Source organism: Pomacea canaliculata, linkage group LG1 (assembly GCF_003073045.1).
Source record: "Pomacea canaliculata isolate SZHN2017 linkage group LG1, ASM307304v1, whole genome shotgun sequence".
NCBI classification, from domain to species: Eukaryota; Metazoa; Mollusca; class Gastropoda; order Architaenioglossa; family Ampullariidae; genus Pomacea; species Pomacea canaliculata.
In genome coordinates this window covers 6,012,790-6,252,525 of record NC_037590.1, presented here as the reverse complement: position 1 = coordinate 6,252,525, position 239,736 = coordinate 6,012,790, and the positions used below count along the sequence as shown (strand labels likewise).

The following is a 239,736-nucleotide window of genomic DNA, read 5'->3' as shown; positions in this document are numbered from 1 at the left end:
TTGGCAGATACTGTACAGGAAGTCTTCCCTCCTCTGGCGTATGCACTTAATACCCTTTCGTGAAACCTTGTTACAGCAAAACTTCGCAAGAAAACAAGGAATGTACAGATAATCAACAGCCGTTGCACACATTTATCTAAAGATCAACACAACAAATGATCAGATATACATTGACATAAGGGCTAGTCTGTGAAGCAGAGGTAATGATGTAATGTACGCATATATGTAATGACAATATCGCCGAAGAAAACAGGAAAAACCCATCCCTCTTCATAACTACAGAAGAACTTAAAATCTGGCAGACCTGATCCCTGGAATGCAAAAAACAAACAAACAAAAAATAAAACCCAGACTTGATACCCTTCACTTCTTTTGATTTCCTTGTAGTTATACATATATCTCTCATTTTGTTGCCCACTTAACACAAATTATAGGTTTTTCAGACTTCAGACACATACTTAGTGGTGCTAATTTGATAACCTATTCGACTCCCCGCTTCCAATCATATAAAGGAGAAGTGGTTACAAGTGTGCAAAACTATTATGCTAGATAAAGAATGAAGGACAAGTTAAGTAACAATCACAAGAAGTCCGTGGTAACGAGAAAGCAGAACTACAGTTGTTAATTACTTCCGTTTTAGGTAGGAGCAAGTTAGCCGGACAATTATACACTAAGGAAATATAGACCATGCACGTCCCAGTTTCGAGTCAGCTACTTTTGACATGCACACATATTTACCCGGCACAAATCATGAAGGAGTGTTTCTTTCCAAAGTCTGTTGTTTACAGACAATAGGAAAACGCGCAGTATCGCCGAAACTGGGGGAATGGTCTAAAGGTTAAGAGATAATGTATAATGTGACATTCTAAGGTCATGTATATAAGGTCCTATGCATTCAAACAATAGTGATCAATCAGAAACTGTCGGGAAACTAAGATGTGTAACATGAGCGAACTATACTCTGTATCATGATCTTGCTCAGGGATTGTATTTTTGAAAGCCAGGGTAAGACGTTGCCCTGGGGCTACATGGGGAACAAAAGGACAAGCGTCTATATAATTGTATCCGAAGTTGTAAAGGGGTGTCCAGATTCAGCATATGTTGTATCCCGCCTGGAGCCGTGTTTTAAAGACCGAGATAGCAAAGATGACCAGGGATTAAAAAAAAAAAAAACACCAAAAAAAAAAAAAAAAAAAAAAAAAAAAACCCGACTTACTCTCGCTTCATAACTACGGCCCCAGGAGTGACAGGGATTTTATAATTGCTTACTTAATTAATTTTGCTCAGTAATAACTAATTAAATTATAATGTCACCCGAAGATCAGGAGAGTGGGAGAACTATCAACAGAAAAAGTAAAGTCGCATCAAAGTATTAATTCTCATTCAACGGACGATTTGAATGTTTAAAAAAAACAAAAAACAAACAAAACCACTCACAAACAAAGCAAACATTCAACTGTAACTCATAACAAAGTTTCGTTTGTCTAATGGATGTCCCAGAAGAAATTACCGACGGGTTCGCTATTTTATAAGCGCACAAAGTTCCTAAGATATACATGTTTACTTACGTACGTATGACCTCACGCGCACACAACCCACGTCTAAATTTAGACCGCGGCCTTTACCTACGACGAGTTAAAGATTGTTCAAGTAGGAGAATAATAAAATGCCGTCAGCTCAAGGCTATCGGATGGGATAGCTATATATATAACAACAACAACAACAACAACATAAATTTGTGGTGCTTCTAATCTAAACACTCGCCGTGGGATGAGGAGGAAAATCCAGGCAACGCGAGTCAGCGTTCGTCACTCGGCTGTTTCCGTGGGCGCCCGATGGCCGCTCGGCTACTTCCGCTAAGAAAGCACTCGAGCAGATCAAGGCACAGGTGCTTAGAAATGAAAGAGTGGAGTCAACCTTGCAGGTCAGACAGTCTTGGACTCTGTCTGTGAAAACACCCCTGTCATAAGCAGGTATTTTCCTGAAATATTCATTATTTATATATTACTTATGACATCATGGGTAATTTCCGTAACAAAGGGGAAGAAGAAAGAAATCTTGCGTGTTTTCGATCGAGCAGGGATTTTAGTAACCAGACTGCAGACGTAAACAAAAGGCAGAAGCATGTTAATGTTCCGCAAGTTAATGTCGCTGATATAGTTGTTTGTGACCACCAAGTTTATATCGATGAAACTGAGGATATGTTTATTGGTTTCGTAGACCTTTTTCACTGCTTCGATTGTCTTCTTAGTAGGTTCTATTTTTTTTTATCCTTCCTTCCTTCATAGACCTTTTTTTTTTTGTGTTGTCAAAATGGAAACGCTTCGTTCTTTGGCACGTTGCTTGTTTGCATAAATACGTAGTGTACTTTGAAATGCAGACACTTGAAAAGTTGTAAGACCTGGTGACTTTTGATATGTAGCTTTTAAACTGTGCGTACCTGACAGTGCGAGCATTTTTTTTTTCGGGTGGTGGTGGGGGGTGGGGTGGGGTTGGGTGCGAGGTATGCTGTATGTGTATGCGCGCGTGCGTGCGTGTGTGAATGATACATTTACATTAAACTTGGAGGTTTGGGCTAGTCTTCACCCATTTTCACACACTGATTTTATCATAAATTCAGTTCTGTAAAGAACGGATTCCACTGTATTGTCAAATTTTATATATCCTTTTGTTACTTCTCATTTTAAAATATTACTATAAATAGTCTGATTAGTAAAGCACTTATTAGCCTGCATTGTTCCAGTAGTGCGCATTTTGACTATTCAGAAATAATTATTTAGTTATTTGAGTTTCCCTTTCATCTTGCTTTAAAATATGAGTAGATGTAAAGTTATCAGAGACTTGTTTTATAGAGTACTGCTTACTTTAAATCAAAATCAAATCAAATCAAAATCAAATCAAAACAGACTTTATTGTCTGCCCAGGAGGACAGAAATTTGTCTTTGCTCACATACCCATACAGACATTTAACACACAGTTAGGAGTAAAAGTGAGGAGTAAAATAGTGTTGATTGCACCAGTCCATCAAGGCAGTGTATGTTTATCCTAACAACAAACCTTGGGTGACCAAGGGCCTAAAAGCACTGCTTAACAAAAAGAAACATTTGTTCATCACGGGCAGAAGCCCACGACAGAAGATTAGTACATAGAGAGGACCATGATGCTATCCGTTGGGTGGGCAGAGGCTCTACGAGCATACTAGTTAGTCCGCTTTCAGTAGTTTGCCGGTGGACCAACGAGTGTCGACGAGATTGAAACAGAGGTCGAGTTAGCTCTCGCCATAAACCCGATGTGTCAGAATGCGGCTCGTGGTTACATCTTGAGCTCGCTGGAGGGACCTGCCAGACGTCGAGTGTTGATGCTTCCGCATGACGCAAGAGATACGCCGAGAAAGATCTTGGGTGTCCTAGTGGAGGCGTACGGCGAACGGAAAGAATCAGTGCCACAGGAAAGAATCAGTGCCACATGTCAGCATTGGTCTTCAGAATTTCTTAATTATTGTTAGTGCTTTTGTTGCTTGCTTCTGATGTATAAAGGATTTTATAGTATTTCTGTGTAAGTAGTGATGGTGTCTGTTAAATGAATTTGTTTCTTAAATCTTGATTATTGTGTACTTCTTATCTAATGATCAGTTTTAGTTCTTAAAAGGGAATTTTAAAAAGGCGCATTAGCTACATTAGATTATGAATTTATTTGTACTATTTTAACATCATATCAGCCTTGACAATCATTTGTTGCTTTTTTGTTATGAACCTAATGTAACCAAATTTAGGAAGTACGAACTTGCTTTTTACATCAATAATTTTTACGTGAGAAGAGAACTACTACATTATTTATAAAGTTTGGGATGGGGGGTATTTTAAACAGATTTTGTAATATCTCCAGATAAGACTAGGCAAGACCATAAATGGCCAATTGCCTATGTCATGTTAGACAAACAGCTTAATATACCTTGGCTAGAATCCAGGTAAAGGGCTTGATGCAAAGTATATCATATGACAAAGTAAAACACGGTGTCCAGATTTCAGTCTTGTAGCACATCATTTGTGTTTGAGTCCAGGTAATATATTTATCTGTTGCTTGGCTAATTTTGGGTCATTTTATATTAAAAGGGTAATATGTCATCATATAATTCAGCAGTGCAGTCTGCAGTAGTACACATCCACATTTATGTACACACAATCTTTGTTATCTCTAGATATCCTATAGATGAATAGCGACAGAGAGATGAATTAGTGTCATAGGTTTTAAAATGTGAAACAGGGTGATAGGGGATTTGAATGACATCAGCCAAAATGATAAAGCTACGTCTTGACAGTAGACATCATCCCACCCCCTGCAACAAATATGTTCAAAGACAATGCTGATTGCACATGTCTGCAGCATTGTCTTTGAATATTTTTTGCATGGGTGTCTGCTGTCAAAATCTAGCTTTATCGTTTTGGCTGATGTCATTCTGTTGCATAAAGCAGCATTGCTGACTTAAGCTCAATTTGACTTAAAGTAGAGTACTGAGTTATGTCACTGACAGCAGCCAAGAAAGACGCCATCAGACATCAGAGACCTTTATGAGAAACAGTTGTTAAGCCTTGCTTGAAAGTGAAATAATGACCCAGATGGTGGAGACAAGAATTATTATATTATTTCTTGGCATTGTTGCAGCAGGCTTATTTCTAACATTGCAGGCACTGAATCAAACACCAGTTGCTGTGTATGAGACATCTAAAAGAATCCACAAAACCCAATATAATTTTTTTTTTAGTGATTATTTTCATGTGCAAAGAAAAGAAAATGATGGGTACATAATTCATATTCCTGTAGTGTACATATTGTATGTATATGTGTGTTTTGGAGGTGATGGGTGTGAAAGATTAATGTGTGCCCATACCAGAGAGAAGAAGATACCAATGCATACATATATATGCACAAGGACACTAAGGGATTGGATCATGAGATGATAGTGTTAATTAGTCCTTTCGTCACCTACATAGTTAATTTTTTAATAAATAAAAAAAAGATGCTTCATCTGTAGTTTTTAAAACATTAAATAATGAGCTGTTCTTGCTTATAAATGCAGTTGACTTTATGTGGAGTTTGCATGATTCTATAAACAAATACAGCATCTGATTACTTTTATATAATTGTTTACAGCGTCCATTTGCATTTTTTAAAAACCTATTGCAATAAAATTAGTTGCAGTTGTGGGAAGCTGAATGGATATGTAGATAGATTTTTATATTGTCTGCTGTTTCATTCAGAACATACTATGCAGGGTAGCATTTTCCAGCTGGAATTACAGTTTTATTGTACTAAACAATGTAAGCTTGTTTTTTAGTATTTTGTTTTTAATTTAAAATGTTGATGTACAAGTATTTCCTTGTCTTTTTATTGTTGTGTGAAAATTGAAGACATCTACAGCTTTAAAAAAGATTGGCCTCTCACCCTTGCATTGTGTTTTTTTAGGGGAGGGGAAAGATTTACCCTTTGCCAGAATAAGTGTGACTGACCCAGATGCTGGCCATTTCAGAGAGAGACTGACATGTTTTCTAGATGCTTAGTTGTCATTTGATTAATAGCATTGTAGATGCAGATAATAGAAACATGTTGGTTGTTCCATTTGTGCAAGGTTGTGCATGTGGTTAGAGGACCTCGGACAGCTTGCCAAGGATGGGTAGTGCATCATCAAAGTTCCGGAAACATCTGCAGAATGGTGATGAGGTACAGGCACTTCAGTTGTACACCACCCACAGTGATCTGCAGAAGGGCCTGGATCCCAACTGTTCTTACGGAGACTCCCATCAGCATGAAACGCCCCTTCATTATGCTTCACGTCATGGGATGAAAACTTTGTTAAGGTGATCTTGAGCACTTTCATTGTTCTAGCTTTCAGTGAAGCAGAAACATGTTTAATGTATCTGTAGCATATGAAATTGTCTTGCTTTATTTAATATTAGACTGTAAGCAGATTCCAAAGGCACACACACACACATATAATATTTCAAATTCCCAGCAAAAATACCCAGTTTGTATAAATAGCACTCTTTCTTCTTAACCCTAAAACTAGCCCAATCCCCATCCCAAGTCCTAAATCCAAATATAAAACTGAACACCTTTCTTGATCTCCCAATAAACAGTATAGATGCACATGTATTATGTCATGGATATGAATAGACATGGCACCTAAGTAGATGTGGCAGCTGATAAGGCCTACCTCTCATGCTTGTCTTGGGCAATACTAAGGAGGTACTGCACAGAACCACTAGTGCACTCCTTCACATTTTTAAGCCAGTTCTTCCTCTGGCCACCTCGGTGTTGACTGCCCTCCAAGGTATTTTGAAAGACTGTCTTCAACAGAGTATCTTACTGGGTCATGTGACCAGACCAGTTGACACTGCTGACAAGACCTTTGATGTTAAAATTTTTCATGTCTGGTATTAACTGGAGTGAAACCAGTGGCCTTTTTCCTCAGACGTTGACCTACACACACTGCTACCCTATTCTCTATTTTGTGTTACTTTTTAAAATTGTACCTCTTGACCCCTATAACTACTCATGTTTACTGCTTATGAAAGATTCTCAGACTGGAAGGTTGATAGGCAGATAAGTAATGTTCAACTTCAGCTTCTTCTCATCTCTGTGCAACCTGGTTAGCTCACACACCAGTTTGACAGATGACGCAATATTGATCACACTGACATGTACATGGTGTAGACAGGCCTTTGTCCAACCCTGTTCTCCCCACTAGCTTTTCTCCTATTAGCACCCCTATTTGCAATATTTTGTGTGTGTGTGTGCATACAAAGGGTGAGCACATGCTTGAGGATATTTTTTCCATACACTCTTATTTTAAAATAGCTGCATTTCTACATTCACATGTCATTAAAAATTATGAGAAAAATGCACAGACTGAATATCTGCTTTGTAGGAAACTTAAATAATACTTTTATAGTTAGTGCACAGATATTTGTCAAAGATACTTAAAGACACTTGTAAACAATTGTTGCATATGTCCCTAGAACAGAAGGTAGTATAGTTGTCAAAACACTAGAAAACAAAGTACTAATTTTGACATTTTTACCCCCAAAATTTCTTTTTGAAAACTGTATGGTGCACTTCCTATTTATATGGACTGTTTACATAAATGTTCTTTCTGTTATGCATAACAATCTGGTAAAAGCTATGTTACACAGTCATATTTTTTAAAGCCTATTTTAGTCCCTTAGTTCGTTTTTGTATGTATTCTATATATTTCTGATTGCTGAGTTATTCTTTGTTTTCTGTTTGCTAGACTATTCCTTTATGATAAAGGAGGCAATCCAAACAAATCCAATGCCAAGAAAGAGACAGCTTTGCATTGCGTGTGCATGGAGAAAAACTCCCAGTTTTATAATGTACAGCGGAGACGAGCCGAGTGCTTGAACATGGTACTAAGTTGGAGAGGGGCAACTCTGCAAGAGGGACAGGTGGAAAAAGTAGATCTAGGTGCTCAGGATGAGGTAAGTTGCTGCATGAGCACAAATGTTTATTGGGAAAGGGGAAAGGTCTTGTGAGGTGATGTATAAAGTGGACAGACTTTTTTGCATAATAGAGAAGCTTAAAATACTTGTTTGTATTTTTAAACAAGCATTTTCAATAATCTGTGATCTTTGATTATAAACAGCCTGCTAATACTGGTGTCTAGTGTTATGTGTTTCTCTTTTTTTCCCTTTCTCCATGTTATCATTAGGTTATCATCCATTTTTAATGGTGCTAGCCATTGTAAGTGCAATAGAGAACTTGTAGCCGTTGTAAGTGCAATTAAAGAATTTAAGCCTTATAGCTTGGTTTTCGTTCATTTTCAGTAGTACTAGTTATTGTTAGTGCCATAAAGGGCTGAAAAATATTTCAAGGCTTGAGAGCTAAAAGAAAAGTAACTGGGCATAAAGGAGGATTACTATCACCAGCTGGAAACTCCTGACTTTTGAATTGTTTCTGTCATGCTCTTGCAGAAAAAAAATACAGCTCTCCATTATGCAGCTGCTTCAGGGCTGAAGGAATGTGTTGAGGTAATTAATACTACTCGTAGTGTCATTTGAAACGTGACTGACAGCTCACTCCATTTTAGTACGAACTGTTATCCCACATTGTGTGTTTGTAAAAAGGAGTATAATATAAATAAATCACAGTAAACAGTGTTGAGAGAAGAACAGTGGAAAGGGAGATGAAAGGAAAGGGGTGGACATGGACATTTAAAATAATAATTTTGTGAGGAAATGCAGAAAAACGTTTTCCTATAACAAAGTTAATCTGCTGACAATGTGCCTTAAAGCTTTTGCACACACTAGTTATTAATAGTCAATATACTTGAAACCTTTGCAGAAAGTTATAAGTCACAAATAATATGTGCAATACCATTGCAGACACTGAATTGTAATGATTAAAAAAGTACTACTTTATGAAATAGCAAAAAACAATTTCAGCAAGTTTTGAACTTTTGATTATAATTTGAATATTTTTTATTTTTATGATTAAAAAAACGGGAAAGTTTTTTTTCTTTTATTTATCAGGTTAATATTCTGAATGATTTAACATCAGTTTTTTTTATTCTTGTTGCAATTTACTACCGTTTTCTTCTGAACCATGATAACTGGTAAACAGTGAGCTGGTAAAAAGTACTAGAAGTACTTGTGAGCATTTATCCTATATGGTTCTGAGCTCACAAGTATGTTAGAAAAAAGGAAAAGAATTGGGTCACACTTATCCACTGAGACTAAACATACACCATTGTTACCTTAAAGTTTTTTGTATGTGATTATCATTTGTATTACCCAGAAATTTATTTAACTACATGTGTAGAATATTTTATGGGCTATCACAGATAGTTGTGGGTTATTTATTTATTTATTTTTACCCCCTTTAGATTCTGGTTCATCATGGTGCTCCATTATCAATAGAGAATGAAGACAACTGGACTCCATGTGAGTCTGCGGAGAAAAGTGGCTTTGACAAGATAGCGCGGTACTTGGAATCAAAGATCGTCTTCTCAGTAAGAAGCACTGAATGTGCCATGTGCTTAAGTCGAATATAGATTCAACCCTTATTTTCAGTCTTTTTCCCATTTTCACCTTAATAATAGTCTTGTTGGAATGCTGAAGCATAATGCTACGATTTATATGCACTCAGTCTACACATATTGTAGCACACCTAATCAAGGTAGAGAAAAACATGAAGATAAAAATTAAGGAATTAAGAAGTGAACTTGCCATAAATAAAAAGCAGAAAAAATTAGAGAAAAGTCAAATAGTATAACAATAACAGTACACAACAAATAATCAATTATCAAAGTTACAATATGAAATTATGTTAAGGAAGGGAGTTTCATCATTTCATGTACAACATATGAAGGCACAATTTCTTCAGACAAATAACAAGGTGTCAATTTTGCAGACGGATGTTGATGCAGAAATCATCCCACCTATAGAAGAATATTGTGGTCTGAGGGCTCAAGATTTGCAAGAAGCCAAAGATCAGCTTTTGGTTGAGACTGCAGACATGCTAAGTGTTCCTCTATTTACAGCAGAGGCTCTTCTGCGGAATCATGGTATTCCCATACCCCTAACCCCAACTTTCCTTATGTATAGTCCTGTGTTGTGCAGTTTCATTTACTTTATCTTTTCCTTATCAGAGAAGAAGAGTCTTATTTTCATTAATTTGTCTGTAAGAATGATGTGGCTTGACCAAACTTAATGTGAGTTTCATAGAAAACTGTGGAAGACAAGGGGGTGACGGTGGGGGCATTGTCTGAGGGAGATTTAGAGAGATGGAATTTGTGTTATCTTGATAAGTGTTATCAGTAATCAATTCATGATCATTATGATGCAACATATTTTTATACACACCAAAAGAACAGTACTAATAGCACTTAACAATAAATGTAAATTTGATAACATTGGAGAATTCGAAGAAAGAGTGCTTTCAGCTAAAATTGTCAATACTTAAGTCCAGTTTTAACATACCATATTGGCATGAAAACTTCATAAGAGTTTGTAGTGGCATTTAGCCGCTATCAAGTCTGCATGTAAAATTACAAGCCATTTAGCTTAGCTTTGAGTGTGTGCTTGTCTTCCGTTACAGAGTGGTCACGGGAGACCTTACTGGAAGCCTGGATGGATAACCCTGTAGTATGTTGTGAGAAGTGTGGGGTAACTCCCCCTTCAACGCTTTTCAGCGATAAGCCACAAGTACAGGAAAGTCTGGCTAGCCCCTTGCCCAGCCCATCACATGCGTCTGTGCACAGTGGTGATGTTGAGTGTAATATATGCACCACTGTGTTCCAGGCTGCTGATGAGCCTGTCCACATGACCTGCGCACACCAGTTTTGCAGGGACTGCTGGGAAAAGTGAGTCATAGTTATTATTGTTCTGTGTGTTGCTGTTTTCAAGTAATGTTTTCCCTTTTATTATTATTTTTTTTGTAAAGTGTATTCTTAAACAAGTAACTCAGCTATGAGATTTCTCAAAATTCTAAAGCAGCTTCCTTTGCCTGGTGATTGCTTTGAACTTTTGCAGTTACAAAATTCAGAATAAATTCAGAGCTGCTTGGTCTGTTCAGGTATTTGACCATGAAAATCCAGGAAGGGGATGCACATCATATCACATGCCCTGCATTTAACTGCCCTATGTTAGTTCCAGTGGAGATTATTGAGAATATTGTGTCACGTGATATGGCACTACGCTACCTCCAGTTTGATATCAAGGTAGGTTTTCATGTTGATATACTGAAATTAAACTTGAAGTTAGGCCGTAATTTGTTTTCATCCATGGTCACGATGAGGCAGATAGTATTTTCTGTAGCTATTAACAATTGTCGAAAGTCAATATTGGGAGATATCTTTGGATATGTTTTTACATAGGCATTTGTAGACAGCAACCCAGACATGAAATGGTGTCCATACCCTGGGTGTGGACGTGCAGTCAAGCTGCCTGAGCTTAGTGGACTGGCATCAAGTACCCCTCGTACAAGGAACACTTTACCCAGTGATACTTCTAGAAGCGTGGACTGTGGGGCTGCGCATTATTTTTGCTGGTCAGTAAAGATGTTGAAATTTTCTTTCATTCTGTTTTTCAGTTTCTTCTTTATTTTCTACTTAATAATAAGTTATGCTTGCTAGTTTGTGGTCAGGACTGACCGTGAAAGTTATTTATTTGATCTTGTTCATACCCAGGTAAAATGATAAGAATAATCATTCATCATTAGCATTTATAAGATGGTCTAATCCTCCTTTGTATGTGTCTGAATAAAAGCTAACACTGAGAGGAAGTAATTGTAAAATCAAACTACTTTTTTCTCCTTTAGTGAACCGCAGAAAGAAGACCTTGTGGTTGCACATTCCTCAGAGGGAAGTCTCAGGGTAGCTACTGTATTGTGTTTCATGGGTTTCATTTTGCACCATGCTGTATTTGCTGAATAAACTGGCATTCACATTTTAATTTCCCTTACTTTCCAAAGCATTTTATAAAATATGTCTGATGACTGCATTGTTGCCTATTTTCCACCTAGGGAATGCCAAGGAGAGGCTCATGAACCTTGTAGCTGCGAGAACTGGGTCAAGTGGCAGCAGAAAATTGCAGATATTAAGCCAGAAAAATGTGAGGCTCTCTGTTACTTTTATTATTATTTTCAAGAAGTTGGGGGAAAAAAAAACATAAGGTCATTTAAAGTGGACAAACCTTTTGGCCATTTAGCATGAGTAAAAACAGGAAAGGGAAAGGGTCTTACAACTGAAATCTGTCTACCAGATGAGGATAGTGACAGGAAAAACTTTCATAAATTTGATGGGGGGGGGGGGCTGTTGCTTGGGTGTCCCCTTTTGTAACCCCCTCCAAACAGTAGTAGGTACAGTACAGTTAGAGATCATTAATTGTAGGTTTCTCTTTGCATAATAATTTTAGCTGAACTGAATGCGTTTTTACTTAGTTTGTGCATGCTTATGAGCCTTTTAATGTTTCTAAAAGAAAATAATATAAAGTTTTATTGACAATAATTGATTTTACTATATTGTAAAGGAGTTTGTGTGTGTGGTGTTTGTGTTGTGTGTGCGCAGTGAGTGGGACAGAAGAGGAGACAGAGATGGCAGCAAACTGTCTCTGGCTTGTGACCAACTCCAAGCCTTGTCCTAATTGCAAGTCCCCCATACAAAAGAATGAGGGCTGTAATCATATGAAGTGCTCTAAGGTACAAACAGTTTTCTTAATTACTCAGTTTACTCACTTCTTTAACTTGCACTATGCTCCCTCTCCCGCTCCTTCAACCCTTTCTGCCACAGTCCACAAGCACCAAATGTTACAGACTTTGTCCTGTGTAATTCTTTTTTACTAATCATAATTTGCAGTGCAAACATGACTTTTGCTGGGTGTGCCTTGAACAGTGGAAAAGGCACAATTCATCGACTGGTGGTTACTTTAAGTGTAACCGCTATGAAGTTGTAAAGAAAGTGGAGGAACAAGCCCAGCAAGTATTAACAGACGTAAGTGTAAACTCAGATTCTTGGATGGATTGTGCAAGTGTTTATTTCTCATTATCCAATCAAGAAGGGCCCATACCCCTACAAAGTTGGACAGGCTGTTGTGTAAATTTTTAATTTACCTTTTGTCTACCTTTGTAAATTATGATGCCTCCAGGATTGGAGTTCATTAAGTCATATCTTTCCATTTTGTACATTTAAAAAAAATTCGATTTAAAAAAGGGAAAGAGATACTACTTCATGCACTCCAACCCTGAAGGTCTTATAAACTTACCAAGATAAAAAAAAAAATTTTAATTTACAAAATGGAAGGAGATAATTTCTTTTACACTGCTATAAGTTGGTTGATCACGCTGATAAACAGATTGCATATTTGCTTGCTTTAATTTCAGGCAGAAGAGAGAAATGCAAGAATGCAAGAGCTAAACAGATTTGTACATTACTACACTCGTTTCAAGAATCATGAAAACAGTTATAAGGCAAGTGCAGAGCAATGAGAATTGCAGACGTGTATATACCTTTTCATAGATTTGTGCATGCCTATGTATATGACAGTCTATATTCCTAAAAAATGTCTCAATACATATTTTTTTAATGCACACTTGCTTGTTAGTCTTAACATAGGCTTGCACAGATCTGAAAGGATGAAATGCTTTATCAAGAAAAAGTGTTTCATCCTTCATGAGAATTCTTGTACAACTAAAAAATATGCAAAATCACATCCAAGTTTTGTGTTTATCCATCCACCTGCTCATTCCTTCCATTGATCAAAGATTCAGAGCATACAATCACCATATATGTGTGCATCCAGGGTCATGTGCATAGTGGACAAATACATGCCTACACTTTTTCTCTGAAACTATCACCTGCTTAACACATTGAGTCTGGGCCTTGACTATTAATTCTGATCCTCAGGTAAACTTGAATGGGAAGTATATTTGAAAAATCATAAAAAAAGACACACAAAACATGACAGGATGAGAAATTAAAGTTATAGTCAAAGTTCAAAGTTAAGAAAAAGTACCTCACTCCAATCGGAAACTAAGGTAAATTTAAAGAAAATTAACTCATATTTCCAAAATGATATTTTATATAAGCTTACGTGCAATTGATGATCTCAGTGATGTTTAGGCAGTGGATTTTAATGGTTACAGTCTTTGTAGAAATGAATAAACATAGCTTATGATGATGGAAAAACAACTTCATTGTCAGAAATAGGCTAAAAAATAATGAAGAATCAATAGCTATCTTTGTGTCACCATGGTTTTGAAAACAAATGTACTTCCAAAGAAATTCAAATCTTCAAATTATCATCTTCCTGTTCCTATGTTAAGGGATCTAACTCTTTTCAAATGGGATTCTCATAGCTAATTGACTGAATTTCATCCCTTTTTGTTTATATATATAGTTTGGAGTTTAAATTATTGAATAGGATGGACATGGGTGGGCAGCATGGACTTAATAGTTGCTGAAGGGGCCAGATATATTTGGACAGATGTCTGGCCTGGACTCAAAGAGTTAATGGTTTCTCCCTTTCTCCCACTCTTTCGCTCTCTCTCTCTTGTGACTGACATGGTATACATAATGATCTGCAGCTGGAGGAACCATTACTGCAGACAGCTAAGGACAAAATGATGAAACTGGCGGAAGCCGTCACCGATATAGGTTGGATATTCACTTAATAATCATTGGTGTATGATAAAAGTAGATAGAGCTTTAGCATAGATAATAAGGATACATAAAGCTTATGACATCTTTTAATTTTGTTAAACAGGATAAGCTTCAGAGAAAGATTATGTGCAAATCATATCCTGAAAATGGATCATTTCTTTTGCCTATATCTTTTTAGTTACTACTATTTACATATTCCATAGATTAATATATATAGAGAGAGTTATATGAACAATTTATAATGCTTTAGAAAAAATGAGCATGAACATCTAAAAGCCTAATGACAGGAATGTGCACGTATGCTCATGAATAATATATGGGCACATAATATGAAAACACGTCTTTTATAATGCTCTTTGCTGCTATCATCATTAGAAGTAAGAACAATTTATCCTACAGTGTTTTATTATGAAGCACTACAGTTCCACAAATCTACTTTTTTTTTAGTACTTTCTATGACATAACAGATGAAGACCCAAGCACTTAAAAATAATTTGTAAGATGTAAAAATTAAAACAATTGTCAGATGTGATGACACTGAAAATCTAGAAGGATTTAAAGTCCTTATGTTTGCCTAGGAGAAATGAAAGAAAAAAATGATTTTTACAATTGAAAAAAATATTCTGGTATACTACTGTTTATAAACACTGAAACTAAGATTTCATCTTGGAGAGGTTAGGCTCAATGATTTTATGTCTTGGAGCTAAAGTCTGATGCTTGATATTGGGGAAGATGAAGAAATTTGTGTGCGAACTTGTAGTTTTAAATTGTAACAGTGGAATTATTTTGCCCACAGCCACAGCCAATGCAGAGACCCAGTTTGTGGAGGATGCAGTTCGGCAGCTACTGAAGGCAAGGAGAGTTCTCAAGTGCTCCTACATTTATGGTTACTACCTTGATGGGCCTGGCTACAAAAAAATTGTTTTTGAATTTATGCAGGTAGTGTGTTTTGTTACTTTGATATGTTCGACATTTTAGTAACAAGAACTACAAAATATATACAACTTTCAAAACATTTGCTGAAATGAACGGTGCAATTGTGTGGTGCAATGCTTATCTTTTTGTAACTTGGTATGGCAGAATAGCAACATTTAATAAATAAATCTCTCTCTATTATTAGACTTTGTTTGTCACATGATAGACAGAACTGGAGGAGTGCACTGAGATCCTATCACAAATGGTCAACCGCTTGTATTTGCGCACACCTAGAGCTCGCATCATCGAACAAGCCCGCAATGTACAAAGGCGGCGTCTAGAATTTACAGGTGCAATCGCTAAAGGCTTGGTGCCTCCTGAAACACCCCCATCGATGAAGAAAGGCAAGCGTCGACGGAAGTATAGCATGGAGACAGAGGATGTGAGTAAATGGTTTATGTGCAGAAAAGAAAACCTCTGTTTGAATGAATAAGAAATAAATTTTAAACTGAGTTGATGGGTTTGCAATCTTTGCTGCAGGAGGATCTGCGCAAAGCCATCATGGCCTCTATACAAGAAGTTGATCCTGGTAACCCTTGGATTAAAGACGCCTCTGGTCGCCACACCAATGTTATGGCTCTTCTAGAATGGCCGATGGAAGATTCTGATGATTCAGATTCTGAGGTATCTGTTTCAGCACTGAGAGAATATGGTGAGTTGAAAGTGTTCATTGATCTTTCATGTTTTTTTTTTTAGTAAAAGATCCATTATCAATATGGACACAGCAATGTCACAACCATTGTGTTGATGTTACAACCTCTGGGGTGAGAAATGCTGCTCAGGAGTTTGTTTCTTTTAGTAGACAATTGCCTATGTCTAGTTTTACACTGCAATATTTTGGGTATTTGTATGTTGCTGGTTTTATTTGCAAGATTTGCACAAGTGAGTCTATAAATTTATCATGCAAAATAATGTCATCACCCCTGTCTAGTATGTCTCAAATAGTTTCAAAAACTTATTTTGGAAACTTTTGTTGTAAAAATGAAGGATTGACACATTATTGATTTATTCTGACAGGCAAGTGTCATCGTATAGGATGTAATAGACCCAAAGCAGTGAACCCTCGCACACAGCAGATCCATGATTATTGTAGTCGGCGGTGTAAGCATCACCATGAAATGCTTGTCATGCAAGACTTGGAGCAACAGCAGGGTCAGTATCTTACTGAAGAGGTTAATGGAGCATTTTATCATGAAAAGCGCTTTATCAACTCGCATTCTCTTCTCTCCTACTCTTCTCTGTCTTTCTCTATTTATGTGTGTGTGTGTGTGTGCACATGTTCTTGTGTATATACATGTATAAGATCATGAGAGTGAAAGGATATTTGTGTTGTCTTTATCATAAATACACAGAGATTTGTGTTGTCTGTGCTGTCTTTATCATAAATATACAGAGATTTCTTCTTGTTCCTAATCACCCCCCTGTGGAGCATAGGTCCACAATACAGAGATTTGTGTTGTCTTTATTGTAGAGGATATCCCAAGTTTTTTGTCCTAGGAATGTTGGTACAATAATGTCCTAAAACTAAAACATAATATAAACATAACTGAAAGAAAGTAAAAGCCCACAAAAGAAAATTCAAGGGGAATGAAATGAAATCTCAAGAATTCTTAGTTGTCACCTGCACTCTACAGTGCCTTTCAGACGAGGAAAATAAATCAAATCAAAACACAGACAACAATTAAAATTTAAAAAATATTATAATTTGAAATCCAAAAGGAAACACAAAACAAGTCCAAATTTTCCAACACACAGTTCGAACACACGTTTCTTCCAATGTCCAAAGATATTCAATCTTCTTGCCGACAGTACAGTTCCTCACAAAGTCTCCACTTGAAACAGCACAATGTTTTCGCTTCTAACGTACACAATATATCCCATGTGAAAAGTAACACAAAGTTTTCACTTCTTGAAGTTATATCCAACTCAGCGCTGGTCAGTAACCCCAGGTGGATACGAAGAATAGGAGCAAACAGAAGAGAAAAACACCAAACACAAAATAAATCCAAAGAAAATCCAAAAGAAAACCTCAACAGGTTCAATGTTAACAAAAATACAAACAAATCTGGTAACTTCAAGTCGGTTCAGGACTTGTACAATACAAATCTGGTCAGGATTTGTACACAGGTCTACAACAACACCAAGTCTGTCAAGACTGGTTACAAACAAAAAACCGCGGACAATACCAAAGAGACTGTCCCTTCTCCCCGCTCCCGTCAAGGAAAAACCCCCAATCACACCACACACATCCAAAACAATACTACATTCTTTCCTTTGCTCTATCAACCAAACAACCTATCAACACAACTTAATTAACACAAAGACCAGGGCGCCATGCATCTCAGGCTGTTGACACTGACAGCCCACTAATAGGTGTTTTTACCACCTTCCCCTTTCAATTACTTTTCCTAACTAAAAAAAAAAAATTTTTAAAGAAAACATGGCAGCAGGTTTGTGACATTAGTGATACACAGAATACATATTGTTTTAAATGAGATTGCCCTGGTAAGTTCATACTTTCAAAACTGAATGGTAATCATGGTAGTTTTTTGCCTCTTGACAGAAGAGATCCCTGAAGTCATTCTTGATGAACACATGGACCTGCTGCGAGCTCTCGAGATGTCTCGACTCCAGTTCCTTCGAGACAAAGGCTTGTTGCATGAACCAGAGGATCAGGGGTAAAGAGGCTTTCATAGATAATTTCTCCTCAGTCTTAAAGTCTTTTGTGTTAGGTACTCTTAGTTTCAGAGATTAATCCCTCTTTCCAGTTTATTTTTAAAGAAGAAGCTAAAAAATACAGGCCATCAAAGTTATGATAAGAATGTGAGATGAATTAGGACATAAAATATACAGTTCATGGGAAGAAATGGAATATCAACCATCAGTCTCTCAGTTTTTCAAATGATGATTTTGGTTATGCAAACAAACATTGTTTCTTTGAATATTTTTTTTCCTGAAAACTATATAATTCCATGCTAAAAGTATGCAATGATTCAACTCATGATTAAATATATTCAAACCTAACTAAAATGAAGTGGGGAGAGGAATGACCAACAATCGCAACAGCAACAACAACAGCAGCCCCAAATACAGGCATCTGGAAGTCGTCCAAGGTCTAACAGCTCTGCAGGAGAGGTGAAGAAACGGAGCCGAGGAATGACACCATTGGAGGAGCTGGACTTTGAACTGCAGCGAGTGCTGGAACTTACGTCCTCCATAGCTCAGAGTATGCCACTTTTTTTCTTCTACTTCCTTTTTCTGTTTCATATTTGTTTGTTCTGAAGATGCTGCAGTTTTCTATGATTTACTTCATTTTCAAAACCATTTGTATAAAATTTGACTCAACAGCACTTTTTGTGAACAGCTTCAGGGGGTGAGACAGCTGCAGACATGATGGACCAGAGTAGCCGAGGCATCTACCTCAAACGCAAGTTCAGCCAGAGTCGCTTTGAGGAGAATGCATCTACCATCGTCACCCGTGTGCCTAACAAGAGTGTGGAGGATCTGTACCAGTCTGACAGCTGCTCCAAAACCAAAGCTAGTCCTGGTCAGAATGAAGGAAGCAGCTTATCAGGTCACTTGGAGTCAAGCCAAGGAGGGGAACATCCCAGTACCTCTTCATACTATTCCCCAGCATCTGCCTCCCCAGAAGGTGCATGCAGCATGTGGAGTGATGATCAGCGGGGGAAGCCTGCTGGAGGAGAGGGTGTTTCAGTAGAGGGAGGCATGTTTGGCTTGATAAAAGACCTTTCTGTATCTAACATTCATGCAGACGAGAGTGACAAAACAAGTGAGTTTCTTGCCAAAGATTTCCAAGCCCTCTTTCGAATGTGCAAAGGGAGTGGTGACATGAACACATCCAATGAAGACCCAGTCGGAGAAAAAGGCAGCTGTTCATTTCAGAAGGTCAGCCCTGGGTACTTGCATCAGAGTACATTTAGCTTTAACCCTACATTGTCGCTTGATACCAGTGCAGGGTCTTCCAGCTCTACCATGTCATTCCTACCACCTGACCAGGAGTGTGATGCCAGTACGAATGCAGCACTCTTAGACCCTCACCTTCAGAACTGTGCCTCTTTGTATCAGGATGGTTCTTGGGGATCAAAAAGCTTTGATGGTAGCTCTGCAAGTTCTGGTGGGAGATACAAGCCTAAGAGCTCAAACATTAAAAACAAGAGTAATCACGACTTGGATGCCTCCCTTGCAACTGCAGAAAGTGGCAGGCTAAAACAGGAAAGGAAGTCAGGGACTTTGAGTGCACCTGTCATTGGTGCCAGCCTAAAAAAGAATCCAACCCGGTCTTCAGTGCCAGTGTTGTTGTCGCACAAACGCAGAGACGGAGCTGGTGAGGTGAAGGAACAACACATCTCACTGCTGGAGATGGCAGAGCATCTGTTACAGATGACAGCTGAGATGCGCTCCCACATGCAACTTCTTCACCATGATAAAGATGGAGCAAGTCCTAGCAGCTCAAGTGCTGATATGTCCCCTGAATCATCTCCCAGTTGTCACCCTTCTGGCTCCATGTGTTTGGAGTCTGATATACCTGACCAGGTGCATCTACACTCCAGTGAAACTGGTCTGGTGCGTGGGATCTGTGATGACATTGGTTTAGCATCTGAGGAAACAGAAGGACCTTCAGCAGCCCCTCAAGGAGAAGGTGATAATGATGATGGAATAGTTGAAGCAGCAGCATCTGCTTCTTTTGCTCAGCTTGTGATGGGAGATGAAGAAGATTCAGTACAGCTGAATGTGGTTGACAGCTTAGATTTCAATGATGATGATGATGATGGAGAAGGCAGTCACAGGGCCTCCTTCTTTGTTTAATGTGATATGGATCAGCTCCGTAGCTTTGTACAGTTAGTCTGTCTCCACCAGAGCATTTGTTTCTAGAGACTTATTTTGTTTTTCTTCTAAATTTTAAACAAAGAGCAGCTGTTTTTTTAAGATATATTTTCCCAATTGCTACATAGTCTTTTTTGTTTTTTGTTTTTTTTTTTAATTTTTTGTTCCTTTCTTTGTGACCTTTGCCCACTTGCTGCATTTTGGCAAGATTTTGATATCATGGTCAGAAATTAATTAAAACATGATGAGATATGGAAGTAAATTCAACGTAAAGTATACCCCCTGCATGAGAATAATGAGATTAATATATTAGCATGCATTCAAGTTCACCTTTGAAGGCCGTTTCATCCAGAGGTTTGTTTTTTTTTTGTAAAGTTGAGCCACAAGAGTCAAAGCAGCAGTACTGTTAAGCCTTCCAGTGATTTAGTGCCAGTGGTTTTTGCTTGCTGGTTTGTCTGCTGTGTTACAACTGAAATAGCAAAGTTTGTGTCCTATTGTTGTTTCCCATTTATTTATGATTATAAAGTGACTTTCATTAATGACGAAATATTTTAAATAAGATTTTGTGAGTGTTGTTTTTTTTCCAAAAAGCTTATTGACACACTGGACCCAGGCTATTTACTTTGTGATTCTGAATGTTATTGCATTAAGGAACTGAAAGTCACATGATGACTAATAGTTTAAGAAAATGTTCTAAGAACTGCACATAGTACATTTGTAAGGTCATTTTCAGGCATCAGTTTACTTAGAGTTTGTGTAAATCTTTTAAGAAGGCTTTGTTGAAGACTTTGTGCATACCTACAAGAGAGCATTCAAGTGTATTTGTATACATGTGGCACTACTGACAGATTTGTTGAAGATGAGGGATAAGAATAGTGAAGAGACTTCAATCCTTCATAATGCAGGGTGCATTGTTGCAGTGCCTCTTGTATTTGCTAGAAACCTTAACATTTAGACCTTTTGACTTTTGAACATTTGCTCTTTATGTCACCATTGAATAGCTACTGAGAGCTTAGGATGAGAGGAGGAAGGAAATGTTCATCAGTGTGCCAGTAACAAAAATCTTGTAATTCCAACCGTACATTTTTCTCTGCCTGGCATTCATTTAGCAAATCACATCATGCAATGTGCAAGAAGCAACCTTTTGTTTTTTGTTTATCATTGCCTTTCATCTTTTGTATTTAATATCTTAAACATGCAGTGAAAATTAAGTAGACCTCATTTAAAGTAACTCATTCAAAGAAATCAGCTAAAATGTTTACTTTAGCCATTGAAAGTAATTAAGATCAAAAGAGAATGGAATATTTCAATTTTGCATTATTAGAAAATTGTGGACAATTATTCTGTCAGACCACAAAAATCGGAATTTTGGAAGAGTATGTGTTTTAAAGATGATAGAAATATGTAAAGAAACCGCACTTCAAAAAGGAATCGTGTTAGAATCAAAGTATTCATAGAATATGCTCCTTTTGAAATTTGAATGCAACCAACATGAATTATTTGACAACAGAACCTACTTGAAGGAAAATGTAATGGCAGAGAACCAGGCCAGTTCTTAGCCCCCGCGGGGCCCGAGGCAAAGGGCATGTGCGGGGCCCTCACGCCACGATCACACGGTTTTAGTTGGGATCTAAAGTCACATATCAATCAAAAGTGCGGGGCCCCTTGAAGCGCGGGGCCCTAGGCAGATGCCTCGTCCGCCTGCCCCTAAGCACGGCCCTGCAGAGAACATACATTGATACCAGTGATTAATAATGCGCAAGTTTAACTAGATTTAGTTCCTGCATGGAGCAAAGTAAATCCAAAACAATCATGAAATCAGCTAGTAATGCATCCATTGTCAGTAGAATTCATTTGGATGAGCGATGACTACCAGTGAGTTCCCAGAAGTGCTTGATATTGATGTTGCAATGATGCTGCAGTAATACTAACATGTTATGCATGACGATGGCACCCAGGTTTTTCTCAATGGTCCTACAAGTGTGTGTCAAAATTTGTGGCTGACATGTTGCAGCTGCTCAGTTGTTATGTGATGGGAACACTTTACTGATAGACTTTTGTTACTTTCTTCGGTGTTTGCCATACTTTACTTTGGAAGTTCCATCCTGGGGCTTTTTCTTTGTTCTAACACGTTTCCGAGGGTCACACTTTGTAGAGACAAGGTGACTGCTGGAATACAATACAAGATGGATATTTTGGCATTTGACTATTGCACTGAGGGAAACAGATCAGGGACATTGCAGAGCAAATCTCTTTCATGGTTGTGGCAAATTTTATTTGTCAGTGGGGTGGGGCTGGGGGACCTTTGTGCTTTTCTCAAAATGTCATATAAACTCATGAAATATAACATCACATGTAAGCTCACTTGGAGAAGGCATCAAGAAGACTTTTCTCTCATTGTTTACAGCCTTTATCATATTTGCAAGATGATGCTTCATTGTGTCAGCAGTGCTAACTCATCCATCGCTGTATCTGCCTGCTGGTGTCTGATTTGTTCTTTTTAATGGTTTGTGAAGATGGTGCCGCAGTAATCGGTCCCACAAAGCAGTGGGTGCCATTGTCAGTGACATGCTGGTCTTATCATTTAGCTGGAAACAATCCCTACAACCCTCAAGCTTATTTTTTGTGATGACATATGTTTTGAATTATGATCTGTTGTCAGGGATTGCTGTCAGCAGATCTAGCTGAATTGGAAATGACCCCGTTAAACTCACTGGTCCTAATTAATTGTCTTCGCCAGAGTGTAATCTGCAATGGTTATCCAAGGCTGAAGTTATCCAAAGTTGACAGTGACCTTTGTGCCTGCTTTATGTATATATAATCCAGTAACTTAGTCAACGTTAACACCCATCTTTTAGCAGTATGTTTGAAAATCCTCTTTTTTATATTTAACAACACATTTAAATGATCTTCATGGATTGCGTTTTCAGCATTTCTTTTTTTTAATTTTAATTCTACTACAGCAGAAAAACCTTGTTGCCTTCACTCTGAACAATGGCCTTTAAAGTATTTCAATCCGCTTCCAGGAGGCTTGCATCACACAAAGAGAGTGCATCGGCGCACAAGCAAACCCAAGAAATCAAGTAACCTTCTTTTTCCTATCAAAACTCAGCAATCTGGCTTAAATGTGAATGTAGACTTGTTTTATGAGAAACAGTTAAACAACGTACCATGCATGTGCTTTTGACCTGGTGGTCCTCTTCTTATCTGGAACAAAATGTCTGTGATGTAGTCCTAAGAGGAGTTTTGAGCCGCCACCTTTTGCCGCTGTCTTTAGTGTAACAGTGGAATCAACATGTAAGTGATTCTTCCACTGAGTGGATCAGAGCTGGATACAATTTTTGCTGAAATTATGAACAGGTGGTGCACTTAATGTAAAAATAAACCTGGCTTTTAAATGTAAAATTTGTTTGACTAGTATCCTGGACTTCAGTTTCGAAAGAGAAAGTTAATATTGTACAACTAAGTGAAAGAACCATGTTTTCGCTCGTGGCAGAAAGAGTTTATGCATGTGTTTGTGAGTGTAGCGATAGCGCAATGGCATCCGAACTCGTTCGCGCACTAGTCGGTTTTACTTCAGTGTGACGCATCGTACTTCTTTCCCAGTCAGTTGTGGAGTGGGTACCTGATTTCGAAAAGGACAAGATAAGGCAGCGAGAAAGAGAGAAGATGGGCAGCGCCCTAACAAAAGCTGACCCCAGTGAGTTGAGGACGAGCATCTCACCTCCTACGACTGTAGGAAAAAGTGTCAACAATTTAAGAAGTCCAAATGCCAAATGTAAGTTGTGAGCACAATTTCGAATAGAAAAACGAACCTACAGGCCACCTAGCTTAGACACAAAGAAGGCTGGTGCTGCTCGCCATGCTGTATCCTGCATGACTTGAAATACAAATTTTATTTCAGATGTAGTGCAGGTGCTTATTACAGGTAGCAGTTAGTGATGCAGGTGGTGAACAATGCTCCAGGGAGTGTAAGAAAGCAATGACTATCAAGCTGGAGAGGCAGTTCAAATAGGGGATGACATTTTATGCATCACGTGTTGCCATGTTGCCATTTCCCCGATCCAACAGTTCCAGCCGCCATGTCGACTCGTGTATTGATCACCCAAATGGCTTATTTCTGCCAAGCGAGGAACAAAATAAATCACCCTTGCTAAGCTTCTACAATTAAGCTCGCGTTGGTGTGACGATGAGACCCGTCAAATCGAGAAGCAGACGAACCATCCCAAAAGTAGACGTTGAATGTCATCACCATTAAATTATGGCCGAACAGGGGTGTCGGGTCGCAGTTTGTCTGTACGTACATCTGTCCGACTTTAGCAGTGTGTGTGTGTGGAGACCATTTCTGGCCCAGCAACCGAAAGGTAAAGGGCCTGACCTTTTATTTCTTTAATTCATACATGTGTCTTTGCGTGAACCAACAGTTTGAAAATCGAAAAAACTTTAAAAAAAATAACGGAAGAAAGAAACGGTACTCCTTAAAAGCTAATTAAAACGCATCAAGCCAGTGGAACAGAAGTTAACAAGGATGCTTGACTAACAAATCATTTCTAATGACGAACAACTAGAGGAGGATTTTCTACACTACCCGTCCAGCTGGTTGATGAGTGTACAGGGAAATAAATCTCATCGGTCCTGCCGGCAGACCATGGTTAATGAGCATTTCGAGGAGGGAAATGAATGTTGTCGTAGCTGTTAACGTTGTCGAGAACACAATTACATGTTTCCCGCTTTCGACGACGATACAGAAATCGCGGCCCTCCAACGGTTTTTAGAGGTCTGACAGATTAAGTTGAAGAATAAGAAATAAATGAAGATTATTATCAGCTGTCGTGTACGGGTCATGCATCCCTAGACTATGCAAACTGCCTGTGGTCCTTACCTACAGGAAACAAGACAAAATAACGGCGAAAACACTTTCCTGACATGAAGAATGGGTTTGCCATCTGAACCTGCGATGTGTAGTGGTAGCTGCACCACAAGAACTCACCAAAAGCTGAGGACAGGAGCTTTCTGTGCCACATTTTCACGAATTTCTCGTGTCTTTGGCAGTCCAATAATACAAGTTCGTGCTTACATCGAAGCTGCGCATGAATAAGCTTGATTCAAACGAAAACCTCAAACGCTGGCAATAAAGATATAAATTATATCTATGTATAAAGGAACGTATGTGGTTATATCGCAATAGCACTAGTAGTGTCAAGAGTTTAAAGTGTTCATTAACAGATTATAAGTCTGGTACAACGTAGCCCCACTTACCCTACTCTATGAATCAATCTTTCCCGAAAACATGAACACAATAGTACTTCCGGTTTAAAATTTGATGCTTAGAACCACATGCGTCTACAGCAGCGGGCAGACGACTGTTTATACGAAAAATACAAAACCTTCGATTTTGGCGAGAAACTGTACTCGCAAGACAATCTGGTGTTTGCCGATGATAACATTGGACAAAAAATATACTGCAATAAATGTTTATCCAGTTGATAAATATGAAATACAATTTTTTAATTAGCAATGCGCCGCCTCCAGTTTTAGAAGTTAAAGAAAAAGCCTCAGCACAAAATTATTAGTGTGTTTAGATTGGATTTCTTTTCTTTCCGGATGCAAAATGTTTGTGTGTCGATCAACATCTGACATAGAGTTCATGCAAACTAAGAGCCATTTAGTAGATAGAAATAAGAGGGCCTCGAAGAAACTGGTTAAAAGGCCATTAAAGAGTGTGTTTGAACTTGCGTCTGGAAGAAATTAAACAAAAGTTCTTGAAGACTTCAGCAATATTGGAGTCTCGCAATTTCTGCAGGTCACAGCGACTTCGTGGGCTGGGCTTGCGTCCCTTCACCTTTAACTTCAACTTTAGGCTTGTTAATACAAGATTGTGATCACCATTTCTGCCCAGCTCTTAATCGACTGTGATGTGGACATCCTCTCGTGTCGCATCAAACAAACAAGAAGGTTCTCGGGCGTTCAAAGGAAAGTTGGCCGAGGATGACAAACAAGGCTTCCGCCTACGCAAGATTCTTATCAACGAGGATCAGCAGAAAATGTCAGGACAACGAGGGTCATCTGCTCTCGGATGATAAGGCTATCCTTATCTGGTAGACGGAGGATGGCAGCAACCTTTGAACTTAAAGCTGGGGACAAAAAAGAAATTCTTACAGAGAACCAGGATACGAACACAGACCCAGAGGACCTGCAAGTTCTATGGGAAGAGGTCGAACGGGCTACTAGGAGCCTGAGGGAGGAAAGCCCCCGGGTGTGGACAATGTTCCAGCGCAGTTGATCAAAGGTGGCGGCGAAGAGATAATGAGGGCTCTTCCCACACTGCAGGAAAATCTGCACAGAATGGAGAATGGAGCGACGGATCCAGGCGTTCTAAAATTTGAGGCGTGCTTCAGGAGACCCCTGCTCTTAAAGGAAACTAAAGACAAACCTCCTTGTCCATGGAAACATCTGCTTCCTATCTTCAAGTGGCAGAAGTTGTCATGACATCTTATCAAAGATGCTCCTCCAAGAGTAAGTCGAAGACCGTCAACGCCGTGAAAAACAACAGAAAAGCTGGGCGACGAACTGGAAGGAGTGGACCGACTGTCTACTAACGGACCCAAGACCAGTCCCGTTGGCGGGCATTCACCTCTTCTGTGTCGCATTGTGTCTCCCACATACGGACTGCAAGAAATGACCTTTGCGCTTTGATTTTGCGCACACCGGCATTGATGACTAAAAACAATAAACGCTTTGTGATTTATTTCTCGCCAGTCTGAGCTTATACGTCTGTTGTCGGATGTGGACATATTTTGCAATTATTATAAACCTCATGTAAAATATCCCCAAAGTAAAATGTTTGAGAATTCGTCCTATTAAGAGTGTTCTTTTTAGTTTTGTTCGCCTATGCTACCTTATTTACCTTGACTGAAACCCTATTTAAAAAATATTCATTATTGTTTGCTAGCCTTATTCTTGTTGCTTAACTTGCCAGCCTTGTTGCTGTTCTTTTTTCAGCCTTGCCCAGGGTTGACAGGGCAACGAACAGGAACGATCGAGCGCGTAATGATCGTAAAGAAGGAATCTGATGACCGATAACAGGCAAACCGGACTCTCCGTATCACTAGGTCTGATCAAAAGAGGATTGTGTTGACAAAGCTGGAGACATTTCCTGACCATTAATGTCTGAGCCTTTTTCAGTCAATCTGCAAGACAGCTTCGTGTAATTAAGTAATGAGTAATGCAGAAGAGGTTACCGACAGCAGACAGCAATTATTATCTGCCATATTGGACTGATACCCACTAGCATCTGTCTAAATATGATCAACTTGTTAATGGAAGTAACGAAAAGAGAAAGATTCCCATAGTTTCTGTGACTAGTCATTCGGATATCAACACACAAAAAAATCATTTGGTATGTCAGGCAAAGACTCTGATCAGTGTAATAAATGTAGCCAGGAATGAGCTCTATCATAGTACATCTGAAATACGACAAAAGCTTATAATCCAGGGAACAAAATTTTATTGTATTCATCTACTTTCTATCTCATGTTGACAAATTTTAAAACTTTCCCTCTTACATCAGCTTCTTCAGTAGTTTCCGGTCATTGTCAGAAATTTCGCACTAGATGCCCGAATCTTGGATTGAGCGCTCAGTTCACACCCTGTGACAGAAGTTAATTTTTGACGAATATAACCAACGACTGTGTGTCGTTATTGTTTACCATCGTTACGGCTGTTGATTGGGGGTAGTGTAAACTATCATCAGCCAAGCGGGTAAACACCGCGGGCCACCCATGCCAATACCGGGAGCCAATCAGTTTGAGGCCGGGTACCTTTTTGCTCTCATTCATGTCGTCAGGAGATCGAAGCTTTGGCATTCACTCGTGTGGAAACAGCCTTTCAGGGCGGCGGGAAAAGTGAATCGAAATTACCATATACGAACAGAAAGGCAAATATTTTTCACAAGAATATGCATAACATCTACGAATAGAAAGGTAAATATTTTCAGCAGATTTTGTTCCCGATACGAGCGTTGAATTTTCTTCTCTTCTGTTAAAGAGAACATCATTTATCACGTGGACTGGCCGTCTGTGTGATGTACAAATAAAAATCAGATTCTTGTATCGAGTGGACAATCAGTGATCAAAGGAGATGTAAATACCGGACTGGTTCTGAATAGTATTCAGAAAAAATACTTTTTCAATATCGAAATCGTCTTCTCTTGACCTGCAGTGTGCCTGTCGTTCGTTGGTTACTACCTCCCTCTCTTGCCTCTCCTACCTCCAACACAAAGCATAGCCCAGCAGTACAGGGTGGTATGTCTTGTCCTTTAATGGGTGCATCTTGTTGAGCACGTGCACACACACACAGACAGAGCCATATGGATGCCAATGGTCAGCCATAAAACCAGTGCATCATTAGCATTTTTTCCCAACCTTAGAGTGACAACAATATACGGCCCAGGAATTGCTATAGTTTGGCAGGGTAATTAACTTGTTCATTGATTTGTTCACTTAGTAAATAACTCTTCTTTGTTTCTTTTGTTTGTTCGTTCGTTCTCTCATTTATCCATGAAATCGATCCCCGTACACCGTTAAATATTTATGGCGCATCCTGTATTTGATTGGCCTGGACGGGTCACTCGATCACGTGGCTGGCTGCCCATCGATCACCACTGACAACCCAGGTTTGCATCTGGGAAGGGTCTGCAAATTATTCTGAACATGAAATCACCGTAACGCAACAGAACAAATTTTTGCTTAGTGAGTGTGAAAAAACCCATCCCAAAACAAGTAATCTTGATCTTTATCTTACTGCGCGAATCATAGTCGGTCAAGTGTTGACGAGCTTGCTTGCTTTTTATGTGTTGAATAAATTGTTTGATCAGGAGAAGACTGCCTGTTGGACAATCAAACCTTTTTCTGAATGCTTGTTTGTGTTTTCATATGCTCCTCTTTCTTTCTTTCTCTCTCTCTGTGCGTGCCTGCTCACTAGGGTGCGAACGTAAAAATTGTGAAATATTACCTTTTTACTGATATCTGTCAATTAGTAACCTAAATTCACTAGCAAAATCAGTTGCTAATAAAATTACTTGGGGGGAAAAAGGAGAAGACACGCGGACGTACACAAAAGATGATTTCATAATCATATAAGCACAGTTACTTAAAGATGTTTTAAAATTTCTTGTTTAATAATGGTTTATCAAACTCATTTTAAAAGAATGTAATATGTATTAGCAGTACTATCTAGTACATTAATTATATGTCATGAAAAATGAAGTTGACAAACATTTTTGGTGAGGAAGGCTACAGAACCAGCCTGCAGGGTTTATTTCCGGTTGTAATGCTGCTCTAGAAAATGAGATTCTTAAAAAATCCGAAACAGAACTGAAAATATCACCAAGATGCTTTCAAAATCACTTTGAAACAGTGAAGTTAAAATTTTCTTTGAATCACATTTTCACCCTGAAATGTGTATCGTGCTGGCTTCCGGGTCACGCGGCCTGATGGCGGACGGCAGCTCCGCGACGTTGTAGTGAACAGTTCGGGTGTGAGCGCCGGCATCGCCCACCCGGTTTGAACGTAGACACAGGAAGTAGCGCTCCAAACCACGACGAATGCGACTGCGCAGGGACTTGCGCAGAAAGCCGTACAGGAAAGGGTTGATGAGAGATGGCAGGTGTGACATTCGCCAACAGAAATATTGCACGGAGAAGGTAGGTCGCCAGTGGCACAGGCGAATCCCAAGGCACACCTGAAAACAACACGAAAAAAGGTCGTACATGGTAAATAAATAAAGATTGTTCATTTATATGTCGCCCTTTCCTACCAGAAACAGTAAATGATTTACACTTATTACACATTAGTGAGGCACACGAGAACACACCTTTAGGGTAGACATCGAATACACCTTCAAACATGTGCGCGCGCACACACACAGGATGGAGGAAATGAGGGAAAAAATGTGAACAGGTGTCACATCCGTAGAGAAGGATATCTGAGCAGAGATCCGAACTTACAACTCTCGATTGTCATTGTCGTGATGACAGGCACTTTAGGCACTGCGCACCGACCGCCCCCGGTATTGACTGAAGCGTCCTCGAACAATGGTCTGACATCACGTGACATCCTCATGGAGCTGGAGCGGCGGAGTCACAGACACACAAACCTACGGATAAACAATTATGTTTATCTCGCGACAAGGTGCGGAGTGACCTGTCGCTTATCCAAAGGTTTGTATGCAATAAAGTGACTGAGAACGTAGACTTCATCGAGCAGAAATTTGTTGAACACACCTGCACCAGTACAGTGTAGGGCAAAATTGTGTTGAATTCGAACGTACAGTTTTTTTAATTAAAAAAAAAACACAGAGTAAAAAAAAACCGCCAGGGATGCTGAAGCCGGATATCCTCTAGATTGTTATTACCTCTGGTAAACTAGACTCTACAGACACTAGTGGAAAGTTGTGACAGACATGTGGATGATCCTTCAATAAAATTTAATTTTTGTTTTGGTTGTATTTTACAAGAGGGGAAACAAGCAATGTCTCATAATTTTTGTTCAGCATAAAGAAAATTCATTTCTTATGCAGGATGGGATGTAGTTTAATGGTTTCTGTGTTTCCAGACGACCAGTGGCGTCGTCGTTGACTGCGGCCATCAGCATGTTGTCCTGGATGATAACCAAGATCAAGTACATTCTTCAGGTGACAGACACAATAACTACTCTCCACAGACCGATAATAAAGGTAGCTTATTGACAACAAACTCTTTCATCTTGTTACACTGTGGTTAATGGCCCTCGTGGTACACGCGAATAAGGGACAGTGTGTGTGTGATGGAGAGAGAACAGAAATTCGTTTGTGGATATAACTATTGCATCTAAGACCTATCTGAATTAGTTTGAAACTGTATCTAGTTTGTTAAAAGAAGCAGTTTTTTTAAAATCAAATTGAATAAAGCATTAGTTTACAGTCTGATTACACTAGAATACTGAGACTTTCCTGTCTATATTTTATGTTCTGTGTGGGAGGGAGAGAAAATGTCAGCCAGCCAGGTCTCATTTTCCTTGTCTTTCTGACATTTACACTTTTTTTTTTTACAAATATTGCTATGATATGACAAGCTACAAAATAATAAATTGCTTCTGATGCAGTAGAGGATAATGTCCCCAGGACTTTTAGAAACCAAAATTAAATCCTCGTAACTCTATTTTACAGAAGAAAATGAAGCCATCCCCAAAATGATGGCAAAGCCCCAGGTCGTGATGGGATTTGCTCCAAAATGTTTAATCTGGAGGTAGAAGAAATCCAGAAGCTGCTCTGAAAGATCTTCCAGAAAATATGGGAATATGAACAAACGCTAGAAAAATGGAAGGTGAGTATAATTTTCAAACTGTCGAAATAAAGGGGACTTTAGGGACTGTAATGATTGGCGGAGGTACTCTGCCTGGACAAACAAGCAAAATCTTCAGTCGAATCATGTTTAAGACGCTCTCCACTGTTCTTATCATCATCAGCAAGAACAAGCTGGCTTTAGAAGAGGAAGGTCATGTAGTGATCAAATCTTCACCTTAAGGCAGATTATACAACAAAGTACAGAAAAGAACAGCACTCTCTATGCTGTTGGTAGACTTTAAGAAAGCATTTGACAGCATATCTCGTGAGTCATGGAAAATCATGCGTCGTCATCGAATATAAAGACGATAAAGGAGAAGGGCTGACAATTATCTTGTAAATGTAACCGTTTTTTACTCAGTGAAACTCAAAGCTGCTGACACAACAGCCAGCCATGCGACACCAGGTGTGCAGTCTCACCGGCGGTAAAGATCAACGACAAATAGCTCGTGGGTCAGGACAACCGACCCCACAGCCCCGTGAGCTAACAATGTGAACTCAGCCATGAGAGATTAGTGATTTAACACAAGATTAGTGGAAACTTTAGCTGAAGCAGTTCGCTTGGGGTCTGCGAATGAGTTGTCCTTCATTCCCTGTTTTTCCATTTCATTCTATTATTTTGTCAGCAGACATGTTCTTGGAGTACTCAATGGTTAAACGCATTTTGCAGGAAATCGGATTGGGTTTGCAAATGTTGTTTGAAAATAATGAGAGCTTAAAATCAACTACCTGTTAGTTAATATAATTACTCTGTGTCTAAATTACCGTTTGTCAAATGTAAGATACGTTTTTCAAGAATAAAGTGACATTACAACTTTATTATATCAATGGAAAAACTATGCATTAAAACTTTGTAGTGACTTAGTGTAGTGTAGACGAAATGAAGTAAGCTTTTAACTAATGTTATATGTTGAAAATATTTAAGCTATCCTGGACAGCATCACAAAAGGATTTTCAAATAGTCCTGAAAGAAAGTGACCGTTCCTTGAAAAAAAGGAGAAAGAGATAATGAGGAAGGTTGGATGTCTTGAGAAATCAGTCATTCTGTTCTGGCAAGGAAGTTGGGAGTGGGTGAGAGGTTGGGTTTGAACTGTGCGTGCTGGCTGGACATTAGGCCCGTGGATTGTCTGGGTGGCGATTTGAACTGGCACCGATGTGAGGATGTCTCACGATACCATGATGGCTTACAGCCCCTGCAAACAGCCTGATAAGCAAGACAAAAGCCGGTGTAATGGAAAAAGAAAGTGAACACCTTTAATTTTGTATGAATTCACAGAATATCGCGAGAATCAAAGAGATCCTCAGCTGTCGTATAAATAAAGGGGAGTGTGGGGACGGGTATGTGGTTCTAAGTAAGCATTGTGCAAACCCACACCGTTTGTCCGATCGCGACCAAGCTTTTTACAACTCCTTTCTGTCTGCGAGAAGGTTTCGTTTAGGTATTTTGCTTTATTTTAATGTTTATTTTACCTGTTATGAGATTTTACCGTTGGGTTCACTTAAACGCTAGAAAGAGAGAAAAGGTCCGTGGTGTCTGGTAGCATTCCAGTTCTTATCTCCCCTTCAGTAGAAAAGACAGGACGCTTACACGAATTTCCTCTTACACCCTCTTGTATCTTACATCTCGATCTGGTCTGCGAGCGAATTGAGAACTGACAGCCTGTCAGATGAAACAACTCCACCTAGACAACGTCGGGTATCCTATGTACTTTATAGATAGATAGCGAATGAATACAAAAAGAGACGAAATCGGCAAGGGGGAAAAATAAGACTGAAAAAAAAACCACAGACACAAAACAACGAAAAATCAACTTTTGTAGTCCCCACAACGTATGCGCGAGTGACAGAATGAGTAAAAACCCAAACCCAACCAACCACCAACCAACCAACAAACCAACCACCAACCAGTCCAGAGGAAAACACAAAGAACGTTTTGATAGCCGACATGAGTGAGTGAACGAACGAGAAGTAAATAAATTAATTTTAAAAACCCATCAGTGCTGATCGCTCACCAGGTGCGGGAAGGAGGAAGACAGGAAAAGCGCGTTGATGGTCATCATCAGGCGCGAGAACTCGCGGCCGGAGCCATGCACGAGGCTGAGCTGCTTGAGGTACTCGCTTTGGTCCTTGACTCGCATCACCGTCACGCGCCGTTCCATGCGCCGCAGCTCGTGCATGACGGCCCAGTTGCACAGCAGCAGCACCAGCGTCCACAGCACGCCCTGAGCGATCAGGACGCCATTGAGGGCCAGCGAGTCGGCCTCCAGGAAACCCGCGAAGAGCAGCGAGTGCTGGGGAAGCGCTGCCTCCCGCAGATGCACGAACAGGTGCATTCCCGCCATCAGGCCGGAGACCAAAGTCAGGGCGGCCAGCACCAGCAGGAAGGCCATGCACGAGCAGTGCGCGGTGTAGAAGAAAGGTGCGCGCAGGGCCAGCACCCTCTCGACCCCCATCACAACCACAATGCACTGCGCCATCGTCCAGAAGGTGACCAGGAGGAAGAGGCAGAGAGAGTAGCCCGCGCTGGTCAGGACATTAGCGTCATTCCCCTCGCCAGCTGAGATGGTGACGCTTTCTCCGAAGAGCAGGTCAGAGTTCGTGTTCGTGGCCTGCTGCTGTAGCTCGCTGGATGCTGGCGGCGAAGTGTCCACCACGGCAGAGGCGTTGTAGTCGGAAAATTGCGTGTCGGACAGGATCCAGAGAGGCAGGAATCCGATCAGCGTGGCCAGCGTGTCGGCGGAAGCCAGCGCCAGGACCAGCAGCTTGGGCGGGGTGACGCGACGGGTGCGCCACACGACGCACGCTTCATGCGCTAACAAAGTGACGTTACTAACGCCAATGAACGTCACCGACAGCGGGCACAGCACGCGCTCCACGAGATGCACAGGCAGCACCTCCTGCAGTTTGTAGCGGAACGTCTGCAGCGAGGAGGTGCTGGCGTAGGACAACGTCGACGTCACTTCCTGTGATGACACCATCGGGGGCACGCCTAAACTAGCTAGAGGATGTTGATCATCAGAGGGAAGTGGTTGCTATTTCGTCACCAACACCAGGTCCGGCTGGCAGGAAAACGTCACTGCCGGGTTTAGCTGAATGGTCATACTGTCAGACTGTCGACAGGAATTTCACATTCGTTGTCATGTTCGGGCCTCAAGTCTTAGATCATAGCTTGAGAAATTTATTGAGTGGATTGTGTCTCACGGATCCAAAGAATCGAAGTAGTGGTTACATTGCTGGAAGACTTCAGCTCCCCACTAAGTTGTCAGCACAGGAATGTAGAATTTTCTATGTCATGACAGTGTCTGAACCTTGGCAATCTGTGCTTCCGTGAGGGATCCTGCAAACACAATTAATTAAATATTAAGTATCGCAGTGCAATCACATTTTTAACTATTTATATGAATTAATAGTTTCTGTCAACAAATTAAATGTCCTTTTAAATTCATAGTACATTAGGGTTGGTCTTTAAGTGCAGTAGATAGATTCATAACGCGACACGAATTTCTTTTGCGGAGAACTAGAACTGTCGACTCTCTCTCTCTCTTATATTTATACTACACAAACACGCGAGTACGTATATATACATCAACATACATATACACACTTCTACACACACACACTTTCTTTCTCTCTCTCACACACACTCTCTTTTGTTACACACAAACACGCGCGCGCACACACACACACACGCATTCACTTTCTCTTTCGCTCACATACAAACGAGCGCACGCATACTCGTACATGTACATGAATGTACTCACACACACTCTCTCTCTCTCAAACACACGCACGCGCCGGAAGCACGGCAGGCTGTGAAGTGCTGTCAGGTATTTCTAAGAGATAACGACGTAAGCGGAGAAAGTTTTTTTTTTGTGTAATGGAGGCGTGGTCGAGAGACTGTGTCGTCTGTGTCCTACATCTTGGAAACACTGATGCACAAATCGATGTGTGCCTGCATCTCCTGTACCAAACTATGTTCTCGTGTAACGTGCCGGCAGCGAGATGCACGGAGAGGCAGAGCAGCAGACTGTCTCCGGACAGACTCCATCAGTAAGTGAACAATAAATACACCTTCAGCAACCCCAATAATGTATCGTCAGAAAATGAGAAATGTTTTCATAAATTTAGCGAAATAGCGACATGGAAAGCATCGTCACAACAACATGCTTTAAAAACTGAAAAAACTGAAAAAAAATGTTATGGGGTCGTTTCGAAGTTTTTAATCAGGAGCCTTTCTTACTTTTCTGTAGTTCAGTTTTTTCATAGTCTCAGAATAATATTACAAGTTTGGGAGACATTTGTTGAGCGTCGGGTGCCACACTGGGGGTTGTACTGTGGGTTGTACTGTGGGTTGTACTATGGTTGATGTAAGGCACCCAGAAGCTGTTTGTCGTGCATCATGTGGCGGAAATTCCTGTACTCTTCGTGCTGCTGCACGTGACGGCAATTAGCGGGTGGAAATGAATGGTTCAAGTGTGTCACGATTTCGAACTTTCTGATGCTGACTTGCAGATATCGCGTTGAGGAGAAAACGGCAGTTAATACATATCGTGTTGTGGAGACAACAGCAGTTAGTACATATCGTGTTGTGGAGACAACAGTTAATACATATCGCGTTGTGGAGACAACAGCAGTCAATACATATCGCAGTGTGGAGACAACAGCAGTTAATACATATCGCGGTGTGGAGACAACAGCAGTCAATACATATCGTGTTGTGGAGACAACAGCAGTGAATACATATCACGTTGTGGAGACAACAGCAGTTAACATATCGTGTTGTGGAGACAACAACAGTTAATACATATCGCGTTGTGGAGACAACAACAGTCAATACATATCGCGTTGTGGAGACAACAGCAGTCAATACATATCACGTTGTGGAGACAATAACAGTTAATACATATCGCGTTGTGGAGACAACAGCAGTCAATACATATCGCGTTGTGGAGACAATAACAGTTAATACATATCGCAGTGTGGAGACAACAGCAGTTAATACATATCGCGTTGTGGAAACAACAGCAGTCAATACATATCGCGTCATGGGTAAAACACACTGTTAACATAACTCGCTAGAGAAACAGATTTTAACAGCTATGGCTGTATAAGTACATATGTTAACAACTATCGCGTTATAAGAATATAAGTGGATTACAGGAAATCGCGTTATGATGAAAACACAGTGGTTAGTAGCTATGGCGTTATGACGAAAACAGACTGGTTACCAGAGATCACATTACAGAGAAAATACACTGGTTGCTAGGTGTTGCACTATGATGAAAATCTAGTAGTTAACAAAGAGGACGTTATGGAGAAAAACACTGCCGTTATTTCCATTTTAGCTTTCATCTTCCAGTCTCCCAGCTTCTCTAAAATACACGCACGCACGCATGCATGCACAAAGGCGCACACACGCACACACGTAGGAAGCTATGGTAATCTGTATAAAAAAAATTATGGTCTCTCTGCATGTCCGATTGGCTGACTGTCTTTGCGTCTTTGCGTGTACGCATACGAGCGTGCGTCTGTGTGTGTGTGTGTGTGCGTGTGCGTGTGCGTGTGTGTTGTTATGCATGCGAGCAGCGGAGGCTAGATATGCATGGCTGGCTGTCTACAACAACAGCATGCTAATCGTCCTACTGTAACCACAAGAGACTGTTGATGTTCACGCCGCGTATCGACTCGCTTCGACAACTCAGTCCGTCTCATGGCGCGGACATTGCCGTTTTCGTTAACCTCATGCAGTATCGTATCTATGGTATCCTACACATACAGTATGTCTGTATATGACGATACATTGCATCCATGCAGTATACTGTATCTACATTACATTTATATTGTATCTACATTATAACCACAGAGTATCGGCATTACAGTCACTACATCAAGCATACAATATCTACATTACAAAGAATATATGTATTACATTTACAGTAGCTACATTACGGTCATACAAAATCTACAACATAATATCTACATGGCATAACCATATAATTTCCCACTAAAAAGTGTATCAAACGTTCCTGAGTTATCAGGTCACGTGATCTATGCCCTTCGTTACCTTAACAGGCAAAATTTCACATTTTAATTTCAGTGTTACCTAACATATGATATGTTATAATAAATAAAAGCTACCACTTATTGTTAAAAAAAAGGAAAGCGAACATTTATAATTATACACATGAAACAATTTGTGAATAAGTCATAAGTAAATGATTGTACCTACCTTTGGTAAAACAGAATGGCGAGAAGATAGCAAAGAGCGTCTGAAAGGTCTGTCCTTCCTGGGTTTTGCGGAGTTCGAACTGCTAACGAGGACAATCTCTTCAACCTTTGTCCGTGGCAGTATTCTCATGGCCAGCTGTATGTCTGAAGGTTAATTAATGGTAGACAGTACAGAAAGGGCGGCTTGATGAAAAAGACACAAAGTCTCGTCCTGAGAATCTGAGTGTGAGAATCACGTGATCACTAACGACTATATGAAAAAACAGGTACGAAAACAGAAATGTTGGAGTGTTAGGGATCGATAGGGATGGAAGGAGGGAAGGGAAGAGGGAGAAGGAGGCAGTATGTACGGATGGTTTCACAATCAGAGATTTCATTTGAAAAGTATAAACACACTTATAAAAGTTAAAATAACTAGACCGCTAACAATCACATTGAATATTATTGGAATGATGAAAATGTTGCTCATGGTGGTAGTAATAATTTAGCTAGTCGTCATCCTGCCCATATTCCCTTGCTCGCAAGGGAGCAGAACTCTGAAAATACATGCAATTTCCTGTCCCAGCGAAGCCGCTCATATTATATGCAGTTTGTTTCGTGTGCCTACGCTTAAAACGAGCGCAAAATGTCAATTATTACTGGCTACAATATTATTTGCCTGTGTGTGTGTGTGTGTGTGCGCGCGCGCCATAAAATAATTTTTTTTCAGACGTTTTTCGCAATTTTAAACATTCAGCGGCTTTCACTGTATTCTCCTACAAAATACACATCTATCATTACGGAATCGATGAACATCACTGACATGAAACTAATAAACAGATCCTGGCTCGCTCTGCTTAAAGACGAACCTGAGTGGTGTGTGTGTGGGTTTTTTATTTAAAATAGATATCAGTAGATGTAGGCGGTATAAAGCTAACCTGTAAATTTCAGCCTCCGAAACCCATCTGTTAATTAATTACCACTACGATTCGCACCTGCGATCAACAAGCGCTGATAACAGTGTACTACGTCACGCTAACAGTGTACTACGTCACGCTAGTGCACCATTCACAAGATTGCCAGCAGTCAACACCAATCAGAGAGAGTGAGCGACAGTTGGTATTATTTGGACGCTGGCGGCATTTCTTGTGGTTCTGAAAAACTGTTTGTTTAGCACGAGAAATGCAGACTTTCAATGTCCAAATAATCCGAACTGTCGCTGGGATTGGTGTTGAGGGTTGACAATGTTGTGAAGGGTGTACCGTTAGCGTGACGTAGTACACTGTTAGCGTGACGTAGTACACTGTTAGCGGCGCTCGTTGATCGCAGGTACGAATCACATACTTTGCTACTGGATAATTAACGGGTGGGTTTTGGAAGCTGATATTTACAGGTTGATTCACATCAACTCTACTAACGATATCTGCAAAAACCGCAAACCATGCAGGTTGGTCTTTAAAATCCGGCTATAGTTTCATTCTGGGACTCAACACGATTTACTTTTTTCAATAGATGGGATCCCCGTATTTTTTTTTTTTAACTCTCAGTGTTTCATTTTTGATGTTGTTCGATTTTAAAACTGAAGGCAAGTATTAATCTGTTTAAGTTCTACAGTGATTTATATTCCATTACGTGGGGCAACATGGCTGCGTGGTGGTTTCAGCACGTTCTATTTGCACTGCGTACAGGTTCTGTCCACAACTTTTAGTGACCAGCATCGACTGCTCGGTTGAAGAACATTTCAAGGGGACAGAAAAAATAAATTAAATATACTTGACTCCATATCAAGTGGAAGAGGGAATTTTCTGCCCTCTGCCCAGTTTTCTGAAAAAATGAAGACTTCTGTTTCCACACTGTACACTTAGGATACCATAAGACGGAAGACAAGGAATAAGGGAGTATTGATGCAATAGAACGGCACACACAGAGGATGTAAACGAGTATTGATACAACGGAGTGCCCGACACGGAGGTTATACGTGAAAAATTATTCATCAACGTGGCCCTCGAATATGGTACAAAGGTGCAGACGGGTGCATCAAAGCGGTGGACACACCGAGTACTCGATATCTTGAGGTACGGGTTGGGATGGGACAGAATCGAGAAAAAGAGTCGAAGCGAAAGAGACTCCATACTGAGAGAAGATGGATTCTGTCTGCGGTGTCCTCAAAGCAAGACACGATGGCGAAGTTAGATAATATTGATCTTACCTCAGTTCTTTCGTCCTTAAGAAAAGGTCAAAGGTGGTGTTTTTTAAAGACACGTTGTAGCATAATAACCTTTTTTTCTAACTAAAAGCAGAACGATAAGACTTGTCTTCGAGGAGGAAGGACGAATGAAAAATTAAAGGTTCGAAAAGAATAAACGGATAAATCCATAGATGCTTGTCTATGTGCAAACAAGCAAAATATAAAATAACGGACATTGAATAATATGGGATACAAAATGTCCACAACGTAGTAAGAGCGCTAGGATGTATGTTTCCCAAAATGCTACTGGCAAAAGCTAATTAAATTCCAAAAGAATTACATACCTTGACCAACATACCGCTCACTGCCTCAGTCATGTGACTCAGTTCTCAATACTTTTGTGTGCTGTGGTTTTTTTTGGGTTTTTTTTTTTTTTAAGATGTATGTCCTTTACATACAGCTACAGTATCACTATTCTGTAGTCTATTAATTTAAATTGCACATCACAGTTATCACCACTGTTGAAGCACACACATACACTCTCTTTCTCTTTCTTTCTCGCCGTCATAAATTGAAAGTTCTCAAGTTCCTTTCAGTTCATAGAAACTGTGTCACAGGATCGCTGATGTTCAATTTCTTTTCCGATAGAAAAAAGGTGAATGATGCTCGTGCACAGAAACCATAACTCTGAACTTTAGTGTCAGTACAACTACCGCTGCACAAATGAGTTTGAACCTGCGGCGGTGAAGAGCGACGGTGTGCTGTAGAGCGGAATAAAGTCCCGAGAGTGCCAAGAGTTGTTGGTCTTGGTGGAACTCTCCTGTCGGACGAGTCGCGCCTCCTGCTGAGTGACGGCGCGTGCGCAGTTCCCGCTGCACGTGCCGGAGGCGAGCTGCAGCGCGCACGCTTCAGTTTCCAGCACAGGCGCGCTAACAGTAGGTTCGTCCTGTGTTTCTGTGACTATTCCAGGCTCTTTACGATGTATCGCAGCTACATGGCCGTTTATACACATGTGTCGTTCACTTGATGGGAGGAAAGTACAATTAACGAACCTCCCCATACACACACACTCTCAACCTACAACTCATGCAGAACAGTCCGTCATCATTATTTACATTTGAGTTTTGTGAAGACATCGGATGTATGATCAGGAGAGACTGAAGCATTATCTCAGGCTTTAAGTTACAAAAAAGAAGTGAAATAATATTATTAGGTTTAGTGATATTTGGTGTTATTACTACTAACGACATTGTGATAATACATTAAATTATATATAAAGATATCCTTCAGTTTATTATTCCATATTTTATTTGGCAGCTAAACCAAATATCTAGCCAGATAATTATCCTTCTTATTGTGGTGTGTGCTTGGTACTTCACAGTGGTAGAAAAGGGTGAAGACAGTCACTCAGGTACAATGTCCTTTCTATGGACTAAGTCAATACCAATGTATCAAATATAGTCATCAACAACTGTAAATGAACCAAGCGTCTTCGTCTCACTTGAATGAAAAATAAAACAACGAAGATGATGAGTGAGAAAAGTCGATAAGCCACTGCTACTGGTAAGTACTAACTAGGTTTTGCCCAGGTTGACTTGCTTTTGCCACTACCCCTTCCAGCTTCCATTTTAGTTTCTACTTTCGATATATATATATGTTTATATATTGCTCCATTTATGTCAATTTTTTATGCATTGCATCCTTGTAGCGCAATAGCGAAGCACCTGTCGTTTTGATGTCACTTTCGTAAATTATACATAATTATCAATCGCAATCCGTCCCCTTTCCTGCCCGAAACATCTCCTCCTGTTTTTGTTTGTTTGTTTTTTTTTCAAAAATTGAGATTGAGACTGCTGGCCTAACTCAAACAATTGAAAGACTATTACGTATTGATACTAACCGGACACCTAGTGCTGAGACTACTGGCCTAACTAAAAGTTGAGACTGAACTATTGAAAAAAACCAACAAAAACAACCCAACAACAAAAAACAAAATAAAAAACACGTCATCCCTCTTGCTAACAAAAGAAGAAAGAGAAAAAAAAAAGAGCTTTGGATAAATATAAACGTCTGCACGATGGAGAATGAAGGAAGTGCAGGTAGCGTGACATTTACGGCGAGAAAAAAAGTCCAGCGCAAAGAAATCTGTTATTGACCCTGAAGGTTACGTCATTAGAATAAAACCCGGAATAACCGAGACTGGCTGGCACGGTGCTGATAGTCTGTAGACTGTTAGCCTTTTATGTACTGCGTCTGGGAAATGTCAGTATACACGGATCCAAACTGACACTGTTTAAACAAAGAGAATGCTGAGACGGTGGTTACAACGATGATAACAGAAAGACATTGATGAAGATAACGAAATTCACATTTATTTCTTGTGAAATGTAGACCTATTTATTAGCCACATTTTTTCGTTTTTCTTTTCTTTCTTCTTGTACGTAAACGTCTATCGACATTTCCTCTGCCTTTCACTGCCAGTAGTTATTTTTTTTTTTTTTGGGGGGTGGGGGGCTGTTCACTCGTCGACAGCAAAAATCGTTTACAATTTAAAAATAAAAACCCTTTTCATGGACAACGCCATATCGTTTGGTCTTGCTCAACATCACGATATTTTTTGTAATATTTTGAATGAATTTTAAAACAGCTGTATCGAGAAAGACTCCTAGGATGATTATTGAATGTATGGACTCGTCTTAAGTGAATAAAACTGTCAGAGTGATGGGCAAATTGAATTAAGGATGGACACTGAAGAAAAAGAAGAATATTGAAGAACCGGACTGCTTAAAATATGCATCTGAGGAGAAAAGATTCACACAAAAGTAAAGGTTATCGATACCCGTTACAGGTCACCCCTACTTTTTGTCTGTTTGCTGTTCACAACACTGCCTCTGGGGTACCTAAAACTGTACTGAACATAACGAAAGCCTGACAGCTGACGAAGGGCTCATCATATTAGATTTCTGTCCAGATAGACATTTGCAACACAATGTGCACGCACGACCGATGTCACGATTTCAGCTTTCTTTTGAGACGACCTTCCGAACACACTGCACACGTGCAGAGGAAGGAGAACGTGTCATCGTTTTAAACGACACAAAATGAGTTTCAGGAAATTACAAACCATTATAACATAAGCTATAATAACAATAAATGGTAAAGTTCGACCCAAGCTATTTTGGATAAAGACGGTTGGAACAATTCGTTCCCAAACATTTCATTCGACTTCCTGGTATAGTCGATGCCTGGCTTTACCGCTCTGTGGGGATGTCACACAAGTCGCATGTCTGTACAAGGCAAGGCTTGCCGTGTTTACATGGATGAACCAGACTTAAGCCATTTACGTCAAAATGGCTGATAGAACGTGACTATAGGGAGATGGGGAAGGGGGCAAGATCCTATTATATCTTCTCATCCGGAGTTCGTGAATCTCAAACTGAACTTGCTACTGAAAATTAGCACGCAAGAAAGGATTTTTCGAGCAGAAAAAAAAAAAAGAAAAAGAAAATCCAGTCTGTTACATCTCTGGTCTTTTCCCGGATCGATATTCGATGCCATTTTGTCACTAATGTCTGCTGACTGCGATCATTTTTTTATGTCGATGTGTTGTACACGCGATGTACAGTCGGGACAATAGGATCATGTTATGAAAATAAAATCAGCCAGAGATGTTGCACATTAGAGTTTTCTGTTTAGCTGCGTAGACAGTGATTAAGCGATGAAACTAGCTGGTGCGGTTCTCGGCTAGGCTCCGATGCATGCAGGAAAACATTTTCATACATCGTGGAGCCATTTCTTCCATACAATTTAGCAATTACACCAAAAAAAAAAAAACACCCCAAAAAAAACAAAAAAAAAAAAAAACAACTATGTAAAATCACAACAGATACTTTAGGAAACACTGTAAGTCCAAAAATACATTTACTGACGGGTTACAAGCCTTGGGGCGACAACACGCAGTTTCAGTCGCTGGCGGTGTTAATCCGTAAAGACGATGTACTACACCGGCTGCATGACTGATTTTTAGTCTGAGACTGGCCAGAAGCAAGCAGCTATATCGACATTCAGCTCCAAACGAAGAAGTCATCGTTGCAATGATTTCCTCTTTTGAGTCCGTTCGAACCACCTAGTCTACATAACCATCTTGATGATACAGCGGGGCATACAGTGACGTGAATGTTTGTTCGAAATACACACACACTCTTTCACTAATAGTCCAAGGTTGTGGGTTTTCACAGCTTTAATACACTATCCAGCCCAATGAGCGCTTTGACATTTGGGTACATGCTGCAGACCTAGTATTTACGAAACATATTTACCCAGCCTGTTACTCTATCTCAGCTGAGTAAATCGGCTATCCGCAGAAAACCCATATTTATGGCCTTGCGTTGACCAATCCAAATCTCCTTCTCAATGGTAATTTGTCGATTCAGACTAAAGAAACTTTTTAAAGAAAGATTTGTGTGTGTGTGTGTAATGAATACTTGAAACTCTGAAATAGCACTGTTTTAAAAATCCTGAACAAATTTACAGCCCTTTTAACTTCATCTTCTCGGTGTCTCATGAATCCGGAAATGTTTTGTCTGTCGGCTTAACGTTATCCATTGGATCCCCAAATTATGGCAATGTTACCTGAGTAAATTGCCCTTAAACACAAGCCCTGACCGAATAGAGTATCACCCAAGACAGAAGACTGTCGATAAGTGAGATTTAGTTTGAAATCGTTACTTGCGCCACACAGCAAGCACTTTCTTAAAACATTACAGAGTAGTTGACGACACTGAGATTAAAAATCATGTCGTCGTTTAACATTCGGCCCATGTACAGTGTAAAAGCGATTTTACAACGAAACGAAAGTTCAGTTGTCACTAGTAACAACAAATACACTCACATTCAACCATGCGCACAACCTATGGATTATGCCGTCTGAACAGTTAACTTTTTTTTGGTGTAAAGGACACTCTTGTCATACCAAACAATGCCAGTCCCACTTTTGACCACCAGATTTCCAAGCATCACTCTCCTGTCAGTATCTACGTCACTAATATTCCTTAGTTTGATGTTAGCTGGCCCGCTGCGCCTCTTGCTCTGCCCTTGTTTGTTCTCGAATGCGTTCCCTTGTCTTCATGACAGCCGCCCGATTTTTTGTCACTGAATTCTTGGCAAGTACAAACGATGTGATGCCAATAGCAACGACAACAGTCCTGAAACGAAACAACCATATATTAGGGACTATTTGTGACCCATAAGAACTTTGTTTTTAAACTTCGTGATGGTAGGATATTCCGCCAAGCGTTTCGCTCTGCTCTGCTAAGTAAAACCAGAATAGCTACTTCTTCCTTCTCCAAAGCAAGAAAAACACAAAAGCTTAATATTCTTATTCGGTGTTCTATAGGAATATCTTTAACTAAACAAGAATCCGTCCAATAAATTCAGTAACCTAGCGTATTAAGAACGGCTCCTGCAATTCTCAAATAAATTAGCCTCTTTCATGTCTACTCGTTTAAGCGTGTTCTTTATTTTTAATAATAATAGCAATAACAACAACTCCTCCTTCTGAAGAGGGAGATCATGGCGTTTAAACCCCCCCCCTTCTGTCTATCCGATCAGCCCATACACTCAGACGTGCACACTAAAAAAAGTAAAATCACACTAGGACATTTTCTGTACAAATCTACCAACGAGGTATATCACAGGTCACCGGGTTATTCGACTATTTGCTTATTCGATCACTGTACGATTTTACCACTATGGTCGATACGATTGTAGTCATGAATCCATTCAACCGTTAAAAACAGGTCTGGTGCAGTTTCTTATATCACGTTTTACGCTTTAAAAATACATTGGTTTGCGTGCAACTTCAGGTAGTTGTTACTTTAAAGTTTATTTAAAGCTTGGAAGTTATTCTATCGTTAATGCCTAATCGATTGATTGATCCAAACAGTTCGCACTTTAAATAACATTGTATACATTATATAAAGTCCTTTTTAAACCAGAAGAGTAACAAAACGCAGCAAAAGCACATGTAAACACGAAGGCCCAACACTTTTATCCACGAATAAATACACGTTCATGCTTTTATCCAAATCGAAGCACGATCACAAAACAAAATCAAGAAGAGCCGATAACCTCAGCCTGTTAGGAGAAGGGACAGAACTCTCGACACCAACCTTACCTTTACTTCAAATTTCCCAACTATCCACAAAATCAGGAATATTGTGGATATTGGTACTACTGTCCAACCAGGGATTCTACTACACATAGCGTACAAAATAACTCTCACTCGATGCTGATATGGAGCAGTCCTATTTAAACCCATGCAATGAGTGTTAGATTCTACAATCCCCACCACAACGGGTACTACAGCGGTAGTACATGTTGCAGTAGGTGCCAGCTATATCGCTACTTATCTCACCATCCCATATATATCTTTGGAACTTTTCCAAGTTTCATGTTGTGATTTCCAGGTGACAGTCCACTTCGATGCAGTGCTACTCCTCTTCCTTCAAGGACACACACACTGTGGAGTTCTTTTGCGATAAAAATCACTTGACGTCACCGGATGTCGCGCGTGGAGCTGAACTACAAACAAGTTCCAGTGGGTCGAATGGTAGCAGCATCGTTTCTGTGATGTAGCGAACGTGACTGTTTCCATCACTAGCATTAGAAACTTAAAATAATTTTTTAATTTATTTAAAATAAATCTCTCTTAGACTTATCAGTCTGTTAAATCAAGATGGATCCTAACCAGAATGATGAATACTTGGACGCAGACGAAAACGAAGATGATTTGCTAGATGAAAGAAATATCGTAAGGGTTATCGACCTGCCAGACGAAGGCATCATAGGTAAAATAGCTATTTCAGCTTTTGAATATTTTTTTGGACTATAAATACTTAAGAAAAATTAGGTGTTCGTGATGAGTTATGATAGTAAGTGGGTCTATATGTTGATTATCTGTGTCAGTGTGTGATGAGTATTCAATTGTCTAGTTAGTGCTGGTCTGTCTGAGAGTAATTAATTAAAAGCCGTCATATTTTTTATATTTTAGAAACGGAAATTATTGGATGGATAGGACAGAAAACCGGAATATTGAGTGGTGAAAGAGCCGAGTAACGATCTCGAATAACTCTCATTGGCTTAAAATATCAATGAAGCTTAATAAATCAATTCTTTATTAACTTTAGGGTTAATAAACAAGAAGATGCTTTTTTCCCCTATTCATCCTTCGCCCTTTACAGGCTTTACATGGCTTCTAAATGTGTTTGAAGGCTGTTAGAATTCATCATGGACAGCATTAGTAGAAGTCATTGTACACACACTGTTAAAGTTCGAAATGCAATGATTCAGGTATGAGTGTGAGGGATATTGTGAAAATGAGCAGCACCTGCTGCAAATTCAGATGATTCATCCCAACTACCCCCCCCCCCCAACCCATGTCTCTTCACCTTGCAGACTCTGATGAACAAGACATGGAGATGGGAGGAGAGGAAGAAGAGGGGGCTGAAGGAGGCGATCAGACTCCTGTAGAAGACATGGCAGCTGTTGTGTTCAGAGCTCATACAGGTCAGAATATAAATGTTTTGAATCCTTCAAAAACATACTGTGTGATGAGCGGGTGGGATATGTACATGTGACTGATGAAGCACATGTAATGCATCCAGATAAGTACAGCTACTGTTTAAGATTAGAAGTTTGCTTTAATGTGCATATACAAACAATACTTTTATTATTCTTTTAGCAAATAGAATTCTTCTTCCTATTCACCCTTAGTGGAGCATAGGGCCGCAACCACACCCCGCCATCGGATCCGGTTCTTGGCGTCCCTTTCCAGTTGGGACCATGTCATGCCAGCTGCCTCCGCCTCACTGTGGACTGATCTCCTCTATGTCTGTCTGGGTCTCCCAACCCTGTGAGGCACATTAGCGTAATCCCGCGCCAATTGCTGCATGGTGTCAGCTTGCCTTTTTAGGGGTAGCTTTACTAGATAGCCAAGCTTCCAGTCTTCTGGGACTTGCTCCTGTTCCCAAATTTTCTGCAGCAGGGGACGTAGCATCTCCGCTGTGGCTGTGGGGTCTGCCTTGAGTGCCTCTGCAGGAATGCCATCTGGGCCTGCCGCCTTGCCAGTATTCAAAGACTTTATGGCCTTGATGATTTCTGCCTTGGTTGGTGGGTTGGTAATCACTTGGAGCTGCTTGGCCGCTGGGCAATGTTCAAAGTGGTTTTTGGTGGTTCAGTATTTCTTCCAAAATGTTCCACCCAGCAAGATCTTTGTCTTGCATCCCCAGTAATGACGCTGCCAATAGAATGAATGATTTTTATTTTTAATGTTTACATTTTTGCAGAACTATGAGAATCTCTTAAATTAAATTAGATTAGCGAGTAACAGCATATTTATCATTGTCCAGAATAACAACTTTTGTCACTGAGTTATTTTGATGTCTTATTATGGTGTTCCTGGAGATAATATTTTGGGTATTTTTGTGTTTAGAAAAGCCACACCCAGCAGAGGAACCACCAGAGGTGTATGCAGTACACGTTGACCCTACGCACAGTGGTAGAGTGGTGACTGGAGGTCGAGATGATGCAGCATATGTGTGGAATATCACAACAGGACAGGTTATATTTGAATGTACAGGTAATTTCACTGCTTTGGAATTTTTTTTTTAATGAAATCAGCCATTAGCTCAATTCTGATGCCACTTAAAAAAACAAAACAAAACAAAGCCCCAAAATGACAAGGTATGTAACTCTACAGAGAGTTTATTCTCCTTTTGGAAGATAGTCTTAAATAAGAATCTTTCAAAATAAGTGGAAGTCCAGCTGTTGGTCAGCATCAAGCAAATCTGAAGGCATTGTTGAAGTTTCTCTTTTAGTTTGTGAGGACAGAATTAAACAATTTAAAAAGGATGGTGGGGGGTTTGTGTGTGTGTTTTCGAAGTATTCTCAAAAGAAATAACACATATGTTGTATTTGTGCTGAGCTGGTTATATTTAATGTAATATGATAACATCCATCAATTATTTATGTCTTTTTAAAATCTATGCTACAACAGAATTTGGAATATCAGTATTGAATTGAGCCTGCATTCAGTGATTTCTTTGGTTTTGTTTTGGTTCTGCTTTACAGGCCACAAGAATTCAGTAAGCTGTGTAGGATTCAGCCATGATGGATTGTATGTAGCCTCTGCAGATCTTGATGGACTAATCAGAGTGTGGCATTGTGAGAAGAAGGAACTGGCATGGTCATTTGACTGCGGCTCCGACATTATGGTACACTTTTACACTGCTGTAAATGCTTTCCGTTTTTATGTATGCTGTGATTGAATTTGTTTGGACAGTTTTTAGTTCTGCATTCAATATATTGTAACATTTTCCTACGTACTAAAATCCATTTTTGTCTGCTGTAATTCATTTTAAATTGACTTTTGATTTTCTCTAGGTGTCTGTCATTGAAAGGAATGTTAATTATGGGACCTTGTATTTCAAACAGTGTAGATCATCTGTATGTATATTTGGTATATTCATTTATTTCCTTGATAGGTACTGGCAGATTAATTTAGATATCAACTTTTCACTTGAATGTCATAGGTTTACTGAAAGCATTTTATCATGGATTTTATGGTCTCCAAATTTTTCTGTCTTCATTTGTCAGTGGTTACAGTGGCACCATTCTGCTCATGTTCTGCTGGTCGGAACCAGCGATGGAGACATGTGGATGTGGAAAATCCCAGGAGGAGAGTGCAAAACATTTCAGTCACATGGTACACAGTCACTCTGTGGCAAAGTCCTTCCTGATGGTAAGTCTCTAATTATCTTTGCAAAAGTGCTCAACATCAAAGGCATAAAAGTTGATGTTTGTGCAGTGAGTAGTCATTTGTTAAACATCTATTAATAAAGATTAAATGGTTATCATTCATGTCCCCAAAATTCTTTTTTTATTAGTGTACAAGTGGTTATTAATGACTATTGTTAATGTGATAGATGTCTGTACTCTAATAAGCTGTAACAGCCACTAATTTGATGCAGGCAAGACGGCTTGTGTGGGATATGCAGATGGTGTTGTCAAACTGTGGGATTTGAAAGAAAATAAGGCACAGTTTACCTGGCGCCACTTTACTCCTGCAGGTAACTATCTCTGAATCTCTCTCTCATTCTGTGGTTTGTAAATAATGAACATGCACCAAAACATGCCATTGCTCCACAACAGTTGACATCGGAGTTGTAAGAAATAGACATATTTTGAAAGTGTTTTATTAGTGTACTATTTCAAAGCCATTTTATTGAAAGCTTTAAAGCCAGCTGAATGCAAGTAGTGTGTATGAGGTGTATATCAGTGCGAGGCAATTTTTAGAGAGTAACTACCATCATCCATAGCAGTCAGTGGAGGAAGGGAAGAGGACGAAGATGAAGAGGAAGAAAAGGCAGCCATCTTGAGCATAGATTGTAGTCCAGACAACAGTCTGGTGATATCAGGTTGTGCTGATGCAACAGCAAAAATCTTCAACTCAGTTTCTGGCATGGTGAATAAAATATTTTTTTCTTTTAGAACAGTAGTTGGTCTTTGCCCATCCTATGGATAACGTTGTCTATAAATGTCTTGTTTCTACGTAGAGCATGCTTTCTTAAACTTTACAACTGAAGAATCTCTGACTTGCAGGGCAGAAGTAGAGTCTAATCACTGGGTCTCTGGGACCTCTTTTTATTTTTCCTGCCATAATGTTAATGATGCAGTTGTGCATGCTCTGCTGTTAACTATGCTCAGTATATGGTGACTGGGATTTATGCATGCAGCTAGTATCCTCATGGAACTGCGCCGTCAACAGGGACCAGGATAATGCAGTAGAAGCTGTGGGCTTTTCACCAGTGTAAGTAATCTGTAGAATATTGTGCACATATGGTTTGTGTGTGTGAGAGAGAGAGAGAGGGTGCGGGGCAGTTGTTGTGATACTGCCTTAGGTTTTTTCTTCTTCTTAATTGTCACACATTTTAGATTGCCGAGTAGGTTAATATTCACTACAGCAAAATGTTTAACTTCACATGTTTTTATAGTTCATTATTAGTTTAAATTAATGACTTTGTTTGAAGATTGAGGATGCATGGTATTTTTCAGGGCAGCATATGCAGCGACTGGCACCAACAGTGGTGCAGTAGAGGTGTGGGATCTGCCTAAGTCATCAGTCAGACACACCCTGCAGCACCCAGTGGGTCCAGTATTCTTTAGTGTATTTTGTGTATATGTAGCCCTAGAGCATATTCTTTCACTAAATTTCACCATAGGAGTATCATTAGTACTACTTTCACACACAGTTGCACTCAAGTTGCACTTGTGTGTAATACCCAATATTCCGTGAAAGGGATGTAACTTAAATTAGCATGTGGTCAGGCAAACAATAATGACAGAATGTCATTCTGAATAATGATATTGTTAGCATGAGAGACAATACCGAACCCTTGATACATGCTAAGGTCATGTTAACAGTCAACTGTGTGAAATCGAGTAATGCTAAAGTAAACTTATTGGTAAAGGTGACAGACTAAAAGTTTCATATGAAAAGCTTGAATGTTTGACCAACAGTGCTTAATATCTGCCATAGCTACACAAATGTGTCTGACAGACGACATGGCAGAGAAATTTAGATATAATGAAAAATGACAATGAATGGAGACTGATTTTCTTTTGTGGGCTTCCTGTGGGCAGGCTGGCGTGTGCAGATTACAGTGGTCTTCCAGCTCTTATCTTTTATACACTGCGTGTCTTGATGGCATTATGCGTGCATGGGATACACGTAGTGGCAGCTGCAAGGCTGTATGGACTGGGCATTAAAAAATTCAAGTCTCCTAGATTTCAGTCTTTCCAGGTAGGTTGGGAAAGTGTTGGTGAGGTAGCAAAACATTCTTAGATCTCATTCTTTATTCACCAACTTGGCCACTTTATTACGTTATTACTTGATTACATAAACCATCAAGAATTTAGGAATAAGCTATTTTTGAATTACAGCAGTAATATTTTTAACTTTTGCTATACAAGTTTCACCTTGCAGATATGAACATTTTCACAGCTACAGAATGGCGTTGATTTTGTCAGTGTTGAACGAGTTAAAGTGTTCTAGTATCATGTAACAAGTTGATAGATCTACTTAGTTTGAAGGGCCTTTGAGTGAGAGCACTGGCAAACTTGCAGCTTATCTTGCTGCAGTATCCCAGGTTATTCAAAATTTAGAGGTGGTAAAATAATCTGTGCAAGATGAAGTTTAAAAAGGGGGAAGTTTTGTGTGGGTGGATGTTGAGATATGTCTAGCATCACGAATTAACAGAAACGATCAGCTTGCTTCCCTATTTTAATTACAGAGATGAAAGCTGTCTGGTTTCTGCATCAGAAGATGGAACAGCTCGTGTTTTTCGCTTGCAGTCTTAAAGGAACTGTTGCATCCACTATTTGCACTGTATTTTTTACAGCTTCTTGTGATACTCTTTAGAACAGAAATTTCTAATGGAAATGTTCTACTACTTTTAAATGTTGAAAAGGATGCACTGTTGACATCAATAAAACAGTGTGAAAATATTATGCTTTCATGCTATTTACTTTTTTGCAGATAGTGAGTTTCATTGAATCTTGAACTATTTTTGTCATCCAATAACCTTGGATCATTGTTTTGTTGTTGTTTATACCTTGTTGCTCCTCGAGGACCCAGCAGACCCGGTTTTGGCCAGCCTGCCTCAGTTGAGCCCATGTGGTTCCGATGTCCTTTTAATAGCCTCGCTCTCTACTATTCTTGGAAAAGTCTGCTTTGGTCTCCCAACTCTCCTCTTCGCCCAAGGATTCCATTCAAGAGCCTGCCTGGCAATTGTGTCAGCTGGTTTGTGCAGGGTGTGTCCTATTCAGTCCCATTTGTCCTTTTTGATGTCTTGGCTAGTGGCATTCTGGTTGGTTCTTTTCCACAGGCTACTGTTGGAGATCTTTTCGGGTCATTTCATTCCCAGAATATGGCGTTGGTAAAGGTCTGCAGCTTGTCTGATGGTGTTTGTCACTCTCCAGGTTTCACATTGGTGTTAAAGATGCAGGTCTTACTGTGAAAAGATAATGCTTGGGATGGGGCTTATGCTGTTGAAAGCATGCCTGGCATTGTTGATATGGCTTTTGATGTCATCATCTGCTCCACCGTCCTTGTTGACACTGTTTCCCAGATACGTGAAGCGGTCTTCTTCCAGGATGTTCTCTCCTTGAAGTTTGATTGGGAGTTCCTGCTTGTTGTTGATTCTCATCACTCTCAAGCCAGTCTTCTCTGCTTCCTCTGATAGCTTATTCTATTTGGTTTGCGCATGTCACTGCTGATGAGATAGGAATTGGATTATTACTAATTTTTTAATATTAATAAAAAACTGCATATGTGAACATGAAGCCAACAAGACTTGCACAGAAAATCATTGAAAATATGTTTTTCAACAGATAGGATAGGATATGCACAGCACTATTTTTTTAAACATCTAGTAGGACACATTTATTTTTTCAATAGTGTAAAGCAGGGATGCTCAACCTACGGCCTGCGGGCCATATCCGGCCCGCGACGCGGTGCCATCCGGCCCGCGAAACTTCTGCCCACAGTGCAGGAAATCGGCATGTTAGTAATAATAATAATATAAAAAAAAAAACCCGAAAAAGGGGAAGAAGAAGTATTTATCCCCACGTAGGGGCGTTTCCCAATCTTTTTTTCGATGGACGAACATTTCGATTCAGTGCTCCGACTTGGTGTCTCTACGATGAGGCCGGACATTCAGAAGTTGGTTTCGGAAAAACAACTTCAAATATCCCACTAATTACTACATAATAGTAAGTACAACTTGTTTCTAATAAAAAAATGGTATCTGCTCTATTTTTTTTCTTTTTTGTATTTTTGCGGTGAAGTGGCCCGCGACACGGCTGTCCCAAATGGATATGGCCCGTGACACGGCTGTCCGAAATAGATATGGCCCGCAGGCCGAAAAAGGTTGGGCATCACTGGTGTAAAGCATGGCAAACAGAAGGCTGGGTGACTAATGTGAAGGAGTGGACAGGCTACTCACTGAGGGACCTTCTCCAACATGTTCACCTGTTCTGCACTCCATCAGAACTCCCCTACAACTAGTGCACAAAATTATGCCTCGACACCACTTTTAGAATGAACTGAAAGCAGAGCACAAGATACTATTTCCCCAAATCTGGCTGACTACATCCTTCTGTTCTTGAGATACATGACTACAGACATCACACCAAGATGTCAGGATAGATGCATTTATGATGTGAGGGCTTCCGCCAAAGGGACAGCTGAGAACATGTTGACGTCATGTCATGACTGTACACAGTGTTTGTAGATGTATTTCTCAGAACATTTACCCAGATTTAGGAAAATAGTATCTGCATAAACTTTTGGTTGTCCCCTTTTTGGCTGTTATGAAGCGAAGCGTTTGAGACCCTTTTCTGGAGGCTAGCTTTATGCAAAGGCAGTGCCTGTCTTCTCTTCATAGCTGCCTTACCTTCCGCAACCCTCTGATGAGTCTGGTACCCATTCCTGATGGCTGGGGCAAATTCTCTGCACCACAGTTTGCACATGCTCTTACCACTCAGCTGTTTTCCCTGAGCTTTACTAATCATTAGAAAAAGGTTTGCACAACTTTCATTACCTAGTCCAAACTATCACTTTTACCTTTATTTGAATTTCATTCTTTAGCACATCAGCTCAAAAGGCAGAGTTGTAAACACAACATATCCAAGTATGTATTCAAGACAATACAAAAGGTTGATTTAGGAGATAAAAACTTTATTTACAAATCCAACAACTTGAAAGAGGAGGTGAAGTAAACCAAAAAGGAGCAAGGCGGGGCAGAATGGCCCCATACAATAAATATAATCATTATGTATAGTCATAGTTACCTTTTTTTTCTTTTTTGGTTAAGGTCTGTGTTCATATAGTCAAAACCATCAGGCAGCATGCAGATGCTGGCAACGTGCAAAACAGTGCACATAACTGCGCAAAAGGAAATGGAAGGAACGTGTACCATCTCTTGTTGAAAAACCTAGTCCAAACAAAATGTACAATCATTTTTTTTTCTCTGACAATAAACCCACTAAAGTCTTAAAAACAATATTTTTTAATAATTACCATGTCTTTGGCTTTTGTTTTGAAAACAAAGTAACATGGGAACTTCTGGTGATGAAATATGACATTAATTTTATGAGTAATGAATCCAGATTAAGAGATCTGAAAATTCTAAAAGAAAAAAATAATTCTCAATAGTTTTTAAAGATCTGTTAAATGCTCACATCATTTAACTGGCTGGTTCTGACAAAATGGTTAGTTTTATCACTTTTGTGTTCTAGCATTGTTATTTTACCCTGTTTAATGTTGATCTGTATCCAAAACATGCATTTTATGCTTTTCCTGCTGGTTTTGAGATTTTCTGGTTACTTTTCAAACACATCAGTACAGACAGCTCTTAATCAAGTCATTAAATACCTAAAATAGCATTTGTCTCATTTCTTTTGAGGAAAAAGTAAATGAATTACAAAAACTGTCTTTTTTAAAAGAAAATGTGTTGAAACTGTCTAACCTTAACATATGGCATTAAAATATACACATTTCTTTTGGGTGTCTTTTGAGTGTCTCAAGCAGACACTGTATAAAGCTAAGCAAGTTACAGGATAATTTTTGCCAAAAGAAAAAAAAAATCTCGTTAGATGGGCCATAGTCTATTACATGAGAACAGCAACATTTATGTCTCTGAAAAGAGGTTTTGAGTTGTGTATCAGCGTCTAAAATATACAGCTACTTTAGTCAAAGAACTGAAAATGGTTTATCAACCTCTGGATGTTCATATTGCACAAAACCCTTACAGATCTTATGATCACAGCCGGGAAGGTAATGTAAAGTACAGAAAGGAGAAGGAAAACAACATTTTCAATTTCCTCAACTGGTTTGTGTGTAATATTGCACCATGCCTGGCTTCCTCAGCTGGTTGGTATATAATATTGCACCATGTCTGGCTTCCCAGAAGTCTAAATTTCAAGTGACTTCAGAGGTAGAGCACAAAATGTAAAGGTGAAGATAATAAAAGAAGTAATATTACTACACACCAAAAAACAATCCAAAAGAAAAATCCCCAGTAATATGGAGTGATAAAATATTGCACTATAGAAACTGAATGGTTAGTTCAGAAATGAATTGCACTGAATGTTTAATCGTCAAGTTCAAAATGCTTATTCATCTACAGGATATATAAGTTACAACCCTCATCCCAATTAGTGTTCAGGCCATATGCACAGAAACCGACGTTAAACTGTCGGGAAAAAAAGGTGGGAAAATGCATTTTTTTTAAAGACTAGGTTATTTGTTCTCTGAAATTGTGGAGTCCATCTTGAAATGGGGTGGGTGTGAGAAAGAAAAAAATGTTAAAAGACTTAAACTGCAAACTGCAGTCCTGTGGTGTGGTGATTTAAAGAAGTTATGGCAGAGTGCAGCACAGCCCATTTAAATGGAGAAAACCTACAGAATCATCCTATCTGAACTCTGGATGCTCCTGTTGGAATCTAATGAAGTCTCAACAGACAAACCATCTTTATCTTAAAACCCATCACCAATCTCTAGCACAAAGTTTCAGCAACTAGCAAGCCATCATCCTCTGTCCTTATGAATGAAAATTAGGGGATGGAGAACAGCTGGTGGGAACTGCACTTTCTATGTTCATACATGCAAGTACACCACATAGCGTACCACCAATGTTACAAACGTGTGCCACAGTTGTCACAAGACAGCTTGCTGCAGAGCACAAGAACTTATCCCAGTGAAAAAGTTTTACCTCTTTTTAATATTCATTGCCAGCTAAGTTGCATCAATGCAGTGTATTTCTTAAGGAGACTGCTACAACCTACTTTCAGCTACTACTATAACATATTATGAAGAAAGACTTAGTCCCAAACTTCCTGAGCTTTTCCCAGTCACAGAAAGCCTTTACCAACTTTCAGTAACACTGAAACCTATGTTACTTTGTGTACAAAAACCTGTCTCAAATCCTAAAGACTCAATGAAATATTAACACTAATCATTATATTATTGGAAACAGGTCATCAATACATCAGTTAGTAGTAAGATGACAATATAGAAAAGGTTCAAGTAGCTGCTTGCTATCCAATTTCAAACTGGATGCAACAACTGAATTAATTTTCATCTCTCCATCAATATATGGCTTAATATATAAATATGTAAAATTGTGCAAGCCCTCTGCAGACTATTAACAGTTTTTGTCTGAACAACAGACATCTTTGGATGTTACCATTCGAAGATGTACTTATAATTTGCGTGTCCATGCAATTATGTAGGGGAAAAGAGAAAGAGGAGTGACTGCAGAGACTGAAAATATATTACCAAGTAGGTGAAAGAAAAACTGTCAATGACCAAGATTGAAAGACATGGTACAAAAACAATCCTTTCACCTGGCAGTCACATGTAGAGAAACTGCAGAAGAGGACAGAACCTAAACACACTCACAAATATGGAAGAGGGTTATGCAGAAACATCAGTGATAGGTGTGAGAGAGAAAAAAAAGAGCCTTGCATGCACTGAAAGTCGGAGGCCACAACATTCAAAAACTTCTTAAAAACATGCATGCATGAACAATTGCATGCAGTCAACATTTGCAGGTACGCACTCAATAGCGCACTCATGCACATACTGAAACACCCACTCTCTCTCCACCACTCTTACCATCACACAACTGCTCGTGGGCAATATTTTCAGTAACATGCATCAGAAGTATGTAAAAATGGTTAACAGTGTGCACAAGACACCTCAATAAAGGAAAATGAATAATACCATTTCTCTCAGAAAAATGGCAATAGAGTTGTGCAGCTTGGCAGGGACAGCCGCTGCCATGAGGTGAATATCTCTGTTCTCAGTCATGGCTTTTACAACCCATTCGCACAGGGTAAGCAGCAACATGGTACCAAACAATGCATACATGTAAGTCACATGCTGAATTCTCTCGGCATTATGGTGATTGCAACAACTGCTTTCAAAACTTCTTTTTTTAAGTAACAATCTTAACGCATGACCAGCGCAGATGACCAAGGCCAACTCAATATTATATTATGCAGGCATGCAACATCATGTATACCGATTGGATGGGCTCACCCTTCTCCCACTCTCTCATTCTTTCCACTGTGCTAGCGCCCTCTGGTTTTTGATTTGACAACTGGTCAGAGCACTGGAGTTCACAACCAGAAGTGATTAGATCAGACAAGGGTGGAGGCTTGCCTTACAATATAAGAAAAAAAAGAGAATCTATGTTCTGGCAAAACATTAAAAAAGATATACCAATGATTTTTCTCCCAACAGTGAATTACTACCAAATGCTTTCCATAATTATTTTTGAATGAGATGTAACCATAGTGTCTGTTCAACACATGCTTTTCAGCGAGAAAGTTATTGGATTTTAGACATCATAAGGCCACTAAACCTGCTAAACTTTAAATGAAATGTTAAAAAAAGGACAAAGTATAAAAAAAATGAAAAAACAATTGAATAATAATAAATAAAGGGCATGTTCACAGAGGCCTACTGTTAGGGAGGAAAGACATGAAGAGAGAAACACTTCAGAAAAAAGAAAATAAATATATACACCATAATACTGGAGGCACAAAATGCTCAGCTTAAAAAAATTGGAAAAAAAATTCACACCAACCAAAGCTACTTTCTGCAGAGCTTAACAGGCTCAACTACGAGTCTAGCAGGCCAACAGTTTCAAGTTATCAACTCCTGCTCCTCTTTTGTTGATCACTATGCTGTCATAAAATCATATGAATACCAATATTTTTTTTAATGGCAAAATCAGTTCTACAACTGTGGACTGTTTTTGTTCCCTGATTCTAATGACATGTTAGCTTAACGTGAGAAATCCTTCAGCCTACTCCACCCCAGAACTTGTAATGTGTTATAGAAAAAAAAAGGTGGAATGGGATTTTGGTGATGGGCATTTGTGTCCATTTTGGTTTTTTTTTTAAGTAGGAGCGTGAGGGAAGAGGAAGGTTTAAATCATTTGTTGTACTGACATAGGTTAAATAATGCACTAGGCATCCAGTTTCTCTTTGTATTTAGTCTTTATGTAGTCAGTTAAAAATTTTCTTTTACTAACAAGGAAGATGACTTTCTTTAGCATTGAAATTAAAGAAAAAATCTAATTTTAGGTCTCTGGATAGATTGTTTCAAAACTAACTGCTGTTGTCTTACATTATGCATCTCATGTTTATTACACGATGGATAAAAAAATATGAAAACTAAAAGCCATATACTAAGTGTCAGTAAATGTTCAATTCTGGTGCACTAAAATGTACCATTACAGCCTGATCAGGAGACAGCTGTGAAATATACTGGAAGCAGTAGCCTGCTTGACTCAAAATTCTTCGGCAATGCCTGCACTGCCAAAGCAGATAATATTAATAACCAAACTGTAATAACCAAACCGGAACAAATAAAATCAATGTAGTGACTACACTGATTAGGACAAGCACACTGGTCAAGAGTTACCTTGAACAGAACAAAAGGCGCTGCACATCATCAGATCTCCAAACTGTTCTTTCATTCAAAGAACAGATGGAAGGGGACAGGGGAGGTATTCTAGATGGGTGGGTTAAAAAATGAACAGCTTACAAAGATTTAAAAATACCCCATTCATCTAACTGTTCAAGTCTATATAATAGGGAGATGCAAATATGCAAACTGGTTCATAATCACTCGCTGATCAAGTAATATCAACCAAAATGTTACAAATGCATGAAATAGTGAAAACAATGACATCTTCAGGGGCAGCTGGAGAGAACTGGAGGCATGCTAGATGAGGTGATGCATTAATGGGACAAGGGGGTATAAACTGCTCCACCTTTTACCTTTTTTTCGGGTTTCGCATCCAATGTTTGATCACTTTTCTGGACTATTTTTGTGTTTTTTTAAAACACAGTTTAAGAAAATGTATCATCTAGCCCCTGGTTATTAGACGCACTCTATTCCTATCTTGAGATTCACCAATGGATGCCTGCCACAACAACAACATATAGACTTCAATCTCACAGCAGTGTTATCAGTGCACTTGCACCTAATTCTTGCCAATCTATGGCAGAAACATCCGTCTACATAACTAGTGCTTTGGTGCTGGAAGTAAATTAAAAAAAATTATCCAACACTAGTCCCATGAATGTCTGCATCAAAATATTACTGTATCATTGTTGATAAGGTTGCCACAGACTGGTTCTGTGCAGCCTTTTTTTTTTCCTGACACTCCATGCTGGATACCATAAAAGCTTACTGGCCCTTTTGATAGTAACTGAATTGTGCCTCTTGTTTTCACCCATCACTTTGTCAGCACTCTCACCATCACTCTCTTCACCAGTCTGTGCTCAGCTTAATGTCTTCTTCATCACTACCACTTCTTCCTTCCGTGCTTGTTCATTTGTTTGTTGCAGTTCATTGTATAACTGCTGAAGACAGGCAGATCAACTGACCACGCCCAGCTGGATAAACATTACCACAGTCCCACATTCAGCAAGCTGACGCTCAATTCCTTGCCATCTATTTTAAGGTTTTCCATACCCAATCTTTTCTTGAAGGCATTCCCAGAATTGAGCAAACTGTGAGACACTTGGGTACAGGATTCCATTATCTAGCAGCTTTGTATATATATACACACACGCACACACCAGTTCAAACAAGATCAAGAGGGTGTGGGGTGGGGGAAATAAAGGTGAAATGATGACAAGCTTTCTCATGGTCTGTGCTATATATAGGACAGGAAGCCATGCATGCCAAATCTTCAGGATCTTTCACAGCATGGAACCCACAGTGCATCTACCACCCTGGACACGACATTGCCACACTCACAGCAGAGTAGAAGGATTACCAGCTGGTCCAATAAGCATGAAGTACAGCTGGGATGGGGGCTGGGGGCTGGGGGCTGGGGGTTGCCTTGGTGGCAAGGATTCAGTAGATGGTAAATATTTAGTAGTAGTTGTGGTGGTGGAACCATGGTGTCTGTGGTAAAGCTCATGGTGTTCCTGTGGGAAACACCTGTCCGGTGTGGAAGTCAATACAACAGGCTATGTGTGCCTAGCAGTTACAGTGCTAGATGTCTATACTGCCCTGGCGTATAGGTGGATACTTGGAGTTTCGTGGGGAGCCATGCTTGTCCCTTGGGTCTGCATGTTCATGATCACGACCCCCATGCCGATCATGTGGTCTTCCCTCGCGACCCTCATGCTCATGTGAGTACGAGTCATAGTGAGCGCCACTTCCACCATGGTGTGTCCGGCGGTGGTACGAGTCCCTTTCAAAGTCTGAGCCATGGGGGTGTTCTTCCTCAGGAGGGGAGCGGGGGTGGCGTTCCAAGCTATGTGAATGTGCCACTTGTGGAGGCATAGTGTTGTGGCGGGAGAGAGGTCCTGGAGACTGCAAACTTCGGTGAACGGTGTGTGGTGATGGCTGTGTCATGGAAGGTGGGTGAGCTGCTCTCCAATAGGACTCCAGGTATTCCGCCAGATGCTCACATGCATCATCCAACTGGTTCTCATCCAGCAGAACATCAAACATCTCCTGCAACCCAGAAAGCACATACAACAGTGTGCCGTTGCAGCAACTACATGTAACATTACATTGAGTACTGTCTGCAAGATCAAGATTAGGGCTTATGGAAAGAGTTTATTATTTCTCTCTCTCATTCACATGTATAAAAACACAAAACATTTTGTTAGATGGGTTCAAAACATCAAACAAAATACTTGAAACATACGCTACTACCTGCCAAGTGCAAAACATACAACAGCAGAAATGTCGGGCTACAGATGGCTATATCTTAATATTGCATATATATACCTCATAAACTCACGAGCATTATCACATCCATGGTTCTTCTTTAAAAGATTATTTAACTGTGATGATCTGAAAAAGGCCGAATGCTTGGAAACAATATACACTCCACAGATCCATGATAAGCCACAGTCATAAACTATGTAGAACTTACAGGTGGACACTGGGAGAGTTTGTCAGCAGCCACTAATTGCACGTTCATGTTTCTGCTCTGCGACTTGCCTCTAGACTTGATTAAGCGCTGCAACACCTTCACATAAGGAAACAAACAGCACCCTTCAGTTCTTTCTGACGGTTGCAGAAAGATCTCCCTAACCCCTTCCCACTTTTGCCATGATCACCAACAGGTCAGAATACAGCGATGTGACTGCACTTCAAAAATTAACTCTTAGGTAAATATTTTCATAAACTCATGAAATGTGCAAACATCCATTTGGCAAAAGTTTTCCCTTCAATGCTATTGCACTGAAAACTTTTCATTTTAGCAACTAACTACAAATGAATGTTATCAAGTTACCACTACATATCTTGACAAACTGATCAAGATAACAGCTTGACTACAGATAAAGAAATTTTAAAGAGAAACCAAAAAAAAGACATACCTTTGGCGAAGAGATTTTGACATAGACGACAATTGGGGCAAGAGACGTTTTGGCTAGCTGAGAAGGATGGTTGATGGTGTCACAGTCCAGCACAACCAACTGTAGCGTGCGAGCCAGCTCAAAGATTCTCTCAATTTCAGCCTGAACTTCAACTGCAATAACAGGTTGATTTCTTAATTGTTTGCATGCTCTAAGCAAATCTTCAATGCAAATTTTAATGGATGATAAAGTTGGTGTGATTAATGTACTATTAAATCAACTCACTGAGGTCCAAGCTGAATACTACTTATACATTAACTTTAATTCTAAACACCCCCACCATACAATTAAAGCTTGAATTACTAGACATGCCCTAATGATATAGCACGTCCAAAGCATACGCATGAAGATGAGTAAACTCTTGTATGTAAAATGCTCAAGGGTAGTGCATCAGTGGACAGGGCTAATGAAAAGGGTCACAAGACCTACCAAGTCCAGATGACCGAGGATTAGTACGCTCCATGATTGCTCGCTTGCTAGGATTGTTAAGCAATGAGCGTTTCGCCAGCGAAATGTCAGCAGTGACTCTAGTAATGATAATCCTGCACATATACAGAGCCACACCCATGACACCACAGTGTAAAGCAAACCTGAAACTTTCATTATCACTTAAACCCTACCCAAGCCAGTTCTTAGGACTTTCCATGACTCAAGTTTTAAACATTACATGAAACTATGGCATCAGCATTAAGAGCTTTTGCAGCTTCTAAAAACATAAATAGTAAGCTCAAGAAGGTATTTTTAGTCTTTATTTGTAGAAATATCTATTACACACAAAGGAGTAAAGTTCTGTCAAATATAAGATGCTCTATGAAAAATCTTACCTTCCCTCAAACCGGTGTTTGAGAAAATCAAACAGTGCTTTCTGCATCATGTCAGTCACTTCGTAACCCTTGAGAGAGGGCCCAATCAAAACAACTGGTCGCATGGAAGGCACAACCTCATAGGAGGTATACTTTCAGACTGAAAATACAAAGGACACCATTGTTTCTTGAGACTAGAATACAGAAGTATACTTGATGCAGAAATCTTAGAAAACACTACAGAATTCTCTCTCACTTACCTGTTTCTTCACATCCCCTTTCACCGATTTTTATAGCTTTAAAAAAACCATAAAAGTTTACAGACATTTCACATTAGTATTAGAATATTCAAAATGCAGTCAGTCAGTTCGCCCCTTGGCTGGTACTAGAGCACACAGCTGCTGACAAGGCCCACCACTCGGGTCTGTCTTGATGGTATGCACGTTTTGTGTGGGATGACCAGTCCACTCCTTCACATTCCTAATCCAGTTTTCCTTTCAGCTACCATGGCACTGACCTCCTCTCCTTGTTATCTTGGAGGACAGTTTTCAACAGAGTACCATGTTGGGTTACACGGATAAACCAAAACAGCTAATGCTGTTTGGCTGGTGCAAGTAGAGATTCTTGAAGTCCTAGAAGTGTGGAGAGAAAGCTTTGTACGAAGTCACTTGCTTTAAGTTCCTTGTATGAAATCCAAAGAAGTCTCCTTAAGGATTTGTTCTCGAATGTCTGGATTCTACTCTACATATTGACAAGCAGAATCTATGTTTCACATCTGTAAAGCAGAATTGATACTAAGAGGGACTTGTATAAATTGTATCTTCTAGTAAACCTAATTTTATGGCTGCGTCAGACCCTGTCCAATCTAGCCTTTAATGATGTTGTAATCCTGATGCCGATATCTGTAGCAGAGCTGCTGTTTTTGGTGAAGATGGCTTCCAGTACTTAAAACTGTTTATCTCTTCGAATTGTACTCTGTCATGTAGATATCTGCTTTGCCCTTGTTAGTGATGTTCTCCATTCCATCTGCATTTGAAATGTTAGCTGTAAGGTCTTGCACTTTTCTGTTGATGCCTGCTATAAGATCGATGTTGTCTGTAAAATGCAGGTTGCAAATCGGCCTTCCACCAATGGAAACGAAAGTGTGATAGTCGTGGAGGGTTTCACCCATGATGTTATCCACAAAGATGTTAGAAGCACAGGTGATAAGGATGTCTACTGTCATGAAAGCAAGCTCACGCTTGGTTATCCAGCAGTACTGCATTTACTGAGCTCTTACACAGCACTTCAATGACCTGGACGATGCCCTCTTTGATGATGAATTTTTTCATAGCCTCTTGTGCCAGACTGTCAAAATGTAGTCAGATTAACACTAACAAGACAAAAGCTTTTAATTTTCTCTTGCCTAAATCTCTTTTCTTTACACATTTTCAAGATATCTCACCTTCTTGAAGAATGGTTTACGCTTCTCTTTAGCAGGAGGTGTAATGCTTGCTTTGCTTGACTTGGAATTTCCCAGACTGTCACTATCCTCTCCCACATTACTATCCAATCCATTCTGAGCATCCTCAATGCCAGGTGTGGGCGGTGTGGAACCTCGAGAATTTGATGGTTTGGAATTCAGCAAGATATCTATGTTGGAAGAAGAACTTGTTTTGCTGGTGAAAGAAAGGAAAAAAAAAACTTTTAACACTTCCTGGCAAAGTAAGGTGAGAGAAATAAAAATATTTGGATGGTGACCAAAAATTATAGGTCTCTTCATGATCTTTGAAATTACCAAATTAAGCCTCCACTGATGATGAGGGTAAGAAATGGTATTTTACCCTGAGCCAGCAACTAAAACTATATCATGGAAAAAACAGCCACATGAGAAAGAACATATAAAAAAAAGAACTGTGTACCTAAGATGAGATCTGAACCCAGGGCAGAAAATCCTGACTGTATTGGTGACAGGTGCTAACTGTCATGCCACGAGGCTGCCTTGATGGCTGTAGAATGGATCAGGATGTTTTTCCATGGTCTTTTCTCATGCTATCATAGATGACATCTGGAAAAAACTTACCTTGGGTATGATTTCACCCCTGGACGACTGCCTCCACCATGCTGACTCTTAAGATTTTCCAGTTTGGCCGGGGAAGGAATAAAGCGAACATCACAGCCCTCCTTGACCAGTCTCCCAATCCACCAATCATTGTTGAATTTCTACAAAACAAAAATAAAATAATCCACCAATCACTGCTAAACTTCCAAAAATATATATATACAAATCTAACTACCAGTTTTGAACTTTCTGTAGAAAACACTAATCAAACCTATTTAAGGACCTTTTGAAATCATTCCTATCAATACTGTTTGCAATGAGCTGATCAAGGCTTTAACATTATATATTCAACCAGAACTTCAGCTGCAATGTTGACAATGCTGTTCAGATTCTGGTTTTTTTTTCCCTGTAACTCACCTCTTTGATATGAAGATAATCCCTGACACCGAAAGAGACAGCATACCCATGCACTGGAGAGTCATCATCTAAAGACCCGTCATAGGAAACATTGGTCCGGACTGCAAAGGCTACTGGCTTAGTCTGTTAGCAATAATGCAATATTAATTCACAACTTCAGTTTAAAAAAAAAGACGTTTTGATGTATAGCAGAGATCAGAAAGGGTGCAACAATGTTCTAACTTTATCTTAGTACAGTGGTGCCCAAACTTTTCTCGCCTGAGGGCTGCACTGGACATGATATAAAATCTAACAGGCAGAACATGTTGGTTTTGTCAAAACCACGATATTAAAAATGATATTATGTCGTGTCTGGTTAAAATGAGCGGGTCAGATGAGGCACCCCTGTTTTAGGAATTAGGAATAAGTGATAATAAAGATGAAGTAATGCTTTGTGTAAATACCCACTGAAGTAGATTTTTAAAACAAAAGAAAAGAATGAAGGTGAAAAAAGAAAGGGAGAAACAATTAGAAAATGACAGAACCTAATATGCATGCAAGTCTCTCTCTACTAGGCCAGTTTAGTTGTAGCTAATGCCAATGACATTTAAGGAAATATTCCAGTGATTTCCACTGGCAAATAGCACCTCCAGTTAGTAGCTATTACATGTGTTGGTAAAATATTGAACTTTGAACTACTAAGAGATTCTGGAGAAATGAAACATGACATTTAATAAACTACCAGGCATGCTTCTTCCTCATTCTCATACCACCAGGACCACAAGTATATTTTATTAGAAAGATATCCCTCCATGCCAATTTTCTATAAAACGTGTACACACACACAAACACACACACATATATTTGCAGACAAGCTTTTACCTTTGCTTTTTCCAGCTGCTGCAGGGCTTGGCGTTCTGTCTCTCGGCGTAGTGCTTCCCGCTCCTCATCCAGCGAGAACTCAGATGATGGCTGGCTGTAGTTAGAGTCAGCAGAACCCTGCATGCAAACACATGTCATTATCTACACAAGCCTGTACACTGCCAAAACACCACACCGAAAACTTTCACATTTTAAATTCAAAGTGCAGTGAAACCCAAATATATGTATTTTATATCTTGATGTTATTTTCATAGTTCTATAAAAGATCATGCAATCATGTATGTCTTAAAAAGATTGATTCATGTGTTGAAGAAGTGACAATACAGACTCCATAATGATCACCAGACAGAAAATAAGACATTCCAAATACAGTGATCCCTCACCTATCACGGGGGTTACATTCCAGTGATCCCTGTGATAGGTGAAAATCCGTGAAGTAGTGGCACTATATTTATTTTATTATTTATATATATTTTAGGGCTTTATAAACCCTTCCCACTCTCTTACTATTAATCATGCAAACGTACAAGCAGTAATGGTGTACACTACAGCATTTCCATTGTATACAGTACAGTATTCATCCGCTGATGAAATACCTATGCACACTGCATTTTATTTCGATTTAACATTTTTTCAATATGTTTGAATTAACATTTTTATAGTTTTAACCTTCTTTTGGCAAAAATAATGATAATTATAAATATTATATAAATACCTATACAGGGCTTCTGCTAAGGCTAAATTCTTTGGGGTCCCAGGGACCCCTTCTTCAGATTTTTAAGGGGTCCCTGTTCTTCGCCCAAATCTGAAGGGGACCCCATTGACGAAAATTGAAGGGGTCCTCCGAACTTTTAATGTGTACTGTACGCAATTTTTTGCGTAAGCAGAAGCCCTGCCTATATATAGCAAAATCCTGTGCTAATTAGACATATTAAAAAAAAAAGATTTACAAGATCTTGTTTTTAAGCATCTTTCTTTTGAATGACTATGGCACTTGCTTTAAATTCCTTGGTAAATAACCCAAATGTATGTTTTGTCTTCAGGATCATTGGCAAGGAAAGTGTTTGGTCACTGCATAAAATGACGAAATGTTCACATGTTGATCCTTTACCAAAAACATGCAGCAAGGTTGGCTCTCCTGAGTGATCCATGACAACAGTTAACATCTGACACCAGGTCAATGCTTTCACAAAGATAGGTTTAGCTCTTTTATACTCACATTATAAGCAAAGTACTAAGTGAAAACAACTTGTGGTATGTAATTTATATGCCTGGTCAAATACCCATAAGCAATTGCTGATATGCATTGGGAAGATAGTAGGGTGAATAAATCCATCTAGAACGATGAATCAGACAATCTAAACTTTCATCATCACATTAATCATTAAAGCCTTTGACGACTGCCTCAGTCTCTCTGATCATATAAACTAATCCCTTTGGAGATGAAACCCACCTGCTAACCACAGTGCTGATCCTTTAACAAAATGAAAACAGTCTTAGCATTAATCATAAGCATCATTCTTTCACCTAAGGAAGAGGGATTTTAAAAAAAAAATCTGAGCGTTTGCTTCTGCACAGAAGTTGCAAAGTACACCTCTCATACCTCCTAATTGTGGCTCAAATTACATAAAGTAATAAACACTGGTATATACATTAGTTGAGAAAGAACGGCAGCAGAAGCATTATGGTGTTTGGGTGATCCCATGCAGAATGCACCAAAAAAAAAGAATGAAAGTATTAACCCCAAGAGCTCTTGAGCAGTCTCTTCAACAAATTGGCCCAAAAAGTGAGTGAAACTGGACTGGTGATTATCTTTCTGGCACCCTTCATTTTCCTGCCTACATACAAATATCCTGTGCATTCATGAATGATAAAAGGTGATCTCCCAGATGGTGTTTATTGATTGGCTGTGCAGTAGGCAGATGTTCTCTGCCATTTAAAATACAAACTGCATACATAAAAGTGAGAAAGAGAGAGAATTAGAAGACAGACACATCAACAGAATGATGGATGCTCTCAGATTTAGGGGAAAAAAATAGTACTGGAGGAGTGAGGGAAGACAAGAGGAAACAATATGTATGTCTACCACCTAACTTGTTTTTTTAATGAGGACAACTAGTTAAAATGCTGGTGATTTGCTATAACCGTTATAAAATGGGAGATGTCAGCACATTCTAAAACCTAAGAAAGCTGGAATGTCACTTAATTCTTAACTCCACTCCTCTGGTGTGTCTATGGCAAATGCCTTCTGTTTACAACCTGACCAAACCTTGAGCCAGTGCCAGACCCTCCTGCAGCATTCAGCACCTGAGTGTTTTGCACAGCAAGCATGCAGTTTACAAACCCCTGTTGACGCAGGTACTGCACTCTTTCTATCTGCCACCACTCCTTCAGCCTTTTTTCTTTTCTCAGACTACTTAATGAAGACAACTTGTCTGAGGTTATTGCTGCAAGTCTGTAAGATGGTGAGATTGTGTGTGTGTATATATATATTAGATTATAACCCCCATTCCCTAGTAAGAAAAAAATCTTTTTAACTCTTCTCATAAAAGAATCACGATTTTCAGTCTTTTCAATCTGTAACATTTTTCATCTTCGAGTTTTCCCTTCAGTGTAGATTCTGCTTTCAAATCCCTATATACCGCAATCTAATTATTTGAAAATAGCTTACATATTTTATGCTTAAATAGGTGTGATTCAAACAATGAACTGTCTACGTGGTACACTCTGTGTGACTGTCTGGGTTACAGCTCTATTATGCCAATAAAAATAGGTTAAATCATGTTTTTTTCAATTTCACACCTTTTGTTTTAAAAAAAATCAATCTTACTATTTGTCTTTTCTAATTCACAATAGCTACTCAATTATATTGTCTTGTGGGACAGTGGTAATGTTTTTGTCATTAAGGTATGAAGGATTGTGGGTTGTGTATTTCGATATTATTGCTGGTAAGTTTAACTTTTCTGTAGATGTGGCAGACTACATTAAACTATTTCCCTGTGACATAGTCTCAGCTGTTAATCTGGTATAAAAGACTACCAACTATCCAGTGACATAGCCTCAGCTGTTAACCCCGTATAAAAGCTTACCAACCGACCATCCAGTTGTGAAAAGCTTCTTTATCTCTGATTCTATGCTATTTGATGATGTTTCCCAAAACAAAAATTCAAGCGATGGCATGTGCCCCTAGTTGAAACAGAACAGTATGCCAGTCCCAGCTTAAACTTTTGTACGACTGTTCATGACGGCTACAGAACACCATGCCAGTCTCAGCTTAAGCTCTTCTAAATTTTTTACACAGGTGATAGTAAATATTAGTTTAGTCATCTCTACCAACAAGCATCATCAAAACATACAGGGATTCATAAAAGCTAAATCAGCTAAATTGGATACAGGTACTTTTAAAAAACAACAAATAACTGTTACAAAATGTGTACCTCGATCTCAAGGTCATAAAGCAACTATTACTAATAGTATTAGGGTATTACTTTTCAACAATAAGAAAGCAAAACAGCTATCTACACACTGTAAACTAAAAACCAGTTACACATTTATACAGATGAACATTATACAGAAAATAGATTTTAATCTGTATGGGTAGGAAATACCAGTAAATCCAGCCTGCACATTTTTGTAATTGAAATCATTAAAGTGACTCATGAAAACTAACTACTAAGTCACAAATACAAAACAAAATGGCCAATAAGTTTGAATAAATTTAGAAAGCCATAATCATATAGCTTGTGCTATGTAGCTTAACTACCAGTGCACTCAGTTTAGCAAAGAAATAAAAAACACAGTTTCCAGCCACTTTCTATTTAGGCAATAAAAGAATACTTTTGTTGAAAATTTTAAGCTAAACAGTAAGCACAATTAAACCAACACAGCTTGCCTTGCCTATAATTGCTTACTTTTACCGATGTCTTTAGAGCTGCAAACTACATCTTTCCCTAAGTTTCATCAGCAATTGCAGTCCTAATGCCCTCTGCAGAAAGTGGTGTAGCATTCAGATTTTACTCTCTCATGGTAATGTGTCCAAAAGCAATTTTTATCATCATCATCATTTGATGCAGGATACACAAAATCAAAATGTATAAAACAAACACACACACACACACGAGTGAAGGGATGGAGAAGAAGAGAGTAGGAATATGTTTGATCTCTTTCCAACACTGAAAACATGAAGCTATATTTGACCAACACTGACAAGAAAAAAACAAAAAACAAGCAAAAAAAAAAAAAAAACCCAAATAAATTCTATTGCTGTCATTAATGCATGATGTCATAAAAGACTGCTCCTTATCACCCCCTCCCCAAAGTGCATGTGCACACATGTATTCACATGCACACATATACAGAGATTTACAGCAATTTACATCCAGGCAGTAAATTACACAAATACTAAACCATCTCCAAATCATTTGTAAATAGAGCAATACTGAATGAACAACTCTCTGTCCATTAGCCCAAACAAGGTCATTAATTAAGGATAACTTTGTGTTATAATAAAACTTCTGATTAACATATGTATCTTCAGCCACCCCAAGTAGTAAACACTTTCTCCTGCACCTCTGGACTGTAAACATACACTCTCTATCAAAGCTTTCCCCATTTCTTAAATAGCAATAAACTTTGTCTCAAGTAGATGAAAACTGACAACAAAGGTGGTCCAACTGTCAGTAAATAACCAATATTACACATATGCATACAATGAACACCTAAAAGTAAGCAGCAACCACCTCATACCTACTTTGCATACCAAGAGAAATGTGAATTAGTTTGTATCTCAAAAGGAGATGGATTTGAACAACTAATATTACAACTACATACTGTTCAGTAGAAAAATTAGGCTTTCATCACCTACTTTCATCAACTTAAAATAAAATTCATGCTTGAAATTTGAAATTATAAAACACTACTCCATTTGGTCATTTCCATGGTGTAGCTGTAATACTACAAATGAAAAAGTTATAAAAAATACAAAGAGAAATATCACCGTTAAATGAAAAAAATGAAGTGATAGATGATAACACTGACACTTCAGAAATAAAGTATCCACAAAAGCATGGAACAAGCTGAAGGAAAAGATCAGATCTCTGTCTAAAGATTCTTATAAACTAATACAAAGTGCCCTGAATGAATGGTGGATCACACAATACATACTCCTCACATCAATACAGGAAAAACAATCTGCAGCACAAGAAATGAAACTATCAATAACAAACATACTTCCTAGCAACCAAAGTGCTTTGGAATTTTTTTTAACTGGTGGCTGAGGATCAATAACACAGCTCATGCTGTAGAGTGGGTAATAGGGATCAGGACACAGTAGACAAAATGACAATTTGTAAGTGATAACGGGAAGTGGGGGACACAGAGGGAGTGGGAGGTAACAGACTGAAAGAGTCAGGAGTTACACACTCAAGTGTCATACACCTAAAAACCATGCTACAATACTTCGAAATTTTGCATTACTGACTAGAAAGTGGAGGAAGAGAGCTTTAATGAGAGTGGGGTTGGTAAGGACAGAAGGTCAGAAAGTATTCACCACCAGCGAGTCAATGTCGCTGAGTCCAGACAGGATCTTCCTCAGTCTGCCCATCCTTCCTTGCTCTGCATCATGCATTATGCACACTGCTGCTGATAGTCACTGTCAAGAAGCATCACCCTGCTTGCTTGATTACACCACCCACATAAAAAAATTGGCTGCCCTCTTTTGTGTAATATCCTCTGAAGGCTTTTTGTCTTGTTTGAGTTTCTGTATCCTCTACTTCTGCTTCCTGTTGTTGTTTCTCATCCTCAGATCTCAAATGGATGGCAAAGCAGACACCATACAATCGGCAGCACAAATGTCTTGCAGGGCTACATCCACAGCCCCGAAGTGACATCTTTCAATGCCTGGCAACACAGAAAGCCTGGTCTTTCCCATCCTGATATCACACAACAGGCAGGGACTCCCAGCAGAGGGCCTGGCTTACGTCATAATTATGATGTGTGCCTTTACTGATCGACTGCCACCATTTGCAGGAAACATTAATAGTGCCACTACCAGCCGGCAGACATCCCATAATGATTAGCACAGCCAGAGCGAGGCTGGGCGGGCGGCGACCCAGTGGCCACAGCTGATCATCAATTGAGCCACATGTGCACTGTCGATCAATACGCGAGTGCTGAGGTATCAGACAGTTGTAGTCCTTCATATTTGTGAAAGGGAAGGTACTACAGTCACAGAGATGTGATGAAAGATATTGAACATTTGGCTGCAATCCAAAGAATGCAGTTGTCAGTTCACTGGCCACAGAATCTCTGATCAAAGTTGAACCCCAAATCTTCGCTTGACATCACCATTACAAAGATCAAGACCAACAAGCCTCATCGGTCCTGCCTTGTATCTGTTACGATAAATTTTCTAAATTTTTTGTTGCGGCATAACCCTTGGAAAGATGACTAAAAAAATGATGAGCACACAATTCATTTTAAAACATATCAATTACATAATTAAGTCCAATGTATTAAAACATTATCAAATATTACTTCTAAATATTAAACTGATCCAAGTTTACAGTAACATTTTCTTAATTAAAAATAACTATTATCGTTCCTTAAAATATTATAAGTTTCTGTAGTATGCCAGTTGTATGCAGCACACCCATTCACTTTTAACTCCACCCACATCCATGTGGCATCTATAAATAAGTAGCTTGATGACATCATTTTAAATGATACAGGATTCCTTTTAATGAGATGACAGCTCTGCAAAAATAATATCAGATCCATTGTGTCTTAAAGGTCAACAGAAAGAAGACAGAAGTGATGAGGATCAACAACAAGCAGGAACTCCAAATCCAACTTTTAGGAGAGAACATCCTGGAAACAGACCGCTTCATGCATCTGGGGAGCATGACAACAAGGATGGTGGAGCGGATGATGACATCAAAAGCCGCATCAACAAGGCCAGGTAGGCTTTCAATAGCCTACACCCCATCTGGAACTTCCGAGCATTATCCTTCAGCAGTAAGATCTGCATCTTCAACACCAATGTGAAGGCAGTCCTACTGTATGGTTCTGAAACCTGGAGAGTGACAAACATCATCATCAACAACAAGCTGCAGACCTTTACCAACCGATGCCTATGCCATATTCTGGGAATGAAATGACCCGAAAAGATCTCCAACAGCAGTCTGTGGAAAAGAACCAACTAGAATGCCACTAGCCAAGACATCACAAAGCACAAATGGAGCTGGATAGGACACACCCTGCGCAAACCAGCTGACACCATTGCCAATCAGGCACTTGACTGGAATCCTTAGGAGAAAAGGAGAGTTGGGAGACCAAAGCAGACTTGGAAAAGAACAGTAGAAAGCAAGGCAAAGGACACTGGAACCACATGGTCCCTATTGAAGGGAGCTGCCCAAAACCAGGTCTGCTGGCGAGGTGTTGCTGCAGCCCTACGCTCCTCAAAGGAGCAACAAGGAATAAACTAACAAAACATTGTCTCTTTATTTATTTATTTTTTGTTTGCCATCAGTGTCAACTTCAATCTCTTAGAAAAACCCCAACAGTTACTAACGTGCCTAACATGAAGCTGAAATGATAAAGATGTGAAGGGAATGGGATGTGGAGTCATCACACCAGATCAACAACTGCTTTTTTCCAGAAGTGTGACACTAGGGGGAACAAGGAAAGACAATGCCCACAACAAAGTGACAGTGACCTCTCAAATCTCTGGCATCTCCTTCAGTCACAGTGCGTTGCTGACTCCTTTTAAAAGGTTTATTATTGAAAATAATCGTTTCAACATGATGGCACTATTGCATCAGCATACAGCAAGATTGGTATACTTAAACAAAAATATTTAGACATGATAAGCTGCACAAAAAGAGGGAAGCTCCTATTTCTATGGTCTATGACTTCATACTATGCTTACAAATGCACTCATTCTAGTATAACCTGGCCTTATCTGACCTGTCTGAACTCAACAAGCTTCTATGTATCTTGCACAAGAAATCTAGAACCAATGGCTTTGTATGAAGCACGGTTCCCATATTTGTAAGACACCAAGATTCCTAGCTAACAGCAGTCAAGCAGTGTAATCTGGTCTGGTTTGTCTATGTTGACTCTATGCTGAAGACTGTCTTCCAAGGTACCTTGAAAGGAGATCGACATCACAGTGGCCAGATGAAAAACTGGCTTATAATTAGTGGACTGGTCATCCAGTGCAGGACCTGCTCAAGATAGGCCTGAGTAGTGGGCCTTTCAGATCCTGTGTCTATTCATGTGCTTAGCCCAATGACCGGCACCAAGGAAGAAATGAATAAACGCACTTATCCATTAAAAGCAGACCACATTACTAGCAAAACCAATATGTTGCTAACGGCCCAGCATCATCACCTGAAGTTACAAATGGAACAGCAAAAGATTCAGTGCTGTCAACCCTTTATTCTAAATGGATAGGCACATGACTATTCTGTGATGTAAGTATTTAAATTGGCTAGGAAGCCAACTTAAGTATGAGAGCTTAAAGATGTGACTACAGGTTGGTGGTGAACAGAGAAGACTGCTGTGATAATGATAAGTTCAAGATCTATCAAAGCTCTGAAACATCTATTTCACAGATACCTGGGTAAGTAAGATGCTATGATTAAAGACTTCTTGCCTAGAGTATAAGGTTTAATTAAAGATGCAATAAAATAGCTCCTGCTATGATTCCTCCATATCTTGCACAAATCTTAGAACGTGGGAGACAGAAGGAAACAAGTAATTAAAACATATTAGGTTACAACGAATCCACCAACAGCCCAAGTATTATGATGTGCAATAGTCTTGGAAGGGTGTACCTTGAAAAATACAGAACAAAAATAATCCAACAATATGTAACACGTCACTACCACCAAATATCACACTACCAATTACTTAAAATTAAAATGCCTCACTCTTATAAAGTATTTCCTCATGTTGCCTTTTATTATTCAGGCTTTATTCTATGGCGTCCTTCAAGGGCATCACAAATTACAAGGCACAATTATAATCATATGTACCGAAACCAACTTTTTACTATGCCAAGAAGACCCAGCATCTCTCCTTGATCTGCAACAACTTGGTCCTGTGCCAATACACAGGATTCCAAGGAAATGCTATTGGCACAATTCAAGATTGCATGGATATGCCAACAGGAGGGGATGAGAGGGTGTGGGAAGGAAAACGTCTTCAAATAATCTATATTTTTAAAAACAGATTTTAGTTGAAAAAAATGAATAAGTATTAAGTGCACTTCTCAAGCATATGCATAACTGCATACATGCATGTGCACACACTCTGGAATGCATTGTACATTTAAGCAAATGTATACACAAGTACATGGACTACATATGCGTGAACAATTACACATGGATGTACACACCCACACATACACGTGTATGTCATTCTTGTCCACATTCTCGCACGTGCATAATATGTTAAATCCTGATTTTTAAAAAAAACAATTCTGCAAGTTTTATAGGATAGGCATTAGTAAAGGTGAAAAAAATCTCCATGAGAAATTGTCACTACTAACTTATTTAACATGGGGGTAGGGGAGTTATCTTTGATTATCTTTTTCTTCAGACATGCTGCAGATTATGTCTGAAAACAATATTTTTTTATAAAGGTTTTAGAGGTGTCAATAAAAATCACCATCTAGGAAAGCAGAAGGCTTTATACTGATGATTATTCATTGTCATAAAGTTGAATACACATCAATAATCTTCAATTTTCAAAAATAATAGCAACTGAAATCTTAACAAGCTCAAAATATCAAACAGAATACATTTTTAACTCTGTTATTTTAAAATATCTAAACCTATGTGGCACTACAACCAATCAGTGACTTCTATGAAAACATTCCACATAACATCTGTGAAAAACACAAATTCACAACATTTAAAAGAAAGCATTTGGTGGGAGGTGAAGCCACAAATAAATCAAGCAAAAGTTGTTCATACACATATTTTTCCAGTTTACAAAAATTTATAAGCTAATATAAAGAAATGATACATAACCAAGTTTGGTATAATTATTCTATTCATGTTATTATTAACTTCAAAACTAAGCAAGTACTTCAGGTGACATTTCGACTGAATGAATTATTTTATAGAAAATAATATTTATATGCCCAGCTCTGATCATGAAATTTTAAATGGGCAAAAATATTTACCTTCACGATAGATGCTGAGGATCCAAATTTCATGGCTACCCTAGGCTAAGACTATGCTCTATACAAGACTATGAAAACGCGGTGTGCCGGCATGTTTTCAAATAGAACCACAGAACGATTTCCTCACAGGTCTGAGCAGCCAGCAGAGCCAAACCAAAAGACTGAATGAAGATTGTGATCCATTATTAGAACCATAAGGACACAAAATATTATTTACAAAACTCTCTTGAATATATTACTAATTAAAATCATTCAGTTCTCTGTCCTGCTCAACACTATAAGAAGTCTAAATAGGTACAGCTCCTATAGCCTACTTACCATAGGAAAAGCGAACTGAAAATGGTTCATAGTGAGTAGAATACAGCTTGTGGAAAGCAGGGGCCAATGCTCTTCTTCTACAGGCATTTACTCTTCCTGATAAACCATACACCTATCACTGATGGGTGAAGGAACTTACTAGCTTTTGACCTGAGCCAGCCTCAGACTGGCAGCCTTTTCTTTGCAAACTATGAAGTCACAAACTTTCATTTTCACAGCCCATTAAGATGAGTTTTAATCTTGATTTCTCACTGCTAAATGTGTATCATCTGCATAAATTATCAATAGCTTTAAAATGCTCATATTATCACAGCGATGTTAAATTTTCAGCTTAAAAAAATTCATGATCAGAGCTGTGCAAAACAGTCCTATTGTTAAAAAAAAAAATTAAATTCTGGATTTGTTCAATTAATTTTTTTAAAGAGAGGTGGCAAGATCATGCCTGCATGCATAAAAGTGCAAAGTGGCAAAAAAGCATGCTTTCAAGGCGATATTCATCTGTCACTGTTCAAGTGATTAAAGAATGTGCAATGGACTGCCTCAAACTTGTCTGAAGACTGGACAGGGTAACTGACCTGTCTGATGAAGCTGTTAGAACTGTCTGAGAAACTGCCATCAGACCGTTTGAACTTGCTTTTCTTTGGAACTCCTTTACTCTGCACACACCCAGACCATAGAGCCTTGTTCAAATATATAAATGCCCTTCCACCACCTTCCTCTATAAATGGCAACAGTACAGAATAAGCCATAATTCAAGAAGTAACAACTAGACCATAGCCATCCAGGAATCCCATTCCTAAACTCAAGTTACATTAATCTTCATTCATTTTACTTGCATGCTGTAGCCAAGCTATGGAAAAGCAAGTGTAAGTGTACTGAATTTCCAAAATGATATAACAGATTTTGAATTCTTCCTTTGCATGCTGATGTTTGAAAGATATTACAGGAACAAGGAGATTATTGGCTCATATTTAGGAACTAACACTGAGATAAACTGGGGTGAAACAAAACTGCACGTGGGATGGTAATTTATCTCATGAACATTTGCTACAGTGTTTCAAGGCTGATTCTTAAATGATCTCATGATTGAACTAAGGCACTTCATCCCTTTCCATTTTGCTATCTTTTGCGCTATACTGAAAAGTTATGACCAGATAACTCTAGCTAGCACTATCTTTAGGTGCTTTCAAACAATTTGCATCTGGAACTGTTACTTAAAAATTTAGAAAATAAAAACTTTTCATAAGAAGCCTACATGGTAACTTGTACTGCATGGCAATTAGATAAAAACAACTGAGAAGTACCTTTTCTTCAAATATATCAGATATTTATGAACGATTATTTGCTTTTGTCAAATGTTAATGGTCAATGATGACTGTAAATCATGTGCACAACAATTTGAACCAAAAAATAATAATTCTACTATTAGTACAAAATAAATTAAAAAGTCACTCCTTGCTCAAATGTTATGCAAAGCTGGCTATAAGAATAGCTGCAACAAAAGATCATATTCAAAATCAAGGAACTCTATACAATCACAAACAATATTATTACAAATGAAAAGACTTCTAAATCCTATGAGATTCTACAAAACTCGTTTAGGTGGTTCATCAACCAAACAGTACTAGTAAGCATAAAGAAATTACTTAAGTGGCTTCATGCAAGTACAGTGGAATTCAAATGTTAAAAACTGAACAGGTATTTTCAAGTTTACTTCTACGAATATGCTGTACTGCACTGCAAGACATTTGAGAGGAGGAACATGTAAATATTTGAAATGAAATGTGCATCAAACACAGGAATATATAAATAAGATCTGGGAAAGAAAATGTACAAATTAAAATTCAATTATTTTAATTAGTGTCTATCTAAATTACTGAGCTATATACTAATCAATCTAATGAGATAATGTGCTTCTATGCTGTATGTGACTACGAAAGTCGAGCTGAAGTCTCAACATCTTGTTGGCTCAGCTTAATATGATTAGCCCAAAGGGTAACTTCAGCTAAAGAAAGAAAGATCTAAAACCTGTAGTTTTACTATTCACTTACTGAGCAACAGAAATGCCAAAATAACAGCAAGTTAATAGTTATAATAACCTTATTTAAGCAACTATAAACTTATATCATGACGATGATGTGACAATAGTAGCCTACTAAAATTTGCATATTACATTTTGGTGGGTTCATACTTTAAGCGTGTCCTGTTCATATTATTACTATATACTGCACGCAAAAAGCTACATCATCAGCTGTACCAGTCATCTTAAACGTATGTGCCTGCATCAGATCTTGAGAACTACATATTTTATAAGCTGCAAATTACCAAAAAAAACATACAAAAATCAAAACAAACACAAAAACAAAAAAAGTATGATTCTAATCTGTACAGTCTGTTCGTTTATCTTCTATGTGAAATAAACACTATAACCAAACTTAAGCTGTTAAGAATGTTCATACTGTATCGGTAATGTTTGTAGCCAACTGTAAATAAAGTAGGTTTTATTTTGTACATTTATCCTATAGCCTTGGTATTTGAAATTACCACTTTAATTTAAAAGGTTCAATCTGACTATAAAACTCAAGAAATATATCATTAACAGTACTTCATTTTAATGAACAAAAAAGTGAGATTAACAACAACTGATGGCCTATATCAAGTGAAAGGAGAGGTGAATAAAAAAATAACTGGACATTGCTGAATGGTTTTCAGTAAATGTATTTGTGGATATATATACTCGCATTTATGCATGCATGCTAGCATTAACATTATGTATGAAAAACATTTTTAGACTCAGTAGCAGTCAGAGATTCATTCATACTAATTCACTTGGATGCATTTGAAAATTTTATTGATCTAACGGCAAAGTCAATTTAAGAATGACATTTATGTTTGAGGAAGGCAGGTCAGTTTCAAAAGAAAGGTAACAAAAATTCTGAAATACCTTCACGATACATTATGAATCCTGTAACTGCAATACTCTAGTGAATGTGCAATGATCTCTGAAAGCATCGTGTGTAGTGCTAGTGTGTAGATAAACATCTGTGCATGCTTGCAAGTGTGTTTGAATATATCTATGCATGCAGTCAGTGGAGAAACTGAAATGTGTGGTTAGTGTAGTGTGCGCATGCATGCCCATGTATTTGAATGTATATGGAAGGGGTCTGTACAAGGAAAGATAATTTTCTTTAGTTTTTGTATTTCATTTTTCTAAGGTGCACATATGGTAGTACATGTAGTGGATTCTGTCCAAGATCATTAAGACATGTTCCTTGTGCAGTGTCACTTGATATGTAAATTAATTCTTCTTTTCTTGCTGTCATTTATATTTTGTCAGCAAATAAATATCGCTGATGAAATTCTCACCACAAACTGGAATAGTGGTAAATCATTTATCATAAAAATACCAGGACACAGTGACGATAAATTAAAAGTTGGGGGTAGGGGATGTGTATAATAAGCAGATGAAAACCTTTAAGATGTCAAAAACTATTAATATGCTGAATACATTATTTTGTCACTGCAACACTTAAACGTACACCATCACCCTATCACAAAATTCATCAACCAATCCTGTAATACAAGAAGCAGTTTAAATTGACAAATAGCTACTGGTGTTGTTTGAGTTTTTAATACACCTTTCCTTGTAAATATGACTTAAAACACCAAGTCTTGTTGTATAATGTTTAAACCTTACATCACATAAAAGGCCGGGGAGTTTTGCCAATGATAATTAAATTATTGAATAATTTTATTGTGAATTTTGTTATAACTTTCTTGCTATTCCATCTATCTTTACATTGTTTAATGATGGTTAATAATTATTTTATGTCTCCAGCTCAAGAGAATATATTTACAAAGAGTAGTATTGAAATATATGACAGACTGCCACTGGAGGCAGGAGCACTTGCTAGTTTGATACCCATGTTATAAAGCATACTTCTTCCAGTCCATTCAGTTGTTGAATAGGTCTTGAATCCTTAAAAAGCTGGGGAAGCAAGTGCAGCAAGGCTCAAGTGATAAGCACCATATAAGCTGGCCCCCAAAATAAGTGCATTCTTTGCACCTCACAGTTATAGCCTAGGTTCTATTATAAATCACACACATTTGAGTGTGTGTGTCCGTCCTAATATGATTACTTTTTTTTTAAAAGTCCATACAGCATTACTGCACCTATTCTGCCAATGACGATTTCTGTAATCCTCTGCTCAGACCATAGTCGTGAAGATGCTTTCGTATTACAAATACAATAAAATAGAGAAATCATGCAAGGTGAACCACTTTCCGAAAGTTTTGCATCGTTAGTGGTACCAAGGCGGGTCAAATGCTGTAATGATAAACAGCTATCCAGTCGGTGCCTGCTTTCGTGTACTGGGATTGGCGGAATTTCCATACACACTGAAATTTCGAAGAATGTTCACGCACACTTTCACTTGCAATCAACTTTATACTGACCGCAAGCATACGACTTTTGCAATCTGCATATAGTATGACAAAGGAATTGCAGAAAACAGGAACATATATACCATCCGCACCGTCTGCTTAGAGCTTCCGGATGCCAAAATCCGTAACATCGACCCCATCAAAAAGGGAACCCTTTTCAGCATCAGCGAAGAACCAGAAACAAGTTTTATAAGATGCTGCAATAACAATTAATTGCCACACACATAAAAATGTAACAAGAATGATAACCAGTGTTATGTACCTGAGAGACGGGCGGCATATCTCCTTCTATGAAGTCCTGGAACTGGGAGGTTGGCTGCGCCATTTTAGCTTCCTGGCAAAGGCTGGAACGGACGCCATAAGCGCTGTTGTATGTAACACGACAGCTTTCCCGTCACATTATCGTCACGAAATATTGGCGTCTCTAAAAGTTTAAGGTTTCCGGCACATGCAGCAGTTTCAGCCGAGCTAAAACCAAAGCGAGCACCAAATTTCACAGAATCTTCAGATGTTGACTTCCATTTGTAGCTATGCAGGGAAAGTGTCGACTGCGTTCTTTGGTCTGTTAACAAACACTAAAAACCCGTGAAGTATATAAGACTTCCTTGCTAGTTATGCAGTTTGCGTTAAATCTGAGAACTAGTACCTTTTATAGTAAACATAATTTCTCAACGCAGGCACGAAAGCTTCGACTCAACTCAATGTCCGAGACTCCTTACGAGCCACGAATGCCTAAAATAACGACGAGACGCAGCTGTAACGCTTCATTTTATTGGTCGCCATACCGAGGTGGTGGTGGGAGTAGTGGAAGGAGGGGGAAGCACCTGCTGAATACTCTCGTTCTTCAGCCAACAGCTGCAGCAACAGCGGCAACCGTGCCTTCGCTGGCACAGAGCCCGAGCGTGGGTAGGAAAACAATGTCGGCCAGAACTGTGTAATAATAACCATTCCAGTCATGCACAATACCATCAAAAACATTTTTGTGTTAATTGCACGACCATATGACACTCCTGTGAGTGACGCACCTCTACGTGACAAAACGCTTTTTGTCAGGCACGTGCAATATATACGTATATCAAGGCTAAGCATATATCCAATGCATCCAAAATGGTATATACTCGCTCTACTCAAGGCAGATCATATTTCTGACAACACGGACGGTGCGTAAATATGTTAGTGAGTGACTGAAAGGCAACCGATCATCATGTCACCGAATCCCCTCGAGAACGTCACTCAGTACAATCCGATCGAGCGTGCAGCTGAAACAAGACTCGCAAACGAAAGATGAGCGACGAGCACAGAACAAACACATACCTTCATTCACAAGGATTTATATGATAGGCCCAGGCGGCCAGGCCACAGAGTGCAGGTTACCCATCGCGAGCTTTTTACTAAGACGTACGATCCGACGTACAGTGTTTAGAATCTCATGCTTGTAGAAACTATTTATACCACGCACGCGCGCGCTTCCCCTTCCCTTTTTTTCTTTAACAGGCAATTGGGGACAACAGTATATTCTTCATTGGTTTTTTTTACCAGCTTTAGCACCAACACTCATGCATCACTAGACTTGTTTGTCTTTCTTCCACGCCCATCCATAAATAATGTATTTCCACGAACACCGCTATAATGTTCACAACAGCAAGTGCGCGTAAGCAGCGATACCAGATTGTGTACTGTTTATACATGGAAGTATATCCGTCTACATACCTGCTTGAAGATAAACTTCGTGGAATGTTAGATGTTTATTTCCTGTGTAATAGGACATTAGAGTTTGTGCCTCTCAATCATTTGATATTGACTTTTGCTCCTCTAAACAGCATAGAAAGCACACATCGGCTTTTTCTGGATATATCATTTTTTTTTTCATAAGCAGTACAGAACTCTTACAATATTTCCACGTAACTTTAAACAATTCAAAAATATTTGTTATGAGGCTGAGGTGTGTTTAGTCCAGTCTAGTATATCCCATGATGTCATAGAATTAAGAGAAGGAAAAAAAAAAAAAACAAACAAAGAAAAGAAAAACCACGCAGCGCAGAATTCCACAACTCACTACGTGAAAATGCACCAGGCACCCCCACCCCCTATACTCTCATGCACCTGCCGACAATTTCACACACACACACAGAGGTAACATTAACACCATCCACTGCTCAGATTTATTGGGTCGTGGCTGATGGGAGATGCTGTTGATGAAGCGTTTAGTCCTGTTTCTCAAGGCTTGCAGTCTTCGTCTTGAAAACTTAGGGGAGTGGGGAGTAATGAAAACACTTCAAAAATGTTTGAGGATGTGTATAAATCTCAATAGATTGCAGTGAGGTGGCTATAATCTACTCAGGTTACCCCATCCTTAAGTTGCTCATCGTCTGAGCATCGCCTACTTATCTGTAGTTTTCCAAACATATATCCGTTTGCCTGGGTCATCTTGTGGCTGTAACTTTTCACTACACTGACTTTCATTTAGCTTCACACGCCATCTCTCTCTCTTAGTAAATGTGTTCTACATCAGGCTAACATTAATTACGTTCACGAACTTGTACACGTCTGTGATTAGGTTATGAGTACAGTATATGGTTTAACTGTCTGAGATTCACTTATTTCCGGTCACATCTCGCCTGTCTCCAAAAATGCAAATGTAGCTGAATTTTTAAAAAGTTTTTTTTTTTTTAGTCCTTTTCGGCATGCCTGCCCTCTGTGTATATGAGACTAGTTACAAACTAAGAATAGACAGTAGAATAGACAGAAAGAATATATAAAAACTCGATTGACAGCTGTTTAGCCTTTAGGGATAGGTGACATGCCCAGTATTTTGGACACGGCAAGGTTGGTGATATTACTGAATCGGTTTGAGCATCGTTTCGGACCACCAAACACATTTTGTGCAACTTGGACAATATTGATCCCAATGTAATAATCGTCTGACAGTTTCTAATCTGATGTTTACCCCACACAGCAGAATAAATAGACGACGAACAATACTCACTTTTAATTACTTCTTTTATATATATCTGAAGACTGTAGTGGGTTTTCAGTGATGTTAAATTGACAAAAGCGGACACATACATGCAGCTATCCCTATACTGTCTTCGACTTCAAAGAACAAAATCACAGCCTTAGAACTTGCTCAGGGAAGCAACAACACAACTTTTCTCAGCAATATGTCGAATGGATGCGGGTAGGGGCATATACTACCCAAAAGGAATTGTGGGCTACGTAGGAAAGAGAGGCGTTATGCTAGGGACATATGAGCATGAGCTCTAATTTGTCAACGGAGGGTTCATCGACCTGTATCGCCTTAGCAATATGGTGGGCGGGACTATGGAAAGGATTATGATGACTTTTATATTGCGTAGGTCACGTGATCTTTCCTATCCACTCGTGGTGCTTTATTATTCAGTTTTTTGGTTGTTGCGAATAATACAAAGTTATCTGCTTCTATTGAAGATTGCACAGAAGATGCTAAAGTGTATTGGAAGGAGAAAGTGATAAAATGCTATGTTACCTCCGAAGGATTTATTTTGGAGGAATGTGCTACGAGACCATTCTTTTTATTTTGGATGTTATGTAGCATGCTATAGAATGTTTTTCGAGTTTCATTTCATGTGATTTGTGTAGTATTTAGAGGGTATTGCAGAAAAGTTAATGAGTCATCGAAATCAGGTGCTTGGGCAGATTCGAGCGTACGATTCCACTGAACAGAGAGAGTAGAGCTAAACAGACTGAACAGAGGGAAGTGGGACGAGGAGTTGTGTGTCGTTAATCAGAAGCGGTCTTTGTGGGGTGGCGACTATATAGGCCATAGGGCAACCGCCCCAGGATAGGAGATTCTTTTGTCACCGTCAGTTCATCATCATCGGGGCCATATGTGACATTGTACTAATAAGGCCGCCTTGACTGAGGTGGATGATAGGGATATTTTATGGTTTTTTTGTGTGCATCGGTTAAATCATATAGGCCGATGCCTTGAAAAGTCGTTTGACTAAATTCGAAGCTCCGCCCATGAGTTTTTGTGCGGTACGTTGGTTGAATGGAACCTCCTCTCCCAATTGTTTCAGAGTACGTGTTTCCCTATTTCGCAACACTGGCTATAGGCGCATGCATAAGCTTGACCGAAGTGAAGCGATCGATCATGACAATAACATCACAGCTGGAAGACAGCGGGAGGCGGGTATACACAGGCGAAGACAATGTTCTCTAGCTGGTCACCTTGCAAATGTTAAATTAAGAAACTATAAAATAGTTAATTTGTTTTTGGAGATATCTTAGTACATGTACATGTAACACACTTAGGCATAAGATGGACTATAATAAAATTAGTAAAATTAATTTCAAATATATATATATAAATTTATATATTGAAAAAAATAATGAATTGAAAAAAAGTCCTCCCCGGCGGGGAATTGAACCCCGGTCTCCCGCGTGACAGGCGGGGATACTAACCACTATACTACCGAGGATTACGTGTGCTGAAGTTTTTATTAATATTTATCTTTACACGACACAGCAACACCTGTTTACATTGGCATTGACTGAAATCGAAATGTTTGTGCAACAGATGTGCATTTCTACAGTCCACCGACATCTAGATACTGCGGTTTGTGACATATCGGTCTGTGAGTCACCACAAACGCAGTTCTTTATTTGCGCATGATTGACTGCGTTCCACACTGTTAGGTACTGGTGCACCTAACCTCACGGAGAAGAGATCTCGATCGAGAGACTGGGGCAGATCGACTCGATCTTTGTGATCGGTATGTGCCAATGAAATGTCATCGTTCTCTTTGATTACTGCTTGAAATATAGGTGTTAAATTTATAATAGTTGCTGCAATTTGTTTGCTGCTTCCTGAGGGTGATCGTTCACATTTCGACTCAGCAATTCTCATTGTGTGAAGGGGAATAATAATTATAGGAGGAGCAGCGGAATTTGGTGGTAAGATTTTACGGCCAAGGCGGTGCCCTAACGGCTAGTAGAAATAAAGCCTGCTGATTATTGATGAATCACTGAGTGCGAGAAATGGCCAGGTCACAACAATTGCGTGATTGTTACATACACAAATTTAACTTTTTGGACTAAAATCACTGTAGCCGACGAAAATTAATAATCAAAAAATTGAAGAACACAGTCTATACCTCTTGTGACAGTGATTTTATCTCCACACTCCCAAAATTATTACTTCTTAATGCATGCCTCAGATAATGTTAAAAAATATACAGACAATTAGGTGTGAATGCTTTTGGAATTTTGCAAGTAGCACATTCTAGAAAGCATGCAGTCGATCGACTGCATGTGCCAGCAATCTGATTATAGATAGCTTACTCCGGAGATTTCATTTTCTTTCTTCAGAGGTATTTGCAGGAAAGATTGAAAGCTATATAAAATTATAAAAGCTAAAGGAAATGTGAAGGATGCACACAAACACATGAAAATAAACATGGCCACACACATGCAGTGACTAAACTAATTTAATAATTACAAATAAAATTACTCATTTGAGAAACATATTTATTATTTCAAACACATCGCCATTAGAATACCACATTTTAGCACTGACTAGTGGATAAAATGCAGGGGCCTCAAAGATAGCATAAAAGTAACTTCTTTTGTTTTTTATAGCTGTCTTCAACATAATTTGGCATAAAAAGACATAAATGTTGTACAAAAATTGAAATGATGTAAACATCGTATAATGTAGCATTATCAAGACATACAACTGACAAAAAATAATAAGCAATATCTCAAAATATATTATTGTAAATGTCACCTATATTAAAATTTTTATTACATGCTTTAATTTGTCTTCAGGCTGCTAAAAAGCATTGTGTGCAATACCAAATATGTACAGACCATCAATATTAGTTACAAATAAAAGTCTTATATAAAAGCCAGCTAATGATATTAGCAGCTATGCCTAACAAATCTGATTATTGCCATAAACAAAAGATGAAAAATAACAGGATAAAAATATAAATAAATAAAATAAAAAAGCAATGCAAAATTTGTAAGATTAGATATTGAAAGCTGCATGTATATATTTATGGTAAATCAATATGCCCAAAAGGCTTCAAACAACAAAGTAATGAGTATATTTCATGAAACATTTTGACTACTACACTATTAGTAACATCAAACAATATGATAACAAAATATTCTGAGTGAATAACTTCGTGCAGAAAGTGGATGCACAATATTGCTTTAAACAGCTCTCGAATTGCTCACTCTCTCTCACACACTTAGAAAAACAACCCCCCCCAAAAAAAAACAAACAAAACAAAACAAAAAACAAAACAACAACTATAACACTCAAGATGCAGAGCTACATATAATAGTCTGTGATATCAGTGGCAATAGAGTAAACACACCAACATAACTTTAATTGCTATTTTGTGAATTTGTGCATTGGATATAAACAATTATAAAAAGCTTCTAGTAAAATATTTTCTTTTGAACATTTCAGTCCAAAAGAAGATCCAGGCTGCAGAAAGGATGGCCTAGCACTCCTTAAATTAATTTGTTTTTAGTATTCACGGCATAGCATAGGTAACTGTTTCATTCAAAATATTCATGGATTTTTGTCGCACTTCACCTACATCATTAATTTTTTTCATTGGCTTCTGTATTATATTTCATTCACACAGCTCAGTGTAAATGAGTATTGAGACAAATAAAGTACATATCAGCTGAGTTTGCCAGAATTGAAAACTAATCCTTAGAAAAAAAATAGATATTTTATCCAAAATGTTACACACTTGTTTCAGGAAGAAAACATTAAAGTGCCTCATACATCTCAAAATATAAATACATTTTATTCTGAGCTAAGTTATACAAGTAATATAGAGATGGTTCAGAATCAGAATTCAGGTTTCAGTGAAGGTTCTTCTTTGTAATATCATTTGTGCAACTGCATATGGAAAGGGATAAATGGGTGCAGATATTGTAGATAAACAAAAATCTGACATTAGATCATTACTACAAGAGATCACAGCATCTCATGACTTTGACATACGTGCTCGAACAAGGAGGAGGATGAAGGACAGCGTACGGAAAGCTGCCATCAGTGCAAACAACAGTCCAAGATTCAGCCAGTCATTATCCTGAAGTAAAAAGAGACAATATTCTTACTAGCCTACAGACCTACAGGAATAAAATGGTAAATCACATTTTATGTTCACAGACTGAGATTTTGCTACCTAATAGCTGTAAAAAAAACCATGATTTTTTTTTCATATGTAACCAAAACCGCTCTCTCTCTTTTACACACACATACACATATATTTTTAAGGAGACAAGAAAGTTCTGTATGCAGCAAACATACCATCATGTAGTTACACATGTAACACATTAAATACACTGACAATGGCAATTTCTTTTATTTGGTAGACTTGTGCTCATAACCGATCTTGGGAGAGTGGGCAATGGAATCAAGTACAAAATACATAAACAATGTGCACTTAAATAATACATAAATGTAGTTACAACATACATTAATTTGTCATTAACAATACCAGTAATTTGCAAATCATTTGTTCTACCTGAACTGTAGTGCTTTATAGAGAAAGTAGGCAACATTTTGGATTAATTTTAGACAGTTACAAATAAAATGGATAAATGAAACTAAGAAGGATACACAGAATTTTTCAGGAATGTAAGCTGTTGTAGATCTTTGTATTTTGGACACATAAACACAAAATGTAACTCTTTAGTGCTAAGTACTTACTTAATTGACATTAAACATTTTGCAATTAGAAATTCATTTATAAGGTTTAGGCTAGGAGTTACAAACATAAACTACTACAAGCAGCGTTACAGCAATTTATCTACTGCCTTGTTAAAATGCCCCCATTGCAATTGTGAAGAAACTTACACATTAAAGAGGGTATATAGAAGCCTGCTTAAACACTTCCAGTTATCATTAGAGTTAAATGATGTGTGAGGATTGATAAAAGGACAGCAGAGTTGAGAATAAAATTAAAACAGCTTACAATTAATATTTTAATTCATATAATATATTGCTTCAACAACCACAGTAAGGTGTACTTACAGCATTAAAACTAAGGTAGCTTAGAACATCACTTCCTGTGAGATACAAGCACCTGTTGGGGGCTGGTGAGGGAACTGTTGTGTTAGTGTCACATTCTGGACAAAAGAAAATGTCAAAGTTAAAGTAACTGCAAGTGAAAGGAGCACCTGCTTAAACTAAAGACAACTGCCGTGAAGTCTTCTTGGGTAACTATAACCGCATACATACATCTGTGGCAGACCTAAATGCCAAAGTGGGAGATAACACTAACAGGAAACTCATCATGGGAAGACATGGCATCAGCACCTGCAATGAAAATGGGGAGCTCTTCACAGACTTCTGTGCTTTCAATGACCACATGACAGGAGGCACTTTGTTTCCACACAGAAATATACATAAGACAACTTGGACTTCCCCTGATGGCCAGATGGAAAACCAGATTAACCATATAACAGTTACTCAAAAGAGGAGGAGCCTCCAAGATGTCCGAGTGAGAAGAGGTGCAGATGTTGCTTCAGACCACCAGCTCCTAGTAGCAGTCTTCAAGATTAAGCTGAAGTTCTTCATGGCAGATGACATCAGTCTCCTATCTCATTGGCAGCATCATGCACAAACCAAACTGAGCGAGCTAGTAGAGAAGACTGGCTTAAAGGTCAATAGAAAGAAGTCTGAAGTGATGAGATCTAACAACAAGAAGGAACTCCCAATCCACCTTCAAGGAGAGAATATCCTGGAAACTGATCACTTTGTGTATCTGGGGAAGCATTGTCAAAAAGAATGGTGGAGGGGACGATGACATCAAAAGCCACATCAACAAGGCCAGGCATGTTTTCAATAGCCTACGCCCCATCTGGAACTCCCAAGCATTATCCTTCCACAGTAAGATCTGCATCTTCAACATCAATGTGAAAGCAGCCCTAATGTATGGTTCTGAAACCTGGAGAGTGACAAACACCATCAACAAAAGGTCCAGACCTTTACCAACCGATGCATATGCCATATTCTTGGAATAAGATGGCCTGAAAAGATCTCCAACAGTAGCCTGTGGAAAAGAACCCTCTAGAATGCCACTAGCCAAGGCATCAAAAAGTGCAAATAGGGCTGGATAGGACATACACTGCGCAAACCAGCTGACACCATTTCCAGGCAGGCACTTGACTGGAACCCTCAGGAGAAGAAGAGAGTTGGGAGACCAAAGCAATCTTGGAAAAGAACAGTAGAGAGAGAGAGGCAAATGATGTTGGAACCACATGAGCCCAACTGAGGGGGGCTGCCCAAAACCGGGTCCACTGGCGGGGTGTTGCAGCCCTATGCTCCTCAAGGAGCAACAAGGAATAAACTAAACATACAACATCGGTGTATTCCCCCATCCATTATCCCCACTAAACAGATATTTCAACAGTCATGTCCAGTAACAATCCTCAACTCTTATTTTTCAAAAGAACTATAATATGCATTTCTTTATATTATTTAACTGTATTTCTGCTTATACATCTTACCTATCTGGTTCACGTTTTCCCACTGGTTGACTGCAAGGACTTCGTTTGCATACTTGAACCAGGACAGGTATTTTAACCAGATGAAGTACACAGGTACTGAACTGTTTATGCAAACAGCAAAATATATAACAGTTTGACATTGAGAAATTTCCTGAGATGGCGGCCATATCTTAACAATATTTCATGCTGATAAAGTTCACTGGCCCAAGATCATTTTGCCTGTCATATTGCTCCATAGCCTGAGTCAAATCATCCCAGCTATGCCTATTTTGTCCGAGCATTGAAAAGTCCAATTGTCCCAGGCCCAAAAGATGAATGGATTTTCAAAGAGAGTCACAGCTCCATGGCATCACAGGTGTTGCTTACTATTGATGGTGATTATCTTTGACACCTTGGCAGGTCAGTAATATGGGGTTCACGGGTAGTTGGCCACCTGACTGCATAAGGATGAAAGTCTTTCACGCCATCACAATGTGGGCTTGCTAAATGACAGAGATGGCTAAAAGACTATCCGAGTAGCGATGTCTCTAAGATGAGTCTCCAACTAAATAATAACAAACGACTGGCAAAATAAACTCTAGACTAAATTGACAGCCAGCATTAAGAGTATATTTGTCACCTTTTGAGCTGGGACAGTTTACAATGCAGCATGACTATAAAATAATAATAATAATAATAATTATCATGAAGATTTATATAGCAGATTTTTTAACATTTTATTTTGAAGTGGATTTCACAACTGACGACAGTGGTGTTGGTGCACTGCCATAATATGTGCCTCAAGCTAAATAAGTACTTGAACAGCAACACCTCTGAATATAATAATAATAGGCAAAAAAAGTCAAAATACAAGTTAACAATAAAATGATAGCAAAATCTTTCATTTCAAAGATTTTTTTATAGAGAAAAATCAAGCCATTTATTTCGCCTTTGTAAGATATGATCTCTGCATATGCACTGGCTAGCGGCCATTTTTGTTGAGTAAAATGGTGGCTAAACTTATTAACATGGCTTCGTTTAAAATAGCATCTGAACTTGCGTATCTTTATTGTTCAAACAACATAAGGATCTTTTGGTAATGTTTGATGTTAATAGGTACTTGTGTTATCGGTGATTGATTCATCTTTCAGGCCTGGAATGATTTGACTTTTCAGTGCTGGGACAAAATTACCAGGGATGAAATGGACATAGGTGGGATGATTTGACTCAGGCTGTGGGGTGATAGGACTGAAGCAAAATGACTGGCCCATTGATAAAGAACTTAAACATCACACCATTTCAAAAAAAAATTTCAGAGTATGTTCATGGCTACGTATTCCTAGTACTGTGCAGACCCTAGCTCAGGAATTATCATCCTTTTTGAGGGGCTAGGCTGTTGTTTATATCAGTATTCAAACAGAAAAATGGGATGTAGTTCACTTCAAGTGATTGCAGTGTCCCTAAATCATTTATTGTAATAGAGAAACTAACTCATTATTTAGAAAGAATCCCCCAAACATCATGAATGGAATCAAAAGTGGTGGAGCAACAGCAAGTGCAATGTTGACATCTCCAGCCAGGGTTGAAATGACATAGCCTGCAACATCAGATGAAACAAAGATGTCTGAAAGTGGATTTCAAGTGTATCATGATAAAACCACAAAACAAGACCAGGTTTACACGTAGTGAGGATGTGTTTAAAGGTTCTAGCTGATTTGTATGAAATAAAAATACAAGCACAAAAAGAGGGTTCATGCAGGTTGAACAGAAAGAAATTCCAGACATTTTTCAGACCGTTCACATTTTCCAGACCTACTTTGGAATTGGTATCTGTTACCAATGTAAAAATGATCCATGACTGTTACAAACGTTTTCCTCATACATTGCAGTGATAGCTGAAGGCATGCCAGTTTGATATCTATGTGGTGCAGTGAGCTTAACCCAGTTGACCCAGCTGCTGACAATGGGTACCTGACTTCACAGAGGGTTGGGGAAGGTAAGGCAGTGAGAGGGAGGAGATCTGAGTGTGGGGAGACAAGCCCTTGAAATTCCCATGCCGTCTGAAGCTTTAAAAACTTTAAATTTTCCATGACTTTTTTAGACACTTCAGCTCCATGAAACTAGTAATTAATAACCAACCCCTCAGTCATGATCTAAAATATAAATGATACAAAAAATGCAATCACAAACACTAATAAAGCAGAAACTCCCAGAAAGTGGGTCAAGTTAAATTTTCTCCAAGTACTGCAATTCACATATTTACTGGCTTACCAAATGACACAGCAACATTGGAAAGAAGGACAACTACCCCAGCAGCAATAAGAAAAGCCTCACCGGATTCATACAGACCTGAAGGAGGAGAAAAAAGTCATTAAAATCCATCAGATCTGAAATAGCTTGAAGCTGTTACCAAATTTGTTGGATTTAGTTTATTGCAAGATTCTTCCTCCTCAAAAATGAGTAATTATCTTTATTCTATTCATTAGGTCATGAAGTAATGATATTCTTAGCATGTCTAAATTCCTACATTAACACTTGAATTATGCCTAATGGCCATAATTATCAGCTCTGAAGTTCTTGTTTCTTTGACAATTGCATATTGCATGTCTATGTTATATTAACATTTAATTATTATTACTGTTATCTGTTCTGTTTCTTGAAAAGCCCTAAAACTGCTGAAAATCTAATTCATTATGGTCTGTAACTCCAGGCATAGAAGCATTTTAAGAATAGGCCACATAAATTTATTATTTAAAATATTATTAGTATATAATTGCACAATCATTATCTCTAGACCATCAGGAAATCACAGAATATATAGAATGGAGATAAGCGTAGTTTGCCATGATCTACACATCTTCATCATTTTAGTGATTACCATGGACAAATTTTCTGCACCGTGGCAGTTTGGAATATCACATTATTCAGAGTTTTAATGTTGGTGTACGATAAATGTCTTTACAATCAAAATTTTGGGGAATGAAATCTGCACACTTTTCTTGTTGAAAGTCATATGTGTGAAACAATATATATATATAAGAACAAGCAACTCTGTCTAGAAGTTGATGGTCATTTTGATCAGTAAGAGTACTATTATTAGCATCCACATAGATCACAAATGGTATAAATTTCTTTTTATCTACTTTGGAGATTGATGTGTAGGAATAAAATACATGACATTTACAAGCTTTAAAAAATTGTGAAAACACAATCCCTATAAAGAGCAAATATAACCTAGGACAATTTTATGTTTGCTAAATAACAATACAGATTTAATAATTCCTCTGGAAATTACGGAAAGAAGAGAGTAAATGAAAATCTGTCTGGAAAGATAGTTTACTAACTTATTAAACTCTAGATTACTTTTCAGAGAGTTAATGGAAGAGATCATTAGCTGAATTAGAATAAGTAATCTTACCCATCATCCAGTAGTCAATAGATATCAAAATCATAGGAAGAAGAAGAAATGTAGGTAGCTTAAGAAAAACAAACAAACAATTTTCAATGAGTAAATAAACTACTGCATGGAAATTAGAAGTACGATTATATTAAAAAAAGAGGCTGGAAATGTTGCATTTTGCTGTTTTTGAGTCTAACAGATTAAGCTGCACCATCTAGAAATTAATAATGCATTTAGGTCTTGCTTACCTCTGCCAAGTTTTTGGCGAGGTAATAGACATCCGTTCTGTAGAGGCCTGACCCATACTCTCTCAGAAATATGGGCATCTCATTTGGGAATGACTGCATGAATAAAAGAAAAAGTTTAAGGGTATAGGTGATAAAAATGAGTACACCGATATGCAAATGCATACAGGTATGTACCTGCACATGTACACACACACACAAAATATGCGCAAGCAACACACACTCCCATTTCCCTTTCTTCTTGTATCTGCCCTTAATTTACACTCAACATTTAATATACAAATTCATAAATAAAGAACCCATAAATACTTACATTAACAACAGCAAACAAACTGGTAAATGATGCATTGGTGATTAAAAGAAAGATGGCACCATTGATGTTCATGACACCTCTCTGGTCATACTTTATTCGCAGATATATCAAGCCAAGAATGACTGCTACAAACTGAAACCAGTAATTGTATATATATATATCCTTGAAATGCAGTTTGAAGGCAAAGAGAAACATATATACATCTTATCTTTCACCAATACAGTACACAACAATCATGTATTCACTCGTCCACCCACCTATACTTGCACAGACGAATACAAAGAAACTCTGAAGCACACCAAAAAATACCCACTCGAAAAGAAGCTAAGAAACTTTTTTTTTATATGAGTTACAAACCTACATTCAATTCCCTTTTACTTTTATATTAAACACAATCTAACACCATTTTCATTAAAAAAAATTTCCAGGTCCTAAATCCTGGATGATGTCATTTAAGGTACAAGCCTGCCATCTACATGGCATTTTTTAATTTCTCTAAAGGCATATATGGGCTTATACTTGAAGAATAATACAGAAGTGCTTACCATGGTTTGTATCACACGCACACGAAAGAGCATTGTATTTCGGATGAGAGAGAGCCAGCTTCGCCACAAGATGCAAAAAAACTGACGAACCCAGCTGGCTTCATACCTTTAGGAAAAAAGGGAACACAAAATCCTGAGTTTATGTAGAATAGATTCTGCTGAAAAGTAAATGGCTCCTTCTCTGGACCTATGACTTGTTCATGGTTACTAGCTTTCAATTTTAAATGCATAAGAGATCATTAAGACTTACTATTTAAAACATGAAATCAACTTGTGAGAGTCTTAAGAAGGCAAAAGTTGCTTCCCCTCATATGATGACCTTTGAGAAGAAAATAAATGGAAAATAGACATATTGTTTGAATGTGGTGCAGCAATACTGACCTAACACTACCACTATGTTCCAGGAATCAAAATTTGCTTACCTTGATGTGTTGCTAAAGGCACTGTTTATCTATATCAGAAAAGAAATATAAAAACAAAATAGAAATAGAACTAAAAGTGAAAAAGAAACTGTAGGATACTTAACCCACACTGTGCATTTGTCAAGCTGTGAAAATCACATGTTCAGTTATCATGCTCATCTCCTCTGGCAAAATTACATAATGGAGTCCAATTCTTTTCAAGAGATCTTGATTTTTTATACATTATTTAAAGCTGATAAACATTACCTAACTTGCTCATCCCAACAATGAAGAAATAGAAAAGGAAGAAAAATAACTATTGATTTTGTTATCATGATAGTCTTTGAGAATCTTATTATATGATACAGAATTATGGTTGGTTTCAGTCAGTCAGTTGTCCTTGACAGGCACCTGTTGTTGGAGGGATCACATGGATAGATGCGGCAGCAGACAGGGCATGCCACTCTTGCCTATTGTGGGCAATAGTGAGCAGGTCCTGTACAGGACGTCCAGTCCAGTCTTTGACGTTTGTAAGCCAGTTCTTTCTTTGGCCTCCACGGCCTTGTGCACCCTCCAAGGTACCTTGGAGGATAGTCTTCGACAAGGTGCCATGATGGGTCACATGGCCAGAAAAGATCGGCTTAGGTTGCTTGACTGTTGAAAATAGAGGTTGCTGGTGCTCAATGAGTGTGGCAATCTTGTTTTGTACAAAGTCGTTGGTTCTATGTCCTTTGTTGCTGTTCACTTATTATACAATCTTTACATTCCAAACTCACCAACTCATCTCTTGTTGCATGTGATGAAATTCTTTGGATATCCCCTCTGATTTGGTAGGCCTCTTTAGTGTCCGTGAAAGCATCACAAATTGCCTGCAAGTAATAGGGCTTGTTAATTGTCTGTCTTTTAAATCACTTGGCTTCTCTGAAGCCTAAAGATTTCCCCATCTGAGGCAAACGTCTTCATATTTCAATTATGCTGATACACCTGTACTAAATAAGTTAAATACTACCTTTCCAAGATTTGCTGAAAAATAAACATTAAACTGATTTTCTTAAGTTTTAATCTACAGCTAATTTGAAGTTTGAATAACAAGCACATCTAACAATTTATTTTAAAATGATGATCTTTAATAATTGTTATTGTCCCCAAAAGGTTATCCATACTACATTCTTTCACATGGAATTCCCATTCAACCAATGCACACACATGTACCAAACACTGAACACATATTGAAGGATGATCTAAGTAATACACACATGAACTTTCTGGCGACATTCTTCCTCTCTGCCTGGCACAATGGCTAGTGTCATGATGTAAAAGTCTGCAGGGTTAAAATTTGTTGGGCAAATGTAGTTCAACCTGCATATATCAGATAAATGTTTCAAGAGCCACAAGATTAAGCTATATTTTTCCCTTTCTGTGTTTATTGATGCCTCTAATATGTAAAAAAGGTGCAACATTTACTTTCAGTTATTTAAAATATGCGATTAATATACATTGTACAAATAATCTAAGTACAAATTGGCATGTCCTCAACTTGCTAAAGAACTATGTGCTAAACAAATATGAAATGACACTTTTCACCTCCTCCTCCTCCACCACCAGCACCACAAGCAGAAGCAGCAGCATTACTTCAAAAACAGTAATAAATTTTAACACACCCATTAAAAAATTCAACAGCTTGCTTGCTGGAACCCATGAATGCAACGCGACCTTCAGCCAACAGAAGAATCCTGAATTGAAAGAACAAGGGAAAAATGTCTTTAGAGTCAACTGCCCAGACAGACGAAATTTTAACATGCAAGTGGATTACTCTGTAGTCTGTACATCTCAAGAAAACAAAAAGAAATTTTATGTGCATATGCAATCAACTTAAATTCTGCAGTGTGTGTGCATGTGCATATGCTTGTTTAAATGTAAGCATACAATACGTGGCCTATATTATGCAGTGAAAATTAGAATTCAGTGTGATTCAGAATTGACTTTTGCTGACATGGCAGATGTGTGCTGTCAAAAAGTTGAGCTTCCTTAATAAGTTCCAGCATAAATTTTTACAGGTTCAGATCTGCTATACACTCATGTACACTCACTGATTAAACATGGCAAAGATTTCAGAAGATGGCTGATGTATTGTGCATAGGATTGTCCTCTTTTTTTCAGCCATGTTCTGCAATGTCTGTACAATGTTCTGGGCCATAAAGGAATCCAGCCCTGATGTAGGTTCATCACAAAATAACAGAGGTGGATTGGTCAGCATCTAAAATATATGAAAATGTGTGAATCCCAGTACTGATAAAAATCATTGTTCAAACATCTGCAGGTGCCTACATGCTATGTCAGAAGCAGTGGCACAACTAAAATACTATTTAGAAGCATTATTTAAATAAATGTACATTTTAAACTTTTTAAAAATTATATCTCTGATATAGAATGTTGCCTAGCAGCCAGTGAGATACCATGGTCCTTACCTCACAAGCAAAAGAAAGCCTCTTTTTTTCACCTCCTGATATTCCTTTTTTGGTCTCTGACAGGCCTATCTGAGTATCTGCACACTTGATGAGACCCATCTGTGAGAAAGAAGGAACAAACACTATTCAACCCAAGAAGTTTTCCAATTAGTGTTGCCTCAAACACTGTGACTAGCATTCTCCTCTAACCAATAAGAATAAAGTACAGCTTTAATAATAAAAAAAAAGGCCAAAACAATACTGCTTATAATAAGCAGGCTGTAAACATAGATTTAGCAGTGATACCATGCAGTAATTTAGGAAGTTTAGACTGAGCTGTTTGGTATAACACTGACTTTCAAACTACAACATACTAAACAAATAATTTCTTAATAATGGTGAGCTAGTTTGCCATACACTGGCCTTGTGTGGCCACTTTTCCACCTGGCTTACTTCATATTGGGGTGAAAATTGTCTCCCCTTCCTGATTCCACCCTCTTTCTCCCTTAGATTATGTCTCAACAAGTAGAAGACCTATAGAAGCCACACAAATGTACCTCTTGAATTACTTCTTCCACTCTCCGAAGTCGGGCTTGCTTATTTATGCTTTTGTCCATCCTCAGCAAAGCCTAAAAGAATAACAAAAAATAGAATGCATGTTTATAAAGACACTAAACAAACAAATATCAATCACAATGATGTTATAATCATAATGTTTAGCATTATAATGCACACTCAATGAATCCTTACCACCTCTCACTCCACTCTATCACCAATCCTCTATCAACATCCTTCATGCAGGCAGTCTCTCTACATGCACCCCACCCTACTGTCTTTGCAGTCTATAAAAAGAAAAGAACAAATTTTACTGTGTACCAGAAATAGCAACATCACCTAGGTCAAAATACATGCTTAACTGTTGAAAGGGCCTATTTAACTCCACTGAATATACTTCTGCATAACATTTTTCTTCATTTATACATTTTTATTCCTCTTCTTAAAATATTTGCTATTGCTTGCATAGGAATACATGCTAACAACGTGAAATAAAATGCATGGCGTTTCCCCCTTTTTGAAGCATTACCCTAAAACAATGTGATACAGGAGATACATAAGGAACAACTAAACAGCTCCAAGCTACTATACTTTCCAAATCAGTCAGAATTACACTCTGAATAGTCCAGGTCCAATGTACTAAGTGACGTCTCACCCTGAAAATGAGTGTCTCACGAACAGTCAAAGTGGTGATAAACAAATCATCCTGCTGAACATAAGCTGAAATGTTGCGAATTGGCATTTCCAACAGCTGTACCATTGACATGGACTCTCCTTGCACCTCATAATCTCTAAGGTTGCGGTTGGTCAGAACATTCATTAAAGTAGACTTTCCTGCACCACTTAAGACAGAAAACAAAAATATGTTATTAAAAATATGCAACAAAACAAGCACCTAAAGAAACTGTTTTTTTAAAACTTTGGCACATAACATCATGCTCTTCCTCAGAGTCAGGTCTCAAGGAAAATACTGAGGTTTTATAGTTAATACCCTCAGTTCCTCAGTGAAAGGCTACTCTGAGGTAAACCCCAAAAGAGACCAAAACCTGCTCCCCAAGCATGTGGATATCCTAATTTAAGATATAGAGAGCAGAAGGAAAGGAGTGTTAGCTCACACTGATCTCATGCTCTAGAGATTGTGAACTACTTACAGTTCATTGCCCCTAAACCATAGCAAACTTTTACCTATTCAAATAAGTGTAAAAGATTGGAACCAAAAAAGTTACCATAGAGAAGATGTATCATAGGCATATTTTTAAAAAAATTTTATTCTTATTTTTTGAATTTAGAAATGTACAGCTTACCTTGCACCCATGATTGCAACAAGAGTGCCTGATTTCACCACACCAGATACTGAAAAGAAAGTAAATATTTCAACGTGTTTTCAAAACATTATCAAAATCAATATATAATTAAAAAATAATGACATAAAAGTTATATGTAATGGTTTGTAAGTAAATTTTATTGCAGTTTATAGAGAGAGACAGGTAAATATTTTACTCTTAAAGGAAAAGGCACTAACTTCACAAACTGATTCAATAACACGCAGCTCATCAATAAACTGAGAGAAACATGGAAAAAAAACATAGGATCAGCTAACTTTTGAGTTTTGAGGTTAAAAAACATATTTGTAATGGTTAGAAACACCTTACTATTTTTGATTATCTGTTTCCGGCCGTTGTCAGTGTTAAGTGGCAACTCTGGCATCGTTGCCTGCTTTTTCTTCTTCTCTTTAACAAAGACATTTACATTCTGCCATGATAGAATAACTGGAATGTGCACATCTGACATGCTGGATCCCCCAAACTGGGACTGGGCAATGTCTGGCTGATAAGAACTATGAGAAGGTCCAGAGGAAGATTTATGGGAACCAAGTAAGGGATCCCTCTCACTGATGTCATCCATAATTCCTGGTGTTGTTGGTATTGGCTACTACACAGGCAGAACCAAAAGATTAAGAAGTTTGTGTAACAACAACAAAAAAGATACTGACACAATTTGCTTTTCACACATGTACACAAGCAAGTTCAGTATGTCAGAGACCTGCTTCTTAAAATGACTGCCAGGCAACTTAAGATTGTGCAAAAACTGGAAATGACAACAATAATGATGATGGTGGTGGGGATGGTGTCTGTCTCCTCTCTCTCATTGCTTTTCCTTCCCCAGCCTTCTATAGAGCCAGGTACTCATTCCTCACAGCTGGGTTGACTGGGAATAGTTTGCTGTGCCAGATATCAAACCATTTACATTTCCAGGTTCACATACCAGTGCTCTAACCACTTGGTTGCTTCTCCCGTAACAGTAAAATACTGCTCATAATGTATCTACCATTAGTAGGAAACTAGCATACATTAGCAGTTAGCAGATTATGGAGATTGCTTTTCTCCCATCATGAATGTATCAATAGGAGATCAAACAAGAATGACTAAAGACAGTTTCAAAGGGAACATTCAGAGTCCAACATATTACAGATGAATTATGTGTTTTATTATTATTTTTTAAAGTCAAGCAAATTCACCCGTAAGTCCTGTAGTTCTTAGCTGATCAGTAAGTACAAATAGGCATGAAACATTTCCCACTCTTGCATGTTTATATAGACACACACTTCCACATGCAGATACACTGACATATCCATGATTACGTTAAATTTCAATGTGTGGAAGACAGATACAAAGAAGCACATACAAAAAATATAGTACACTCCTACATTGTCACACAGAAAACAAGAAATATTATAAACTCTTACTCACATTGTCACACAGAAAACACACAAAACACAATTAGGTAGAAATCAACTGTGCAACTTTTATGTCCTACTATATCTCTACTATAGTCTCTCAACTGCATCATAAGCAGTGTAAATGTGCTCAGTAGAAATCTGAAAGGGACAAGTATTTGAAGATAATAAATACTGTCATTCTTTCTACGTACTCTGCCGGTCTCTGGTAGTGCAAAGGGCAGTATACTATCATTTTACGCGTCTGATGTGTTTGATAACTTTTAGGTACAAAACACTGCACAGGATACTAAGCTACATCAAGCAGTGATAACAATATGTGTTCTTATGTTCTGTACGTGCCGTCCTTTTGATATGGTCATTGGCTTCTGAAATAGCATCATTAACATTGTTACAAAAAAATGTTGATCAAAGGATAAAATTACTTAGATGTTGCTACTGTTTTAGTAATGTCAACTTGTTGAAACTGAGTTTTGGCATCTCATTGCTAATCAGTCAGATATGGTGGCGATTAAAATCACAATTAACCCTTATTCTTGGACTTTTCTTGTGAAATTTTTTTTTGCGATCGCCAACACACCTCCTGAAATGAATACAAAATCAATATGCTATTTTCTTAGGTGATTTTTAGAACAAACGCTTCAAGTGAGCGTGGGAGAGAGAGGTAAGCGTTCTGAATGGGGGCGGTCATTTTCACTCCCGTCAAATCGCGCCAGCATCGATCAGCGACGTCTCTGCATGAAATAATAATCGGCAAAAAACGTCAAAATACAAGTTAACAATAAAATGACGATAACATCTTTTATTTAAACGAAAGTTGAAAGAGAAAAAGCAAGTTTATTCGCCACTATGAGATTCGTTCTCTGCATGTGTATCAACAAGCGGCCATGTTTGTTTAGCAAAATGATGGCTGAATTCATTCTCATGGCTCTGTTTAATAAATCTGAGCTTGCATACCTATATTGTTCGAACAATGTATGACTTTTGGTAATATTTGATGTTAACAGCTACTTGTTTAATCGGTGATCGATTCGTATTTTGGGCTTGGGACGATTTCACTTTTCGGTGTTGGGACGAAATGGACATTTGTGGGGCGATTTGACTTGATGTGAAATGACCGGTGACCTATATATAAACACTGAGTGCATATCTCCAGAGACTATACGTTTTTGTTTCCCTAGTCCTGTAGACAAATATTCCGTTAAGAGTGTAAACTTCAACAAATTAACAAGAAAATAAAAAACAAACATTTGATGCCACTACATTTCTTTTTCTGAAGTGGTCACCAGCTGAAAAGTTTATAAAAGCGCATTAATATAATGTATATATATATAACACACTTGCAAACATTCATGTACAGATCACTGGAATATTTTCATTGAGTTTCAGTTTTTGATTAGTCTGTCACACGCTACTGAATGCCATGAAAAACATTGATCAGTGCTGATCCAAAAGGCCAATTCGGCATTTAAAGCATATTTTCTATGTGCTTTTCCTGCTGAACAGGCATTTCTTTGGTGTGTCTGAGTGACTTTCAAAATGACCAGCATCACCAAACCTGATGTCATCAGGTACTCTACCAATAGCAGGTTAAGAAGGCTGCCATGAAATGGCAGTAGAAGAGGGTGTGCCACATCAGGTACATCTGCCAGTCACAGTACCTGCTCAGGAGAAACCCATCCATCTAGTGCCTGCAGATTTTCCTTTTTTCCTAGCCACTCCATCTAACATCCAGATGATGCTGTATTATACCTTTGCCTCTGCAAGAAGCTGTCACCGTTTCATATTGTTTATATGTCATTCCCCTGATTCGTATCACTGCTGTCTTTGTCTGAAGAAGTTGTACTAAAGTATGACTTTCTTCTTCAAGTCGATTCAGGAGGTCATGGACTGTCATCTATGATGATGATGATGATGATGTCTGTTTGTAATGCAGGTATCCATTCAGAAAATGCTCATTGCGCAAAAAAGCAAAAAAAAACACACAAAAAAAAAAAAAGAAGAAAAAGATAAAGTGAACAAATATATAAAACACCAGAAAAGTAAAAATAAAGACAGAAGTGTTGCTAGGTTGTTTAAGTCTGTCTTAAATAAACAATCTATCAGGGACATCTGGAAAAATGTCTACAGTTAACTAAAAGCAAGAGATTATCATGGTTGCCTTTCACTGTGTGCATGTTACAGTATGTGTTGTACTGTGCACATGTATGTTTTGTACTGTGTGTATGTGTAATGTGCATGAATAGATTTATGGTAGAATCTACATCGTTGTTGATGATTTAGTCTATGTATGATTTAAGGAAAGGGCTATGAGCAAATCTTTTGAAATGCAGTATATACTCTCAGTTCTTGTGTTTGGGTTCCTCTTTGCATTTTTTTACTTGTTTGTATTCATCATAAGTACTGTTGTTTATTCTTTCTTAGTTCATGTGTTATTCGTTTGTTTTCCTGTTCCTCATATGCTGTCCATGTCATGTTAATAGGTGATAAGAGCATGCTCCTTAGGAGTGTGAATGTGCGCTTTACAAATTTTGCATTTATTATTATATAAATCCTCATTATTATTAACTATTAAAATCAAAACTAACCTGGCTTTCACTTCTCTTACAGCTTCAAATAAATCAAAGCAAACATTATCGGACATAGCAGAAAATGGGTTGATGACATGTCATTCCATTGGCATTTTACTGGCCTTGTACAACAGACAATTATTCTGTTTCATAAGCCACCTTTTATGGATTCCAGAATGAACAGAAGTATGATGTTTGTTTCTACAATGTCAGTGTGTGGGTATCTGAACTCATGGATATTTGAACAAGTTTGTTTGTACTTGCAAAAAATTATAACAAAGTATATAGGTCACCCAGGCTGTTGAACTCTACATCTGGGTCATATGTATTTGGGAAAGGCAATATGTGTTATTGCCCCACTGGACATGTGATATAAGATATAAACAACAGCATGATAAACAGTTTATGACTTGCTCTGATATAAGTGCAAATCTAAGAGATTATACTGATAATTTTATTACATTGTTTACAACACTTAATGATCAAAATTGTAAGAAGGCAAGAACAAAAATAATCTCAATATAGACTTTAAAAATATGCAAAATATATGAATATACTCTACTTCTTCAATCATTCTTTATACCTCAAGCTGCTCCAGAAGCTGCTGTACTTGCCGTGCAGTGGGGAGGACAGGCACAGATTTTACATAAGCGTCCCACAGTTGAATGTAGGCAGCTTCTCAAATAAAGTTGAACCGACGCGCCAAGCACTATTTATACCACTTATGTACCAGGCAAGAGGTCGCCTGCACTATATATACTCGATCATCACCGAAATATGTCAATTGAACGCAAATCCGTTATAATGTATTTCCGACCATTTTCAACGATGATAACTTAACAAGGAGTATTTTCTGCTGTGATGATATTGTTACTGCTGGCTGAGATGTTGATTTATCCTCGACCCCATGCCCTTGTTACACAACGAACAGAAAAGCGATCGAGCGGGTGATCGAGAACACGAGTACGTACGTGACCTGTAGGTCATAGTTACCATTTAAAATTTTCGGGATACAGATTGTTTGGCATTTACCTGTTTTTCTCATGAGAAACTATTCGTTAGAGCATCGTCGTTCAAAGCCTGGCGCACACTTATAACCCGTTCCGTATCAGTGAGAAGGGCCGATTCTAGGTCATGTCGCCCTTACCGTTTCGCCCCACAGCAAGTCAAGTCGTCCCAGCTAGGTCCATTTCGTCCCAACACAAAAAAAGTCAAATCGTTCCAAACCCAAAAGACGAATCCATCACATGTGAAACCAGTACATATTAGCATCAAATATTACCCAAAGAGACATATAAAGTTATTCGAACAAAAAAGATAAGCAAACTCAGCTGCCTTTTTTTAAATAGAACTATGCGAATAAGGTTAGTCACCATTTTACTAAACAAAAGAAGGCCGCTTGGCAACGTGCTGCAGAGAACGAATCTTACAAATAAAGTGAATTTTCTCTTTAAACAGTCTTTTAAATTAAAGAGTTTATCATCATTTTATTGTGAACTTATACTTAGGCTTTTTTTTCTTATTGTTATTAAATGCAGAGACTTCGCTGATCGAAGCACATCATACGTACAGTAGTGTATCGACACCATTGTCGACGTCTGTCGTCAAAGCTAAAATCAAATTATCCCATCGAAGGTTATTTTTTTTCCTTTTTAAAGAGGATAGGGCTTTACCATCAGTTTGAAGGTATTATCTTTTGTTAGATTCTGGTTTTTGCGGCATTTTAATTCACAACACCCCTCTTTTACCTGTTATCTACCATTTTCTGTTATTCTTGCTTCTTATGTTGACTTTTACTGTTTAGGATGTTTGTTGTTATTATATAACCCTTTTTTTGTTCCTAAACATTTTAATGTATGATTTCTGTCTCTAGCAGGGAGATAGCATTTGCTGCTGGCATGGCAAAAAACACAGTAATGTACACGACACATTTCCTAAAATGTTTAAACTGATGAAAAAAAATCGCCTTTCTGTTATATGATCACAAAAATATGGAGAGCAGTGCTTAAAAAAAGAAAAAAAAAAAAAAAAAAAAAAAAGAAAGAAATGGCATGCCAATAAGTCCACCAGATCACATTTGATCATATAAAGTCTTCCAAGAACCAGACATTCTTTTTCTAATACAGACACGATGACTACATATTCTGCTTAATACGCTTACCACCCCCACGGGCCCCACTCCCACACGAACATATGGAATATAATAATATTGTTACTAGGATGTCATTACTGCCTCGATACTCTAACCGTAAAAGAACTGTACTCTAAACGGTCTCTGTCCAGTTGCTCAACCTCATATGAATGTCAGTGGTGTGTGTGATGTTGGTGTGAACATTATTATTGTTGATGTAAGTTTGTTTGTTTTTTAAAATATTATATCTATAATTATTACTTGCCTTCTTTTTTCATTTGCTACTATTTTTCATGTTGACATCCTTTAACGCTGAACCTTGCAACGCACTATTTCTTATTTTATTTCTAACCTTTACCTTCGTGACCAGAGCACCGCCCCATGTTCAAATTGCCTACTGGGACAAATAAAGTTTGTCATTGTCATTGTCATTGTCAAAGTCAAGTGATGATCAGGTCTTGTGTAGAGAGAGAGGGGGGATGAAACGGTAACAAATCTGTATTTCAAATAAAATGTATTCCTTGTCACAGTTTGCTGATCAACCGTTACATTCCTTACAGGTTACAGATTCCTTGAACTTGTGTTTGTGTCTGGAACTTTACATCCGTGACATATAACTATTCGAAGGTATGACACAAAAATCTGAGGTTCATATGACAGTCCATACCACAGCTGTGGAGTATTTGTTCATACCACTGTCTTTGCCACACAGTCTGTGGAGAAACGTTCGACTTGTGTGACGTCGCTTGTGGAAGTCTGTGCGTTCTCGCGCTGCGCGAGCTGACTCGTGAGTTTGAGTGGCTCACGACCTTGACAAACTGGCTCACGACTTTGACAAACTGGCTCACGACCTTGACAGACGGGCGCGGATGAGGAGGATCACGAAGGCCAGCAGACGGTATCCTACGAGGAGGGCGAAAAGTAGACCCACGTTCAGTGACATATCGTTCTGAAAAAGAGACCAGAGTTGTTTTAAGGAGATGTGCTGAAACAAAGAGCAGCGAGAGTTGTATTGAGCAAACATCTTTAAAGACAGAGTCATCTTCATCATTATCACCACCACCACCGTCACATCTCACCTTTGAGTAACTCAGATAGGTTAGAACGTCTGTTCCGTTTCTATACAGACATTTATTGGCCATGATGGTACTGTTGCCACTGTCACAGCCTGAAATAAATTAGACACAAAGTGTTTCAGCTTCATTTCCCTTTGGTATATTAAACACAAATAAAACATTAATATGTTTTTGGTATGCAGTCACTGCCTGTATTATGTAAGTGACCTTACCATGAAACTCCGCACATACTATATTCGCTTCATCCTTTTATAAATGTAGAAATACTATTTATTATTCCCGACATTCAGAATATTGGTACACGGGAATACTTGCTAAGTCCAAGGCCAAGAGTTTTATTGATAGTACGTACTTAGGGAATCAACGTTTTTCCATTGGTTCACAACAACCAGCTCATTTGCATACTTAAACCAAGATAGGTACTTCAGCCAGATGAAGTAGACGGGTATAGACCTGTCAAAAATAAAATAAAATGACAACTTCATCTTCATTGTAATCATTTGATCCCATTCCATCCAAAATATTTCTAGTTTCTTGTAAAAACAGCAAACTTTACACAATTATTATTTTATTCTCGTTTGGCAATGCAGACTACAAATGTAGTAAAGAACAATTTTAAATGCAATATTATAGAGGTGAAGTGTACTTCAGAAGAATCTGATGAAAATTGTTATGGTTGGTCATGGGGAACAGAGGGAGACGGTTAGATGTCAAGCTGCGAGAAAGTGACTTACTCATCATTGAGGAAGAAGCCACCGAACAGAAGCAATGGTATCATCATGGGTGGCGCGAGGGCCAAGCCCACGTTGACGTTAGGGGAAACCGTTGAGATGACGTAGCCTACAAAGCAGAAAGTACGACAACACTCCAGTAATTAATTGCAGTAAATAATCAGAAATAATTGCATTAGAGCTTGTAGTGTTCACAGCCTGGCAAAAAAGACAAATAAGTGTAAATAAAAACTGTTTATCACGTGTAAAACATTTGAAATACGACGAAATGACAAAGTTAGAAAAACAGTACATCTTTCGTATCTGGTACTGTCGTCTGCTTCGCTTGGCATGCCCAGCTGCTGATGCGACTTTCGAAAGAGTAACACCGAGTCAAAAACGATTTGCATGCCAATGGGGCTGTCACTGTACCTTTAGAATGATGTCCCTTATTATCACTTACATCTAAGACATTAAGAAAAGCAGCGAAGTACTTCTATAGAACAAAGGCTGGTGAAAGTCTAGGGAATTAGAAAAAGAAGAGATTTTGAGGGTTAGGGAAAGACGGACAGAATAACATTTGTACTTTGAAACAGAAGTTTTTATAAGGAAGACAACGAAATAAAGAAATAACAAATTATCCACTGCTTACTACCCGAAATATTCATGAAACCATCCGAAATTATTACTAGCAAGTGTGCAAAAAGACATTTTATTTGGAAAATGAGGTTTTGTGCCCATGTACAAAAAAGTAAATATTCACCAAAAGAGACAGCAACATTGGCGACGAGGACGATGGCAGCTGCATTGATGATGTATGCCTCTCCTGTTCCATAAAGTCCTAAAGCAGCGAACATGAGAGAATAAGATTAACCTTAGAAACAAACGACAGTCTGTTCTCGCTCAGGATACAACGAGAAAGAAAATGCACGAACATAGCAGCACTGAATGAATATATACAGATAAGCAGAGAGGCAAGAGAAGAGACAAAGTTCGTGGTAACCATAAGAAACCGGAACACACAAAGAACGAGGTAATGATTAAAGGCAGACACAAGCACGGACAAAAGCAGAAATAAAAGACAAAGATTTCGACATGAACAGTAGAAAATGTGAATAAAGTGAATGAATACACGAAGTCAGAAATGTAAGGTTAGGGACTGTCGCAAAAACTTGATGAAAGGAATAGAAACAGATAACAGCAAACAGATAAAGAGAAAGGCATAGATGATAGGGGAGACAGAGACATCGATAAGAGCAGAGGTACAAATAACAACACCAACAGTAGAAAGAACTTTGCATAAGGGGCACATGAATGATGTCATCCTACCCATCATCCAGTAGTCAACGGTGATGTACATCAGTGGAAACACGATAAAGGTTGGTAGCTGATGGGAAAAATATGAAAAGAATGGATTTAGGGTCAGATTATTCTGCATGTCCTTCTTTATGAGAGATTTACTAGACTACCTCTAAAAGAGATATGTTTGCTAAACTGAAAGATACAGTTGCTTTTGGTGTTCAGAAAAGCATCCACAGTAGAAAATGCTTTGGATAATTTTTGGATGATCACTCTTGTCACAACTTCTGTGAATTTTACCCTATTGATGACTAATGTAACCATAAAGACCATGACTATTAAAATGGGAATATGGTAAAGAAATAATACAGTTATGTTTCTAGAACAGATCTATAAAATAGTTTTGTGGCCTTGTTTATGTATACATTTACATAAAATTTACAAATTAAATAAAAACATACCTCTGCCAGAATTTTAGACAGGAAGTAGACATCGACCCTGTACAGTCCGGATCCATATTCTCGAAGGAAGATAGGCACTTCACTCGGAAAGGACTGTGAAACAAATTTCAAGATTTTTAGCAAATGTCTGACCTACCTAAAGCACAAGTATTTAGATATAACTTTGCTGTCAAAGTCTATAAATTATGGTAAATCAAATGTTTTATTTTCTGTAACCCAATTCAAGTAGTTACATCTTAAGAGTTAGTGTCAGAGCTGTAAATGAGGATAATTTATTGTAAAATGATGTATTTAAATCCCGATGTACTGCATGACGAGTACTAATGGCAGCGACAGTATTTTTTCTAAAATATTTACATTTTTAATTTAATGAGAGCTGGGTGTACTTACGTTGACAACAGAGAACATGCTGTTGAACGAGAGGTTTAGGATGAGAACATACATAGCGCCATTAATGTTCATGACTCCTTTCTGGTCGTAAGTAAGTCGTAGGTAGATAAGTCCCAGGGCCACAGCCACGACCTAGAAAACAAATCATCATCATCATCATCGTCGTCGTCGTCGTCGTTGTTGTTGTTATCATCATCATCACACAAAAAGAAACTTGATAACAAAATCTTACCGTAATAATGTCATGTACATTAAACTAAAATTAACGAGCAATGGCCAACGGCCAAGAAAACTCATGAGTAACCAGGACTCACCAGGTTCTGGATCGCACGTACGCGGAGCAGCACAACATCGCGGGTGAGAGAGACCCAACTCCTCCAAAAAACACTGAGAAACTGGCGGCCCCAGCTGGTTTTGTATCTGGACACACACAGGGAGAGGAGGCGGATGTTAAAGGTTTTTCACGGTTTCAAGTGAGTTGAGATAATCACAAGTACTACACACTCTAAGCAAAACCCTTCCAAAGACAAACAAAACTGCCTTGACATCAGAAAACTTCAAAATATTTTCCTTTCAGAGAAAGAAAGAGAGAAAAAAGTGACTTACCGTAGTTTAGAAGAGAAAGCATCTTTTGTAATTATTTCTAGTAAAAATTGATCCTTTTTGAACAATATGTTAAAGATGCTTGATGTAAGTCAAACGCCATAAGCACATGCCTCACAGATATTGTAAGCACGATTTTATGGAGGTAGTGACAGCACATACCATCAACAATCCCGTTTTGATAATATTTAGTGAGATTACATTATGTAGGTTTACCTGTGAGGTCACAGACTAGGTCACTATATATTACTTGCCTTGACTCGCTTTTCTTAGCATCTTCGATCTGAAAATTAAGGAACAGATTTAATATATCATTCTCTCTATGCGTACAGTAACACAAATGTGTGTCTTTAGTCACATAGGCATGCGCAAACATTTTTACCGATAAAATATACATAACATACATCAATTATGAATAACATACATACATTCCACACACACAAAGTACTTACTAAAGAGTCCTGCCTCCTGAGGGAGCTGACTTGTTTAACATCTTTCATGATCTGCCCACCCTGCTCCGTTTGTACAAAGGTGTCGCATATGGCCTGGATTGTAAACAATTATGTTAAAAAAAAATACTTTACGGTAGTCAAGACAGGACTAAACCAGAAAGGTAGCAAGGGTTTTAGTAGCCTGAAAGTTGAGGTAGTACGGGATGGTACTGATCTTGTATAGTTCATAGCATGCAAGCTCGCAAACTTTATTGATAGCATCCTGTTTCGTAGTCTATCCAAACTTAAAGATCGTGGACAGACTCCGTAAAAAATTCACTCTGATCTTTTTTTGATGTAAGCGACCGATCGGCTGTAAGTGGGGTCAATCGACAAAAGTTATAAAGGGATTTAATTACGGCTTATTGTAAAGAACCCAGGTTTGAACATCTGATATACAGATAAAATCATTTTATTATAAAGTTGAAAGAGTGGCGTCAGTATGGGCGGGAGGGGACAGAAGTGTAACTCAATTACTTCAAAGAAAGCTTGGCTATACAGAGAAGAAAAACTAGAGGATCTAGGACCAAAGGAGAAACATCAAACAAGTGGGCTGCAATTCAGAGATGGTTCAATAATAATAATAACAACAACAACAATGGGTTTTTATATTGCGCAGCATCACGACCAAGATAGATCGCACTCGCTGCTATAGAGGACAAATCAGTAAATGAAGGACAGAATTTTGTTTTAAATCCATGAACGACGGTGAGAATGTAAAAGAAGAAATACCACAATCACTATAATAATACAAGAGGTCCCGAGGACTGATCGTAACTGGGTCTGTGTGGACAAAGCAATTGGACCGCGGAAACCAATCTTCTCGTCCCTCAGCCGTAAACTCTCCCATTACATCATGTATCCATTCTCCTAAACTGTGGACATAGGACCATTTCTAGCCACAGGTGTGAACAAACAATTGCTGCTTAACCATCAGGGTCCCATTTATATTATGAAAACAAGATAAACAATGAGGCAGCCTGTCCTTGACCTTTGTATGACACCGATACTCACCTTGACTTTGCGTTTGCATTCATCTTCCTTTCCTGGAACAATGGCCAGTGTCAGCACGAAGAAATCGGAAGGATTGAAGTTTGGTGGGCACACGAAGTTCAAGCTGTTTGCAAAGAAAAATAAAAACTTGTTACATTTTTATGACTTGACAAGCTGATGTATTCCTGGAAAGGTATGAAAAGAATTCCAGAGAAATGTACATCATCAAGACAAAGGTTTCTGTAGCAGCTTAGACATGTTGATGGATTGACAGAAACCATAGACAATGTAAGCAATCTTTTACAGGCTCAACCATTTTAACGATGAGCGATGGAATCCTGTTACTGACGAGAAAAGAAGGGTTTTCACCTGCTAAAAAATTCCAAAGCTTGTTTTGTGGAACCCATGAAGGCCACCCTACCCTCCGCCATCAGCAGAAGTCTGTAAAAAGGAAAATAAAAGACAATGATGATCTAAAGGGAGGGAAAGCTTAGGTTAAAAATATTTGATCAACGTTCTGCATCACTCACATTTCTCTAGGACTTAATATTTCCTCGCATTTGCTCCATTCTACTAAAGAAACACCACAGTAAAGAACACATCTTGATCCTTATTTTAAAAGGGCTCAAGCTCTTTACTGTTACTGTTCTATTCAAAGACACATATTCTCTCGATGGAAAGTCATGTGGGATGAACAGTGCTCACTGATCAAACAAGGCGTATATCTCGGACGAGGGCTGGTGGATGGTACACAGGATGGTGCGCTGCCTGCTGGCCATGTTTTGAAGAGTCTGGACGATGTTCTGCGCCATGAACGTGTCCAAGCCTGACGTAGGCTCGTCACAAAACATGATGGGAGGGTTGGTCAGCATCTGTCACACGATGTCATTTGTGAAGTGAAAAGGTCTAGCGCACTAGGTGACCTTGTCTAGTGAAAGCCTTCATTATGTTAGAAGAAGACATTTTATCTAGATGATTCCTAGTTAAAAATTAAAGATGTAAATTTACTTCTCTTCGTGAGGCCAGTATGTTCTATAAAAATACGAGGTGGAAGTGGACAGGAGAAAGAAGGACGTCTTCGTTGTTACCATTCACATAAAAATCATTTCCTTAACGTTTTAGAAAATGTCAACTTTATTAATTCGAAGCATTCGAGCGATTAGTTTTAGCTAAAGTATGACTGTCATAAAATAAGACAATGCAAGTGGTCCCCACGTGTCACAAAGCTGCTGTCTACTGTTATACAGTTTTTGAACTCACTATCACTTTCGGGTTCATATTTTGTCACTCATTTTTTATCCATATCATCGTTCCAGAGGTATGAAATTTTCACCATTGACAATGCAATATTAAATCACCTCCAACAATATAATAACTTGTTTTTATTTTTATTTTGTATGAGAATTTTAAGCTGAATTAGGTAACTGCTGCTCTAGGACTTTTTAAAGTAAAATAATTAAACATTTTTTAAAGGACACTTTTATTTGAAATGCAGTAAAAAGGGTAAAATAATATTGGAACCGGAAACACGAAAGTGATAGAAAAGATTAATTTTTGCTGCCTGTTGCGTGTGCTTGACTGCAATGGGGAAAGAACCTAACCCTTTTCTCCAGTCCTATGTGTAAAGTCCTGACCAGACTGATAGTGTCAATGATTTATGTGAAACCTGTTCAGGTGAGTATGCCTCAGTTTTATTTTTTATTTATATATTATGTGTTTTTATGTATAGTTAAGTAAGCTAATTATCTTGCTTGTTACTTATTTTTTCCCAACATTATGTTTATTTCTTAAAGGCCGAAGTCGAAATGGGCGTGTTTTCAAATGGTTTCGTCCGTGCGAGGGAAGGTAGGAGTACACGGGGTCAGTACCTGCGGTCAGTCTTCCCTAATTGCTACCCTGGCCCCGAGGCAAAGTGGAGATCGCAAGCGATAACCCCGAGCCATAAAACGTGTTTCTCAGCCGAGTACTTGGTGTTGGCGGTTAGAAAGCTGGAGTGAAACGGTTTGCAACTGAACATACTGTCAGGGTTAGGACCGACAATTGAATGCATTCTCCATCAAATAAAAAGAAAAATAAGGGAGAAAGAGATGAACAGCGGAAATGACACAAACACAAAGACAACCGCATTTTAAAACTTTATTTTGAATGCTTTCGTCTATCTGTTTATATCTCTCTATATCTTTCTTCACTCATAAGGGATGATAATATTCAATATTTTCCCCTGGTGAACTGACATTAAAGTATATCTGTTTTGAGTGCAATGTTCGTACCTTTACAAATAGGCAACAATTCACACCTGTAACACAGAGTCCATCCACCATCTACAACAGCGGGCCCACGGTCCATGTTTGTTTGTTGGTGAGTACGACAAGGTGAATAACATTGTAGGTCACGTGCATACACATTCAGTCTCGTGCACCTCTTGCAAGAACAAACATCATCAGCAATTCCATGTTTGTTTGTTGGTGAGCACGACAAGGTGAAGGATATTATTGATCACGTTCATGCACATTCAGTATCGTGCCCGTCTTCGCTAGAAGTGAATAATTCAACAATGGATGGGCATGTGCTGACCATCACTTTGGGCTGTGCCAACAGACATATACTATCATCTGGAGCTCGTCGTCCCCACTAGGTGACAGTTATTTTGCTAACGAAAGAATGTACCTTGCGTACATTACGTCGGGGATCATCCCCATTCAATATAAAAAATTTTCTAATTTTGCCAATTTGGGACATGTGAATGATGCATTTTTGAGAAAACGGCTTCCACGGTTTTCTGCAGTCGTTGACGTCTTGAAGCGACAATCCGTCGCAGCTGCACTTGCAGCAGAACAGACTCCTGTGGCCGACGGGATCAGTGTGATGACAGATGCACGGCACGCTTGTCGGAAAAATTCGTATCACACTGATCATGTTACTTTAGGACTGTCGACCCACAAGGTTGTAAACCTCCAGCATATCACCAAAGAGGACGACGTGTGCACCCAGCGGCACGAGGCAGTGGGATGTGAGAGGATGTATGCAAGTATGAATGAGTCAGGTGTTAGAATTCATGAACACGTTCACGATCGTAACGTGACAATAAATAAGTTAGTAAAAAATAAAGGTGTTAGAAACATCAACGAGAGGTGGCACGTCGCTAAGAGTATCAAGGCTGGGATGAAAAAACTGGCGCAAGGTAGTAGAGTCAACATCGGCAAGACGTGGCATCCTCAGCTCAGCGACAAGACAGCAGCGGTCAGAGATCATGTGTACTGGTGTATAGATCATTGCGATGGCGACCCTGTGAGACTTAGGCACTTGTTGGATGGATGTATTACACATTTCCAAAACATCCACGACAAGTGTAACCTAGCCTCACCTTGCAGGCAATCGCTCTATATACCATCTCTAATAGTGCTGACTGATCCTGCTGCTGTCAAGCTGCTGAGCGACTTTCTACACGGCCATGTTTTGTATAAACATCCTGAGGATTACGTGATGTCTAGGGACACATTTTATGTTGAAAGTTTTAATAATATATGTCTGATGTATCTGCCTAAGCGTGTTCATATAAAAAGCCCGATGCACTATGACATGCGCATGGGTCTCGCTGTTTTAGACTGGAATGAACATGTTGATAGAGACTCTACTTCCAATTACAACAAAGCAAGTGTACAGCACAATCGGAGACAGCTTGGACAACGCACTTTAAAAAAGAAAACTTATAATTTAGTAGAGGATATCTGGAGATGTGTCGTTGAGCAATACAAATTCGATTCCGAACATGAGGAAAATATATTAATTGAAACAGACAGTAGTTCTGATGAAGATTTGGAAATTAATAATATAATTTAAATAACAAATTGATTAATGAGATAATAATTTACCATCAATGTTAGTACTTTTAAAACTGAATTGCTGTTACCACGGTACAGCTCCACACCGATAAATGTATTGTCTATATAGACATGTTGATTCCAGTCTAAAACTGCAAGACCTACTCGTATGTTACAGCTGATTTTTATCTTGTTCACTTTACATGTTTGTTATTCTGTGATATCCATTGAAGGATCAGTAATAGTGTTAAATTCTGTGCTTCCATTGTTATACTGGTGATTTTGCTTTGTTATGTATCAATCTGTATGACAGTGCCTCTGTAACGAATCGAAACCTCCGGGCGTATCTAAACGTATGGGTATAGTCTGCGCATGCGCACGAAGCGAAACTTCACTACCGCCTGGTAGTTTTACTTGAAATAAAAGTAAAGGATGAAACATTACGGGACATACTAAATAAAATGGCATTGCAAAAGCAAAATTATACAACTCTTAATATGCTTTGATTTGGTTTGATAAATAAAACATCCGATGGATAAGTAAATATTTTCTTGGGTTTATTTTATCAAATCCAGCTCAAAGCATATTGTGAGTTGTATAATTTTGCTTTTGCAATGCCATTTTATGTCTTAATGTTTTGTAATGCTTCATCCTTTACTTTTATTTCAAGTAAACTACCAGGCGGTAGTGAAGTTTCGCTTTGTGCGCATGCGCAGACTATACCCATACGTTTAGATACGCCCGGAGGTTTCGATTCGTTACACCTCCAGCCACTGATTTTGTTTGAAAATTCAGTTGTTTTTATGTTCGTGTCATTTTCGCTGTTCATTCTTCTCTTCTTTGTATATTCTAGTTTTGTTTGTTGGTGGAGAATACATTCAGTCCTAACCCTCTGACAGTGTGTTCAGTTGGAAACCGTTTCACTTCAGCTTTCTAACCGCCAACACCAAGTACTCGGCTCAGAAAGACATTGCATTGCCTTAGCCTGTGACAGTAGGTTCACATAGAAGTCGTTTCGCCTCATCGCTCAGACCCTGCGGCAAGTACAATGGTCGGGTAAGGAAGACGTTTTATGGCCAGGCTACTCGGCGGTGTCTCTGATCTCTACCCCGCCTTTGTCCAGGTACAGTAGTAATTTGAGACGACTGGACACAAATAGCACCGCGTGTACTCCTACCTTCCCTCGCACGGGCGATACCACTGTCTTTCCTCCGGACACAAAACTTCGGCCTTTAAGTTCTTACTTTTGTTGGTGTTTAGATCTTAGATATTAGTAGAGCTTTCTTTAGGTGACACCATAGATGTCTGAATGTTGAACAATGCACATTACACACACTTACCTCGCAGGCAAAAGACAGTCGCTTCAGCTCTCCTCCAGAAATACCTCTTTTTTGTCCAGTTGACCCCACCTGGGTCTGGGCACACTTTGACAGTCCCATCTATTTTATACAACAATATAAAATATACAGGCACACGCACACAGAAAACACACAAGCACACACACATACACAAGGACAAAAGAACATTGTTGTTACTTCTAGTGATGAAGTAAGTGCAAGAAGACCAAGCTAATGTGTATTGTAAACACAATGCTTTATATATTTAAAATGGTCGTTCATAATGGTTTTTTTTAAATTGAAAGGATTTTTTAATCTAAAAAGAGTTACGAGAAGAACACTATGGTGTCACACCCCAAGTGTCTGTTGCCACCCTAAGTACCCCAATGTTACTGGTGTCGGCAAATCATTGTCTTGTCCCTGAATTAATGTCAACTTTGGTATCTTCTCTGCTCTCTGCTTTTTATTGGCGCTGTTCACCTTTGTTTTGTTTTTTTTTCTCTATGTAGACCACTGCTTTTGGATTTGTCTATTATTTTTACTGCACACCTCCGCTTTTGTTTGTTATGTTTCCGCAGTTTCCGCCTGACTAATGGTCTCTGCAGCTTAATGTTGGTCTGGCCATCTTGTCTAAAGTTTTGCGCATGATGTGGTTACTTGTCTGTATTTTCAACCATTTAAGCTTCTACGGATCACGCAGTCTTTGTATTGCTCACGAGCTTTGTGACTTTTTTGGTCTATACATGCTCTTTGGCACTTTATTTTATTAGTATTATGTGTTATGTATTTGGACGAAAGTTATGTCACTTCGCCTAAAAGTCTGAGGTCATTGTTTTCTGGAGATTTTTTTTTTATCACACGTTCAACGATATTTGCTCAATTCAGAAGGAGCTTAAAAGTATGTGGCTTTAGGGCACTTGGAAAATTTGACGACTCAACATTGTGTGGGTAAGAACGACCTTTAGGTGGCTCTGTGTTTATAGCTTATTTAGAAAAGGTAGATTGTAATGATTATATTTCATCTGAAATCATTATGAACAACTATTTAAATCGGTCTTTGAAATGCATTGGAGAGGTAGCCGGGACGAAACTGAAAACAAAACAATCTCACCTCTTTGATAACCTCTTCAACCTTGGCAAGTCGGTCTTTGGGTTTTATGTTTTTGTCCATTCTCAGCATTGCCTGAAAAAATAAATTTATTTCGAATTCGTTTTAGTCATGAAAGCGTATCCTAACAATTAATGTTAAAACACAATTCAATAGTATTTTACAATTATACCACACCTGGATTCGAGTTACATTAAAAAAAAAATTAAAAAAAATGAGTGACGATGATCAAGCAGATGTGCACACGTGATGTTTGCGGGCAGACAACTGTGTGACTCACCCTGAATCTCAGGGTCTCACGGACAGTCAGAGTTCCGAGGAACAGGTCGTCCTGCTGGACGTAGCCAGAAATGTTGCGGATGCTGCTGCCCAGGCTGACCCCGTTGACCTTTACTTCCCCTTGCAGCACATAACTTTTCAAGTTGCGGCAGGTCAAGACGTTGAGCAGTGTGGACTTTCCTGCACCACTAGCGACAAGTTTCAGTTTTGTAACTAACTTACAAAGCAAACAAACAAAACATGTAAGCAAATTATTTAAAATGAAACTTTAATCTTATGTGGTTTTAAAATGCCAACTTGCACAGTTGAAGTAAGCTTTCTTTAAAGTTAGAAAATATGTTATTACAGATTTGAATTATCCTAGCGTTAAACAAATATCAAAGAGGGAAGACGAAGTAGTTTAACTCAAGATCTTTTGCTGTTACCTGGCTCCCATGATGGCCATCAGCGTCCCTGGCTTTACTATGCCCGACACTGTAACAAGATAATTAAGTGGGTAAGTGTGTGAGTGTAAGTGATTATTTTTATTTTTATTTATCGCACTTTTCAGAAATAAATCGCACCTCATACTTGTTAATAGAACACCTTTTGCGGGTCGCGACATACGAACTCATGATTCAGTGACAAGCACTTTACCTCTTTGCCAGCGAACCGCTTGAGAACAAGCATAAAGAAGTTACAACATTGAGGAAACAATGAAAGAGCGGGAAGATGAGGTGACATGACTTACCATTGTCAATAATGATTTTGCCGCCCTTCGACTGAGTTTTCCCAGGATCAGGAACCGGAACTGAGGCGTCTTCTACAGTTCCCTTGCTTGACTTCTGGCCCTTCTTCCCCTTGACTCGCACCGTGATGCTCTCCCAGGACAACACAGCCGGTACTATCACGTGATCATGGTCCAGAGCGGGAGGTCTCTGTAATTCATTTCCATTGGGCATTTCGTTTTCATGGATATCTGCGATGGAAGAATGATACGTTGTGGTCGTGTCTTCTGTACGAAGTGTTAGATAATTATGGAAGGCCCTTTCCTCTCTGTCGTCATGGCTTCGGATCTGGGACATGCCTTGGTCACCGAAGCCACGGTTCAGGAACTGGCCTTGGTCGTTGTAGCCTTGATTAGGGAACTGACCTTGGTCACCGTGGCCATGAATTAGATGCTGACCCTTAAGAGGAGAGTAAATTACAATTTCTTCGTTTTCATTGGCTGAAGAGTCCATCTTGGCTGAATCAGATCCAAAATTAATCTGAGATCAAGAAGCTTGAAGCTTGACCTGCCCAGAGAGACACGAGACAAATTGTCTTACAATATTTATCTTTCCCCTTGAAAGTGAACAGCTACGAACCAGGCCATAGAGGCCATCTCAACAAGGCAAGAATAAATTTCTCTGACATTAATCTTTACCACAAACTTGCTGGATCAACATACTATACACTGGTAAGCAAGAGTTAACAGACTTCTACAAGTCGCCGGTTAGGAAGGTTAGTTATATCCTACTGCCGTATGTAAAACCCTTATAAGGAGGTAAAGGTTAATTCTGAAGCCGAAGATTAGACAGCTCACATTTTTTTCACCACTTACAGGTAGCACACCCAAGGGTGTTCAAATGGCCATAAAGGTGTTGCGTAATGACTCAGGAGTATTTTAAGCTGCCTGTAACAAATGGGTTTCTGACAATGGCGAAGGAGAAATACAAAGAGGTGGCGCGCCAACGCCCACACACCATGGCACACACTATCTCTCTGAGGACATCATGACAGTGTACATATAATTACTTAGCACTAAATGTCATTATACTGTTTACCATTTAACTAAAAACCAAATACAACTAAAATGTTGATCATGTACAGCAACCCACTGATAATATGCATGTAACATACAATATAAGAGGTTGATGTCAACCAAATGGTATTTGGAAATTGTAAACTACACATGTAAGAACCTAGAGTGTAGAGTAACCATTAGAGTTGTCCTTTACTTAAGGAGATCTGCATGACCATGAGCATTACATGAGGATGAATGTCAGAATCTTGTCTGAATCTTGTCTGATTGTTATTATTATCTGATGTTGATGTGGGCCAGATGGCCTCCTAAAAACTGAATAAATAAATAAAAAACACTATGTCTCTCTTGTTCTTACACTAAACCAGTAAGATTTTTATGACAAATATTCCGCCAGAATGTATGCAGTTCTCTATACATCTTTAGTCATTATGGTCAGAGAGAACAATCAGCAAACAACTCTTGTAATGCACATGATTGGAGGTCAGCAGGACACGTTGAACGCTTTGCTACATTAAATAATCGAAAGAATAGTTTCTTTTCCCCCCCTGCTGCCAGTGTTTTTAGCCATTTCAACAAGTCATGGTGTTCTAATACACTGCATACCCCTGAGGCTTTTTCGTTGGTAACTCGAAAGAGCAGTAACAACAGTAAATATCAGTGGTTCTCAAAGTTTTTCGGACCGCGGACCACTTTACTTAAGTAAAAAATATGGCGGACCACCAAGGCCTAAAAATCCATCTGTACTATGAATTTCAAATTTAAATTTGTTTCATTTTAATTCAAAACTAAATGTCCTTTTGTGACAGTAGTCTAGTAATAAGTTGACACAAAACTACGTACCTCGTTATTTGTAATTAAAATGTTAATGCGAGGAATGCATCACTTTAAACATCACTTTGCTGACATATGACGACCGTCAGCCGCGGACCACCTGACTTATGCCCACGGACCACACTTTGAGAACCACTGGTCACCGGCGGCAACAAGAACAACAAGAATAAGAAATAACAACTGGACATCATCAACTGAAACCAATACCAGCGACATCACGGCACAACCATCTGCCCCCTCACTCCGACACTTACTCTAGACCAGCGGTCTCAAACTCATATTAGCATGTGGGCCGCAGTGGAAAGTAACAGCCAGTCAGCGGGCCGCACCACGAAAAGAAAATGTTTTTTCATTAAATTTTACGAACACTACTGTCACTGCAGTTAAATGCTAAAATAAAGTTTTTATAATTATTAATTACATTTAGTGTAGTTTATTACATGCACAAGCAGTTTAGTTTATTAAAATAAGTTGACGTTGTCTCTGTCACTAATAACGGGGGTAATTTTCACTGCGGGAGTTAATCACCAAGCACAACATACATATACACCGCGGACGTGGCCGAGGGCCGCACAAAAATGTTTCGCGGGCCGCATTCAGCCCGCGGGCCGCGTGTTTGAGACCCCTGCTCTAGACCCTTACCCTCAGGCCCGTTCTTACCCCCCCGCGGGGCCCGAGGCATAGGGTATGTGCGGGGCCCTTGACACCACGATCGCCACGGTTGTTATTTAATGAAATGTGCGGGGCCCTAGGCAGATGCCTCGTCTGCCTGCCCCTAAGCACGGCCCTGCTTACCCTTCTCACATTTTTGATCACTTTGCCACGTATACCCCTGGTCCTCAACCCTAAATAGTAAAAAAAATCCTTTTTACATGAAAGCACACTTTCATCTCAAACATCAGCGGAATGATCAATAACAAAAAGTCACAAGAAAATTTTTCATTATCATCATGGCAAGGACTAGTAATAAAATAGAAAAATTTATCCATGTGCAGCAAAACCTTCGTGAACTATTTTCTCATTATTTTTGTTAAAAGTACAGTTTAGATAAGGTTAGTAATTAGGAAAACAATAGTGTTCTATCGCCTTGTATCAGCGGAATGATCAATAACAAAAAGTCACAAGAAAATTTTTCATTATCAAAAAAATGGCCTGGTTCGTAGATGTTCACTTTTAAGGGGAAAGATAAAGATTGTAAGACATGGCAAGGACAAGTAATAAAATATAAAAATGTCTCCATGTGCAGCAAAACCTTTGTGAACTATTTTATCATTACTTTTGCTAAAAGTACAGTTTACATAAGGTTAGTAATTAGGAAAACAATACACTATCGCCGTGTATTCATTATATGGAAAAAGTACAACTTACTGATGTCCCACTAAGATAGTCAGTGCTGAAAGTCTTGTGAAAATCCAGTCTCCTATGATAGGGGTCGCTTCATGATACCTGCTTCATGATCTGGTTTAGCGGAGGTTTACACTGAGACAAGCGACATGAACGCCGCGCTTATAAAGATCGCTGTGTACTGCACGGGTGTTCCGAGTTCCGGGTGGCATACTGGGCCACTGACCTCTGTATGATGCACCCACGCCCGGTTCTACCTATTAGGCGAACTATTCAATTGCCTAGGGCGCAGCGACCGACGGGTGGGGGTGGGGGGTGGGAAAAATGGCCTGCTGTTTTTTTTAAGATGAATAATTTTAGGGAAAAATATCATTTTCACAAAATGATATTAGCAGGACACCTTTCCTCTGCTTGTAGACTGACCACCACGCTAGTTTCTCAGTACATGTGTTACAGCAGACCTGGGCAAAGGCCGGATCCGGCCCGCCTCCTGTCTCTGACCGGCCCGCCCGCTGGCCCGCCCGCCATTATATATACTATTTATACAGTATTGAGTAAAACTGAGTTAACACCTTTTCCTCTGCTTGTAGGTTGACTTCACCGAGTTTCTCAGTTCATATAGTGCAGGAAAACCCATTATTACAGGGCGCACTTAGTGACCAGCTCACCAGCGGGGAAGAAGAGGGCGGAGGGGGCGGAGGATAGACAGTGGAGGGGCGGGTTGGTGGATGGGGCCTGGTCAGTGCGGACCCCTATTATGGAGTGGACCACATCCACTAATACCAAGCTCACCTTTCTTTCTTCTATCCTACTTTGGAAGAGGTTCCACACTTATGCATTGAAAACACTGCAGCTGAGATCAGGGACAACAACCCTGACTTGAATTTGCTACATGAGTTTCTCTTTGGTTATGACAACTGTTTTATGCTCAGTATTGTTTACACTTACGAACTTTCAACCCGAAGGATGTTAGCTAATGTCACGAACGCGTTCTTAGTTAATAAGAGTATTAAAGTCTTTAGCAGACAAACATCAAGGCAGAGCCATTTGAAGTTTATAGCATATCTATTTACTGACACTGATGGCCTATAGTCTTGTACTTACTGTTGTGACTCATGGTCGTGAATATTTAACTTTCTTATTAATTATTAAATTTCTCTTCGATTGGTGTATTACACTTAATTTAGTTGTCAAATTGTAATGTTTATTTTTATTATCTAAGAGTGCATATCTTTGTCTACAGTTTGAATGGATAGCTTGTTGTTATGCTCCATTGACAGAATATTTGAAATTGGTTATTAAGAGATAATGCGTACTAAGACCTACAGTCTATATACTTCTCTTGTTTTCACCTAACCCTATGCTGGACACCACGCAGTGTTGATCACTGAACTGTGTTTGGGGAGCTGCCCTGACACCATGATTTACAACTTTGCATTGTTAGCGTCTAGAAGACTCTCTCTTGACACACCTTGCTCTGCCCACCCACCTGTGAGGTGTGACTTTGGAAGGGAACATGAGGTAGCTGCTATCAGGGTGGTCTAGATGCTCGAAGCTGTGATAGCTTGTGTTTTACACAACACAGCAAAATAAGACCAGAGCAAGGTGCTACAGATTTCTTGTCTCCATCAGTGTGCACTCCATAAAACCTTTTACACGAGTTTTTGAAATGCCCCTACTCATAAGTGTAGGTGTGATTTGGGAGGCATGCAACATCCATGTGTGTATGATGCACGCCTGCAATTGAAAAACAGACGTGCTTTTTCTTGACAAAAATTAGTTCTTACTTATAAGTTATTAATCAAATCTGACAGCAAATTCTCGAAAAAGATTCAATTTTAGTAAGCCATTCTTTGACACTTCTGGGTTCTAACGGCTCTGGTCGTAATGAGTTCTTGTAGAAAACCACTTTTCTACGATTTTTAAGCAGCAAACATGTGGTCAGTTCTGTTTTACTTGTTAGTTCGTCTGTAAGATGAGGAAGAAGAGAACGTTTGAAAGGATTTGCCGATGGAGGTGATGGGTGGCAGGTCCACAGGGTAGCGATAAATCTGTCACAGTTAATGACCAGTCGGATCAGACTAGAAGACTGGACAAAGAAGGTGGTGCGATGTCACTTAATAGTTATCCGTGAGATGATAAATAGAGAAGAGAGAAAGATTGAAAGGACCTCAGTGGGGTGGCTTAGTGGAGAAGGGTAGAGATTAATCTCTACCACTTTAAAGAAAGTCAGATCACATTACCAGGGCTGGACAGCCGATATTGGAGAAGAGGTAGTTTGAACTTTTAACTTAAACCCACAGGACGATGTACAAACCTCACTTTTCTGAGGGGCTTCAGACATCTCGTGCTGCTGTTTGAATTTACTTTGTAATCGTCTGTTTGGGTGCTTTGAGCTATCATCCTTCCACAGCTGAGTCAGTAAAGGTTGTGAACTGCATTTAGCCGTGCCAGACTGAACAGAGCTACTGTCCTACAGCCACTTCATGAGAGTTTGTAAAGATAAGTTCGCATGAATTTTATACACTGTGACATAGCTGTATATATTTTATTAACACGATTTATGTCCTTCTTTACATTAATTTCATTTCCTTATTTCTTATAGTGCTTATTTTGATTGTGTGGATGCAACGGGTTGCGATAGCGGTGGTGTAACTTTTTGCAAAACTTTTCATTGCACAAACGGGTCCGTGACTGTAATGGACTGCCACGTGTGGGGTCCTGCGCGCAAGGATTAATTTACACTCGCATGCACCCGTCCAGCATGCGTCCACACGCGCACTCCAAAACACTCCTCAAAAATACAAGTTTTAACATGAATAACGAATATAATGAAAGAAAAGATGTACATATATATATACACAAAACTAGATAAAAGATTGGTTACAAGTATATCTTAAAACTTATCTCTGGTGTTTCTTCTTGATAATAACTCCACTGCTCACTATTCACAGGTTACAGTTCAGTCCTATGTAGACTTCAACGAGAGTTCACAAATTCCTGCTACTCAAAATTCACACATCACAGTCAGTCCCCACGTGGACTTTAACGTCTTCTATGATCTCTAAGACGGACTCTCAGCGGCCGCTCACCAGCTCTCTACTTGGAGAAGTGACGTTCTCTGCCCCTCGCCAGACTTGGTTCCTTCTTCCGGTGGGCGTACTTCCTCCCGTTGGCCTTGGAGGTGTAGCAAGGGTCTGGACGCAGGTGTAAGGGGCGTTGCTCGCCTCAGGCGGTCCCCGACCTTCAGCTGGACAAAGAGAGGTCGGGCTGTTACCCGGTTGTCTCCCTCTGGCCATGGTCTACTCGCGGCCGCTTACGTCAGGTGTTGTCGTTAGCTTCGACTGGCCACTGGTAATCAATGGGCGGCCAGACATTTGGCGCGCCAGTCGGGCCGATATGCCGCCAGCTTGACCAGTTCAATGCTTTAACCATTGTAACAACATTACCTCCACCCGACTAACACACTAAATCCCCTAACTACACAAAATGCCACACAAGTAGAAAACATATTTTCTACAGTGACAGTCTTGTGGTCTTTAGCACATCACAATCGCGTTGAGTTCTGAGACAGACCGCCGCAATCATTACTGGTGATATTTTATCCTAGCTTTCTTGTTTGAACTGCGTCCATTGAAGACAGATTTAAACAGATTCAGGAGCACAGTGCATTGTTTGGATTTCTTTATGATATCCAAAGGATTTCTGAAAAACCAACGAGGGACATTCTAATATCTTGCGAGGTCTTGGCAAAGGCACTAATGCACAGAGACAGCAAAGACATAGACGCGGAGGAACTCTGTTCTGAATTACAGGCTGTGGCTAGAAGACTTCCCAAGCCTAAAATGAACCCCAAAGAAGAACATTTATTATCCAAGATAAGCTATTTGATATTGCGCCGAATGTTGTAGTGTCTCTCAGAATTTTATTGACCCTTCCAATTTCTGTTGCCAGTGCAGAACGCAGTTTCTCAAAATTAAAATTAATTAAAAACTATATGAGATCAACAATGTTGCAAGAGAGACTGACTGGGCTGGCCACCATATCTATTGAGCATCATGGTTTTACTTATGGTAATCGCAGCTCAAGTTCTCTCCATGTCTGGTAGTTTTCTAAGTGTGCTGCACTTTTTTCATGTGAAGACAGTATGGTCGAAATGGTTTTCCAGTCCTTTGATCCAACTTTCTGCAGAGATGAGCTGTCAGACTTATTGCTGAATAACTTGCAGAAAAAACAAAATACTGCATCATCAGCCTCAGAAAAGTGAGGTTTGTACATCGTCCTGTGGGTTTTAAGATAAAAGTTCAAACTACCTCTTCCCCAATCTCGGCTGTCCAGCCCTGTTAATGTGATCTGACTTTCTTTAAAGTGGTAGAGATTTATCTCTACCCTTCTCCACTAAGCCACCCCACTGAGGTCCTTTCAATCTTTCTCTCCTCTCTTTTTCTCATCTCACGGACAAGTATCAAGTGACATCGCACCACCTTCTTTGTCCAGTCTTCTAGTCTGATCCGACTGGTCATTAACTGTGACAGATTTATCGCTACCTGTGGGCCTGTCCACCTAGCACCTCGATCAGCAAGTGCTTTCAATCGTTCTCTTCTTTCTCATCTTACAGACGAACTAACGAGTAAAACCGAACTGATAACATGTTTGCTGCTTAAAATAGTAGAAAAGTGGTTTTCTACAAGAACTCATTACGACCAGAGCCGTTAGAACCCAGAAGTGTCAAAGAATGGCTTATTAAAATTGAATCTTTTTCGAGAATTTGCTGTCATATTTGATTAATAAACAATAAGTAAGAACTACTTTTTGTCAAGAAAAAGCACGTCTGTTTTTCAATTGCAGGTGTGCATCATACACATATGGATGCTTGCATGCCTCCCAAGTCAGACCTACACTTATGAGTAGGGGCATTTCAAACACTCGTGTAAAAACTGTAGACAAAGAGATGCACTCTTAGATAATAAAAATAAACATTACAAGTTGACAACTAAATTAAGCGTAATACACCAATCGAACAGAAATTTAATAATTAATAAGAAAGTTAAATATTCATGACCATGAGTCACAACAGTAAGTACAAGACTATAGGTCATCAGTGTCAGTAAATAGATATGCTCTAAACTTTAAATGGCTCTGCCTTGATGTTTGTCTGCTAAAGATTTTAATACTCTTATTAACTAAGAACGCGTTCGTGACATTAGCTAAGTTCCTTCGGGTTGAAAGTTCGTAAGTGTAAACAATACTGAGCATAAAACAGTTGTCATAACCAAAGAGAAACTTGCGTAGCAAATTCAAGTCAGGGTTGTTGTCCCTGATCTCAGCTGCAGTGTTTTCAATGCATAAGTGTACCTCTTCCAAAGTAGGATAGAAGAAAGAAAGGTGAGCTTGGTATTAGTGGAGTGTGGTCCACTCCATCGTAGGGGTCCGCACTGACCAGGCCCCATCCACCAACCCGCCCCTCCACTGTCTATCCTCCGCCCTCTTCTTCCCCGCTGGTTACCTGGTCACTAAGTGCGCCCTGTAATAATGGGTTTTCCTGCACTATATGAACTGAGAAACTCGGTGGTGAAGTCAACCTACAAGCAGAGGAAAAGGTGCCTTCCACCTTTGTCTTCCACCAACGCCGCCCCTCTCACCGCCCTTCCCCGCCCCTCTGCCGCCCATCCGCCCTCTACTTGCCTGCCGGTTAGCTGTGGTCACTGCAGGTGCGCCCTGGGATAATGGGGTTTTCCTGTCATACATGTACTGAGAAACTAGCGTGGTGGTCAGTCTACAAGCAGAGGAAAGGTGTCCTGCTAATATCATTTTGTGAAAATGATATTTTTCCCTAAAATTATTCATTAAAAAAAAAACCAAAAACAAACAGCAGGCCATTTTTTCCGCCCCCCTCGGTCGCTGCGCCCTAGGCGATTGCCTAGTTCGCCTAATAGGCAGAACCGGGCCTGAGAATACCTGTTTTTTTATTCAGATAAATGCTGCAAGTATGTTTATGTATTCCTTCTTTCTTATTTTTCGTCTGTGTGACGGTGATAAGTTCTTCCTTCTTGCTTTTTCGTCTTTGCAATTGATAGCTGCAAGATCATTTGTTAATGGTGCTGTTGTACACACGTCGTGCATTCCTTTTGTAGTTTTGTAGCTTATTTTGTAGCTTATTTTTTGTGGAAATTCAAACACTTTATGTTCATCCAATCATAATCAGCTCCCCTTCCTCAACTCACTTCCCCTGTCTAACGTTGTGTGATGGCATTTATGACAAGATACACTGCAGATCACACACTCGGCTTCACACATGAGCGTGCATGGATTTGTCAGGTTAAAAGTGTGACGTATCCTACTTCATGCCACTGAAATGACAAATCACCAAAAGAGACGGTTGGATTTCAACTGATGAACCCAAGATGAACCCAAATCACAGTCAAGCATGACCAACAGTGCAACATGTTGCATGTTATTATTGTACATCTTGACAGTGTAACTCATCTTTTTTAATCACCTTGTTCTTGCTATTTTATGGTATATGCTAACATATTCTAAGGTCAACAGTCCATAACTGTTCATTTACTGCAGTTTGCCTGTATACTTTGACATTAACGATACATTTGCCGTGTTTAATGTTAATCAAAGCATCGGCCAACCCGAACAGGCCCTGTCTTTATTCTACATTTGTTCTATATTTGTTCTATATTTGTTCTTCTCCTGTACAGAAGATAGTAGTAGGATGCATGACGAATAGAAGAAACGTCACCCACCTCCTTTCCTTTCTATACTTAGTCAAAAATTTCATAACTATAACCACAGTTGGTTGGTTTGGCGGGAGATCAGCTAGAGATCATTCATGTAAAGGTGACTTCGAACTACGACTGTACTATAAATGCCTCTAAGGGGAGAGGAGGAAACCGGATTGCCCAGACAGCCAACACTGTGAACAATAGTCACACACAAAGAGTGTCCCGAAACAGGATTCAAACTAAGATATTTTATCTCCTGTGGTGACAAGTTAAAGCCACTACACCAAGGGGCGCCCCGTGTATGTTAATGTTTAATCACAAAGCAGTGTGTTGAGCATGAATGTGTTACGTGGAGAAACGGTGGGTCGTGCAGTGATGAACAACACAAATTTTAGTTGTACTTCGTTTTTGAAGAAGAGATGTGTGATTCATTTAAGGATTTGGGACAAAGAACTCTTGGGAAGTGGAAACAAGGTTAGAAGGATTCCATGTTGAAACACTCCACCCAACAGAAGGCCATCCACAGTCATGCAGGACACGTCCACACATCCCATGTGGCACTTCGCCTTATTAACCTCAACCTGTTTCAAGACTTCAGTCACACAGAGTTGGGTGATTAGAAACAAACAACAAACTTACATGGCCTTGCCAGAAATATCATGCTTCCCAAACTGTGCATAAAGATTAATTGAAACATCAGGCAAGACCCTATCGTTCACGCCATTAAGTGTGACTGATTCTTCAAGTATTGTCCGTTACCTCATCAACGAAGGCCATCGGCTTGATCACGTGACAGGCGTAACTAAGGACTCCTGCACAGTAATTCTATCTTGTCTTTATACTCGCCTTTCTTATTGCCTCTATTACATCCATATTCACTGACTTCTTTGCCAAGGCATCAACGGCGAAGAGAATGGGATTTTTATTTCGTCATTTAGCACATCTTTCAAATTAGTTGTTATCCAAGGTTTGTTAGTAGGAAATATCACAATAGTTTTACTTGCATTGCTGACTCAGTTATTGTGTATATTCCGTCTAGTTTGGTCTGCTGTAGCAACATGAAGAAGCTGTTGTGAGAAAAGTGAGTAGACACCCTTTGTTAACACTATATCTTCCTTCACGCAGAGCAAATTACGGATTTCTAGTGGCTTGTATACAAGTTCTAGTAGTACAAATGGCAAACAATCCATGTGTCTGACTAGATGTCATGTCTACATTTTTGTGTTCTTACGACATCTTTGCAGTTCAGGGTGAACTAACTAAACATATAATATTACACGTATGTAACAAATACAGAAAATTAAAGCTGGTGTTTTGGACCATGTCATTCCTAGTCCCGGACTAGTTAAGAGGAGAGGGATGGGGAAAGAGAGAAAGTCTGGGTTTTAAATAAAATGTATTCTTTGTCACAGTTTGTTGATCAACCGTTACATTTATGTGAGATTCCTTATCTCACCTAAACTTGTGTTTGTGTCTGGAGCTTTACATCCGTGCAATATAAATATTCGCAGGTATGACACAAAAATATGAGGTTCATATGACAGTCCATACCACAGCTGTGGCGTATTCATTCATACAACTGTCTTTGCCACACAGTCTGTGGAGAAATGTTCGACTTGTGTGACATTCCTTGTGGGAGTCTTTGTGTTCTCGCGCTGCGCGAGTTGACTCGTGAGTTTGATAAAGTGGCTCACGACTTTGACAAACTGGCTCACGACCTTGACAGACGGGCGCGGATGAGGAGGATCACGAAAGCCAGCAGACGGTATCCCACGAGGAGGGCGAAAAGTAGACCCACGTTCAGTGACATATCGTCCTGAAAAAGAGACCAGATTTGTTTTAAGGAGATGTGCTGAAACAAAGAGCAGCGAGAGTTGTATTGAGCAAACATCTTTAAAGACAGAGTCATCTTCATCATCATTATCCGTCACAACTCACCTTTGAGTAACTCAGATAGGTTAGAACGTCTGTTCCATTTTTATACAGACATTTATTGGCCATGCTGGTACTGTTGCCACTGTTACAGCCTGAAATAAATTAGACACAAAGTGTTTCAGCTTCATTTCCCTTTGGTACATTAAACGCAAAATAAAACATTAATATGTTTTTTGTATGCAGTCACTCCCTATATTATGTAAGCATGAACGTGTATTTATACGTTTTACACACACACACTATATTCGCTACATCTTTTTATAAATGTATAAATCTGTCTATCTATTCCTCTTCGTGTATCAGATTGCCCATAAAGTCCGCCACCGAAATGTATATACTATTTCTTATTCCCGAGATTCAGAATATTGGTACATGGGAATACTTGCTAAGTCCAAGGCCAAGAGTTTTATTGATAGTACGTACTTAGGGAATCAACGTGTTCCCATTGGTTCACAGCAAGCAGCTCATTTGCATACTTAAACCAAGATAAGTACTTCAGCCAGATGAAGTAGATGGGTATAGAACTGTCAAAAATAAAAATTAAAAAAAAAAATGACAATTTTATCTTCATTGTAATCATTTGATCCCATTCCATCCGAACTACAAATGTAGTAGAGAACAATTTTAAATGCAATATTATAGAGGTGAAATGGAATTCAGAAGAATCTGATGAAAATTGTAATTGTTGGTCATGAGGAACAGAGGGAGACGGTTAGATGCCAAGTTGCGAGAAAGTAACTTACTCATCATTGAGGAAGAAGCCACCGAACAGAAGCAATGGTATCATCATGGGTGGCGCGAGGGCCAAGCCCACGTTGACGTTAGGGGAAACCGTTGAGATGACGTAGCCTACAAAGCAGAAAGTACGACAACACTCCAGCAAATTAAGTTACTCGATCCTATGTTAGCTATAAATTTGTAATAGCATTGTGGTTGGGACGATGAAATGAGTGCAGGATAACAATAATGTTTGCGTGCTTTCTGTAATATTCGTGGGTCGGTGGAGACTGATGGTATTAATGCACTAAAAGAGTTTTGGTGTCTTAACATCTTGCATTTTAGTTAATGACATTGGATTGCAGATTACATTACTACACTTGTGACATGCGAGAATTTTCCCCACAAATTAGGCATTTAAAATAAAAAAAAAAACCCACTATCAGCCGTCTGCTCTGGGTTTGTCTCTTGTTTATGATCTGTCAACCTGCCCCCGAAAGTAAGCATGTATACCGTATATGCAACTGATAGCTTCCCTTTTTGAAGTATTATTTTTTCACGAACTATACCATTATTTAAATTAGGAATTATTATAGTGAATACATTTTTTGTGCATGAACTTTTCGATCAGACATAAATGCATGAGAGTTTGTAGTGTTCCAGCCTGGCAAAAAAGACATCTAGGACATTAAGAAAAAGCAGAGATGTACTTCTATAGAACAAAGGCTGGTGAAAGTCAAGGGAATGAGAAAAAGAAGAGATTTTGATGACAATACAGTTAGAGAAAGACGGAGAGAATAACATTTGTACTCTTGAAACAAGTTTTTATAAGGAAGACAACGAAATAAAGAAATAACAAATTATCCACTACTTACTACCCAAAATATTTATGAAACCTTCCGAAATTATTACAAGCAAGTGTGCAAAAAGACATTTTATTTGGAAAATGAGGTTTTGTGCCCATGTACAAAAAGAGTAAATATTCACCAAAAGAGACAGCAACATTGGCGACGAGGACGAAGACAGCTGCATTGATGATGTATGCCTCTCCTGTTCCATAAAGTCCTAAAGCAGCGAACATGAGAGAATAAGATTAACCTTAGAAACAAACGACAGTCTGTTCTCGCTCAGGATACAACGAGAAAGAAAATGCACGCACATAGCAGCACTGAATGAATAAATACAGATAAGCAGAGAGGCAAGAGAAGAGACAAAGTTCGTGGTAACCATAAAAAACCGGAACACAAAGAACTAGGTAATTATTAAAGGCAGATACAAGCACGGACAAAAGCAGATATAGAGACAAAGATTACGACATGAACAGAAGAAAATGTGAATAAAGTGAAATGTAAGGTTAGGGGCTGTCGCAAAAACTTGATGAAAGGAATAGAAACAGAAAACAGATAAAGAGAAAGGCATAGATGATAGGGGAGACAGAGACATCGATAAGAGCAGAGGTACAAATAACAAAACCATTAGTAGGAGCAACTTTGCATAAGGGGCACACGAATGATGTCATCCTACCCATCATCCAGTAGTCAACGGTGATGAACATCAGTGGAATCACGATGAAGGTTGGTAACTGACGGGAAAAAAAATGGAAAGACCAGATTTAGGGTCAGATTATTCTGCATGTCCTTCTTTATGAGAGATTTACTAGACTACCTCTAAAAAGATATGTTTGCTAAACTGAAAGATACAGTTGCTTTTGGTGTTCAGAGAAACATCCACAGTAGAGAATGCTTTGGATAATTTTCGGATGATCACTCTTGTCACAACTTCTGTGAATTTTACCCTATTGATGACTAATGTAACCATAAACAACATGACTGGGAGAATGGGGGCAAGGTAAAGAAATAATACAGTTATGTTTCTACAATAGGTCTATAAAAATAGTTTTGTAGCCTTGTTTATGCATACATTTACACAAAATTTACAAATTAAATAAAAACATACCTCTGCCAGAATTTTAGACAGGAAGTAGACATCGACCCTGTACAGTCCGGATCCATATTCTCGAAGGAAGATAGGCACTTCACTCGGAAAGGACTGTGAAAACAATTTCAAGATTTTAGCAAATGTCTGACCTACCTAAAGCACAAGTATTTAGACATAACTTTGTTGTCAAAGTCTATAAATTATGGTAAATCAAATGTTTTATTTTCTGTAAACCCAATTCAAGTGGTTACATATTAAGAGTTAGTGCTAGAGCTGTAATGAGGATAATTTATTGTAAAATGATGTATTTAAATACCGATGTACTTACGAGTACTAATGGCAGCGAGAATATTTTTTCTAAAATATTTACATTTTTAATTTAATGAGACCTGGGTGTACTTACGTTGACGACAGAGAACATGCAGTTGAACGAGAGGTTCAGGATGAGAATAAACATAGCGCCATTAATGTTCATGACTCCTTTCTGGTCGTAAGTAAGTCGGAGGTAGATAAGTCCCAGGGCCACAGCCACGACCTAAAAAACAAATCATCATCGTCATCACACAAAAAGAAACTTGATAACAAAATCTTACCGTAATAATGTCATGTACATTAAACTAAAAATAACGAGCAATGGCCAACGGCCAAGAGAACTCACGAGTAACCAGGACTCACCAGGTTCTGGATCGCACGTACGCGGAGCAGCACAACATCGCGGGTGAGAGAGACCCAACTCCTCCAAAAAACACTGAGAAACTGGCGGCCCCAGCTGGTCTTGTATCTGCCCACACACAGGGAGAGGAGGCGGATGTTAAAGGTTTTTCACGGTTTCAAGAGAGTTGAGATAAACACAAGTATGCTACACCAGGGCTTCTGCTAAGGCTTAATTCTTTGGGGTCCCAGGGACCCCTTCTTCAGATTTCTTAGGAGTCCCAGGCTAACTCTAAGGGATCCCTTTACAAAGTTGAAAAAAAAACAACAAATTAACTACTTTGTTCAACTGCCTTTCAGGCGCACAAAGCACTGTAATGTCTTGTCAGAAACGGCGAGATTTCTGTGCCATGAAGTCTGTGCAAGCATCTGTGATGAGCTTATGCTCACTGTACTTGAGGTGCTCACTTTCTTTCCGTTTCTGAGACGATGATTCTATCCACACTGTCAACGACATCTTGGAACTCTTCCCAGTAAGGGAAAAAAAAAATCTCAGCGCAAGGGAAGTAACTCTCACCTTGTAGCAGACGACAACAATAGATTGGGCTACGATGTCAGACACTACACTTACCCAATTTTGTATCTGTTCTTCGCCCAAATTTGAAAGGGTCCCCTGGGACCCCATTGACGAAAATTGAAGGGTCCTCCGAACTTTTAATGCGTACTGTACGCAATTTTTTGCGTAAGCAGAAGGCCTGACTACACACTCTAAGCAAAACCCTTCCAAAGGCAAACAAAAATGCCTTGACATCAGAAAACTTCAAAATATTTTCCTTTCAGAGAGAGAAAAAGAGAAAAAAATGACACCGTATTTTGGTAGAGATAGCTTCTTTTGCAACATATTTCTATTAAAAATTGAGTCTTTTTGTACAATATGTTAAAGATGCTTTATATAAGTCAAACGCCATAGCACATGCCTCACAGATATTGCAAGCACAATTTTATTTAGGTAGTGACAGCCCATACCGTCAACAACCCCGTTTAGATAATATTTAGTGAGATTACATTGTGTAGGTTTGCCTGTGAGGTCACAGACTAGGTCACTAATATATTACTTGCCTTGACTCGCTTTTCTTAGCATCTTCGATCTGAAAATTAAGGAACAGATTTAATATATCATTCTCCTCTATGCGCACAGTAACACAAATGTGCGTCTTTAATCACAAATTACATAGAAGGCATGCGCTAACATTTTTACCGATAAAATATACATAACAAACATAAATTATTTATAACATAAATCAATTCCACACACACAAGGTACTTACTAAAGTGTCTTGCCTCCTGAGGGAGCTGACTTGTTTAACATCTTTCATGATCTGTCCACCCTGCTCCGTTTGTACAAAGGTGTCGCATATGGCCTGTATTGTAAACAATTATGTATTAAAAAAAAAAGAAAAGAAAAAATACTTTATGGCAGTCAAGAAAGGACAAAACCAGAAAGGTAACAAGGGTTTTAGTAGCCTGAAAGTTGAGGTAGTAGGGGATGGTACTGATCTTGTATAGTTCATAGCATGCAAGCTCTCAAACCTGTTTGATGGCACTCTTATACTACTTAGCATGCTCTTACAATGCTTTCTCCGAGATTGTGGACATAGGACCATTTCTAGCCACAGGTGCGAACAAACATTTACTGCTTACCAGACTAACCACCAGGGTCCCATTTATATTACGAAAACAAGATAAACAATGAGGCATCCTGTCCTTCACCTTTGTATGACACCTATACTCACCTTGACTTTGCGTTTACATTCATCTTCCTTTCCTGGAACAATGGCCAGCGTCAACACGAAGAAGTCGGAAGGATTGAAGTTTGGTGGGCACACGAAGTTCAAGCTGTTTGCAAAGAGAAATCAAACTTGTTACATTTTTATGACTTGCCAAGCTGATGTAGGACACTCCTGGAAAGGTATGAAAAGAATTCCAGACAAATGTACTTCATCAGGACAAAGGTTTCTGTAGCAGCTTAGACATGTTGATGGACTGACAGAAACCATAGACAATGTAAGCAATCTTTTACAGGCTCAACCATTTTAACGATGAACGATTGAATCCTGTTACTGACGAAAAAAAGAAGGGTTTTCACCTGCTAAAAAATTCCAAAGCTTGTTTTGTGGAACCCATGAAGGCCACCCTACCCTCCGCCATCAGCAGAAGTCTGTAAAAAGGAAAATAAAAGACAATGATGATCAATGGGAGGGAAAGCTTAGGTTAAAAATATTTGATCAACGTTTTGCATCACTGACATTTCTCTAGGACTGAATATTTCCTCGCATTTGCTCCATTCTACTAAAGAAACACCACAGTAAAGAACACATCTTGATCCTCATTTTAAAAGGGCTCAAGCTCTTTTCTGTTATTGTTCTATTCAAAGACATATTTTCTTTCGATGGAAAGTCACGTGGGATGAAAAGTGCTCACTGATCAAACAAGGCGTATATCTCGGACGAGGGCTGGTGGATGGTACACAGGATGGTGCGCCGCCTGCTGGCCATGTTTTGAAGAGTCTGGACGATGTTCTGCGCCATGAACGTGTCCAAGCCTGACGTAGGCTCGTCACAAAACATGATGGGAGGGTTGGTCAGCATCTGTCACATGATGTCATTTGTGAAGTGAAAAGGTCTCGCGCACTAGGTGACCTTGTCTAGCGAAAGCCTTAATTATGTTAGAAGAAGACACTTTATCTAGATGATTTATAGTTAAAAATTAAAGATGTAAATTTACTTCTCTCCGTGAGGCCAGTATGTTCTTCTTTAAAAATACGAGGTGGAAGTGGACAGGAGAAAGAAGGACATCTTCGTTGTTACCATTCACGTAAATATCATTTTCTTAACGTTTTAGAAAATGTTAACTTTATTAATTTGAAGCATTCGAGTAAATGTCTTCACAGCAATTAGTTTTAGCTAAAGTATGACTCTCATAAAATAAGACAATGCAAGTGGTTGTTAGGAACATGGGGTTGTTGCCCCTGTCTGTTGTTAGTCAGGGATTATTGCCCTTACCAGTATATGAGTGTTTTTGCTGAGTCGTGGTTTCGCGTCAGAACCTGACGTCATTTTCTGACGTAATTTTAGATTGTGCGGGAAGTGAAAATAATTTGGAATACAGCAGACGACGGAGAAGATTTCTGGGAGAGAGGACGGGCGGAAAACTGAGGAGCGAGCTGACTGTAAGTGTGGATACAGAGACAACTGGGAGAAGGGACAAGGAGCGGACAGAGTGTCTGGATTGTCCGTTTTGGGAACTTGTGTGTTGTTCCAGAATATTTATTTGTGGTCGCCACCTAGATGTCGGCCAAGAAAGCATCTACCCCTTATAAGAACTGAAAATTGTGAGAGTTTTCAAGAAGAGAAGAACTGTCGAACTAATCAAGGTACGACTCTGTTAAGACGGAGAACATAAGAAGCCTACATCTGTGGATTTTAAGAAAGGACATGTAAAGGAAAAAGACTTATCGTTGTTCGATGTGTAGTCAGAAAAGGAGAGTGACTACGATCATTAACATTGGGATGCAGTATAGTGTAAGTGAAATTCAGGGAGGATTTTACCAGAAAATTTATTCTTGGGCGATCTCTTCGGACAGTGTGGAAGTATGAATAAGTGTGAATAACAGAAGCCCAACTGTAAGTAGCAATTTGAGAACTTTTTGAAAGAAAAACGGACGACCAACTTAATTAAACGACGCCGCAAAAAGACATTAATACCATGTTACACCGTATATGATTTTTAATAATGTTTGTGTCTAATGTTAAATGTTGAATTATATAAATCTTATTTGCCCACGACAAATCTCTGTGATATCTGTGTGAAAAGAACACGCGTGGGGACGTGCATACATGTGGCCGTCAGTGAGTTCGAGTGATGTGTGACGGTGTGTGAAATTGTGAGGAAGTGAACGCGTCCCTGACAGTGGTCCCCACGTGTCACAAAGCTGCTGTCTATTGTTACACAGTTTTTGAACTCACTATCACTTTCGGGTTCAGATTTTGTCACTCATTTTTGATCCATATCTAGAGGTATGAAATTTTCACCAGTGACAATGCAATATTAAATCACTTCCAGCAATCCTTAAGAAGTACAATAAGTTGTTTTTATTTTTATTTGTATGAGAACTTTTAGGTCGAATTAGATGAGATAGATAACTGCTGCTCTAGGACTTTTAAAAATAAAATAATTAAACATTTTTTAAAGCACACTTTTGTTTGAAATGCAGTAAAAAGGGTAAAATAATATTAGAACTGGAAACACTACAGGACACCCTACACATTCTGTTTTAAGTTACATGTTTTAATGAAAATCACAAGAACTAAGGAGCAAATATTTTACCGTTTAAGTGGCTTTCAAATGAAAAGTGAGTTTTAAAAAATAGTTTTTTTTACTTATTTTATTTTGAATTTAGTTTAAATGAGAATGGAAAAACGTGTGCTTATTGTGAGTGGTTTTTTGTGAGTGTGTGGGTGTGTATGTGGGCGACTCCTGACAAACGCCTTTTCTTTGATGTAGCGGCGTCGTTGACGGACTCCACTCTTGTAAATGATAAGATTAGAATGATAGAAAAGAGTAATTTTTGATGCCTGGTGTGTGTGCTTGACTGCAATGGAGAAAGAACCTGACCTTTTTCTCCAGTGCTGTGTAAAGTCCTGAACAGACTGATAGTGTCAATGATTTATGTGAAACCTGTTCAGATGTGTATGCCTCAGTTTTAATTTTTATTTATGTGTTTTTATGTATAGTTAAGTAAGCTAATTATCTTGCTTGTTACTTATTTTTTCCCAACATTATGTTTATTTCTTAAGTTCTTACTTTTGTTGGTGTAGATATTTGTAGAGCTGTAGGTGAGACCATAGATGTCTGAAGGTTGAACAATGCACGTTACACACACTTACCTCGCAGGCAAAAGACAGTCGCTTCAGCTCTCCTCCAGAAATACCTCTTTTTTGTCCAGTTGACCCCACCTGGGTCTGGGCACACTTTGACAGTCCCATCTATTTTGTACAACAATATAAAATATACAGGCACACGCACACAGAAAACACAAACACACACACACATACACAAGGACAAAAAAACATTGTTGTTGCTTCTAGTGATGAAGTAAGTGCACGATGAAGTAAGTTTTCTGGAGATTTTTTTTATCACATGTTCAACGATATTTGCTAAATTCAGAAGGATCTTAAAAGTATGGGGCTTTAGGGCACTTGGAAAATTTGACGACTGAACATTGTGTGGGTGAGAATGACCTTTAGGTGGCTCTGTGTTTATAACTTATTTAGAAAAGGTAGATTGCAATGATTGTATTTCATCTGAAAGACCATTATGAAAAACTATTTAAATCGGTCTTTGAAATGCATTGGAGAGGTAGCCGGGACGAAACTGAAAACAAAACAATCTCACCTCTTTGATAACCTCTTCAACCTTGGCAAGTCGGTCTTTGGTTTTATGTTTTTGTCCATTCTCAGCATTGCCTGAAAAAATAAATTTATTTCGATTTCGTTTTAGTCATGAAAGCGTATCCCAACAATTAATGTTCAAACACAATTCAATAGTATTTTACAATTATACCACACCTGGATTAGAGCTACATTTAAAAAAGAAAATGAGTGACGATGATCAAGCAGATGTGCACACGTGATGTTTGAGAGCAGACAACTGTGTGACTCACCCTGAATCTCAGGGTCTCACGGACAGTCAGAGTTCCGATGAACAGGTCGTCCTGCTGGACGTAGCCAGAAATGTTGCGGATGCTGCTGCCCAGGCTGACCCCGTTGACCTTTACTTCCCCTTGCAGCACATAACTTTTCAAGTTGCGGCAGGTCAAGACGTTGAGCAGTGTGGACTTTCCTGCACCACTAGCGACAAGTTTCAGTTTTGTAACTAACTTACAAAGCAAACAAACAAAACATGTAAGCAAATTATTTAAAATGAAACTTTAATCTTATGTGGTTTTAAACAGCTAACATGCACAGTTGAAGTAAGCTTTTTTAAAAGTTAGAAAATATGTTATTCCAGATTTGAACTATCCTAGCGTTAAAAATATCAAAGAGGGAAGACGAAGTAGTTTAACTCAAGATCTTTTGCTGTTACCTGGCTCCCATGATGGCCATCAGCGTCCCTGGCTTTACTATGCCCGACACTGTAACAAGATAATTAAGTGGGTAAGTGTGTGAGTGTAAGTGATTATTTTTATTTTTATTTATCACACTTTTCAGAAATGAAATCGCACCTCATACTTGTTAATAGAAAACCATTTGCCGGTGGCGATATCCGAACTCATGATTCAGTGACAAGCACTTTACCTCTTTGCCAGCGAACCGCTTGAAAATAAGAATAAAAAAGTTACAACAATGAGGAAACAATGAAAGAGCGGGAAGATGAGGTGACATGACTTACCATTGTCAATAATGATTTTGCCGCCCTTCGACTGGGTTTTCCCAGGATCAGGAACCGGAACTGCGGCGTCTCCTACAGTTCCCTTGCTTGACTTCTGACCCTTCTTCCCCTTGACTCGCACCGTGATGCTCTCCCAGGACAACACAGCCGGTATTATCACGTGATCATGGTCCAGAGCGGGAGGTCGCTGTAATCCAACTCCGTTGGGCATTTTGTTTTCATGGATATCTGTGATGGAAGAATAATACATTGTGTCCTCTGTACGAGGTGTTAGATAACTCTGGAAGGCCCTTTCTTCTCTGTCGTCATGGCTTCGGATCTGAGACATGCCTTGGTCACCGAAGCCACGGTTTAGGAACTGGCCTTGGTCATTGTAACCCCGGTTAGGGAACTGGGCTTGGTCGTTGTAACCTCGGTTAGGGAACTGGGCTTGGTCGTTGTAACCTTGGTTAGGGAACTGGGCTTGGTCGTTGTAACCTCGGTTAGGTAACTGGGCTTGGTCGTTGTAACCTCGGTTAGGTAACTGGGCTTGGTCGTTGTAACCTTGGTTAGGGAACTGGGCTTGGTCGTTGTAACCTTGGTTAGGGAACTGGGCTTGGTCGTTGTAACCTTGGTTAGGGAACTGGGCTTGGTCGTTGTAACCTCGGTTAGGTAACTGGGCTTGGTCGTTGTAACCTCGGTTAGGTAACTGGGCTTGGTCGTTGTAACCTTGGTTAGGGAACTGGGCTTGGTCGTTGTAACCTTGGTTAGGGAACTGGGCTTGGTCGTTGTAACCTCGGTTAGGGAACTGGCCTTGGTCGTTGTAACCTCGGTTAAGGAACTTATCTTCGTGGTTGTAGCCTCTGTTAGGGAACTGGCCTTGGTCACCGTAGCCATGAATTAGATGCTCACCCTTAAGAGGAGAGTAAACTACAATTTCGCCGTTTTGATTGGCTGAAGAGTCCATCTTGGCTGAATCAGATCCAAAATTAATCTGAGATCAAGAAGCTTGAAGCTTGACCTGCCCAGAGAGACACGAGACAAATTGTCTTACAATCTTTATCTTCCCCTAAAAGTGAACAGCTACGAACCAGGCCATTTTTTTAGAGGTCATCTCAACAAGGCAAGACAAAATTTCTCCGACATTAATCTTTACCACAAACTTGCTGGATCAACATACTATACACTGGTAAGCAAGAGTTAACAGACTTTCACAACTGTGGCCGGTTAGGAAGGTAAGTTATATTCTACTGCCGTATGTAAAACCCGTATAAGGAGGTAAGGAAGCAGAAGATTAGACAGCTCACATTTTTGCACTACTCACAGGTAGCACATCCAGGTGTTCAAATGGGTCATAAAGGTAGTGAGTAATGATTCAGGAGTAATTTAAGCTGCCTGTAACAAATGGGTCGTTGACAATGGCGCAGTGGAGAAATACAAAGAAAAGGCGCACGCACGTACACAGAGGCACACACTCTCTCTCTCTTGTTCTTACACTAAACCAGGAAGATTTTGATGACAAATATTCCGACAGAATTTATGGAGTTCTCTATACATCTTTAGTCATTATGGTCAGAGGAGAGAACAATCAGCAAACAACTCTTGTAATGAATATGATTGTGAGGTCAGCAGACACGTTGAACTCTTTGCTACATTATATAATCGAAAGAATAGTTCCTTTTTTTCCCCTGCTGCCAGTATTTTTAGCCATTTAAACTAGTCATGGTGTTCTAATACATGGCATACCCCGGAGGCTTTTTCAATGATAACTAGTGTTTGTACTGCGGAATAGACTTTCCCTTCGTAAGAGCAGTATCAATAGTAAATACCACCGGTGGCAGCAAGAAGAAGAAATAATAACTGGACATCATCAACAATCAACTGTAACCAATACCAGCGACATCACGGCACAGCATCTTCCCCCTCACTCCAACACTTACCCTAGACCCTTACCCTTCTCACATTTTTGATCACTTCGCCACGTATACCCCGGGTCCTCAACTCTAAGTAATGAAAAAAAATCTCTTTACGTGAAAGCACACTTTCATCTCCAACATCAGCGGCATCACCACTAACAAAATTTTCATTATCCTCATGTCAAGGATTAGTAATAAAATAGAAAAATTTTTCCGAGTGCAGCAAAACTTTCATGAACTATTTTCTCGTTCTTTTTAAAAAGTACAGTTTACATAAGGTTAGTAATTAGGAAAACAAAACACTATCGCCGTGTATTCATTAAATGGAAAAAGTACAACTTACTGATGTCTCACTAAGATATTCAGTGCTGAAAGTCTTGTGAAAATCCAGTCTCCTATGATAGGGGTTGCTTCATGATACCTGCTGAATGATCTGGTTTAGCGAAGGTTTACACTGAGACAAGCGACACGTGAACGCCGCGCTTATAAAGATCGCCGAGTACTGCACGTTCCGGGTGGCTGACAGGGCCACAGACCTCTGTATGGTGCACGTGATAGCCACTTGTGTAAGTGATACTTTATAGCTTTGTCCCAGCTGTAGGACATATTTTTCATCATGCAACAGTTGACAGCATTTTTACCTGTCTTCATAGTGCGAGTCTACTCAATGGACCGTAGTTAAGGGACTGACGTGGACATACTTACTAGACTAAGGGACTGACACTGCTTCCTGATCACACTGGCTTGTCCCCTCACCTATCTCCCTCTCGATAAGCCTGGTAAAGAAATACCTTTTACATTTATGGGAAAGGGGAAACTTTTCGTTCCACTTGGTGAGTTTTGTTTGCTTTAATGTCAGAAAAAAGAACTTGCTGGCAGTTGGCTTGTTTCATTTTGTGATTCAAAGTTTATAGTGCACCTGCCAGTGAGCAATTCATAATACCTGTTTTTTATTCAGTTAAATGTTGCATGTATGTTTACGTATTCCTTCTTTTTTTATTTTTCGTCTTGTGTGACGGTGATAAGTTCTTCCTTCTTTCTTCTTCGTCTTTGCAATTGATAGCTGCAAGATCATTTGTTGATGGTGCTGTTGTACACACCTCGTGCATTCCTTTTGTAGTTTTGTAACTTATTTTGTAGCTTATTTTTTGTGGAAATTCAAACACTTTATGTTCATCCAATCATAATCAACTCTCCTTTCTCAACTAACTTCCCCTGTTTAACGGTTGAGGATGCACAAAGGAAGCCTCACATCATGGCTGAAGCCTAAGACACCATTAACCTCAGTTCTCTCTATGGAAATATTTGCAGTCATGCTTACATCCCATAGTTTATGGTGTGTGATGGCATTTATGACAAGATACACTGCAGATCACACACTCGGCTTCACACATGAGCGTGTATGGATTTGTCAGGTTAAAAGTGTAACGTATCCTGCTTCACAAATCACCGAAGAGACGGTTGGCTTTCAACTGTCCTCAAGATGAACCCAAATCACAGTCAAGCATGACTAACAGTGCAACATGTTGCATGTTATTATTGTACCTCTTGACAGTGTAACTCATCTTTTTTAATCACCCTGTTCTTGCTATTTTATGGTATATGCTAACATATTCTAAGGTCAACAGTCCATAACTGTTCATTTACTGCAGTTCACTTGTATACTTTGGCATTATCGATACATTTGTCGTGTTTAATGTCAATCAAAGCATCGACCAACCCGAACAGGTCCTGTCTATAAGTTCTTCTCTTGTACAGAAGATAGTGGTAGGACTCTTCAAGTATTGTCCGCTACCTGATCAACGAAGGCCATCGGCTTGATCACGTGACAGGCATGACTAAGGTGTCATGCACAGTAATTCTATCTTGTCTTTATACTCGCCTTTCTTATTGCTTCTATTACATCCATATTCACTGACTTCTTTGCCAAGGCATCAACGGCGAAGAGAATAAGATTTTTTTGGCACCCTTTGTTTACACTATCTTCCTTCACGCAGAGCAAATTACGGACGACACACTTCTTAACTACTCAATAATTTATTAACACCTTTAGTAACGCACAAATATATCAGGTCAGCCAGGACGATTTCTAGGCACCAGAATATTTACACTTCTCAATATAACCTGACATATTTCCTGAAATGTTGACACTAAGGGAAAAACACAGCCTTTCTAAGACATAATCACAAAAATAGTGAGAGAAATAGAGTTCAAATAAATTAGTCCACCAGATCAAATTCTGTCTTAGAAAGGCTTCAATCTACCAACTATCCTTCCTTTCGAGACATGATAGTCACAACTTCTGCTTAATGCGTTTTCCTTCCTCAGGCACGCACGCGCGCTCGCATACACACAATCAGATGCTTACTAGGACTTTACTGAGGCCTCCATCTTTAAACGGTAAAAAGTTGTACTTTCAAACGTCTCTACACTATATGCTATCAAACGGTTTGAAACAGCTACAATTATTTTGTTCCATTGTTTTCTAAGTGGCTTGTATACAAGTTCTAGTAGTACAAATGGTAAACAATCCATGTGTCCGACTAGATGTCATGTCCACATTTTTGTGTTCTTGCCACATCGTTTGTAGTTCAGGGTGAACTAACTAAACAGATAATTTTACAGATATGTAACAAATACAGAAAATTAAAGCTGGTGTTTTGGACCATGTCATTCCTAGTCCCGGACTAGTCAAGAGGGGAGGGATGGGGAAAGAGAGAAAGTCTGGGTTTTAAATAAAATGTTTTCTTTGTCACAGTTTGCTGATCAACCGTTACATTTATGTGAGATTCCTTATCTCACCTGTACATGTGTTTGTGTCTGGAGCTTTACATCCGTGCAATATAAATATTCGCAGGTATGACACAAAATCTGAGGTTCATATGACAGTCCATACCACAGCTGTGGCGTATCATTCATACCACTGTCTTTGCCACACAGTCTGTGGAAAAATGTTCGACTTGTGTGACGTTCCTTGTGGAAGTCTGTGTGTTCTCGCGCTGCGCGAGCTGACTCGTGAGTTTAGACACACGGGTTCGTGACCTTGACAAACTGGCTCTTGACCTTGACAAACTGGCTCACGACCTTGACAGACGGGCGCGGATGGCGAGGAGGAGGAAGGCCAGCAGACGGTATCCTACGAGGAGGGCGAAAAGTAGACCCACGTTCAGTGACGTATCGTCCTGAAAAAGAGACCAGAGTTGTTTTAAGGAGATGTGCTGAAACAAAGAGCAGCCAGGGATCCCTGAGACTTGTAGTTGAGCAAACATCTTTAATGACAGAGTCATCTTCATCATCATTATCACCACCACCACCGTCACATCTCACCTTTGAGTAACTCAGATAGGTCAGAACATCAGTTCCATTTCCATATAGACATCTGTCAGCCATGCTGGTACTGTTGCCACCAGTACAGCCTAAAATAAATCAGAAATACAGTGTTTTCGTTTCACAAAAACCAACAGCATTTAACCCATTTTCATATGAAACTGCACACACACCCACACACTACATTTGGCACACCTCTTCGGATAAATGCTTTTTCGTATTCTCGAAGTCCAACACATAATAATGATACACAGGAATATTTGATAAGTCCAAGTTCCAAAGTTTTATTCATTACCATCATCGGGAATGCAGAATAAATTTCATTCATTAATTGTAAAAAGATTTACAGAAAGATACAAACGGTATTTGAAAACTTACAAACACGAACAGCATGTCAAACAGACTCTGAAAGCTTTATTGAAATTATCACGAGGAAAAGCTTGTCAAAAGCTTTGTTACAGAATACCGCTGAAGTAAAATATTTATGACTAGTTAATGAAAAGTAATTATTGCCATTCAAAGTTTTACGAAGTATGTAGCTAATACATACTTAGATAATCAACATTTTCCCATTGGTTGACAGCAAGCAGCTCATTTGCATACTTGAACCAGGATAAGTACTTCAGCCAGATGAAGTAGACGGGTATAGAACTGTCAAAAATAAAATAAAACGAATATTGCATCTTTAGTGCTATGCCATTCACGATCCATTCAAATGACTCGAACCTATCCCAAAACAAATATGCCTAATTGAAGTATATTCATCTTTTAAAACCAGTAAACCATAATTGAAAACGCTGTTGACACTTGGCAATTAAGACTACAGACATCTTGTACTTGTGATTACAGAACATTCAGCTGTGAACGAATTCTTACAAATGGTCTTGTGGTACAGAGGGAGAAGGTTGGAAGTGTCAGATGTACTTACTCATCATTGAGGAAGAAGCCACCGAACAAAATTAATGGAATCATCAAGGGTGGGGCGAGAGCCAAGCCCACGTTCACATTCGGGGAAACCGTTGAGATGACGTAGCCTGCAAATCAGAATGTACGACCGCACTCCAGTGAAAGCTAATTGCGAATTTAAGTATTAATAATAGTGCTTAGGTGGAATGTTGATAACAATTTAAAATGCACCTGTAATCGCTTGCAATTAAAACATTAGGAAAAGCAGAGGTGCAGTACGTTGCTTAGAGGAAAGGTTGTTAGAAGTCTCGGTGATCGCAACAAAAAGATAAGTGTATTAAAATAATGTCTTGTATATACATAAAACACAAGTGAATGAATACTTACCAAACGAAACAGCAACATTGGCAACAAGAACAAAGACAGCTCCTGCGATAATGTATGCCTCTCCTGTTTGATACAGTCCTGGAAAAGTGAACATTAAAGCATAGCATAAAAGTTCTTGCACAGACACAAGGAAAACATGAATACAGATACTTAATAGCAGTGAATAATATACAGAAATGTAAACATGTAAGAGTAGAGACTAGACAAAAGCATCGAAACATAACAAATCCAGGGACTGATGAGCGGCAGACACAGGCGTAGATGGACACATGCACTGACGAAGGCAGACATAATGACAAAGAGGATGACTCAAGCAATGAATGAATACACACAGCAGAGTTGGTGAGAGGGACAGAAATCGGAAGAGAAAAAGAGGGAGGCATTGATGAAATGGCGGACAGGCACGGCACAGGCAGAAGCGCAGAGATAGATAGAGAGAGAAAGAGACATGATGATACAAATGGTCATAAAGATGGATAAACATTCAGGAAGATGCAAGTATAAAATAACATGAAATTAAAAGTTCAGGATGCATTGCTTTATGCCTGCATGTCGTGTAGTGTATGTTGTGATGATGGGCAGCCCAGACTAGCAGTGCAACAATTTTGTATCTTGATGTCAACATACCTATCATCCAGTAGTCAACGGTGATGAACAGCAATGGAATCACGACAAATGTTGGCAACTGGATGAAAAGAATAGAAAGCTCGGATGTTTGGTATGGTTAGGTTAAGGTACTTTATGTACAGATTTCGTGGACATACTTACTAGACTAAGTCGATGATAATAAAAACAAAGGTGATGTGATGGTTGAAAAAAGATAAAAATAAAACTATGGCAATGTCAATGATAACCTCTGTAACACTGACAACCGTAATTGTCTGAATTGTAACATGATAAAACAGTACATTCATCATCAGCTGTCAGTCTGGCAAATAAAAGACATCAAGATTTTTGTAGAATTTGTCTCGATACAGTATAAACTTACATGAGATCAACAGTGGAAATTAAAACATACCTCTGCCAAAATTTTGGACAGGAAGTAGACATCAACCCTGTACAGTCCAGACCCATATTCTCGAAGGAAGATGGCCACTTCATTCGGGAAGGACTGATTGAAAAAAAAAAGAAATCTTAGACCTTATTGCAGCCATCTAAAATTGTTAGCCTACCTAAGTTGAAATATTGTCACAGCATCCTTGAAAGTTGATAAATCATATTATTTTTTCTGCATGCGCCACATGTGTGACCCTTGGAATTGTATCTTTACAAATAATTTGTTTTGAAATGTTGCAGTTCACTACAGATGTGCTCCCCTAGCATTAAATACAGCAAAATTACTTTTTTAAAATTCTGCTTTTCTTGTCTAATGAGAGAGGATGCTTACGTTGACAACAGAGAACATGCTGCTAAAAGAGACATTCATGATGAGAAGGAACAAGCGCCATTGAGGTTCATGACTCCTTTCTGGTCGTAACTAAGTCGTAGGTAGATAAGTCCCAGCGCCAAAGCAATCACCTAGAAGACAGATCATTATCATCAACCTATATAAAATAACCCATCGTGCAAACAAGTTCGTTACATGAGGTTTGTGCTTGACAGATTAATAAAGAATCTTGAATCTTGCTATATCTTTTACAACCTAATTTGTCACCGATGGAATGAAAGACATGGAAATGGGAAATGTGTGTCAGTTCTAAATAATGAGACTTTACCACTGGCGGGATAATGAGAACTCAAAAAGAAACTTGATAAGAAAAACTAATCTTATATACACAAAACTAAAAATAACGAGCAATGACCAGCGGCCAAGAGAACTCACGAGTAACCAGGACTCACCAGGGTCTGGATCACACGTACGCGGAGCAGGATGACATCGCGGATGAGAGAGACCCAACTTCTCCACAAGAGACTGAAGAACTGGCGACCCCAACTGGTCTGGTACCTGCGAAAACACAGGGCAAGCACCCGAATGTTAAAGGTCTACCTCATGTCAACATACAATTTTGGTTTCAAACAAGTTGACTGAGCACTGGAGAGGATTTATAATAGCTCACAAAATCCGAGTAAGAAAGCAAGGTGTAACCTTACAAATATCTGTAAGCTTTTGGGGAAACATTGTGTTAGTGGTGTTTTATATAAGGCAAATGTCACTGCATAAACCTTAAAAATTAATGTGGTACATAGGAGGCCATGTCAGGATATACTTTCACTAACACGTACGCAAGGTATAATACTTTAGTGACACTACGTTGTATCGGATTTTTTGGCCTATGAGTCACATATCTTACCTCGACTCGTTTCTTCTAGCATCTTCAATCTGCAGATTGAAAACAAATACAAAAATTAAATATTTCGAGCTTTTGCACCTGCAGTAACACAAATGTAGGGATTCAGTCACGAACTACATGCAAAAGCTTGCGGTAACATTTGTATATAGATTAAATATACATAACATACACAGTCCACTAATATGCGCGCTCACTGACACACACACACACAAGGTACTTACTAAACTGTCCTGCCTCCTGAGGGTGCCGATTTGTTTAACGTCTTTCATAATCTGCCCACCCAGCTCCGTTTGTGAAAACGTATCGCATATGGCCTGGATTGTGAGGAAATAAAAAAAAAATTAAATAAAAAATAATAAATTAGGATTAAAGCCGTTTTTAACCTGGAAAATATCGTCGAACGGTTGACTAAGTTTAGCAAAATTGAATATAAAAATAACCGAAAGTGGTGATCATGTGGTGAACGCCCAAGACATTAGAGCTTTGGCCAAGAAACAAACTTGTTTACCAATACAGTAAGAGTTTAAGGCCGATCAAAGGCTTGATGCATGGATTGCACGACACCGATACTCACCCTGACTTTGTTTCTGCATTCATCTTCTTTTTCTGGGACAATGGCCAGCGTCAAGACGAAGAAATCAGAAGGATTAAAGTTTGGTGGACACACGTAGTTCAAGCTGCTCGAAACGAAAAAAATCTACCATCAGTAAGACATAATAATAATTTATATAAGAAATGTAATGAACTGAAATTTTGCAAGGATAATAGATTGACAATGATAAGAGTTCCTGCCAAGAAACAATAGACAAGCTAAGCAATCTATTTTGGGCATAACCCCGTTGACAATAATCAATTCAATACTGAAACAGGACCATTAAAATGGAAGGTTTTTTTACCTGTTAAAAAATTCCAAAGCTTGTTTTGCGGAACCCATGAAGGCCACCCTACCTTCCGCCATCAGGAGAAGTCTGTAAGGAGGAAAATTAAAAACATCTAAGACCATAATTATATAAAAAGATGGGATGGGGCAATTCTATGCTAAAGAAAACACTTTATCGACGTCCTAAATCATCCACATTTTTCCATAACAATTTTCATCACTCCATCCTAGTAAAACGAAAACCACAGAAAAAAGCAGTAACCCTGATCTTCCTTACACAAACACCCGAGCTCCTCTCTGATAATACTATACTCAGAGACACATATTCTCGCAATGGAAAGTCAAGTGGGATGAAAAGTGCTCACTGATCAAACAAGGCGTATATCTCGGACGAGGGCTGGTGGATGGTACACAGGATGGTGCGCTGCCTGCTGGCCATGTTTTGAAGAGTCTGGACGATGTTCTGCGCCATGAACGAGTCCAAGCCTGACGTAGGCTCGTCACAAAACATTGATGGGAGGGTTGGTCAGCATCTGTCACATGATGTCATTTGTGAAGTGAAAAGGTCTAGCGCACTAGGTGACCCTGTCTAAAGGCTTCAAGTATATCAGGAAGAAACTTTATCTAGATCATTAAGGTTAAAGTACAAATATCGTAAATAAAATCAGCAAAGTCTGGCAGCAGTAAAATTACTTGTCTTCGTGAGACCAGTATGTTTTTCCGACGTGGATGTAGATAAGAGAAAGAAGGAAGTTCTCTTTGAAAAAAAAAAGACAACTATGAACCCTTGTTTTAACATTAAAGAAAGAGAAAAGCATTGAATCAAAAAATGCTAACGAACAAATATTCACTACAATTTTAATTAAAATATGCCCCAGTGCACAACAATCATAAATTCAGACAATGAAAGAGGTCGTCATAGATAGCATAGTTAAGTATGATCAGCACCCATCACCCACCCATCGACACCCACCTCGCAGGCGAAGGACAGTCGCTTCATCTCTCCACCAGAAATGCCTCTTTTGTTTCCGCTGGACCCCACCTGGGTTTGGGCACACTTTGACAGCCCCATCTATTATATACAAAATAAAAACACACACAAGGCTTTTACTTCTATTGATCAGGTGAGCTGAGAAAAAGGTTAATGTGAAATGCTAACATAAGGTTTATTTATTTTGAGCAGTTTTTATTTCAGAATTATGCATGTTAACAGCTATAACTGAGTGCTTGTCCTGCCGCTTACTCTATGAATTTTGCCGACTACAGCATGACCACTAATACTTTCTCGTATTGTCAAAAACAGCCTTTATGCGATGAAAGCTTTATGTTGCTTCATCTAATTTTATTAGTAAAGGTAGATTGGACTAACTCCTCTCCTTTTGAAAGGCTATTATAAATTACAGTCATCAATCGTGCTAGAGAAGTAAAAGTGACATAATTAAAAACAAATAAAAAATAAAACAATATTACCTCTTTGATAACCTCTTCAACCTTGGCAAGGCGATCTTTGGGTTTCAAACTCTTGTCCATTCTCAGCATTGCCTGAAAAAATAAAAAAAAATTTTCAAATGAATTTTACATTATGGATATCCGAAAAATGATTGTTTAAATATGCCAAAATAACTCAATATCATCTCAAACATTCCTAAAAATTCAAAGATATTAAGATCACGTTCTCTGGGTCACTGTCTGCCCTGACTTCGCAACCAGAGGAATAGGAACAGTTGTGTTCAGGGTCAGAGTACAGTTGACGAGCAGATGGACACACTGGCTCGTGCACATGTTATATTTGCGGCAGACAACTGTGACTCACCCTGAATCTCAGAGTCTCACGGACAGTAAGAGTTCCGATGAACAGGTCGTCCTGCTGGACGTAGCCAGAAATGTTGCGGATGCTGCTGCCCTAGGCTGACCCCGTTGACCTTCACCTCGCCTTCCAGCATGTAATTTTTCAAATTGCGGCCAGTCAAGACGTTGAGCAGTGTGGACTTTCCTGCACCACTAGCGACGAGAAAGTAGGCAAACAAAACAAATAAACAAAGACTTGTAAACAAAACATTACTCTCTAGTCAAATAAAGCTTGTAAGTGCTTTTAAATAGCCTTGTAAAGGTGGTTTTGTGGTTTTAGAAAAGTAGATATTTCCAGATCTGAGTGAAGTTTGCGTTCAAAAAATAAAGTCAAAGGTAAATGAACAAAGTAGTTTTGCTGTTACCTGGATCCCATGATTGCCATCAGCGTTCCTGGCCTGACCATACCCGACACTGTAACAAAAGATACAATTGAGTGTGAGTGTGTTTGTGAGAGAGAGAATTTCCTTAATGGAAATTAAACTTTTGTGAATTATTTGTCATTATTCTTCTTTACCGCATGCTTCCGGTGGCAGAGTTATCTCCCCTGCGATTTGTTGCAAGTAGAGCTCCGTTTGCATAATCCATGATTCGGAAACTAAAGCTTTACCACTATGGTCCTGGGTCATTGACTGACCGATGGTTGAGACAGATAGAAAAAGATATGGGGACAAGATAGAAAGACAAAAGATAGAATTTCAAGAGCAAGAAACGAAAGAAACAGAAGATCCTGAAGCTAGAATAAGAGAAAAATATACAGTCTAGCTTTAGAGTGAACAAAAGAAGGCTGGATTAATCAACAGAAAAAGTAAGGATGTACAAACAGAATAAACACACATAACTTAAGGATATGAAAGCAGAAAAAAGCGTAAGGCAAGGATATACAACAGAATAAACATTAAGCATAGGCAGACAGAAGAAACACGAGAGACCAGAATATGTAGACAGAAAATAAATATAAAGTAGGGATATGCACAGAATAAACATGAGGTAATATTTATCTATATGATATATGAGGAATAAACACTATAAAGGAATATCTATATGAGGAATAAACGCGATGAAGTTGAAAGAAGAAGTAAATAATAAAAGAGCGGGAAGATAAGAAGACATGACTTACCATTGTCAATAATGATTTTGCCGCCCTTCGACTTAGCTTTCTCAGGATCAGGGACCGGAACTGTGGCGTCCCCTACAGTTCCCTTGCTTGACTTCTGACCCTTCTTCCCCTTGACTCGCACCGTGATGTTCTCCCAGGACAGCACAGCCGGCACGATCACGTGATCATGGTCCACAGCAGGAGGTCGTTTTGATTCGACTCCGTTGGGAATTTCTTTTTCTGGGATTTCTACGATGGAGGAATAGTAATTTGTGGTCGAGTTCTCTGGACGAGGTTGTGGATGCTTCTGGAAGAGTCTTTGCTCTCTGTTGTCATAGCTCCGGCTCGGGGACTGGTCTTGGTCGCCGGAGCCTTGACTGAGACTCTCACCTCTGAGAGGGGAGTAAATTACAACATCACCGTCACGACTGGCTGCAGGGTCCATTTTGGCTGCAGGTCAGATCCAATATAAAGTGTGAATTCAAGGACTGCAGCTCAAACCTGTCCAGAGAGACACAAGAACAAACAAAAAAGGTACTTTTAATACCCAGAGCTAGTCCAATCTGAATGAGACCATCTTATCTACCAGAGTCCGAGAATAGCTCTGTCATCCATCCTTCACGATAAACCTGCCGTCAACAGTGCACATGTCCTAGAACACACCCTGAAAACACAACTTACCCGACATCCAACACTGTGGGTGGTTAGGACGATTGACTGTATCATACTGCTGTGTGCTGCAATTCTCGAATTAGACTAACGGCGAAAGGTATGGCAAAGGACAGGTGAGAATAGATTGAGGCCGACATTTCTGATGCAAGCTGCTGGCTGGCTGCTTATCGATCTTTGATCGACCTGAATTAACCTTCTTGTGGATAACACGGTGTGTAGTGACACGTGTAATGAACCTGATGGGTACACACAGACCGCTGACAATGGAGCAGTTGAAGAACTACTGAGATGTGCAAAATTAAAAAACCAACTAACCAACCAACCAACAAACACCCACTAAATCAGAAAGCATTTAAATCTAATTCCATCCAGCGGTAGAAACCTTCAGATGTATGCACCTACAGCTACCTGAGGTCAGTGGAGAGAACATTAAGGTCAGCAGTCAAAGCTCTTGCATGACTGAGGTAAAGTTGACATCTTGTTTGAAACTTTTCGCTACATTTGATCTTTCTTCTTTGTTTCCTTTCTTTCCGTTTGGCTGATTCCTGTTACCAGTGTATTTAGTCATTTGAACTACTCGTGATATTCTGATGGACTGTAGACAGTCATGCCTTGCTGACTACCGTCTGTATTGAGAACAGCGGCTTCTATCCCTCACAGCAGCTATAACCACTTGTTCTGACTAGCATCTGTAATTTCCTTAGGTATACCAGAAGTCTTTACTTTGTCATTACTTCTACTAGGATTACTGTTTATAATTCTGGTGTTCTTGCATCATGTTTTAGACGGGCAAAATTTTCAATGCCGAAATCTCGAGGCTTACAGGTCTGGTAGATGTGAAATAAAATATACACCTTCAAAACAAAGCCATTTCGAGTGATATATGGCTTTATTTGTTTGCTCGTCCACTACTATCAGCAAGACCTTAACCTTGCACTAAGTGAAGATAGGCCTCCACTTCTTGACTTGGCTCAAGAGCTTGGCACAATTTAAGCCCTCAAACGAACCCTAGGTCATGAGCACTTATGAAACTGAAACTCTTCAACGCACGTGAGTGTGCGTGTGCGTCTGCGTGTGCGTGCCTGTGTGTATTGAAACACATTTAAATTCTCCCAGGAAACACTGCAGTTATACAGCTTTAATATATTGAATGTGAATCTAAGGCATCAAACAGTCGTTACCCCACAGCTACGAGACAAGTCAAACTCTACCTTTTCCTTCGGCTACATCACTCTCATATCTGTTGTAAACTACCCAGCAAGACATAAATGTATTCGTTTCTCAACTTTCTCTCCAAATAACTGTCGGGTTAAACGTTTTCCAGAAATAATTAAATCCAAAGAATAAGACAGAAGTAACAAAGTACGTAATCAATGTGGACGTGGCAGGTGTCCTGGACCCTAAGAACAAGGAATAACAACTGTGGACCATCAGTGTAACCAACAACAGCCGCATCCCAGCACATACATCCCTCCCCCAACCATCCTCTCCTTCTCACCCCTTTCATGCCCCACGTCCCCATCTCCCAACAGTTTGAACTCCTCTTTAGATGGAAGTACATTTTACTCTCAACAGAAACAAAAGCACCATTCACCAACAGGAAAAAGTCACAAGTGAAATTCTCATCAAAACGGCATGGACTACCAGTATTAATAATATAAAATGAAATATCTTCATGTGCAACAATATCTAAGCGCAGCAAAATCTTCATAAACTATTTTTCAATTCCGTTACAAAAATGCATTTTCAGTTTTAAGGTTTCTGAAAAAAAAACAACACCCCCAACATGTATTCATTACAGAAAAGAAGGAAGACTTACCGCTGTGCCCCACTAAAAGATCCAGTGCCAAAAGTCTTGTGTAAGTCGCGTGCTCTGTGATATGGCTTTCTTCACGACACACTCCGAAAAACTTGTTTGCCCTCTTGCCAGCCGGAATTTACAATGAGGCAAGCGCCGTGAAAGCCGCGCTTATAAAGATCGCCCCCACAATAGGCCACCTTCCGGGTGACTAGCTACCACACGACAGTTACGCTTCACATATCTGCCAGGGTAAGAGATAATTACTGTTTGATGGTGGAGTCTTAGAAGTAGGTCTGGCTCGAAGTGTGATCCACCACGACAAAATGAGTCCTAACTCGGAAAATTGAGATTTGCTAAATGTTATTTATTTAAAATCTACCGGTTTTGATTGGTTTATATCACATTTGTCCTTCCAGTCCCAGAATTGAGTGAGATATGCAGTTTTGAAATGAGCAGCTACGATGTCGGCCATTTTGAGAAAAACAGGTTGAAATTTTTTCACCAATCCCGCTAGTTTTTCCTTAGCAACGGTTACTTCTAATAGCTCTAGTTGTACTTAATTTTGCACAATAATAAAGCACATCGAATATTTGTAAGGTTTTAGTACCTTAATTAGCCTGTTATTTAGTATTACACATAGCAGTGGAAGAAAAGTGTTACTGCATTCCAGTCAGCGTGCTCACCTACAGACAAAACAAAACAAAAAACAAACAAACAAACAAACAAACAAACAACAGAATACTCAAAATAGTAATGTTCCCTTTCTCCGTTTAAAAGATGAATCAAGTGATTGGTGCATTAATTTATTTCTTTGTCAGTGTGATGACTTTTCTCAGAAAAGTGTTCGTCTCATTGAAGTCACTCAATTGTCTGCAGCGTCATCCTTCTCGAAATATTCTGAAAGTTATCTGAATACTGATGAGTCGAAGATTGATCGAGTTAAGCTAATAATTCGTCATCAGTAAGATTTTTTGTTTCCTTTGCTATTCTCTCGCTTATGCAACACATGAAAGCTGTGAAGAAAGACTCACGGAAGCACGGAGTTGCCTGCCTGTCAGCCAATCGTACGTCGCGTTACTTCTCATTAACCAGAACACGTCAGGGTTAGATTATCCCATCCCATTAAATAGCAACGGGATTAACGACTTTATTTGCTTACTCGTGTCTGCAGACAGATCTTATGATTGATTAATTAATAGTTGAATAGGTCATGACAGAGATTGAAAATACAGATTCCGGGCTCTCTTGTATAACATGCTGGGGTTCTGACAGGGATACTGTAACAAAGGGCGTTTGAGTTTCATCATTTTCCTGTGGAAATCACTCAAATCAGGACAACTCGCCGTGGGGTATCTTAGTTAACATACATGTACAAACATTTCTCACTTCTATTTTAACACGATAGCGTATTTTCCTGTTAGTTTGATGACCAAGGAATTCGTTTTCACTAAAAGGGAAACTGCACAGTTGACTCCCAACACCTTTTCGGGCCTCCTGCCGACCTGCGAGCCAGTTTATGTGTTTAGGTGCGAAAGTACTCAAGGGGCTGTAGTTATGTAGCCAGGGTTGGTATAGTTACCTAACAAGGAATATCGGGACTCGTGAAATAATTAGTGTTTTGTCTCCGTAGCGTCCAGACACCTGTCGTTGACAAGGTTCCAGCTGAAGCAGGAGGGGAAAGAAAGGAACTTCTCTCTCCCAAAGAATCTGGGAATGCAAAGAATGGCACACAGAAAGGAAAACAGTTTAACAGACCTACAACTGTGTTATTCTGACAGAAAACAGAGTGCTTCCCGGTCATCTGGACAGTTCAATATCTTTCCTGGAAGAAATCAGACAAAAAACTCCTTGCGATCATCAAACTTCCATATCCAATGGTGGAAGGTCCAAATATAACCTACAGACGACGTATGTGTCTATAGATCAATCTGATATATATATATAATACACACACACATATCCTAGACTTAAGGAAGCTGACACTTGAACATTCACACAAATGTCTTGAAAGAGTAACCATGTGTCGGTCACACACCGACATGGACGATGAGTTTGATTGTTCTTGCCTTTTCGGTCTAAAACTCAAACATTTTGACTTCTTTCATCGACGCTACATTCACACTTCTCGTCAAAAATGTAAAAACTAGTTGTGGTTCCTGCTCGAGATTCTGGTATGATGCTTGCGTTACTACTGGCACTAATCTGTGGGTATCCTACTGTTTTGCTATCAGGGACCTACTTTGCAGGTGTTTTTGGGGGGATGAAGAATTGAGAGGACACAGCTGTGTAATGTAGGTTATCTGTTTGGTATGTGTAAATACACTTATTCCTTCTTTGTTTGATACGCCTATCTTCCAACCCAACTTGCAAACAGCGGGTATCGGCCAGTTTATGTGAGTGTGGGCTGTGGTGAGCGTGTAATGGCTTTGTACACTAGTACCGGCATGTTCTTTATATTGGTCTGACGACTGATCGCGACACTGGTTCCTTACCTTACCAGCCCCTCCCTATCTCTCTGTTGGGATCGGTGACTATTGTTTGCTGTCAAGCTTGGGGTCAGAAAGCAGAACTTCGTCGCGGGTGGCTAACTTTATTTTCAACCGAAATTTTACAGTGCACCTAACAGTTTCCCACCCCGTCCACCTGTTTTTCTTCAGGTAAACATTCCCTATTGAAGTTATAGGAAACTATGGCAGTATGTTTAAGAAACGCAGACATTTTATAAACGCTCATCAGTTTTAATCAGCTCCTCCCTCCTCCCCACAATTTCCTGTCTGATACTGGAGAAGATGAATAACGTGGTTTGCACACCTCAATCCTCAAGCTATATGCTTGAAGCAATAACAGTATTTTCATCAAACGGGCGTTTGTAGACCGCTTACGTCACACAGCTGCATATGAGGCCGCAGAACGCTTTTTTTCAGAATTGACTGCTCCTATAAGTAAAAGTACTTACCCATAGCTACGTATACACTTGTATGGTGCATCGCATAAATAACTTTATCACTCCATATAAATTACTTTTTAATGATGTGTAAGATGATACGGATATAAAATGACAGTAGTGTGCCAGGTCACCAGGACGGTCTGAAAGCGAGCTTTACGGGTGTGCTGGCTATCTGGTAACCACTTGATCGGTCCTCGAGGGAATGTTTATGGCGAAGTCAGAAAGTGTAACGTGGCGAGGGCCTGGTGGTGTGATGTTGATTCTCTTTATCGGGTACAGGTAGCGGCCGCCTCCTGCACAGTGCGATCGTTACACGCACCCTAGAAGCTCAGCCACGTGCGACGTGATCGGTGAAGGATGGTGAAATGAGGACAAAATGTAGAACGTACATCATGCCTGCACGCGCATGAAGATTCTGTGGTGTCACCGTGGAGTACCTTTGGGTTGAAAAGTGTAACGTCGTATTTATAGTTACACACACACACACAGAGGAGCAGGGCCGGCGCTAGGCTGTGTTGCGCCCTAGGCGAAAAAAAATTCTGCGCCCCCCCCCCCCACCCACACACACACACCTCACAAAAAGTGAACCATGTTATATCATTTATTTTGCAATTTATTTAGTCCTGGTCATGAAACTGATGTTTAAAACCTCACTTTCCTTGTTTTTTGCTGTGCAAAACGAGTTATCAGTTCCTTCAGATTGAGTGCATTTGCCAAGTCATGCTCAATAGATATGGTGGCCAGCCCAGTCAGTCTCTCTTGCAACATTGTGGATCTCATATAGTTTTTAATTATTTTTAATTTTGAGAAACTCCGTTCTGCACTGGCAACAGAAATTGGAAGGGTCAATAAAATTCTGAGAGATACTACAACATTCGGCACAATATCAAATAGCTTATCTTGAATTATGAATGTTCTTCTTTGGGGTTCATGTTAGGCTTGGGAAGTCTTCTAGCCACAACCTGTAATTCAGAACAGAGTTCCTCCGCGTCAGTGTCTTTGCTGTCTCTGTGCATTAGTGCCTTTGCCAAGACCTCGCAAGATAGTAGGATGTCCTTCCTTGGTTTTTCAGAAATGCTTTGGATATCATAAAGAAATCCAAATAATGCACTGTGCTCCTGAATCTGTTTAAATCTGTCTTCAATGGACGCAGTTCAAACAATTGAAAGCTAGGCTTAAGTATCACCAGTAATGATCGCGGCGGTCTGTCTCAGAACTCAGCGCGATTGTGATGTGATAAAGACCACCAGACTGTCACGGACCCGTTTGTGCAATGAACAGTTTTGCAAAAAGTTACACCACCGCTATCGCAACCCGTTGTATCCACACAATCAAAATAAGCACTATAAGAAATAAGGAAATGAAATTAATGTAAACAAAAACATAAATCGTGTTAATAAAATATATACAGCTATGTCACAGTGTATAAAATTCATGCGAACTTATCTTTACAAACTCTCATGAAGTGGCTGTAGGACAGTAGCACTGTTCAGTCTGGCAGGCTAAATGCAGTTCACAACCTTTACTGACTCAGGTGTGGAAGGATGATAGCTCCAAGCACCCAAACAGACGATTACAAAGTAAATTCAAACAGCAGCACGAGATGTCTGCAGCCGCCCAGAAAAGGTTTTCACATCGTCCTGTGGGTTTTAAGTTAAAAGTTCAAACTACCTCTTCCCCACTCTGGCTGTCCAGCCCTGGTAATGTGATCTGACTTTCTTTAAAGTGGTAGAGATTTATCTCTACCCTTCTCCACTAAGCCACCCCACTGAGGTCCTTTCAATCTTTCTCATCTCTCTTTCTCATCTCATGGACAACTATCAAGTAACATCGCACCACCTTCTTTGTCCAGTCTGCTAGTCTGATCCGACTGGTCATTAACTGTGACAGATTTATCGCTACCTGTGGGCCTGTCCACCTATAGAACCTCCATCGGCAAGTCCTTTCAATCGTTCTCTTCTTTCTCATCTTACAGACGAACTAACAAGTAAAACCCAACTGACTACATGTTTGCTGCTTAAAAATAGTAGAAAAGTGGTTTTCTACACGAACTCATTACGACCAGAGGCATTAGAACCCAGAAGTGCCAAAGAATTGCTTACTAAAATTAAATCTTTTTCGAGAATTTGCTGCAGATTTGATTAATAACTTATAAGTAAGAACTACTTTTTGTCAAGAAAAGGTACGTCTGTTTTTCAATTGCAGGCTAGCATCATACACACATGGATATTGCATGCCTCCCAAATCAGACCTACACTTATGAGTAGAGGGATTTCAAACACTCGTGTAAAAGGTTTTATGGAGTGCACACTGATGGAGACAAGAAATGTGTCTAAAACTCAAGCTATCACAGCTTCCAGCCTCTAGACCACCCTGATAGCAGCTACTTTGTTCCCATCCAAAGTCACACCACAGTCACACCTCACAGGTGGGCGGGGAGCAAGGTCTGTCAAGAGAGAGTCTTCTGGACACTAACAATGCAAAGTTGTAAATCATGGTGTCAGGCCAGCTCCCCAAACACAGTCCAGTGATCAACACTGCGTGGTGTGCAGCATAGGGTTTGTTGAAAACAAGAGAAGTATATAGACTGTAGGTCTTAGTAGGCATTATCTCTTAATAACCAATTTCAAATATTCTGTCAATGGAGCATAACAACAAGCTAGCCATTCAAACTGTAGACAAACAGATGCACTCTTAGATAATAAAAATAAACATTACAAAATTGACAACTAAATTAAGCGTAATACACCAAACGAACAGAAATTTAATAATTAATAAGAAAGTTAAATATTCTCGACCATGAGTCACAACAGTAAGTACAAGACTATAGGCCATCAGTGTCAGTAAATAGATATGCTATAAACTTCAAATGCTCTACCTTTGATGTTTGTCTGCGAAAGACTTTAATACTCTTATTAACTAAGAACGCGTTGTGACATTAGGTAAGTTCCTTCGGGTTGAAAGTTCGTAAGTGTAAACAATATTGAGCAACTGTTTAGTTGTCATAACACAGAGAAACTCGCGTAGCAAACTGAAGTCAGTGTTGTTGTCCCTGATATCAGCTGCAGTGTTTTTCAATGCATAAGTGTGGGAACCTCTTCAATAGTAAGATAAGGAAGAAAGGTGAGCTTGGTATTAGTGGAATGTGGTCCACTCCATCCTAGGGGTCCGCACTGACCAAGCCCATCCACCAACCCGCCCCTCCGCTGTCTATTCTCCGCCCTCTTCTTCCCCGCTGGTTAGCTGGTCACTTCAAGTGCGCCCTGTAATAATGGGTTTTCCTGTACTACATCACTACATGAACTGAGAAACTCGGCGGTGAAGTCAACCTACAAGCAGAGGAAAAGGTGCCTTCCACCAACGCCGCCCCTCTCCCGCCCTCTACTTGCCTGCCGGTTAGCTGTGGTCACTTCAAGTGCTCCCTGGGATAATGCGATAGTGGGGTTTTCCTGTCATACATGTACTGAGAAACTAGCGTGGTGGTCAGTCTACAAGCAGAGGAAAAGTGTCCTGCTAATATCATTTTGTGAAAATGACATTTTTCCCTAAAATTATTCATTAAAAAAAAAAAGCAGGCCATTTTTTCCGCCCCCCTCGGTCGCTGCGCCCTAGGCGATTGCCTAGTTCGCCTAATAGGTAGAACCGGGCCTGCAGAGGAGCGCGCACGGCATACTTTCTCTCTGGCAATACATATTTATGTATTTAAAAAAAAGGTATTTATTTATTCGCAGGAATGCTGTAAAACTGTCTGTGGTGTAACATTGTATTTATATTGCGTGTCCACACACACAGACACAGATCGGTTAGCCCAAGTCAACCACAGACGAAGGTGATTCGACCACCGACTTTAGAAGTTTCTAGTCAGAAAAAGTCATCAGTTTAAATTTTAGTCTTAAAATTATATCGGAGAAATCATAGTCCTGAACACTTTAATCTTTCTCTATTTGCAGGTTTCTTGCCCGCTCATCACACGACACACCCACAAAGAATCACTCACACACCGAGGCGTGGTCACTCTAGGACGTACTGTTCAATATCATGTGTGGAAGTCCATTATTCATAAATCTGTGAGATTGTATGTCTACATTTTATGCTCTGTGTATGTAGAGGGCGTGGACTACTCTAGGTGAGAGGAGTGCATGCTTAGTCTGCCCTCCCCACCCCCCCTTTTTTTTTTCAAGGGAGATAGCCCAAACTGCCTCGGTTCCAGAATTACCTTCTTACCTTAGTAGCCGTTATTATTGCATCTTCTTGTTCAAAGCTCCATTTTGAGACAGCCTGGATGGTGTTGGAAAAACGCTATAAAAATTTCATTACCAATACTGTCAGGTTGGTAGGTTGTCCTTACTTCTACTAATTATAAGTTATAACTATAATATTCGTCATCACGATCATTACAGCAGCGCCCCTTTCGGGTCTAAAACAGACTGTTCACAGTAAATATCTGTTACAGCATGTCTGGTATAACGATTACTAATATTTAATTGCTGGAAATAAACTTTCTGCTTTTTGTTGCAAAAGTGAATACTTTAAACACAATTCAGAAACTTGCGTTACTGCTTGATAGTAGCAATGATTCATTCTATTTTCTTTTTGTTTAATGGCACACATTAAAAATAAATAGGGAAACAAGGACTTCTGGAAAAATAGAAAAAAATATTCGCATATTTGCCGTGACCCGGATTCGAACCGGGGTTATCGCGGCCACAACGCGAGGTCCTAACCACTAGACTATCACGGCGGCAAGAGACAGGCTATTTTTAAATTATATATACTCTAATTTTGTAAATCGTTACACAACAGGATTTTAGTAGCATAACACTGGGTTGATTTTAGTAGTAATTATTTACTTGTCATCAGTTTGGTTAAGATCCCAGGAAAGATATTTCAGGACGACACACAACTGCCTTTGAATTTATTATCTGGCCGTTGGGAGTTTTCTCTATCTGTGCTAAGGATCGATTCTTCCTCCATTTTGCCTTATTCTCGTCCCTAAAGTGCGAAGTCACAGTTAAGGTGGAAGTACTTTCCAGTCAATAAATCTGCAATAAAGTCTTTTTGCCAGTAAACAAAACCACAGTCAGGGAATTTTTTCCAATTAAAATTATTATAAATGACGTGATTGAAATATATTTAGCAAGTTGAAATCACGTGTGTTAATTGTGTCTAATTTAAGTCATTAAGGAAGCCATTAACAATTATCAACAGCAAAAAACAAACTAATAATAAGGAGCAGTTCAGAGAGATAGGCAGAGCTAGTTTTATTAAAAGCTTTGTTCAGATACTATGGCAAAGACATTCCGGTTTACATTATTAAAGCACCTAGAGCAGAAGTAGCAACGTACCAAGTAGCACAAGGGCTTTAACTGCGTTTGAAGAAAAAAAAAATTGGCAAAGCTAGAGTTGTCTCGCTTTAATCGTAAGTTTTGTTTTGATTTGTTTATTTCATTTTGGAATTCACTTTGTAATTTACTAGTTATTCCTTTCATAATTTTCTGACAATTAATGATCACGAAAATGCAAAACACTGACAAACAGGTCGCTTGTTTAAAAAAAAAACCTCTCCAAAGAAGCAGTTTTAAAAACGCTTACTAAATAAATAACATCGCATTTTAGCAGCCTTTTCAGTGTGATTTTTTTTTTAATATAGAAAAAAAAGAAGGGAGATATTCTATACTTGTTGACCATGCTTCTCTAGTGATGACGATGGCCGATAAAATCGGCTTCAGAGAATAAAATAGACGTACATACAAAGAGACTCTATATTATATGTATTTTTTGTTACAAAAGTTAATTGTCTTAACAGGGTTATTATAGTACATGTATCTAGAGAAATATTCTTGCAGTAATGCTCAAACGAAAACGATATGAATCAGGAAGTGTGCAAGTGATGGACTGAGTCAGGGTCAATCCGTCAGTCTGTCAGTCCGTCATTCTGTTACTCAACCAGATAGTACTGCTTTACTGATGTTACTAGTATTATTGCGACGACGATGGCGATTACAAAGACATAAAAGATAAAGATAGAAGAAAAGACTGTAGTCTTTCATTCCTCCTCGACGCTTCGCGTCGGGTAGCACATATGTCAGATTCTCCCAGTCTAGACGTGTCGACAGTAGACTTTGTCGAGGGTTGTTTTAGTGAACGCTAGATGTTATTTCCTTCTCTGAAAGTAGGAAGTACTGGATGTTCTGAATTCCTTTAGTCCTATTTCCTTGAGAACTTCCTAAGGCTTCAGTCTGAACCCAGCGTCGGATCACTGTGCAAGCGGATTGTTCTCAAAATCCTGACAAAAATTTGGTGATATAAAAAAAAAAGTGTTTGAATTGTCGCTGGGAGCTTGATGAATAGATGTAACTACCTGAAATATTTGATGACGCACACACTTGAAAGTGTTTAAAAAAAGTTAGACAATGGTCGCTTCCGTTGTTCATTTGTGACAGATCCGTAGAAGAAATGTTCTTGGTTTTGTTAATGACAAAATCACGTAATGTGATGGATACTTAGACAAGATTTTCATACCCATAACATTCTGTTGGTACACTGAAAGAAAAGAGTAGAGAGAGAATTTTTTAAAAACTAGATGACCTCAAAGTAATCTGTTCAGATAAGTAAATATGATTAGCTTTGTCCTAATCAGCTTATTGTTCCCAGTTCCTCTTTCAGCCTGAAGCAAAGGGCGTGAAGCCGCATATAACTTTTTTAAGTTGTCAGGAGAGTTGCGTCCCTTCAATGGCACGTTTGTCAGCGTCACCGCAAGCATACAGTCAAGCACACATATATATAACACACACATCCTCCCTCCACGCGCGCGCACAAACACACAAAACGCATTGACCTGCTTCACGCACAGACGAGCACGTCTGCTTGAAACCTTTTTCTTTAATTGATAACATTTGAGACATTTCGATGGACACACGCCAGTGGTGTGTGTGTGAGAGAGAGACTTTCCATCTCTATGACAGCCTGCCTTACAGACATTCCAACGTGTACTCGCCATGGCCGTATGAGGCAGTGCCGTTTGTAAAAAGGCAGAGAAAGCTCCCTGACCAATATCGCAGGACAAGTAAATGTGCGTGGTAAGGTGGCTATTTCGATATGTTGAAAGCAGACAATGCGAATAGTGTGCAGTTCAAATGCTTTACGGACTAACCTCGCAGTTCTACAGTAAAGGAACAAAACACCGTAAAAGGGTTAGAGCTCTTTTGATTTTATTCAAAATAATTTTGCCCCGACCAAACCCGGTTGTGATTAGACCGCTAAACTTCATCCACATACAGACACAAAAGGTCAAGGAATTAGGCGGAGGTCAAATGCAAGGCATATCGGCCGCTTTGAAGTGTTTCGGCAAGTCACACCAAACGGCAGTTCAGTCGGTTGCACTGGACATTTGATTCGACGAAGATGTGGGGCAGAAAGGCGACTTTGTCAGCGATGACAGATGTGGCAGCTTTACTCTTCTTTCGGCAAATAAATCGAAATATATTGCGTTTTACAAACATTCTAATGTTGACAGCACCACGCCAAAGCAGCTGTCACAAATAAACCTCAGTGGTTTCAAGGACACATTTATCATCGCGTTTTATTCTCTGCACATCGCTGTCAGCTTACCAAATGTGACACAAAAATGTTTAGATGTCATCAAGAAAACAAAGAAATTGATGGCAGAATTGATGACTTCGGAAAGACAAGCTACATCTTGGACAATCCCTACCACCCGATCATCATGGGGATTCTTCTGCAGATGAGGGCGCAGCATTACGAGAATCCGTACAGCTAGTCCCGGAAGTTCGCAAAGGGCGTAGGTGAAAAGGAGGACGAGGCAGGCTTTTGTGATGTTCCTCTCTTCCAGTACCAGGTCACCATTGTCCGCAGTATCTACCCGCTCGCTGCTGGTGACCCGCGCGCGGTGGTGGTGAGGTGGCGAAGGGCGAGTGCGCAGGCGCAGCCGCCGCCGTATGCTGACAAGGATGATGACGAGGCATACCCACGTGCCTAGAAAGGGCAACACACGCAAGAGGAGAGGCAACAGGAAGTGGAGGTAGAAGTCCAGGACGGCGTGGTTGTGTCGATAGAAGGTCGTCTCGCGCAGACTGTACACCGTGACGTTGAGGTCGGGTTCCGTGCGCGCCGTCACGCGGTGCTGGAAGAAGGCAGGTGTGAGGGCACCCAACGCCGCCCCATACAGCGTCAGCACCACGGTCCGGATGCGGGCCGCCATGCAGAGGGCGCGCAGCTTGAAGGGCCGCGTCACCGCCACGCAGCGCTCCATCCCGATGGCCGACGTCAACAGTACGGTCACGTGAGCCATGACTTCACGTAGGACGTCCACCTGGGGCGCCATGATGACGTGTAACATGGCGCCGGTCCTTCGGTCCACCTTGCCCACCAGGCAGGACAGTCTCACTAGGAGCGTGCACAGCAGGAAACCAGTATCCGAGAAACAGAGAGCCAGCAGGAGCGGAGCGGCGACAGGCCTGTAGCGTTGTCTGAGAAAGACGACAGCACACAAGCAATTCCCAGCGACCCCCACCATGGCCAGGGCTGGCAGAAGACCGCAGTCCAGGACGAGAGATAGCTCGCTTTCTTTCGCCAGCACCTGATCGGGATCCCGCGTGTTGTGCGGGGGCCTTTGGTGACCTCCCCCTACCACGGTACCAGACGGCCCAGGTGTGCGGAAGTCCGCAAAATCCACCGAACGATTGGGAGGCCCATGTTGGAGCTGAGCTCGATGGGTGTCTTCCAGCCGGTGAAGTTAGCCATGCGTAGAGACTACTTACAGTGTGTGTGTATTAGGGTGGTGATGATGATTGATGTTTTACTTTAAGCCAGCTAATGTATTTTGCGGCAAAGTAGCCTGCTCTGTAAACAGTGAGACTCCGGGATGTCCGTGAAAAACTGTGGAAGATGTATGCTTTGACAGGCAGGTGTGCTACAGAACAATGAATTTCATCTGAAAAATCCACAGGAAGCTGGAACCAAAATAAATAAATAAATAAATAAATAAAAAATGTCAAGCCAACTGGAACATTGATTCGTAAATCATAAAACATGTCCCACTGAAAAATCCGCTTTTCGTCTTGAAAAGTCAGAAGATTAATTTTGAAAATGAATGCTGATTTTTTGAAAGCGCATTTTTGCTAAAACGATTGCTAATTTGTCTCTTTTTACAAAGCATTAGACACGGTCCTGTGATCACTGGGGTCCGGAGTAGGGGCTCGACAGATCGACCTAGACTTCCGGAAGCAGCTCACAGACGGCGTCGCTGCGTCTCTCCAGTCAGAAGCTCACAGACCTTTCAACCTTCCCTCACTCTCTTCCTGAGTGCATCGCATCCGCTAGCAGTGGAGCAGGCTCACAATGCACTTGCAGACGAGCTCGTGATCCACACAGGAGGTCGATCGTATTTGCCACTGCAGAAAAGACAAAGATGTCTGTTAGCCTATTTCCTGTCTTTCTTTCTGTCTACCTTTCTACCTGCTCTGTCTTGCTCATGTGTCTACCTATCGGCCTGTCTACATGTTCTGTCTACCCGTCCCTTCATCCTGTTTACCTGCTTTCTTGCCGAAGCTGTCTTTCGCTCTACTTCTCCCCTTCTACTTGTCTGCCTACCTGTCGACCTGTCTGCCTGTCGGTTTATCTGTCTGTCTGGTCTATCCGACCGTCCATCTGTTTCTCCGTACCTATGTCCCACTCCCCCGAACTCTCTTTAGTCTTTTCTCAAAGCCAAAAGGACTTGAGAGAAACATCAGACAAATGCAAAAAAGAAATAAAGAGGGTAACACTTGCATGCACACGACCATTTACACCTACTTGCACACATCTGCACGCGCCTTCAGGCTTGCACCAGACCTGTGGCTCCGCGATAACATGCAAAGGGGAGACAAAGACAATCTATACAAAAAAAACCTGAATTCAGTCGAAAACTGGCTTCACATCCCCCATGTAGACGTCGATCTTTTGTTTGGCGAAGAGCCGGTCGTTGCCAGTGGAAACCATGTTATTGACGGCAAATCGATGGCAATGTCCAGGCAGATCACGATTTCCTTATCTGACCTTGTGATGCGAAATAAATAAAAAAAATGAAACTGGCGTTAGACGTCTCGCGATGTTTGTCCAAGAGGACACGAAACAGAGGTGAGCGACACTCGGGCTCTCAAGATATTCACAATTTATTTTTGCATTTCTGTATTATCTTGTTCTCATTTTTAAAAAAAACTCTGACGTCCGTGTGCGCGTGTGCGTATGTGTGTGAAAATTACATCTGTAAATGTGATTAAGAAATTTCGAGGTTTTTTTTTCTTCACTCCGTTGTAAATTACCTTCCTATCCCGATCCTGTTATTTTCCTTTACATAAAAAACCATAAAAAAAGAAATTACTTAGAAAAACGTTTATTGGGCATGAGCGTTATTGCAATTGTTTGATAAATGTCAAAGAATGCAAAATTCAGTTATCTTCTACTGTTTGCCATCGCATACTTAAAAACAATTTGGACGGGTTTTCTCTGTGTGTGTGTGTGTGATGATCTCATTGATAACTGAAAACACTGATTGCTGCAAACATTAATCTGTCAGTTCTAGGACACTCGTTGTTATCCAGGGGCAGAACGAAGCATTATATTGTTGTTAACAAACATAACACTCAAACCACATTAGAAGACGGGAAGAGTAATTGTGAGGAGGTATAGCAGACCTGTACTTTGATACACACCTTAAGTTCAGAAACGCTGTACAGGATGTTTCTGTATAATACGAGGTGACATTTAGTCTTTCTTCTGGTTAGTCTGAAATGATATTTTCAAGCTAACAAAGCGAGTTTGATCGTTTGATCACTATAAAACAGTTGGAGGTCTTACCAAGGAAACCAAGGAATCTCAGTGATATGCGGGACTTACCGACCAGTCACAATCAAGGTTTTAACTTTCTTCTTAGATACACGAATATTTTCAGACATTAGTGGCTTAGATACACGAGAATTTACAGACAGCAGTGCCTTTGGATGAATTATGGGATTTTGCACTTACACATTTTCAACCATTTCCTTCTTCCTTCGGATCTCGTTCAAGAAATCTTTTACGATGTTGGACACTAAACACGTTTTGAGACATGGGATTTTAAACATTAGTTGTTGTTTAAGACATTACCTATGCTTTTAGACATGATAAGTGTTTTTATACATTATTCATGGTTTAAGAGACAACGCGTGTTTCAACAGTTTATACATACTTTTAGACAGGATCTGTATTTTTAGCCATACATTTTTCAGGAACTATGTGTTTTCAGCCATAAATGTTTTCAGGCTCGACAGCAAAGACAAACCTGTAAGCAACTGTTCAGACATGTAGAAGAAGTCGACAAAAATAATAACATGACAACATTCAAGAATGTGCTGGCACAAACAATCGTAAACAACGAAGAGGGACGGTAATAATATTATCAGGTGCCATCTCATGGATAAGAAATGACGACGATGATGATGGTGATAACGACGTAGTTGATGATAAAGAATGAGAAGATTATTTTTTCTAAAGACATGATGTATAAGACAGCATAAAAATTGTCTCTCACCTTTATGCTTTTAATCCTCCATGGTATGGCAGATGAATGTAACTGGTACCGTGAGTTCTCTGGTACACAAAACGAAGGCAGCGATTTTGTTTTAATTATTATTATTTGTGAAACCCACCTGGCGCCTAGCCTGCTTGCTGCTCCGGGTCAGCTGACAAACAGGACCAACAAAACCTTTGCCGAGGTCCTTTAGCAAGGAAGCTAGAAGATGGTGACAAAGCTGAGTGTCACACGGACTGCGGGAAACATCTTATATCAGGCTCAAGGCTCGGAACAAAAACTGATTTGCCCAAAGCACGCCATGCCGTTTCCTGATTGGCTGGCTAATTTGTTGGGTCGCTAATGATATACAGAGATGGAAAAACGAAAAAAAGCAACAGAATTGTTATTATATTGATCAAACCTTTGCAGAGTGGCCCTGCTTGCACGATGTCTGAGTTGAGCTTGCACGGGATGGTAGCGCGCGCAGAAATGGCCGAGGAGACAACTGTAAACTCCCACATCCCTTCACACAGTATCGGTTGCACTAGCCATGAAAGAACGGTACATCTTTTCAGGAACCTCAAACTTATTTGCGTTTATCCAAACTTTCTGACACAAGAAGGACTTATGGAACTAACGCCTGGTGAGTTGTAACCTTACCACCAAGAAGCTACCGGCAGTGGAATAAATACAGACAGGAAGCTCAAGTGTCTGACACACGATACAAAGAATTTCTGACGATGGATAAAATATTGCTAGAGGAGTAAAGTTTAAGAGATATGAGAATACCCGAGGTTACTGATTCGGGATAGAATATAGGAGGCTGGCTACGTTTGAGACAAGATTCAGCCTCCATCTAGCAAGTTACAGACACCGAATGGAATTTGTAGTTAGGAGACAAGTTTGAAAGACACAATACGGCTAAATATGAAAAAGCCTTTGACTTTTTTGTCTTCATTCATTTTCTTACTGACAACTTCCATTTATTAAACCATTTATTTCTTTTCTTCCTTTCCTGAATCAATCTTTCTTTCTGTAACAGCTTGGTACTTACTGTTACAATTAGAGGTAAAATAAATATTGCAAATAAACTTCCTTACAGCTTAAAGACATTACACATTTCGGTATTTTCGCCTTCCCGCGTCAATGTACATTCTGTGTCGACAGAAGAGTGTTCCCTACCCAGGTCGTTCACCGATAATGCGTACACTGAGTGCAGCAGCTAATCCCAAACCAAATTACTTTCCTGTGAACATAATTAAAGTTCTCGTCCAGTCGCACCGTCATCCCCTGGTGTGACCTCGTTCTCGATGGTGCACGTGCAATACTTGACCACGCCAGAGAGCAGAGGACCAGCAGTCGTCACCTCGCGTGCACCAACAGCTCAAGCAGTGCAAGGGGATTGTCAGTCAGCTTCCCAGAGACCCGACCAGAGGACAATCACATGCCAAGGCACACGTGGACTCCTGCGGCCTCATGCGTCCTTCTTGATAACAAAACGGACAATGTCAATAATGGTGACAACGATGAGGAAGAAGATAATGATTGTGATTTTTTTTTGTTGTGGCTGTTGTTGATAAGAATGAGTAGAATAATAATGATGATGATAATTATGATGTTTATTATGTGGAAAAGATGATGATTATAACGATGATGACGATGATAATGATTAAAAGAGGGACATGAAGGAGAAGGTACACGAGGAAGAGAAGATGATAACTTGCAAAGCAAAGAGTCGTATACCACAAAGCTGTCGATAATGGCGAAGGAAAGATGTATGTGTGTGTGTGTCTTGGGAGCGGTGGTTGTTGTTGGTGGTGGGGGTGAAGGAGTGTGGGTCGTATGCAGGTTCTATTTTCAGAACAGTTTTTTCCCACAAAAAAAGCCAAAATAGTCAATAATTAAAATGAAAAACAGATTCAGATGCAAGAGACTTCATCAAAACAAGACGAGGACAAAAGGTGAGCACCGCCATCGTCTTTATTTTACCTTATGGAATCGTTTTATTGAGATATATTTTTCTGTTGTGTAGAACTAGGCTGTGCGCGAGCGTCCACACATGCAAACGGTCTGTCGTCTACAAGGTGTGACAAAACCAAAAAGGAAATAATACAAATTAAGAGATTCTTGCTTTGAATCTCGGTCGACTCGATGACAGGATGTGATCCCTGTTGGCAAGGTTGTGAGGACATCATTACATGCTCTCCATGATGCAATGTGATGCCAGCTGCTGGTGAGAGAACAGCATCATTTCATCAGACAGCGGCAGCGAGCTGACAATAGTTCAAGACCATTAAACATCAGAGTCACTTATCTCAGTCCAAGGACAGTAAAGATAACAAGATGGTTCAGGTAGAAATTTACCGGATGACGAGCGCAGCAAGCATTCCCAAGTAGTATTAGCGATCGTATCAAAAGCTCTTTGTCCTGGAAAGTAAGTTCTGTTACCTTAAGAAGTCTTTAATGAAGAAAAAGTCAGGACCTGTACAGGACGACCAGTCCAGTCTTTAACATTCGTAAGCAGGTTTTTACTGTGGCCACCAAGAGGTCGGCTACCCTCCAAGGTACCTTGGAGAATAGTCTTCAACATCGACATAGCTACATCGTGGCATGGGACACGGGAAACAAGCGTTATGTCCAGCGCAAGGCCTCGCCACGAGATTCTGGCGGAGGTTGGTTTATGTCCCTCCAGCCCTCCACAGACTTCTCCGCCGCCCCACCGCAGACCACAAACTGTTTTATCCTCCCCGCAGATGCCGGTCCCCCGTCTCTACCATTGTAAGTCACGAGCCCTGGCCATGTCCTCCTTCCGCCCACCATGCCACATCCGGGTGATTTGAGCGTCATGCGAACAGTAGATCGCTGCTGGAGAAGAGTGGGCAGGATGGGAAGTGAACCCCTGATCATCTCTATGGCGCTGCTAACCATGAGCGACGAGGTTATTGCAAGTGTCACCTTCCACCCAATTACTCTCAAGTTACGCCGCCAGCCAACGTCCGGTCCAGACCAGCAGATCTCCTCCCCACCCAGTCCCCCACCCCGGGGGTAAGGGGAGGAAAAACAGACTCGCAGAAGATGGGAAGGTGTGCGGAGCGTGAAGACCGCGAGTCAGCGCGTGGTTTGGCAGACGACAGGCAGTGAGACCGGTGTCAGATGTGTTACGGGTGGCGGGCTAGTGTCGTCTGCCATTGTATAGCTCTTGAATAGTTTCTGTATAGCATTTGTATAGCTATTGTATAGCTTCTCTGTAGCTCTTGTATAGCTTCTGTATAGCTTTTGTATAGCTTCTGTATAGCTTCTTTGGTGCTGTCAAGGGATGAACACGTGTTCAGGTTTGCGAGCTGTTACACAACACTTAAGAAGATACCTTCCACTCGCCCATGGACTATGATATTTTGAAGCATCAGTCTTCTGTGAATTTGTTAAAGACCTGGAGCTGCCGACACAGTTGAAGTGTAATCTACTGTTGGTATTGCATCCTCCATCCTGTCTTACACGAAGAAAGAAAAAATCAAAATGAAGACGGAAAGTGCTTTTATCACGCAAATGGTGAGTTTTGGGTTTTTTAAATCTCGCTTTCAAAAAACTCAAAAATTTGGTCAAGATATAACTTTTAACTGGGCATACTGGAATAAAGTCGAAATAATAACAATGTCAACCTTTTGAGAAAAGTCGCTTTGCCTTGATTTTGATTTGAACCCAAGGGTTACAAAATGCGGTAACAAAAATATACAATATAAATATGATTGGGAGTAAAATACTTAAAGATAGCCCTCGATCTTTTGGGAGAAGAAAGAAGTTGTGCTTCTGTAAAATGTGGTTAGGATCGTGCAACTGAAAGGATGGGCATAGTGCTCATATATATATATGTATACACACACACTTTCTCTATTCATAAGATAAAAGGTTTCTACTCACTGCCAAAGTATGTGCGTGGGTGAGAAGCTTCTTCCACTCCACTGAACCATGTATACCATGCATTCAATACAATAAAACAGTAAATGTATAAAAATACCTAGAAGTAGAGAATATCTCGGGTTTAGATCACGACCATCAGACCCCTGTTGACTACAAATGGGGGCTAATCGATATTCGTACTGAATAAATCGATTTTTATTGGACAGTACAGGCTGAGGGCTGTCATCACCACCACTCACAGACTCTAGTTACCTCTGGTCGTCTGTGGTGAAGGCAAGTACCGAGGCTATTAGCTTTCTAGTACAGTATTTAGAATTCCGACACTAGTATCACCCTTCTTGTTTTACAGACATTTGGTTCTACCGATACATCAATAGTATTAGCTTACTGTCTTACCTCCATTGACTTTATTTATCTTATCGTATTGCTGTTGTTTGTGCGTGTGTTTGAGATTGGTCCTTTTATTAAAACATTTCTTTGTTTCTTTGCCATACCTTTATCAAATTACTTGTTTACCTCGCCATCCTTTAACCATTATTACATGCTGCCCTCTGGTACTTCTAATACAACTGCTACAACTTCAAGATGTATCAGTGAGCCTTTGTAAGAAGCAAATAATACATAATAAAATAACTATAATTAAATATTCTCCCAACACGAAGAGGACGACGATGACAACAACTGCAATGGCTCAAGTCATAGATTCATGTACACATCTACAGGTTCTGCCTACAGAAATGTGTTTCACGCAGTTGTTGTATTCAGCACCATTATGCGAGGGAAAAGCCGAACCTTGTAAGCCTCAAGTCTTTTTCTGAGAGCAGCATATTCTTTTGAGAGACAATGATAGACGCCGACGAGGTGGGGAAGAAACTGGTCTCTTGAAAGCGATCCGCTACGCCCTAGGGAACCCCTGTATCGCTTCATAAAGTCAGGCCACTGGATACAGCACCCTGGAACCCTATGGGAATATGTAGAAGAGATGAATCAACTGGACTTAGCGACGTGTTCATAGAAAGTTCCATGACCCCTTCGACCTCATCTCGTAAGATCTGGAATGTAGGGGGAGTCCTGTAAAGACATCTCTTTGTCCGACATGGTGGTGTCAGACCTCTCCCTCCCACCCCTCCCCACTCCCAGGTCTGTGCGTGCTGACAGACCACTTCTACATGGCTTGGTTAAATGGAAACAACGTGCTGGGAGCTGGTTCCCTGCTACAATGATTGAAAGGGTGTGTGCGTGCTCCGCTCTTTCTCGCGAGATCGATTGTGTGCGTGTACGCGTGTACGTGACAGCGACCGTACGAATGCATGCTTGATTGTGTAGATGTTCGAGTATTTGCACGTGCATGCGCCTGTAGTGTATTCATGTATGGATGACACCGTGTTTGTGTACGTGTGTGGCTGTATTAGTGTGTGCGTTAATTGTCAAGTCGCGTTTACAAATCACTCAATACCAAACAAAACTTATTAACAAGAAACTGCGAGCGGGTTCAGGTGCCATTTCCATTTTGTGATAACATTACCTGCACTTTGCCTTCATTCTCCACTTTACTGTGAGCCGCGCACAACATTAACAACTTGTCTCGGTGATGGATGGGACACCAAGCAGCAGTGGTTGGAGAACTCGTGTCCATGATGGCCAGCGTGCTCAATAAGGTTTAGTGACTGGAGAGCAAATGTCGGTGAACTTTCGTCACTTAAGGTTAGCACGCACAGGAACAGTTGTGATCTCTTGGCTTTGATGCCTCAACCAGCAGTGGTACCTTCATCTATTGTCGAGGGAAATTTGACATCTCGCTAGCTTGTCATTATCTCAAGTGTGAACTGGGCGACTATGTATGTCATTATTAGTAGAGCTATGCTGTGGCTTCTAATAAAAAACCCGTGCCTTGTTGTTAGAGATGTTCTTTGAGGGGTTAGGAAGTGTTTGCAATGATTGTTTCTAAATGACGAAGTGCGTATTCATTTTCTACAACTGTTTCTAGTATTGTGCTCAATTGGATTTGTTCTTATTATGTGTTTATTTTATGCCGTACATTTGTAGAAAAAAAGTCATGGTTGTGTTTTTATGTGTGATCTTTACGATTGTTTCTATCTCCCAAATTATTTTTCTGAAAAAAAATTGTTTTACTTGTTTCTGTTCTTTTCGAAAAATATCAACATTTTGAAACAGTTGAACTTTTTACAAGTTTATTGTAAATCTCCATATTTTTGTTTCAGAGAGTGCACGTTACGGAATTGCTACATGTAAAAAATACATGTTCCAGCTAAAGATTCTTAGTGATACAGTCTTCATATTATTTTTCTAGGGTTTGCCACAATAATCCCTGTAGCGCCAAGTACCTCAAAAGAACAAGAACCTGTACCAAGAGAAGTAAGCTGCACGCATCACATTGATTCTCTTCTAATCTTCTGATGAAAAGTTCCCTCCCTGTCAACAATGTTTTCAAAAAGTAACTGCTCTGCTCCTGGCTCTTTAATGTCCTGCCCTTTCCCCATAAGCGAAGAAGGCGATGGTCCTCGCTAGTCTAAACACCGAGGTCTCAGCTAAGCCTAGCTAAGAGGTCATTGCTAGCTCTGACCCTAAGTTCGTCACAACTAACCCTGACTCTGACCCCTGAGGTCTCTGCAGGGTCTACTGTTCGTCAATGGTGGAGGCTGGTTTGTTCACCGTGTTCGAGGCCTCGCTGCCCTCGCAGGATCTCATGGTCTTCCTGGAGTACCGGGCAGCGCGGTTCCTCAACGTCGCAACGCCCCCGGCGCTGGCGGTAGTCGGGTGGCTTGGCAACGCCATGGTGGTGCACGTGCTGGCCTGCTCGAGCCTGCGCCGCACGGCCTGCTTTCCATACCTGGCCGCCATCGCGTGCCTGGACTGCGGGGTGCTGCTCTGCAACCTTCTCTTCAATTTCATCGATGTCTTCGTCACGGCCCTGCGAACCAGCCACGACGTCTGCCGCCTGCACTACTTTCTCTTCTTCGTCTGCTCGCATCTCAGCGCCTGGCTGTTGGTCGCCGTGACCGCGCAGCGGTACTTCGTCGTGTGCCGCCCTCTGAGGGCCTTTCGAGTCACCTCCCTGCGCTGCACGTGCTGGGTGATCGGGGGACTGGTCGCAGGCTGCGTGGGGCTCAACGCTCACCACCTGGTCATCCGGGCACACGTGTGGAACAACGAGACTGGCCGCTACACGTGTCAGACCCTCAGCACCGGAAGTGAGATCTTCACCCATGCATACTGGCCGTGGGTCGACGCCCTCGCCTACTGCTTCGTTCCTTCGCTTCTTCTCATCGTGTTCAACACCGCCATCGTCAGGACCTTGTACAGGGCAGCGGCTTTCAGGAACAAGTATCAGTTCAGCTTCTCAAATTTTCAGCCTTCTGTACAGAGTCAGAGGTTCCTCAGAAGGAACAGCTTGCCGGCAAACTTTCTGGGCACTACTTACAACCACTACCAGAACCACCACCGTCAACATTTCCTCAGGTCAGCCTTGTCAGGCTCGAGAACTCTCGTTCGTGGAGGTGCACGAGGGCAAACTTTGTCACAAGAAGTTGTTTGCCAGACAGTCAAAAATCAGTCTCGTTCTCGATCGAGTCAACACCTGAAGGCGACCTCCAACAAAAGCTGGGCGCAGTGGAACCATTCCTGTTACAGTCTTTCTCTTGTATCCTGGATCAGCGAAGTACCCGAGTCAGAGTTCTTTATAGACTCAGGGCGACAGCCACATTTGCATCAAGGAAGAAAGCAGTCTGTTTCCCTGCCTCATCTTCATCACACTGTTGGTTCTGCAAGCTAAACCTTTCGCAGAAGGTGAGAACTTCGATGGAGAGGCGCATGACCTGACAGCATCACACGAGGAAGCGAGCCGCGCTCAGAAGGAACATCACGTGACTCTCATGCCGTTGCTGGCGTCGATCGTGTTCGTGATGTTGTCGTTGCCCATCGCTGTCGTACTCATCGTGGAGCAGCTAGCGTGGACACGGTCCACCGCTCACGATGTGAGTTTCGTGCACTGCAGTTCTGTTGGCAATATGTCAGTTAGTATTTGTTGGCAGAATTTGTAGCGTTAACCCTGTAGTTGTTCAACATTATGTAACATTAACCATTTTAATTTTTAACACGTTGTTAGGCTTTAAGTCCATTGGCTATGTAACGCATTAACGCATCACACATGATGTAAAGTAAGTCCGTTAGTTTTTGAACACATGAACATAAGCATGCAGGTTCCCACTGTAGCTTTCGGTATCTTGGTTTTCCTCTTCTCCTCCAGGTGGCGGTGTATACCCTCGTACGAGTGGTAGTCGGGACGTTGATGTTGACCAACCACGCCATCAACTTCGCGCTCTACTGTTTCGCGGGCTCTACGTTCCGACGACAGTGGCGACAGCTGTACTGCAGGGCAGCACCACGAGGGCAGTCTGCAAGCGACACGCTACAGCAAGCCGCGTCTACAGCAACTTCCGCGCTGCGACGACGCAACGACAGGTACTTGGCAACGTTGACGATGACAACGGCGATGAGACAGAGGCGAGGGTGGCTGACTTCCAGGGTGAGTCAGAGGCGGAGGTGGACATCTGGTTGCCAAGCCGGCCTGTCGACAGCAGCCGCGGGTCGTGGACACCCTGGTGACACGCCTTTCGCAGAAGCATTACAATCTGTCATACCCGAGGTGCATACAGGAGGCAAGTTACGCCACCTGCAGGCTGGTCATCACACCCAGCGCCACCTCGGTGGGAAAGCGTAACTCTGTGCCATAATTCTCGGATGCTGTCCAAGAAAAAGCTAGATGGACCACTGGTGACTTGGTGTGAGTTGATGGAAGCGATGAGGTTGATATTTACGACAAACACCTAAAAGGAAAAGTCGAGAAGCAAGAAAAAGGTTAATTCCCCTCGGTGCCTTATGCGCATGTCTCAGCCATAATGCTCAGCACACCATTCGGGGGTTAAAGGTCGCTAATGCTTCCACACCTACATTCCATGACGATGACGTTGAAGATGAGGTATTCATCATCGCCCCTTTCATTACTAATACCATCACTACCCGAGAGGTAATCAGCATGCTCCTAACATTGAAAACCAAGTCCAGTTCTTTTACATTTAAATTCTGCTAATACTGATTAATTCAGTGTAAACACTGTGGACAATAAGACATTTTCTTGCTTACTCGTAACGAGCTTCAACAAAAGTAAGAAAATGCTTTTTTTCCCCTTCCTTTTCTGCTCATTTTGTTCATCTTTAAGGTTTAAATACTGTATTCGAATCTCGTTTAGATGAAAATGGGGACATGAAATATGCTTGCCAAGAAATTCACCCTGTGTATGCTTCCCCCAACTGCTGTTTTGTGCTGAGTACAAGTCAGTGTTCAATGGAGGTCATGTGTAATGGAAGGTCTTGGAGCCAGGTGCATGGTACCACTAGACACTAAGTGGATGGCTAGCGCCTGTCAGTCGCATAAACTGCTGTTACCTATCAGCAAATTAACTGAATGTTCCGCGTTAGACATCTGTCGCTACACTGCACCCGGTTCTAAGACCTATTCGGGGTCTAGTTTGCTTCCAAGCTTCATGTATCGCAGTCACTTTCCAGCTCTTCACAATTCAAGTTTCTTGCTCAGCTTCCGTGTAAATGTGGTATTGTCGACTTTAAATATTGGAATGACCTTAACATTTTCGTGCATACTGGTATTCAGCAGTTTGTGAAATATCTGCGACACATTTGTTATATAATAGATTATATAACAGATGGCTACGCGGATGCTCTCCCCAACAACTCATGTCTCCCCACAAGCACTGAATACATTCACAAGTGCACTCACACCTGGTTCAATAACACCAGTGGTTCGCCTTATAAAATGTAGAAACTTTATTGACTCGCCGGTTAGTCTGAATATGTTTATTGTACTTTTGAACTCCTTTCCAAACGTATTTTCGGGTTAGTAATAAATACATTCCTTTATTAGCTGCATATGATTCGTGTACAGAAGTAGTTTGTGAAAATCCCGTGGCATTATTTATTTTAATCTGTTTATTTTTAACAGTCAAAAACATCAGAACTTGTTGATAATTTCTAATAGTCAAGAACCCCAGGCCTTGTCGAAACATGCTTCCTGTCTTTTGCACTTCTTGTAAAGACTATATAATCTCCGCGTGCACTTCACTTTCTAGGTGTTAATCCGTAACTGGCATGATTTTGGATGGACTGATTGCTGATAGCTTATATCTAAATGATAGCTCAAAATCAATCAGATGCAAGGTCCAGCAAAAGTACAATATTTATTTTAAAAATATAATAATCAAATGTTATATCTGAATATGAAAGTTAACAATTCATGTTCGATATTTGCATCTTTCTGTTGACCGAAAAACAGGCTGATCTGCTAGGAGCTAAAGCTACTAACTGAACTTTTGCCAAACTGAGGTTCGAACATTTTGCATTAACGATCAGGTTAGAATATGGTTGTAAAAACATGTTTGGTAGGAGTGTAACTGCCCGCTATTCCACATTGTACACAGACAAAGCTTATTATTGCCTCACTACTTTGACACAACTAGTACATTTTTCGGCCATGATAACAGACTTACTGACTGGACGGTAATTATATCAGAGTTACAGCATCTAGTGCCAGTGAAGTGCACTGTTTTCTAGCAGGAACTGTAACTACCCGCCATCAATGTTTACAACCTTGCTGTGATCCAGTCGTGCAAAGTCTCACAAGCTCAGGTCGTCTAGTGTCTGCTTCCTTTGGCTCTGTAATTATCACAAACTAAACGCCTTGCTTGTAAAGACGACAGCATCACACAACAGGACAAAAAGTGAAATGAAACTGGCTCAACACTTATGTTCAGGTTTACAATACATAACCCGAACAGGCTTCGGTCCTCCAACTTGAAAGCTTGCATGCTTCTTCAGTTGGTTCGTCGTGCGCGCACAAGCCTCGGAACGAACAGGGATTTTTACTAGAGATTAAACCCTGAATGATTTCACGAATCATACTTCATTATTTCATTTTAAAATTTTCAGTTGAAGAAAGAAGCAAGAAACTGAAGCACATGATTAACTTGGTTATAGCAATGATTTCAGCGGCACATGTCTGTGGTAGCCGTTACATATCCTTTTTGTGACAGGGCTTTACTAAAAGTATACAGAACATGCCATCTTTGTCTTCATTATATCCAGTTACAAAAAGACTCCTTAAGATGTCTGTTACATCATTCAGCTTTTAAAAGGAAGCTTCAAGAGACTTTTACGAGAAGAAAATAATCTTGCCAACTTTCTCACTCGACTTTAGGCACTTTTGAATACTTCCTTCACCGATAAAGATCTTATTTTAAGACAATAAAATTAAAAAGGAAAGAGCAGACTACGGTTTCTGCAGCGCTTGAGGTACCGCCTAATTAGGTAGAATCGACCGATAGTTTTGTTCATCTTAAATTAGAAACAGGAAAATAACTTAGTCGTCACTGTGGGGAGAAGAGAGAACCAAAAAATACACAGACCTGAGAACGCAAATAAATGCAAATTGAGGTATTTGTGGCAAAGCACGTGTACATGCATCATGTTAAACAACTAAACAGAGATACATTATCATAGCAAACAACAAAAACAACAAAATAAGCAGATATTCCACAAGTACTAAGGGAGAAAAAAAACTCTTAGATTCTTTACATTATAATGTCATACCTGGTCAGAACTAAGTTAGGAACTGTGACGATTAATATCCACAAATAACATCCCTTTGGAAACATGAAATAAGACAAACATTACAGAAATCACCGCTCAAAAGTTTTAAAATAAACGCGAGTTAATCATAATATAAAAGAATCTCTTTTTAGGAAAAGAGGATGCCAGTGGCCACACTCCCCTCCAAAGAACGAGTTTTTCGAGAGCTTGTCTTTGCTTACCCTCATCAAATACACACAAGAAAATGTCTTCAGAGACCAGTCCAAAAGTCCATCTGGAATGTGATGAGGTTGTTTACCAGTCTCTGCCAGTTTTGATGTTCAAGGAGATGTAAGCATCTGGCCGCCTCTCTCAAGATCCACGAGAAAAGAGACAAAACTCAAGTTTACTTCGTGATAATCACTCAAACTTGAAACTCGCCATGACTAGGCAAGTCCACCCCTAGGCACTTGGGTTTAATTTAACCACCATTCAAGCAAATTAAAACTGACAAAACAACGGATTTTAGTCGAACGAAATTCCAAGGAATTCTAGACAAGTGCTAACGAAGCCAGTCAACGATGTCAGATCTGCTTCCACTACAAGGTTTCCGTATACTGTACACTTAGCACCAAACAGGCTTCAGCAGCCTAGTCTTTCCCCACCAGACGGCGCTGTCGCTCGATACACTCCTTTTACGGCTTCACGGGTGGCTGCTTGGAGACACTCGTTGCCATCCCACCGCTCAGAGAGAAAGACTACCAGAGTGAAGGACAGTCATGTATTGCACATACCGCAGCCTGCCGAGGGCGCCCTCTGGTCGAGTAGTGACATCACTCCCTTGAGTATCGGCAGAGCTTACCCGAGGCAGGGGCTTGTTTTGTCCAGTTATTGTCTCATGCGCCTCGAAGACCACAAGAGCATATACAACTTATACAGGAAGACGATATTCGAAGCGATTTTGATTACTCGCGCATAACAATATCAACAGAAAGATTGCAAACCCAGAGGGTCAAGGTTCGTGTAAGGGCTGAAGATTCTTTTTGCGTTAATAATAAACTTTTGGCCCGCGAACCTCTTTGGTTTTCATTATTTGACTCATTATATCAGGTTACTGTTCCAATATTGCTAATGTTTTTTTTTATAATATAAATGGCCTGGTCAAGAGCAGATCAGTCGGGTTCTGCGAGAAGAGTGACGGCGCTTGTGCAATGATGTCAGAAAACAATGTAGTCAGTCTGACTGGTGGCGACCTCATGTGGCGGTGTTGTCTTGAACCATCTCCGGGAACTCTTCCTCCACTCTGGAGTCGGATGGTTCTCCCTGCATGATGCGGCGCTCCCAGAAGGCGGCTCGCGCAGAGATGCACCCGGAGCGAATCCTGGGGACGGTCTTGTCCTCTACATCGAGGGTGGCTGCCGTGGGGGTCCCCCTAGGTATCGGACGAATTCGGCTTCCTCCGGCCTGCACTCCCGCTGACCGCCACTGACCGTCTGCTTGCTCGCTATGGTGGGTGAAGCCTGCGTCCAGGGTTTGGTTGTCATGCTCTGGGTAAATGAGCACCGGGTCCTTGGCCGGCTCCAGCTGGTGGTAGCGAGCCGGTTCGGGTAGTGATATCGTTTTGGTCTGTCGAGTGGTGTATTCGTCCTCAACTTCTTGAGGAGGCGCGCGAAGGCCTGACCGAAAAGTGCGGGTGGTGGGCCTTTCGTCTGCAGGTCCACTGGAAGTCGACTTTAAGTGGATTACAGCACGTGACTGTACAGGCTTGCTGCTGACATTGTAAGCCGCCTCCTGGCTACCTCTCAGTTTCTGAAGTTGGCCTTTAGGCAAGTGTCTTGCAGTGATGCTGTAAACCTGCAGATAGCATAAAGAATATAACAATAATCATCATCCTCATCATCAAGAAGTATGATGTCAATGCAATTAACACACTTAGCATTTTGAAAGAACTTCATCAATCTTTGTTTCCACGCATAATTTAATCTGTCATCTTCTGATCCACTCAATTAATCACTTGGTCAAAATGGAGACTTCATTAAAATGCCATGAACATAATGAAAGTCAACCAACAGTTGAAAACATGCTTCATACATCTCTGCGTGGAAATAATAATAACTGATATTCAGTTTGATGCTGAAGCCTAATTATATAATATAGCACAGCCTTCACTTGGAAGGAAAGAGGTATCTGTGTGTGTAGGTAGATGGTGTACACAAAAGCCGTTGGGCACAATTATTCCACTGCCTATCGACAAAACGTGGTTATGCTATTTTTTTCATACTGAACTTTATCTTTGCAAAGCTTTTTTTCTTGGAGATAGTGTACTACAATATCACTAACGTCCCTTTTGAAGCTTATCTAGAGGAGTTACATATCATAAATGTACAGAAACATCCCATAATCTATAATCATAACACATATATTACATGTATAAACTGAACCGTTTACGTGAAAATGAAAAACAATTTAACGCCCTCTGGCAGATAGAACATTAAATTAATATTAATATAGTGATTAAAAGCGAAATTCAAGAAAGCAGTTGTCCAGGTTAGTGGGAGAAGTGTGCAAGGGAATTCAAGAGTGAAAAAGGTGAGGAGCACTCTTAAGTGACAGAAAAATTGTTAATCTTATAGAAAAATCGAAAGAAAGTAACCATGGCAACAACAAAATGTAACACTAACTCTCAATAAACACACAAGTTAAAAACCGCTGTGGGAAAGTATGGTTCATGCTAGCAATATTAAAATGTATGCTGTCAAAGGTTTATCCTTTAAAAAAATAAAAATTTTAACGCATTTAAGCTCCGGCCGATAAATTGTATCAGGTCACTATTGTCAGTGCTACTTTATTTACTTAATGAATATTGTTATTCAGGTCCATTTCTTAGTTTAAATTAGTATTCGTATATTTTAAATCCTTGCTTCTTTGTTATATTCAAACAGTTGCCATACCTACTACATTTTTAAAGCACGCACATTCGTAAACAGGTATGGATATTTTCTGAAGGAAACAAGACAACATATGACTGGGTCGGCTGCTTTTTCAAAGCCAGATGAACACTTCTTTATATTATCAATAAATAATCAGTCTGTTAAAGGTTAAACTACATTAGTTATTTTTGGCATTGCTGAACAATGCCGTATGAAGCTGTCTATGCTTTGTGTGAGAAATAGTTTTGTATTGAACACGAGAAAGTAGTGAAAGCTTGGCTACTGATCAGGTAACAGCACCTTACACTACATCTACGACAGAAAAACAGAGAAAATAAAACTCGGAACAAATCAGTGGGGTATTGTAGCTTTTCAACAGATGCAAAAAGCTTCGATACTCCGTATTTCACTCATTAGTACACTACTGCTTCACTCAATACTCACTGAAGGATTTTCACTCTCCTGAAATTTCAATAAACATGCAAGGGAGGTATAAATTATAGAGCGCCATTAACAACAACAACAACAACAACAACAACAACAACAACAACAACAACAACAACCATCACCACCACTAAAATCATATACGATCTTGTCTTTAAGTAATTTCGAATAATACATGATACATATGATACACCATTTTTTTGCATGGCATTCTTATAAGCAGAACTTTATGAAAACGGTGATGGAGAAGACTGATGATGTGCATATAAACGATGAGTAATAAGGTCGTCCATTGCTGATGATGTCTAAGAAACGATAATTAGTAAGTTCTTCTCTTTTGGTCAGAATAAAGGACCCCCCCCCCCCCAACAAACAAAAAAAATCAACTGAACTTCCCATTACGCCACGCTGCTACCCTTTAATCGTCAAGACTACAGTCAATACGCAAGCTAGGAATATATGTTAATTAAACAAATCCAAGACTAATGACTGCGTCACGGTTCTGACCTCCGTGCAAAGCTCAAGACTGCTGGTCTGGTGACTTGTACCTCAACAAGCGTCATTCACTCCTATTTTGGATATTATCATCATGTAATGAAGTCATTCATTTGATCTCGGGACGGTCTTTAACTGGACAGTGAACTAATGGCGTTCTCGTCCTTTTGTTTGTAGAGGACAAACTATTGATCGGAAAGAGTCAGGTCAGTTTTTATGGTTTTGGCCAGATTGAGGGAAATGGGGTGGGAGTGAGGAGAACGGCAGAGAGACCGAAATGGAGACCGAAAAACACAGGCTCTGAGTGTAGCACAGTTAACCCATCAATCTTCCTGTTAATTGGTCAAACTTGCAAGACGTTAATCGAAGCTGCGCGCCCTCGGTGCGCAGAACGCCGGTCTGCACCAAGATTTACGGTGAAGTCTCGAATCACTGCATTTTTAAGGACACAGCAAATGTGAAATGTGAGCAACATGAAACGCCCTCTGCACTGATTGCAGCACTAGATCGTAAAGGCAAGGTAACCATCAAATCATTGACATCTGACCAATGAATCCTCTAATATATTGTTTACTTCACAACATCACTGTTCGTCTTCCCAGTCTCGCGCCATCTGAGTATTACGTCAGCAAGACTTTTATCACTGTAATGAGTTGTTGTACGTCATATATCGTTTCGTGTACGAGGTGTCTGACGTCTTATGTGCGTCATTTGTTTCACGTCACTTGAAGCAGAAAAAGACGTCATATATAAGAGAAGAGCAGTTGGTCTAAAAATGGCCGAGTAAGCGGGCAAAACACAACGGTCTTCTCCGCCATCTTCTTCATGACTCTCTCAGTGACATTCCTCTGAATTTGTGCCTCTGCGATGCACCTACAAATCTCTTCATCCTCGTCGTCATCTGCGTGGGGTCGTCAAGCGTTGTGCTGTGTGTGTAATGCGTCGTGCGTATGCAAGGTAAGCGTACGTCCGTCCTATTACAATCGCTAGTAGAACTGAGGTGGGGGAGTGGGGAAGGCTGGACTCTCTTCGTCAGTACAGAATTAACACACAGCAAACTGAGGCAATTTCAGGTCTCGCATAATTTTCTTGTTATCTTGCATGACTTTCTCAAAGAGGCCCAGATAAGTAGCTACAATATATTGATAATGACTTCACTCTGAAAACGTGAAGGAATTACGAGTTCCTACTAATCTATATTATCATCTTATAAAAGTTGATTGTTCGAGTTTTACACTGTGTCACAGCAAAGGTAGTTTCATGAGGGCAGACTGTCAAATGAGGAAGTAACCACGAAAAACAAATAATGAGTTGCCAGAAGTGAACCTTAATGACTGATAAAGCAAAAGTGAATACATACAGACACTATAGTAGTACATTAGACAATGCACACATATGTCTGTTGTAATAACACTAAACCAAACACTTAATACAAAAGTTATACTAGTGTATACAAACATTGCAGCCAGGATTGAACACTGAACACCAATCAACGAGTTTAAAAACAAAATTAGCAAAAAGACCGTAGCTAATACACAAGACAAGCCATTGCACTTCCTATTGAAATGAAGTACTGAAAACTAGCACCAGATAAAAATATTCAGGGTGTCAACACACAAGTAAAAATGTCATCCAGACGCATACATACGCAGTTTTCATCATCCGCCTGAGGTGACTGGCGTAAGACAAGGAAAGGATCAACTTAATGAGAGGTACAACGAGGACATTATTTCAACCCCCAAAACATGACTATATATTTATTTTCAATTGTGCGCCTATGATGGCACGAGTGTTGCTGGTAAGTACATTCTGAGAGTGTATCCACATGTAAAGATTCTCAATAATTTTCACTGTTTGGCACCGGATATCACAGTATCACAAAATGACCAAACGTGCTTCATTTCTAGCTTTATTCAGACTAGAACCATTCTAAATTAAAATGTGAGTACCTCGTTATGGCCTACAGGTATGAGTTACTTTGACTGATATTTATGGTGAAAAAAAAAAAGATGGAGTATAATATAACCTAGGTTTGAGCCTACATACACAAGAGTGAACGGCTAAAGTCTTCTTACCCGATTGAAGTTCCCGTCTACAAAGTCGTCTTCTTTGCGGTTAGGCGAGAACATTGCTCGTAGGCGACTGACTGAGGGAAGCTCGACCCCGGAGTCGGCATCGAACTCGGCGCGGCTCTCGGGGATGTCGTCCTCGCGTGTCTGCCCAACCAGGTGCAGAGGCTGCGGCCGCTCGCTGGTCAGTGATGTGCCGGAGTCGATAGACTCGCGCGGGGTGGATGCTGTGCTGGAGCTGCTGCCCCTTGACGACCGAGGGCTAGTCTGAAGAAGGCTGACCGCGTTCACGATGCTATTTACCTGCAAGAACAACACGAAGACCTCATCCTCTCCCTTTTTCTCAATAACCCAGTACTGAAATTTTTATTCCCAACCATCCCCAATCATCCTCTGATCATCCTCTGCCACTAACCGTCATCAATTATCATAACTCATAATCCCAGCCACCACCACAATCGTCATGAAGAACAGCAGCATCACCGCCACTATCTCCCCCACCATCGTCAGCATGACTGGGACACAATACACATGCTGGTGTCTGAACTAACCTCTTTCTCGCTTCGTGTCACCTGAACTGCTGCCTTAACCACCTGAGCTTCAAGGTCGGAAAGGCTATGTACAGGTCCCCGTCGACCTTCACCTTCCAGTCTCCCTTCCAGCTCCCTGACTCTGTCTTCTAGACCGTACATGTGGCCAGCAGTGAGGTATATCTGCATGTAGAGCACACGATGTTGCAATATGTCATAAAGGAAAACAGCAGTTGGAATACCCGATACGAAAATACAACCAAACAACTCACCCTTCCACACCAGTGTAATTAACAGACCCAGTGCTGGATGTTTAGGCTTAGCAAAGAGCAAAACTAACATTTGATTATTTCAATTGACTACTAAGCTTTTGAACTAATGTGAACGTGCATCCGGACCCAGTAAGTCTGGACTGCTCAGAATCAAGACTAATAAAAAATTAGCAAAGAAAAAGAAGCTGACCTTTTCCTCCGTTTCCTCAAGGCTAGACTGTCTGTTGACCACTTCTGCTGTCGGGCAGTAGGGATCCAATGTGACCGACCATCGTTTTCTTGCAGTCGTTTCAGCAGCAGGCTTTACCGAAGACACTTCGTAGTCTCGACTATACCATTCTCGGTTGGTTTCCTTCGGACCAAAATTGACAATCAGTTTACTGTCCGACTCGGGTGAGGCTAGTGAGAAATCGGACATGGCCAACCGCGAGTCCACTTCATCTGTCGGGACTGTCACGCTGGACTCATCTGTCAGTGTCAGCTTCTCTCTCATCGACCTCATGCTGTTGTCTGCTGTGGGCATTGAGCTGTGATTAGAAGTCCTTGAACTGTCAGTTTCTCGCCCAAAAACATCATCTACAACTGCCTTCTGAGCTTTAACTTCTGTCGCGCATACTTTCTGCGCATCACTGAACGCTGACGGCGGAAGTGGATCGTTGATGTTTTTATTGGAGACCGATGAGAGGGAGAGGGACACTTCTTCTCGGTACGAACCGGAAACAACGGGAGTATACTCTGAGGTCGTCCGGAAGGAATCGAAGGATGGCTCGTCCAGGTTGTCAGGCAGCATACTGTTGATGTCGATTGCTTTACTGTCAGTCTCTGTCAACGAGAGCGATGCAAAGACTGGCGAGGAGGATTTGTTGTTATTGTTGTCCCCATCCTGCCCTACCATGCCTGACTTCCGGTTCTGTAGTCGCGGAGTGCTCGTCGAGTACTCTTGAGAAAAGGATTTTTCACTCTCGATTGTTTCCTGGGCCGTGCGAAGAACACTGAGGGCGTTGGAAGTGATGAGGCGCACTTGTTTCGCGGTCTCCTTCTGATAAGAACACACCACAAAGCAGCTGTCATTTAGTGACCATGGGAGGCGAAACCAATGCTAGGACTAACCCTTTAATAACTAAAGTACTGATGATTAGTGTAAGCCAGCGATTGACGAAATGAGTCTTTTGGCGCTTTTAAAATAAAGAAGGAAAATGATGGAAATTAAGGGAAGGAAAAAGAATTAAACAAAGGTACACACATTCTCACACTAAAATTTGTAATGACATTTGATGTGAATTGTACCAAGTAAGGCGACACGAAATAAACAGGAAGACAAAAGAGACAAACATTCAAAATTCACAGCAAACAGCTACTAGAATGTACTGTAAGACTTTACCTTTAAGCATACAGTGCAAAGCAATAAAGCACAAACAGCAACAAAAGCAGGAAGAGGGCAGCTTGCTAAGTCATTATTCACGACCGCATTTTCCGCATAATCTATTTTCGTTTCATTTTCGCATAGCACTTTCTGCTATTATCGCAATACCCCATTATTATGCAACTTATTCCCCCCTCATTACCCCATTTTTTAAATTACCCATTAACTATCACCCCATTTTCTGAATTATCAATTATCTATCACCGCATTTACCCCATTGTTATCCTTCGTGCACTATACATCCCTATTAACCCCATATCCCACCCCAGCGCAGAGGTGGAAGGGTTAACCCTACATCTTACCATTGCAATTTCGTTCTCGATAATATCCAAATCCACCGCTTCTTCCAAGAAGTGAGAAGAGCCTACATTGTTACTCGGCTGTTTGTGGGGCGGGTGTGGGTTGTAAGGGTGGGCCACGTTCTCTATAGAGTCAAGATGGCGCTCCATGTCGTCCAGGTGTTGGCTGAGGGCAGTCAGCTGTGTGTGAATACATTGCAAGCAGGCTGGTGTTAGACACACTGACAAGCGCACACACAAACGTGCGACAGCAGGTAGGATTAGTGTGGTCATAGGCAGGTGAAAGCATGCCTGAACAGCAAGAAATACCTCCACAAAACAAACGCAGCAAAGCCTACAATACGCACTCAGTAAAAATAAAATAAAAAAATAATTAAAAAGCCTCCACTTTATTCGTCCAGCTACCAAATCCGAAGCTATTGGTAAATTTTTATGTTTAAAAAATAGATATTATGAGACAATCATAAGATGAAAAGGCAAGTTTAAAAAAAAAATAAAAATAAAAATAAAATAAAAACAAACGAAAATGACAACTCTGCTTTCCTCGTCAGTCACCGTGGTCAGGGAGAGCAGTGACACAGTGTCTACAGTATCTGTAGCAAGTTCCTTTTCAGTGTCTGTCTCAGTAACTCTGTTTCTGTAGCTCTTCGTGGATGAGAGACCATATAATCACACAGCAATGGCACAGTGCCGATGGGGAGCAACAACAATGTTAATGATGATAGTGAAGGTAGGGTGGTATGTGCGAGATATACAGTACTTTTAATACCCAGAGTGTATGTTTGAGAAAGTGTGCTTTTTTTAAAAATAAGATCAGTGTACGTGTGCGAGAAAGAATATTTGTTTAACACGATCAGTGTATGTCTCGCTATGAGAAGCAGTGGGCCCATACAGGGGAAGTTACCAGTATATATCCGCAGCTGCCAGGTGTACAATCAAGAACTTGTAAACATTAAATTTTGTGCAAACCAGGCTTTGCTACTACTCACGCAAAACAAAGTACATTGCTTTTTCTTCTAAGTGGGGTCAAGACTACTTGCCATGAGGACTATGCAACAAGATTACACGACATCAACTTGCCACCCACCTCCTCAGCGGTCACCAACATGGACTCGGCCTCTTCCCTCATGTTTTCTCGCGCCACGGCCACCTTCTGGGCCAGGGTGTCCAGCTTGAGTTCCCCGCGTCTCAACTGCTGAGCAGACGATGGTGTGTCCGAGTCCGAGTCGGCGGCACTGGTGTTACTCGAGAGTACTCTGCCCCTTGAGCGAATGGGCGGGGCGTCTCCTGTGAAACAAATCAGCAAAGTATGTTTGTTCTAGGACAGGAACTGAACTGCCTCTAGCAAACTTAGCTAAACGAAAAAAAAAATTCCATTAGATACAAACCCATACAGGTGTGCATGCGTGTGCGTTGTGGAAAGGAGCTGAAAACAGTATGTACTTCCTACAAAAAATTATTTTACATCAGCAAAAGGCCAAATAAATAAAAATAAAAAATGAAGATACACAAAATGTCTCTAGCTCCACAGAGGGACAATGAGGGTACTATAATCTACAACACGGAATGATGAACATCAAACTAAAATAAAACTAAAATAAAAATAAAACTGATCAAGGTAAATGATTAATTACACTCATCTCATCTATTCTACTCTATATAGAGGTTAAACTACTCCTTTATACTCGAACATAAAAAGTTTTTAAAAAATATGTTAATATTTAAAACGTTCAAATGTAAACAAGAAGAAAGTTTTTTCACGTTATAAATTAGGCAGTGAGCTCCCTGTACTTCTTAGCTGATTACGGAACTGGAAGAAATGGAAGCTATTTACCTGGACGGTTTATATGCACCATAAAAACATAAGCGACTTCAATCTTACCTGAAAAAGGCTCTACGATGACCTGCGCAGAAGACTTAGCCTCCCCAGCGACGTTGCGGGCAACAACCATGTACTCTGCGTCGTCGTCCATCGTGGCGTAGTCGATGGTCAGAATGTAGTCGCGGTTGCCGAACTTTTCTGAAAGATCGGTGAACATTGATAAGTTCCGTATTGAAGGCTGTACAAACACAATCTAAACGGAATGTACAACAACAACAGTTGTGCAGACCAGCACGTGTGCATAACACACATACGCACGCACGTGCACGCATTGCACACAACCAGCTTCACAGTTCTCATGAACGACTGAACTGAAATTTGTGCAATGAAATTTGGTATATCAAAGTAGTTTTTCTTGCCAGTGTGCAATAAACGCCCAGTTCTCCTCCACCTCCTCCAAAAATGAACCCTGAATTATCTTGAAAACACTGTGTGGGGTTATTTCCCCTGTATGTACTGTAATACAAGTTCGCGGCCTAATCCAGTCCGACCGACTGAGTGCACATGAGAAATGTCCAAACACATCGCTGCATCACTACTTTCAGGACTTTGGTGGGATTTACTGCTGCTTGGGCCCCTTGTGTGTATTTTCTCGAAACAGTTTTCATAAAAGGTAAATGATTTATAATTAGTTACATATGTACCGCAAATTATCTTTTATATCTACAGAACAGAGCTAAATATTATTTCCTTGGTCTGACGAGAGCTATTTAATTATTTTGTAATCAGAAATAATTTGACTGGTTTATTGTGACGGAGAAAGCGCATTCAAACTATAATATTAATCGCATGTTCACAACAGCTTCTACTTCGAAACAAACATGGGGATGTATGGTTTTAAAATTTTCAGTTTGTACCAACCGATTCGACAAGATTTGCTGTTTTTAAGGAGAATGCCGTCCTTGTACCAGCTAATCCTGGGCTGGGGGTAACCTTTGACCTTGCACCGGAACCTGACACTGTGTCCTTCTGTGACTTCCATGTCTGTGATTTGCTTTAGAAATTCTGGCTTTTTGAGGTCCTGCTTGTTGTCTGCACAAAATTCGAGAAATTAATCTTGGCGTGTTACAAGCATGCTGACTAACTTATGCCTAATATCTATAACACTGAGGTCAGCGTAGATGAGGACCTTATGTAGGGGACACTGACATGTTAACACAATGGCGCACCTGTCACATCATAACGACACGAAAATCTTTCACGGCCGAACGACAACACTTTCACAATAACAACAATCATGTCAGCTTATTTTCGACACTAGCACCGACAATGACCCTTTACCTTTGACAGTAACGGTGAGGTACTTGATGGCTTTGCCGCGGTCACTGAGGGCGATGCACATGTACTGACCAGCTTGAGCACGGCTGACGTTGTACAGGGTGGCTGAGTGGCGATCTCCATCAACAACCAGCTCTACGTCCTCACTCTCTTCCAGTTCCTCCACTTCTTCTTGCTCTCGGTACCAAAACACGTCTGCCACGAAGGTAAAAGCTGGTCTCAGGTACAATACTAGCAGACTAATTTACAATTCTCATGGTAACCAGTTGCCGTTACATTTGCATTATCTGCTTGTTACCCAGCCAAGACAGACGCACGCCTGTTATTCCCAATCCCATTACCTGCTTAAATTAAGCAAACACTTATTTACACAACCAGTCAGTCATCTGTACGTACACCCTACCTATATATGTATATGTATTCAACCTCTCCAGCTGCATTGCTAAACTATTACCGGACCTGAACCCTCACAGTTCTTGTATAACTACAGGGTCTACATACCTACGGGCTGGGTACCCGACACCCTGCAGGAAAACTTCACCGGTTCCCCTTCTTGAATGACGACGCTTTCGGGCACAAGTGTAAACCTCGGGTCGTCATTTTCAGCAGGGACTAATTCTTCCAGAAGCTTCAGTTCCTGTTTTGTCGGTTCCACAATGGGCCCGACAAAATCGTCAGTTCCTACACCCACATCTTCAAAGTCTAAATCATCACTGAATGGCGGCGTCTCAGTCCGTGTCCTGTGGCGGGCGGTGTCCACGAAAGAGTCACCTGCCCCTGCCCGCGTGCTGAACGACCGGCGAGACAGTCGCTCGAGTTCCTCAGAGGTCCGTGGGTAGAAGCTGTCGTCATCCGTCAGATCATCGCTGCAGAGAATATGGTCGTCAAAGTCGGACAGCTCGGACAGCTGGTCCACGTCCCTAATGATTATAAAAAAAACCCTGTTCTCAGAGACATTTTTAAAGGCAGATTTAAAGCATCAAAAGAAATTGCGAAAATAAACCCGAATTAGAATCTTCTCTTTAACAACATGTATTTTTTCCCTTGAATGTACAAAGCACTCAATCGACACCTGGGTCAACTTTGTATCCAATCGGCCTAAGTTGTCAATGTTCTTACCCCTGGTCTGTTATTCAGCCAGCCACACGTGCACTTATAATTCATTCAGCCAGACATTGGCTCACCTGTTGCCAACTTTAGGCATTAGGCGGTGATCAGGCTGTGGCACCATCATGTACTGTGGAGTCTCGCTGCCTCCTTTGATGCGCCTTTGGCCGATGTTGTCGTATGCAGAGGGCGCTGTGTTCTTGAAGATCCAGTTCTCGCGCCAGTGTTTGTCGCTGATATCAGCGGCATCCCTCTCCAGCTCCTCCTCCGTCTCCTCCGGGATGATGGCGAGGTTCATGGACAACAGGTCGGGGTCAGTTTCCCCAGAGTTGAAGTCGATCTGCTCGAGATCGGAGAAGTCCTGCAGATAATGATCCTTTCCGTTGCTCAGGGGCTCGAGGCTTGATGAGTGAGATTGAGAACTATAGCCGCTTTCCCCAGACCTGACTTCACCATCTGTCTCAAGAGACTGCTGAACTGTCCGAGACTGCGTCTCCTCCACGAAATGTTTAAGATCTTCAAAGTCTTTTGTAATGTCTATGTTTCTGGCTTGACGATCTGTAGGAGGGCTAGCCTCCTCTTCCACCTCCCCTTCTTCCTCCTCGCTGTCCCTGGTGTCCGGCACCAAGGAGGGGCTACTCAGGTGGCCATCGAGACGATGACTGAACTTGAGGGAATGGCTCACTTCTTTCCGATGGTTCTCTACAATCTGGGATGGATATAAGTCACAGAAAATGTAGGGTTATTTTTTTTTCACGATTGTGTCTCTCACTCACTCTCAAACACAGAACTATAATGTACGAGCAATCAAAGTTATATTATACCAGGTAGTGTGGATGTCGAAACTGGATCAAAAGACTTCTTGTTTAAAATGAATCTGTGAAAACTTTTAGTTTCGAATCAAATGTAAAGAAAATACTTTTTTCTGCTGGAGAGCATCGTGTATTGTTATAAAGACAATTTGTTGGATATTCCGGTGAGTTTGTGTTTCTTCTCCAGTGTGTCGATTTAACACACAAAAAACAAACCTTTGAGACGACTGCCTGCGCTATCTGGTCCTCAAAAGAATGGCGCTCATTAGTGGACTCATCGGAAAGTGAAGACAGATCGGACACAGCTTCATCGGAGGTCTGTAAAGATACGAAGTGCTGAGTGAGATCACATATCGCAGCCTCGACAGTTTCGGTTACATGTAACAAGAGCTCCAGTTCTTGTGTGAGACAAAACTTCCTAACATTTTTCCTCTGCATGCGTTTGGCCTCACTTGTTTCAAAGTCTCTGAGAATTTTATCGTTATGCTTTAAATCATGTTCAAATTGTGTTAAGATTGCTTCATTTCTTCGCTGCTCTTTTTTTATGAAAGTTTACTTCAATATATATACAAATTATCTTGACACATCACAGTGCGTGTAATGCACCACTGCATTCCTAGCTTCAAGATGGCGGGCTCACCAGATCCAGTGACTCGCCCAGCACATCCTCCAGGAACCGAGAAATGTTCTGCTTCACTTGCTGCACCCGCTCGGCCTTTGGATCGTCCTTTTCAAAGCCTGGAGCCAAACATTTGAGAAAGTACTTATTAATATTAATAACATACCCTTGTCCATGTACTAAAAATCTTCCAACTATAAACAATATGTTTTCTAATGGCATACGTTATAAAAGCTATGAATCTATCAATAACAGACACAGGCATCCTCGGGCAGGTGCATGAATGCATGTAGGTAACATGGACGCATCTGTAAATCATCTTTGTGAACTATATAGAGCTACAATATTACTCAGCATCATGGTGCTCACTTTCAAAGGCCAGGTGCAGACGCTTGCTGAAGCCGATTAAGATTTCCTTGAGCCTCGCGCGAAACGAAAGCATGACCTCTCCATCTGCTGACATATAATAGGAAACCCCCTTGACTAATTATGATTGAGCGTCTAACACCACGTACACTGCGCAGAGAGATTTCAGAGCTTCTGGAAATGTTAACTCATTGCAAATGAAATTACAATCAGAGTAAAGAAAAGAAAACCAGTTTTTATCTATTTATAAATGTCCCTTTTCCTTAGGTTATATGTGTATATTAAAATGCAAACACAAAGAAATCATGTTTCTGAAATATTAAATTAGTAATCACGGCAAAAAAGAAATAAATAAATAAACTAACAACATACAAGAAACACTAGCGAAACTGTTGGAGAGTCCCTGTGGAGACTTCTTGTCGAGTGCATGGCGAAGCTCGTTCAGCAAAGAGTCGAACTTGATCCTGAACTTATATTCCTCGGCTTTGCGCGCACTGTCAAACGCTTTCTGGTGGAAACCTGCAACCAACAAACATCAGCCGGTAAGAAGATCGTCACCGTGTCACCGTAACCCCTGAGTTAAGATAATCACGAGGAGTGCAAAAAGTGCAAACACGTGAGTGGCGTACGCGCTGCATTTCTAATTACAGGTCAAGGACATTTTCGCTGAGCACATTAGTAACCCAGCCCAAAGCCAGGCAGGCGAGTTCCACCAAATTCTTACTATTTCCAATGTCCCCGAAGGACATAGTTGATTGGATTTGTCAAGGATTGAGACACGTGCGTGTCAATGCGCGTTGTGAAATGAGATGGTGCTGATAAAATTTGACAGAGAAATCAGTGACACAAAGACCACTGCTAACCGACATGCCCGCTACACACAAGTGGACATAACGGCCTGTATAAAGGTTGGGGTTGCTGGACAAGTTGTCTGTACAGGTAAGACTATGGTGCACCTTGGGCACAGGGGAGCAGGACAGTACTGAGAGGACGAAGAGCATACAGTTCGGTCATTCGTGTCAATGGCAGATCGATGAGCACGGTAGTGATATTTAACAATAAAACTCCTGTTAAGTTTTCATACGTTGAATATGGCAAAGGAATGAAATTTCTTGCTTCGACGACGACTTACAAGTGAGTGTGTGATCACTTGGGAATTTACGAGTGTCGAAATAGAAACTGATGCAGCGATGACTGGAGGTCTGGAAAACATGATGCATTAGTTCCACAATGTGCGACCGTACAGAAGTATGCAGCCTAGAACCAAGGGCCCTAGTGTTTTTCAGCCAACATGAAGTGAGACAATCGTTCATGGTGGGCTAGAAAAGCTAAAACATAAACTCCCGCTGTCAACAAACAAGGATACTCAAATCAAACGCAATGCTACAGAAAGGTCTACCGATGTCATTCGTTGTACCAGCCAACAGTGTAGTCCCGGAGAAAATTATAACAGTCTGATAGGGGAGTGAACACTTCTCACTAGTGTCTTCTCTACTACGAGCACATCGGTGAACCGCTGAGCTTGTGGCGCCCGGTAATGTCGTGGTTAAAACACTGCTGGCGACACTGCAGTGAAAACTTGGGTTTAGTCCTCGTCTCTTCACACTCTCTGTGTGACACCTGTTCGTTGGGATGGCCGTCGGGGATTTTTCTGCGAAATCCCCTCTATGTGAAAGATGCTTGGCTTTAAGGGAACAAACTTCATGCTGACAGTGAACAGCGTTCACATTCTAGCCTCCTCACTTTCCCCCCTCCATCCGATCCTACGCCACTGACACACAGAGTAGGGGGAAGGGAGAAGGAAAAAGGAGACGCAACTCCACCTACAGAAAGAACCAGAAAACTACCACTTACTCCAACATTCCAGTTTTCCAGTGTCTTGTACAGCACCAACCCGTACCTGGTTGCGGTGACTAAAACCCCAGTCGCTCATCACTCTCGTCCACTAAAGGTCGTAACCTTTCATGACCTCAGCTCATGCTCACGGTTACTTCGAGTGAACATTAACAAAGAAATCATGACAAACCTCGGCCGAGGTGCCCTCCTGACGCCAGCAGCGCTTGGTCCGTCCGCCCTGTCGCCTTCTGGCGAGGGCGGCAAATCACGAGCAGGAAGCGTGCGGCCGGCACATCAAACAGATTACTCACTTTACAAACAAAAGCAATTGCACATCGAAACGTGTGTGAACCCGAGATAGCCCTGGTCTTGCTCAGAAAGCGTCATTCAGCACAGCAGCTCTCGAGCAAGATGCCAAATAATTATTTCTTTTCCTGATTTATCCCCATTACACAAGGCATGAAGACTCCCGGCATGCATCAGAGTCGTGAGTTCAAGCTACCTAGCTCCAAGTCGCACATAGTCACCCTACAACTGGTCGCGGCGCTCCTGCCGTCCCCTCTGACCCTTCACGTCCAGCTACCTGGACTTGTGACGACCGCCTCAACCTCTGTCCTTTCTGACTGCAAACAACCCGAGGAAGGTGGACGGGTGTTGAGGAGGAGGGAGTGTCAAGCGATAGAGAAGGGAGAAGAGGAGACTAGAGAATGTGTGGTAAGAGGGATGGAGAGATGGATGACAGGGCTGGAAGGAGGTGATGCTGGATGTGAATGTTGAGAAAATGTTTTTTTTGGTTTTTTTTTAATCGTAAAATCCTCTAGACCAGGGGGCCACCAAACTTTTTGACACTGGCAACTACTTCAAGGGTGCTGGTAATACGAGGAACTACTTGTTTGATACAAACTTAGTAACATTCACGATAGCATAGATACCCCACATAGATGTCCATGCGGGCGATCAGGTGCCCTCGGGCACCGCGTTGGCTACCCCTGCGCTAGACGGATCTCAGATACACAATCTGTTTCAACACAAGCACCGTTCGATGCTGCCTATGATTTTTTAAGCTCCGAGTACACTCAACCGGCTCCGAGAAGCCAAAAACTACACTGTATTCACACATCCAAATGACATGGTGTTGACATCGACTAGTGTACTCGCTGTAGTCAACATCCATGAACTACTTAGTGAAGGTGTCATCTGTGGGTGTGCGCGAAGCACTGGTCAAATATTCATCCTCAACCGTTTGTACACCAGACCCCCAAAACTAATGGTATTCCAGATGGCAGCCACTACCTCCAATACCTGTTTTGGCTATAATTCTCAATCGCATTAATTATGATCGGTTGGTGTATTAACTAATTGGTGTGTAGTTACTGTTCTTGATGAAAGACACGCATGCCACCTTTATTCCAATATCAGATAAAGTTCTCAAAATATAATTTCCGAAAAGAATAATTGTAGCATAGTCTAAGGGACTCACTGTCAAACACCACAAACTGATAATCCCGTTTGACAAGTTCTGTTAGTATCGCTGTAGCTCCAGACCATGTCTATGGTTGTTCCCAGGCCCAGTCTCACTATATAACACACAAAGGCCATCGCTTTAAAACTGTTGGAAGCTGACAGCTCAGGGAGGAGACCAGGCCGAGGGCTTGACAAGACAGGGTTGATAATCTGTGTATACAGTGTTGCTGGCAGTGTTTGCGGTCTTGTAAAAGCCAGTGTAGACTAGCTTGCTGGGCCTCTGTGTTTGGCTAGTGCTGCAGGAATCTGTGCAAGCTATGTCAGGGTTAGGGCGTTTAAAGAGGGAATGAGCCTCATTCTGGTGCTGGGAATATGTGCTCGGCATCGTCCTGACGAATGAATCAGAGAGAAAGAATGAACGAATATAATGCTAGTTATTACTCTGCACTGAGTCACCAACTGAAGTTTTTATCACGGTGATCTCGTCCAGGCCAACATGGAACGAAAAATTGAAAAGTTACCTGTAGGAGATGAAAACCAAACTACGGACACGCACGCAGAGACAGATTGGGTAGTTTAATTTATCTCTTGTTTATTCTTTAGGAAGGTTGTAGGTAACGACATGCACTCCATACAAAGAGGAAAATGTAAAGAATAAACACTTAAAATCTCCATGGTAACTCAAACCACCAACCCGCAAACCTAATATGTGCCTACAAAATGCTTACCTCTTTTAGGTCTCATTTTATATTACATCCCACTCCACGAATTCAGAACATTCTATATTTTCTTTTTCGATTCTCACCTGACTGCGTGCAAAGGTAAATGTATGACATCAGAGCCTAACATGACATCGAAGATACATCAGTGATAAGCTTACCTGCGTCATCTATCTACCTCACAGAAGTGCATTCACTCGCATATGCCACAAATGCCTTCACCTTTTGTCTCTCGAGCTTTGTGATTGCTCTTGTATATCTCGGTCTCCTTGGATAGGGGCTTAAGAAAATCCGGAGTCCGACTTCTTTGATGTGAGGAGGATGAAGACGATGAAAGCAAGTTCAAGGTCTCCACAGAACCTGCCCGGGTGGACCCCAGCCGTCTGTTGCTGGTGCTGATGGCGGGGGTTCGGACGCTAGTGCTTTGTGGAGGCAGTTCTGAAACAAAATCAGGGTCGGAAATGTGTGAAACAGCATCAGAATTCAGAAATAAGTCTAACTCCTATGCCATCCACTCTCCCCTCCAAAAAGGTCAGCAAAACTGGTAAGTTTTCACTACGGTTGGACTATATGTAATAGTAATGACAGCCATAGAAAACCTCGTGTTAAGCACTTGTTAAATGTCTTTCATCAAAAATAGTACTACTATACCAAGTGTGTGAAACATTATATTTTCAGGCCATGATACCCACTAAAAGTTTCTGCTGATAAAAAAAAAATGAGAAGAAAAAAAGAAAAGACATTGCTGTGGATTGTAATGATAAGGACAACGAAGACAAGAAATACTGAAACTATTTCTTAGTCCTCAGTTCCATCAAACACTGATTTCCGACATCCTCGTTCATTCATATCAGTCTGTTGCACAGGGCCAGGTGCAGTAAGATAGGCAATATGACACAGAGACTACAGGTGTTACACGTACCAAACAGTCGTGTTGCGAAAGAACCACCCCTTCTCTTTAGCACTTAGGTGGCTATAATATCCTACCTTTACACCGATTATAAATACCTTATCTGTTCAAGGGCAGATAAATAAGTCTCCGATACCACGTCTCTCTTTAAAAGATAGTGGAAAGGGATAGGAAGCAACAGAAAATAGCAGTGGTTAATTACTGTATATGCGACGAGTGAGAAAATGTTGTAGAAGCGAGATACATGAAGATGACATAAGCTGATGTCATAATACTGACCACAAGCCGGGTGCACAGCTAACAACTAAAAGTTTTAAAAGCATTTTAGCCAGCGCGACTGTGCACTCGGCCATAGTTCTCCACCCTCGTCATCACACTAGTTTCTGTCACATAAATCTGAACAATTCTGTCACCGACCTGCACAAAATTTCACGCTGGTGACTACGTAGGAACTTTTTTTTTAACGAGGATCATCACTGTCCACTGAAAATTGTTTAAAGTTTTTCAGTTTAAACATGGCTCTCTCTACAGGCCCTATCCTGCACATATGCTAATCTAACTGTAATGAAAAGCCTGAGAGCAGACTACTTGACAGGGTCGCCAACCACCCCATGCAGCAACCAGCACAGACACACCACAACAAGCTGTGTTGTATTCATGTCCCCCCTCTGGCGCTGTTAAAAATAGTGGCAACTGGCAAGTTCTCTATTGCCACAAACATCAAAGACACCAACACCTGTCATACTGAGACAAAGCGACTGGTGATGTTGTCTACTTGTCTACACGTTTTTGTGAGAAAATTCACATGGACAAAATTGTTAGCTTACTTTTCACACTACACATTCCATGTCTTCCCAACCACCGATTTATTTGCAGGACGTCAGCAGTGGGTAAGAATGTCACCTGCCTCTCAGGCCTGTAGGCAGGTGGTGATCAGAGATACATGTCCTAAGTTTACCTGTGTGTAATGTGTGATGAATGGCCGATAACATACCGAATGTACGTGCCGTCGCCATGATTCATATGAGTAAAACAAATGTTGGTCACAAGATACAGGTCTCTGTAATCGTGTTATCACTGATGTAGTACAATATGACCTGCCTTTGACCTCACACAAGCTCTAGGTCTCGTCTTTTTTTTTAATGTTTTCAGAAAAGACTCTTTAAACAAAATGAACACTTCTGAGAAATCATGTTATACCTGCAAAAATATTTGTATAACTCAACAGCTTGCCCGGCTATGACCGAGATTAAGGTAATATCTATTTCATTCAATGATAGCAAACAATTTGGGGACACCCTGAGAGTGACACTGGAATCCACGCAATAATACCGAAAAAATCCAGTTTTACTTGATGATGATCTTTATAAACTTTTTTTGTAAAAAATAAACTTACTTAAGGAAAGGTCACTTTCACAGTGTCAACTACATTTTATATCAAATATTAATTTAAAAGGGTCAAATTACAAAATTAAAATGTTAGTCATGTGTGTCCTGTTACTGTAGTTGTGTAGGTCATTAGGAGGAACAGATGATAGCAAAGAAAAGAGAAAGAAAATCGCATCCTTGAAACAAACTCATTTGAATTCTTGAGGAAATAAGAATCAACCGGAGACATTTCCGAGAAATGTTCTGCGATATGAATATTTGCACTAAACGAATATTAATGTCGAAAGATTACTTTTGTTTCTCCGATAGATTATGTCCCTGTTGAGCACAAGTTCACGTCGCTCGATTAGCTCCCCTGAACTATCCATTGTCCGAACACAACAAGGACCCTACACAAGTGATCACACATCGTTCCCCGTTTTGATTCTTCTGTTCGCATTTAAATCCTACTGCCTCTGATAAGCTGGTAATGACGATACATGTTAATGATGAAAGAGAAATTAGCTGAGCGCTGTTCTCAAAAACTCAGTCGCTCACCTTCAAACACACACACGCACACAGACAGTGGGAGAGAGACTTGTTGGCTTTGGAAGGGAAAGTACTTCCACCTCGCGGTGATTTCGTACTGTAGGTAGGGAGGGATTTGAGCGATGCGAGAGAGGCTTCGAAACTGCTGAGATATTTTGTAAGGCCAGTGGACGGTAAGGTCAGAAGTACGTGACCTCCTTTTTTTTCTTTCTTGTGTCTAGCCTGGCCTCTCTTTGGGCTCTGGTTGTTGTTGTTGAATACTTTGTAAGTAAACATGTAAACACTTGTCGAAACATACTTGTCCATCCATCATTGTGAATTACTTCCGCACTTATGTAATTAACATTTGAAGATTTTTCAAGATGAAATAATATTTATTTAAAATCAGATGAAAATGCAACTCTAATTTGCACTACATATGATGCAACGATAGTAATATGTAATAAGAGTGTTAACATATAATGAAGACAGATAAATGATAAAGTTTACAACACTATAAAACACTGAAGGATTTACATAGCAGAACCTTAATGGAATTTAATTAGTTTTAAGAAAAGTGCCTTTAATCAAAGTGATTTATTTCACATGCCAAGGTGTGTTGACATTTTTAGGTTACCATCAGATGCATCAAGGAGAGCTTTGCAGTAAAGCGCTTGAAAAAAGAATAATTGGTCCTGGAAATCAGCTTTAGGTAAACAAAGACTGTATTATTTAAACACAGCAATGGCTGCTGTTTGTTGTAGTTGTGTTAGGGGAATAGGGTGTCAATAATTGTTAGCAAAAAGCAATTTCCTTGTGAACAAAACATTATCTGATTATCTCATTATCTGATAAGCTACTTTCAAAATACGATTTCTGACTAACACGGAACGTAGGAATACAGAAAGCTCAACTGTGACTACAATGTTACATCACTAAGACACAGTAAGGAGGCGCCCTCTGCCTGCACTGGAAGTCAGCAGCTACTGGCCTTTGTGCTGACTGCGCGGTCTGTGAAATCTGTAGACGCCTCTGTGTAGTCTATTATGCTCCCCCCTTGCCTTTTGAGGCAGAAGTGGGCGGATAACATCCCCTGGAGACTTGGCGCGAGGGAATCTGACTTATTAACGAGCGTTAGACGCTCCGTCGCCAGTGACAACGTCCTCCGGCGTCAGACACACAGACAAGCGGATTACTGAGAAAGCACGCTGGCAGGCAGCTAAAGAGACAAACATCTTGCGGCCATTTGAGTACAACGATCACGTCAGAAAGATGAATAAGGACAAGTAACAAATGACGTCACACACACGTAATTAGCATTACGCCATCGGGGGAGAAAACCCTCGTTATAGTTAAAACACTCGGCAAAAGCATATTAAGCAACGTGTTTTGCCACCCGCCATGGCATGTTTTGTACGAGGAATAAGGGAAAAACGACATAACCAACAAATGAAACTCGAAAGTGTTTATGCCTGACCTCGCCTTAATGCTTTGGCATCTGACAGCTTTACAACGTGTCCCGCGTTTGGCGTCTTCTGTTTACCTGTGCTTCCGAACAGAGATGAAAGTTGACAGCTCACCTTGATGCCTCATTATCCAGAGCACGGACGCTTACGGCAAACACCCAAAGACTGGGTAAACTGCCAGCCTGCATGTTAAGTATTCGCCAACAGTTGCCTATTACCCTCTTCAAACAGTTCAAAGTGAAAAATTCTAAAATTACTTTGGAAACCTTTTTTTTTTTTTGTGTACAGCACCTTCCTAGCTAAACACTCCTTACGCACACACAGAGGATTTCTTTTACTTTTAAAAAATATCATGAATGAATTCCTAGGTCGGGTGTATTTCCGCGTTTCATTATGGTACAATATAATGTAAAAGAAAAGAACAACAAAATGCGGCTGGCAAACAAAATCAATATTGATTTCTCTAACCCATAGTACAACTGTTGATATTACACTAATGTTTAAATTAACAAGAAAAGCTCCCACAGGTGAGTGAGTACTGCTGCCAAGCGAATCTCGACAAACTCGTCTTTTTTATGGGCGATACGAGACTGCTTGTAGACAACAACAAACCCCCAACAAAAACAAAGAAATAAATAAAATTATGTGGTTCTCCATAAAATCTTTGTCAACGACGTAAATAACGAAAGTAAGACCTGTTTCCAAAAACATTTTTGGCGTCGTAAGCTGAGCAGTTCTTTCTGGGGAAAATGTTTTAAATTTGTTTTCCAATAGTTTTAGTAAAAGCTGTTTTGATAAACATTCTAGTGAAACTGTTGTTGTTTGTGTGGCACGACCTTCAGTCGTCAGCAGTGACCATTAACATTTTTTTTCTCCACACGATGTGGTCTTCTCAACTAATCATCAAGAATATAAAGACCTCTACTGGACAGCTAAATCGAAGTCTGTCTGAGCTTACGACTTCTGTTGACAGGCAGCCAGGTGATTAGACAGGTAAGTGGTTCGGGCATTCAAGTACACACATCTCCTGTCGACGCCCTGGGGCTAAAACCTCGACAAACAGACTCAAACTTTGATAGTTAACGCTTCGGGCATTGGATGCCTCCACTTTCTATTGGCTGTGCAGCCACAAAAGTCTCCTTCAAAAACCCGTGGTTTTATTCAAGTTCGACTAAAATTCAGACAGCTTAGTACACGGTATCCCCACACACATACAATACAATACAACTTTATTAATCCGCAAGGGCAATTACAGGTATGATGACACGCCAGCACACTAGAGGGAAGATTATGTAAGAGATTAAAGAGAAAAGATTCTGGCGACACACAAACACATGTGCACACACACCCACTCATATAGTAACAGCAATATTCCTACAACACAAGCCTACACACATTATCCCGCACAGACAGTGCTGAGTACAACAGCATCAAGACGTGAAATCTTTTGTGTCGACCTCCTTTTGTGTAATTTCTAGGTCATCCGAATATTCCCGCTCTTTCCTAGAAAAAGAACGCAAAGGTAATTATACGAAACCAGTCAGAATTCACCAGTAAGACCGAGGCTAGGTCACACGTGCCCTTTGGCTGACCCACAAACCACTGCGAGGCTGTTCAAGCGTCATTCCGCGTGTAAAGCGGTTTAGTTTGAAAGTGCTCTCGTGAGACCCTCGTTCGGTATTTCAGACGTTCATTTTCATTTGCTAAAAATGCCGAAAGGTGGAAAACGGCGAAGGCATCATAAGGCCCTTTCAGAGGCGAAAAGACTGAAGAGACTTTGTGTTGCTGCGGGTGTTACTAGCGACCCTGCACAAGGAACCTCGACAGCAAAGATAGAAACCTCCAGCGCTGACCATGCCGGTCATCAGGGTCAGGAGTGGTTCCTTGCAGAACTGAATACTCTCTCCGAGTGTTTGAGCGGATTGAAATGTCCTCGCTGCACAGAACCAACGCTTTCATTTAGTCTTTGCGACGGCGAGCATTGTGGCTTTGCTTCGAAGTTTGCGCTGAGGTGCAGCAGTTGTCCCTATGAAAATCGTTGCATGTCTTCACCACGTGACCCAGCGAGCGACAGCGCAAGTGATGACTACGAGGTGAACAAAAAAATGACAGCTTTCAATCGCATCGCTGGAGGAAACCGTGATGTGCTGAGTACTTTCGGCAAAGTGATGGGGATACCCGGCATGACATCACAAAAGAAGTAAATATCATGGTCATTAATTTTGTATTCACGTCTTGTCTGAAGCCATAACAACATAAATTTGTCATCGTCAGCTCTTTTGTTCCGTTACCTGCAAACATTTCTGTGATTTGCAAGTAGTTATAAAATGAGATTTGTTACACACGAAACATTTGACTTTAGACCCCAGATGACTGTCGCCATAATGAAAATAAATCTTGTCTGTTGCTGCTGATCCAATTTGTCCTAACATACTATTTTCTCTTTGTGACGACGGGGTGGTTGTTTTACCATTCAATCACAAACTTGTATTAATGGACTGCTTGCAGACTTTTTTTAGTTAGCTACAAGAACGAGGCTGATGTGCACAAAGCTTGTAGTTTAATCACATTCGCCAAGACTAACAGCGAGAACTCTCGGCAGACAGTCATCAGTCCACGTGTAAACATCCATGGTTTAATGTAGTTTTGTAAAACAATTTCACTGATATACTTTCTGTTGTACGGGAGGACAGCCAAAGTTAGGTGCTAACGAGTATGAAATGTCAGAAATAAATGTTTCACTATGGCCTGTGGTGAATCGTGAGTAAAACAGTTTGTGTTCTGCATATTTATTTTCACGGCAGGTGACTGTGTGTACACACGTGTGTGTGTGTGTCTCTACTCATGAAAAACTTCTCGTGTGCGTATTTTAACATCGGAGTAGAAGCTGTCTCTATTACTAATGAGTCCTTGTAGATGACTGGTCGCAGATAGTGCATCTGGCCACGTATGCATGTAGACCAGAGAAGGGGTTTAAACGGGTGTAGCGCTGATCAGGGTGAATATCAGGGAAAAATTTGTATGCATGGGAGCCCGGAGAAGCTCTCCAGCCTGGCGGATCATTGAGCGGGTGCGGTCTGTGACTTTCGTAGTTGACATCATAAACGCATCTATACTCTCTGACAAATCCTTTCTCCAGCCCCCTTGTTTATTTCCTTATTTTCTTTGTCTCCCATACCGCTAGTAACCACGCAAACACACCAAGGTGAGAGATCACTGCCTCACACTGAGTTACTTGACTACAATAGGGTCAAATACCTAACACTGAGACAATGACTGGCTAATCAAGCAGGTGACTCCTCGGAGATGACAGCTCGATGTAAGGAAAGAACGATGTGACGATAGGAATCAGAAGTCAGCCTTCCTTTACCTTCACTAAAAAGCCATCGAGTTTTCCACCGCTTCTAAAAATAGCAGCGGGTTTTCCCGATGCCAGACACGGAAAGCTAATAGCGGCCGACTGGAGCTATGTGCATGAGGAATCCGAATAGACCGTAGGAGCGCCTAAGTCTCGACTAACACTCCGCGAATAACAGGTAAACGGAGTTGTCCTCATTCCATTTACATGCATACGGGGCCTGGTCCAGCGGTCACCTGAGTCAAAAAGGAAACCTTTGTTGGCGGGGAGGTGCCGCAGCATGCGCAACTCTCATTATTCTCGCATTCAGGGGGCTGTACCGAGCGGCGCGGGGCATAACACATCACTGACGAGGGCACATGGCGCTGCGATTCCCTTCAGTCAAACGATCGAAAGAGAACAATCATATGATCCTCCATGATGGTCACATGCCATCAGTTCTTTACAAGACCTCTAATTAGTGTCCTCAGTGCACATGTGTGTGTGTTTATGGGGTGTGAACGGCTTGTCTATTATCTCAACGCTTGGAGTTTGCTTCATCATGGAGCCGGACTATTTGTCACGTTTTTATCGGGCTGCCCGTCAACCCTTCTCCATGTTTACCCCGGATGCATTTAAATGGCAGACTGCCGATTCTGCTGTTTTTCCAGTAAGTAGGTGATGTGTGCTGTCTGCCCAACTCAAACATCCTATATCCTGCCTGCTGAACAAGGTTAAATATATATACTTATTACAATTCATGGTCTACATTACACTTAGCGATACACAGAATGAAACCTTCACTGTTTTACTTTTCTCTTGCTGTGAGTTTGCATTATGCTTCTGTGTCCATAGCACAGTTCTCATAAAACGAGACTTGTCAGCTGCAAAGGCTTTGGTATAAAAGTTTACTCAACTTTAAATTTACTGCATCCAATATTAATCAACTTGAAGACTGTTATATTTTTATGAGGGTTGTAACGATACAGTTTTGACCAGTATATTATTTATCGGTCGTAACTATTGACCAGCCACAGTTACACTCACCCACCCCCTACAAGTGCACGCATTTGACACTAAACTATATTCCAGTAGTAGTGGTCACGTGGACGGGTTACAACTATTATCATGCAAGGTCCCACGTCTTACAAGCAGCAACATTCTCATTCCAGTTGCGCGGCTTACGAGCCCGACTGATGTACATCTGCAGCTGGACTGCAGGGGGTGGAGGCGGTGTAGTAGGGTGAGGGGATGAGTATCGACAGCCATGTTTGTCATTCTCACCGGCGCCCTCCAAGCACACCTGTTGACATGAGAACGCGTCGTTCTTTTCCCCCTACAACTGCAGGTGTCTGCGAGGTCCACCTGTAGGAGAAGAGCGGCTGGCCATCTCATGCATGAGTGAACAGGAATGTAGCTGCAGGTAGCCGGCATCACCAGTGCAAATAATGATAATAATGAATAAACGCAAATGTAAAGCTTCTGGATATTTCAAGTGTCATATAACTCCATCCATCGGCTTTAAGTTAGCCTGTTCTCAGAATAGCTTCCACAGACCCTTGAACCTCAACAATTACACAGCATACTGTATGCAATGAACTTTTGTGTGACCTGACTTTCCTTGTCACAATGTTACCCTGCATGTCTCTTTGACAAGTAAACTTGTCAGTCTACAAGGCACTCCCTTCAGAGAATTGTTTTGCACAGCTTTATGTCTCTCCCCCACCCTCATCTCTCTCTCTCACACACTCAAACATGCTCGCACAAAAAGCAGAAGATTTACTTGTTCCAAAGCATCTTAACACTGAAAGATCGCCCATACATGTCTCAAAGTCAGCGCTTCGTCAAGAAGACACGAGCTGTGGGCAATAAGTGTCATTCGATCCACAAGCTGCATCTGCACCAACAGCAGAAGGTCAAGAACAAGTACTCATCCCATCCTCTCCCCCTCCCTTTCTTATTCCCTCCTCTCTCCAGCACCTTGTGGGGTCACTGCGCATTTGTCATCAGCCACGTGACACATAACTACATCACTACACTAGCGGCCCCTACTTCACTCGTCGACCTGCATTTCTACTTTGTCATTGCATGGACAGCGTGTTTAACGGATTTTTTTTTTTTTAAAGAGGGTTTGGGTACGAGCCAAGTAGAAGTGTGCCGCGTAAACCGTACCTTGGCGGGCATACACTTCAGCGACCACAAAATACATTGTATCCAGCGGAGAACTCGTCCAACTCAATGTCTACAGCCCTGTTTTCCTCCTGTCCCCTCTCCCCTCACATGTGCTGCGCATTTCACGATACTTCAAAAACCAGCTAAGCAGCTGCTGCACTTTATCGTATTTCTGTAAATTTTCAAGCAAACTTCGAGACGGCTGTCACTAATTAACTAAAAGACCCGTATTTTAAAATATTATCATCAGTACTTCTTCCAGGTGTTTTTGCTTGCGGAGATCAGCTGATGTAGGAGCTGAACTGTATTTAGTACCAGTCAGTAGACTTGGAAGGGATGAAGAGGGGGGTTCGTATTTCACAGGATTAATTAAAACTGTCTCTTAAGAATTCCCTTGGGCTGCTATTTACTGAAATGTGACCTGCAAGAGAGCATGCCAAATTACAGGCAAAACATGGTAATTGGTCCAGTCTGAGCACGAAAGTAGAGGTGGATTGATTCCAGTCCTCGGTGTGCATTGATTATTTTCCCTTACTAACAATCCGTGTACGTGTAAGTGTATTTCTTCAATATTTTTTTTTTTTACTCTCACATGTTATCTACATTTTTTTTTATTAAACTTCTTGTTTGCTCCGTTCATTTCGTCTTTTTTGTGGTCTACGATCATTAAAGGTTCGACAGGTACCTCGTGTCTCGTCTCTGGCTGAGGGAGTGGGTGTGTGTTCGTGCCGGCTGTGTGAACATGCATCCGGCGACACTGGGGGTGATACTCGACAGTTATAATATCAATACAGTTTAATATTAAAAGGACAGATCCAGCCTATCATATAATATACCCTTTTTTGAAAAAAAAAAAGGACAGCAGCAACCAGGGATTGTATTCATGAAGCAAGGGCAAGCTGTTACTAATGGCCAATCAAGGAAAAGTACTTTTGTCTTAGTAGACACGACGCAGTTTCCAGACAACGGGGAGACTGTTTTATGTTGCTTTATCCACAAGAATCTTTGCAACATTTTTAGTAGTATGGTCCCATGAGCAATGGCAATGACACCCTCGTTTTATGGAGACGGACTCAGCATATAATGTGTAATGTCTACAAAGGCAATGAGAAGAGGGTTTAAAAAATGCACCCAAGTGAAAGGCTTTATAACTGCCTCGAGGCTACCTTAAAACTGGACAGATATAACCTGAAACCTAGGAATATACATTTAGAGCTCTCCTTAAAAGGAATCCGCCTTCAAAACCGGACTAGAGTTAAGTCAGACATTAAAATACCAATTAAATACTCAAATACGCAATAATACCCGCAGGTGGTACTGGAAAACAAAGATACTGACGAATAACAAACTGCCTTCTCGAAATGAAAAGACAGTTGTTCTTTCATTTGCCTTCCAATAGCTGAGGAACCCGATACTACTGCACGCAATAGCTCTCCCGAAGCTGAATATGGCAATCCTCTCTAAATAAAAAAACGACGACAGGTATGATGTAAAAAAAACGACTCACAAAACAAATTTTGCTGCAAAAACATGGTTTGCAATTTAAGTGCAAACCGGTTTATGGTAAAGAGCATCTATTTTTCTCCTTTGTGAACAACATAACAAACAAAATGCTAAGGTTAGAATGCATACTTTTAATGCAACAAAAGTACTTGTATTAATTACAAAAAAAGGTGGGAAACGGCCGGTCTGAATGAAAAACAATGAGAGTTAGCCAAACAGCCCAGAGAGCTCCTGCGAAGAAAGCCTTTCACCAAACGGATTCCTTAACAGTTCTAAGGAAACAAACAGCGATGTTCGTACATCTTCCATGTTGTTAGTTCAAAGGGCAAAGTAAAAGTCGACAAAATGCAGCGACTGGCTACACTGGATGGTCGAGACTGGAAGATTCAACCTACTTGTATCACAAAGGACATCCGTTGTTGTGCGATGTTTGCACACGTGACCGACATCTCGTGCTCCAATCAGAACCCTTGTTTTGAGGCGCTCAGAATGTTCTCGATAACCAGTACACAGAAGCAGACTTGGAAAAGAACAGTAGAGAGCGAGGCAAGGGACATTGGAGCCACCTGGGTCCAACTGAAGGGGACTGCCCAAAACCTGGTCCGTTGGCGAGGTGTTGTTGGGGCTCTATGCTGCTCCTCAGAGGAGCAACAAGGAACAAACTAAACTAGTACACAGAGGACAGAACTGTAATGCTTGGTAATGAAATGCTTCTCACTGGGATTTCCTCACGTGGAGGCGCGGAACATGAAACTGTGGTGACAGTTCCCACTGTGTCGATGAAGCAATTGATAAATTCTTTACCACTGACACAATTGTTGTGATATTGAGGCCAGTGTTCGGATTGTTAAAATGTTTGGATGGGTTCGTATATACACTAGAAACAGCAGCTAAACATTCACCCGGTCTCTCTTTTTTTTGTTGTTTTCGCGAATCAATAGTTACCTTGATACGACATTACAAGCGATCTGCGATATATGGCTGGATGTTTATTTTGGTACAACTTGCACTAGTCATGACAAAACGGAAAATGAATACTTTTCCGGCATTGTTTGCCCTTTGAATCACACAGCACTTGCTCCTACATCAAACATTGCTGGTATTTGTCCTTGTTTCATACAGAACTTGCACCTAATCAAACATTGTTGGTGTCTGTCCTTATTTCATACAGAACTTGCACCTAATCAAACATTGATGGTTTTAATTGCCTTTGCTCTGCACAGCTCTTAAGATACATCACACACAGCAGAACACGCATTAATCAATCGAGGCGAATCAATCACCTTCATGATCTGAAGCTACGGTTTCTTTTATTTATGCACAATGATGAGAAATATGAAACCTAAATCCCTCCCATCCTAAAAGAAATATTTCAGCATGCAGCTCCCATTACCCGCAGACATCAGATTAACACACTGCCGTGGTATGGGTGTGCAGTGTGACATAGTGTGAGGACTGGATTAGTGCTTACATTCAGAATAATTCTCAGTAAATGTTTCCCAAAATATTGCCATGGAGAGAGTTTGCGCACTACTTCCGATCTTTAACAGTCGACGGTTGGTGAGATACTTCCGATACATCACAGGTGGCAGTTTGCGCAATGCCTCAAGCATGTCACGTGCTCTGCAGCTTCTCAGTTTCGGAAAAAAAAAGCGGTCACCTAAATATGGCAACCACAATGAATGATTCATCTTGAGAGCTGACTGGTCTGCGATCAGTAGCTGAAGACGAGCTGTCTGTCGCCGCTAGAGGAAACTATCAATGATTGGAGACGAAGGTGAGGAGGCCATCTATCCACGTCACGCCATCTGTTCACTTGTCACGCCATCTACCTGTGTGTGTTGTAGCACTGACCTCCACACACCTGAAACTAAACACGTCTGTTAAGGTATTCAAGATATACGACCGCCGTCTGCTGTAGTTTATAGGTAAGCATGGCGGGTGTAGCAGCGCCGAGGATCAGTCGTGACCAGGGATCAGTCGTACAACCGTCTACCTGATTTCTAATGACGTCAAGGGTCGCGTGACCGCGATCTGTGCAGTCAGAGCATCGGATGACTTACTGGGCGCCAGGTGTGAGTCAACACCTGTGCACTACAGTCTCTAATCCTGAATGCTGTAAGAGCAGGTCATCGGCAAGGAAATGTCTACAATCTGCACAATTTGAAGAATGGAGGTTGGGGATGTTGGGAGGATGTTATATTTTTAGCAACACTTTCTGTTACCAGCATCAGTACTCACAATCTGTTGTACCGTTCAAACGTGTGTGTTCGTGTACGGGGAAGGAAAACTGACAGAAAAAGCAGCCTTCTCTCGATCAATAAATAAATTTAAAAAAAAAAAACCAGGAAGATTTTTGAGGACAACAAACCGGTGGAAGAGTTCTTATAAAGGTGATAAATAAATACACGCCCGCTTCTGGTAATAAAAAGACGGAAAATCTTTGTGTTTTGTTAGACATACGGGGAAGTTTGGCGGTTGAAAATCTTGCCAGTGCACAGGGAAGCTTTCGCAGCAGTAATTACAATCGAAGACATGGTGCTTGTCGTTGACGTCAGCACAGCCAACGGTTCTTATCCGGCACGCAATCGAGTCCAGCCACCAGGCCAGCCGCCCATTGTTTTCCCCGCACACAAATCAAGCGTAGAAATGTCGTGCCAGCACTAACCACAGGACATATAATCCTCACCAGTCTCATTCTATCTCCAGGATTAAAGTTACCGGTACCTGTACCTCCCACACATCACCTGGACCACACACGTGAATACGACTCGTGTCCTAAACTTAGGATAGGGTTAATGTTTTTAGACCTCTACATGCATTATCAATTAAAAACTTGAAGACAACATTGAATTTCCATTTACAGCTACCTTCACATGTATTTTATAGGCATGCGTGTATAGTCTGTCTCCAGAATAACAAAGTAACTAAACAGGTTTAGAATGTAACAAAAGATCCTCAAAACTTTTGAAAAAGATAGAATGTTAATGTTGCAGCTCCGTGGTACAGTGGTTAGCGTACTAAACTTGAGCTAAAGGTCGTTAGCTGAAAGCAAGAAAACCTCTAGTTCTAGGTAGCTTCTAAAGGAGATCTTGCTTATAAGATGCCTTGTGGTTTACACTGCTTCGATACCAGGAGATGCCTGCCTCTTTGCTCCGAACTGCACACTCGAGGTCATCAGTTCAAACTCCTTTACAGGTGTACACTTGTTTGTACCTCGTGTTGTCAGTTTCTGGAAGAGCTTGTTTAAACTTAAGCCAATTCAAATTAATTGTTTTCAAGACCCTTTGGGACAAACATTTTTAGCTATCGATTGAGTTCCCCATTTGTGTAGACAGTTTAAGACCAAGCACTCTCCAGAAGGGGATCACGGACACTCAAAAGCTGGGTGTTAGCGAAGAACTTCAATAGACCCACGACTTTCAACGAGAATATACCTAGAGTATATATATGTGTGGAGAGACAGTCAGCTACCAGGCAGCGGAAGGTGGGCCTCTTACACTGAATGCACCTAAGGACACGAGGTTAGCTATACCCTATAAAGGTGCTGTCTATAAAGACTATAAAATATAGGGTTTTTCTTGTCTACATGTGTGTAGAGGCAGTATATATTTTATTGAACAGAAACCTTTTTGTTGTTTAGAAACTGAAGGGGACATGAAGTCCACCACTAAACGAAACTTCTTTGGTACCTTAGATGACCGAGTGGAAAGTCATAGAAACTCAAGAGGAAACTGTGGACTACCTGCTAAAGTGTCTGGCGGTCAACGTGTACCAGGACTCATCCCTAAGGGCACTGTGAAGACCCTGTATTACCTTGTCACCACACTAGGCGAGGGGTCAAGTGGGGAGACTGCTGATGGAGTGTCGCCGACGTGACAGCTGTTAGCAGGTTCGGGTGTCACAGACGTGCCGACTCGTGTGAACTGGCGGACAGGAACGGGTATGAGTGTCGCGCGATACGACGGTTCAACTGATGTACACCACCACCCTACCCCCTTGGATTCACACGGACTGAATAGAAAAAAATTTATATATTTACCAAAGGAAGGTTATAGCATTTTACATTATCTGATCAGCGCTGAAAGTACGAGAAGGGTGCAAAAGGTAGGACCCCTTCCCACCTCAATCAATGGTTCGTGAATGGACACTGATGCCACCTGTCGAGTGTAAAATGACCACGCCAGCATGTTGCCCATCCTGCTGTTACCCCCAACGGTCAGTGACATCCGTTGGTCAAAGCTGTCCGGCCTGCCAGCAGTGCGTGTCACCGTCTGAAGTATGTGTCATCTACGTGTAGACGAACTGCTGCACGTGTGTCATCACGAAACACAAAAATATTGCACGAACAAACAAAATCAATACCTGCTAAAACGTGTTTAAAATGGCGGCGTCATGCGAAATCTGAAAACAAGGTGCTGTTGAAGCACTGTTATATTGCACCGCATGGCAGGCTTTACAAACTGTGCAATGGCTGGTGTAAGTATCACTAAGTCGATACAACTGCCGTGTCATATTCGCGATTAACCGATACGGAAGTGAACACGATCATACACATCCAACCTACACACACATGATTGAGCGAGACAGAACACATGCATGATTGGCACTCAGATGGGTGTGCCAGGTTAACGGCCTCCTCACTGTGTGGCAGGGATAAACAGAAAGAAATTACAGGTATTACAACGAAGGTGGGGCAGTAAGGTGATACAATGCTCTTACTGTGCAACAATGCTAACTGTCAAGCTGGGTCAGTTGTAAGAGACACGTGACACGACCTACCAGCGTCCAGAAGTAATGTATGTGTCATGTTCAGATTACTCATAAAGCAGGTATGCTCTTCTTATTTAGCTGACGCAAATAGTATTTTTCATTCTCCAGATAAGACACGAAACAAGCTCGTCGGACTGTAAGTTACACGAAAGGTTAGAAATGGAGATGAAACGCGTGATGAAGCCAGATGACACCATGACAAAACAATTGAGTATGGGTAACAGATAGTAGAAACAGTAAATAGATGTAAATCAGGTTAGCGAGAAAACATGTGACAATAGTTTTACGTGTGTGTGAGGGATTCAGAGAGAGAGAGTTACACTCAAACCAAAAAAAAAAAAAAAAAAGAATGCTAATAAAATCTGGAAAATTCCATAAACTAGACATGATAAGTTGCGTATATGCAGTGTAGACCTCAGGTTCCATACATCTCTGCCTTATGTTGTCCCTCCCAAACATAGGTACAAACACGCACACACGCTGCTGTATATCCACGATTTTCTACCGCCGTGTTTTAACACAAGAATGACTAGGGGGGAGTGTTTATGAATGAATCCTTCTCAGCGGGACGAGTTCTATTCAGGCAATATATAAAGCCGTTATGGTCTACTGCCAGTTATAAAGATGCAAGAATTCGGTCGTCTCTCGAATACATTGTGCAGCCAGCCAGCAGGAGACAACAATCAATGTCTGTCTATAGGCATGTGCCAAGGTCTGGTAGAGAACATAAAATATTTAAGCACTTGCAACAAGTTTTCTTTTTTTGTGGGGTGGGTGGGGATAGATAGGGATGAGGGGTCCACACAAAGAAAGACCATCCTATAAATTTAATGTCTACATGAACGAACATCGAAAACCTACGCACTCGGCCTCACATTCCACACAGTCCTCCCATACTCTTGACAGGTGAGTAGAGTGGGGCGCGGATATTTATTTTTAGTTCCCTAACCCATCTTTTATACGAGGCCATATACAACTCTCTCTCTCCCCGAACTTGCAGTTATCTAATCCTTTCAACAATGGCCGTGAGGACTCCTCTTGCGGACTACTGGCCATCACACCTGGTAAAAAACCTCTAAAGATTCCTGAGAAGCCGATTAAACAGAGGTACTAGCTCAAGCTGAAACACTCGGCTGGGCTCGGCGACACGGTTACATACAGCAAGACAACAGGTAATAAACTCTTCATAGCGCCGCACTAACTAATGTACCTTTCGATCTTTCCTACACTCGTGTTGTTTTTTCAGCTGCACATTTATTTTTAACCGTTTAGCTCTTTGAATGACGCAGTGTCATACCTTAAAAGGAAATGCATTATCTTTACCTGGCGGATAACAAACTGGCTGTTCGCACCTGTCACAAGAAAAGCCATTAAAAAATCGGCGACACAAAGATTCAAACCCTGTGTGACCACTCACCATGATCGAAGCCAATAAACCAAGTGGCATAGTTCGCCCCTTCCTTTCGTCCACGAATCATTTCCACAGAGACGATGTCTTACTCCACTTGGTCACAGCTGTTGTTGTGTCGCCTCTTCTCAGCATGATGTGTGTCGCGAGAGAGACACAAGACTACTCCACAGTACAGGTAAATTCACACAGGTGACAGCCCCGCTCACTGTCCGGACTGTTTCAGGCGTCATCATTAAAAATATTGTTTATGACCACGTGCGATAATGTCAGAATGGAATGTGCAACACAGAGGCGTAGGACCCGGTACAGGTGTTTGTAAGGAATTCCCAAAGATCGCCGGAAAACGTAGTCTCGGCTTCACAACTATGCGGTGTGACAGGGCGACTGTGGCACAGGGTTTGGGAACACCTGGAGCAGGCGGCCCACGCGCGGCAATGTCAACACCAACAGCTCAACGCCTCGCGCGCGCGAGCGAGCTGCCGTGTGCTGCCGCACCGCCCCGGTGACAGCACGAGGGTCAGAGGTCACGCATGAACAAGTTGTTACTTACGAACGTTAATGTTCACTGTTTACGTCATCACGAGGGCCCACCCTCACCTCCTAATTCGGCAGATGGGGAATTTGAAATCGCTTACAAAAAGCCTTAAAAGATAGTGTTTACACTTTGATTAAAACAAAAACTTGGTATTTACTGCAGCTGTTTACAAAACAACTACAAATATTTCCTTTCCTGTTGTGTGGACAGAGCCTCAGGGCTACACACAGTGCACCTTAGTGACACAAGACCTTGACTGTCATGTTCCTGGCTGTAATCTACTGTATCGCAGAGGAAGCTGTTGCTAATTATAATTTAGATAATGTGTCATCAACGGATTATTCAGACACTACCAAAGGTTTAGTGTGCGTTATCTCATGCTGTTTCTCTGACTGGTAAACAAAGGTACAGATTCATCTCACTGTTCTTGAATTCACTGAAGAATACCTAACTGGAAAAGTATGAACACCCCACACACACACCTCCCTCGCACTCTCACGCTGACACGTACGCACCGGCAAACACGCAGGCATGCATATTTCTTTTTTTTTAAATACTCCGATGAATTGTATGCGAGTTTGTAAACACTTGTATAACGGGTATATAGTCCTTGTCACCCTGTGTTGAACTTCAAATTAAGAAGTTTGTTTGCACTCTCAGTTCTGCTCAACTGTAATTCTGGTGTACGTAGGAGCTATAAGAAATGCAATAAAGACACTTTACAAATGTATTTCATCTTCCAAGCAACAGGTCTGGCCTAGAAGGGGCGATACAGCACTCAGTCTCCTGGCTTGTGTTGTTGTTCTCTGTTTACCTGCACGTGCCGAGAATAAAGATGTCGTTTGTCAGCGCGAGAGAAATGTTAGTTTGAAACCTCTTCTTGCAGAGCTACGATGTAAAGAACTGCGCATGTGCTTAGCGGCTTCCGTGTGATCAGTGAATGAACGAATGAGCGAGAGATCGAGAGAGAGAGAGGCAAGTACCTTTTTCATCTATAAAATCGACACAACGCAACACTGTCGATTTTACAGAGAAGACCAGAGAGCTATTCAGTATATTCTTTTACCCGTCTTTCCTTCTTTCCTTTATATATTTTTTCTTTCATTTTTTGACTCAAAAATAAATTATTTTTGTTCTTTTCTTTAATTTGTCTTCTCGTTCTTTTGGCTTTAAATTTTTTTTTTGTCTTTTTTTAAAATACTTTTCTCGGTTTCCCCTTTTCATTCATCAAATATCTGCGTCATGCGCATGGCCTTTATTGTGGCTCAGAAATAGGGGTGTGGGTGTGCACAGATAAAGACATGAGGGTTTGTCACATAAAAGGAGTGTACAATGTTCACGTCAGGTGTGCTGTTGCCAATTTCCAGCAAATGCATCGCGAAGCCTTTACAACAGCACTGAAGAGGGCGAGCACTGCCCACAGTCCCGTGTAGTTGAGTAGAATAGGTAAGATGATGACAGATGTGTCTCTCGTGCGCCCCGTTGCTACACCTGAAGTTTTCTCCTTGTGCAGCATTCCTTGTGGTCGTGGTGAATGGGGCACGCGATCCTTACGGGCACTAGGCTGCTATGCACAGAGCAGTGCAGCGCGTGCCTCCCACGTGACTGCGTAGACAGAGGACAGGGAGAGGGGACGCAGGGTTACTGTTTCAGATACGTGCACTGTTGCATTTCCAGGGTGCAGCAGGTTAAAAGGCTGCATTTCATCGTTCTTCAAATTCTTTTGTTGGCATGGATTGCTCAGCGACAAATGTTTTCGTACCAGGACAGTGTCAAATAACATTTCAGTTAGCGTGTCTCGTTTGTCGATCACAAATGAAAAAGACTGAAGCCGACGAACAACGTTTAAAGAACACAAAAGTCAACATTTTATGGCTGTAGATTTCACTCGCTCTTGCCAATTTGCTATTAAATCACAAGACTGGTACCTAGGAACTGCCATAGATAAATGTGGTTGCGAAATTATAGCCTGCTATTTTCTGCCCAACAAGCGATACTGTGACTAAGCACAGCAAAATCGTGCCATACAAAACTGAAAGGGATTAGAACTCTATCACTATTATAATGCTGTGGTAGTATTTCTGTTTTCATGGAACTAAAAAAAAAAAGAAGAACAGATAAAGGTATTGTTGAGGAGTAATGTCTCACCGCATTTTTTCGGCACCACCTTTTTTGTGTGGGCGAGCCCATCCTCTCCCCGACCCCCTCGCTCTTTACCTTCCTCAAACCTTGTGGTGCTCATTCGCGACACCTGGGTCGACTTGGGGAAGTCAGCTGCGCCGCACTGGTGTCGGACAGTACTATATCACTCGACTATCGTCTTCCCCACAATACCGCCATAGTGAAAATGTTAAACAACGATCCAACGTATTTCTTGTTGAATAGGAATGTCACAGCAGACATTTTCTGAAAAAAAGCTATTGAAGGCTAATGGGGTGCATCACTTGGCCGCATTCAGTCACACCCCGCTCTCCTCAGTATGTGGCGACTGAGATTCGACATTGTTTGTTTAACGACTGGGGGCTCGAGAGTGCCTGGTATCATCTTCAGACCGGTGTACTTGGGGTAGGGGAAGGGGTAGTCACAGTGCAAACAGAACGTGCGCACACCTGTCACCTTGGTCCCTCGTTCCGCCAGACGACACAATCGATCTTAGTTGTAACTCCAAGGTTTACAAAGCAATACAGATGTCTGCTATAGAACCCTCGTCAGCTTTTATGTTCATCTTCTCAACTGAACCACAGTATTGCCAGAAGTTGAATATACGGTTGCCATATACGCCTTTCGTTATTTACCGCCCCCCATCCCCTTTTAACATCTCATTTAAGCAAGAATATATATATCTGTGATGTATCAGCTCTGTGACTGGGCGTGGCTAAGAACACTTCACTTATAGTTAAACAGAAGATGGCGCGCACGAGACGAGATCTGACCCCAGGACCTCCGGTCGTTATTGGACTGGTTGCATCACCGAATCCCCTTCTCCACCACCACCCCAAGACTATGGAAGGTCCTAGCCTTTCTGTTTTCTTGCAGCTCGTGGCTGGTTTTAAAGACTCAAACATGATTATTTGCTCAGCGCCCAAGCCACCTCTGAATGTCTTCTTTTCGCTATCATGTTTCCAACAAACAATTCAGGTAATGTTATCCACGTTCACCCATAGGTCAGATGCATTATTACTTTCTGTCTATTCACACTTGTTTTTGAAAAAAAATTACATTCATTTAAGTAAAAAGATCGTGACAGGAAGATGGGAGCTTGACACGAAAGAATCGGGTGGGTCACCAGCAGACAGTGTCGTTGCTGTTGAAATTAAATCTTCTTTTAGTTTTGGGGTATTGCAGTATATGGTTGGTAGGATCTACAAACGCCTTTGTGGAGGTGAAAGGAAAGCTTCTGAGGGCTCACTTACCGAGACGGTAGGGTATTAGTTTCTTTTGACTGCCTTACCTTAGTGGTGTCTGATATCAAGTTTATATATCAGATACCTCTCCCTGGGGGTCTGTACAGGTATCGTCTGCATGGTGATCATTATATGTCATTTTCACTCAGCTCAACGAGGCTTGAACGAGAAAGAAAGGAAAGAGAAAAAGCTCAAGAATACAGCAAGACAATGATGTGAAATCTACTCACTGTTTTCACTGTCATCGACGTCATCGTCTTCTTCTCCGCCATCATATTCATCATCGTCATCGTCATTGTCAATATCGAAGACATCCGCAAGTCGAGGTCTCCTTTTGACAGATCGAGACTCCATGGAGCTGAAAATTGACGGTTCATAACCTCTCTCCACTTCTGTATCCGCTGAAAGAAAAAGAACCGCATGTGTGCTTCAGGCCTGCAGGTGAGGTTGAGAGCAACAGACAACAATAGAGAAATACATCTGGTGGTAAAACATTGGGCGCCCACAGGGAATTCTTCCGAAGCATCAGTATTCAGACACTGAGGCACGTCAGTCACAATGACAAATGAAGGCTCTAGAGTCTACACTAACGATAAAATTTGAAATGAAAAGCAGCCCTTAAAATTACCTGGATGCGTGACATGAGTATGAAAGAAATGCTGCTTAAAAATCGTTTTTTCCATTTTCATTTAAATTAAAGGATTATGAGGCAGGTTTTGTACTCCTACACCATAACCACAGACTTCAAAAACTAAAAAAAAAAAATCTTAAAAGAGAAAATATGCAGTCTTCACTCTCAGTTTGGTGCTAATTGTTTTGGTTTGTTAAATTTGTTGAGCAGTGGCCTTGAACTGTTTGTGTGTGTGTGTGTGTGTGATGTGTGTATATGTAAGTGTGTGTGTTTCAGAAATGTTGAGGAGTGGTTTTACAGCGATCCTGTAAGATTTGGAGGTGGGATGTGTGAGAGAAGCAGAGAGAAAAAGAGAACTGAAACTTTCCTGGGTGGCGCGTTATTCTACCAAGGGAGATAACCTATCTTTCGTGAAAGGCGATGAATATACGAGTCTCTTCCCTTACTGGATATTTCTGAGTAAGGTCATAATAGTGATACAATCTTGACAAAAGAGTATTTTGAATTCCAGAGATCTGTAATTACTCATTGAAATGTTTATATCCAGTAGCGATTTAACACATCAACAATGAAAAAAGGCTTCAAAATAATGTTTAGAAAAGCATATTCGTGCAAGCCAATAAATATGAGAACACATAAAATTATATTTAAGAATTTTAATTAAAAAATATTCTTTATCTATAATTGAAAGCAGAAAAACGCAATCAGCAGGCAGAGAAAGAGAAAGAGAGAGAGTTTAAAAAAAGCCTGTAAAACTACTTTTTATTAAATTGTGATAATAATGATGCAAATATAGCAATATTTTATTAATACTGTTAAATAGCCGGAGGTCACACTTCTTTGCTTCGGAATATTTAGCGAGCGGTGATTGGTTAATTCCTTGAGACTTCCGTCCCCTAGATTCGGCTGTTACAAAGAAATCCGAACTGACAGTAGATGTAGTAGAAAGCTTTACACGCTCCCGGTGTTTTCTTAACAATTACTGAATCTGTTTCCTGTCACTCCAGTCAATGATTTACGCCATTTTTGCTATTATCGTGTACCTTCTATATCAAAGGCTAAAGTTTTGTAGCGAATTACAACGCCACATGCTGCCATTATTGGTCATACAGTGGAAATCTGATATTGCAAACAGAAAGTGAACTCACTGTTTTTGCATAATTTATTGATTTATTGCCAAATAAGGCCACCATAAAGCTGGATACAGGTCTGCTGTGTCAGTGCTCTAGGACAGGCGAACACCAGGACTACTGCCCCAACAGAACACCAATTAAGTTGCCAGCGGCAGGATTTTTTTTTTCTTGACATTGCACCCAGAATAAAATTAAAATAGCATAATTAAAGTTTCTTGTGTTCTGGTAATCATGATGTATTAAATTCTGCCAGACTGACTCAATCCACTGCATATCAAGCAAACGCCGCTCATGATGTGGAGTGAATGAAAGCGAAGACTTAAGCGATGCGAGAGAATTCTTCAACCAACAGCAGTGTGAAAGAAAGGTCGTGGTCAATCATCCTACAGGTCTTTCTTAATGAACACTTTGCCCCAATATACGAATATATGTGCTAAATTTTCTCATGACGGGGGTATAACAAATTTGCCAAAAACAGTGACATAAGAAAGGTCCATAAGGCAAACGCAATCGTTTGAAGAACCCTGGGAGCTGGACTGTCTCGTGCTTGACCCTGCCTCCCCGCTTTCCCATTGAGAGCTGCTGTCGACTGTATTTTCAAGGGAAAAGGTGGCATGCAAAAAGTGGCGAACATGACAAAGCCTCCATTACTACCCCTCTTCCCCGCTAGACTTTAACAACGCAGCTTACAGCAAGCTGTAAAGACAGAGCCTCGGTTGTGAGAGCAGCGCAAACTAGATTGCGGAGCAAATTAAAAGGTGAAGAGGGCGAGTGCGATTCTTTATATGCTTGCATTATGCGATGAAGTCATCACGAGTGCAGGGAAAGGCTGGTGCTACCCACACACTTCATCATCCAGTGTGAAATATGCCAACGCATTTTTTTTTCCATCATATCAGTGTCCGGTGGTCCTGTGAGAGACATTCTCTCCACAGATGTCTTATCAGAGGACAGAAAACAGGCAAAACGCTGGAAATCGATAACAAAAGTGGCTGTGACTCAACACACCTTGTTTACAATGCTGATCAGAGGTCAATTACAAGGTCGTAATTTTATTCACGACAGAAACCTCGTCACGAGCTGCTAAAAGGAGTGGTACGGACCCAAAGAAAATAAGGAAATTATTAACTGAAGACATCTTTTTGTAAAACGTGCAAGACATTGAAATTATTAACTGAAGACATCTTTTTGTAAAACGTGCAAGAATAGTTTTAAAGACATTTCGTGAAATTTGAGAAAACTCAGACTATGATTGCCTGGTGATTTCTTGTGGAAAATGTGTTTTTACTCATGCAAAAGACAGAAAGGTTGTCATGCAAGTAGGTGCTTATAATTTGGGTATAAAGTACCGGTCTGAGAGTCGTGAGAATGTTCCCCTCCTGTCCATACATAACAGTGCTTATGAATTCCACAGGCTGGACAGGCCCGGACAAGACTGTTATGTAACAAAGGATATTACAGCACCAATGCATTTCAGCAATCAGTCAAACAGATGCATGCAAGCATGACTAAGCACATGCACACACACACACACTCGTACACACACATATTGGCAAGCTAGCGAAATTGCTTTAATGTTACATCGGTGCACTTTGAGCCTTCTATGGCTCTATAGGTAGGAGGGGGACACCCACGTATGTTCCATGCACGCGATGTCGTATCATGCGAGCAGCCAAAATGTCAAAAGTCATTCGTTGCAAGTTCAGGCGTGCTAAGGTTAGTAAAGGGGACTTACAGGTTAACTTGTGCCTCATACTGCGGGCCTGATTCAGAGCGTATCTCAACTTACAGTAGCTGGTGCTTTTGTACAGAGACCGCACCACCTTGGCACTGCCGAAACGACGAAAGCGTTGAGACACTGTATTGTAGAACCAGCCGCACGCCTTCTGCTTGAGGTCCCTACACAGAAAACAAGTCTTTAGTCACCTTCAGTTACTTCAATCCCCAGCTGAAAGCAATAACGGTATCTAAAGAATAACAAAATATTTTGAAGTGAAATAATTAACAAGTTAATACAATAAAGTGAACGTGTCATTAATTTTTTTTTGTGGGGTGGGGAGAGGCCAAAAGCGCTCAAAACTCATTTTGTCTGTGTGTGTGTGTGTTGAAAAGTAAGCGGTGGGGGATGGATTGGTATCTGCTGAGTGACATGAACGTTTTGTTGAGATTTTCTTCTAAAGTTTTCTGCCTAGAGGGGCATACTCTACAGAACAGAGTTGTTTAGCCTTCACCACAAAAAAAGAAAGAGAAAAATAGAGGAAGGGCTGTGAAAAATAGGACCATTAAAGGCGTCTGGAGTTAAAGTTACACTTTTTTTTCGCATACTTTCCTTGTGTGGACTTGTTCTTCGGTAACTGCAATCTGGTATTCGGTGGACTGGATAACCGAGAAAGATGGTCTTAGCATGCGCGCGTGTGTGTATACATATGTGTGTGTGTGGACTACAACCACTACAAGGACAGTGGCAACGGCAACGACATAGTTGTGTTAGTGGCGATACTTTTGATCATCTAGGGGATTGCGGTTGAAGAAGTATGCATTCCCTTCTCGTCTGCGAACGGAGATCCAGCAATCGCACTTTCACAGACATTATTCACCGCGCGCTGTTATTCAGCAGCAAATAACAGTCGATGCCCCTTCTCAACTTCCTCCCTGCAATCTTCTGCGTTAATAACTGCATGAGGCGAGGACGGCAATTAATAACTACAGGCATTAACTTGCCCCGAGTTCAATTCAGTCGCAGTGTGAACAGCCGGTTCAAGCACGCATCGAAAAGACTGTTCCTTTTGAAGTGACAGACGCAATAAGGCGAGCCACACTCACTCGACGGCCACCGCCATCGAGTTGCTAGGACCGCTGGTGTGCTGGCAATGTCGGCTTGTCCTTCCCTCCTTTCTCACCTATGAAAACACGGAATGCGAGCAGCGCTCGATTTCATTACCCCAGTTACATCCACACCCCACCTCTTTATGGATGTTTAGTGAACGGCTATGGTCAACTTTGCGAGCAAAGGACAAGTTGTGAACGCTTGAGTTTGCGGTTGTTAAAGAAATGAAGACCCGAGAACATTCAAAGCATTCAACTTTCAGATGGGGGCTCGATATGCGGCAGTGTAGCTTCACAAACCGCACGATTTCTCTTTTATACGAAAGTTTGGTTTGAAGATTTAGTTACTAAATGATTTTGTGTGTCAGGGGGACATTTTTTGAGGAAACCGTCACCGCTGATGAGAGTTTTTTGTGGTCCGGAAAATAGTCAACATATTCATGTTGTAGTTGGTCAGAAGGACCACATTCAATAGCCTCTATTATCCATATACAACATATGCAGTTTTTTATATATATATATGGAGTATGTGGGGGCGTTTTTAGGAACCAAGCCATACGAACACTATATTATACAATTATTAATTATTTTAGTCGTTATATGTCTTGGCAATGATAGAATAGCACTGTTGCAATCATTTAATAATCTAAAGTGAATAAAACCTTTAATGGTGAATACCCTAAGTATACTGAAGTCTACAACATGGTGAAAAATATGCAAATAAACATTTTTAAGGCACACCCTGCACTGGATTTAAACTGTTGAACCCCACACTGCGAAGTCAGCACGGACTACTGACATTTGATTTTACCTAACAGCCTGCCATTAGAAGCTGAGGTTGCAAGGGGGATAATAGGCCTGTAAATGGTGTGCCCCTGCCTGGGACCCGCGGCAGTCAGTGCCACATTTCCTATTATCGCGTGGTGCTAATGATAGCTCTACTTTTTTGTGAAGGAGGAGGAAAAAGGAAATTAGGAGGCGTAGGAAGCGGAGGAAAAAACAGCTTTCACAGTGAGCAAGTGGACTGGGGAAGGCTGGTAGGACGTGGATAGTATTGTGCACGGTGTTTTCCATCGTCTTCAGTGATTCACAAAGAAATGAAGCTTTGCAGAATTCCTGTTTCCATGACCAAGTGCATTCCACAATATTAAAAAAAGAGAGGATTATCGATAAAGAAGGAAGTTTTGCGAAAATGCTACAAGGAAAACCAAGGACACAAACAGAAATTCTAAAATTATTTTTAATATTTGAAGTGCTTCATTATCTACAAAAAGAGGTTTCGATGAAATTCCGTTAGGAAGACCAAGTTTATTGCATCAAGAAATTTTAGCGTTGGTTGTGGAGAGTACATGGACGGTAGCTGGTATGCATTATCCGCAATTTACAAAAAAAGTTGAGCCCTGTGAGTATAAAGCACCAGTCGGGAGAGTGTGCCTCTCCTGAGTGACAATCTACAGAAAGTCAGCATGGACCGGAGGCAGAAACTTTTCATCACCTCCAAGCTAAGAGGTCTGTGCCTACTCCGTTGTGATAGTGAGTGCCTGAACAGACATCTGTATTCTCAGGCCCCCAAGAGATTACCCCCGAGATACATCGTCTGCAACTAAAGCTCGCAATGCCGTCCACCCACATAGGAATTTTTTTCTCTATGGCCATTTACATCTGTGCTCCGTTTAAATCCCACAGCCCATGCCACTTTCATATGTTAACAACAGGTCTTGCTTCATCTTGCCATTTAGTATGCAAATTGAGCCACTTTACAAATGCCAGGGCGTATCAAACTTCGTGGAGTGGGAGAGCAAATAGGATTGACTTTTTTTCAGACCAGTTGGGGCTGCAACTATCGTTATCAGGACATGAAGCTGGAAAATAGAATTCAAGCTTAATAGGCGAACATCATATTGATATTTCAAAAGTGATAAAACAGCTTCTGAAAGGTTTAGACTTCAAGCGTTTAATTTATTTTTTAAAGGCGATCCTTTAATGAACTATGTCTATGAGTCCCAGGTGTTAATATTTAGTGAGAAATGGAAATGAAAGTAACAATACATGAAGGAATGTTTAACCAGAAAATTACGAACTAATATTGGTAAACATCAGATGTAATCTATAAACAGTGAAACACCAACAAAATATTGCTAAACATTAGAGGAAATCTATAACTAATGAAAAACGAAACAATATAGAAATGCATAATGAAACAAAACCAAAGTCGAAACCAAAATAAACACAAATGCACAAGCTGCTGTTTTCGTGGAAACCTATTTGTGGTTGCCTCCAGAAAGACATTGAAAAACTATAAGCAAAGAAAGGCAAAGAAGGATATGTTTTTACAGAAGATCTGTAGATAGTTATTCAGACATTCAGAAAGCCATTATGAGAAGGACAAAGTGAAAAGATAATAAGAATAAAACAAAATCCTCTATTCCATCGAGTAAACTAAAGAAACAGACAAAATGTTTTCTCTGACTCAAAAGACTGGTGATTAGTGAATTTTCTAAGGGAAGGACAGAAAGTCCACCTTGTTTTCTGAATAAGCGCATACAAGACGATGGAAGACAAGGGATGGTGGGTGTAGGGGGACAGACTGGCGACTTACTTTTCCCGGGCACAGACCACACAGATGTATGTCTTATTCTCAGCCACGTAGTTGCAGCAGTCCTTGCAGACATTGTAACCACAAGCGAAACACTGGTGGCGACGATTAAATATAAAGCCAAAGACTTGACAACATCTGATACAACAGCTCTTGTTAAACATCGTCTGCTGCGACAGCACCGCTGTCCTGTTCTTCTCCGCATTCAGGACTGACTCAACCAATCTGCAACAGTCGCATTGGTGCTTCATCTAGGACACCAAAACACTATAAAGTTGCTACACAACTTAAAAAATGCACAAACAATTTGGGACATGGATGTACTACTTCTTTCAAAATATTAGTAACAGCAGATGATAAATTTTAAAGCTTGTTGACAATGACTTTAACACTGAATACGGATTTATCTTGGCTCACTGCATCTTCTTCATTGGAAACCCCATGCCTTCTACTTTCTTTCCATCTTTCTGATAACTAGATCTTGACCGCCTAACATGCTGTGGTTTGGGCTTTGACCACAACAGAGACATCTCGATCATTCGACACACAGCTTATTGTGATGTCCCTGAGAGCTGTCTATTTCCTATTTGTGAATGTTTGTCGGGGCATCTAATCAAGGAGACTTGCCCCTCGATTTATCTTCCGCTAGAGGGAAAGTTATTTTTTGCAATGCACGAGCTGGCTTTTGGTGGCCTTGACATTTGGCTGCTCGACTGATGTCTCTGGGTGTCGTGGTGCTCGTGCTAAAAGCAACATTTTGCCGATGGCATCGTTCGCCGAGTGTTTGGCTAAAAGCGTGAAGCTACTAATGCTACTCAAAAAGCATCTATTTATAGACCGGGACTCCTTCGATTAATAGCTTTCAACCATTCCGTATCTGCTTTCACAAACTGCCTTTTCCTTTTAAAGGGAAGGATATTTCTATTAGCACAGTGTTGAGACATCCGTTCCTGAGTGCATGGGTGCCAACCTGCCGGCAGATAGGCATTCAGATCCTATCAATCAGAACAACTAGTACTTAATCTGCTTGTCATGTTCTGTGTCATAGACTTTTAGGAACTAGTCCAGTGTTAGTCAAGAACCAACCTACTCGGCTTTTCTACCTTTTTTATTCGCTTGTCACATCAACTTATCTCATAGTCTACTCCTATTTAAAAAATCATAATTAAAATCGCTGTTAGATATGCTGAACAGAATGCAAAATTCTAACTTTGAGCTTGACTAAGACTAGTTTCATGCCTTGCATCTCATCATTTTTTCACTGGTGAAGGGGGAATAGAAGGGGAAAAAAACTTGAATAATTCAACTGCATCGGCAACTTTAACGGCCATTTCCTCTCCTATAAATTTACCCGACTTCAGGGCGCAAGAAATTTATGATGGGGCTGACCCATTCTGGCAACAGAAGAATACCAGCTTTTTGATAGAAATCGATGAACTGCTTCACATAACATCTAATTGAGGGTCGCCAGAAATAAGTAATGTAACATAAGTAGAACCACCTATCATCGTGGCGACAGCGAGGTTGTCTTGAAGACCGATAATGTGTTTACTATTTTTGGGAAAAAAATTATAGTAGCCTAACTGACAATTCCCAGTTTCTGCATACTTCCCACAATATATAATTTAAACAATTTTTACTGGTATTCCCACCTTCCATCTGAATTAAATGTTGTTTATGGAGGGTGAAAACTGACCTTTGCTCTGTCTGTTGAAGCTTGTTCTCTTTCATCTAAACGAAAACTAGCTGTAGTTGTGGAACTTGCTTCGAAAATGTCCACAAATTACTGTAACTTTGGTATGAGTGACTGGACCATAAATAGTTACATTCTATACGAAGGTGTCACATTAAAATGTTAAGCACCTGACACTCCTTGCGTGTGTGGAAGTGTCCTAAGGTGGTAGAAATATTAACATGTTACCACGCTCTTAATTTTAATTTAAACCTTATCAATATTTTTCATCTTCAAAAAAGTTCATATTCACAAGTTTTTGTTCCGTTTTATTTCTAATTCATACTCACCCAATTCTATCTTTTTCTTTCTGTCGCACCTCAAAGTCTCTTTGCAGAACGCTGAGAATTTTTTCGCATTCCTCCTCCGTCAGATGAGAAAGATTAAGTTTTCGACCCATCTTCCTGTTGTTTCTTATCAGGTTCTTGGGGAAAAAACTTCCTTATGTATATTATTTCTTGGGCTTTGCGATGACAGTACCCTTCAGGCAGTTTATCTATCACGGATAAAAATTAACTATCTATAAACTGCTGATATGTATATTGAGGTTTTCCTCTGTCAAAGAAATTGGCAATCAAAACTGCATCACAGCTGGTTTCTTGCGATTAAACCTCTTGGATTTAACATTCTTATTTTTGGGATGGCTTCTTTGCCAATCGGATCTGATTTTATGTTACAGCCACAAAATATCATGCTAGTTCCAATTGGTCAACTATCTTTGTTTCCCAGAATGAGATACTATGCGCAATTATCTCTTGGACAGGTATAAATGTTCACGATGTTTCTGACCAACTGTCCATGTAGGTAGCAATGTCGTCAGAGAAGGTCACAGCAGTATTGTTCTCGATCCATTAGATTGAAGCCTGCACAGGCACACAAAAATGATTCACTAAGTTACTGACAATGAATTCATATGAAGATAGCACAACCAACCAATCAATTAATCAACCAATCAACCGGCTAGAAAAAAAGGAAAGAAAAGAAAAACCACACACACATAATGTTCACTCTCGCACTTGACCGTATCTTTAGCGAACTCTGTGGGTCCGTGACACCATAATAGTGTCTTGCCCCTTATCTGTCCATAAATTATTTATTAAGATGGACCATAAAACCCTCTGATAAAGTATCATATCGATTGCAGTCTCTGCCCAGTTCATCTTGAGGCTAAATTCCCCCAAATAGTGCAAAACGGAGCCAGAAGGGCAAGCAGTCGGAAAATTGTGAAGGCAGCCGATAAATATCCAGAAATTACCTATCGTTAGAGGTGAGTGCTCGTTATCCCGATTCCTTAGACTGCTTTCCATTTTCCCAGTGATATCCATACAGCAATGCTTTAATTACTGATGCTGCTACTGTCAACTCATTGCTCTTTATCTTTGCCCTTCCGCAACCATCATCACAAGCAGTGATTACACGACAGTTGATGAATTTATTTCTCTCGTTTAATTTGACGAATGTGATCAATCCATACCACAGATTTTAATAATGTCCAGAGACATCAGCTCTCTTTATACTGTCCAAAAATATATATATATAAAAAAAAGAAAAAATTACTATCATTAAAACCATGGATATCTTTACGGTTGTTTTCTAATAATATGTTTAAATGAGTTTAGCATTCATTATACGGTTCATTAGAAATAGAAATATTTTACCATTGCTTTGTACTAATATATTTAAAGGAGCTTATCATTTACCTTGTGCAAAGCTAGAGATATGGAATCAAGATTCCGGCGGCAGCTATAGTATTCTAACTATAGCATCTACCGTGGACGATAGAAGACATTCAAGCAATTATTTTAGGATGGGTGTAGAACGGACACAAACATGACAACAAGCCAGGGCATTATAGAAATAAGATTAAGAATTTTAAAAACCAGCACAATGCTGCTGTTGAAAAGAGGGGGTAGGGGACTGCTTTTGGAAAATTCCTGTGACTACCAATTTTATGATTTATTAACGCAAAACAACAAATCCAGAAACATACAAGACAAACTGTAAACATATTTAACGGACTGGACATAGCTCTTAAAACGATAAAACAAAGATGAGTTTCGTTGTCGTCCAAATGAAATGATACTGAAGGAAAATTTAGTCACTTCTTGGCAGTAACAGGAACATAAGAACAAATGTGAAGCGAGTGGGAGCTCTAAAACTATCAGAAAAATATGTTCCAAAAGTAAATAAGCGCTGAGCAGAGAAGTGATCAAACAACTGCTGGAGTCCTTTCCTGATGTGATCCATACAGACACTGTGTAAGCAATGCTAGGTTTGTGTATCAAGAGAAACACCAAGCAAATATTTACCAGGAAGAATGGCCAGAGACCCATGAGGCCAGGTGTGTAGCGCAACTTAAAGAGCAGCGCGGATGAATTTTGTTTAATGACAGAAGGGTTAAGTTGGTCACAAGATTAAGTCCCAAAATCTGAGTGAAACAACCTATTTCTCTTTTCGCCGGATGAAATCAATGACCTTTTCGTGGAATAGGTCAAAACCCAGTGTGATTTCAAGACACGGACAACAAAATTATGCATGCGCCAGGCAGTCTCGGTCACCACCCTTGACGATATAAGAATGTCAAGCGATATAAATAATTTCATTAAAAGAATTAATAAAGATGTTTTGCATTGTAACACCAACCGCCAGCTTGTTAACACAGATAGTAAGTACATGAGCATTTGGACCACGTGCAGCTTTGTCTGTCTCTTTGCAGAAGACATGTACTGTATAAATACCCAGCGCGCACACACACACACACACGCATGTACACATGATCCAAACACAAGATAGAAGGAGAAAAAGAAAGAAATTCTATGTCCATGCCAAGCAGTCGAGATTTCTAGAAAAAAATCGATACCCGACGGTACGTCTCCTCATTAATCTGTAGCTATGAATTAGTATACAGCAAATTATTCCTTGACAAGATGATATCTGCTCAAGTGCGACTGTTCAGACCACCTAGAGGCCTAGACACACGTCCGTGTCTAGTCGACATTTGAACCGAGCCTCTGTCTCGAGAGTACAGACCAAGAGCTTAACCGAGCCTGCATGTTCAGTGGAAAATTAACCTTTATTCTAAGCTGAGATGAGACATGGAATAAAAATGTTCATGGGCCTGTGAACATGTCTATGCATTAAACCTGATAATTAAAGGCACATGTGACTTTCACAAGGCATAGCAGCATATCGAAGCGAAGAAAAGACACAGTTGTATGCAGGTGCAGAAAATACGAAATGTCTGTGATTACCGAGAAAATAAGAATGGTGCACAGGTTAAAACATCACCATGACATTTACGTGCAGGTCTCACCACTCACCACGCTTATTTTCATCCATTGAAGGGTGAAAACCGGTTGCAAACGACTCATTGAACACAGGCAAGCGAAGGTCTGATCACAATAAAGTCTCAACATATTGGAATACAACCTCAACTCATATATTAAACACTGTGTATGCTATTTGTTTGTCTGTGTGAGCACGCGCGCGAGTGAGTGAAAGAAGCCCTATCCGACCCATGACCACGAATCCTGAAGTGACTAATTACATCAAGATTTCCTAGCGAAAATAATGAAAATTAGAAGAACAAATTAACCAATGTCCACTAACATCATCTATTTTGTTCTTTACATGACTTGTCATTCCTTCAAGACTAAAAGACAAGCTTCTGACAAGCTTTTTCTTTGATGGCAGCTTAAACTTCTGGGTGCATTATTGGGTATGACCTTTCATTGCCTCCGCGAGTACACTTGTCTATGCGATGCTTTGACACCTATAAACATAGTCTACATTTTGTCTAAAGAAAATATTTTTCTTATATTCTCTGCGAAGAAATTACTCTTACTTCTACTTGAAACGACTCCTGTATCCATACAGACAGGCAGCTAGCAATTTGCATGAAATGACTGCCTATTCCTTCTCCCCTTTACGATTAAACATTCTCCTGCAGTAACCCCAACATGAAAGTTATGCACGCAGGCTCGAACCTTACAAGAAAGGTGTAAAGGAAAGAATGACAAGTATACATTCAGCCGTGGGAATCAGATCGTGACAGCGAGGTATGTCGTTGCCCAACCGCCACTGAATTTTCCCTCGACAAAAACAAAAACAAAACAAAAAAATGAAGGGATGTACTTACTGTTCTGTTCAGTAGTTCCATCGTTCACACGACATCGGTTTGTTTTGAAATATTCACTGCTGCGTTTGGAAGCTGAGCGCGAACAGCACTCATCGTGAGTACAGCCAAGTCGGAAATCCAGTGAATGCAGACGACACTTGGGCGCTACCCAGTGCAACAGACATTGCGCATGCGCGTCTGTGATTGTCGCGCGCTGCGCAAGCTCAGCAAACGGTTCAGTGGGGCGGGTGGGGAACGACTGCGGGGTGTGTGTGTGGGAGGTGGTACTCGGAATTTTAAGGGGCGCCTGATACATTTTGTACGCTTCAACAACCACAAACATTCACCGTGATGCATTGCATTTCTTTGACTTTTTCCTTAATTTTATTTTTTAATTTATCTTTCTCTCTCTCTCACACACTCACACATACATGGGAGCTGCAAAGACTAACAGATCTTTCGACGAATGTGATATTAGTTGAGGATCAAGCGATGTTTGTTTACTGTTGTGGAAAAATTAATGGAGAAGAACAGCATACAGATATCATCACGGATCTGCCGCAAACCTGTGTAAACACATTCTCTGCATTATTGAGCTAGAGTGTAGCATAAATGAGAGAGAGAGGAGAGGAGAGAGAGTAGAGAGAGATGTTAACAGCTTGAAGAACTCAGAAACATCAACTAAAACTCTACAACATGCTCGTAACAGTGTTTAGTAAGAGGAATAAAAACTGAAGGAAGAGTAGTTGAGCTAAATAGCGAGCATTTGACAACTGATGCATGCCTAATGTCCGTCCATCATTCTACATGCCGGGGTGTGGTAGACACAGCCCAAAACATAAACTTTGTCCCAACCGACAAAAGCGGTCCTCAAATGATGGAAATAATCTTTCTGTTTTGCTCTGATTGTTGATTTTATTTTTATTTTCTCAAACGTACTTGCTGTGTATCCTCTCGTGGAGGTGTGTTTTATCTTCTAGTCTGTGGAGTCTTATTACAGACTGTGACATCTGCGGAAGAATATCATGAACTGTAGTTTAAAGGCTGCACTGATGTTGTCAATAAATAAGTGCCAAGTACCATTACTCGGACATTTGAGAAGTTGTTATTGAACGTGACCATCATATTGTGAGATCAGAGCAGAAGGTGCAGCAGAATCGATGGAATCAAAAATGTCATCATCTGGTGTTTCACCAAGTTTGCATGAGTGAGTGAATGAGAAAGAAAAAAGAGATCTGGAACGCGCGTGCATGTGTGTTTCATACTGTTGTAATCACAATCGCATATTTTAAATATTTATAGTCGTGTATACAATTGGTAGACCATTGATAGCTTGTTGAATGGCGCTTTGCTGAAGTGGTTTACTGGTATGCTGCTGATGGTTGTGGTGTGTGTGTGCATGTCCATTAACAAGCCAAGACTGTTTTTTTCAGTATTGTACCCTCACAAAAAAGTTTCCCCACAAAACAACAGCACACACACACACACACAACTTTCTTCGATAGTGTTTAAAACTTCCTCAGTGGCAATGGCAGATGTACAGAGAGAAAGAGTAAGTACTCGTCGTATAGCACAGTGAGGACAGCCTGTATGTAATCCTTGCTTGCGGCAGGTGAGCTTGTATGACGTCACTGCTGTGTCGGGTATCTTTCTTTTCAAGTTTAGAAATCGTCACCGAGTCTCTTAAAAAAAGAGGGACGGGTCGTATTTCTTTTTCTTTTCTTCTGACTCCAGAGGAAAAAGAAAAGAGGAATAAAAGCTCCTCAGAAACATCAACGATAAGAACCCTGATATCAGAAGTAATCTTTCTGCTACCCTACCTCCTGTTGGTAGAATGTGTACAGACGTCGCGGGCAGGTAGACGAAGGCCGATATTGTGCCTCACTGAGGTTTTTGTGTGTGTGAAGTTGCACACAGGGTGTAGGTGTGCTTGATTCTCCAACACTCGTCACGCTCTCAAACCTGAACCTTGAGGTATTGTGAAGAGCGAGACCCCAATGGCTAAAGAAATAATTATCTAAAACATCAGGTGACGGGTAAAATAAGATGTTTTTGAAAAGAGGAGCATGCTACAAAACTGCTTAGATAACAGCACACAGAGTTTGTGTCACCATCTTTTCTAGTATTATTTTTATTTTAAAAAATAAAGCAAAACACCGGAACAGTCACATATGGCGCGAACTCGAGCCACCGCACAGTCAAGGACGGGTAGCCAGCCGCTCCATCCATGTAGGTGTCCCAACAAATGTATGTCAGGGGACTGAGCTGAATTTGATACACCTCGCCTCGACAGAGATCGGTTGATAACATGTCTGCCGGCTTGAAAAAACAACCTCTCTCACTCTTTTTGTTTTTTCACTAGCTTTACTTCTCTCTCCTACCTACTATACCCTCCTCCCCTACACACAGATGTGATGCAAACACGCATATGCACACGCGCAAACGCACACACAAACACAAAGCGCACCACGTGCCCACAAGAATTGATGGGACGCCTTCAGACACGCACTCTTCTAACCTAACACACGCCGAACACTGTCATCCATGTTTGAACTACTTGTATGTAGGTATGTAACTGTCAATAAACACTCGGTACACAAGGACCAATGAACTATCGGCACTGGCATTTAAATCTAATGACACGAGTGAGTGCGTAAGTAGGTGGGTGGCTGGTGGGTCATTGTTAGTGAGGTCAGTGAGTAAATCCGTGAATGCACTAACTCATGAGTGTACCTGCCTAATGGTATGAGCGTGGGTGTGTTAGAGAAAGAAAGGAAGGAGGAAGAAGAGAGAGAGAGCGAGGCGTGGAGGAGATGGAGAAAGAGGAGAGGATAGAGACGATTACTGTGTGAATAAAGTCTTTTAGCTACATATCATAAGCTACATACACTGTATAATGAATGAAATAGTCAACTATTAATTAAATTTCACACTTCAAATGCTTCATAGATGTAATTTGCTACATTATTAACTATAGACTTGTTGGCAGTTACTCGTAGCCCTTATAAACGGAAAGCAGATGAGTAATGTTGTTGTATATATTTCTTTCTCAATTCGCTGTATGTTGGACATAAGACCATGACAAACATTTCCAACTTCATAATACACAAACAAAATTAAAACGACTACTTACCACTTCCCTTCGTTCCATCCCCCTTCCCTCTACCAGGAATGGCAGTCACATGCTTCTAATGTTATTCACTGTCTGACCCACTTACCTGACAATTTATTGCATGCATGAGAGATTTCAGTGCAGACTGCAGTTTTCGTTACACAGCTGTTCTCTGTGTAACAGTCAAACATCTACGTAAAAGGGGATTATAGGTCTGCTTAATGGCTTATCGATAGTAAGACAATACATTTCATTCAGCTGTTGACTAGGTTTACAATGATGGAAACATTTATACAGTGTTCGTTGTTTTAAACTGGGTTAGTCTGTTTGTGTGTGTGTGGGAGAGAGAGAGTGGGGGAGAGGTAATTCTTTCCCTTATGATTCAAATACGAGAACTTTCACGATACAGGAAACTGTGATTTTATAAGGTAACACTGTGTTGTATTTTTTTTTTAAAAATACTTTAGCTAAATACATCATCTGCCTTGAATACCTGACACAAAACAGCTCACGAGGTGTCACGTTGCTGGAATTATATTGTATAACAGTACCGCCATTCACTGGAGCATGTCTTTGTTAGAGGCATACGTGTGTCTGTCTGAATAAGCTTGGCTTTCTTCAAATCTTTTTACAAACAGAACAAGAGAGTGTGTGTCAATATCGTGCAAGGTATACATAAACTGAAATTACAAAAAGTAAGAAACGCATGAAATGGTGTAAAGAAACTCAATCCAAGAACAGCATCAGTCAGGCCACCAAACACGCCTGTCATTGTGCACTCATGCGCTCATTAAACTGTCGCAGCTCGTGACCGGATGATGAATTTGCTTTTCTAGCAAAGAGGTCAGGGTAACAAAGGTCAACGAAATTTCTGAGAGTTTCAGATAACACATTCTAATCCTCTAAAGTCCTCTTTCCCGCCCATAATATATACTTTCGCATTCGTCCCTTGAATGAGGCGAGTTGATGAACGATTATGCTGGTCCGCCGGTACCGGTCGTCGTGGTGAAACAACGCAGCGGGTACTTGGCTCACGAGGTAGGCCTGTCTTGAGCGACAATGAGCAGGTCTTCAATGAAAAGACCAGTCCACTTCTTTATTTTTGCAAATTATTTCTTCTTCTGTCCATCTCGGAATCGACCCTCTTCAAGGTAACCCGAAGAACTGTCTTGGAAGAGTCGTCCTGGTTTTTACGTTCCATGTAGAAGATTCGGAACAACCTACTCAGGCAGTTGGTCTCGACTTCCGGTATTCCTGTCCGTATAGGCAAGCAGAGTTGGCGTCTCATA

At 40.3% G+C, this 239,736-nt stretch overlaps 11 protein-coding genes, 1 long non-coding RNA gene and 2 other non-coding genes across 36 annotated transcripts; 3 read left to right on the top strand and 11 right to left on the bottom strand.

Moving 5' to 3' along the window:
- Positions 1–1,754: 1,754 nt before the first annotated feature.
- Positions 1,755–23,459, top strand: LOC112563582 (ankyrin repeat and IBR domain-containing protein 1-like). 3 transcript variants are annotated; one of them, XM_025237672.1, is made up of 21 exons: positions 1,755–1,973; positions 5,627–5,855; positions 7,289–7,496; positions 7,989–8,045; positions 8,900–9,025; positions 9,427–9,580; positions 10,114–10,378; positions 10,591–10,735; positions 10,892–11,064; positions 11,539–11,627; positions 12,083–12,213; positions 12,371–12,505; positions 12,895–12,981; positions 14,098–14,167; positions 14,970–15,112; positions 15,315–15,530; positions 15,629–15,800; positions 16,166–16,300; positions 17,712–17,826; positions 18,184–18,374; positions 18,513–23,459. In XM_025237672.1, exons 2-21 carry the CDS (start codon positions 5,668–5,670, stop codon positions 19,973–19,975), a joined length of 4,263 nt encoding a protein of 1,420 aa, XP_025093457.1. In that variant the 5' UTR covers positions 1,755–1,973; positions 5,627–5,667; the 3' UTR covers positions 19,976–23,459. The 3 variants fall into 3 exon arrangements, with proteins under 3 accessions (XP_025093457.1, XP_025093466.1, XP_025093474.1); XM_025237681.1 differs by lacking the exon at positions 1,755–1,973 and adding an exon at positions 2,037–2,250; XM_025237689.1 differs by lacking the exons at positions 1,755–1,973; positions 5,627–5,855 and having other exon boundaries at positions 7,419–7,500.
- A 5,834-nt stretch (positions 23,460–29,293) lies between these two features.
- Positions 29,294–34,681, bottom strand: LOC112569105. The gene is made up of 2 exons (XM_025246789.1): positions 33,388–34,681; positions 29,294–29,734 (listed from the first exon to the last, which is right to left on the bottom strand). The coding sequence occupies exons 1-2, from the start codon at positions 34,351–34,353 to the stop codon at positions 29,441–29,443; spliced, it is 1,260 nt and encodes a 419-aa protein (XP_025102574.1). The 5' UTR covers positions 34,354–34,681; the 3' UTR covers positions 29,294–29,440.
- Positions 34,682–43,992: 9,311 nt separating this feature from the next.
- On the bottom strand, positions 43,993–46,340 carry LOC112570416. Its single transcript, XR_003100626.1, has 2 exons — positions 46,186–46,340; positions 43,993–44,974 (listed from the first exon to the last, which is right to left on the bottom strand). It is a non-coding gene; the product is annotated as an uncharacterized LOC112570416 (long non-coding RNA).
- A 12-nt stretch (positions 46,341–46,352) lies between these two features.
- Positions 46,353–52,337, top strand: LOC112570405 (angio-associated migratory cell protein-like). Its single transcript, XM_025248824.1, has 11 exons — positions 46,353–46,618; positions 47,226–47,336; positions 48,262–48,408; positions 48,900–49,042; positions 49,425–49,569; positions 49,799–49,897; positions 50,147–50,292; positions 50,564–50,637; positions 50,883–50,973; positions 51,471–51,630; positions 52,121–52,337. Exons 1-10 carry the CDS (start codon positions 46,507–46,509, stop codon positions 51,594–51,596), a joined length of 1,194 nt encoding a protein of 397 aa, XP_025104609.1. The 5' UTR covers positions 46,353–46,506; the 3' UTR covers positions 51,597–51,630; positions 52,121–52,337.
- Positions 52,338–54,546: 2,209 nt separating this feature from the next.
- LOC112562353 (voltage-dependent L-type calcium channel subunit beta-1-like) lies at positions 54,547–82,088 on the bottom strand. Its single transcript, XM_025235586.1, is given in 12 exon segments — positions 54,547–61,380; positions 61,808–61,903; positions 62,256–62,407; positions 62,724–62,836; positions 63,119–63,242; positions 63,245–63,257; positions 64,542–64,755; positions 65,160–65,299; positions 65,556–65,678; positions 66,417–66,533; positions 77,502–77,582; positions 81,632–82,088. Coding segments are annotated over 12 exon segments (1,704 nt in total). The 5' UTR covers positions 81,695–82,088; the 3' UTR covers positions 54,547–60,912.
- A 3,669-nt stretch (positions 82,089–85,757) lies between these two features.
- On the bottom strand, positions 85,758–85,829 carry Trnad-guc. Its single transcript has one exon. It is a non-coding gene; the product is annotated as a tRNA-Asp (tRNA).
- A 1,031-nt stretch (positions 85,830–86,860) lies between these two features.
- On the bottom strand, positions 86,861–105,237 carry LOC112564348 (protein white-like). Of its 7 annotated transcripts, none has more exons than XM_025239129.1 (20): positions 105,116–105,237; positions 100,429–100,708; positions 100,081–100,129; positions 99,432–99,618; positions 98,779–98,850; positions 98,243–98,341; positions 97,865–98,031; positions 97,436–97,507; positions 97,031–97,133; positions 96,551–96,643; positions 95,796–95,824; positions 95,374–95,479; positions 94,829–94,960; positions 94,519–94,611; positions 94,289–94,346; positions 93,142–93,219; positions 92,362–92,467; positions 90,892–90,992; positions 89,414–89,508; positions 86,861–88,466 (listed from the first exon to the last, which is right to left on the bottom strand). In XM_025239129.1, the coding sequence occupies exons 2-20, from the start codon at positions 100,679–100,681 to the stop codon at positions 88,362–88,364; spliced, it is 1,998 nt and encodes a 665-aa protein (XP_025094914.1). In that variant the 5' UTR covers positions 100,682–100,708; positions 105,116–105,237; the 3' UTR covers positions 86,861–88,361. The 7 variants fall into 7 exon arrangements, with proteins under 7 accessions (XP_025094914.1, XP_025094922.1, XP_025094876.1 ...); XM_025239137.1 differs by having other exon boundaries at positions 100,429–100,741; positions 105,116–105,224; XM_025239091.1 differs by lacking the exon at positions 105,116–105,237 and adding an exon at positions 104,667–104,805.
- Positions 104,225–122,993, bottom strand: LOC112564344 (protein white-like). The gene is made up of 20 exons (XM_025239078.1): positions 122,768–122,993; positions 119,513–120,056; positions 119,208–119,256; positions 118,784–118,970; positions 118,507–118,578; positions 117,399–117,497; positions 112,943–113,109; positions 112,607–112,678; positions 112,259–112,361; positions 111,206–111,298; positions 111,008–111,036; positions 110,465–110,570; positions 110,151–110,282; positions 109,761–109,853; positions 109,330–109,387; positions 108,764–108,841; positions 108,025–108,130; positions 107,643–107,743; positions 107,294–107,382; positions 104,225–107,163 (listed from the first exon to the last, which is right to left on the bottom strand). The coding sequence occupies exons 2-20, from the start codon at positions 120,000–120,002 to the stop codon at positions 107,059–107,061; spliced, it is 2,229 nt and encodes a 742-aa protein (XP_025094863.1). The 5' UTR covers positions 120,003–120,056; positions 122,768–122,993; the 3' UTR covers positions 104,225–107,058.
- A 7,388-nt stretch (positions 122,994–130,381) lies between these two features.
- On the bottom strand, positions 130,382–143,821 carry LOC112571453 (protein white-like). Its single transcript, XM_025250435.1, is given in 21 exon segments — positions 130,382–131,293; positions 131,416–131,504; positions 131,836–131,936; positions 132,156–132,261; positions 133,117–133,194; positions 133,654–133,711; positions 134,086–134,178; positions 134,471–134,602; positions 134,743–134,848; positions 135,838–135,866; positions 136,047–136,139; positions 136,512–136,614; positions 136,865–136,936; positions 137,200–137,366; positions 139,665–139,763; positions 140,173–140,213; positions 140,216–140,243; positions 140,441–140,627; positions 140,863–140,911; positions 141,169–142,168; positions 143,769–143,821. Coding segments are annotated over 20 exon segments (2,682 nt in total). The 5' UTR covers positions 142,115–142,168; positions 143,769–143,821; the 3' UTR covers positions 130,382–131,188.
- A 1,263-nt stretch (positions 143,822–145,084) lies between these two features.
- LOC112571464 (protein white-like) lies at positions 145,085–154,698 on the bottom strand. Its single transcript, XM_025250446.1, is given in 23 exon segments — positions 145,085–146,245; positions 146,391–146,479; positions 146,941–147,041; positions 147,319–147,424; positions 147,684–147,761; positions 148,311–148,368; positions 148,702–148,794; positions 149,071–149,126; positions 149,129–149,201; positions 149,523–149,628; positions 149,975–150,003; positions 150,196–150,288; positions 150,549–150,651; positions 150,871–150,942; positions 151,220–151,365; positions 151,367–151,387; positions 151,828–151,926; positions 152,325–152,396; positions 152,668–152,755; positions 152,757–152,855; positions 153,068–153,116; positions 153,823–154,302; positions 154,483–154,698. Coding segments are annotated over 22 exon segments (2,160 nt in total). The 5' UTR covers positions 154,247–154,302; positions 154,483–154,698; the 3' UTR covers positions 145,085–146,140.
- Positions 154,699–163,890: 9,192 nt separating this feature from the next.
- Positions 163,891–163,962, bottom strand: Trnah-gug. Its single transcript has one exon. It is a non-coding gene; the product is annotated as a tRNA-His (tRNA).
- A 2,187-nt stretch (positions 163,963–166,149) lies between these two features.
- On the bottom strand, positions 166,150–171,886 carry LOC112575942. 8 transcript variants are annotated; one of them, XM_025258103.1, is made up of 5 exons: positions 170,542–170,634; positions 170,247–170,310; positions 169,934–170,006; positions 169,131–169,277; positions 166,150–168,634 (listed from the first exon to the last, which is right to left on the bottom strand). In XM_025258103.1, the coding sequence occupies exon 5, from the start codon at positions 167,755–167,757 to the stop codon at positions 166,804–166,806; it is 954 nt and encodes a 317-aa protein (XP_025113888.1). In that variant the 5' UTR covers positions 167,758–168,634; positions 169,131–169,277; positions 169,934–170,006; positions 170,247–170,310; positions 170,542–170,634; the 3' UTR covers positions 166,150–166,803. The 8 variants fall into 8 exon arrangements, with proteins under 8 accessions (XP_025113888.1, XP_025113880.1, XP_025113897.1 ...); XM_025258095.1 differs by lacking the exon at positions 170,247–170,310 and having other exon boundaries at positions 170,542–170,646; XM_025258112.1 differs by lacking the exon at positions 170,247–170,310 and having other exon boundaries at positions 170,449–170,570.
- Positions 171,887–177,378: 5,492 nt separating this feature from the next.
- On the top strand, positions 177,379–179,763 carry LOC112570252 (trissin receptor-like). Its single transcript, XM_025248629.1, has 2 exons — positions 177,379–178,685; positions 178,958–179,763. Exon 1 carries the CDS (start codon positions 177,398–177,400, stop codon positions 178,481–178,483), a length of 1,086 nt encoding a protein of 361 aa, XP_025104414.1. The 5' UTR covers positions 177,379–177,397; the 3' UTR covers positions 178,484–178,685; positions 178,958–179,763.
- A 770-nt stretch (positions 179,764–180,533) lies between these two features.
- Positions 180,534–235,510, bottom strand: LOC112563549 (titin homolog). 8 transcript variants are annotated; one of them, XM_025237596.1, is made up of 22 exons: positions 235,357–235,510; positions 231,509–232,081; positions 229,490–229,711; positions 225,800–225,963; positions 222,531–222,701; positions 201,116–201,331; positions 197,247–197,393; positions 196,878–196,964; positions 196,530–196,627; positions 196,106–196,207; positions 195,155–195,786; positions 194,472–194,890; positions 193,974–194,165; positions 193,554–193,724; positions 192,693–192,830; positions 191,898–192,097; positions 190,814–190,990; positions 189,279–190,127; positions 188,838–188,999; positions 188,293–188,589; positions 185,723–185,740; positions 180,534–184,202 (listed from the first exon to the last, which is right to left on the bottom strand). In XM_025237596.1, exons 2-22 carry the CDS (start codon positions 231,616–231,618, stop codon positions 183,603–183,605), a joined length of 5,172 nt encoding a protein of 1,723 aa, XP_025093381.1. In that variant the 5' UTR covers positions 231,619–232,081; positions 235,357–235,510; the 3' UTR covers positions 180,534–183,602. The 8 variants fall into 8 exon arrangements, with proteins under 8 accessions (XP_025093381.1, XP_025093389.1, XP_025093406.1 ...); XM_025237604.1 differs by having other exon boundaries at positions 196,878–196,961; XM_025237621.1 differs by having other exon boundaries at positions 225,854–225,963.
- Between the last annotated feature and the right edge of the window lie 4,226 nt (positions 235,511–239,736).

Excerpts from the sequence above, each read along its gene's own strand:
- LOC112563582 (XM_025237672.1), top strand. The coding sequence starts at position 5,668 with ATGGGTAGTGCATCATCAAAGTTCCGGAAACATCTGCAGAATGGTGAT. Across the intron at positions 10,379-10,590 it reads TGCAGGGACTGCTGGGAAAA|GTATTTGACCATGAAAATCC; the intron begins GTGAGTCATAGT and ends TGGTCTGTTCAG. Across the intron at positions 17,827-18,183 it reads CATGAACCAGAGGATCAGGG|TGGGGAGAGGAATGACCAAC; the intron begins GTAAAGAGGCTT and ends ACTAAAATGAAG.
- LOC112569105 (XM_025246789.1), bottom strand. The coding sequence starts at position 34,353 with ATGGTGTCATCACAGGAAGTGACGTCGACGTTGTCCTACGCCAGCACC. Across the intron at positions 29,735-33,387 it reads CTTCCTCCTTCCCGCACCTG|GTGTGCCTTGGGATTCGCCT; the intron begins GTGAGCGATCAG and ends TGTTGTTTTCAG.
- LOC112570405 (XM_025248824.1), top strand. The coding sequence starts at position 46,507 with ATGGATCCTAACCAGAATGATGAATACTTGGACGCAGACGAAAACGAA. Across the intron at positions 46,619-47,225 it reads GCCAGACGAAGGCATCATAG|ACTCTGATGAACAAGACATG; the intron begins GTAAAATAGCTA and ends TTCACCTTGCAG. Across the intron at positions 50,638-50,882 it reads GCTGTGGGCTTTTCACCAGT|GGCAGCATATGCAGCGACTG; the intron begins GTAAGTAATCTG and ends GGTATTTTTCAG.
- LOC112564348 (XM_025239129.1), bottom strand. The coding sequence starts at position 100,681 with ATGGATGACATCAGTGAGAGGGATCCCTTACTTGGTTCCCATAAATCT. Across the intron at positions 98,032-98,242 it reads GGCTTTCTTTTGCTTGTGAG|ATGCTGACCAATCCACCTCT; the intron begins GTAAGGACCATG and ends CATATATTTTAG. Across the intron at positions 94,347-94,518 it reads TCGCCAAAAACTTGGCAGAG|CTACCTACATTTCTTCTTCT; the intron begins GTAAGCAAGACC and ends GTTTTTCTTAAG.
- LOC112564344 (XM_025239078.1), bottom strand. The coding sequence starts at position 120,002 with ATGGACTCTTCAGCCAATGAAAACGAAGAAATTGTAATTTACTCTCCT. Across the intron at positions 119,257-119,512 it reads CAAAATCATTATTGACAATG|TGTCGGGCATAGTAAAGCCA; the intron begins GTAAGTCATGTC and ends ATCTTGTTACAG. Across the intron at positions 107,383-107,642 it reads GAAAAACGTTGATTCCCTAA|GCTGTGACAGTGGCAACAGT; the intron begins GTACGTACTATC and ends AATTTATTTCAG.
- LOC112575942 (XM_025258137.1), bottom strand. The coding sequence starts at position 167,757 with ATGGTGGGGGTCGCTGGGAATTGCTTGTGTGCTGTCGTCTTTCTCAGA.
- LOC112570252 (XM_025248629.1), top strand. The coding sequence starts at position 177,398 with ATGGTCTTCCTGGAGTACCGGGCAGCGCGGTTCCTCAACGTCGCAACG.
- LOC112563549 (XM_025237596.1), bottom strand. The coding sequence starts at position 231,618 with ATGGGTCGAAAACTTAATCTTTCTCATCTGACGGAGGAGGAATGCGAA. Across the intron at positions 196,628-196,877 it reads TCTGCACCTGGCCTTTGAAA|GCTTTGAAAAGGACGATCCA; the intron begins GTGAGCACCATG and ends GTTTGGCTCCAG. Across the intron at positions 195,787-196,105 it reads CGCAGGCAGTCGTCTCAAAG|ATTGTAGAGAACCATCGGAA; the intron begins GTTTGTTTTTTG and ends TATCCATCCCAG.